The 288358-nt window shown below is 42.3% G+C and overlaps 7 protein-coding genes across 13 annotated transcripts; 5 read left to right on the top strand and 2 right to left on the bottom strand.

Annotated features, from left to right (window-relative positions):
* Window positions 1-21654: 21654 nt before the first annotated feature.
* On the top strand, window positions 21655-36024 carry LOC142750490 (putative stereocilin-like protein). Its single transcript, XM_075859492.1, has 10 exons — window positions 21655-22092; window positions 22529-22588; window positions 26180-26290; window positions 30385-30542; window positions 32402-32588; window positions 33139-33248; window positions 33337-33469; window positions 33855-34037; window positions 35485-35523; window positions 36019-36024. Exons 5-10 carry the CDS (start codon window positions 32505-32507, stop codon window positions 36022-36024), a joined length of 555 nt encoding a protein of 184 aa, XP_075715607.1. The 5' UTR covers window positions 21655-22092; window positions 22529-22588; window positions 26180-26290; window positions 30385-30542; window positions 32402-32504.
* A 1448-nt stretch (window positions 36025-37472) lies between these two features.
* LOC142748191 (uncharacterized) lies at window positions 37473-54814 on the top strand. Of its 2 annotated transcripts, XM_075855312.1 has the most exons (8): window positions 37474-37738; window positions 39937-39992; window positions 41456-41576; window positions 41942-42030; window positions 42801-42936; window positions 43037-43233; window positions 49799-49861; window positions 54580-54814. In XM_075855312.1, exons 1-7 carry the CDS (start codon window positions 37547-37549, stop codon window positions 49803-49805), a joined length of 798 nt encoding a protein of 265 aa, XP_075711427.1. In that variant the 5' UTR covers window positions 37474-37546; the 3' UTR covers window positions 49806-49861; window positions 54580-54814. The 2 variants fall into 2 exon arrangements, with proteins under 2 accessions (XP_075711426.1, XP_075711427.1); XM_075855311.1 differs by lacking the exon at window positions 49799-49861 and having other exon boundaries at window positions 37473-37738.
* Window positions 54815-79101: 24287 nt separating this feature from the next.
* Window positions 79102-112641, top strand: LOC142750489 (protein kinase C delta type-like). The gene is made up of 8 exons (XM_075859491.1): window positions 79102-79378; window positions 82006-82106; window positions 95807-95977; window positions 97204-97295; window positions 100105-100167; window positions 101733-102015; window positions 109754-109882; window positions 111693-112641. Exons 1-8 carry the CDS (start codon window positions 79102-79104, stop codon window positions 111852-111854), a joined length of 1278 nt encoding a protein of 425 aa, XP_075715606.1. The 3' UTR covers window positions 111855-112641.
* Window positions 112642-122258: 9617 nt separating this feature from the next.
* LOC142749855 (uncharacterized) lies at window positions 122259-208263 on the top strand. Of its 6 annotated transcripts, XR_012882483.1 has the most exons (7): window positions 122488-122778; window positions 134750-134838; window positions 135549-135650; window positions 137490-137589; window positions 187495-188397; window positions 190280-190365; window positions 207772-208263. XR_012882483.1 is itself a non-coding variant. In XM_075858385.1 (5 exons), the coding sequence occupies exon 5, from the start codon at window positions 171542-171544 to the stop codon at window positions 172877-172879; it is 1338 nt and encodes a 445-aa protein (XP_075714500.1). In that variant the 5' UTR covers window positions 122488-122778; window positions 134750-134838; window positions 135549-135650; window positions 137490-137589; window positions 168273-171541; the 3' UTR covers window positions 172880-174122. The 6 variants fall into 6 exon arrangements, 1 of the variants encoding a protein (XP_075714500.1); XR_012882479.1 differs by lacking the exons at window positions 187495-188397; window positions 190280-190365; window positions 207772-208263 and adding exons at window positions 122259-122475; window positions 168273-168948 and having other exon boundaries at window positions 122648-122778; XR_012882480.1 differs by lacking the exons at window positions 187495-188397; window positions 190280-190365; window positions 207772-208263 and adding exons at window positions 125422-125546; window positions 168273-168948 and having other exon boundaries at window positions 122495-122778.
* Window positions 134729-139247, bottom strand: LOC142749857 (AN1-type zinc finger protein 6-like). Its single transcript, XM_075858387.1, has 6 exons — window positions 139163-139247; window positions 137955-138125; window positions 137756-137858; window positions 137380-137537; window positions 137173-137289; window positions 134729-135873 (listed from the first exon to the last, which is right to left on the bottom strand). Exons 2-6 carry the CDS (start codon window positions 138106-138108, stop codon window positions 135725-135727), a joined length of 681 nt encoding a protein of 226 aa, XP_075714502.1. The 5' UTR covers window positions 138109-138125; window positions 139163-139247; the 3' UTR covers window positions 134729-135724.
* LOC142749859 (AN1-type zinc finger protein 6-like) lies at window positions 187439-192037 on the bottom strand. Its single transcript, XM_075858388.1, has 6 exons — window positions 191952-192037; window positions 190745-190915; window positions 190546-190648; window positions 190170-190327; window positions 189973-190089; window positions 187439-188620 (listed from the first exon to the last, which is right to left on the bottom strand). The coding sequence occupies exons 2-6, from the start codon at window positions 190896-190898 to the stop codon at window positions 188472-188474; spliced, it is 681 nt and encodes a 226-aa protein (XP_075714503.1). The 5' UTR covers window positions 190899-190915; window positions 191952-192037; the 3' UTR covers window positions 187439-188471.
* A 7369-nt stretch (window positions 208264-215632) lies between the features above and the next one.
* On the top strand, window positions 215633-222200 carry LOC142749856 (uncharacterized). The gene is made up of 3 exons (XM_075858386.1): window positions 215633-215821; window positions 221077-221230; window positions 221346-222200. Exons 1-3 carry the CDS (start codon window positions 215764-215766, stop codon window positions 222121-222123), a joined length of 990 nt encoding a protein of 329 aa, XP_075714501.1. The 5' UTR covers window positions 215633-215763; the 3' UTR covers window positions 222124-222200.
* Window positions 222201-288358: the final 66158 nt, after the last annotated feature.

Raw genomic sequence — 288358 nt, 5'->3', positions numbered from 1 at the left:
CAGGGGGATATAGAATTATCTGTAGTTATTGCTCACTTAGGGCTCATTCAGACGAGCGTGTATCTTGTCGGTGTAAAACAACGGCCGTCACACGGAGTCATGTATTTCAATGGGGCCAATCACACCACCGTTGTTTCAACGGAGCGTGTGAAGGGTCCGTGAAAAAATAGGACAAGTCCTATTTTCCTGCATGTCACGCATCCCCCTATAGACTATAGTCTATGGGGGATCCGTGACAACGCGTCCAGCACGGGTGCACCTCAGATGGGAAAAATTGTAGTTTTTCACGTCTGAGGCTAGCTACGCTCGTCTGAATGTAGCCTTGGTGTCAGTAGTTGGGTCCTAAGTATTGACGGTTATATAAAAGAGATACATTAAAAGTGACATGGCTTGGTATGAATAAATACATTTGACTTATCCTGAGTTATGCCTAGCTAAGTGGATATAGTGAATGCGTATCAATATTTTCTTGCTTCTTGCAATTGTGTTAACTTATTATTGATTGTCATGAAAAGCATTTCAATTATTGATAAAACAATAGCGCCAAGGCTGTGTGGGACTTACAGTATACATTAAATGTGTTCATTTTACACCAGAAATATTTGGTGGGACCTCCGCTAAAACCTTCTAAGCTTAATGCCCTTAGCCCCTATTGGGCATACTGCGGGAGACAAGACAAGGTCAGCCCATGGACTGTAATAGGCCAACCTTGTGTCTCCTAAGTGAAGCCAAATACAGCCAACTGGAGCCAAAGGTGTCTGGTCACTGTGACCCCCCCCCCCCAGACATTTATGTTATGACCTATCAATAAATGTATCTGATGTAATAAAACAAGACCTGTTTATAGGCTTTTTAGAGCATAGGGACATCATAGCCCCCCTGTCAGCAGTCTCCTCTATGAGCCAGAGAGCCACTCTGTAAGGCTGAATGTAGACGCAAATTTACGGCATAATCTGCAGATTGTTTTGTCGCAATTAATACCACTGCAAATCTGCTAAATAATAGACATGCTGCAGATTTGAAAATTCACAGCATGCCCTCATAATCTGCAGCATGAAAACCTGCTACGTGTGAATGGTGTTTTGTAAAACTCCATTTATTAACATTCTACTGTAAACTTGCTGAAGATTTTCGGTGCCGAATCCGCAACGAAAATCCACATTAAGTCCCCCACATCTGAACATTCCCAAAGTGCGTTTCCCGTGGATCCAGACGATACATGCTTTACATGGATGACCATTCATTTATATGTCCAGCATATAAAGCTACATTTCCATTGCAGCCCTATGTTTTGATGAGTTATTTCTATCCCCATTTCAGATGTTTACTTCTGAAGTCACTTCCGCTTTTTTGTACTATGCTAAAAAGCAGCTATTTCAGAAATCTCCAGAGTACATCAGTTTGGTTCTATTCACACTGCGCTTGAGCCTTCTATTGGAGGTGGACTTCAGGGATATTTCCCAGTATATACCTTCAACAGAACGCCACTGTATAGGCCTAAGGTGGCATACATATCCCATAGGGTCCCATTCTTTAACCGGTTCAGGACCGGGCTATTTTGAGCCTTCAGGACCAGGCATCGTTTAGCAATTTTTGGCATGCGTTAGTTAAACGGCTATAACTTTTTTATTTGTTGTGCTAGCGACGTGATTTTTGCGATGTTTTCTTTCGTAGACAATGCGGACTGTTTTTGTTATCATTTATATACATGTCCTTTTTGCTATTTTAGAATTTCTAGGCTTAAAGTTTGAAAATTATAGTGAAAAAAATATGCTTTTTTACATTTCAGCAAATTTTTATTAGTAATAATATAGTTTTACACTAAAAATATAACTTTTATGATCATCATTGTCTACTGTAAATTTTGATATTTTACATGTCTATTTTAGGGTAATTGGGTAAGGGCTAGTGTTACGAAAATGATTTGCAGGGGGGTTTGAGTGGGTATTTTATATGTATTTATTATTAATTTGTTTTGCACTATATTTTACCTTTATTTTTTATTATCATGGTCTGTCCCTCAAAGATCAAAAAAGACCTTTGGGGGACTTTTTTTTTTCTTTACACCATGTTTTTCCACTGTAACTGGGGCTGCTGTACAGCCCCAGTTACAGGGGAAACCAGTCCTCTTGGGCCCTGTTCACGCAGAGTTTTACGCAGGAGAAAAATTCTGCTTCAAAATTCCTTTTGGGATTTTGAGGCAGATTTTGACCTGCCTGCACGCCGTTTGCCACGATTTTCAAGGCGTTTTTCGCGGCATTGAGTGCTAAAAAATGCTGCAAATTACGATGTCAATGGGAGGTCAGAGGCGTAAACGCCCGAAGATAGGGCATGATGCTTCTTTTTACCGCGAGACGGTTTTTGCCGATCACTCGGGCATCCAGCTAAAACCCGCGCCGTAAATACACTATGGCGCGGATTATAAGGACCCCAACCGCCAGATGATTATATACAGCCGGTGGTCGGGAACCAGTTAAAAAATAATGTGTACAACATAATATACATAAACGATAAAATGTTTACCTGCAGGCACCACTAGAGGGAGCTCACTTCATAAATATATATATATAAACATAAATTTATATATATTTATATATCCCCTTCCTGACAACCACCAAGCTTGGCAGAGGTCGGGTGGGGGAGTATAGAGCAAGCTCACGGTCTGAGCCCGCTCCATAGAGTGAGCGTGTTGGCTGTAACAGCCGACATTTCAATGTAACGACCAGAATCCTGCTCGATTAACCCCTTTGATGCCATGGTCAAAAGCGACCATGGAATCTAAGCGGTTATAAAAAAGAATCACGGCCCCCTGTAACACTGCATCAGCCCCCATGTGACGCGATCACGGGGTGGCATGGTTGGCATGTCAGCTTGGGGGCCTAATGAAGGCCCCAAATATGCCATCTTTGTACTCCTTGGATTACTGGTTCCAGTCCCCTAGGGTTACTACTAAAAAAGTTAAATAAAGTTTTTTTTAATATATAAATAAAAAATGTTAAAGTTTAAAAACACATCATTTCCCATTTTCCGCAAGCGCAATGTAAAAAAAAATTATAACTGGAATAGCCGTGTCTGTAAAAGTCCAAACTATTACAATATAATATTATTTAACCAGTACAGTGTATGCCGTAAAAAGTAAATACATCATACGATGCCAGCATGGCTGTTTTTTGGCCACTTCATCTCCCACAAAAAATAGAATAAAAAGTGATAAAAAAGCCTCAAGTACTCCAAAATGGTGGTACCAATAGAAACTACAGCTCACCCCACAAAAAAAATATTTATTTATTTATTTTAACCCCAACTGTATGCATTAAGCTCCCTCTAGTGGTGCCAGCAGGTAAGCAACATTTTATCATTTAACAGAAGAGAAGTGAAGTATCACAGCCTGCACAGCAGTGGTGTGGTCTACTTGTATGGTAAATATGCTCAGGGGCCTCATCAGGGTAGTACAACCAGCACTGCTCTAAGAAGGGACCCTTGTGGTTTATATAAATAAAGCTTAATCACTACATAAATAAAAAGTTCTACAGCTTTCTAATATACTTTATTCTTGAATTATTCAAAATATTTAAGATATTTGTTTGCTGTCAGTGAATGAGAACACTCTTGTTAACATTCACAGGTTGTATTTACCTAATCCTGCTTTGAAATAAGAACTGTATACAATTGTATCCAATCTAGGCAATGCATCGTGAGCTAAACAGCCTGGTCTCCAAACTGATACATTGTAGTAAACTATCTTTTTGCTGCTGTTGATGTATTAAGCTCACAGAGGATTGGATTGCCTAGACTGTGCGCATAGTCTGTTTTGTTATAGATTTTTTAACCCCTTTGTTTCCTACCCTCTCTACTCCTTTTACATGGCATGACTCAGTTCAGTATATTCCTATAGACTGCAACTTGTCTGCATGGCACACTACTGGTAGATACCGGCATGTGTGAATATACCCTATACCAGTGTTTCCCAAACTGTGGGTCGTGAGATACGCACCAATGTCCCGGTTTCTACTGTATCTGTGTCCTCAGGACACAGATACAGTTGAATCCAATGCTGGAGCAAGGAGCTGACGGCTCCTTGCACCAGAATTCACAATGCCGTGAGTGGCTCAGCACAGACAGACTCATTGTAGTGACGTCACAGTACCTGTCTGTGCCAAGCCACACACTGCACAGACCGGCGGACTGAGGGATCTTCTCCACTCGTTGTGGAAACGGGGATATGTAAGTAATTATTTTATAATTTTTTTTTACTAGGCAATATGGGGGCATTATACCGGGTATGGGGGGACTGCTATGAGGAAATATACTGAATCGGGGCATTATACTGTGTGGGGGCAGCAATGGGGCAATATACTGAATGTGGCAGCTGTAGAAGTATTGCACTGTGTGGGGGAGTTAAGGGGCAATATACTGTATGGGGCAGCTATAGGGACATACTACTGTGTGATGGCAGCAATTGGGCAATATACTGTAAGGGGCAGCTATTGGGGCATTCTACTGTGTGGGGGAAGATATGGTGGCATTATACTGTGTGGGGGCAGCAATGGGGCAATATACTGTATGGGGCAACTATAGAAGCATACTGTGTGGGGGAAGCTATGGGGCAATATACTGTATGGGGCAATATACTGTATGGGGCAGCTATAGAAGCATTATACTGCGTTGGGACAGCAAAGAGGCAATATATGGTATTGGGCAGCTATAGGGGCATTATACTGTGTGGGGGCAGCTAAGGGGCAATATGCATTTTGGGGCAGCTGTAGGGGCATTATACTGTGTGGGGGCAGCTATGGGGCATTATACTGTGTGGGGAGGCACTATAGGGGCATTATACTGTGTGGGGAGGGACTATAGGGGCATTATACTTTGTGGGGGGCACTATAGGGGCAATATACTGTGTGGGGAGGCACTATAGCGGAATTATACTGTGTAGTTAGGCATTATAGGGGCATTATCCTGTGTGGGGACAGCTATAGGGGCATTATCCTGTGTGGGGGCAGCTATGGGGGCATTATACTGTGTGGGGGCAGCTATAGAGGCATTATCCTGTGTGGGCGCAGCTATGAGGGCATTATACTGTGTGGGGAGGCACTACAGGGACATTATCTGGTGTGGGGACAGCTATAAGGGCTTTATCCTGTGTGGGGGTGGCTACGACGGCATTATACTTTGTAGGGGGGAGCCAATGGAGGCATTATCCTGTGTGGGGGCAGCTATGGGGGCATTATACTGTGATGGGGCATATTTCGGGACATTATATTGAGTGGGAAGGCACTATAGGAACCTTATACAGTGTGGGGAGGCTCATAAGGGGCATTGTACTGTGAATTGGCTGCTATAGGGGCATTATACTGTGTAAAGGCCACTAAGTGGGCATTATACTGTGTGGGAGGCCCACTGGATTGGGGCCCACTCAGATATATTTCACTCCTCTGTGCAAAACCCCTAACTATGCCTCTGATGGCCACTGATGGATGGGTCAGGTCACATAATCCAAAATCAGCGGCAATAGTCGGATCTCAGCGATGCACAGCAGCAGGATACCTTGAGCCCACCCCATCTCGACTGATAGCTATGTACAGTTAGGTCCAGAATTATTTGGACAGTGACACAATCTTCATGATTTGGGCTCTGCATGCCACCACATTGGATTTGCAATGAAACAACTGAGATGCAATTGAAGTGTAGACCTTCAGATTTAATTCAAGGGGTTGAACAAAAATATCCTGTGAAACGTTTAGGAATTGCAACCATTTTTCTACACAGCCTCCTCATTTCAGGGGCTCAAAAGTAATTGGACAAATTAACCTTAGCATAAATAAAATGTTTTTTTAAATACTTTGTAGAGAATCCTTTGCAAGCAATGACTGCCTGAAGTCTGGAACCCATGGACATCACCAAGCGCTGGGTTTCCTCCTTTGTGATGCTTTGCCAGGCCTTTACTGCAGCGTCTTCAGTTGTTGTTTGTTTTTGGGTCTTTATGCCTTAAGTTTAGTCTTAAGCAAGTGAAATGCAGCTCGATCAGGTTGAGATCTAGTGATTGACTTGGCCGTTGCAGAATATTCCACTTCTTTGCCTTAAAAACTCCTCGGTTGCTTTCGCAGTATGTTCTGTGTCATTGTCCATCTGTACTGTGAAGCGACGTCCAATCAACCTTGCTGCATTTGGTTGAATCTGAGCAGAAAGTAAATCCCTGAACACTTCAGAATTCATCCGGCTGCTTCTGTCTTCAGTCACATCATCAATAAACACTAGTGACCCAGTGCCTTTGGCAGCCATGCATGCCCATGCCATCACATTGCCCCCACCATGTTTTATAGAGGATGTGGTGTGCTTTGGATCATGAGCCGTTCCAATCCTTCTCCATACTTTCTTCCTCCCATCATTCTGGTACAGGTTGGTCTTAGTTCCATCTATCCAAAGAATGCTGTTCCAGAACTGGGCTGCTTCTTTACATGTTGTTTGGCAAAGTCTAGTCTGGACTTTATATTTTTGAGCCTGATTAATGGTTTGCACCTTGTGGTGAACCCTCTGTAGTTGCTCTCATGATGTCTTCTCTTTATGGTAGACTTAGATACTGATACACCTACTTCCAGGAGAGTGTTCTTCACTTGGGTAGATGTTGTAAAGGGGTTTTTCTTCACCATGGAAAAGGTTCTGCGATCATCCACCACTGTTGTCTTCCGTGGACGTCCAGGCCTTTTGGAGTTCACAAAATCACCAGTGTGCCTTTTTTTTTCAAGAATGTACCAAACTCTTGATTTGGCCACTCCTAACATTTGTGCTATCTCTCTGATGGATTTCTTAATTTTTTTTCAGCCTAGCGATGGTCGGTTTCACTTGCATTGAGAGCCCCTTTGACCTCATGTTGTGGGTTCACAGCAACAGTTTCCAAATGCAAATGCCACACCTGGAATCAACGCCAGACCTTTTACCTGCTTAATTGATGATGGATTAACGAGGGAATAGCCCATGCAGCCCATTAAATAGCTTTTGAGATAATTGTCCAACTACCTTTGGTCCCTTGAAAAAGAGGCAGCTACACATTAAAGAGTTGTAATTCCTAAACCCTCCTTCAATTTAGGATCTGAATACCCTCAAATAAAGCTGAGAGTCGGCACTTCAAGCCCATATTGATTATAGAACTGGATATTCAATATGTTTTGGTAAACAGCTAAAATTCCAAAACTTGTGTCACTGTCCAAATAATTCTGAACCTAACCGTATATATTATGTATATGGCCTGCTTCTGGCCTAATCAGAGGGCCCTAGTAATTTTATTGTATGGGGCAACAACATTTCTGAAAGCAGCCGTGAGTAGGCCACTTACTCTTGTTAACGTTCAAAGGCAAATTCTTTTAACAACCTGTTGAATGTTCCGCTAATTATACAATTTTCTATTTATAAAGGAAATCGCTGAAACATCAATGGAGCATGTGGGGTCCCTACTTCTCCTGGGACTTTTTATAGGTAAGAATATGTTGTTTAGCTGCTATATTCAAACATAGTGCAAAATATGAGCAGGAAGTAAACACAAATTTCACCGAATCATCAATTAGTATAAAATATTTTTCCATATTAAAATTGAATAATCTGTGTTTTAAACAAAATTTCCTGTTTTTATGATAATCATGTTTTGCGTGCTTGCATGGTTTTTAGCTTTGGCGCTGGTATTGAAATGGCAAATTGTATGATGCCCAGTGCTGATAAATATATCTTCTTAGGCTGTGTTCACACAGGGCAGATACGCTGCGTAAAAGCACGCAGCGTATCCGCCCTGTGTGCCGCAGGAAATGATGGACGAAAAAGCACACCAAACTGTGGTGCAGTTTTTTGCCCGGAATGTCAGCTGCGGAAAACTGCTGCATTAACCGGCCTTCTAGCTGGCCGGCCTCCTGGGATGACGTCTCATCCCAGGAGACCGCTGCAGCCTGTGATTGGCTGCAGCGGCAGTCACATGGGATGAAGAGTCATCCCAGGAGGCCGGCCCTCTGACGTCATCCAGGCCGGCATCCTGTGATGACGTTTCATCCACGTGACTGCTGCTACAGCCTGTGATTGGCTGCAGCGGCGGTCACACGGGATGAAGCATCAGCCCAGGAGGCCGGCATGGAGGAAGAAGCACAAATTCCTATGTAAGTATAGTGGTTTTTTTTATTCAGAGCTGCGTTTTTTGTGGTGGATTTTCTGCGAACCCGCCGCAAATAACCAAAAACTGCTATTTGTTACAGGTTTTACCTCCCCATTGAATTCAATGGGGAAAATCTGCAGCAAATATGCAGCGATTACGCAAATACAATTGAGATGCTGTGGAATAAAATTCCACACCGCAGGTACATTTCTGAGCTTTTTTTCCGCTCAGTATTTACGCAGCGTGTGGATGAGATTTGTTCAATCTCATCCACTTTGCTGCTACTATATTCTGCTGCATTTTCCATCTGCTATTCTGGACGGAAAAAACGTAGCAATTCCGCTACGTGTGGACAAGCCCTTAAGGTAGAAATGTTGACTTCTACCTGTTCATCATCATGCTTGGTCTGTTACGTTGAGAATGTGACTGGCTCCTACTTTAGCAGCCGTAACTCCGACTCCAGTTGGTTATCACCTCGCAACAGTGGGTTTACAAAATTGAGTAGCATAGCTGTATAAACACAACATAAGTAAAAATTCTTCTAAACTCAAAAACACTCTACACCTTCCTTCCCCTTCACTTTTTTGTACAAATAAATCAACCATACTGGAAACCAAAAGTAGAAGGCACAGGTGTAACGTAAAGCTCCTGGGCCCCAATGTAAAATCGGTAACATGGGTGACATCTACCTTATGCCATGTATAATACTGGTTGCTTCTTATATGACAAAGGAGCTTCTTACACATATTGGGCAGATTTACTTACCTATCCGTTGTTGCATAGTGCCAAATCAATTCCAGCGACAGTATTGTTAGATCTGCCCCATATACTGTAGGCACATACTATGCTGAAAAGTCTCATATTTGCATGCAAATTAATTTGTTGATTTGAGATTAAATCCTTTATTATCTATGTTATTTCATGTTATGCTATGAAGGTCTCATTGGATATCCAGAATCTGCTATGGGAGTTCCTTTAACTGCTTCTGTGTCCCCAAATTGGCCTCCTCGTACTGCTCAAGACTTGGTGTTACTATTGCAGGGCATAGACCCTCACTGCCTAGAGAATGAACAGACAATCTCATTGGCACTTAAAAGGTTGAGACAACTTCTTGTATTCATACCTCAGCTCATGACAGGTGGAAACCCTACAGACTGGCTTTATGGAACATTAAACACACTCTTAAATACAAGCAGCACTCAAGGTAAGAAGATGGGAGAAATTACTTGTTTGTATTTCAAAAGGTGAAGACATCAGTTTTGATGTAATAAAGTCAGTGTAATGAAGTATATTTGAAGGCATGTAAGCAGGCCAAGATTGAGTTTAGCTGAAAAGAAATAAAGAGTATATTCACTCGCGGCAGATTTTTTGGCGCTTTCATGTGAATGGGGCTTGTAGAAATTCATGTGCTTGCCGCCAAAATAAACTCATTCAGATGGCTTAAACTGATTTTCAGATTTTCTGCAACAAATCTGCCACGTAAGATTTCACCCAAAGTCAGGTCCCCAATTCCCTGCTGAAACAGTATCATTGTAACAGAACTTCTCTGTTGTGCTGGTCCAGTCATGATATTTAATGAAAACAGCCTGGCACCTTTATGACATAAAAGATTAAAAACCATGGACACATATTCACTGATTTTCTTTATTGTTCATTTGCATCCTAAATGCTAAATGAAACAACTTTATAAATAGTCTTCATTAAACATTTCCTCCTATTTTGCTTTTGTAGTGTCTGTTCCCTCTCTCTGCTCAACTTAAGAGAGCAGACACAGGCAGCATCAGTGTCTGTGTGAGTACAGGGGATGCGAGATCACAAAGCGGCTGTAAAGAAATAAGAAAACAGTACAGGAATTAAGCAGTGCTAGTACATGGGAGACAGAGAAAAACGAACAAAAGTAGAGGATCCAGCGCAATCATTTAAAATAGAACATGGTTCCAATTTTATTGGGATATTTAAAACAAGATGAATCCCGAGTGTGGTGTTTAGAGATAGGTAGATAGGTGCCTACGCGTTTCAGACGCTCTACACGTCCTTCCTCATGGCTTTCTTTTCCCTGAGTAACAAACTACCTAGAAGAGGTTTATATCCGGTTGTCTACAGGTGATAATTAACATTGATTCAGCAAGGTGATGCTGTCCAACATAATGATTTTTAGACAAAAGAGGGCGCACAACTGACTTAGACTATTCGAGTATGAAGGATTGTAGCTCGTAACTGTAGGTGCTGTGTCTGTGTAAAAGATGTTCTAGTGGTATATTTTATTTACAACTCAAAGGAGTATCAATGGGAGCTAAGTTCTCCCCTTCTCTGGCAAACCTCGTTATGGCATGGTGGGAGGAACTCTTTATTTTCTCCAGTATTAATCCTTTTGGCAGATCCATTAATTGGTATTCAAGATACATAGATGACCTGCTATTTATATGGCAAGGAAATGCATCTGATATCCCTAATTTCATACTTTTCATGAATGATAATCAATAAAATTTTAAATTTACCCATTTGGTACAAAAAAATACAATCCAGTTTCTAGATCTAGAATTGACAGGCCAAGTAGGAGAAATAATGAACACCAAAACCTACCGCAAACCCATCTCAGGAAATACCATCCTGCATGCAACAAGTAGCCACCCAAAACAAACGATATCATCAATTCCTGTAGGTGAGATGTATCGGGCAAAAAGAAACTGCAGTAATGATATCAATTATAGGGTGGAACAACAACAAATTCAAAGGAGACTACGAAAGAGAGGGTACCCAGAGTGGACCCTAAAAAGAGCATCCTCCATCGTAGAAAATAAACCTAGAGATTCACTACTAGAGCCAAAATGCAATAAAGATACCATTCGAAATACACCAACCTTGGTGTTACAATATAGTACTCAGTTTAATGCAATTAAGAAAATTGTTCAGAAAAATTTAGTTATCCTTATGGAAGATGATATTTTATCAGATATCCTTGAGGATGGATGCCAAATAGTATCAAGAAAAGCCCAGTCTTTGGGTGACGTTCTATCTCCCTCTGTCTTCTCTTCTAACATATTAAAACCTGCTTGGCTTCATTATGCAGGTTTTTTTTAGATGCGGCTCACATCCTTGTAAAAAGTGAAAAAGATTGTACCTAAAGTTTTGCTCACCTCATAACCAAGTTGCGTTTTTCCAATGCGTTTTTTCAATGCGTTTTGTGTAAAGCTTGATTGATACCTAAATAGGCATAAAAATCCAAGAAGCTGTGGGTGCTCGTAGATCCTCCTGAGCTTAATCCTGTGTCGACAGCAGGTTGTAGTAACAAAAATAGTGTGTAGGAAAGGCAGATCCAGCACTCAAATGATAAAAAATTTCAATTTTATTAGGTCATGTTAAAAAAGGGATAAAACTACAATCCCGGGACCACGCTTACGCGTTTCAGACCGCTAGGGTCCTTAATCATAGCTTGCTCTAAGCAGATAAAATTCACAAATATATAGTCAAGAAAATCTATCATGTGATTAGTTTGGGCTGGGTTTGAACATTTTAACCCTGTCCAGTCAGTACCAAAACTTGTGTCGTAGTTTTCTCTTGGTGTTTGAAATCACAGAATTATACTATTGGAGTAGTGTAAATTCTCACAGATAGCGCATGAATAAATGACTGTCACAAAAGAAGGAAAAAATACATACATCAAGCGAGTGTATATACATCTCTAAGAGATGACTATATATTTGTGAATTTTATCTGCTTAGAGCAAGCTATGATTAAGGACCCTAGCGGTCTGAAACGCGTAAGCGTGGTCCCGGGATTGTAGTTTTATCCCTTTTTTAACATGACCTAATAAAATTGAATTTTTTATCATTTGAGTGCTGGATCTGCCTTTCCTACACACTATTTTTGTTACCACATCCTTGTAAAGTTTGCTCATATGTCAAACCTACTAAAATCTTCAAAGATTCAGACAATACAACCATCTTTACAATTCAAAATCACATTAATTGTAATAGTGAAGCACTAATATACATCATAGAGTGCAATGTATGCAATCTTATGTATATTGGATGTACTAGCCGCAAATTCAAAGTGAGAATACTAGAACATCTGGGTTACATAAAGAACCCCAATATTGCAAACATTTCCAATGTTGCAAGACATTTTATAACCCATCATAACAGATCCACCACAAGCCTAAAATGTTATGCCATAGAAAAAGTCAGAATGCCAACCAGAGGGGGAAATATCAAACATAAAATTCTATCACGAGAAGCCTACTGGATTTTCACCCTAAAAACTAGGGTTCCCAGTGGGCTAAATTTAAGAAAAGAACTTATGTTTCATTTTTAATCAAAATAAATGATACAAAATAATCAATTAAATTAGATACCTATTAAACCATTGACCAACAGAGCAGTACTGTAACCTCATTGGTGTTAAAATAGTCACGTTGATTTGTCGGGATATATTTGTCTGTATATAATATGCAATTTTCAGGATTATAGAATATATAAGAACAAAGTTAACCTGCCATACTAACCTGTCAGGTATATAATTATATGTACACAATATGTAACTTCCATAGTCATAGAATATATAAGAAGCAAGTCAATTCCCTGTTGATGTACCATTGTTATAATTCCGAATAGCAATAATTTATTCCAGTTCAGACCTTATCTTAAATTGTTCAAAAAATGTATTTTTTAGCCTATTACAGTTATCTTTTAAATTCTTGATGTGAGTTAAATAGAGGTTTATATCTGACAGTTCCATAAATACAAGTCAAATGTTTTCATTCTATATACCAACATAGACCACAACTTAACTATTTTTGTATTCTTTACTATCATGGACAGCAATTTCAAAAACCATATTGCAAATATGATATTTACTATGAAATAAGGTATAATTCATTAGTGACGTTCTGTTTCAGCACCATTCTGCTGGACAGCTCCACTACGCTGGATACTTCTCATTCACAAATAGTCTAAGTCAGTTGTGCGCCCTCTTGTGTCTAAAAATCATTATGTTGGACAGCATCACCTTGCTGAATCAATGTTAATTATCACCTGTAGACAACCGGATATAAACCTCTTCTAGGTAGTTTGTTACTCAGGGAAAAGAAAGCCATGAGGAAGGACGTGTAGAGCGTCTGAAACGCGTAGGCACCTATCTACCTATCTCTAAGCACCACACTCGGGATTCATCTTGTTTTAAATATCCCAATAAAATTGGAACCATGTTCTATTTTAAATGATTGCGCTGGATCCTCTACTTTTGTTCATTTTTCTCTGTCTTCAATACCGTGAGCCGTCACGGAGATCCAGGCGCAGAGCGCAGAAAACCTGCATTCAAGGTGAGCTGGAGGTTCCCTCCCACACTTCCATTAGTACATGGGAGCTTTGGGAGCTTGGGAAGGCATCCTGGATTCACAGAACACATGTCCAGCATGTGTTACTGGGAAGGACATACCCATATGAGCCAAGTTGAAAACTAGGATCAGGTTGCAAACTTCATATCAGGGTGTCTGAAAATGAATTAAAGGGGTTGTTCGGGAATAAATGTTATAAAAATTGTAACTTAATTAGTCATATTTAATAACATTTCTAATATAGTGTGTACTTACCTGTGCCAGCGTTCTCCTGTTCTGATCTGCCGTCACGTGACCCAGGGTAAATTTTTTATTTCCGTGAGGTACCGTGTCTTTGCTCAGCCAGCACTTCCGGCTGAGAAAGGCACGGCGCGTCATCAACTAGATTTCCAGGCAGTGGGCCGGGTGGATGTTTCATGAGCTCTTCAGAGCTCCGCCTCCTCTGGTCCCGCCACCTGTAGATGTAGTTGATGACGCGCCGTGTCTTTACACAGCAGGAAGTGCTGGCTGAGCAAAGACACGGAGCGTCATCAATCATAGTACACGCCCCATCCTCCTCCTGTCTCGTCGTCCACGCCTCCTCCTCCTCCTTCTTCACTTTTGGAGCTCCCGCACTCAAGTGTATGTGAGAAGGAGCGGAATCCCTAATCCGTGGCCGGGGATTACGCTCTAGGAGAAGTCCCTGACTTTTCCTGGAGCGGTCCCCTACTCCTGAAACGGAATCCCCGGACACAGCACCCGACGATGTGGCCGGGGATTCCGCTCCAGGAGAAGTCCCTACCTTCACTGTCCATATATTGACACAGTAACGTCATGGACTTCTGAAGCGGAATCCCCACCGCTGTGGCCGGGGTTTCCGCTCTAGGAGAAGTCCCTGCCTTCACTTTCCATATATGGACACAGTGACGTCAGGGACTTCTGAAGCGGAATCCCCACCGCTGTGGCCGGGTATTCCGATCCAGGAGAAGTCCCTCACTTCACTGTCCATATATGGACAGTGAAGTGAGGGACTTCTCCTGGAGCCGTCCCCTACAGGAAGGGGGGTGACTATGTACAAGGGGACTTTGTGGCATTACCTACAGGTGGGCCGTGTGGCATTACCTACAGGGGGGGCAGTGTGGCATTACCTAAAGGGGGGGCTGTGTGGCATTACCTCCAGGGGGGCCATGTGGCATTACCTACAGGGGGCTGTGCGGCATTACCTACAGGGGGCTGTGCGGAATTTTTTACAGGGGGGCTGTGTGGCATTGCTTACAGGGGCGCTGTGTGGCATTGCTTACATGGGGGCTGTGTGGCACTACCTACAGGGGGGCTATGCGACACTACATACAGGGGGGCTGTGTGGCACTACCTACAGGGGGGTGTGGCATTACCTAGAGGGGGGCTGTGTGGCATTGCTTACAGGGGAGCTGTGTGGCACTACCTACAAGTGGAGCTGTGTGGCATTACCTTCAGGGGGGACTGTGTGGCATTACCTACAGGGGCTGTGGCAGTATTTATAGAAGGTAGTGTGTGGCATTATCTACAGAGGGCAGTGTGTGGCAGTATCTACAGAGGGCAGTGTGTGGCAGAAAATGTACAAATGAAATTGAAACGGATGCAAAACGGCCGAGAAAAACGGACCAAAACCGCTGTTTTTATCGGCTGACACTCGGACCCTGTCGTGTGAATAGAGCCTAAAGTTAGTGGATGTCTCTACACAGTCGGAAGTGCTGTCTTAGCAAAGACATGGAGCGTCATCAATCATAGAGCACTCCCCCCTCCTCCTATGTCGTCGTCCACACCTCCTCCTCCTTCACTCTAGGATTTTCTGCGCTGCCTGGCTGCCTTGTCTCTCCTCTAACACGCCCCCTTCTATGCCTATGTGTATGTATGTATGTATGTATATATACACACACATATGCATATATATATATAACAGGATGTGGTTATATTGCTTGATCTGTGTGTGTGTATATATAAATATATATATATATATATATAGTAAATAATAGTGAGAGACACTTACATACATTTATAGTAAATTATGTTAAAAAAAAAAGTTTTAACATTGTTTGGAGTAGTGTTTGGCGTTTGATTCACTGTAAGGCCCTGTTCACACAGAGTTTTTTGCAGGCAGAAAATTCTGCCTAAAAATTCTGTCTGGAATTTTGAGGCCGATTTTGATCTGCCTGCATGCCATTTGCCACGTTTTTCACAGCGTTTTTTGGCCGCAGTCATTTAGCGCCACAGGCAAAAACGCAATGAAAAACGCTTTCTCTGCCTCCCATGTCAATGGGACGTCAGAGGAGTAAATGCCCGAAGATAGGGCATAGGGCATCTCGCTTCTTTTTCCCGTGAGCCGGTTTTACCGATCGCGGGAAGAAACGTGAGGCATGTTCTGCCGTTTTTTTTACATGTTTTAACGTAGAAACCGCATCGAAAAACGCGCCAAAAAGGTCAGAAAACTTCTTCTATTGATTTAAATGGGAGGTGTAGGCGTTTTTTTCCTGTGGGCGGTAAAACCGGTTAGCGGAAAAAAGAAGCGACAATCCCCATCTCTGGGCGTTTACATCTCTGACGTACCATTGACATGGGAGGCAGAGAAAGCATTTTTCGCTGCCTTTTGGCCCGCGGCGCTCAATGGCAAAAAATGCGGCAAGTGGCGTGCAGGCTGGTCAAAATCTGCTTCAAAATTCAAGACAGAATTTTGAGTCATAATTTTCTGCCAGCAAAAAACTCAGTGTGAACAGGGCCTAATATAGGATCTCTTGGAACAGATCCAGCAGCAGGTGCGGAAAATGTGCTGACTGGATTGTGTGTACCAAGATGTCTGACATAGGTGGAGGGGGCAGACTTACATTTATCAGGCTGTAAGAGGGGTGGGGGAGGGAGATGGGTGCCTGTACTTAGATCAGGGATAGATGGAGACACAAAGGATAATGATGATTATTAGTGTGTAGGACAGCGTGTAGGGAGGGAGCTGCCTGGAATTATAGCAGGGAAGAACCTGTGAACATTGGTGGGGTGTGGCAGAATGCAAATAGCTGAGGTGCTTTGGAGGAAGGGGGGTTGCAACTGTCTCCTCAGATGCAGCAGGGGATCATGGGTATGGTGGGTTACAAGACAGGAAACAGACAGTAAGGGATGTAAACAAACAGCAAGGGATGTAAACAAACAGAAAGAGCAGCAGTAACGATGGAAATCAAACAGAAACTGGTTAGAAGTTTAATAGGGGCTATTAGGGAAGGCAAATCAAGGCTGGGGGACACTTTTTAGATTTTTTTTCCTGGACAACCCCTTTAAGTAATGAAGCTTGCAGCCTGGTACGGTACAAAAGATTCCTATGGACCATAAAGTGTGAACCATCAGAAAAATTGGCACATCAATGAAGGATTTTCCAGTGAGCCATGATAAGGGTGCAATAGACAGGCACCTCACGCTTATTTGGCGTGAGAAAGTTATCCCTTATTCACATGGCTTTTCTCGGCTGATTTGCATACGTGCGGGACCCGTGTTCACAGCTCCCTCATAGACGAATCTATTGAGGGATCCATGAAAACAGTCAAAAATAGGACATGTCCTATTTTTTTCATGGGCCGTTCAAACAGTCCATTAAAAAAAACACTGTGTGAATAGCCCCATAGAAACACATTGATTTTTATGTAGCTGTGTGACGGACGTTTTCACAGTTTGTGTGAATAAGGCATAAGGTCTTATATAATGTTGTTACACAGGTGATCTCTGCTGTCTCTGTTTGCCCTTGATGTGAAATATCACTGGTGTTTTTCAATAAATAAATTTTTTTTATCAAGGAGATGCCTAGATGCTCAGGTAATGTGGACCTCCAGGATCCCAGTGAAAAATCTGTAACAGGTCCTACCACCTACCATGTGCCATTTATAATACTGGTGTCTTCGTATATAGCCTTTAGGCCCCCTTAGTCATCAAGGCCCCTGGTACAACTGCAACCTCCGCACCCCCTATAGCTATGCATCTGGAGGTGCCAGGCTATACTTATCGAATATCGTTCCTAGAATGGATTAACTATTCCTGGCCATCTTGATCCTTATTCCACCAGGACTACCTTTATTTTTGTGACATACAAAGGAACAAGGAGGGTGGAGCTGGGTGGGGAGGGGAGGGGTCTCAGAGCTGCCCGGAGGGATTTGATTGGTGATGATGTAATCCTGTAGTTCACAGGAAGTCAGTCACACAGGAGAAACTGACCTCCTGTTCACACATGATTGCATGGTCTATTTTGGTGGTCAGACTGTGATCATATGACACAGCTGTCCATAATAAAGCGTTCAATATGTATAGATGCAACTGACCTGGGAAGACACAAATGACAATGCTAGAATATTGCCAGTGAGCTAGCATGATATGAGCAGAAGAACAATTTGATGGAGTGCTTCTTTAATCTAAGTGAAAAGATGCAAAAGAGACTCTGAGGTTACTACATCTGTTAATGCTGTGCCTTGTGCAGTCTAAATAATAAATTGAGGCCTGTAAGGGTATGTGCACACGAGGGCATTACGTCCGTAATTGACGGACGTATTTCGGCCGCAAGTACGGGACCAAACACACTGCAGGGAGCCGGGCTCCTAGCATCATACTTATGTACGACGCTAGGAGTCCCTGCCTCGCTGCAGGACAACTGTCCCGTACTGTAATCATGTTTTCAGTATGGGACAGTTGTCCTGCAGCGAGGCAGGGACTCCTAGCGTCGTACATAAGTATGATGCTAGGAGCCCGGCTCCCTGCAGTGTGTTCGGTCCGGTACTTGCGGCCGAAATACGTCCGTCAATTACGGACGTAATGCCCTCGTGTGAACATACCCTAAAAGTCAAGATTATGGTCTAAAGGCTGAACATCTAAACTTCAACATCTTGTGTTCTTCTCTTTCAGGAGATCTGAAGCACCTTTTGTTATGGTAAATAACTACTGTCAAAATCCTTATACTTAATGTCATTTTACTAAGGCTTCTGATATCTTTACATCTAAGTTTATGTAATCATTCATTATTTATTTATTTTTTAATGTTTCCTTGGGGTCCCTGTACTCAACTTGTCTTATTTGTGTTTTATTACAGGGGTATGTCTCAGAATCTGAGCTGGGGCTTTCTTAATTTGCCACTGGTCACACCACCTTCTATCCAATCGCAGATTCTTGGTGTCTCCATGAAATCTGACTTCCCAACTTTCTTGAAAATCTGCTCTGATCGCTTGTTTCCTGCATTGAACAATGTATGCAACTCTATGTATCATTCCATTAGCGGGAGCCTGCAAACCCTGTGCTTGGTTCTCACATCTTCTCAGTCAACTCAAATGGACACTCAGTTCTGTACAACGTTCTTCTCACTATTGTCGGATCTTCTTAGTGACCAATGCAATAACAGGACGGTTAGAGCTGTGAGATCTGCCACTGTCAGCTGTGCTTATGAAACATGGGATAATTCAAGCACAGTGTCCCCTTCTGATGTGTCTACGTGTAGTGAAAGCGACCGAGAACAGTTCATTCGCTCAGTTTGTGGAGATCAGAAGCTTCTAAATCAACTTGCCAGCCAGTCAGCTAATAATTGGCTGCTAGGATTTTGTGCATACAATACCAATCCTGCAAATATATGTCACTATGTTTCCTGGGAAGGCAATGTTGTCACCGCTTTTTCAGTTGCCTATTGCTGGCTCAATGATCAAGATCAGTTCACATCATTTCTCTGCTCAAATCCAAATGTATTGGATCAACTAAAAGCAAATGTGGACAATCAATGGCTTGACCCAACCTGTGTAACGGTACCACCAACGAACGTAGCCAGTACATATCTTGTACGGGAACTCTGCAACTATGAGCAATGGCCTTTCCAGATAGTAAATCCTTCCACTGTGGCCTTCTGTGTGGAGACAGATGGGGATCGTTTCACACAGTATGTTTGTAGATCTCTTAAGGTTCTTCAAAAACTGCTCACCGATGAATCCAATTCATGGCTTGGTATTCTGTGTCAAAATGTTATGCCAGTTCCTTCAGAAAAAGAGTGTAACTATACGTTGTGGCACAAGACCGACAATGGTACCCAGTCTGAATTACTTGTGGATCCATCTATAGTTGCTTATTGTAGCCAAATAGAGGAGACCCAGTTTTTATTGTATGTGTGTAACAATCCAAGTCTGCTCCTTACTCTGACCAAAGATACAAACAATAGTTGGGTGTTGCAGTTTTGTATAAATCGTGTATGTAATTACACAACATGGGACTCTAGTAGTCCCACGTCTTCAGCTGTGGACTTATGTTGGCTAATTGACCAACAGCAACTAAATTCATACCTTTGTAGTCACAAAACTTTTCTCCAGAACACTGAGCTAATTGGGAACTCAAATATCTCGTGTACTGGGAATAGCACAAACCAAACCGTCTGTAGTTACAACCTATGGAATCGAACTGATCTGAACCCATCAGTATTGGGTTACTGTGCAGTACAAGATGCGACGCACTTTCAGACATATATTTGTGGGAATTCCTTTCTTGTAAAATTACTCAAAAATAACACAGAAACGAGTTGGGTAGCAATATTTTGCAACGCGGAGATTACCGGTAACATCTCCAACTGTACAGATTCTCTGCTAAACATCCATTTCCAGTCCTGTCTGAACTGTAATAAAACTGAACTAGAAAAAATATTCCTTTCAGTTTGCAATAATCACAATCTAGTTCGAGTTCTGACTCTCTTCTGGAATTCTTCAACACTTATAAAAAAGTTCATTGTGTGGAGTCTGTGTGAGTATTCCTCCTGGGGGACCGCGAGTCCTCCACCATTTCTAGTGTCATATTGTTGGAGATTTGACAATGTAACACTCTCAGATTTTTTATGCAATCATTTTCAGTTTTATGATAAGTTGTTTCAAGAAACCTCTATTCAAGAAGCGCCAACCTGTGACCCAAATAAGACATGTCGCTATTCAACATGGGATTTAACAACTCTACAGATTTCCTTGGTAAAATATTGTGCTGACTGGGATGCTCAGGGCTCTATGCAGTACATTTGCCGGAATAGCACCGTCCTGAAATACTTAAGTGAAAACCAAAACCTGACCTGGGTTAAATCTTTCTGTTTTGGCTCCATCTCACCACCTCAAACATCAGATCTCTGCAATTATGGAAAGTGGCTCCCTGGTGCAGAAGCGTGGATGGGGCCGGTAGACTTCTCTACAGTGTATTTATGCAGCAAAAATGATACAATGAGTTTTATGATGACTGTGTGCAATAATTCCCGGACTCTGGGGGCCATCAGTGAAGGTCCAGCTCTTACATGGACGCTGAATTTGTGTTACAAGTTAAGTACTTCTAATGTCTTAACACAAATGCTGGTATGGGATGTATGTGACTATTCACAAACCATGACCTTCACGCCATTAATGGTGGAATTCTGCTGGTCGTATGATCAGGAAAACTTCTTTAATTACCTTTGCTCCAATTTAACCTTTTACACTCTAATCAAAACACAGCCACAAAACTTCTGGTTAAAGCCCATGTGTACCCCTCTTGTCCCTACATCAGTTTCCGGGGTTCCGAATTACTCCCTTGTGCAATGTCACAACCAATATTCAAATGCAACCAATCTGGATATTTCTTTGATAAAATTTTGTGCCGCGTATGATCAGGATATATTTTTAAACACATTCTGCAATGCAACAACATCCCAAAAAGCAAATGGCAGCTGTTCATGGGGTAATAAATTATGCTCTTATTACAGCTGGCATGGGGCCTATGTTCATCCAGTGGTAGTGAAGGCTTGTTGGGCAACAGATCTGTTGAACTTTATCACAGGTGTGTGCTCAGATCCAACTCTTCTCTCTCAGTTGTCTCTATATTCTGAAAACTCATGGCTCAGACCTGTATGCGGATCCCAAAGTGAAAACCAGTTGGAGAATTTAGTGAAAGCTGTGTGCAGATACAAGGAGTGGGGGAACATATCCTCTGTGCCTGGCTCTATAGGAGCTTTCTGCAATACCTACAATCATGAGCTATACCTGCATAGTATATGTGACAGCCAAAAGGAGGCAATTTGCAATGACACCATTGAATTATGGACGGCTCAAAACCATGACTGTAATTATGCCAACTGGGAAACAGGATCCTTGGTTCTTGACCAGTCTCTAAAGTGTTGGGTACTAGAAAAAGAAAACTTCACTACCCATGTGTGTGTTCACAGTCAAGCCTGCTATCAAAGCTTTCTAATGATCCAAGGACCTCATGGATAACCTACATATGTTCTACGACCAATGTGTTGAATGAGACAGATGCCTGTCTCTCTGAGAATGATAAGAGGCAGCTTCAGTGGAATTGCAGTGTTGATCTCAGCAATGTATGTCCAGGGAATGGTCTCATAGTGGCCAGTTTCCTCCCCATCGGTATCTGCTACCTACAAAATGCCACCCTCAATCTGCCAACTACCAGTATCACCACACTGTACACCCAAGCTGTGGACACCTCCATAATCCTCCTTCTTCTTCTAGCGGATATGCAAATCCTTTCTTTGTCAGATGTTTCTGGTATACAATTTCAAGTTCTGCATGCTATACTGAACGTCATCTCCCAAGAAACACTGCAAAAAAAACAGAAGACAGAACTTCTACAGACATTTGGGGTTGGTTCACTTATTTTACATAATAACATTTCATATATTTTGGGATAATTCCATTTTAGTAATTGTGATAAATTTCGAAATGTCAGATTTGATCAATGTTTATTCAAAAAAAAAAAAAATCAGGTTAAGCAACGTAATTGCTAGAATTTCATTGGTTATTCAATATTCACAGATTGTATGCACACCTAAAAATGAATTACCCCCAAGTCACCCTAAGTGATTGCCTAAGGCCATCTGTATATATTCTAGAATTTGGATTGCCATATGAATGGGCCTTATACAGCAATAGTTACTCAATGCTTGCATATCAAGTAACTGGTGACCACAAGGAAGTTTTGGGTCATATATAACAACCGGCTGATGAATAATAGGCTAAATGGAACAAGAAAAGATACATTCATATAGTATTCAGTTTGTCGAATTCTTCTATTTACAGAATACACTGCTTCTCCTCATAGAAGAACAATCAATATCCCAGTCCTGGACCATTATTGAAGTATGTTAAATGTTCAATTACTAATGAAAAGTCACCTATCACTGAAAAGGCAAAACTATAAAACTTAAAGGGGTAGTCCGGTTTTTATGTGTTTAATATATTTTTTTATTTATAGAATAGGAAATCATACAGTTTTCTAATATACATGTATTTTAAATTCCGCTTATATACATTTCTTATATCAGTGCGATAGCCTCTGTCTAAAACAAAATATGGTATAGCCCGCAGATTAGTCCATAGAAATGCATCCATAGGATAACTGAATGGACTAAACATGGTGTCAGTCATGTGACCCACCACCCACACATCATGTGACCACTGGCATTCAGGTAACACTTTCCAGGTAACTAGCAGGCTAGTAGTATTTTACTGAGTAATGTAAATTATTTCTACCGGCAGCAGCGTCTCATCATGTCGGTCAGTGTCTGTGTAGGAGCAGCTCTTAAAGGACCAGTGTCACGAAAAAAAATGTTTTTAGGTCAATTTGACTTTAGTGTGTTATTAAACATTTTTTAATTTATTTGTGTGTTTGTGTTTTACTTTTTTTTATTTTTTCACTTTTTCTTCCCTATGGGGGCTGCCATTTTTTTTTCCATTTCTGTATGTGTCGATTAACGACACATACAGACATGGAATATGGCACATACAGTCCCATAGTGAATGCGAACGGGGCCCGTTCCATCCACTATGCTGTACGCCGTCTGTGTGGGAACGGCGCATGCGCCGCTCCCACACAGTCCAAGTTGAACTGTGCGACGTCCGGCGCCATTTTCCTGTGGACCGGAAGTCGCGGCCGGACAGTAAGATTACTACTTCCGGTCGCGGCTTACGGACTTGTGCACTAGGAGCGGCGGTATCAGACGGAGCGGACGGACCGGAGGGAGCGGCGGCGGCAGGAGCAGGTAAGTTATTTCTATGTTTGTTCGTGTTTTACTGTGTGTTTACTACTGTATGTAAACCTACTACACTGTGTGTTAGCTCAAAAAAAGGTGACACACAGTGTAGGAGGTTTGACCAATCAATCCCCTCGTTTCTCCCGGCACTAGCCAGGATAAAGGAGGGGGGATTCTGAGAGCTCACTAGAGCGAGGGATTTTTCTAAAATTTTGCAGCATAAAGCAATGTGGTTGCTTTACCACATGCAATGCTGCAATTTTTGGAATTGCTCCATCTAGTGACCAGCGCTGGGAAATATTATAAATTAGAATCTAATTTATAATATTTCCTGACTCGTGAAAAAAATAAAAAAATTAGAACAATGTCTAATCACCTATACACTAACTGTTTAACTAAAAAAAAAAAAAAAATGTTTTTAGGTCAATTTGACTTTAGTGTGTTATTAAACATTTTTTTTATTTATTTCTGTGTTTGTGTTTTACTTTTTTTATTTTTTCACTTTTTCTTCCCTATGGGGGCTGCCATTTTTTTTTCCATTTCTGTATGTGTCGATTAACGACACATACAGACATGGAATATGGCACATACAGTCCCATAGTGAATGCGAACGGGGCCCGTTCCATCCACTATGCTGTACGCCATCTGTGTGGGAACGGCGCATGCGCCGCTCCCACACAGTCCAAGTTGAACTGTGCAACGTCCGGCGCCATTTTCCTGTGGACCGGAAGTCGCGGCCGGACAGTAAGATTACTACTTCCGGTCGCGGCTTACGGACTTGTGCACTAGGAGCGGCGGTATCAGACGGAGCGGACGGACCGGAGGGAGCGGCGGCGGCAGGAGCAGGTAAGTTATTTCTATGTTTGTTCGTGTTTTACTGTGTGTTTACTACTGTATGTAAACCTACTACACTGTGTGTTAGCTCAAAAAAAGGCGACACACAGTGTAGGAGGTTTGACCAATCAATCCCCTCGTTTCTCCCGGCACTAGCCAGGATAAAGGAGGGGGGATTCTGAGAGCTCACTAGAGCGAGGGATTTTTCTAAAATTTTGCAGCATAAAGCAATGTGGTTGCTTTACCACATGCAATGCTGCAATTTTTGGAATTGCTCCATCTAGTGACCAGCGCTGGGAAATATTATAAATTAGAATCTAATTTATAATATTTCCTGACTCGTGAAAAAAATAAAAAAATTAGAACAATGTCTAATCACCTATACACTAACTGTTTAACTAAAAAAAAAAAAAAATGTTTTTCTAGCGACACATTACCTTTAAATAGTCTTCATGTCTTCTTTGTGTTTTTTTTTTTTTTACAGTTAACTTTATTAACTACATAACCATATCACTTAGAGACAGGCAGCCATTTTATATGTAAATACACGCACAGTGAAGTGTTTGTTCGTTATTATTCCACCATTGCTCCTATTCATGTAGCCCAGGGATGTGTCTTCTATGTTAACAAATGTACATCATGTAACCCTGTTGCTAACTATATGCTAGGGGTCACATAATGTAAGGGGGGGGGGTCACATGACGGACGCCATGTTTAATCCTATTCAGTTAGCCCATGGATGCATTACACAGGGATAATATGTGGTCTATACTATTCTACAGAAAGAGGGGCCTACTATACTGATATACAAAATGTATGTGAGCAGAATTTATAATACATGTATATCAGAAAACTGTATGATTTCCTATTCCATAAATAAATAATAATAAATCTAAAATAATTAAATGCGGACAACCCCCGTATTGTTTATGTCTGCAATTAAAAACAGCTCAACATAATTAATAGCTCATAAAAGCAGTTATAAAAATAGCAGTCGCCAATGGTAGCTGATATAGATCAGGAATAGAAATGCACGATAAGGCATGTGCTAGGATAATCAACATATAAAGTCAATATCACATACCAAGATAATCCGTGTATAAACCCTATGAATAATAGCTCTCTCTAAATGGATATCACTCGATTCCATTTGTAGCGCTCGGAGGAATTCAACATAGTACTTAATAGCTAATATAGCAAATGACCCCAAACTCCTCCTTGAATTATACACCTAAGCCCGGGTAAAATCACTGCACAAAAAAAGGTGGGACCGCAAAGGAACCTATTCCTGTAATGTGCCCAAAAGTCTATTTTGGCAGATGTAAATTTAAGGCATATTAAAACAATAATATCCACAATATTAGGGACTAATGATAACTAATTTTTGGGACAATATTGTTTGTTTGTGCTTTAAATTTTTATCAATCAAATTGGTCTTTAGGGCACATTAGTTCCTTTAGGGATACGATGTTAAGGACCACCCTTTCTGGGGATATTACTCTGCCTAGGTTGGGTGTGTAGTGCTAGGGTGAGTTCAGGGTCATTTGCTATATTGGCCGAATACTATGTTTAAGTACATAGTTACATAGTTACATAGTTACATAGTTAGTACAGCTGAAAAAAGACACCCCGAGCGATTCAAATGTAATTGAGTGATTTTATGATTTATCGATTATTTTGGGTTGTGTTTTATGCAGTATAATAAAAGTACAATTTTCTAGTTTCGCTTTTTCATTGATGGGTTTGTTTTGTGGGCAAAGATTTTGTGATAGTTTATCTCAGTGATATATATTCTTGAAAAGTATATACAGATAATGATTGGTCATCAAGATATCAAACATTTTATATTTGTTTCTACCAACAGATGCTATTCAATCTTACAGTGTCTGAACTAAAAGTGTGCATCTCCTCTCTTCAGCCCAAGTCTGCAAAATATTTCCTTAGCATCCTGTCACAGAACCAGACCTCCTTACAGGTATTCCTAAATATTACAAGCATATGCCTTCATTTTGTCAGCTTTTGTTACATATTGGTTGTTGCAATATGTAACAATAGCCTTTGGTACTTAGATCTTTTTTTTGCACAGCATGTCTATAGAAGTAAAAAGTTTGTGGTTTCTATGTAAATGTAGAAGTTAACATAAAATAGAGTTTTTTGTTGTTGTTGTTGTCAGACTGGTAGCCTGGGCTCCGTCATACTTGTCAGGTGGCTGTCTCATGTCAGATACTTGTCACGGCCTGTCCCGTGAACCAGACCATAGCATCAGTGGCGTAACTATAGGCCCCCAGAGCAAATTTTGCACTTGCCCCTCCCGTCTTGCTTGGATGTGTTGGCCCTAGTGGCATTGCAAGTCTCAAAAACAACAGAGCTATAAGACATATCTATAAGTTATACAGTCATAAAGTTACCACATAATACCACTATCCACTATACAAGGAACAAATATTGCCATACTGTTACTAAACAAAACCCAGTATACCAAGGTCAATATTACCAATGACACCACTAAACAAGAGACAAATAATACCACCATACCATGACCACATATTACTACCACATAGTGACTAAATAATACCATCATACGGTTACTGAATAATACCTCCACACCAAGATCACATATTACCACCACGTAGTGACTGAATAATACCACCATATTGTTACTGAATAATACCGTCACACCATGACCACATAGTGACTGAATAATACCGGCATACTGTTACTGAATAATACCGCCACACCATGACCACATAGTGACTGAATAATACCGGCATACTGTTACTGAATAATACCTCCACACCAAGATCACATATTACCACCACGTAGTGACTGAATAATACCACCATACTGTTACTGAATAATACCGCCACACCATGACCACATAGTGACTAAATAATACCGGCATACTATTTCTGAAAAATACCGCCACACCATGACCACATAGTGACTAAATAATACCGGCATACTATTTCTGAATAATACCTCCACACCAAGATCACATATTACCACCACGTAGTGACTGAAAAATACCATCATACTGTTACTGAATAATACCGCCACACCATGACCACATAGTGACTGAATAATACCGGCATACTGTAAGGCCCCATGCACACGACAGCAAAAAACCTCCGTTTTTGCGGACCGCAATTGCGGTCCGCAAAAATGGAGCCATCCACTTTCATTGAACACTGACACCTTTCCGTAGCACTACGGAAGGGTGTCAGTGCCGTGGAAATGTTCCGGGAATTATGGAACATGTCCGTTCTTTCGCATTTTGCGGGCCGTGCTCCCATACTTTGTATGGGAGCACGGCCCGAAAATGCGGCTGTCAGTCAGCGGCCGGCCATGCCCGCAATCGCAGGCCGTGATTGCGGGCATGGTTGTGTGCATGGGGCCTTACTGAATAATACCTCCACACCAAGATCACATATTACCACCACATAGTGACTGAACAATACTACTATACTGTTACTGAATAAAACCCCCACACCATGACCACAAATTAGTACTACATAGTGACCTAATAATGCCACCATACTGTTACTTCTCACTGAGTATTTAATCCTTAGGGATATATTGTTGTTATCACCTAACCGTGATTACTTGATTCGTGTATCACATTGGCATAGTTAGATTATGACACCAATGTACCAGTGTATCTTTGTTTCTAGTGCTTTCGCACTTTACATTGACACTTATAAAGTAGTAAGGTAGATCAACAAAAAATGGTTATGTTTCCATTTGTAGTGCTTATCTGAACTATTTAGTATTTTTATATTATTTTTATCATTTATTTATACTTTTTGTTTTTATTATTGTTTTTCTTTCATTTAGAAAAAGTGAGGACCGGTAACCTCACTTCTCAATTGTTTGCTGTAGGCTATCCCTTTATGCTATGCTTTCATGAGTCCCTACACCAGAGATGGAGGTGTGTAGGGTCATAGGGTATAGCACATGCACAATCAGATAGCACTAACATAACAATTTTTTGTTATTTTTTATAATACTACCATACCTCCACACCATGACCACATCTTACCACCACATAGTGACTGAATAATACCACCATTCTGTTACTGAATAACACCACCACACCACAACCACATAGTGAATGAATTATACCCCCATACTGTTACTGAATAATACCACCACACCATAACCACATAGGGACAATAATACCCCCCATACTGTTACTGAATAATACTACCACACCATTACCACATAGGGATTGAATAATAACCCCATTCTGTTACTGAATAATACCGCCACACCATAACCACACAGTGACTGAATAATATCCCCATACTGTTACTGAATAATACCGCCACACCATAACCACAGAGTGACTGAATAATATGCCCATACTGTTACTGAATAATACCGCCACACCATAACCACAGAGTGACTGAATAATATCCCCATACTGTTACTGAATAATACCGCAACACCATAACCATATAGTGACTGAATAATACCCCCCATACTGTTACTGAATAATACCCCCCATTCTGTTACTGAATAATACCTCCATACTGTTACTGAATAATACATGTATACTGTTACTGAATAATACCTCCATACTGTTACTGAATAATACCTCCATACTGTTACTGAATAATACATGTATACTGTTACTGAATAATACCTCCATACTGTTACTGAATAATACCTCCATACTGTTACTGAATAATACATGTATACTGTTACTGAATAATACCTCCATACTGTTACTGAATAATACTGCCACACCAAAACCACAGTGACTGAATAATAATCCCATACTGTTACTGAATAATACCTCTAGACCATGACCACATATTACCACCACATAGTGACTGAATAATACCCCCATACTGATACTGAATAATACTGCCACACCATGACCACATATTACCACCACATAGTGACTGAATAATGCCACCATAATGTTACTGAATAAAATCCACTAAACAAAGATCAATATTACCACCATACAGTGACAATATAGTGATAGATACCAATTCTACACAGGCACTCTGCAGACCATATAAGTGACTACAGTACGTTGACATCCAGTGACTCACATGTTGAGAAGGCAGATGTGAGCCTTCTAAACTTAAACCGATCTAAACTTCTGATATATCTTTATGACATATCAAAAGTTTGATGAAAGTGAAGTTACTCTTCAGGCAAAGTATAAAGGAGACATTGGAGTATGTTGTGATTTGGATCAATATATAGTCTCCATGACAACACTGAAACTGACGGGAATCAGACGGGACATGTTGCCTTTAGAACCTCTCAGTAAGGGTATGTGCACACGCTAACTGCATTTACGTCTGAAATTACGGAGCTGTTTTCAGGAGAAAACAGCTCCGTCATTTCAGACGTAATTGCTCGTGCTCGCATTTTGCGAGGCGTCTTTGACGGCCGTAATTGTGAGCTGTTCTTCATTGGAATCAATGAAAAACGGCTCAAATTACGTCCAAAGAAGTGTCCTGCACTTCTTTGACGAGGCTGTTATTTTACGCGTCGTCGTTTGACAGCTGTCAAACGACGACGCGTAAATGACAGGTCGTCGGCACAGTACGTCGGCAAACCCATTCAAATGAATGGGCAGATGTTTGCCGATGTATTGGAGCCGTATTTTCAGGCGTAAATCGAGGCATAATACGCCTCGTATACGTCTGAAAATAGGTCGTGTAAACCAAGCCTTAAGCAGCTCAGGCTTTGGGGGGAAACTTCAAGTGATCACACAGCATAGAAGTAAGATATTAAAGAATAGTTTTCACAGTTTTAATATTCGGGTAGGTCTCCATAATTAAGCCCGGTTGCCCAGGAGTATTATATATCCGCTGTTGCTCAGATGCTACATATGGCAACATATTATAGTAACTCTGTTACCCATCATCCTTGACTATAAATAGCCCGATATTATACAGAAGCTATTGATGAGCCAATTGTAAAGAGGCAATAATCCAACCTCATGCTAGATTAATGTCATCAAACCTTTATTAAAACCTTGTTTTTGCAGGATATATTAAAGAATTTTCCGTCTCTTTTCAAATCTACTCTTGGTTTGCCTTCCAGGTTTCAGATGACTACTTTTCTATGATTGTGTCCACACTGCTCTCAGTCATAGTGACCTCTGAGCCTCTTCTCTTCTATGATGTTGTCCCCTTTTTACATTATCTGGAACCTGATGAGCTTATAGGGCTTCTACCTCCACTACAAGACGACAAGGAGGTGTAAGTTTCTCTAGTAATGCTAATATATCTATTTTATAAGTCTTGGAACTTTGCCTACGGCTGATCATCTAAGGAGTGAAAATAGTACCCAAATAATTGCAATTTGGATGATGTCATGGGCCTATCTAGAGCAGTAGCAGCATTAGCAGTTGTTATGGGGACCCACTGAAATGCAGGGACATTGCTCCTCTGTAAAAAGACAGTGTTGGCTTTCTGCTGTGCGTTGTCCTTTGTGCAGAAGATGTGCTCAGTGGGAAAAGGTGGTAGGAGCCCTTTGCTATGTTGCCCTTTTGTATTTTATTTATGTCCCTGTATTATTCAGTTCTGTCTCAGTTGAAGCGTTGATGACATTTTCTTCATGTTCTATATGTAAGCTCATGTAATATCTTGTAGTAGTATAGATCCTCCTCCATTTTGGAAATGACCAGACAGTCTGAAATATTTAATCAAAGCATATTAACCTATTAATGACCAGGCCAGAAAATGCCTTAATGAGCAGCTCCATTTTTTTCATTTTTGCCTCTTTGTCTTTCAGCAGCCATAACGTTTTAATTTTTTCATTGACGTGGCTATATGAGGCCTTGTTTTATGCGTGAGAAATTGTATACTGTGTAACTTAAGTCATTTATTTTTGCGTCGCGTGAATATAGAAAAGGCGATTTTTGGCATTGTTTCTCTTTTTTTTTTTAATTTTTAATTTTTTTTAAAATCCCAGTCACATTTCATGCTAAATTACCTGTTAAGTTAATTCTTCGGGTTATTACGGTTGTGCAGATACCTAATATTAGTAGTTTTTTTTTCAATGTAATGTATGGACAATAAAACGTATTTTATGCTAAATAATTACTTTTTTGCAGACTTTTTTCTTCTTATTTTTTTGTTACACTTTTTTTTAACAACTTTATTGTTTACTTTTAATGTATTAGCATATTCCTGCATGCTATTACATTATACTGTTTTATTATGACACAGGCTGCTGTTAGGGAAACACAATGTGTTCCCTAACAGCAGGCATACTGAACAGACAGCCCTGGAGTCCTTTCTAGGTCCCCCAGTCCCTAATTGCGTCACCGGGTTTCCTGTGCGATCGAAGAGGAGAGTCCCTTTTAATCATGCCGCGGTTACTGACCGCGGCAATCAAAGGATTAAACATCTGGGGTTGGAGTTTCCTCTAATCCCAGCTGTGTTCACTAGCCTTCCCTATGTACAGGAGCTGTTCGTTACATATCCTGCTTAGAGAATAAGTGTTCACAGGAGCGCTCATAGGCCTTTTCTACAGTGACGCCAAAAGATGTTGCTGTAAATTGGGGACCTGCACCGCCCACTGTTAAAAGACATTGGGCAGTTGTTATAGGGTTAAGGAATGAGGCCTTTTATTGTAGTACAAAACCATAATAACAAAAAGTTCTCTATTCCAAAGAATCTCAACAAGTTACTTTATTAATATTATATTATCAGTCGATTTCTTAAAAAATAAGTTAAATATAAAGCAGGAAATTTATCAACACTGGGGCAAAGTAAAAGTGGAGTAGTTGCCTATATCAACCAATTTCACCTTTCATTTTGCAGAAAATGAAAGCAGAAACCTTATTGGCTGCCATTGGCAACTACTCCGTATTTCATTTGCGCTAGTTTTGATAAATCTCCCCCCATTGATTTTGAGTACAGTTTGTGGGAGTGAGAGGCTATTTTCATTATATCGTTTCCTTAGATCACAGTCACGGGGCTGTTTATTCATATTGGTAACTGACAATGTACATGCTGAATGCTTTCACACTGGCAGAGATACACTGAAAACCTCTGGCAGCAGATTTCTAAAACTGATCCTGTTATTAACAATTGTAAGATATCCTGTACAGGCTTCAGGTCCTCAGTCACTATGCTGGATCTCAGTCCGAAACACAGTGACTTGCGCTAGGGTTCTGGCTCCGCAGATCAACCTTGTTTCAGAATCTAACCCGAATGGACGACACTTTTATACTGCGAGTAGGAAATCTGCTTCCTCTCTTCTCATTGGATGTGTTTCTGCAGCTCAGTACACAACAGGTAAGAGGCAGTGACCAGTAACATAATGGACAATATGAATTCCAGTCCGCTCCACCAGTTAAAAACAACAGACACTAAAAAAAAATCTTGGTCACCCATCATAACCATGAGTTCCCTATGTGGGGCAATGCAGGGAAAAAGTTATCCTCTCTTTCACCCAGGGCAAATATTCAGCTTAGTACCCCTCCCCCACAATTTAATGCATACAAATCCCTGTATGTGGATTTGCCTAAATGGGTCGGTGGCCCAATCATAAGCTTGCCCTACCTGGGCATGCTGCTGACGGGTAATGGCCTTGCTCTCCTCCCCCGTGCAATGTGAATCTACTGACAAAATAGTATGTGTCCTCCTCATTAACACTTTATTAAAAACTCATGCTTTTGGTTTTAATGGCGTCCCCCCTCTACACGACACTCATCACCTGGGGCACATGCCCCGCCAGTCTCCCATCCTCAGCTACTCCACTCGAAACTATAATGAAAAGTATTTTCTATTAATGAGTGGTTCAGATTGAAGCAAATGTTTTTTGACCTTTTTGCTCTTCTATCAGGTTGTGAATATTCTCCCTTCGCTCCCATGGGATTTAACTCCTCCATACCAGAGAATTGTTGCATCCAAAGTGTTACAGGCACCAAATATAACAGTGCAGGATGTGGAGTTGTGAGTATCGTAGGGTCACCTCTGACAACTGGCGGATCATCTTTGTTCTCACACTCATCTTATAGACACGTTGTTGTTTTTTCCACAGAATGGGAAGATGTGTGTGCCAGGCCGATGTTCAAGATCTGAAACCATATGGCCAGAATATGGATATTTCCTTAGCTCTGAGAAGAAACCTTTTCGAGTGTGTGAGAAGAGGAGACTTCTTTCCAGACTCCACGGTGAAGTTCAATAAATCAACACAGACAATAAAGATACTATACCATTTTCTGGATTTCTTGATTCATAAGCAGGGACGGGACGTGCTCTGTTGTTGCCCAAGTCGGTGGTTTCAAAAGATAACCCGGGCATTCAACTGTCCCTTATCGCTACTCTCCCCGCCATTCCATAGTTTTCCTATTATACTGGAGAACATCGATTGGCTGAATAACATAGCTTTTTTTTTTAAATTCCGCCCTTCCCTCTTTGTTAGTGCTCTAGACGACTGCCTACTCTGCATGACTTCCATAGATAAATATGGATAGGTACAATGTGAATGATGGTGTTTCATTATTCGTCATCAGTTCCAAGCTCTAATCCTGTGTCTCTTTATTGTCGTCTGCTTAGATGTTGGAATTCCTGTTCGGTGATCTGCAGTTTCAGGACATTCGAAATTTCAGCTTGGAATCAGTCCCCAAACTATCTGTGGTCATACGTTCTCTGGGATACAATTTCCTACAGGGTCTGCGCCCAGAGCAATTGCTTCCTGTCCTTTCTGATGTGGCCTCAGTGACACTAACATCAGCTCAGGTAATACTACTTTATTATATGTAGTAATAGCAGGTTAGTGATAGCAACCTCTGTAGCAGTTCTATCTATCTATCTATCTATCTATCTATCTATCTATCTATCTATCTATCTATCTATCTATCTATCTATCTATCTATCTATCTATCTATCTATCTATCATCTATCTATCTATCTATCTATCTATCTATCTATCTATCTATCTATCTATTCGTCCAATAAGAGACAGCACTTTTCACACTACCAAGCATCATGCTTGAGAAAGGCTCCATGTAAAGAGCCGAAACGTCGCACAGGGGCTAATAAAAAGCCGTTTTTTCTATCACAAATTGGAGTGCTGTCTCTTATTGGACGAATATTGAGGATCTGGGAGCAGTGATCGGGCTCCTGGGACGTGCACCCACCTATATTCCTGACTGGTGCTGCTGGATGGTGGACTATCTATCTATCTATCTATCTATCTATCTATCTATCTATCTATCTATCTATCTATCTACCTACCTGTCTGTATTGGCTAAACAGCTTGATACTTGATAAGGTCAAAGATTCAAATACTTAAAACCCTGTGTCATTTTATCATAAACATAAGGGCAAAATCAAATTTAGCATTCATTAGACTCACTCCACTAATATAATGAAACGTGAACATATCATACGCTATCATTACAATGACAGAACACTTTAGAAAGAATGAAAGACACGAAACTTATGGATATAATATAAGGACAGGCCTATATTGCATGTTGCTTTGAGATTTGTGTAAAAAGTTTTTTTATTTGCTTTTACATCAACTTCAGATAAAAATCTGCACAAAGAGCTGTAATTTACATATTGTCCACAAGATGGCAGTAGACGTTTTAACAGTTTATTGGTTTCACTAAATGTTTTGGGTTATAGCTTATTGTATATCTAACCTTTATATTTGGATCTTTCTGATTTACGTCCAAACAGCATAATAATGACTGTGATAATAACAACTACAAATATATCATATGTTGAGGTAAAAAGTAGCAGTTATTAGAGGGTTTAGCTAACAAGTCTCTGTTCACATTGCTGTGGTCTACGTTCTGTCAGGTTTCTGTTGCCTTTTGACGGTAGGAGTAGATAAGTATGCAGCAGAAAAACTGAAACCAAATGGACCAAAAATAACTTAATTGGATCCGTTGCCATGAAGTGGTTTTGTACATAGCCCTAACCAGAACATTTTGCCTTGATTAACACAGGACGGAAAGGCTGCAGATTTTCCACAGCATATTTGCAGCGCTTCTGCGGCAGGTTTTTTTTTAAATAAAAGAAGCATTTCTAGACCTTTTGGGAATATTCCTGAGTGGAGCAACGGCGGTGCTTAAAAGTCCTGCGAATTGGGATTCACATGTATGTGTGTAGGTATGCACACAGTACATTGTTGTCATTTACTTTAATTTTGCATTTATTTCTGTATGTATTTTAGGCACGGGAGCTTGTTCAGAAGGTCCTAAAGCCAGGAAATGTGAGTCTGAACCAGTGTGTGCCTAAATCAATGTATCACAATATATCATTTAGAAATCCCATAAATGCAGAGGTCAGGACACGATTTTATTATAAGTGAGTTGGGCTGAGCTCCAATACCACACACATCACATGAGAGAATAGAGTAACATCTTATTTTTTGGGAAAAAAAAAATACTCTTTTTCTTAATCTCGTACAATCCTTTCTATGGTGGAGGGAGCAACTGGCACAGCAAGCTCCTCATTTGTCTGATCCCCTGAGGGCAGTACCACCCCTACTGCTCTTATATGACTGTATGCATTAGTGCAAGATTGGTTCTAAGTAGTTCAGACTTTATGTCACTTTTTCTAAGACCAAATGTCGGCCATTAATTCCATGGTCGTTGAAATGTCCACCATACTATCAATTGTTAGAGCAGCCACATGGATGTAATATTTAGGTGTTAATGTAATCCACCATGTAGTTTATGTATTTACCTTTATTATTTCTTTGTAGACATGAACGTTCTATATTAAACCAAATCTCCCACACACAGGTCTCAGATGAAGTGTTGTCACATTTGGGTTCCTTGGTGTTGGGGATCAGTCCTACGATTCTTCAGACGTTATCAGCCAATCAGCTTGTAAAGCTACTGCCAGGCCTGACCAGTAATGCAGATATGCTAAGTTCTGCTCAAATTATGGCTGTCTTCAGGACAATGTGGGTATGTGTAGATGTCAAAATTGTTTCTGTTTTTGTTAATATGGATGTGTCCTTTCATACCCTTCCTCATATCTCAACATATCCTGAGATGTGTGGCGCGAGATGACCAGCTTTGAAAATACATGATTTTGCGAGACTCTGTCACGAGATGTCAATGCTATATATGTGTTTATGTGTGACCTCCCAGTGGTTGTGATATGAATTGCAACTTGTGGAGGGTTTTTATAGCATGTCGCGATATTGCATTGAATTTGTTTTATGAGAAATTGAGTCCTTAACCAAATTAAAGCAAAAGTTAAGGGTGGACACATCTGTATGTAGTGCACTAAATGATGTTTACTCTTCTGGGGCATACATTTCAAAAAACAGCCTTACTTGCTTCTAAAAGGGTTATTGGAGTGGGCACCAGTTTAAGTTGACCTCAACTTTGCTTTACAGACACCACAGCATAGAAAAAAAACAAGGGAAGGAGGGTCTACATAGAGGGTAAATCTGCACCAGGCCCTGATTCCAGATTGGTAGTGTGAAAATGTAAACTGGGACATGGGGGGGGGGGGGTATGGGGCCTCTTTACTCAATGTAGGATCCTGTACTTGTATTATATATTATATATTAACATATTTCCATTTGATAATTTGATATGTATTTGTCATATACAGGCATCAGGGAATGTTTCACTAAAGCTTATGGAGCTGGGTCCTCTTCTACCATCATTGCCACTGATTATGTTACGTACAAGAAGCAAAGAAGTACTGTCTAGCCCAGACATGGGCAAACTACGGCCCGCGGGCCACATACGGCCCGTTAGGCTTTTTAATCCGGCCCGCCGAACTTGTCCAAATTATAGTAAAAACCTCCTTTTTTTTCCCCTTTCCCTGCAATGCCCACGTTTTCCCAATAGATGGCGCACTCAAAACACATTGACCGTTGTTAATGTGGCGCGTATTTCTCTTTATTTCACTTTAATTTTCACTTCGTTTCACGTCACCATTAAGCCCTTCGGTTTTCAAAGAGTACAATATCAGCCGTCACTTTGCCACGAAGCATGCAAACTATGCTAGCAAGCAGTCAACACAAGAACGGGCGGCTACTGCTCAGAGGTTGGCAGCTAATTTACAGAGTCAACAGAACTTTTTTCTTGATAAATCACAGTGCGTATGTTATTTTAATCTATTTACATTTCCTCCTCCCAGTATCTGCGAAATAGTATGTAAATGCCATATCTTGCATATTCCTTGAGACAAATTTATTAACTGATAAGGGCTATTTTTCACATTTGAAAGACAGTTAATAAATTGGGTTGTAGCGTTCTTACTGTGCTATGAGGTTTGCACACACTACATTTAATGCTTTAGTATATCCGGCCCAAACACTCCCTCCAAATGCTCCTGGCCCGGCCCCTCTGTCAAATTTTAGAACCCATTGTGGCCCGCGAGTCAAAAAGTTTGCCCACCCCTGGTCTAGCCTGTCCAATCTGAGGCCTATGGCTGGGGTGAAGTGGAGCCAGCAGCAGGTAGGACCCTTTATAATCAGTTAATTGTATTGATAATGTCTGCATACATATAATGTTACTTTCATGGTCTTTATAAATTGTACTGAAAGTTCCTGCTTCTTCTGGTTAGTAGAAAAAATCTGGAAACACGGTTTTAGGGCCACACTAATGTTTCATTTATTTACAGTTGTTGAATACTTTTAAGGCCTCATGAATATGGCACAACCATGTGCTTGGAGTCTCTTATGGACTTCAGGTGCCTCCATACAGCGCTGTTTTACAGTGATATACTTCCCATAGATTTCCCACCAACCATTCACAAGTTAGTCCCCACACTTCTCAAGAGTGTAAAACAAAACAGGAAAATATATCACTTTTTCTAGTAATGAAAGAATTTGTATTTTCTTGTATTTTGTATTTTCATTCTATGACTTGTGATTTTCATTAAATTCTGGAGTTTACTCTGTAACATGAACATCAAATATTCTATATAAATACGTCATACTTATATTGAGTGTTCATGTTAATGAGTATTAGGAGGTTAATGTGACAATCACACACTTATCACATTCACAGTAGGGTACCACTTGCACGCAGTTGAGGGAATTCATCACCCTTTCTATGCCAGTTTTCTGGCGCAGAAAAGTCACACAAGGTAAAAAAATTTATGCTGGCAGAAAAGTGGCGTAAATAATAGAGGAAATCTACACCAGCCCCTAACTGACCTAGATTTCACTCTGTGGGGCATAGCACGATAAAGGCCCATGCCGAGCCCCGTGTCTTGCCTCCCCCGATCAGACTACCCCCCTTCCTCATTGGGCAATTAAAAAAAAAATGTATGCTCACCTCACTGCTGCTCTTCGCTTCTCCTTTTCCGGTCCCCTCAGGCTCCCTTAGCAGGCCACAGTTCATACAATGTCCTGATGCCGGGCAGCGTCAGGACGTTGTATGTGATGCAGCAGTCAGGACGTTGAGTGCTGAGTCACATAAAAGGCCCGGTCGCTACTCAGCATCAAGACATTGTATGAGCCAAGGCGTGCTGAGCCTGAGGGGACCCGGAAGAGGGAAGCGAAGAGAAGCATAAATTATTTTTATTTTATGTCCAATCGGGAAGGGAATGGTTTGCGCACAGTTGGCGCAAGGTCAGGGGAAAGATGCGACAGATTTATTAAGACGCGTGCGCCTCTTAATAAATCCGTCACATCTTACTCCAGCGGAGCAGAAAGACTGATGTATGAAAGGCAAGTCTCGGTAAATCTGCCCCATGTTCTAAATGCTGACACATAAACAGGAGATTGTTTTCAACACTGCACAGAGCAAACATGATGCTAGATTTTATATTTTCTGGCTATATGGCCAATGTCGGTCAAAGTTAGAGCTTTACTTTAAATCTCAGACAAATTAATAGCATCTGGAATCTAATGAGATTGCATTTATAATTTTTTACACATATGTCTATTGTTTTGCTGATAATGTATTTACAACGTAGCTCTTATTTAGAAGTACAAATGAGAGATGACAAGAGCTTATAATTAATGATGGGACATGATAAGTACCTACGATTTTAATGTGTATTGCCAAAAGCTTTGCACTATCAATAGGCCTCCAAATTTTCATTGTGTATAGCTTTTAGGTTCTCTAACGCTCATTAGATTTGTCATATTTCAAGATGACCTCATTTTTGGAATGACACAGAAACGCATAAAGAAATCGTCACTCGATAGATAGAATATTCGTCCAATAAGAGACAGCACTCCAATTTGTGATAGAAAAAACGGCTTTTTATTAGCCCCTGTGCGACGTTTCGGCTCTTTACATGGAGCCTTTCTCAAGCATGATGCTTGGTAGTGTGAAAAGTGCTGTCTCTTATTGGACGAATAGATAGATAGATAGATAGATAGATAGATAGATAGATAGATAGATAGATAGATAGATAGATAGATAGATAGATAGATAGATAGATAGATAGATAGATAGATAGATAGATAGATAGATAGATAGATAGATAACACATGACACCCAGACACCCAAGAATAACAATATTCACCCATGATACACATATTTAGCCTTGTGTGTCACAATGTTATTCATTTATGGCTCTAGATTTCCTTCATGTAAAGTGCAAATCAATGTTGTATGATATGTTTATCTAGAGATATAGAGACATCAAGTCACACTTGTATATATGAATACAATAAATTGTCTTCCTCATGTACAAGGCGCTGCTGCTGATCCGTGAGGCCACACAGATGAGTCGTATATCAGATGGAGTCAGGTTGGTTTGTGATGCCTCTATCCTGCAAACTCTGTTTATGGAAAGATATCTCTCCTGCCCTACCTTCTTTACCTCCTGTATGCCACCCCTACAATGATGAACTAATATAAACAAATACATGGTTATTTGTTATAGAAGCAAAATGACTAACTAAATCAGTGGCGTTGCTAGCACCGGGCTTTCGGGGCCCAAGCCACGGACCCCAAGCCCCCCCATTTTTCATAACCAACCAGATACAAAACAGCAGCAGACTAGCATTATCAGGGTCGGAAGGGCCACTGTTTTTTGGCTTTCCCAGCTGAATAATACCAGCCTGCTGCCACCCCAGTACCAGACCATCACTACACATGGTCGGGTACTGGATCGTGCCCAGCTCTTCCCGACACCCCTGGTGGCGGTGGGTATTGGCTAATAATGGGTGTTAGTGTTAGCCTTTTCACCTGCTAACACTAAACCTTAGTAAAGGACGCTGTCATTCAGCCAGCGGACATAACTAAGGCGGAAGTAATAAAGTTTAAAAAAATACAAGGACATAGAAAAAATATTTTATTGCAATAAAAACCCCCACAAAATCTTCGTTAACCATTTTATTGAGAATAAAAAAAAGCTGTAATCCAAGTAGTCCTCGAATCAGAAGTAGAAAGCAAAGCAATTCTTATACTTACCTTTTCTGGGTCCAACTCTGGAGCTGCACTGTCAGCTAGCTGGGCCCTATATCTAATCCTATCATGTGTGATAATGTCTGCTGAGCCACTGTATCTAATGCTATCCATAGCCATAGGATTGTAGTATATACATATATAGACTTATATACACATATAAATACATGCACACACATTTTTTTTTTGGGGGGGGGGTAAACACCCCTGGACTAAATTATCATATTCACTAACCCTGTTATATTTTCCTGCATCCTTCTGTTATCTGCCATACTCAAACATACCCATTCCCAAATTTTTTACCCCATCCTACTTCCCCATGGGTAGCGTTAACTTGAACATGGCTCCTCTTCTTTATAGGCATCACAAAAATACCATAAAAGTATAAAAGGTTTTGTATCTCTACATCAGGAGTTGGGAAAGGGGCAAGTGGACAAGCACCAGGTCTTCCTGTCCTAAGTTGGGTGGTGTGGTGAGATGTGCCAGCACCAGGTGGGGGTACATATTCATTGCTAGCATCTTCTCCCTTGAAGAGTAACTTCTCTGGTATTTTATTAGCAATCAATCATTGGTGCTTGTCATTCTTTTATCAAATTAATCTACAATTTTTACAAATAAAACCACTTCCTGGAACCTCATCCCATTGATCACCATTTTTTGCTGCCAAAATTATTCCACAAAATAATTTCTATCAACATATCGCACCTTATGTATCTATGTTATGTTCATGTCTCCAAATTCAAATCCTCCATCCCAAGTACATTGTATGATAGCTCTCTATTATCTTCTACTTATGACTTTTAGGTCCTCAGCAAATTCCGTGACTGGAACGAACTGTGATTCCCTCATAAGTCTTCTGCAAGATAACACCATACAAGCTATAGAAAAGTTTCGTGATGTCATCAACTCATTGCCCCAGCATGTGGTGAGAATAAATAATGGAGCCTTCGTTCATTGTTTGCACTGAATTGACTTCAGAAGAGTTTTCACTTATCAGCAAATTCTGGAATTAGACATCAAAATAGAAGATATCTGAGATATATATAAATATATGTGATATTTACTGTTATTTAATCTCTTATGCACTACTGCTATACCTCTTATTAGACATACCCAGATAAACAGATGCTGGGGATCTGCTAAATGTGGATGTAGCTTCTCTTATCTCTATTTAGCTTACATACACAGTGGTTGGCCGATCACAAGTACTGGCTGTCTATCACATATGCGACAGATACTGTAAAGTTTGATATAACTGTTATATCTATTCCCATCTCTGGTTCTGTTTAGGTCCGCTGTGCACTGGATAAAGTAATCCCCCTTCCTCCATCCTTAACACTGTTGAAAAGTTTAAGCTCACAAATGATTGCCGAGATTCAGTAAGTCAAAGAGATCAACATATATGATAGAAAAGTAATGTTGTATGGTAAAAGTTATGGTAAATCAAATCCCTCAGTGCTAGATGTATCTCACAAGCTTTGGGTTTAGCTGTTCTTTAAGGTACAACTAATTTTAAAACCTACATTTTAAGGTCCCTAAAAGAACTTTAAAGTATAATTAAGAATGATTACTACATTAGTGAATGTTAAGAAAGGAATATTTAGGTTCTGAAGAGCTATAACCAGTTTTCACCTATGCACTGCGCGTGCTTGCGCTCCATTTAAAGCCTGTGAGACTGACGGAGATAGCCGAGTACAATGCTTGGACATCTCCGTCAATCCCATAGACTTTGATTAAAGCGGCAGCGCACATGATCGACCGCTGCTCCACTTAAATGGGGGAAAAGGGACCCCTCTTTCTGGCAAATGCTGGGGGTCCCAGTGGTTGGACCCCCCACTGATCTACCAGTTTTCATGTTTTCAGTGGATAAGGGAAAACTGGTTATTGCTTCACTACTGTACCACCCCTTTGATTGTTCCATTGTTCATTCTTTATTTAGGTACTATATGAAGTAGTTATTTCTACACCGTATGACAGTATGCCATATTGGCGGTGGGGGGGGGGGGCACTAACAGAAGGTACTGCTCAGAGCATCATCCAATGAAGTGCCAGTCCTGGAATTATGGGAACTTCCCACTATCAGCCCTATATTGTTTGAGCATCAGGTGCCTTTTATTTATTTTCCAACCTAACTCTCTCTCTGTTTTAGGACCAGTGCTGTGTCTCTACTCCCAGCCAAGAGCTGCAGACATGTACTGAACATACTGAAATCAGAAGCTCAGTCTGTGGCTGCCTTACCTCAACAGCGTCGCTTCGTCTTGCTTGATGCTCTAATAAGTTGTTTGGTGAGAGGACTTATGTGTGGAGTTTGAATACTTTTCACGGATATATATATGTTTATATAAACACTAATATTTGTTATCACAAAACTATCTTTCTTTGCAGAATTCAGCAGGAACCACTTCCACACAGGCACAATTTATTGTTCTTGGGGTCTTAACTCCATTTGTCAGAGGCTCAGCTTTTCTTACATTGTCTCAGGGAATGATGCTGCAGAATGTGGAACGAGTGACAAATTACTGCTATCCTCAAGAAACACAGCTGCCATTATCACAACTGCTGCAAGAGACACAGGGTTTTGGGTATGTACCCAGTGATGCAGGAATCTGAACAATTTCAGTATATACTTCAGCAGACCAATCAGTAGATGTTAGGACCTGCACCGATCATGAGAATGAGAGTCACGAACCCCCGTTGCTCCTCATTGTTAGACCGCAGTAAGGAGGACATTGAATGGTAGAGCATGCATGCTGCCACAGGGGGAGCAGTGATGCGAATCTGGGGGTTTGGGATCCCTGTTCTCACAATCCTGTGGATAGGTGATAATTATTGATTCTGGAAATACCCCTTTGAAGAAGCTGTCTGAGATTAGAAACATAGGTCAGTTTTTCCCCCCCCAGAAACAGCATCACTCCAACCAGGGCCAATTCTAGCTTTTCTGCTGTCTGAGGTGAAAATTGAAATGGCGCCCCCCAGATCTTGATTGACATCCCCTGGCTGTTCTACATCATCACCAGCCTCCTCCAACTCTTGTGGATGCCTGGTACTTCCCTGGCATGCCCACTGCAGCGATGAAACCGGGCAGAGTACACCTCGCTGCATGGTACGTGCCCAAGTAGTAGAAGACAATGGCGCATCCGAGAAAGTTGGAGGAGACTTGCAGTGATGTATAACAGCCAGGGTATGTCAATCAAGCATGGAAAGGTGGGTTTGGAGGCAGGACTAGGTGACTCTTCAAGATAGCGGCACCGCCTTGATGACCCTTTAATGAGTAATTAGCATATAGTGTGCACCGTTTTAAAAGTTGATTTGATAGATTTTGCTGCATCTGAAAAAAACACGTGGGAATGTTTGGGAATATTGTCAAGTCATGGTGGCGGTTCAAGGGATTAAAACTACCGGACAGGTTCCCATTAAATATACAATGAATTGAAAACCATTCATCTGCCCTTCAATTTTGTTATTATAAATATATCCTACATAATTGCAGCTCCAGAACAAAGCTCATACATATATACAGCACCACAACCAAGCTCAGTACATAAATGCAGCACTAGAACCAAGCTCATACATATATACAGTACCACAACCAAGCTCAGTACATAAATACAGCACTAAAACCAAGCTCGGTTCATAAATACAGCACCAGAACAAAACTCATACATATATACAGCACCAGAACCAAGCTCTGACATATATACAACACCAGAACCAAGCTCATACATATATGCGGCACGAGAGCCAAGCTCAATACATAAATACAGCCCTAGAACCAAGCTCAGCACATATATAAAGTGCCAGAACTGATCGGCACTGTAATCTAGATAACAACAGTGTTTTTTTATTTTGAAAAACGATAATTTTTTAGCAAGTTATGAACAATTTTAGATTTATGCTAATAAGTTTCTTCTTTAACACAATTTTTATTAAAGGTTTTTCAAAGTTATACAAAAAGAAACAAGACATTAACATTGGAAATATTGGAATGTTTTTTTTTACAAATTTATGAGATCGCAAAAAGCATAAAGATTTAAAGTTAATCTAATAGTCAGTATACACATACATGTATTAGAAACATACTGGGTACATAATAAGATAATCATAGTGTCGTTAATTAATAATGTAACCAGAGTTGAACTTCCATAAGTTTAATTTTTACTATTTTACACCTTTCCAATGTAAAAAAAAAAAACAAAAACACAAAAAACATAAAAACATACAGACAATCATAAAGTCCCTGCTCTAGGATTTAGAATATACATAAGGACCCTAATACACTTTTATGAGGTCTTTCTATAAAGGAAGCTGTGAGCCATTAAAAGCAAGCCATTTAGACCATTTGTAAACAAATTCCTGTGTCTTATGTAATCTTGTGGAAATTAAATGTTCCATAATACAATTATACTGAACCTTGTGCAAGATTTCTACCTTAGTCGGAATAGAAGCGCTTTTCCATCTCTGAGCAATACTTGTTCTCGCTACAGTTAGCACATGTACCATAACTGTACTATTCTCAATGCCTATATCCTCTAATTTCAAAGAAAACAGTGCTACTTCTGGTCCCCAAGGAACCGGAAAACCGATTATGCTGGTTAACATTCGTTGTATCTCTACCCAAAACGGAGCGATGACATCACAACTCCACCAAATATGTAATAATGAGCCAACAGAAGCGTTGCATCGCCAACAGATATAGGACACCATAGGAAACATTTTGGATAGGCGGTATGGAGTCATGTACCATCTATAAAGCAATTTTCGAGAGGCTTCCAGATGATTTACACAGTGGGAAGACTTAGAACAGATTTTAAAAGCCGCCTCCCAGTGTTCAATACTATATGTACCTCCCAACTCCAATTCCCATTTTTGTATAAAATTAAGGGTAGGCAAAGAAGATTCATCCTGATGAATTGCCGACTGTAAACTTAACAGTGGAAAGAAAATGTCTCAACTGAAAATATTTATAAAAATCCTTAGGGTTTAGATCATATTTAGAAGAGATTATAGAATAGGGTAACAATAAATTGTTATCGTATAATAATTCCAATGAACTAATACCTTTAGTAGTCCATTCTGAAAAATTTGAATTAGGTATGCAACGTTGCACCATAGCTAAGGAAACCATACTATGTCTAAGAGGAAGAATAGAGGCATTATCAGACACACCCTTCCAAATCTGAATAGATGCTTTAATTGTAGGGGATAATTAACCCAATATGTGTTCCCCCATCCTCACAAAGCCCAACACATCCTTTAAGTCTGAACTGTGTAATATATGCGCTTCTAACTCCACCCAGCGCTTATTTTTATCATATAACCACCAATGTTTTAATTGGTCCAGAATAGCCGCATTATAGTAAGCAACAATATTTGGATATCCCAGACCTCCTTTAGCTACAGACAAATGCAGTATTTTTGCTGCAACCCTTGGCTTCTTCCCATTCCAAATGAATCTTGTAAACACCATTTGAATACGTCTTAGAATAGATTTGGGAATTGGGATTGGGAGGTTTCGAAAGTAATATAACACTTTTGGGAGAAGTAGCATTTTAGAGGCTGCAATACGGCCCATCCAGGATAAAGGAAATCTAGAGTAGGATATGATGTCCTTATTCAAAACCTGCAGTAAAGTGTTATAGTTAACCGACATCAACTTACCACATGGGTAGGTAAGAGAAATCCCTAAATAAGTAATTGTTCCTTCAGCCCATTTAAAGGGAAATTCCTTGTGTAATTGCAACTGTGTATATTTTGGAATGCCCATGTTTAAAATTAAAGATTTTGATGTATTGATTTTATAATAACTGATCTCCCCAAATTCCTGGATGAGTCGGAGTATATAAGGCAAAGTGTCTTCAGGAGAGGACAAACCCAATATAACGTCATCTGCAAAGAGACCTATACGATGTTCAGTGTGTCCTATGGAGACTCCTCTAATACGGGATGATATTTTGACCGCCGCAGCAAAGGGCTCCATCGCCAATGTAAATATCATGGGCGATAAAGGGCATCCCTGTCTTGTACCATTGGTTATAAAAAAGGGACTTGATAACGCGCCTGTGCTATAAACCTGAGCCGAGGGAGAGGTATACATGGCCATAATGGCAGATAAAAAAGAATTTCGGATCCCAAACTTCCCCAATACCTCCCTTAAGTACCCCCAATGAACCCGATCGAATGCCTTCTCCGCATCCAAGGTAAGTAGCAGAGAAGGCATCCGCCTAACCTCAACCTCAGAAATAATATCTATAAACCGTCTGGTACTATCCACTGTTTGTCTCCCTTTTACAAATCCCACTTGATCAGGACTGATCAGCTGGGGAAGAATATCTGCCAGTCTACAGGACAAAATCTTTGCATAGATTTTTAGATCTGTATTTAGCAAAGAAATAGGTCGAAAATGAGAGGGGACGTCCGAGGGTTTACCCGGCTTAGGTATGGGGACCACAAGGGCCTTTAACATTTCAGAGGGAAATGCTTCATTTTTAATTGCCTCATTAAAAGTTTTAACCATATAGGGGGCTAAGATCGTTTTATAAAGTTTAAAATATTCACCAGTTAGCCCATCAGGCCCAGGGGATTTATGGGCTTTAAGTGACATTATAGCTTTAAGAATCTCTCCCTCCGTTATAGGTATAGAGAGGCTTTGTAATTGGGTCTGAGAAATAGAAGGGAGATCTATTTGAGCTAAAAAACTCTTAATATTATCCAGTTGAGGCTGCACAGTAAGAGGGTCATTTCTTAAATTATAAAGTGATTCATAATATTTTGCCAAAGTGTTAGCTATCCCCTTGGGATCCATTACACGGTTTTTCCCCGCATTATACATAAAGGGGATTCGAGATTTTACATCCCTTGTTTTAAGTTGCCTAGCCAATAATGCCCCAGCTTTATTACCACTCCAATAGAATGTCATTTTTAATTTTCGTAAGGCCAAGCCATATTTATAAATATTCAGCTCATGTAATTGATGAGTAAGCTCTGAAATTTCGGCTGCCTGTGCTACTGAGTAGGAGTTTTTATTTAATCTATGTAAAGTGCTTAGCCTAAGAAGTAGCTGACTTTCAGTATTTTTTGTCGATTTTTTAATATGTGAGGCTATTTTGATAAAGTGGCCTCTAATAGTTGCCTTATGGGCACACCACACAGTAGTATCTTTGACTTGACCATTATCATTATAAAGGAAGTATTCTTCTAACTGAGATCTAGATTGAGAGGCATATTTAGGATTACTGGGGACAAAATTATTTAGTCTCCATACAGAGTCCTGCGGCCGAGTAAACTGCTCTTGTATAGACAGTGATATTGGGGCATGGTCGGACCAATCTAAACATCCTATCGAGACAGAGTGGATATGGTCTAAAAGATCCCTATTTATAAGAAAAATGTCAATCCTCGTGTATATTTTATGAGGCTTCGAAAAAAAGGTGTAGTCACGGTCACTATAGTGATGCACTCTCCAAATGTCAAAAAGGCCATGTTTGTGTAATAAAGAAAAAGCCGACGTAGGTTCCTTACATTTTACAGTAGATGTTGAATCCATAGTAGGCCATAATGTCAAATTAAAGTCACCCACTAGTATCATTGAGCCCTTTTTGTATTGATTTGCTAATTTAATCATCTTTCGCAGAAACCTGTCTTGTTTACAATTAGGGTATGTTCACACGAGGGCGTCCGTAACGGATGAAATTACGGGGATGTTTCAGCCTGAAAACATCCCCGTAATTTCAGCCGTAACGGCATGTGCAGGCGCTTGAACGCCGCGTCCATTACAGACGTAATTGGCGCTGCTATTCATTGGAGTCAATGAATAACGGCTCTAATTACGCCCAAAGAAGTGACAGGTCACTTCTTTGACGCGGGCGTCTATTTACGCGCCGTCATTTGACAGCGGCGCGTAAATTACGCCTCGTGTGAACAGACAAACGTCTGCCCATTGCTTTCAATGGGCAGATGTTTGTCAACGCTATTTTCGGCGCTATTTTCGGACGTAATGCGGGGCAAAAATGCCCGATTTACGTCCGTAATTAGTGCGTGTGAACATACCTTTAGGGGCATATACCGATAGGATAGTGTACTGAATATTGTTCAGAAGACAATTTAACAAAACGTAACGACCATTTTCATCCACAATTTCATTTTGCAAATGAAATGCAACCGAGTCCCTTATTGCTATAGAGACCCCACATTTCTTGCCTACCGCTGGTGCTGAAAATATATGTGGAAATTTTTTATGTTTAAGTCTGCAGGCGTCTTCTTTATTAAGGTGTGTTTCTTGAATACATAACACATCCGCTTGAGAAAGTGAGGCCTCAGACCATCATTTTGAACGTTTAAATGGGGAATTTAACCCCTTAACATTATGTGAAACAATTTTGAAAACCATTCCTAACAAAGAAGGGTTGTTTACCCCTTATTAAGCACCTAGCTCTTAAAGAAGGAGAAATCTCCACAGCAGACCCAGTTCTAATTTCGTATACAATGTTTACACATTTCCCAGAAATAAAATAGAATATTATCCATGAACAGAAGGACCACATACCACAACATAACAACAGAGAAAAAATAAATAAAAAAATAATAACAAAATAAGAGAAAAAATAAATAAATAAATAATAAACGGGGTTCTTGGCGTTCCCACACCAAGAGTCCCTACATATAGGGTTACGTTCTAAAGCGGGGTCCAAGTATACCATACCTGGAAAGAAAAAATATATAATATGGCATTCACGGCTTTTAGCTTCGTGCCTTTATACAGATTTATACAGATCAAAAAAAAAATAAAAAAATAGATGAGCTGAAACACCCTTTTCCGTACAGACATCTACAAATATGATTCAGAATGATTCAGAATAAGCAACATTGGTTCAAGGAGTCATCTTGACATTACGATCTACAGTGTCCCACTCAGTTCTTTTAGGAGAAGATCCGGGGCTGCTCATAAACCCCCATTCTTTTTTTTTTTTTTAACTTTTTTTTATTAAATTTTCCATATTTTTAACATACATATATAATGTCTCAACAGAATAAAAGAAAAAAGAAAAACAATTAACAATAGACAATGCATTGCAATGTTCATACCCTGAAACTAGTATATCTATGATACATATTCTTTCTTTCATTGATAAGTCCAAACTTTTTTTTTAGATTGTAGATCTATTGCAACTTTGATGACAGGTTATACTGGAAAACCTAGCAACATTTAACACGGTAACTATGGTAGCCTACCTAATATTTTCTTATTTGTCTCCTCCCCTGTTTCCCTTAATGTCTTGTGTTCAATGTGTTCCTCATTGATCGTTTGATTTTGTAGTTTTTAATTTCCCTAATGTCCCTTTGATATCCTCGATGAGATACCATTTAGTTTGCCTGAAGCCCTCCATCGTTTTTGCTATATCCGAGTCTTGCATTTGTACTAAGAATGGCTTCCATTTTTTGAAAAATTTCTCTGTCCCCCGTTCGGGGTGTTAGTTTCCAGCCAATTTTTCAGAATGCACCTTTTGGCTATAAGTATTATTATATGTGCTAACGGCGGTATGTGTTGCAATACTCCCTCTGCTTCAGTATCTAGTAACGCTATTGAGTGAAATAATAGCAGCGTCGGGTTCAATGGAATAGTTTTACCCCATAACTTCTTGATATATGCCAATACTTCCGTCCAGTATCCCTGAGTAGCCGAACACAACCAGATACCATGATATAAGTCTGTGTGCGGCTGAGCACATTTTGGGCAGGAGTGTATCCTATTTGGATTCCCATCTGTGGGCGGTATATTAAAAGCATAAATGGCTGCATGCATCAGTCTAAATTGTGTCTCCCTCCACACTTCATTAATCACATGTTTTCTCACTGTTTGCCATCCCTCCAGTAGTTGTTCATTTATATCCGGTGTTTTGAGAATACGTCTCCAATATGGAAATTGATTTTTATTTTCTAAAAACCCCCATTCTTGACATAGACGCTCGGCATCCCTTGGAGATGTAGCCACAATTTTTGTTCCGTTTTTTGAAATGACAAGTTTAACCGGAAATCCCCATTTGTACGATATACCTTGATCTCGTACTGTGAACAAACGCTCTCCTCTTAGCCAAGGTAGCTGCAGATAGATCCGCAAATATAGAAATCAGATGGAATTTTGCAGGCAGGGTAGGTTCAGAGCGTGATGCTTCCACCAACTTTTCTTTAATATGGAAAAAGTGAATACGTACTATGACGTCCCTCGGAACTGTGGCAGGCAAGCTTTTAGGCTTTGGTAAGCGATGAGCTCTATCAATGGTTAAATCAGTGGGAGAGGCAAGCGGTAGTACATTTTTAAAGAAATCCACCATAAATTCTACCAACTGATCTGCCTTAATTTGCTCAGAAATACCTCTGAACCTCAGGTTGTTCCTCCTGGAACGATCCTCGATATCAGCAAGTTTTGCTTTAACAAATTCAAGTTCCTTTTCCATAGCAGTAGATGCATCCACAAGATCATTATGGGCTGTAGTAAGCTCAGACATTTTATACTCTATATGGGAAGTCCGTTCTCCTATTGAAGTGACCTCAGTTTGAAGTTTCCCCATAGCTTTAAATAGATCAGTGTGCAGTGATTTATGCAGATCTGCCAATAAATTTTTCATAGTGGCTACAGTGACAAGATCATCTGAACCAGGGTCTGTATTATACTGTAATGGGGAGGAAGGAGAGCTTGAACTATCATCCCCCATAGTTATAGGCAAAGCAGAGACCGAGGATACCTGAGCACATGAGCGACCATGTGCGACAGCAGTAGCAGCAGCAGCAGTCCCACACTTCGTCTCAGCCAACAATCCTGGACGTGCAGGGGGGCCCAAAGTCGGACTCCGAGCCGGGTTCAATAGGGCTTCAGGTAAGAGGGGATCCCCCTCTGCTTGTACAGTCCTCCGGTACCTTTGAAAAGGTGATTTATCTTCCTGTCCTCGGGTCTCAGCGTCATCTTGGAGTGAATCTGAAGCTGAAAAGAAGCTTGTGAGCTTCAGAGGGCTCTTTCTTTTCCGACCTCTCACCATGCTGTCTCTCTCCCCCTCTGGTCGTCTGATAGCAGGAAAAGGGCTAAAGCAATGCAGAGATCTGCAAGATCTATAAGGCTAAAGAGCCGGGTGGTGCTGCTTAGTATGCCGTTCAGCAGGAGCTCAGACCTCACATGTCGACCTCATGCACTGAGAGCCACACACCCCCCCATGTGCAACATTTCAACCTCCATGAGGTCTTTGTCAAGATTGACACGATAAATAGAACCCTGTTTACCTTGTGTGGTTTGTACAGGATAATGGAAGAATGACGTACTTACCTGTTACAGGAGATGTTGGAAGAGGTTTCTGCCGGCGGCTATGTAAAGTTGTGCCCGTCTTATTATGTTCAGGAACACCTTCTGCAACACATTCGTCAACACGTTCGATATTCCAGACATGAATTTCACTTTGCGGTTACAGTTCGGAGACTGTCGGGGGATAAATCTTACACTTTAGGTAACCCCACAGATAAAAGTCACACACCATTAGTTCTGGTGACTGTGTAGACCCTTTGATCACTGTACGTACTTTGTGAATGCGGCATGAACTCGGCACAGAGACGTGTGCGACGTATGGTAAGTCGCCCCGTCTTGTTGAAAGAACAATATTCATGTTTGTGATCAGTGAACTGTGCATAAAATTGCTTTTTGGATCATGAAGTAGCTGTTGGTGCAGCTCTTGACAATTTTCAGTGTGCCAGTACCTCCTGTAATGCGAATTAACAAATTGGTTAGATGGAACCACGCTTAATCGGACATAATATATTGCAACAGGTCCAAATGGCCATCTACGATCATTACCAGTAACCAATTGCAATATGCCACATGCTTCTGTTTATTCCCCACCTCTAACTCTTGCAAAACTGACACTCAGTATGGCATCAGGTAAACAGATTTTAGTACAGGCCGACATGTTTTGTTTTTTTTACTTGGAATCGACTTACTAAGAAGTTAAAGGATTATAACAGTACATCTGCCATTGTGCATATCTGTGTGGACAATGTCCCGCCACTTTTCCCGCCGCTGCCACCATAGGCCTTTCCATAGCAATGCACACGTTCTCCTACATCTTAAAGGGACAGGCCTTTGTCAGCTGATTGTTGCTCAGCCTATGGCTGGTCATCTCTGATTATATAAACATGCTCAGAACTACCATTCCTTGCCTGAGCAACAAGGTTCTTTAGATCCTGTTCATTTGTTAAAGCGGATCTTTCAGATATTTATGCTGCCCTGTCTGAGGGCAGCATAAAGTAATAACAGACACACTGATTTCAGTGGTCTGTCACTTAGTCAGTAAAATGCAATCATTTGGGAGAAATGACAGATTATACCTGTAGCTGGAGGGCGCTGATATCTGACAGATTCTTTTTAAAGTGTTTGTTGTTTGCTGTTTTGGATTTGACCCGGACTGTTTCCTAAATCTGGATTTGGATCGCTGCCTGCCCTGACCTGTGTCTGTGTTATTATGTTGCATAAACGTTGACAGCCCTGAATAGGATTTGTATGACCCTGCTGCTATTTATGGATTCTGCTACCTCACTTCAGATAAACCAACTGCAAGCCGTCAGCGTTTGCTATTTTAGACTACTCCGGGGATGTGACCTGGGGATTACCTGCACAAACTCGATAACCCGATGAGGGGCGTTTCAGATTGCAAAATCCCTTAGGGTATGTGCACACGATAAGTGGCTTTTACGTCTGAAAAGACAGACTGTTTTCAGGAGAAAACAGCTGCGTCGTTTCAGACGTAAAAGCTCCTCCTCACATTATGCGAGGCGTCTTTGACGCTCGTAAATCTTGAGCTGCTCTTCATTGACTTCAATGAAGAACGGCTCAAATTACGTTGCAAAGAAGTGTCCTGCACTTCTTTGCCGAGGCAGTCATTTTACGCGTCGTCGTTTGACAGCTGTCAATGTAAATGACATTGACAATGTAAATGACAGGTCGTCTGCACAGTACGTCGGCAAACCCATTCAAATGAATGGGCAGATGTTTGCCGACGTATTGTAGCCGTATTTTCAGGCGTAAAACGAGGCATAATACGCCTCGTTTACGTCTGAAAATAGGTCGTGTGAACCCAGCCTTAGACTTCCCACTAACCATCCCCCTCAGTTTTAGCCCTAGCCAAATCCAATAGTGACAGAGCGTGCCCCCGCTCCTGTTCTGAGACCTGTCTGCAAAAATAATGCTTATTACCTTTTATTGTGCCACCTACACAGAGGAGGCTGAAATTGCAGCTGGTTTACTACATGGCAGGTATAAGTCTTACATATAATGAAGTCTCTTACATTTTAGGCTGTCACTAAATAATATCTGTAAATTTGACCCAATACTTGGCTGCTTATGGGCACACAGTTGATGACTCCTCAGCGTGTAGGTGAATAGGGCATTATAAAATGTCTGTCAAGTGCCGTTATAATTTCCAGAATAATTGCTGTAATTTTGTCCAGACCCATAGGCCCCATGCACATGAACGTATTTTTCTGGCCACAATTCACCCGCAGATTCTGCGGGTGAATTGCGGCCCCATTCATTTCAATGCAATGCATTTCAATGGTTTCCACGGTACGTGCATGGCCCAGGAGCCTGGACCGCAAAAAGAACGGACATGTCTTATTACGGCCGTGTTTTGCGATTCAGGCTCATAGAAATTAAACAGTGCGGCCATGTGCACGGCCGGAGATTTGCGGGCTGCCCAGTAGGTGATACTCCGCGGCTGTCTTACCCGAAAACAATGGGTCATGTGCATGAGGCCTTAATTGTCATATACAAGCAAGATGGTGGTTGCCATGTTGGTTTTCACTAGGGAAATGTATTATAAAGTCAATGATAGATGCAATTAATATGTAAAGATTTTGCTAGGCATTAACTGTCAATATGGAAATATATTCTGTAGGACACACAAAATGAAGCATCTGAGAAGATGAAGAAAGGAAACCCTGTGGCGGTTGCGAAGAAAATGTGTAAAATTTGAAAGCATGTTTCCTCCTGTGTGACACAACATTGTGGTGCGGACTGTGGTGCGGTAATAAGTCATACAAACCACCTTCATCATTTTTTGCTCATTTTTATTTTCTTACATTCCTAAATCCCTGCAGTTGAAATAAAGATTCACCACAATAAAAAAAAAACATAAACATTTTCTACTGTCTTTAGGGATTTCCATATTGTACACAATTGCTTTTAACCCTTTTACATAAATGGATTTCCAGACATTTTACACCTCTGGTATCCATGATAATATTCAAGAAATAAAAACTGAATTATAGACAAAAATTATGTTCAGAAATTATTCAATCTCAGGGAGCTTTTAGTTTGGGTTTTAAAACATATTTAAAGTCTATGAACACCTTTGAAATAGTTTTTTTTAACTTAGATGTGATCGGTAACAGCTCGATCCTGCGTGTCAGAGACACCCAGGACCCGCTGACATTAAACCTGTCAGACCTCCTGACCGGACGGATGAAGGTTTCAGCGCTAGATACAGCTGATCTGTATACAGTATACTAGCCAGCTGTATCTCAAAAAGTAAAAATATTTTTAATAAAAAGTATTTACAATGTTGCACCAAACACACTGATAGACATTGTTATTTAAAACAAAAAGCAAAAAACGATTGCAAAGGTGTACATAGCCTTTAAAGCTTTAGTCGGATTAGCTCAAAGGATCTAAAGCTACCACAATTTCAGACGTTATAAGTGAAGGACTAGCTCTGTTACGGTGGTCTCTGTGATTTGCACGTTTTAGTACGTTTGTAGTTGGTAGTGTTCTAGATGGCATCTGTGGGTGACACGCTGTTATAAGGAACATGATGGGGTTGTGTATTGATATAATGTAAAACTATCAGGAAAGTACAGTTGGTGCAGAATTTTAGGATTAAACGCTATGGCCGTGTGAAGGCATGTAGGGATTTTAGAGCTCTGTAACAGGAAAAACAGGACTGACCCTAATAAAGATGTATTATGAAATTAATCAGCAATTTTGGACCCATAAAGATTAAATGACATGAAATTATATGTACGCATGGTGGAATAAAGTGACATTGGAGCAATACTACGGAAAAAGAGCTAAACATAAAGGTTTATGGATACAGGTCCTCCCTTTTATTTTACAGTTGATGATAATGTTATACAAACAATGTCACGGTTGGTGGGTATGTGGACCCACTAGGCCGCACCGCCGTAGCAGGGAGGCAGCTGGCCAAACAACAGGGAACCCCAGCCATACAAAGTCCCGCACAAGGGTACCTGGATAGTGCGGACAGTGGCCGCAGCTCTGGTAGGGATGGAGGTGGGTGCAGCAGGTAACGCCAGACGTGGCGGATGACAGCAGGTGCCGCAGATTGCGCCAGACGTGGCGAATCCCTCTGGACGTGGCAGATGACACAGGACGTGGCAAACAACAGCAGGTGAGGTAGACACGACTCCAACTAGTAGGCACAGGAACAAGAACACAGCACGGGATACAGTAACAGGGCACGGGTAACAACTGGAACGAGAAACACTAAGGGACCATTTGCAAGACAGACTTGGGATATACTAACAACGCTCAGGCAGGGATAAGAAGGGCTGGGGCCTTCTTATAGACCAGGAAATGTTGATGATTTCCTTCATGTGTGCGCACTAGCCCATTAAGAGCGGGCACGAGCGTGCGAGCGCACGCTACGGGACACAGCGGACCGGAGCGGAAGTGAGCGCCGGCGTCTCCTAGGAAGGAGATGGGGACCAGCGCTCAAAGATACATGGCTGCGGGCGTAAAATAACAACCTCGTCAAAGAAGTGCAGGACACTTCTTGGGATGTAATTGGAGCCGTTTTTCATTGACTTCAATGAAGAACAGCTCCAAATTACGTCCGTAATGAACACCTCGCAAAACGCGAGTACGAGCAATTACGTCTGAAATTCAGGAGCTGTTTTCTCCTGAAAACAGCTCCGTAATTTCAGCCGTAATTGACGTTATCGTCTGCACATACCCTATATGATAAGCTGAATTCTTGCTGTCCCAAGAAACACTGGGTAGATTTAAAGAGAAGTTAAACAATGATTTTCAGAAATGGAGATACTATACAACAATTAAAAGCAGAAAAATGTCAGCGTGATTTGCATGATGACTGGAATTAATGAGTTTTCAACACCACATTACCATCCACATTCAAGTTATGTGGGGGCAATTTATTAAGACTGGCGTTTCATACGCCAGTCTTAATAGAAAGAAAATTTGGAACACATTTATGAAGAGGCGAACGTATCTTTCAGCTGGGCCGTGACGCACAAAGACTGCGGCCATGTGTCATACGTTCCCCTCATAAAATTAAAAAAGCACATACTCACCTGACTGCTCCTCTTCTTCCGTTCGGGTCCCTTCATCATTCTAGCGTGGCTCGTCCAAGCTCCTGACACCGGGCAGCATTAGGGCTTTATATGCGACACAGCACTTCAATGTCATCAGTGCTGCGTCACATACAACTTCTTATAGAGAAATATACAGTGAGCACCACAAATATCTATCTAGAGTGCCAGTCAAAGTGTCGAAAAAACATGGTAACTGTTCAAGCAAGAAAACACGTATATCAGACTGTACCTCAAACATAAATGGAATCATTTTATTATGATATTACATAGTACAAAAATAGATGAAATTTAAAAACATTTGCACAACCATGTGCTGGACCCACGTCCTGGACCCAGATAAGGCACAAGGACAAATCACTCATGGAGAAGGAAATAAAAATGATAAATTATGAACCATCAATAAGAGCAAATGTAAGCCTGCATATCCTGAAACAAATATATATCGGGGGCCAGTCCCCTTAAGCAATCTGAAAGCTCAAAACAATGAACATATCCTCTGAAATACCAGGAGCGAAACTGAGGTGGATATAACATTATATGTGATCCCACAAAGAGATTTTTGTCCGGACGCAGGATAGTCGGTTCAAAACTCTGACTCCATGAGGTAGAGAGGACACCACACATATCACCGTGTGACCGGCTTTATCTGGGGTCATACATTGTACGAGCCGCGCAGGAGTATTAAGGGAGCCAGAGGAGAGAAGAGGAGCGGTGAGGTGAGTATAAATATTTTATTTAGTTTATTTTTTTATTTTTTATTTAGTGGTCTAAGGGTGGGGTTAGTCTGGTCAGGGAAGACAAGGTAAGCGACCAACAAGGGCCTCTATCTTGCTAAGCCCTGTAGTACTAAATTTACACCAGCTAGCAGCTGGCGTTGATTTCCACCAAAATTTATATCAGCTTTCTGCCATAAATTATAATACATTTGTCAGGCTACTCCCCTTTCCCTGCCCATTTTTCAGTAATTTGGCGAGGCTGGCGCGAAAAAACAAGTACCTAGCCATGCAGTTTGCCTTTACAAAATTTTGTGAAAGAATAGGTCTATCTAAAGACCTCACTGAATTCCAGCGTAATAGGACACCACCATAATAACAAGTCAGATCGGAAAATTTCTACTCCTACGGTCAACTGTGAGTTTTATTATTGCAAAGTGGAGGCATTTAGGAACCACAGCAACTCAGCCATGAAGTGGCAGTCCATGTAAAGTTACAGTCGCCGAGTGCTGAGGCGCAAATTGCATAAAAGTAGCCAACACTCTGCTGACTCAATAACTGCAGACTTCCAAATCTCCTCTGGAATTAACATCTGCACAAAAACTGTGCGCTGGGAGCTTCATGGGATGGGTTTCCTTGACAGAGCAGCTGCATGCAAGCCTTATATCACCAAGCACAATACCAAGCGTCGGATTGAGTGGTGTAAAGCCGCCGCCACTGGATTCTGGAGCAGTGGAAACGGGTTCTGTGTATCGACAAATCACACTTCTCTATCTGGCAGTCGGATGGATGAGTCTGGGTTTGGTGAATGGCAGGAGAATGTTATCTGCCTGACTGCATTGTGCCATCTGTAAAGTTCGGTAGTTTGGTGGAGGAGGGATAGTGCCATGGGGTTATTTTTCAGGGGTTGGCCTAGGCCCCTTAGTTCCAGTGAAACTAAAGGGAGCTCAAGTAAATAGTAGTACAGCTGCAGTAACCCAGCACGGCCACTATACAGTGTTTGGAGCCTTCTGCTGCTCGAAACCGGCCACTGCATAACAGCCAGAACATTTGATCGTGCGGAGTCCGGGTGTCGGAACCGCCGCCGATCATATACTGATGACCTATCCAATTTGGACAATTGTATGCTTCCAAACTTGTGGGATCAGTTTGGGGAAGGTCCTTTTCTATTTCAACATGACTGTGCCCCAGTGCACAAATCAAGGTTCATAAAGTCATGGTTGGGTGAGTTTGTTGTGAAAGAACTGACCTCAACCGCATCTAACACCTTTGGGATGAACTTGAACAGAGATTGCGGGCTAGACCGTCTCATCCAACATCAGCGTCTGATCTCACAAATGCTCTTCAAGATGAAAAGGCAAAAATTCCTACAGAAACACTCTAAAATCTTGTAGAAAGCCTACCCAGAAAAATGGACACTGAGCTGCAAAGGGAGGACCAACTCCAGGTTCCGACTACTATATTGCGGCTGTGCTGCAGTACTGCAACTCTGCTCCTATTCATAATTGTTTTACTTTTTCATCGATGTAGCCATATGGGGGATTGTTTTTTGCAGGACGAGGTGCAGTTCTCATTGGTAGCATTTTGCGGTACATGGGACTTATTGAATAACTTATGCTATATTTTTTTAGGGGGGAATGGAAAAAAAAAAGCAATTTCACCTTTTTTTTTTTTAGCTTTTTTTGTATGCCATTCACCATGTGGCTTAATTAATGTGTTAACTTTATTTTTCAGGTAGTTACAATTGCATAGATACTACATATATATGTATTTAAAAATTTTATAGACACTTTTACTAAATAAACCGCTTTTAATGGAAAAAAATTGTTTTACTTTAATTTTACTGTTCACCTTTTGTTTTAGTTTCTTTTTTAAATAAACTTTATGTAACTGTTTTTAATAATTTTTTTTTAGTCTCACTAGGGGACTTTACAATGCGATGTCATGATTGCTGATCGAATGCTTTAGTATGTAAACTCAGCATACGAAAGCATTATTGCCTGTTAGTGTAGAACTGAAGGCAATCTATTAGGCCATGCCTCTGGCACGACCTAATAGGCATATAGCCATGGCAGACCATTGGTGGCCAGCAATCACATTTGCGGACTGCCGATGGATGACAGAGGGAGCACCCTCCCTCTGTCAAAACATTTAAATGCTGCGGTCATTATTGACCGCTTAATTTAAGGAGTTAATCAACCGAGATTGGAGGTTCCCCCAATCTCAGCCATTACAGGGGGACAGTGGCGGATTAAGTAGACAATGGGCACTGGGCTGTTACCAAAACTTGTGCCCCCCTTGCGCACCGCCGCCCTGCCGCGCCGTAACTATTCTTAACACTACCTTTTTGGGCAAGCATTAACAAATGGGTGTTACGGATTCCCCTTGTCACGGGGCTGTATCCCTACATACTGACAGTATCACACTGTGCAGGGACACATCCTCCTGACAAGGGGAATTGTCTAGCAGTCCTGGACTGCAGAAAGGCTTTTTGTGAAATACAAGGATTTCCTATAATAAAAATGTCAGGAGAGGTGACAGATTCTCTATAAATCTAGTGACTCACATGTGACGACGTCTCAGATTCTAGACGTTTTTTTCCTCTTTTCTTCTCCATCCGGTCCAGAGCACATGACTACTTCTCCCGGCCATGATTGATTTCTGCAGAATTTGCCACTCAGATGTCTTGGACTCCTCACTTTTCCAACATTTCCACACCTATAAATGAAAATAAAGTTATCATGGTGCCACATACTGTACCCCTAAATATAATAGCACCAAACACTGCACGCCGAAATATAATAATACCACACACTGTAAAACACCACATACACACAGCCCCCTGTACATAGTGCCACACACAGCCCCCTCTACATAGTGCCACACAAAGCCCCCTGTACATAGTGCCACACACAGCCCCCTGTAGATATTACACACCACCCATAGATAGCGCTACACACAGCTCCCTGTACATAGTGCCACACACAGCCCCCAGTACATAGTGCCACACACAGCCCCTGTAGATATTACACCCCCATAGATAGCGCCACACACAGCCCCCTGTACATAGTGCCACACACAGCCCCATGTACATAGTGCCACACACAGCACCTGTAGATATTACACCCCCCCATACATAGCGCCACACACAGCCCCCTGTAGATATCACACATCCCCCCCATAGAGAGCGTTACACACAGCCCCCTATAGATACAAATGAATATCCCCCCAAACGGAAATCTTTAGCAAAGTTTCCATCACCATTGAGATCAATGGTGATGCAAACGGAAGCTAAGGTTTCCATTTGCCTTTCCGTTGAGGGGTTAACCAGACGGAACCCCTCAGCAGAAGGGCAGCGGTGATGTGAACAGGGCCTTAGATACAGGGCCCTAGATACAGGGCCCATGTGCATGTGTGATACTGTCTGTTGGACCCTGTATCTAAGCCTAATGTAGGCTTAGATACAGGGTCCAGCAGACAGTATTCTTATGCAGTATAAGCTGGGGCCCTGTATCTAAGCCCAACACACGGTAGGCTTTAAAGGTTGTCCAGTCCCTAAACATTTATGGCCTATCCTCAGTATAGGCCATCAATAGCTGATGGGTTGGGGTCAGACACCCGGGACCCCCGCCAATCAGCTGTTTTGAAGGGGTTGCAGCCGCTCGTACGAGTGCTGCTTCCCCTTCATTGCCCTCACTTGCTCACACTGTGAATAGCTGACACATCCTTGTCGGCGATTCAGTGTGAGAAAGTGACCGGAATGAAGGGGAAGTAGCGCTCGTACGAGAGGCTGCAACCCCTTTAAAACAGCTGATTGGCGGGTTTCCCGGGTGTCTGACCCCAACCCATCAGCAAGACAATAAAATGATACTTACCTCCTCTTCGGCCACAGGTCCTCACTCCATCAACTGTCGGGTCACTGTGCGCGGCGCATATCATCGTGACGTTATGCGCTGCGCACAGCGCTGTGACGTCAGAACCTCCGATGCACTCCAGGAAGAGCAGGGGTAAGTACTGTCAGTTATTATAGTAACAGGGGCACGTGTAGTTTATTACATAGGCCCCAGTTACTATAGTAACTTTTCATTGATGTGTGAATGTGGCGGCCACTAGCACCGGGGCCCCCTCCGGTGCTAGCGACGCCACACCGGGCATGAGGGGGGCCGTGCAATCATGTGTGGTTCGGTCGGCCATGGGCCCCCCGGGAGCCTTGGGCCCCGGGCGGCCGCCCGAACCGCCCTAATGATAATCCACCACTGCACATGGTATATATTTTTTTAAATAAGATTCTATTGTATGGAATAGCGTAGACACTATTTTTCTGTCTATATTACCGTATGAGGGCCTTTTTTAGCAAGATGAGTTGTAGACTTTCACTGCACCATTTATTGTACCATATAATATAGTGGGAAACTGGCAAAAAATTATTTGTGGAGTGGAATAGGAAAAAAAGAGCGATTCAATTTTTTGGGGGGTTCCGTCTTTACAGCGTTCACCGTGTGGTAAAAACGGCTTGTTATATTGTTCTTTTTTATGTTTTACTACTTTTATAATTAAAAAACTGATAGTTAAAAATACAATTTGTGTGTCCTCGCCAAATTTTGAGAGCCATAACTTTTTTATTTTCCGGTCAATTGAGTGGTATGAGGGCTTATTTTTTGCAGGGTGAGCTATAGTTTCTATTGGTACCATTTTGGGGTACATGAGGCTTTTTAATCAGTAATTATTCTACTTTTTGCTGCACAGTAAGTGATAAAAAAAAAGCGATTCTGGCGTTTTGTTTTTTATTGAATCAAATACTTTTTATTGTGCATTTTAAACAAATACAGTAACATACATAAAAGTAAACACCCACCCCGCACCCATAACCCCCCCCCCACCCTTTCCACTCAACCAAGTAGCCAGAGAGGAGAAGAAGGAAAGGACCATAGCAATGTCAGAGGAAGTTCTTGCCACGCAGGGCAGACACATATACAATTACATTAACCATCATAAAACCATTAGCTTCCCATTTGTCAGAGGGTAACTTAGCGTTTGTAAACATAGAGATATACCTTACCCCAGAGATTCCTTCAAACATCTATGTGAGTTACTACCCCCCCCCCCTTACACATCTACAGCAGACACCCAAAATCCCAAACCCTATGCAATAGGAAACATAGATATCTAGCTCCTCCCTCCTCTATCCCCGAGCAGTGAGGCACAGGCCAGGCTATCAGTTTCTAGCCAAGATGCCCATAATTTGTCGAATTTGGCAGATGCTCCACGTTTAAGAAAAACAGCCTTTTCATTGATAAGCAACAGATTCACCTGCGCTATAAACTCTTGCTCGGTCGGAGGAAAGGGCTATATCCGATGCTGCACAATCAGTTTCCGAGCCACATATAGCAATCTCCCCACTGCCACCTTCCCGTTGGAGTCCAGAGGCAGACCATCTATGAAGCCCAATAAACAAACCTTAGGATCTCTGGGCACCGACATAGAGGACACCTTCCCCACAATCGTCAGGAGACGGGACCAGAACATATCTAGTTGCGGGCAGTTCCACAGCATATGTAGGAGATCAGCAGGCTCTAGACCACATCTCGGGCAAGTAGCATCAGCACGGTCTTCAATACGGTGCAACACCACAGGCGTTTTATAGACACGATGCAATATATATAGCTGTGAGAGCCTACCACCCTCCTCAGCGAAACATTGGGGAAAGCCGCCATTATAATAGACCACTGCTCATCGTCAATCCCAGGTATATCCCTTTCCCATTTATGCATAGCAACTAAAGGATATCTATCTAAGAATTTAGACAATAGTTTCTGATACACCCATGATATAACTCCTTTTGTGTTATAAGAAGGACCAAGGGTTTGGATAATAGTATCCTGTTGTATATTCACTGGTGACTGGGAGAATTGTGTCTGAAGATTCTGGCATTTTATTTTTATTTTTTTTACGGTGTTCATCGTGCAGGTTAAATAATGTTATATTGTAATAGTTCAGACTCTTACGGACGCGGCGATAGCAGATATGTTCATTTTTTTTTTTTTACATTGTGCTTGAGGGAAACAGTTTTTTTTAACTTTTAATATTTTTATTTAAAGGGAAGGTGTCATGATTTTTTTTTTATCATATTGCTTTTACTATGATATTAAAATAAATTTTATTTATTTGTGTTCTTGTGTTCCACTTTTTACTTTTTTCTTACTTTTACTTCTCTATGGGGGCTGCGATTTTTTTTTTCTCTATATGTGTCGATTAACGACACATACACAGATGGAATACGGCACATACAACCCCATAGAGAATGGGAACGGGAGCCGAATGACAAGGAGTGTAATAAATGTCGTACTTGAAAATATTGAAAATGAGAAATCCCCGATAAATCACACTGGTACCAAAACGAAGCTTGTTCGCAGAGCGAAATCCGGTGCCATTTTCATGTGGACCGGAAGCCGCTGCTGGACAGTAAGATGACGAGTTCGCTCAGAAAATGGCGGCACACAGTGTAGGAGGTTTGAAGATTCAAACCCCTCCTTCTCCTGGCACTAGCCAGAATAAGGGAGGGGGGATTGTGTGGGGACACTAGAGCGAGTGTGTCTACCCCAAATTTGCAGTATAAAGCAATGAGGTTGCTTTACCACATTGACCATGCTGCAGTTTTGGGAACTGCTCCCTCTAGTGCCCAGCACATGGAAATGTTATAAATTAGAATCTAATTTATAATATTTCCTGACTTGTGAAAAAATTTAAAAAATTAAAACAATGTGTAATCACTCAAATAATAATTGTTTAACTAAAAAAACGAAAAACTTTTTCTAGCGTCACATTCCCTTTAACTGTATTTAACTGTTTTTTACTAGTCCCCTTAGGAGACTTGAACCAGCGATCATTGTATTTCTTGCATGATATACTACAATAATAATGTATTGCAGTATATCATTACACTGATGAAAGCAGGGATTAATAGGAGTAGTACATAGGAGTACAAGGGCTTAATAGGAGTACAAAGATGGGTGACCTGGGGGCCTTCATCAGGCTCCCATTTCAACCATCAGCACCCCGCGATCTTGTTACGGGGGGCCAATGCAAAGTCACAGGGGGCCGTCCTCCTGTTTCTAACCACTTAGATGCTGCGATTGCTTTTGACCGCAGCATCTATGGTGTTGAACGAGCAGTATCTCACTACTTGTAAGATACAGCCGACACGCTCGTTCTATGGATCAGGCTCAGCCCGCAAGCCTGCACTATACTCCTCCACAGTGCCCTCTGTTGATAGTGCCACAGTGCACTCTGTAGATATTGCCACAGTGCCCTCTGTAGATACTGCCACAGTGCCCTCTAAAGATAGTGTCACTCCTCCTCATAGACAATGCCACAGTGCCCTCTGTAGATAATGCCACAGTGCCCTCTGTAGATAGTGCCACAGTGCCCTCTGTGTAGATAATGCCACAGTATCCTCTGTATATGGTGCTACAGTGCCCCAAGTGTAGATAATGCCACAGCATCCTCTGTAAATGGTGCCACAGAGCCTTCTGTAGGTAGTGCCACAGTGCCCTCTGTACATAATGCCACAGTGCCCTCTATAGATAATGCCACAGTGCCCTCTGTAGATAGTGCCACAGTGCCCTCTGTAGATGGTGCCACACCCCTCAAGATAATGCCACACACCCATACACCGCGTTCCAAATTACTATGCAAATGTTATTTTTCGCTGATTTTCCTAAATAGTCGATGCAAATGACAGTCAGTATAATGATCACGCCTAAGTTTTCTTGAAATATCCTATGTTTTCATACCTTGTCCAAGGTATTGCACTATTTCACGCTTTTCCGCAGCAGAGAGATCCTTTTTCTTTCCCATATTGCTTGAAACCTGTGGCCTGCTTAAAGAGGCTCTGTCACCAGATTGTGCAACCCCTATCTGCTATTGCAGCAGATAGGCGCTGCAATGTAGATTACAGTAACGTTTTTATTTTTAAAAAACGAGCATTTTTGGCCAAGTTATGACCATTTTCGTATTTATGCAAATGAGGCTTGCAAAAGTACAACTGGGCGTGTTTAAAGTAAAAGTCCAACTGGGCGTGTATTATGTGCGTACATCGGGGCGTGTTTACTACTTTTACTAGCTGGGCTTTCTGATGAGAAGTATCATCCACTTCTCTTCAGAACGCCCAGCTTCTGGCAGTGCAGATCTGTGACGTCACTCACAGGTCCTGCATCGTGTCGGCACCAGAGGCTACAGTTGATTCTGCAGCAGCATCAGCGTTTGCAGGTAAGTAGCTACATAGACTTACCTGCAAACGCCTATGCTGCTGCAGAATCATCTGTAGCCTCTGGTGCCGACACGATGTAGGACCTGTGAGTGACGTCACAGATCTGCACTGCCAGAAGCTGGGCGTTCTGAAGAGAAGTGGATGATACTTCTCTTCAGAAAGCCCAGCTAGTAAAAGTAGTAAACACGCCCCGATGTACACACATAATACACGCCCAGTTGTACTTTTACTTTTCAACACGCCCAGTTGTACTTTTGCAAGCCTCATTTGCATAAATACGAAAATGGTCATAACTTGGCCAAAAATGCTCGTTTTTTAAAAATAAAAATGTTACTGTAATCTACATTGCAGCGCCGATCTGCTGCAATAGCAGATAGGGGTTGCACAATCTGGTGACAGAGCCTCTTTAATAATGTGGAACGTCCTTCTTAAGTAGTTTTCCTTTGATTGGGCACACCTGGCAAACTAATTATCCCAGGTATCTGAGATTGATTGCAATGATCCAAAGAGCCCTAAGACACAATACCATCCATGAGTTTAATTGAAAAACTAATAATTAAATGTTTATGACACATAAATCCAATGTGCATAATAATTTGGAACACGGTGTAGTGCCCCCCCCACACACACACACACACACACACTATATATAGTGCCACACACACCCCCTATAGATAGTGCCACCCCCTATAGATAGCTCTAGTAGGGCTTCCTCTAGGAGTGGAATACCCAGCCAGAGTGTTGCTGATGCTCTGGCCAGGGATTCCTTTGCTGGAATAGTCCCTGAAGTCACTGTCCATATATCACCTACCACCAACAATCCAGCAGCGCGGGAAAGGGACTATGCTCCATCAAGACGTGATGAAGGAGCGCCGGCACGCTCCTCCTTCGGCCTGCTCTCTCCTCTCCCGAGGGATCTTCGGTGACCCACGGGGCCGCAGATAATAACCTCAAGGGCCGCATGCGGCCCGCGAGCCATGTATTGAGACCCCTGATCTACATTAACATTCATATGTCTCTGTTCTGTGTATCAGGGGCTTGTGCTGCTTGGAATGGAGTATGTCAACTGCGGAGATTTCCATCAATTCCTGCAGCGGAAGGGGCACCTCAAGATCCCCAGTGCACGGTAAAGTAGTTGTAGGCTAATAGAAAAAAACTCTAATTTTTTTACATTAAAGGAACAGCACATAGGATAGAGTGTTAGCTCTCCTGCCCGAATACAAGGTCTAATGATAGCTCCTATTTATAAGAGGACTATATATAGGATAGAGTGTTAGCCCCCCTTCCCGAATATAATCTCCAATAATAGCTTCCATTTATAAGAGGACAGTACATAGGATAGAGTGTTAGCCCTCCTACCCAAATACAATGTCCAATAATAGCTTCCATTTAGAAGAGGACAGTACATAGGATAGAGTGTTAGCCCCCCCGCACACATATAAGGTCCCATTCATAGAAATGTTATTACTAAAAAGCTTCATGAAAAGCCTTTTATAAAATATTAGGATTATTACCCTCCATATGATCTGCAACATGTAAAGTAAAACATAGAAATGGGCACGTTAGTAAATGATACGATGAAGGTGTCCATTAATACTGTCCATTTAATATATGTATATATATATATATATATTTATATATATAAATATATATATTTATATTGATATATATATATATATATATATATATATATATATATATATATATATATATATATATATCTATATTGGTCTGGCAATCCATAGTATTTAGAGCGCGTTGGAAACTTGCATTTCAGGGACCAGAGTTAAAGAATTTCCGGCCCTTTTGTTTTACATGAACCTGGATCCATTTTACTTATGAAAATTTTCACTTGCGAATGTTTCACTGCAGATGATAATGACCAGGTAAATGATAAACCCCTAACAATTTCCTTTGTAGAAAAGCTATTGTTCTATTTATCAATGATTTCCAGTGGTATATCCATCAGTGATTTCCAATGTTATATAGATGGATTGTATGGGGTCAGTAATCACGTGTCTGCAGTAGTTACATAGGACCTTAGGAAGAACAAATCGCTTGCTGTTCCCAGATATTTGTTTTTTTCATAATCTTTCTTATATTTCCAAATGACCAAATAATTTAATAAAACCTGTAAATGGACATTTCTTGCAATTCTTTACTGACAGAGGCTGAATTCACACCATGTTCAGGGATTATGTTTGGTGGAACCACTTGAATCGGTTCCCGCTGGACATATAACCAGACATTTGTAACTGTATGACGACACAGGTGTAGTAAGTGACTGCTATTCACTGCTTTTTTCATTTGTGTGTAGTTGTATTGCACAGCACAGTCGACTGCGCTTCTCACTACAGTTGGGGGCGCGGGATCCTGATAAATACTTGCAAAAAAGGTTACCTTATGTCTGATGATATTCTGGCATATAAGACATGGTGTGAATGTATTCACAGGAAGACACATCAATATAAAACGTAACCGTTAATTTAAAAAAATACTCGTAAAAGGCGGATTGTGCAGCCGAGTCACACAAAATAGACACTAGATAAACAAGCAGAGAAATCCAGGAAGGGAATGGTATAAACGGTGGAAAGTAAAATCTTACCCTACATATATCCCTTCCTCCAACCGACCCTGCCTGTAGCGGAACTACCGCCCTGATAAGGGCTATCTTTCTATCTGGAACCTCCTGTTGGCACCCCACTGAAGGGGCATATAACAAAGGGGATCCCACTCTGGAGCCTCCTAACAGAAAACCCTGATCACTACCTCTTACCAAGAGGTGCAGGGAAGTTACCACAGAGTAAGGAACAGCACGTATAACACTTCACATATGATTTATGAATCTTTTCTCGTGACATACAAATTGCAGGTTACACTGATATCTCACAAAAAACAATTCCAACGTGCGTCACCGCAATAGTTACCACAAGGCAGCCCACCTAGGTACGACGGATAGTGCTATAACATACAGTGAAGGAAATAAGTATTTGATCCCTTGCTGATTTTGTAAGTTTGCCCAATGTCAAAGTCATGATGAGACTAAAATTTAGCTCTTTGGCATTAACTTAACTCGCCGTGTTTGGAGGAAGAGAAATGCTGCCTATGACCCAAAGAACACCGTCCCCACTGTCAAGCATGGAGGTGGAAACATTATGTTTTGGGGTGTTTCTCTGCTAAGGGCACAGGACTACTTCACCGCATCAATGGGAGAATGGGAGAATGCATGGAGCCATGTACCGTCAAATCCTGAGTGACAACCTCCTTCCCTCCACCAGGACATTAAAAATGGCTCGTGGCTGGGTCTTCCAGCACGACAATGACCCGAAACATACAGCCAAGGCAACAAAGGAGTGGCTCAAAAAGAAGCACATTAAGGTCATGGAGTGGCATAGCCAGTCTCCAGACCTTAATCCCATCGAAAACTTATGGAGGGACCTGAAGATCCGAGTTGCCAAGCGACAGCCTCGAAATCTTAATGATTTACAGATGATCTGCAAAGAGGGGTGGGCCAAAATTCCATCTAACATGTGTGCAAACCTCAACATCAACTACAAAAAAGTCTGACTGCTGTGCTTGCCAACAAGGGTTTTGCCACCAAGTATTAAGTCTTGTTTGCCAAAGGGATCAAATACTTATTTCTCTGTGCACAATGCAAATAAATATATATAATTTTGACTATGTGATTTTCTTTTTTTTTTTTTATATAACCTATCTCTCACTGGTAAAATTAACCTAGCCTAAAAATTCTAGACTGTTCATGACTTTGACAGTGGGCAAACTTACAAAATCAGCAAGGGATCAAATACTTATTTCCTTCACTGTAGATATATCAGTAGAACAGTATATGTGGTGTCACTGCCATTATTGTGATGTCCATGTCAGAAACACCAAAAAGGATTTTAAATTTTTGTCCCAACAAGAAGTCCCAACACGCTTCCCTATGGATAAATCATAGTTCACCAGGGGACATATGAAATCAGTCAAGAGCGACCATGATAATGTTATTGCAGGTACCTTCACCTATAGAAAAGACAGCAATTCCAACAGCAGTGTAGAGTTAACCGAATTACATGTATAAGGGTATGATGTACCACATGCAAATTGTTACTATAACCGTTACTACTTGTGTGTCAGAGGTATATAGTGGGTCTGGTATGCCAAAAGGAAAGGTAGATACCCCATCTTATTCAGGTCAAATGCACACAAAAAAGAGACCTGATCATACAGTTGCCCAAACTCCCAGAGCACACCCTACTTTAAGCCCCCCAAAGTATATGTTTAACGTATACCTGTGAAGGATGCCATACAGCGGCATCCATCACGCATAGGCTCCCATGTAAAAAAAATATACAGTACAGTATACATTTTTTTGCATGATCCCTCAGGATGGAATAGCGTAGTATTCTACTGTATATTATTCCATCCCCCAAAAAATAAAGGTATACCGACGTACACTACCGTTCAAAAGTTTTGGGTCACCCAGACAATTTTGTGTTTTCCATGAAAACTCACACTTATATTTATCAAATGAGTTGCAAAATGACTAGAAAATATAGTCAAGACATTGACAAGGTTAGAAATAATGATTTTTATTTGAAATAATAATTTTCTCCTTCAAACTTTGCTTTCGTCAAAGAATGCTCCATTTGCAGCAATTCCAGCATTGCAGACCTTTGGCATTCTAGCTGTTAATTTGCTGAGGTAATCGGGAGAAATTTCACCCCATGCTTCCAGAAGGCCCTCCCACAAGTTGGATTGGCTTGATGGACACTTCTTGCGTACCATACGGTCAAGCTGCTCCCACAACAGCTCTATGGGGTTGAGATCTGGTGACTGCGCTGGCCACTCCATTACAGATAGAATACCAGCTGCCTGCTTCTTCCCTAAATAGTTCTTGCATCATTTGGAGGTGTGCTTTGGGTCATTGTCCTGTTGTAGGATGAAATTGGCTCCAATCAAGCGCTGTCCACAGGGTATGGCATGGCGTTGCAAAATGGAGTGATAGCCTTCCTTATTCAAAATCCCTTTTACCTTGTACAAATCTCCCACTTTACCAGCACCAAAGCAACCCCAGACCATCACATGACCTCCACCATGCTTGACAGATGGCATCAGGCACTCTTCCAGCATCTTTTCAGTTGTTCTGCGTCTCACAAATGTTCTTCTGTGTGATCCAAACACCTCAAACTTCAATTCGTCTGTCCATAACACTTTTTTCCAATCTTCCTCTGTCCAATGTCTGTGTGCTTTTGCCCATATTAATCTTTTCCTTTTATTAGCCAGTCTCAGATATGGCTTTTTCTTTGCCACTCTGCCCTGAAGGCCAGCATCCCGTAGTCGCCTCTTCACTGTAGACGTTGACACTGGCGTTTTGCGGGTACTATTTAATGAAGCTGCCAGTTGAGGACCTATGAGGCGTCTATTTCTCAAGCTAGAGACTCTAATGTACTTGTCTTGTTGCTCAGTTGTGCAGCGGGGCCTCCCACTTCTCTTTCTAATCTGGTTAGAGCCTGTTTGTGCTGTCCTCTGAAGGGAGTAGTACACACCGTTGTAGGAAATCTTCAGTTTCTTGGCAATTTCTCGCATGGAATAGCCTTAATTTCTAAGAACAAGAATATACTGTCGTGTTTCACATGAAAGCTCTCTTTTTCTAGCCATTTGGAGAGTTTAATCGAACCCACAAATGTAATGCTCCAGATTCTCAACTAGCTCAAAGGAAGGTCAGTTTTATAGCTCCTCTAAACAGCAAAACTGTTTACAGCGGTGCTAACATAATTGCACAAGGGTTTTCAAGTGTTTTCTAATCATCGGGGTAGCAAGGAAGTTGAATCCAGCGCTTTAAGTAGAAATAAAATGGAAAGGTTTTCCAAGTTTAATGGTTTTCGTTAAAAGGTCCAATGGAGTGTAGTCCTGGTGTGCAGAAAATGGGGGAATGTAATCCTTTCGAGCCTACGCGTTTCGGACAGCTCTGGCGTCCTTAGACTACAGCCAAGTCTAAACTTAAACTTGGAAAACCTTTCCATTTTATTTCTACTTAAAGCGCTTGATTCAACTTCCTTGCTACCCCTATTTCTACATCGTGTGCCGACACGTGGATCCGGGCGCTGTCAGTGACACTCAATATTGTGTCAGGTGAGCTGGAGGATTCCTCCCCTTCCCCCCTTTCTTACTATTTTCTAATCATCCATTAGCCTTCTAACACAGTTAGCAAACACAATGTACCATTAGAACACTGGAGTGATGGTTGCTGGAAATGGGCCTCTATACACCTATGTAGATATTGCATTAAAAACCAGACGTTTGCAGCTAGAATAGTCATTTAGCACATTAACAATGTATAGAGTGTATTTCTGATTAATTTAATGTTTTCTTCATTGAAAAAACTGTGCTTTTCTTCAAAAATAAGGAAATTTCTAAGTGACCCTAAACTTTTGAACGGTAGTGTATACCAGCCTGACTGAGGCCAAAATAACACTTTTTGGACTCCGTCAGGCTAATGGAGCCCTATAGAGATGTTTAGCGTGTACGTAGGGAGCTTACCCAACGTGAAGGCTAAACGTAGGGCCAAAACATGGTGTAAAGAGGGCCTTAACATTGTATACATCCATTGTATACATCAGACAATGTGACTTGTCCTCAAGCCTTTCTCCCATGTCTACAATATAAATCTTCAGACTATGTATGTTATGGGGAGAACGCACATGAGGAAGACATTTACCTTTGCAGCAATACAGGTAACGCATGCTGCCTAGATCCCATAAGTCCTATCACAAGCAGGATTGGTTTATTAGTGTAAAGACACATATGTTCAATTTTATAAACTTACTTTATCAGAAAAATCATGAATTAGTTACATTTTATATGAATTATTTTATCTATTCCCTCCAAGGACTATGCTAGTGCTCACAATCCACAGAAAGTATTGAGGATGGGAACTACCGTGATGGATGTGCCCCAGTGCCCTGATGTCTCTGATAAGTAAAACCAAACTGCCTTACAGAAGACACATGAGCCACATGGTAAGTCCGATCTTTTATTATATTTCCAGGAGAAGCAAATTTTATAAACAAATACAATGCAAAGGGAGTGTCACTTTAACCCCTTGAAGTTTCTGCCATTATTTTTTTTTTTCGTTTTTGTTTTCCACTTCCGCCTTCCATGCGTCATGACTTTTATTTTTCCATCCATGGAGTGGTGTGAGGGCTTGTTTTTTTGCGGGAGGAGATGTAGTTTCTATTGCCACTATTTAAAGTGCCTTATAATGTACTGGGAACCTGAGCAGTATGGACGAGCTGTAGTTTTTATTGGTACCATTTTTTGGTACATACGACTTCTCGATCACTTTTTATGAAATTTTTTTTTAGTGCTAAGTTGACCAAAAAACTGAGATTCTGGCGTTTTTAATCTCCTTTCTTTTTTATGATGTTCACCATGCAAGTATATACTGTAGTAGTTCGGACTTTTACAGATGCGGCAATAACAATTTTGTTTATTTTTAAGTTTATTTTTTACATTACTTTAGAGGAAACATGGCAAAAGGTCAATTTTTAAAATGTTAAATTTTTTTTCCACTACTAAATATTTTATTGAACTTTTTTTACACTTTTTATTAGTCCCCCTAGGGGACTTGAACCAGCAATCGTCAGATCGCCATGACAACCATCGACACTCTCACTCGCATTGCATGGGGGCGGTGGGCTGTCAGAGGGGGCCTTCCCCCTCTATCTAGTGGCTTAGATGCTGGCTTATCGGCCAGGAATAGAGCGAACGCTGCACCATGCCGTAATGGCACATCATGGTGTGTCAAGGGGTTGCTACAAATTGTAGGACAGCACTGTTGCAATTTCTGATAGGTCCACGGGAAGGTGAGGGTCCAAAGTTTGATTTCAGATCAAGTTAAAAACAAAACCTAAACAAATAAATATAGACCCGGCAGGTCCCACATTGAACTTGCTGATGTTGCTGCCTGCATGTGAGTTAGAAGGTAAATCAGCATTTCACTACAGTGTCCAGATAAATAATTCAAATAGTTCCCGGATAAATAGCACAGATAGTGCCCAGATAAGCAGAGCAAATATTGCCCAGATAAATAAGACATGCCATTCCTAGAAAAATAGTGAAAACGGTGCCTAGTAAAAAAGAAGTAAACTTGTGTGCCAGCTTGATTGGGTCAAAATGTATTTTCTAGCCCTGATAGTTGTATGTGAGAAAATATAAAAGTGTAAATATTATAACAGTTGTGATCTCTCAAGAACGAACATTTTTCAACATGAAAGGCTGCGTACACTTAATAACACATAGATAGAAATCTATTCAGCGGACGTCACCTCCTTCAGCAGATGGACCGACATTCTAGTGTCTGTAACTGCTGTAAAACCTCTTATGAATTTAGAATTGATGGAGAAATAAATCTTTTGTTGGGTTTGTCTTTCCAGCTCTGTTACATAATGCTTATTGTTTTTGTTATAAAAAATGGCAATTATTTTTATTTTTCCTTTTAGACAGAAAACATCAGCTCAACACCTCATAGTAAACCTGTTGTGCTCCTAAAGTTCAACATCAAGCACTGAAGATGCCATCAAAAGTCATTTCTTCCTAATTCTTTCATACAATAAGAATAAAAACATTCTTGGTTCAAGCTGCTATGACTTCTAACATGCAACACATTGGCCCATTTTTGGCATACAATGCACCTTTTTTACAAGCACCTTGACAAATGCATCAAACTTGCGCACTTTTTGAAAATCTCTTATCTAACAAACTTCATAAGAAAAGCAGATGCGTTCTCCAAGGAGATGTAGTTTATGCCTAATTTATTAAGTGGAATGAGGAGAAATGGCGCTAAATTATGGTGCAAATCTATGTCTGCTCAGATTTTTTGCCTTACAGACAGTTCAAAATGCACCAAATTTATTCTCAATCATTAGTAAATGTGGGCAATAAAACTAAAAAGATATAGCATAGAAACCAGCTAATAACACATGTAGACATTTGTCTCCAAAATCCCTTCCATAAGGCTCTGTTCCCGTCCGTGCTGGCATTTCCATTATTCTGTTCTGCCATAGGAACAATATAATGAAAATAACGGAAGTGTCAAATGACGGAACCCAAAGACACCCAAAGGAAGCCTTTAACTCTAATTGGTTTTGTCGGGTTTTTGTCATGGGCTCTGTCATTTTGCCAAACAAAATAACGCTTCATTCTGCGCTATTTTGTCCAGCATATATGACAGAATCTTCAACGCAGATGTGAACATAGCCTAAGGGCATGGCCAGACGTGGCGGAATTGCTCTGGAATTCCGCTGCGGCCAGTCCGCTGCGGAAATCCACAACGGACATTTTCTCCATTGCTTTCCACAGATTTTTAGTTAGGTTCGTGCACACGCTGCGGAAAACTCCGCTGCGGACCATAGGCTGCGGTGCGGAATTTGGTGTCTGCAGAATTCACTGGCTGTTGCGGACGTGTAGCGGACTTGTTGCGGACTCATTGCAGAATTTCTTCATTGACTTCAATGGAGATTCTAAATTCCGCAATGAAATCCGCAGATGTTATGTGTGCTGCGGAGCGTATTGGTTTTACGAACATGATATTTCTTCATTCTGGATGGACTTATGTATTTCTAAGTCTATAGTCAGACTGATTAAACCAAAAAAGAAAAAATCTTGATATAATATTATTTTATAAAAATATTTTTATTTATTATAATTCATAGTTTATTATACATAAATACAAAAATAAAGATACAAAAAATAACCCCCCTCCCAAGTATATACTATAGACAATTAAAACATCATAAAATATATGCCAGGTGTAGTCTGATGAATATTCAAAAAGATAGTAAATATAATAATATCAATAAGAGGTCCTCATACAGCAAAGCATGTACCCTACAAATAGATAGGAAAACGAATATATGTATATACATGCAATAGCAGCATCAGACCACCAAGGCACTGATGTGAATAATACTCAATGACAGGTCACTCCAGTCGCAAAAGTGCAATGATGTGGGTAAAACATGGAGCACTGAGTCAATAGAAGGAGATCAACTACAAAAGGTATTGGAATTTGACTATACCTGCAGAGGACATGGTGGAGGAAAATGTACACCTGGATACCGAGCACCTCGACGCGCGTTTCGCAACCTTCCTCAGGAGCGCAACCTTCGTCAGGATACATATATTCGTTTTCCTATCTATTGGTAGGGTACATGCTTTGCTGTATGAGGACCTCTTATTGATATTATTATATTTACTATCTTTTTGAATATTCATCAGACTACACCTGGCATATATTTTATGATGTTTTAATTGTCTATAGTATATATTTGGGAGGGGGTTTATTTTTTGTATCTTTATTTTTGTATTTATGTATAATAAAGTATGAATTATAATAAATAAAAATGTTTTGATAAAATAATATTATATCAAGATTTTTTCTTTTTTGGTTTAATGAATATGGATATGTGATATCTTGAGTATGATATATTGGCTTAGTAAATATATATATAGGTTATAATACTATAGTCAGACTGAGGCCCCATGCACACGAACGTAAAAACGCCCATAACAGCCAAAAGTCTATGGGGCTCCCGTAATTACGGGAGCGTTGCTAGGCGACTTCAGGAGATAGTCACTGTCCAGGGTGCTGAAAGAGTTAAACGATCGTCAGTAACTGTTTCAGCACCCTGGACAGTGACTTCCGATCACAATATAGATCAACGTGTAAAAAAAATAGAAGTTCATACTTACCGAGAACTCCCGGCTTCTTCCTCCAGTCCGACCTCCCGGGATGACGTTTCAGTCCATGTGACGGCTGCAGCCAATCCCAGGCCAATCACAGGCTGCAGCGGTGACATGGACTGCCGCGTCATCCAGGGAGGTCGGGCTGGATGTCGAAAGAGGGACGCGTCACCAAGACAACGGCCGGTAAGTATGAATTTCTTTTACTTTTACTAGGGAAAGGTCTGCCCCTTCTCTCTATCCTGCACTGATAGAGAGAAGGGAAGTACTTTCACCTGAATACGCAATGGCTAATCCGCATCAATTTAATGCATATATTAGGCAAAGCCGCAACAGAATCTGCAACGCAGATTATGTGCGGCATTGATGCGGACAGTGTCTGCAGAACAACGCCACGTCTGGCCATGCCCTAAAAAGTTCATTTTCTGTTTCTTTTTTTAAAGAAGGCATCATTCCCACAGTGCAGTTTTGGTGCAGTTTACTGTCTTTTCATTTTAGATAGATCCCGGAGTAAATGGCGAAAGGATAAAAAAAAAGCACAGGCAGATGACTAGTAACTCCTTAATATGCATGCCTGGATCTGATGCCAGCCACCACTTGTCATTGTATCTGTATCTCTTGCTGTAGATAGATGCAGATCAGCAGCACAAGACAATTTTTAAAACGGGTGCACGCCTCCTAGGTCACAGTCCAAGAGTGACCCCTCAATCAGGACAAAAAGAAATTGAGGCAGCACTACCAAATATTTGAATGAAGATCCCTTTATTCCACGTGTGTGCAACGTTTCAGCTCGGTGTGAGTCTTTCTCAAGCATGAGAAAGGCTCACACCGAGCTGAAACGTTGCACACACGTGGAATAAAAGGATCTTCATTCAAATATTTGGTAGTGCTGCCTCAATTTCTTTTTGTCCTGTATCTCTAGCTGTATGACACTACTATTTGGGCACTGTATGTTGGTATTATTTGGTCTTAGTATTGGACTTGTTTGTGGCCACTAGTAAACAGATGTAGCAGGTCAGCTCCCCACCTTGGTGTATAGTAATCACAGGTCCACGGAGACATTAGACTCACAATTGATGGGTAATACAATATGTAGGTTCCATGAATTCACAGAAGTCTGGCTGAAACACGTCAGAAAGCTTATGATGTTCTGGAATTCACCTACTGCCAATAAAGTATGAGTTCTACCAAACTCCTGCAGAGGGCTAGAAACTATGGTGGGTGCCTATTAATGGCTTAACGCCACTTTTGCCACACTTTACTTCTCTCGATACTTTTCAAAAGTGGTGAAAGAAGTGGGCGGAGTTAGTCAGAAGGGGGCACGATAGATTAACAATAATTAACGCTAGAAATTTGCGTAACTCTTAGCGCAAATGTATGCCTACTCATAGCTGGCGTAGACTTTAACTCCTTGCGCACGGGCAGCCAAAGATGCATGTGACTTTTAATAAATGTGGCATATTTAACTCCAGCGAAGTCTGGATTATGACTTGTAATTTATTTGGAAATAAGATGTGGCCTATATAACACTAATATTCATGCCTTTATGGTTTATGGCATAGTATGGAGCTGTTTTGGGCATACAATGGCAGTACTTTTTTTTTTTTACAATTTACAATATGGTATTGTTATTATTTTGGGGCAGTATAGAACTATTATGTGGGCACTGAATGCTCTGAATGTCACTAGTGGTATAAAGTGCTATTATTTGGGCACTGTATGGCAATCTTATACAGGTGCTGAATAGCGTTTAATGTGGCCTTTATTTGGGCACTCCAGAGTGTGTCATTGATACATGCTTTTATAAGTGGAAAACATACATGTACACAGGAATAATTTGTTCAAATCTGAATGATTCTCCAGTAGAAAATTATAAATCATATGTTATAAACATCAGTATGATTGGACATCAGGAATTACTGCTATTGTTTCATGCAATAACAGTAATGCTAATAACAAGCTACTAAGCTATATGTATCAAGAAGGAAAGCCCAATTTATGATCTCTGCCTTGGGCACCCAAACAACATGCCCTGTCCCCCTGCAACTTACTTTTCCCTGTCAGTAATGAAATAAAAGTTGACAGAATGGATAAAATATATGAAATTAAAGCCATTGGAGTTTATAGTAATAAATGAGCAATGATTATAATTCTCATAGAAAAGAAGTGATGGTGCTGTATATGTATCTATATAGAATATATGTTTGGTCAATTATTAATCACATGACCAGTGGCATGCGGGCAATTTGAATCTTGAGATTTGAACGGCTGTTGGCAGAACAGGTGACAGTTGGCGCAGACTGTGGATGTGGAGCAGCTTTATGGAGCAGCAATCAAAAATGGAGAAAGAGGAGATTGGAAGACGAGGAGGGAAGAGGAGAAGAGATGTCGTTGACTCATTGGAAGATGAGAAGACATCAATGAAGAAGAGCCAGGGGAGGAAGAGGAGAATTGGCTCAGGACAGAAGATCATCTGGCAGAAGAAGATAGATCTTCAAGACCAGGAAGAAGAAGGGCATGGAGAAGAGGAGAAGATCCTAATCTTGGACTCAAGTGAAGAAAAGAACTCTGCAATCAAGAAAGAAGAGGAAAGGAAGGAGGACACCAGGGGAAAAGGTAGAGAAATATAGATCAGGGTGACACGGACAACATGAAGACCTATAGATTCACATATACAAGTATCTCTAACTCCAACATAAAGCTATTTTACTGCACTTTTACTCATAGCCAAAAGCGACACAACATTATTCCAAATCAATGCAAAACGTTCCCACTGTACAATGGGAAGTACCAAAAACCCTTTTATATCTTATATTTGGTGGATGTGGTTTATAAAATGGACAAGAAACTGGGAGCAGAGGATTCTCCACCTATTGTCCCAGTCCATGTCCTTATATTGTAGACAGTTACATCTTCAGTGTATAGTTACACTATGTAACAAAATCTGTAACTGCTAAATGTATTAAATAGAAAACTCACAAGGGTATTCAGAAGAAAAGACACAAAATCTTCTGGTGGTCTTCACCAATAGTGAAGCCACTAGATATTATAGGTGTATAGGGATTATCCACACATGGCAGCATTCCCTAATAAAATCTCTATTCACATTAAGCCATGGCATAAAAAAATAGTCATGGCTAACCATTCTTTCTAGCCTTGGAAGCCATTTTAACCCTTTTAAGAACAGAAAAATTTTCATTTTTATGCTTTTTTTTTTTTCTCCGCCTTCAAAAAGCCATAACTTTTTTATTGTTTCGTTGACACAGTCATATGAGGGCTTAATTTTTACGGGTCAAAATGTACTTTCTAATGGCACTTTTTAATATTATGTGTGATGTACTGGGAAGCTGGAAAAAAATTCAGAATTGTGGAATTGGAAAAAAAACAGCAGTTCTGCCATTTTCTTATGGATTTCGTCATTATAGTGTTCACTGTATGGTGAAAATGTCATGTTACCTTTATTCTGCGGGTCAATACGATCACGGTGATACCAAATTTAAATAGTTTTTATTATGTTTTAATACCTTTAAAAAAATCTAAAAGTTTGAAAGAAAGAAAAAATGTTTTGCATTTGTGATCCTCGTAACTTTTTACATTTCTGTGTATAGAGCTGTGTAGGACATATTTTTCTACAGGTAAATATGTAGTTTTTATTTATATAATTTTGGTGAAGGTCTGGCATTTAGATAACTTTTTACTCAATTATTTTGGGGTGTTGAAGTGGCAAAAAAAACGTGATTCGCCCATTTTGATCTTATTTCCAGCTATGATGTTCACCGTATTCGATAAACATTTTTATATTTTTATAGTTCAGGCATTTTCAGATTCGGATTCCTAATGTGTTTATGTTTATTATTGTTTATTTATTTTTATATGTGATCTAGGGAAAGGGGGGTGAATTTTTATAATTTTTTTTAACTATTTTGAAAAACTTTTTATTACTATTTTTTAGCCCCCTAGGGGGCTTGAACCTGCGATCAGTAGATTGCTTATGCCATAGACTGCAATATCCCAGTATTGGGATGCAGTCTATGGGAAAATCAGTACATTGCTATTGAGACCTACCACAGGCAGGTCTCAATAGCAATCTTCCTATAGCAGGGCTGGGTGCGTTCAGAAGGCTCTCAGCTGCTAGAGGAATACACCGGCTCACGCGATCTTGCATGGCAGGAGCCGGTGACCACCGGTAAAGTGAAACTGAAAGTGAAAACCCCTCAGATGCCAGAGGTCACATCTGACATTGGCATCTGAGGGGTTAAATACTTGCGATCAGAGATGTCTCTGATCGCAAGCATTGCCGCTGGGTCCCTGCTGTGTAACACAGCAGAGACCAATGGTTATTGCGCCCGCTCGACTTCTAAGCAGGTGCCATGTTTAATTACCCTTTCCCGACGTAAATCTACAGGTTAGCCACGGGAAAGGGTTAAACTGCATGTTGCATATTTGTCCATGCAGCCTGAGGATGGCGGTTTGTAAAACTTTTAGCGGCGAATCTGCAGTGATAACACGCCGCAAATCCACCGCATGTGAAGTTAAAAGGGTTGTCTCACCACAGACAACCCCTTTAATTTTGGATTAGGTGATCGGTCTGGCTCCCGGCACTCCTGGCAATCAGCTGATTTTTCTAGGTTAGACCACAGCCATCCAAGCATTTCTTCTACAGCGTTAGCCGCAGGGGAAGCGTAGTATCACATGGCAGCTCTTCAGATGAATATCTTTCTATGTAATACATGGATGTTTTCGAGTCTGCCAGCGAAGGAGCCACTTCAGCTCAAAGGGGTCCCAAGCAGAGGACACCCCTCTATGACGTCCATATACTCTAATAGGGCATATGGATAGGGTTGTCTTCATGAGACACCCCTCTATGACGTCCATATACTCTAATAGGGCATATGGATAGGGTTGTTTTCATGAGACAACCACTTTAAGTTTTAATGTAAAGTAAAAGAGCTGTGATATAAAGAATGCGTCCTCATCATTAGAAGGTATTATATTTTTTTGTTACTGTCCTTGTGTATTATTTATCCTCCATTTCTCAGTATTCTCCTAAAAACACAATCTGGTTATTTTACAGAGATCCTCAATGCTTCTATATCAGTAATAATATAATTCTAGGTATCTGCATGTCCCCAACCTGTCCAAATCATAAATCTCTGCTTAGATAAATAAAATCCTGTTCATTGTGAATAATGTGAAGTTAATTTTCCTTTGTTCTTAATGTCTCTCTTTTCTCTTTTTTCTAGGAGACAGCGGTGCTGGGCGGTCCTACCCCGGCAGCACAATCTCTGATAACATCAAGAGATTAACGTTCCATCAAGTGCTCGGCCGGGGTAGTTTTGGAAAGGTAAGAATTCAGAATAATGTAAACCTATTGTTACAATTACTGCTCCTAATAGACTACATCCTAAATCAACATCCATCTGAACAACTCCTACTAAGGCCTCATGCACACAACCGTAGAGGTGTGCACAATCCGTTATTACGGCACAGACGAGCCGCGAAGTGTCATCCGAAGTCCGTCCGCAGCCACAGAGTGTGCACACAAGATGGGCATTGATTTCAATGAGCCCAGACCGCAATTGCGGACCGTATAGTGACATGTGACCATGTAATATATAATCGCACTGAGTCCGCCATATGGCATAAAATTAATCTTCACCACTTGAGCCACTTTATGTAACATAACAGGAAATGGCATAAATAGGAACATCTTTCCATAGACCTGCATGATATTATCAGAATACTTGTGTAGTGCGAAGATATTATATTATATTAGGGTGTTGGTATTTATGGAGTTCTGCATTATAGCTGAAATAATGGAGCCAGGTCGCCCCTTCTGCTTATTGCACTGTAGAGAACACCCTCCACCCCTCCCCTAGCCCCTTCCTCGGCTCAGCTTTCCTGTTAAAGCAGTTGTCTTTTGAAGACGACCCCTATCCAAATGCTATATCAGGGCATATTGATATCTTAGAGTGCGGTCCCCTCGCTCCGGATCCTCCTCTATGAGCCAGAACACAGAGACGCTCTGGCATATTTGAGCCGTCCGTTTATGATAGCTGCTAGATGTAATGTCTGGCTGGTTGCGGCTTTCCCGGCAAAATCAGCTGTTTGTCAAAGTGGCCAGGAGCCAGAGCAGCTATGATCAGCTGATCGGCGTGGCAACTCCAATCTAAAAGGCGCTACATCTGATGGGACAACCTAAACATACATCACAAAAGTTTATAGAATGGAGGGGAAAAAGGAGCATGGAAGCCATATAGTAAAAATAAACAGCTTTATTAACACATATTGACATACATACAAAGTGTTTAAAAGGTACAAAAAGGACAGGAAGACTCTATACAGTTCCGGTGTGAACACGATATGGCAGACTACCTATAACATATGGGGAGAGTATTGGACAGTCCAAGAGATGATTGTGAGGTATTTAAAGCTGTTTATTTTTACTATATGGCTTCCATGCTCCTTTTTCCCCTCCATTGTATAAATATATATATATGGGAGTTGCCTTTCCTGTTACTTAAAGAGTATGCTTTACTTCAATAGCATCTAGCCCCTTATTTGAATTGCTATAGGAGTTATTTTGTATATATAATACATCACAAACGTGATGTGAACAGAGCCTTAGAATCCTAGGAAATGTAGTCACTCAGTGCGCTAGAAGTCAGCGGGGGTAAACTGGCAGACTACTCCTCATATGCTGCAGGTGGCTTGGAAGAAAACTAAAGATGGATGTACAAAATATTGTAGAGTTTTTATCAGAATCACTCGAGGTTACTGTGGGGGCTAAACAGTTTGGACCCCCAGGATCTATAGAATGAAGGGACTGCAGTCTCTCCAGCATTTTTTCTGCAGAGCTAGGGCCAGTTCACACAGAGTCTTTTGACAATTTTTTTGACGCTTAAACCAAGTCGGAAAACGCACCAGTAAGCGGCCGAAAATGCCTCCCATTGATTTCAATGGGAGGCGGAGGCGTTTTTTTCCCGCGAGCGTAAAAACCGTCTCGCGGAAAAAAGAAGCGACATGCCCTATCTTCGGGCGTTTACATCTCTGACCTCCAATTGACATCAATGGGAGGCAGACAAAGCGTTTTTCACAGTGCTTTTTGCCCGCGGCGCTCAATGACCGCGGGCAAAACCCGCCACGAAAACCACGGCAAACGGTGTGCAGGCAGATCAAAATCTACCTCAAAATTCCATACGGAATTTGAAAGTGATTTTTTTTTTTTTTTGAGAATGTCAGTTAGTGTGTTTGATGCAACTTTCAAATTAGTTTTTATTAAAAATTATTTTTACTTTTTGAGATACAGCTGCTCTGTATTCTCTGACTGGTTCAGTGTCAGTGGGTCGGCATGCAGGATCCATCTGTAATCTATCACATCTAAGTTATGAACTTAGATGTGATGGATAACAGGTGGATCCCCGCTTTCACTGAACCCGTCAGTCCTGCGGACCTGACGGGTACAGGATTTAGTGCAAGATACAGCTGCTCTGTATACAGGATATAGAACAGGGGTCTATCAAAAAGTAAAAATATTTTTTCATAAAAAAAAGAATTTGAAAGTTGCACAAAACAGATTGACTGACATTTTTATTATTTAAAAAAACCAAAAAACACTTTTAAATGTTTACATAGCCTTTCAGTAAATGGGGCTGACATAACTTCAGGGCTGCTTTAATCCCTTGAGGACGTAGCAATATTTAGCCTTGAGGCCATAAATAACATAATATCTTTTTATGTGGGTCGTTATGATTATGGCAACAAATTTACAGGTTATCTACCGGTTAACAGGACGGTTGGGGGAATGGAAACTTGCCAGTGTGTTTTCTGCAGACCCTGTCAGGTCCAACGATGAGGTGTGGAGGCAACCTTAAATATAGCAATAGAAATTATATATCATAGTGTTCCCATGTCACGTATAGTTACATCGTTGCAGCTAATGACTTAGTAGAACATCGTGTAACTGTATGTGACAATGGTGGAGCAGGCTCATAATCTGAGCCTGCACCATCACCAGCAGGTGTCAGCTGTACATAACTGCTGACACCCTGCTGTAACGGCCAAGACCGGAGTTAGCATCTGATCCTGCAGATTAATCCCTTAGATGCCGCGGTCAAAAGCGACCGCGGCATCTAGGTGTTTTCTAACCCAGCGGCACCCCCATTACGCAATCGCGGGGGTGCCGATGGTTGCTATGGCAACCGGAGGCCTAACAATAGTCTCTTGGTCTGCTAAGTACAGAAGTTTAGTAGGCCCTGCCAGAAGCGGGGCCTAAGAGGATTGCTGTCATCGCCAAGAAGATGGCACTGGCTCAGAAGCTGAGCCGTGCCACGTGGCATCAGCTGTATGTTACAACTGACTACCTGCTATAATGGCAGGGACCAGAGCTAGCCCCGATCCCCACCATTAGCCCATTAGATTCCACAGTTAACAGCGACCGTGGCATCTAGGTTGTTTCTAGCCAATCGGCACCCCTGCTATGGCAACCTGAGGCCTAACAATGGCCTCCTGGTCTGCCAAGTACAGAAGCCTATTAGGCCCTGACCTAAGAGGCTTGCTGTCAGAGTGACACTGACAGCTCGAATGCATTGCACTACGTAGGTAGTGCAATGTATTAGAATCGAGATCAGTGATGTAGCCTTCAATTCTCCTAGTTGGACAAAAAAAAAAAAAGTTTTAAAAAAGTAAATAAATATGTTGTATACAAAAATAAAAATAAAAGTTCAAACTTAAAAAAACAATAACCACCTTTTTTCCCATAATAAATATTTAATTATAGGAATTAAAAAAAAAAAAAGTATACATATTTGGTATTGCCCCAAAGAAAAGTACTACCAAGCAAAATCCGTTCTCCAAAAGCCAAATGACACTCCCTTCCTTCTGAACCCTACAGTGTGCCCAAACTGCAGTTTATTTCCACATAAATGGCATTCCCATACCCAGGAGAACCCGCTTAACAGTTTATGAGGTATTTGTCAGCAGAGGCACAAACTGGGCATAATATATTGTGCACTAAAATGGCATATCAGTGGAAAATTGCACATTTCATTTTGCACCATTTCTAGTGAAAAAAACACATGCGGGGTCAAAATGCTCACTAAGAAAGGGTGTGGTTTCCAAAATGGGAATCATTATTTGGGGGCTTGTTTTACTTTTTGATCTTAGAGCCCTGCAATTGTGGGCCAGTGCTAGGAAAATCACCAAAATAGGCCTAAAATGCGCATTGTGCTCTTTCACTCCTAAGCCCTGTCATATGTGCAGGAAAATGATAAATGCCTTGAGGGCAGAGCCGGACTGCCCATCTGGCAATTTTGGCAAATGCCAGATGGGCTGGTGTCCCAATGGGCTGCTCTCCTCTTTCCCCAACAGCACAGTGCACTCTTTGAACTATATAAGGGAGAGACAGGGATAATACGTTTATGCTGCTGCTCGGAGGCTGCTCTGACATTATGTCATGCTCCGAGCTGCTGCTTCAGCCGGCAGATAAGAGTTACCCTTTTACTGAGCAGAAGCTCTGATTGGTAGAAAGCCTGTCAGCTGACAGGTGCCCCACCAATTACCAAGAGGGAAGCTCTGACTGCACATGATCCGGAGCAGGACATGGAAGGGGAGGGCTCTCTGGCTGCACAGGCTTATGTGGAGGGGGAGGCTTCCTGGTAACATCCACTGCTTCCTGTCATTGAGTGAAAGAACACCAGCAGGAGGAGGATGCAGAACCATCTGCAACCTGGAGACACTGGAACAGTCTTCTGTAGATATCTGGGCTGGTGAGTGGCTGATGCAGGGTCATGTGTAGTTATGTTATGTAGGGGAGACATTGTTTCACATACTCTGTGCTTTATGGGGCGGGGGGGGGGGTTTAGGATTCTGTGTGATGTTGGTGGGGAAAGGATGAGAGGATACTGTGTGCTGGGGGCTATTTAGGTTTGTGTACTTTGTGGAGATAGGAGTTGTATGTGGGGGTTTATGGGCCCTGTGTACTGTAAGAGGGGGATTACAGAGCCTTTTTTGTGGTGTTTGTGGGGGTAAAGGTATTTTCACACAATGCATGTTTTTTTTTACAACTACAGCTACAGCACACCCCCCCCACCCACGCAACATTTTAAGCCCTGCCCAATCCGCTAAGGAATGCCCACAAACCCTCCCAGATACTAACATTGCAGGATACACCTATCTCTGGATAATGTCTGGATCACACACACAAATTAGATTCAGTTTTTTGCTCCGTTTTTTTGAGCCAAAACAAGAAGTGGCTCTAAAAGGAAGGAAAGGTATAGAGAAAAGACTGGTGCATCTTCTTTTCTTGTGTCCATTACTACTGAACCAAATACTGCATCAAAACTGAGTGTGTGATCCTGGCCTACGACTCCTTTCGCAATGCAATCCTACAAAAAAAAGCAATAAAAAAACTGGGATGCTTGGGAGAAATGCTAAATTACATTTCATTAGAGTTGACGGTATTTTATTAAAATCCCCCATCAAAGCGATTCCGAATTGTTTTCTCATGACACATTGCACTTTATGTTAGTGGTAAAATTTGGTCGATATATTTAGTGTTTATTTGTGAAAAATAGCAAAATTGAATAGAAAGATTGGAAAAAATAACATTTTTCTAATTTTAAATGTATCTGCTTGTAAGACAGATAGTAATTCCACACAAAATAGTTACTAGTTCACATATCCCATATGTCTACTTTATGTTGGAATCATTTTTTGAACATTCTTTTATTTTTCTAGGATGTTAAAAGTCATAGAACATAAGCAGGAATTTGTCATATTTTGAAGTAAATTTCAAAAGCCTTTCTTTTTAGGTACCAGTTCAGTTCTGAAGTGGCTTTGAGGGGCCCATATGTTAGAAACCCCCCATAAATCATCCCATTTTAAAAACTAGACCCCCTCAAACTATTCAAAACAGCATTTATAAAGTTTCTTAACCCTATAGGCGTTTTACAGAAATGTAAAGCAGAGGTGAAACTTAATTTTTTATGAATTTTTTTTCTGTATAACACAAGGTTTTACCAGAGAAACACAACTCAATATTTATTTCCCAGACTCTGCAGTTATTCTGGCCCTAGCGTGCTAATGGACTGAAGCACAGGCTTCAGAAGCAAAGGAGCACCTAGAGGATTTTGGAGCCTCCTTTTTATTAAAATATATTTTAGGCACCATATCAGGTTTGGAGAGGTTTTGTGGTGCATTGGACTTTTTGATCAGTTTTTATTTTATTTCTTGTGAGGTGTGGCGACTAAAAGACAGCAATTCTAGTATTGTTTTTTACTTCTTTTTTTTTAAAGCTTTCACCGTGCGCTATAAATGACATATTCACTTTATTCTGCGGAGCGATATGATTACGGCGATACCATAGGTTTATAGTATTTTTATGTCTTATGGCGTTTGCACAATAAAATGCTTTTTATAAAAACGTATTTACTTTTTGTGTTGCCATATTCTAAGAGCCATAACTTTTTTATTTTTCAATCAAGAAAGCCACGTGACGGCTTGTTTTTTCGTAACGAACTGTAGTTTCGATCAGTACCATTTTTGGGTACATGCGCCTTTTTGATTACTTTTTATTAACGTTCGCCGTGCAAGCTATATAACAAAATACTTTTGTAGTTCAGGCCGTTACGGACACGGCGATACCAATTATGTATAGTTTATTTTTTTATTTTTTTAATAATATAGGACTGATAGGGAAAAAAGGGGTATTTTTACTTTAATTACTTTTAAACTTTTATCTTTTTATTGTTCCACAATTTTTTTTGAACTTTTTTTTATGTCCCGCTAGGGGACTTGAGGGCAGGAGGCCCTGATCGCTATTCTAGCACACTGTACTACATGTGTAGTGCAGTGTATTAGAGCTGTCAGGACCCACAAGGCTTCCGTAGATGGCATAGGCCATTGTTATTCCTCTGGTTGCCATAGCAACCATAGGCGCCCGCGATCATGTTGCGGGACGTCGATGGGGCTTTAACTCCTATGAAGCCGCTAATGTTATTGAACGCGGCTTCTAAGGGCTTATTCAGCGGGGACCACCGCCATCAGTCCCTGCTGAAGGAGCTGTGACAACTGCTGTACGAGACAGCAGTTGTCACAGCTCCTGTATGTGCCGAGAGGGGGCCAGATTGGCCTTTCCTCCCGTGACGTACTATTAGGTCATGGAGCGCAAACGATGCGCTCATCATGAACTAATAGTACATCCAGGAGCAAGAAGGGGTAAAGAGGTGCATACCACCTAAAATATTTGGCACATCTTTGGCTGTCCGTGCAACAAAAATGCAAATCTAGGCCTGCTACTAGACGGTCTAGATTTGTTGCATAATTTAAGCAAGTTTCTTGCGTAAATTATGATAAATCTGTCATTCCGATGGAGGCCCCGCCCCTTTGGCTAAAATTCGCTCCCCTTTTCAAAAGTAGTGAGAAAAGTAAAGAGTCACACATTTTAGCACAACTATGGTGTGCTGCAAAATTTGTGACTTTTTTACACCAGAAAATATTCCCCCAGTATGTTCTGTACACTATGGCATTATTTGGGCATAGTACACGCTATTATTTCGGCGGTGTAATTTAGCAGTGTGCATGTAAAAATTTTTCCTTCTTGGTGGGCCTTGTGATTTCTGTGTACGCCTGCCCACACCTTCGTACTCAGTAACAGCGTGGGGTCGGCTGACACAGCTAAGGACAGTCAGAAATAGTAAGACCTACGGCAAGGGCCAGACAGGGGGGTCTGAAAATAATGTTTGCCCAGTGCCCAGCCACTACTAGGTAATTCAAGCAAATACATTTACGCATTACTGTCATTTTCTTAATAACAATAAGCAGAGATCTCGTAAAACATGAGGAATTCTATTGGAAAATTGTATAACTTTTAATTATACAAAAAATAACATTAATTTGCTGAAACTGGATAACGCCTTTGATGGACTGAGTTGTAATACCAGGTACAGCCATGACTATATGATATATACTATATCATGCTGCACTCACCACCTTCTCATAACCTACAAGTGTACAAATATATTTCACATTCACCACGCAGCAAGTGGGCATGTGTGCTTTCAAATGCCAGGGCTGAATTTCAGTCCCAGTGCGGCCCTGCTTGAGGGGAGTAGTTTCCAAAATAGGGTCACCTCTTGGGGCTTTCCACTGTACTCTAGTACCTCAGGGGCCCTGCAAATGTGACATAGTGCCCAAACACCAATCCAGCAAAATCTTCACTCCAAAAGCCAAATGGTGCTCCTTCCAATTTGAGCCCTGCCAAGTGCCAAAGCAGCAGTTTAGGGTCATATATGGGGTATTGACACACTCGGAAGAAATTGATTAACAAATTGTGTGGTGTTTTTTCTCCTATTACCCCCTTGTGAAAATAAAAAATCGGGAACTAAAACTGCATATTTTTTGAAAAAATTTAATTTTTCATTTTCTAATTCTAATAAAATTTATGAAGCACCTGTGGGGTCAAAATGCTCTCTACATCCCTAGATCAATGTCCTGGATAGTGTGTAGTTTCCAAAATGGAGTCACTTTTAAGGGGTTCCCCCTGTACTGGTACCTCAGGGGCTCTGCAAATGCGACATGGCGCCCAATAACAAATCCAGAAAAATCTGCATGTCAACTAGCACTCCTGCCTTTCTTAGCCCTGCCGTGTGTCCAAACAGCAGTTTATGACCATATACGTATGAGATGTTTCTCTACTCAGAAGAAATAAAGTACAAATATAGGGTGCTTTTTCATTTTCACGGCCTAATTCCAATAAATTCAGCAAAAAGCCTGTGGGGTCAAAATGCTCACTATACCCCTAGATGAATTCCATGAGGGTTGTAGTTTCCTGAATGGGGTCACTTTCAGTGGATTTCCACTGTTTCGGTCCCTCAGGGGCTTTGCAAATGTAACATGGCGCCTAAAAACCATTCCAGCAAAACTTGAGCTCCAAAAGCCAAATGCCACTCCTTCCCTTCTGAGCCCTGCAGTGTGTTCGAACAGCAGTTTATTACCACATATGGGGTATTGCCATAATCAGGAGAAATTGCTTTTCAAATGTTGGGGTGCTATTTCTCTATTTCTCGCTTCTGAGGCTGGTGTTTCAGTCCATTACCACACTAGGGCCACACGTGGGATATTTCTAAAAACTGAAGAATCTGGGCAATAAATATTGAGTTGCGTTTCTCTGGTAAAACCTTCTGTGTTACAGAAAAAAATGGAGTTTATATGATTTTCCTGCAAAAAAATTAAATTTGTACATTTCACTTCCACTTTGCTTTCATTTCTGTGAAACGCCTAAAGGGTTAATAAACTTTCTAAATTCTGTTTTGGAAACTTTGAGTGGTGCAGTTTTTAAAATGGGGTGATTTATGGGACGTTTCTATTATCTAGGGCCCTCAAAGCCACTTCAGAACTGAACTGGTCCCTAAGGAAATAGGTTTTGTAAGTTTTCTTGAAAATTTGAGAAATTGCTGCTAAAGTTATATGCCTTGTAACTTCCTAGAAAAATAAAAGGACGTTCAAAAAACAATGCCAGCATAGAATAGCGATATGGTAAATGTTAACTAGTAACCATTTTGCGTGGTATTACTATCTGTCTTACAAGCAGATACATATAAATGTAGAAAAATACTAATTTTTGCAGATTTTATCCAAATTTCTGTGTTTTTCACAAATAAACACTGAATGTATAGACCAAATTTTACCACTAACAGAGTACAATGTGTCACGGGAAAACAATCTCAGTACCGCGTGGATAAATAAAAGCATTCCAAATGTATTTTTTTTTAAATAATATTTTTGATTTGATTATTCCATTCTGCAGGTTATTTTTTATTGGGATAATTCAATCATAAACAAGAAACAAAAGAAAATACAATACCCAACCCCCCTCCCCACACACCCATCCCTTTCCTGATGCCAAGGCAGATGAGTAGAGAGAAAAAAAAAATCAAACATGAGGCCTTAGTGCAATAACTTTGTCCTTTATATGCAGCCGGTCAATCCAACTTCTCCATCTATTATAAAAATATTTAGACCTCCCTTTTGTGAGATAGTGCGATCTTTCATAGAGCAGCACTCTAAATACTGCCTTTAGCCATTCAGTCACTACTGGAGGATTCTTTACAATCCATTTCCTCAAAATCTGTAATCTTGCCAAAAACAAACAACTGAATCATAAGATCAGTCATTGCTCTGCTTCAGCCCTGGTACTTGTGAGGGGTCTCCAAAAAACATTAAGCCTTCGGAGTTCTCCAAAACCATGCCTAAGATAGATTCAATGGTTTCAATTACAAAGAAGCAGTATCCATGCAGCTTTGGGCATCACCACATCAAATGTATGAGATCAGCCTGATCTATATTACACCTAGGACAGGTATCATTCTCTCTACAACCCATGCTATACAGACGTTTAGGAGTGAAGTACAAACGGTGTAAACCTGGTAGAATTTATGTGAATAATTTAGTGACACACTATTAACTCCTTTGAACACCACCCTCCATGTGACTACATAATCCTTCTCCAAATCTTTTCCCCATTTTACATTTAAATTTGCCCTTACTGGGCTATCTCAATTCATAAACCTACTTAGCTCATGATACACCAAAGAAGTGACCCCTTTTCTTTTCCCCTATTATACAGGTTTATAAATAATTCCTCTGAACCAATCTGAAAACATTCTTTATCACGTGTCACTTCCCACTCGTGAACTATTTGAAAATAGTGCAAATACAGGGATACGGATAAAATACCGAACTCCCTTTGTAAGGTGTCCGGGGTTCTTATTACCCCGTTGACAAAAAAAGTGATAATTGCGTAATACCCCACTTCACCCAAAATCTACTGTCCTCTACTTTTACAAACTGGTTAAGTAATTCATTGCCCCATATGGGGATAAAGGAAGTTTTTAGGAGGTTTTAATGTTTTGCGGCATTCGCCTTGTGGCCTAAATAATGACATATTGTAATAGTTCAAACGTTTACAGTCGATACCAGTTATGTTCATTTTTATTTTTTTTACATTGTGCTTGAGGGAAATGGGAAAAGGTTTTTTTTTAACTTTTAATTAGTTGAATTTTTTTATTTATTACAATTTTTTATTTTACTGTTTTTTTACTTGTCCCCCATAGGGAACTTGAACTACCAATTGTTGGATCGCTTGCACGATATACTGCAATACTTCATAGTAGTACAAAGATGGCAGACTTGGGGGCCTTCATCAGGCCCCCAGGCTGCCATGCAAACCAATGGCACCCACAATCTCTCTGCCGGGGGGGCCATTGGAACGTTACAGTGGGTCACCCCCTCTGTTTTCAGTGATTTAAATGCCACGGTCGATATTGACCTTAGCATTTAACAGGTTAAGCTAGTGGGATCATGCTCGAGTGGGATTGTGCTGGTTACCCAGAAGTGTCGGCTGTAACACACCTGTCCTACGAGCGGGCTCAGCCCGTGAGCCCGCTCCATACTCCCCCACCCGATGTGCGCCGTATATATACGACAGATGTCGGGAAGGGGTTAAATCTACCATGGACCCCTCTAGATTTTGAGTCTGCAATATTGCCTTCATAGTTGGAGTCTCAGACAAGCATCGTCCTCTCCATGCACGCTCCCTGACTCCTCTCCTGTTGGGCTAAAATGCTTTTCCAAATTGCCTTGTTTCCCTCTAGAGGTCACAGGAGCGGGAGAAGATAGGAACTTGTCCATCCTAGAGGATGCAGCTTTACCCCCAGATCGCCCCCTATATATTTTGCTCGCTGGTGCGCCATCCTTGTCCTGTTTCTTTTGGAGACATATCAAATACCCGGTGTATAATCTAGCCAGGAGAAAGACTAGAACACTCGCCAATGCATAATACGTAATGAAAAAATAACTGAACACAGTCCCTCTTGGAGAAAGATAATCAGCAGTATCAGTAATTTTTAACCACTTGACTCAACGATTTCTATACTGCTTTCTCAAGCAGAAATCCTTTTATGTGATATTAATTCAAAAACTGCAAATAATAGCCCTCAAACCGTTCTCAAGACAGGTACAACATGTATAATATTTGATAGACAATACAGTGGTTACTAACAGGAACATTCTAACCCCCTCCCGGTCCTGAATTGCTGGACCTGTTCTTGGACTTGTACAAGGCTTTAGTGCGGCGTGCTAACACTTGCCAGATAGCAGGTGATCAAGGCAATAATGCAGTAATGCTGAATCCAAAGCGGCAGTAGAGACAGGACAGACAGGGGAGCCAGAACTCATTAGCGGCAAGAGATCCAGAACCAGGCACCAGGGTGCATTTAATTATTACAGCCGACCATAACAACTGCCCCAGACATCAAGCAGGAGGACCGGGAACCAAAGCTTGAGCACCGACGATGTCAGAGCCTGTGAAAGGCAGCGTACCGGCCACATCACACAGGAGAGGCTGGGGCTTAGTGCTAGATACCAAGCATCAATGTAGTGCAGCGGGGGAGCAGAGGAGGAGCCAGGACATTGCAGAGGAGGAGCCTGTCGACCGTCACATCCGGTGTCACATTGGGTTCGTGGAACCACTGGGCCATACCGCCTTGGCGATATGGCAGCTGGCCAACAGGGTGCAGGTCACAGTTCGTATAAGGTATCTGTGGCAGCTCAGACAGTAGCAAGGCAGGCTCGGCTGGGACTAGGCAGCGGGAAGATGTCAGGCGTGGAGCAGCAGGACAGGCGCAGATACAGCACAGCATGACTACAGCATGGCACTAGAGCAGGATACGGGATACAGGAAGAGGGAACACTGGAACTGGAAAACACTAGTAGACCATTTGCTTAGACAAACTAGGATATGATAAACAACGCTCAGGCAAGGATCAGAAGGGTGGTGGCCCACTTATAGTCCAGGAAATCATGTGAGTTGATGATAGTGATTGTTTACATGTGCGCGCTGGCCCTTTAAGAGCGGGCACGAGCGTGCGCGCGCACCCTACTGGACACAGCAGACCGGAGCGGAAGTGAGCGCTGGCGTCTCCTAGGAAGGAGATGGGGACCTGCGCTCACAGATCCATGGCTGCGGGCGTCAGGAGGTAAGTAAACCTGACGACTTGCGGCCATGGAGGCTACATCCGGTCACATGCTCTCTCTCAAAGTTTTTACCACCTAAACTGACACATGTCAGATTTGAAAATGGGCTGTGACTATAAGGCCAAAACAGGCTGTGTCCTTAAGGGGTTAAAGGGGTTTTCCTACTCGCAACCTTTATTGCCTATCCACAGGCCACAACCGAGTGAGAGCCCTTGCTTTTCCTGCACTGGCGCATTCTGCCATCTTTGCCCATCCTTATGACAATCATTTTAGTTCTGGAGGCTGCAATTTTTGCTAGTTGCTAGTTAACTTAAATGGGAACTTACTACAAACATTTGGATCATTCTGTCAGTCCCTGCACTGAAATACAGAATATTTTTGTTGTAACGACCTCAGTCACAAGCCAAAATATATCTGACAGGAGAAAAGAAGGTGTTTTTACAATAAATATATGTTATAAAATCCCTTCATTATCTACAAACAAATTTTAACATTAGTCCAGGATCACACAGACAATGTTGATTCAGTTTTTGGCTCAGTTTTTTGAGCCAAAGCCAGGAGTGAATCCAAAAGGTATAAAGACAATACTGATGCATCTTATTTCTTTTGTGTCCACTCCTGGGCTGAGCTAAAAAAAAAGGATCTAAAAACTGTGTGATCCCGGCCTTACGGTAAATTTATCTATGAGGACCTGGCAAGTCCTAGAAAATCTATTAAGTCACAATAATCATTGCCAACTAATGATTTCTATGCAAAATAGGCAAATATAAGAACAGAATCTGCTGAGCCTGTTGTTGCTGGATGTGTATTACAGGATAAGAAGACGTTTCCATATTGGGAATACCACCTTAAAAATACAAATCCCCAGTTTGAGTCTGTAACATGGATTGGAGCCGTGGAGGGTAGACTAACAGTTACATGTAAATGTGTAGTAACATTACTGTTACTTATGGATTATTTCTTGTCCCCAACACATTTCATGCAGATCCCTCATTAATAATGTTTTTCTAGGTGGTGCTGGCGGAAGACATCTACACTCGCCACCAATTTGCTGTCAAAGTCATCGCCAAGAGAGACCTGCTTGCCGAAGGAGAGGAGCGCGCGACGGTGGAGCGGCGGGTGTTACAACTTGCATCTGGCAGCCCCTTCCTTCTCCATGGAGAATTTGCTTTCCAGACCAAGGTACATTTATTATTCCTTCTGTCATGCCATAGGCAGTCTTTCATCTATATAGTTGCTGTATTCTGTGTTAATGTTGTGATAGCTCCCTCTAGTGGCTGTTTTCTGCAGTAGTTTAAGTAAACTAGCCTACAATCCATTGTATGTCCCATGAGAGCCACCGTATCTATCACCTATGAACTTGCTGACATCACCAAGTCCGCTCTGTAGCAGCCATTTTCAGATTGTACTGTTACACAAGCAGTATGTAAATACATCGTCTTGATCCGAGCCTACGGTAGCATGGCTGGTATGTACACATGACCATCTAGCGTTGTAGGTTTCTATGTTGATGCATATGGTGGTGTTTTGCATGTCTCCGGCTGTTATAGACACCAGTCAGTGGCCATGCCTGTTACACATAGGACAGCATCTTCCTGTGTGTCTGTCTATCTCCACTCATCATCTCTGTGCTCATGTTCTTGTATATAATGCACATGATGACAAAGCTTTGTATAGTAGTGTGTTGTTACCTGCTGCTGTACTACAGTAAGCGCATTATCTCTCTGTTTCTTACTTTCACACCATCCTTGCAATAAAAGTTCAAGTTTGGACATCGCTCCTGAGTCAATGAATTGCTGGGAAAGAGTTTAGCTGCCTGTCAACGTCTGCCCCTCTGACACATGAGGAAAGAATACCTTCTACTCTTACTACTGGATGATGCCTTTATTATGGGCTGAAAAATAATCTGTGTTCAGCTCCATAATTCCAGGCTGGACAATTTATTAATATATCTTTATAGGGGAACTCTGTTCTCCTGACATAATACAGGATATAATTCTGTCTACATGCAGCGCAGCTGCCAATAGGGGGAGCTGTCACTTCTATGGATGTCACTCTTATTGACATCTTATAATGTTGGGACATGGAAAGCAATGTGTGATGTCATGTATCCCAGTATATACATTGCACTAGTATAGAGAGAATATTCTACACATAGAGAGCAAATAATAAGTCACACTTCTCCTGCGTCCGGTGTCCAGCTGTAACTATATTATCACCAGTAAGGGGTTACTGATCCATCATACAGAATATACCTGTCCTATCCTCCCGTCTTCATGTAGTCTATGTCTATGGGGATGAGGTGATAACTGATGATGGGTTCTGTATAGTAGGAGTGTAGAAGCTCCAATCATTTGGTAACTTTATCATCTGCATTATCAGTCTTCTGTCTCTGTTCTGTGTATTAGGGGCTTGTGCTTCTTGGAATGGAGTACGTCAACTGCGGAGATTTCCATCAATTCCTGCAGCGGAAGGGGCGACTTGACATCCCCAGTGCACGGTAAAGTAGTCGTAGGCTAATAAGAATACAAGATCCAATGATAGCTTCCATTTATAAGAGGACAGTACATAGGATAGAGTGTTAGCCCCCATGCCCGAATACAAGGTCCAATGATAGCTTCCATTTATAAGAGGACAGTACATAGGATAGAGTGTTAGCCCCCCCTGCCCGAATACAAGATCCAATGATAGCTTCCATTTATAAGAGGACAGTACATAGGATAGAGTGTTAGCCCCCCCTGCCCGAATACAAGATCCAATGATAGCTTCCATTTATAAGAGGACAGTACATAGAATAGAGTGTTAGCCCCCCTCCCCAAATACAAGATCCAATGATAGCTTCCATTTATAAGAGGACAGTACATAGGATAGAGTGTTAGCCCCTCTGCCTGAATACAAGATTCAATGATAGCTTCCATTTCTAAGAGGACAGTACATAGGATAGAGTGTTAGCCCCCCTGCCCGAATATAAGATCCAATGATAGCTTCCATTTACAAGAGGACAGTACATAGGATAGAGTGTTAGCCCCTCTGCCCAAATTCAAGATCCAATGATAGCTTCGATTTATAAGAGGACAGTACATAGGATAGAGTGTTAGCCCCTCTGCCTGAAGACAAGATCCAATGATAGCTTCCATTTATAAGAGGACAGTACATAGGATAGAGTGTTAGCCCCTCTGCCCCAATACAAGGTCCAATAATAGCTTCCATTTATAAGAGGACAGTACATAGGATAGAGTGTTAGCCCCCCTGCCCGAATATAAGATCCAATGATAGCTTCCATTTATAAGAGGACAGTACATAGGATAGAGTGTTAGCCCCTCTGCCCAAATTCAAGATCCAATGATAGCTTCCATTTATAAGAGGACAGTACATAGGATATAGTGTTAGCCCCTCTGCCTGAAGACAAGATCCAATGATAGCTTCCATTTATAAGAGGACAGTACATAGGATAGAGTGTTAGCCCCTCTGCCCCAATACAAGATCCAATGATTGCTTCCATTTATAAGAGGACAGTACATAAGATAGAGTGTTAGCCCCCCTGCCCGAATACAAGATCCAATGATAGCTTCCATTTATTAGAGGACAATACATAAGATAGAGTGTTAGCCCCCCCTTCCCCGAATACAAGATCCAATGATAGCTTCCATTTATAAGAGGACAGTACATAGGATAGAGTGTTAGCCCCCCTGCCCGAATACAAGGTCCAATGATAGTTTCCATTTATAAGAGGACAGTACAAAGGATAGAGTGTTAGCCACCCTGCCCCAATACAAGGTCCAATGATAGCTCCTATTTATAAGAGGACAGTACATAGGATAGAGTGTTAGCCCCTCTGCCCAAATTCAAGATCCAATGATAGCTTCCATTTATAAGAGGACAGTACATAGGATATAGTGTTAGCCCCTCTGCCTGAAGACAAGATCCAATGATAGCTTCCATTTATAAGAGGACAGTACATAGGATAGAGTGTTAGCCCCTCTGCCCCAATACAAGATCCAATGATTGCTTCCATTTATAAGAGGACAGTACATAAGATAGAGTGTTAGCCCCCCTGCCCGAATACAAGATCCAATGATAGCTTCCATTTATTAGAGGACAATACATAAGATAGAGTGTTAGCCCCCCCTTCCCCGAATACAAGATCCAATGATAGCTTCCATTTATAAGAGGACAGTACATAGGATAGAGTGTTAGCCCCCCTGCCCGAATACAAGGTCCAATGATAGTTTCCATTTATAAGAGGACAGTACAAAGGATAGAGTGTTAGCCACCCTGCCCCAATACAAGGTCCAATGATAGCTCCTATTTATAAGAGGACAGTACATAGGATAGAGTGTTAGCCCCTCTGCTCGAATACAAGATCCAATGATAGCTTCCATTTCTAAGAGGACAGTACATAGGATAGAGTGTTAGCCCCCCCTGCCCGAATACAAGATCCAATGATAGCTTCCATTTATAAGAGGACAGTACATAGAATAGAGTGTTAGCCCCCCTCCCCAAATACAAGATCCAATGATAGCTTCCATTTATAAGAGGACAGTACATAGGATAGAGTGTTAGCCCCTCTGCCTGAATACAAGATTCAATGATAGCTTCCATTTCTAAGAGGACAGTACATAGGATAGAGTGTTAGCCCCCCTGCCCGAATATAAGATCCAATGATAGCTTCCATTTATAAGAGGACAGTACATAGGATAGAGTGTTAGCCCCTCTGCCTGAAGACAAGATCCAATGATAGCTTCCATTTATAAGAGGACAGTACATAGGATAGAGTGTTAGCCCCTCTGCCCCAATACAAGGTCCAATAATAGCTTCCATTTATAAGAGGACAGTACATAGGATAGAGTGTTAGCCCCTCTGCCGGAATACAAGATCCAATAATAGCTTCCATTTATAAGAGGACAGTACATAGGATAGAGTGTTAGCCCACCTTCCCACATATAAGGTCCCATTCATAGAAATGTTATTACTGAAACGCTTCATGAAAAGCCTTTTATAAAATATTAGAATTATTACCCTCCATATGATCTGCAACATGTAAAGTAAAACATAGCAATGGGCACATGTTAGTAAATGATCAGATGAAGGTGTCCATTAAATAATGACTTAACCCCTTGCTTCTCGCAGATATAATAACACAGGTCTGGGAGCACATGTAGTATAAAGAATAAGATAGGTGTGATTGTCCACAGTAATAGGATAACATGGTCAGATATTCTGCCTGTCTGCTCTGTTCTGTAGTATATATTTGTGAGAGCTTTCTGTCCTCCTCTAGATACTATTGTCTTCTCTTTCCTTTGTGCCAGATTCTACGCCGCAGAACTCGTGTGTGGAATTCAACACCTGCATTCTAAGGGCATTGTCCACCGGTAAATACATTCTTATTGTCTTTTTTTGGTGTGATGAGTTCAAACTCAGGCCTGGTTTCTAATTCCAGAGAAAAATCTCTAAAATGTCTACAGTTGCAATATTTCTTTGCAATGTCAAAAGTGTTAAGTTATAGTTTCTCTAATTGATGAAGTTTCCAGCTCCTAGGTCAATGTCTACAGTATGTCTACTTTGGTAGTAGCCTACTGGGAAACCGTCTCGTAAGTAGTGACCTAATGATGATGATGCAGTGTCCTATGAATGCTCCCCTAGTGATGTTTAAGGTGTTGTCTATAGGAGGAGATGGAATTAATTGGGGTGGTCCACCACTTGGGGTTCCCCTCTATGATCCACAACAGAGAGCTGAATGGCCGCCATGTAATACAAATAACTGGCTACGGCTATCTAGGCAAACTCAGCTGATTGCCAGGAGTGTTGGGAACCAGATCTGGCGGCTCCCATGTGAAAGGGGTTGTTTGTGGTGAAACAAACACTTTACACCTCCTGACCCTAGTGATTCTTTACTATAAACTGCAGCTTCTGATAATCCAAAGGATTGTGCCCAGTCCCAGGTGGATAATAGTAAGTTATATCATTAATGATAGCAACCTGCTAGGCTATGTTCACATCACGTTTTTTGACTGATGCCACTGTTAGGCATCCATCACTTGCCTCCGTTTAATGGATAAGTCGAAAAGCTCCACTGACGTAGCTGTCCATATATGGACAGAATCACTGGTGGTTCTCTATGCAGCAGAGGCCTCCATAGGTTAACTGTGTGGGATCCCCCGGGGATCGATACAGGGAACCCTCCACCCGCACCGTGGCCCTAAGGAAATTTTTAAGCATCCTGAGTCTTCAACGGCTTTTAAAGCAGCCGGAGTCTTCCCCGGGCCTGCTCAGGGTGTTCGCCAATTTTCATTGTATAATACATCAGGTAAAACTGTGCATGAGCAGATAGTGATTCAGGGGACAGCTTCCATCCACAAATATCTAGTGAAGATGCTATTGAAATAAAGAGTCCTACACATCAGCAGCCAGGTGTCCTCTACCATGACGGAAGGCGGAGTCCCTGGTTTCTATTTTGGCCTGGGAACCTATGTGGCATCCATCACTCATAGACCATTTAAAAAACAACGTATACCACACAGTATACGGTTTCAAGTGGGATCCGACTGGATGGACATGCGTTGTTTACTACGCTATTCCATCCTTTAAAAAAAGGTATACTGAGATATACTAGCCCGACGTATGCTAAAAGGGGACTCTTTTGGCCTCCATCGGGTTAATAAAGCCCTATGAACACGTTTAGCATCTGTATTGGGACCTTTCCCGACATACACGCTAAACGCAAGGCATAAACTCAATATGAATGAGGCCTTATAAGTATATTCCATTCTTAACTGACAGAAAGCTACGTGCAACAGTTTCCTCCTGAATTGATATCTGCTAACAAACAGTAGAGTGTAAACAGCGCACTGATCCAAGAATAAATACTATTATACACAGATGACTAGTTGTGGCATGAACACTGATTTTACCCCAATTGTTATTTTCTTCTACATAGAGATCTCAAGCCCTCTAACATCTTGGTGGCTGCAACGGGCCATATAAAGATTGCCGACTTCGGTCTGGCACTCGAGAACATCTGTGGAGACCGGTCAGCCACCGAATATGCTGGAACACCAGATTTCATGGCCCCTGAGATGCTGGCTGAGGAGGAGTACAATGCTGGAGTCGACTGGTATGCATTTGGCATCATCTTGAACATCATGATTACCAGCAAGTCCAAATACCACCGAGGACTATTCAATGCTTCCAGCATGGAAGCGAAGAACATCATTAAAAGGGTGAGTATTTTACTCTATGGGATATATTTTATGCTGACCTAGAACAGTGGGTTACTCAATGGCAGTAGAGGTCCTTCACCCAGCATAAGTGCAGAAGCAAAAACCCCATTAAGAAATATTCATTAATATTTATTTTATTTTTCCTTATGCAATACATACCAATAACATTACATTATCTTGTACAGATCATTTACACCAGATATCCACAAAGCTTTAGAATTTTCTCCCAACCCTGCACAACCCACTCCCTGCCACATAAAAACAACAACAAAAAATAGAATCATGCTATAACAATAGTTTACTTGTTATTAGGGAAAGAGTCGCTCCAAGGTTCCCACTTTTCCAAAAACTACATAAATAAACCCCTCTATACAACATCCATCTTTTTGAATACCAGTTTAGAAATTACATAGTCATTCCTTAATGATATGGCCGCATTAAGCAGTTTTTTTTATGACAAGTGAGTCTTTTAGCGGTAAAATTATAAAATCTGAAACACCCAGAATACATAATGTACATTCAGGAAATAATTTACAATTTAAGAATATATTAACCCCTTCCCGACATTTATGGTAAGTATACGACATGGAAAGCCAGTGCTTCCTGCAAAATGTTGTATAATTACGCCAAATGCTTGGCTCAGAGTCGGTGCCGTCATCCCCGGATGTCAGCTGTATCTTACATCCTGCTGTAACGGCGGGGACCGAAGTTAGCTTCGATCCCCGCCATTAACCCCTTACATGCAGCCGTCAAAAGCGATCGCTACATTTAAGGTGTTTGCAGCTCATCGACACCCCAGCAATGAAATCGCCGGGGTGTCGGTGGCTGCAATGACAATCGGAGGCCTAATACTGGTCTCCCGGTGTGCCTAGCATGGAAAATTCCAGCCCCTGCCCGGAGGCGGGGCCTGAAAGGCTTCCGTAGCCGCCAGCAAGATGGCGCCTGCTCTGGAGATGAGCCGGCGTCATTATCGGTGGATATCAGCTGTATGTTACAGCTGACATCCACTTGTAACTTCAGGAACCGGAGCTAGCACCGATACCTGCCATTAACCCCTCAGATACAGCGATCGGATGTGATCGCTGCATCTTTGTGGTTGCTAGCAGATCGCCAGCTGTGCCCTCCAATCGCACGACTGCCAACTGCTATTATGACACCAGGAAACCTAACAATGTCCTCCTGTTGGCCATTACGGAATTCGATTATGCCCCGCTCGTAGGCGAAGCCTAATCGGCTTGCTGTCAGTGAATGACTGACAGAACGAATACATTGCACTACGTAGTATTAGAAAAAAAAATCTGACAGTTGGACCTTCAAGTCCCTTAGTGGGACTAAAGTAAAGTGTGAAAAAAATGTGAAAAAAAAAGTTGTCAAAAATATAATAAACGTTTTAAGTAATAAAATAAAACACAATCGCCCTTTTTCCCTTATCAAGTCTTTTATTATTGAAAAAAAATAATAAACCATATATATTTGGTATCGCCGTGACCATAACTGCCTAAACTATAAAAATGTAATAATATTTATTCCATGCGGTGAACGGCGTAAAAAAACGTAAAAAATAATGCCAGAATTTCTGTTTTTCGGTCACTTTGCCCTACAAAAATTGAAATAAAAAGTGTTCAAAAAGTCGTATGTATCCAAAAATTGTGCCTATAAAAAGTATAGCTCGTCTTGCAAAAAACACAGCTCCGTCGACGAAAAAATTAAAAAGTTATGGTTCTCACAACATGGCGACAGAAAAAATACATTCTTTTTACAAAAGTAATTTTATTGTGCAAAAAGTTGTAAAACATAAAAAAGTGCTATAAATTAGGTATCGCCGAAATCGTATTGACCCGCAGAATAAAATTAACATGTAATTTATAATGCATGGTGAACGCTGTATAAAAAAAACCCTAAAAAACTGTGCCAGAATTGCTGTTTTTTGGTCACCTTGCCTCTCAAAAAATAGGATAAAATGTGATCAATAAGTCGCATGTACCCCAAAATGGTACCAATAATAACTACAGCTCGTCCCGCAAAAAAACAGCACTCATACCACTACGTCTATGAAAAAATAACATTAGTTAAGGCTTCCATAGTTCAGGAAATAAAAAATATGCAGTTATGCAGATCAGAGGTGAACATTTCTACTGTTTCAAGAGGAGATTTATCGGGGGCCCTAAAATTAGGGAACCAGGAAGGGGAGGCCCAAACAACTGCTAGAAGCGAGGGTGCCCGTATTATACCAGGACAACACTTCCCAGCAAATTTCCCCAAACTGCAAAGGTGCGGAGTGTGGACCAAAAGGGGGATAAGTAAAGACACCGTTTATCAGTGCGACACCGGCCTGTGCAGAAATGATTGCTTCACAGCGTAACACACATCTATGGATTATTTTATTGTTTACCCCATTATTATACCCCCTGACTATGCCCCTGACGTACTCTGCCCAGCTTACATATCCCCTACATTATAAATGGAAGCACCAGCAATACTCAAACAAAACTACTACCAAGCAAAATCTACACTTCAAAGGCCAAATGGATCTCCCACTCATCTGAGCCCTACAGCGTGCCCAAACAGCAGTTTACTTCCACATATATGACACCGCCATACCCGGGAGAACCCTTTTAACAATTTTTTGGGTGTGTCTACAGTGGCATAAGTTGGGCACGACATAATTGCCACTAAATTGCCAATTCTGGGGAAAACTTTTAATTTTTACAATGCACCATACGCAGCGCATTTATTTATGGAAAAGACCTGTGGGGTGAAAATGCTCACTACACCCTTAATAAATGCCTTGAGGGGTGTAGTTTCTAAAATGGGGTCACTTCTGGGGGTTTCTTTTATTATTTCCCATCTGAGCCTCTGCAATTGTGAACCAATTCTGTGTAATTAGCCAAATTAGGCCTCAAGTTTGCATGGTATTCTCTCACTCCTGAGCCCTGTCAAATGTCCAGGCAAAAGATTAGGGCCCCATGTAGGATGATTCTAAAACCGGGAAACACAGCATAATGATTGGGGAGCTGTCTTGTTATGGTGGCACAAGCTGGGCACCACATATTGGCATATCTATGGAAAAATCCCATTTTCACTCTGCAATATCGAGTGCACACTAATTTCTGCAAAACAGCTGCAGGGTTAACATGCTCAATACCTTGAGGGGTGTAGTTTCCAAAATGGGGGTCACTTATGGGGAGTTTCCACTGTTTTGGTCCCACAGGGGTTTTGCAAATGCTACATAGCGATCAGAAACCAATCTAGCAAAATCTGTACTCCGAAAGCCAAATGGCACTCCTTCCCTTCTGAGCCCTGCAGTGTGCCCAAAAAGGAGTTTATAACCACATATGGGCTATTGCCGTACTCGGGAGAAATTACTTAACAAATGTTGGGGTTCTTTTTCTGCTTGAGAAAATGAAAAACTTATTTGTTGAGAATATGAAACATTTTCAGCTAAAACTACGTCTTATTGGAGACAAATGTAATTTTTATTTTCACTGCCCAATTCAAATAAAATCTATGAAACAGCTGTGGGGTCAAAATGCTCACTACACCCCTAGATTAATTCCTCAAGGGGTGTAGTATCACAACTGGAGTCCCTTTTGGGTAGTTTCCACTGTACTGGTACCTTAGGGGCTTTGCAAAAGTGACATGGTTTCAAGAAACCAATCCAGCAAAATCTGTACTCTAAAAGCCAAATGCCGCTCCTTCTCTTCTATTCCTTGCCATGTGCCCAAACAGCAGTTTATGACCACATATGAGGTATTTCCGCACTCCAGAGAAGTTGCTTTACAAATGTTGGGGTTCTTTTTTTCCTTTATTTGTTGAGAAAATGAAAAATTTTGAGCTAAAGCTACGTCTTTTTGAAGAAAAAGGATTGTTTTTATTTTCACTGGCCAATTCTAATAAATTCTATGAAACACCTGTGGGGTCAAAATGATCACTACACCCCAAAATGAATTCCTCAAGGGGTGTAGTTACCTAAATGGAGTCACTTTTTGGGTGTTTTCCTTGTTTTGTCCCCTCAGGGGCTCTGCAAATGTGACATGGCCTCCGCAAACCATTGCTGCTAAATTTGAGCTCCAAAAGTCAAATGGCTCTCTTTCCCTCCTAAGCCCTGCCGTGTGACCAAACATCCGTTTATTACCACATATGGGGTACTGTTTTACTCGGGAGAAATTGCTTTACAAATTTTGCTGTGCTTTTTCTCCTTTAGTCCTTGTGGAAATTAGAAAAAATTAGCTAAACTTACATTTTCTTTGAAAGAATGTAGATTTCCATTTTCGCGGCCTACTTCTAATATTTTCTGCAATAAACCTGTAGGGTAAAAATGCTCACTATACCCCTAGATAATTTCCTTAAGGTGTGTAGTTTCCAAAACGGGGTCACTTTTGGGGGATTTCCACTGTTTTTGCACCGCAAGAGCCCTTCAAACCCAACATGGTGCCTAAAATATATTCTAATAAAAAGGAGGCCCAAAATCCACTAGGTACTCCTTTACTTCAGAGGCCGGTGCTTCAGTCCAGTAGCACACTAGGGCCACATGTGAGATATTTCCTAAAACTTCAGAACCTGGGCAATAAATATTGAGTTGCGTTTATCTGGTAAAACTTTGTGTTACAAAAAAAAAATGGATTAAAAATGAATTTCTGCAACAACAAAATATTTCATTTGTAAAATTCACCTCTACTTTGGTTTAATTCCTGTGAAACGTCTAAAGGGTTAAGAAACGTTCTAAATGCCGCACCGATCGTGTAAACCGTGGTCGTGTGCATGGGGCCATAGAAAAGAATGGGTTTGCAATTTACCTGCAAAAATGCAGATAAATCACGCCTGCAAAAGCAAGGTCGAGTGTATACTATCAGTAACAAGTTTTAAAACAGGAATATTACGGGTTTTTAATTTATTTTTATTTTTAATGGCCCGACAAGCAGAGTTGATCTGAATATATTTGAAAGCCATATCCTTCGGTACATCAAATTTCAGAGCCAAAATGACTAGTTATTTTATTTTACCATCTATACAGAGATCATTTACGAATATTACTCCAATTTTTTCATGGCCTTAGCACAACCTAGCAAACTTAGGGGCTTGAAGGTCTAAATTACTCAATAATGAAGAAATAACTAATGAAGAAAAAAACATTAAACATTCTTTTGCAATATACCCACATTTTCCATCATCAGACAAGCTGTAGATTTAGAATATATAGATCCGGAGAGCCGTCCATAGTCCAGTAACTGAAAAAAAATATTTATATCTGTAAGTTTTCATATCAACCAGTGTTATGGAAAAGACCGATGTCACCATTTATCAGGAACAGTAATTGGCAGCAAAATAACACATCCTAAAATCTGGAGGGTTTACACCTCTATCATCCGGAGGATACTGCAAATATACCTGTGTAATTCTAATCTTCCTGCCATAACCACAGAGAAGATCATTCAAGATACCATCTATAGTTTTAAAAAATGAAATGTCAATCCAGAAAGGCGCGTTTCTCAGCATGTATAAAATCATTGGGAGAATAAACATTTTAATCATAGGAAGTTTCGCCATAAACGAAAAGTTCAGTTTGGTCCTGAATTTAACTTTTTGTCTAAGTTCAACAATAAGGGGACACAAATTAAGTTTCATAAAGTCCCCTATGTCCCTCCATATATAAATCCCCAAATATTTAATTTGGTTCTAACTGGGATCACGGTCCCTAAATCCTCAGCATTGTCCGTCTAAGGGTAATAACATTAATTTTTCCCAATTAATCAAAGATTAGAAAATGTAGCAAATTCAGCAAGTTTATAGTTAATAATGTGTATAGAGACGCAAGGAGAGCTCAGATATAGTCATATATAATCCGCATAGACAGATATAACATCCTCGTATTTCCCACTCCTGAATCCAACAATTTTACTATCTTCACGAATATATATCGCTAAAGGCTCCATAAGCACTGAAAATAATAGAGGAGATGAAGGACGTCCCTGACGTGTACCTTTCTAGGTTGAACTGGGATGATCATTTATTATTGATTTTGAGTCTTGCACACGGCTTCTTATATAAGATCTTCAGCCATGTTATAAAATTGTATTCATACAGAAAGGCCTCTAAAACTGTCCAAATACTGCCACTCGACGCTGTTAACCCCTTCCCGCCGCAGCCATTTTTTAGATTTTCAATTTAATTTTTTCCTCCCCCACCTTCCAAAAGCCATAACTTTTTTATTTTTCCGTCGATATAGTCCTATGAGGGCTTGATTTTTGCGGGACGAGTTGTAGTTTTTTGTATTGCCATTTATTGTGCCATATAATGTACTAGAAAACGGGAGTATTTGTGGAGTAGAAAATTTTAAAAACAGCGATTCCTCAATTGTTTTTTTAGCTTTGTTTTTACGGAATTCACTGTGCAATTAAAACAACATGTTAACTTTATTCTTCGGGTCAATACGATTACGGTGATACCAAATATATATCGTTTCTTCTATATTTTACTACTTTTACAAGTAAAAAACTAAGTGTAAGAAATTACATTTATTTTGTGTCGCCAAATTCTGAGAGCCATAACTTTTTTATTTTTGCGTCGATTAAGTGGCATGAGGGCTTATTTTGCGGGATAAGCTGAAGTTTTTAATGATACCATTTCGGTGTACATGCAAAGTTTTTATCACTTTTTATTCCATTTTTTTGTGGGAGATGAGGTGACCAAAAAATAGTGATTCTGGCGTTTAGAATTTTTTTTCTTTTATGGCGTACATCGTGCAGGTTAAATAATGATATCTTGTAATAGTTCAGACTTTTACGGATGCGGCGATACCAATTATGTTTATTTTTTTTTTACTATGCTTTAGAGGGAAAATGGGAAAAGGTTTTTTTTTTAACTTTTAATATTTATTTATTTTTACATAAGAAAAAACAACTGCATTTTACAAATTTCTACTTTTTCTATTAGTTCCCCAAGGGGACTTCAACCAGCGATCGTTGGATCACTTGCACTATATACTGCAATACTGATGTATTGCAGTATATCGTCTTTCTGACAGGCTTCTATTAAGCCCTGCCAGAGGCAGGTCTTAGTAGGAGCATAAAGATGGCAGATCGGGGGACCTTCATTAGGCCCCCAGGCAGCCATAGCAACCATCGCCACCCCGTGATTGCATTGCAGGGGGCGCGATGAGCTGCTAGAGGGGGTCGTCCCCCTCTTCCTAATGATTTAAATGCTGCAGTCTCGATTGACCGCGGCATTTAACGTGTTACTAACACCCGCATCGTATGGAGCGGATTCACTCCGTGAGCCCGTTCCATACTTCTCCTACCCGACTGTGATGTATGGATATGTCAAATGTCGGGAAGGGGTTAATAGCTTTTGTACCATCGAGTGACAGCACTGCCCCAGAAGAGCCATGCTGGGCCTGAAGATGTTCAGACAATTTTCTTGAGTTAATAGAAGTCGATATAACGGCATAAAGCCTGTTTGATGTTTATTAACAATGAAGAAATATTCCCACAACAAATCATGAAATCCTGGAATAACCATCTGCTATAATATTCTCCCTGGTCCCCCAGCAGTTATGTGCACCCCACCACCTCATAGCTGGCTCCTCTTATTTCCTGACAACGGTCCGTTCATTATTAGACAATCACTCACCCTTCATTGAGATATAATCCGTAGTTGTAAGATCATTGATGGAATATAAAAGGTTGTAGATTTCTGTATTGAGAACGAGCCAGCTCAATTATAGTTGTTTTATTTTCAGCTCCTCCGGGAAGATCCTGCCAAGCGTCTAGGGGTCAATGGTAACATCAGAGCCCATAGGTTTTTCCAGCATATTGACTGGGACTCGGTACAAGCTCTTAGAATGCGACCACCACACACGCCTGTACCAGTAAGTATAAGATCACATGTTGAAGCCTTTTTTTCCACTTTTTTTTTTAGGCGTCTTTTTAAATCAATTAAATGAAAAATCCACGGGCCTTTGCTGGTCAAAATGCGCATCAAAAACCTTCAAACGAGCATTTTTTCCTCTGCCTCCCATTGATTTCAATGGAGGTTCAGAGAAGGAAACAGCTCCAAAAGAGGGAACGCTGCTTTTTTTCCCTGGAGCCTTCAAAAACCAACCAGAAAAAAAAAAGCCTCTGTCTCCCATGCAAATCAATGGGGCTAGATTTGGGGCATTTATTTAACCCTGATTCCGACACGGTTTCTATGTCTAAACCAGCGCCAAAAAACACTGTGTGAACTGGGACTTGCGAATGAGAATGAATGGTCCTTAATTTATATATGTTTACATTATCATACTGGTTTCTTTAAAGGGAATGTGTTGCCAGAAAAACATGTTTTTTTAAAAAAAATTAAACATTTAGTGTGTGGGTGATTAAACATTGTTCAAATTTTTTTTATTTTTTTGCACGAGTCCAGGAAATATTATAAATTATTTCTAATTTATAATACTACCCATTTTTGGTCACTAGATGGAGCTGTTCCCAAAATTGCAGCATTGCAACGTTGGGTTAAAAGCCCTCGCTCTAGTGAGCTCTCAGCATCCCCCCTCCTTTATCCTGGCTAGTGCCGGGATAAACGAGGGGTTTGAAAGGTTTAACCTCCTACACTGTGTGTCGCCATTTTTTGAGGTAACCCACAGTGTAGTAGGTTTACATACAGTAGTAAACACACACAAACACTAACATACATTGAAATCTCTTACCTGCTCCTGCCGCCGCGGCTCCCTTCGGCCCGTCCGCTCCCTTTGCTGCCGCTGTTCCATGTGCACAAGTCCGGAAGCCGCGACCGGAAGTAGTAATATTACTGTCCGGCCGCGACTATCGGTCCACAGGAAAATGGCGCCGGACGGCGCCAATTTCGAATAGGACTGTGTGGGAGCGGCGCATGCGCAGTTCCCACACAGACGCCGTACACGGCAGTCAATGGGACGGGAGCCGTTCACAGTCCCTATGGGACTGTGGCTGCCGTGTTCCATGTCTGTGTGTGTCGTTAATCGACACACACAGAAATGGAACAAAAAATGGCAGCCCCCATAGGGAAGAAAAAGTGTAAAAATAAGAAACAGTAAAACACAAACACACAAATGAAAATAAACGTTTATATTAAGGCACTAACATCTTTAACATATAAAAAAATTATTTGCGATGACACTGTTCCTTTAAGAAGGAGAGCATTTGGGTCTACATAACAATGATAATTACAATATCCTTATCAAAAGAGTGGTCCAGTTTAGATAATCAATTTTCTATATATTTTATTAGGGAATTCTCAGTTAATAGATGGAGATCATCTGTTCATGATCCTCATCTTTTGGCCAATGTGTAGAGAAGTGACAAAGAGCATCTCTGGAGGACCTGTCCCATATTACACAGACAACCCATTGATATAAATAGACATTGTGTAATGCTTCATTTCCCCTGTGGTAGCGCTGCAGGGAAATTGAACACATACAGCCAGGTTTCCCCACAGATTTAAGCTGATCGCTAAAGGTCACAGCAGGAGGACACTTTGTGATCAGCTAATTGGTAAGAGAACCTTTTAACAAATAGGGATTGTCCAAAGTGGATAACCCTTTTAAGTGTAAACATTTTGCATTAGAATTACACAGTTAGTTTTCATAAGCTTTATTCAGGGCTGTGATGAGAATTTACCATAATAATATCACCAAATCCTTCTGCTTCCTTATCTTTTAGTCAAACAACATCCGGCGCAGCTCCAGACCATTTGATATCATCAGAATGGAGGCAGCAGAGGATAACAACATGGCCATATCAGCAAACCACCAGGCCATATTCACAGGGTTTTCATTTGTCAACGCTAACTGGAAAACCCTGGACAGTGCACCAGCTCTTTAACATCATCAGAGCAAGCTGTCCTCCTAATCCCCAAGAAGAACTTCAAGAGGAAGAAGACCATCCAGCGGAAGAAGACCATCCAGCGGAAGAAGACCATCAAATGCAGAAGACCATCCAGATGAAAAAGACCATCAAATGCAGAAGACCATCAAGTTCAGAGGATCAAGGTAGCATATTCTTCAACAGGTCAAGCTGGATGATGATGACGACACCAATAGCTTCCAGGTTGCTTAAATCTGTTATAAAGAAGGTAAGTACCTTAATGTGTATGTTTGGCATTAGGCTGTGCCTGATCATATCATGCACACCACATGCCTAGAAAAGAAGAATATTATGATACTATATATATAGTGTTACACCATATATATACTTCATAAGAATTTTGAAATACTACAAATTACACTTACCGGTGACTACCGGTGACTGTAATTTTATTTTTCCCCCTTTTCTATGACATTTCATTTTATTGTCATCGGAAATGGGGAAATAAGGTGAGTGATGGCCGGCTATTAAGGGGTGGAGGAGGCCGGATTTTTTTTTTTTTCATACAGAATGTATTCATAACATTACCTATGTGTTGCATTAGGATGTGTCTGACCGTACCAGACACACCCCATGCCCAGGTAAGAAGGTAAGCAGCTTTACATAAAAATGTCTATGTTTGGCATTAGGATGTGCCTGATCATATCATGCGCACCACATGCCTAGAATAGGAGAATATTATGATACTATATATATAGTTTTACACTATATATATGTACTTCATTAAAATGTCAAAATTCTATTTACCGGTTACTACCGGTGACTGTAATTTTATTTCCCCCTCTTCTATGACATTTTATTTTATTGTCATCGACGATTGGGGAAATAAGGAGAGTGATGGTCGGCTATTAAGGGGTGGAGGAGGCCAGATTTTTTCTTTTTTCATTTACATACAAAATGTATTTTTAAAAATTCTGATATGTGGCATTAGGATATGCCTGGCCCTACCAGGCACACCTCATGCTTAGATGAGAAGAATATTATGATTCTTTATATATATACTGTTACACTATATATATATATTCTTGCCTAGAGTAGAAGAACATTATTATAACAACCGCGGTCACAGACCGCAGACTCCTATAATCCTACAGACGTCTCCCTCGCCAGAGATGCCAGCACATGCGGCCATCCTGTCCTGCAGTGACCACTAGGGTGCGCACTCTAGCTCATTCCCGGCCTTAATGGGCCAGAGCACACACATGTTTTAGATTGACTGATTGCTCCCATCATCACCCTGGACTATAAGTAGGGCCCTGCCCCTTCCTTCATTGCCTGAGCTTTGTTGTGTTAATCGTGTTAGTCTTTACAAATGGTCCCTTAGTGTTTTCCAGTTCCCAGTGTTCCCGTTCCTGCTACCTGTACCCTGTATCCCTTGCTACCTTGTTCCTGTGCCGTAGAGAATTGGAGTCGTGTTGTGTCGTATGCTACGCCTGCTGTATTTCACCACGCCTGGTGTCTGCCTGCTGCCAAGGTCCCATCCGAGCCTGCCATCGCTACGGTCTGTATTGCCACAGGTACCCTTATTTGAACTATTGGCTTTGCCTTGGTATCCTGTTTGGCCATCTGCTATCCCGCTATGGTGGTATGACCCAGTGGGTCCACAAACCGATTTTGACAATTATGATACTATATATATATATATATATATATATATATATATATATATATATATATATATATATATATATATATATATAGTGTTACATACACTATATATATATATATACTTCATTATAATTTCAAAATATTACAAATTACATTTACCTGTGACTACCGGTTATTGTATTTTATTTTTCCCCCTCTTCTATGACATCTTAATTTATTGTCATCGGTGATGGGGAAAAAGGTGTGATGGCCTGCTGTTAAGGGGTGAAGGAGGGCATATTTTTTTCTTTTTTTTACATGCGGAATGTAATAATAACATTTTCAATATGTGGCATTAGGATGTGTCTGGCCACAGACACACCTCATGCCTAGGTGAGGCGGTAAGCACCTTTACATAAAAATGTCTATGTTTGGGATTAGGTTATGCCTGATCATATCATGCGCACCACATGCCTAGAATAGAAGAATATTATGATACTATATATATGGTGTTACACTATACTATACATACTTCAATAGAAATAGAAAATACTACAAATTACATCTACCGGTGACTACCCAAAAAATAGAGACCAGAAGCAGCACTCAAATAGCAAAAAATATGAATTTATTTACCCAGCAAAGCAACGTTTCACTTCCTCCATGGAAGCATTTCCAGTGATTGTAATTTTGTTTTTCCCCCGCTTTTTTTTAATTGTAATCGGCAGATGGGGAAATAAGGTGAGTGATGGCTGGCTAATAAAGGGTGGAGGAGGGTGGATTTTATTTTTATTTTATTACATGGAGAATGCATTCATAAAATGTCCCATGCCCATGTAAGAAGGTAAGCATTTTTACATAAACATTTCTATGTCTGGCATTAGGTTATGCATGATCATATCATGCGCACCACATGCCTAGAAAAGGATATTATAATACTACACTCCCCAACATTGAAATTGCAACACAAAGAAGCGTAAGCCGTAAGGTTATGCAAATCAAGGCAGTAGCAGGTGTCGCTAACATCTGCAAATTATCAAATTTTTAAGCACCTAGCTCCAATCTGTGGCATGTGGGAGGGACATAAAAACCAGATTGAAAGCAAAGTTTTTTAGCCACGTGAAACCTCAAAAATCAGATCAAGTGCTGTGGGATGATTGTGCGATGCCTCCTGTTCCTCGACGTGGCAGTTATCACCACCTGTCGCAAACTGTGAGGGACAAAATCCTTGAACTGAGAGACCTTGCTTTATTACTCCAGCAGATCGCTACCTGCCAAGGTTTAGATGTAAGCACTGTTCCACATTCCTTGTCCCGGAGGTTGGGAGACCAACAATGAACATTAATGACAGAGAGGTTCGGGGAGGCGAGAATCTGCACGGACGGATCGTCTGTTTGGAAGAATGGTGCGTAGTAATCCATTCTGTACTGCAAATGCAATTGGACGTCACATCCCAAGCCTAGGATAGCAACCAGTGTCGTGCAAACCATCAGTAGGCATTTGCCCGATATTGGGCTACGAGCCAGACGTCCAGTTACAGGTGTTCCATTTACTCCAAGCCACTGCTCTTAAAGGCTATCGTGGTGTACAGCAAGACCGTAATGTAGGTTAGAATTCAGGCCTATCCTCTTCAGCGATGAGTCTCGCTTTTATTTCGGACGTGTAGCATGTTTAGGCCCGGCAGGCTGCTCACAGTAGCACAAGCAACATGCATTGCCCTGTTGAAAAACGGCTTCTGGGACACTTTGGAGAAATGGATGTACCATTGGTTCCAATACCAAATCAATGTAACACTGAGCTGTTAGTGTACCTGAAAGGAGGGGTCCGGCTGCTGTTCATTATGTCACCCCTCATGGTCTCCACACCAATCTCTGGCTATCATTGCACCTTAGACAAATGCGTGACTCATCGCAGAAGAGGATAGACCTCCATTCCAGCCTTCATTGCCGTCTTGCTGTGGTCAATAGAACACCTGCAGCTGGACGTCTGGCTCGTAGCCAAATGTTGTGCAAACGCGTTCTGACAGTTTGTGTTGACGCTAGATGCCACCCCAGGCTTGGGATGTGACGTTCAATCGAACAGCAACATGCCATAGTCACTTTACGAAATGCAGGGCATAGTCAACAGGAAATTGCTCACCTGGAGAAGGTTTCCCTTGGTGACGTGCAATGTACCCTAAAAGACATGAGCTGAAAACATGTACGCAATCAACCATGGCTTGGACAACCTCCAGTGACCACAGCACATGAGGACAAATTTCTCAGAGTGTGTTCCAAACGGGACAGATTCAAAACAGCTCGTCAGATCCGTGCTACTCTGATGGAAACGAGGCAAAAAAGTGTGTCAATCGGGACTGTCAAATGCCGCCTTGTATCCAGTGGCTTGAAGGGATGTGTTGCAACCTGAAAACCGTTAATAAAAAGAAAAGGATATTGTGGGCTTAAAAGCACAGGAGCTAGACCATTAGTCAGTGGAAGAAGGTTCTTGTCATAGATGAATAAAAATTTGAGGTGTTTGGGTCGAAGGGGCGAAAGTTTGTTGGTCGTATGACAGGTGAGAGCATGCTTTGGGCTTGCATTCAGCCCACAGTCAAGCATGGGGGAGGTTCCATTATGATCTGGGAATGTTTCAGAAGTGGTGAGGTTGGTGACTTACTAAAAGCTGAAGGAATCATCAACTCTAGGTGCTACAACAACATCCTGGCACCCATCTTATAAGTTGTGGATTCACACTGCAGCAAAATAACGAACAAAAACATACTTCCTAAATGTGCAAAAAGTATATTCAGTCAACAGAATGACAAGTGCTGGGTGCATTGGGGCACAGTCATGCTGGAACAGAAAATGACCTTCCCCAAACTGTTCCCACAAAGTTGGAAGCTCCAATTTTCTAAAATGTCTTGGTATGCTGAAGCATTAAAACTTCCCTACAAACAGTACCCTGTATGTAACGTAATAAAAAGGATTATGGAGGATCTGACTTGCTGGGATTGATTGTTTTCTTTTAAAATGTTTTTATATATTACACTCCAGAGTAAGGGTAGAATCATTTAAAGGAGGATCAGAGGTGAGGGAGGGACCAAGAGGAGGTAAAAAGAGAGATAAGACACAAGGATCCATGCAGGGGCGTAGCTATAGGGGGTGCAGAGGTAGCAGTCGCACCTGGAGCCTGAGGGGGCCAAAATGCCCCTCAGCCGCATACGAAGACACCGGTATTATAAATGATATATGAAAGATGGAGTCCTGTTATAGATTTTGCATTGGGGCCCAGGAGCTTTATGTTACACCTCTGGATCCAAGATACAGTAGGCCCTTTACCAAAACTCACCTCTATGTGTATTTTAACCACTTGACGACTAATAATGAGTAAGTTTGTCATGAGTGGCAAGCAGTAGACGCATTTTGATGAGCATACCGGTCATGCTTAATTTCTTTAACTCTTGGACAACCCATTAAATCACTTCACTGCCCTGGACTACAGGGGATGCTATCATTAACTCCTTCACAGCCCTAGACCACCAGGGATTTTATTATTAACCCCTTTACTGTTTTAACTAAAATAGAATAAAAGAGACACGGCGCCACATAGTGAAAATAAAAGCGAGGTACAACATGAGAGCAAACTTGGTGATAAGAGTATGCTCACCTTGGATTGTAGACAATGGTAGGTGTCACAAAAGTAATGAAGCTGCTGCCAGGTCCATGCACAAAGCAAACAAAATTTGTTGTCGAATTAAACTTGATAGAGTGAAAAAAGGACCACCGGCGCTGCTAGTATGAACAACGTGGAGGCTTAGACAGGCATCAAAGGAAAGGTATTTAATAGTCAGAGGCTACGCGTTTCAACACCGAACCGGTGTCTTCATCAGGCCGATGTCTAAGCCTCCACATTGTTCATACTAGCAGCGCCGGTGGTCCTTTTTTCACTCTATCAACTTTACTGTTTTAGACCACCATAAATGTTACCATTAATCCCTTCACTGCCCTAGATCACAAGGAATGTTTTTAAATATGAGAAGATCATGTTAAGTGGAGTTATCAAACCGGAGTCAAAAAGAGGAGCTAAAGTCCCTGTAAGTACTCTTCTTTTCTTTTACTTTTTCAATTGTTCACTGTTTTCTTTGTAACTGAGATAATGGATAGCAAGATTGGAGGTTTTCTTCAGTGCACCGTTTGCCATATGTTTGTTCCAGGGTGAATACCTCTGTGGCAGATGTGAGTATGTTGTTCACCTGGAAGCTCGCATTAGAGATCTTTGAGGAGCAAAATGCAACACTGAGGGCGATAGACAATCTTGAGCAGAGCATGCTGCTCACTGAGCAGGCAGTTAGTGGGGTAGACCTGGAGGTTGAAGACATGGGTCAGCAGGATCAGGCAAGCATCTGGGTTAATGTAGTTAGTGGAAGTAGAAAGGGGTCCAAGAAAAGGAAGGTCAATCCTGTTTCTGATATTCCAAGCAAAATTGCCAAGTTGGGTGATGATGCGAGGGTGTCGGTCTCAGAAATGGCAGCCCTAGTGGATACTGATCTCCCTAACAGCCGGGAGAACAGCCCAGCTAGTAGTCGGCGGGATGGCAATGCAGGTAAAGCAAGAAAATTGGTAAGAAGGAGAAAGGAATGGATCCAGCGCTGAGACCAGGTAGGTTAGTTTAAAAACGGAAACTTCTTCCAAGATTTATTATTGCGAATAACAATAACAAGGAAGCCATGACTAAGGACGCAGATCGCGTCTGAAACGCGTAGGCACCCGCCTATTCCCTTCAACTAGCCACCATATCCAGAAGGAACACTGCTTGTCTACCTTTTAACTCACTCCCTTTGTTATTCGCAATAATAAATCTTGGAAGAAGTTTCAGTTTTTAAACTAACCTACCTGGTCTCAGCGCTGGATCCATTCCTTTCTCCTTCTCGTCCATTTACTGCGTGTGCCGACACGAGGACCCGAGCGCTACTGACAGTGGGACTGCTATGTTCAGGTGAGCTGGAGGATCCCCTCTATTCCTTAAGAAAATTAGTAGTTGTAGGGGATTCTATAATCAGGAAGACGGATAGAATAATTTGTCACCGAGACCGCCTCAACAGAATGGTTTACTGTCTCCCTGGTGCCAGGGTTTGGCATGTGGTGGAATGGGTGGATAAATTATTGGGAGGGGCTGGTGATGATCCAGCTGTTGTGGTCCATGTGGGTACCAACGATAGAATACATGGTAGGTGGAGGAGACTTAAAGAGGCTCTGTCACCAGATTTTGCAACCCCTATCTGCTATTGCAGCAGATAGGCGCTGCAATGTAGATTACAGTAACGTTTTTATTTTTAAAAAACGAGCATTTTTGGCCAAGTTATGACCATTTTTGTAGTTATGCAAATGAGGCTTGCAAAAGTCCAAGTGGGTGTGTTTAAAAGTAAAAGTCCAAGTAGGCGTGTATTATGTGCGTACATCGGGGCGTTTTTAATACTTTTACTAGCTGGGCGTTCTGATGAGAAGTATCATCCACTTCTCTTCAGAACGCCCAGCTTCTGGCAGTGCAGATCTGTGACGTCACTCACAGGTCCTGCATCGTGTCGGACACATCGGCACCAGAGGCTACAGTTGATTCTGCAGCAGCATCAGCGTTTGCAGGTAAGTAGCTACGTCGACTTACCTGCAAACGCCGATGCTGCTGCAGAAACATCTGTAGCCTCTGGTGCCGATGTGTCCTCGCTCGTCTGACACGATGCAGGACCTGTGAGTGACGTCACAGCGTGATCTGGCAGAAGCTGGGCGTTCTGAAGAGAAGTGGATGATACTTCTCGTCAGAGCGCCCAGCTAGTAAAAGTATTAAAAACGCCCCGATGTACGCACATAATACACGCCAACTTGGACTTTTACTTTTAAACACACCCACTTGGACTTTTGCAAGCCTCATTTGCATAACTACAAAAATGGTCATAACTTGGCCAAAAATGCTCGTTTTTTAAAAATAAAAATGTTACTGTAATCTACATTGCAGCGCCGAGCTGCTGCAATAGCAGATAGGGGTTGCAAAATCTGGTGACAGAGCCTCTTTAAGAATCATTTTAAAGAACTAGGCTATAAACTGAAGGGAAGGACCTCCAAGGTAGTATTCTCAGGAATACTGCCTGTGCCATGCAGATCACAGGAAAGACAGCGGGAGCTCAGGGAGTTAAATGCATGGCTGAAGTCTTGGTGTAGAGGAGAAGGCTTTGGGTTCCTAGAGCACTGGGCTGACTTCTCATTGGGGTACAAACTGTATTCTGCAGATGATTTGCACCTAAATGGAAGGGGGTCTGCTGTGCTGGGGGAGAGAATTCTACCTGGGATGGAGGAGTATTTAAACTAGGGCTGAGGTGGGAGGTCAATTTAGAAAATAAAGGGGTAGTTAGGTTAGAGAGGGGTCAGACTATATTGGTGGGGGAGAAACAGACTGTGTGGAGAGGACTAGACAATAGGATAAGGAGAGACTTTTGTTACAAAACAGCAATGCAAATAATAATGCCCAAATAATGTCAAATAATCACATTTCTGATAGTGAAAGTGAAAAACTGAAAGGCAAGTTAAAGTGTATGTTCACAAATGCCGGAAAAAAAGGCTTTAAAAAAGGCTTAGATAATTTCCTAGAACAAAAAAGTATTAGCTCCTATGTCTATAAATGTATCCCTTTTTTTTTCCCATCCCTTGGTTGAACTTGATGGACATGTGTCTTTTTTCAACCGTACTAACTATGTAACTATGTAACTATGTATGCTGCAGGAATGCTGGTAAAAGCAGTCCCACACGCTGTATTTGTACAGGGGCCCTCACTTGTCTTTGCCCTGTACTGAATGGCGCATCATCTGGACTTTTATTTGATACTATTCATGACCACTGTATGGCATAGTTTATAAGGTCACTAATATGTGATATTTATATGGGTGCTTTGTGACACTATTATTCCCTATTTATATTACCTCAATATCCCAGTTGTCCTGAACTCCTCTGTCTAACCTCTCTAGGATTACCAGTTTCTTAATCTCCCTCTGGTATCCTTCTTCACTGGGGCATGGGTTGTGTTGACAATTTACATGCTAGATAAGGCCGCTGTAATTAACGTCCGGTTCGGGTGAAGTGAAGCAGTAAACCAGCGGGAGATTTTAAAAAAGGGCAACATAAGAGAGGGACGATTGCGGAGATGGCACACCAGTGGTCTAGGCAAAACTCTTATTTTGAGTTTTGCTTGGAATGAGCTTTTCCATTTTATTTTCTATCGGGACTGTACTGGGCTGATCACTGTACTTTACTGGTGCATTATTGTCCTGAAGGGAAGGAGATTATTATTATTCGTGGATATATCATAGAGACCATAAATGCATCTGAAAAGAGGCCTAGTTTTGCCTCAACCTACAGTACTACCTGTAATGCCATTGTTAACTTTTCCTAAAAATGATCCATCACAAGTTCATTTAAAGGGGTCTTCTTTGGAGACCACCTCTCTATATTCATTAATAAAGAGGACATGTCAATTCTCCTGTCTGCTCCCTGTTTTAGTAAATGATTGTATTCCCATAAAATGACAACACTGGATCATCTTTTCTTAGCACTGTAGTTGTGCAATTCCTCTGTTATTCCTCTTGGAAATATATGAATGATTTAAAAATTGGTTGTTACCATTCTCCTTATCAATGGGGCTTGTCCTTTTTTACGTCCTAACTTGCCATGGCAACCCAACTGTACCCCGCAATCACATCACAGGACTCCAAAGGGGTAACAGAGGGAACCCCTATCTCTGTAGCCACCTAGATGCATCGGTCGCCATTGACCACGACATTTAAGGGGCTAAACGGCTAGAATTGGAGTTATCTCTGATACCGGCCGATGCAGCGGGATGTCGGCTTTATAGTGCGGCCCATGCCATCCACTGGGCAGAGCATTACGTGCTATTGCGTGCGCAAGACCCCAATTAGAATGTAATGGTACGCCATTTTGCGCAAACGTGTTCAGGCATATTAAAAGGGTTGTCGGCTTTAGTCAATAATAAGCTGTTCACAAGGTGTCCTGATACCACCAGCAACCAGCTCTAATCTGTGAGGGAACCAGACAGCAAGCGCTCAATTTCCCAGCAGAACCACCGCAGTGGAAATAAAAGATGAATAATTTCCTATTAAAATCAATCGGCTGTCTGTGCAGTGCACGCACAAGCCGAGTCCTCCAGAGCAAGACCCTCTTTGCAGCTGATGTCCTCTCAAGCTAATAGATGAGGATCAGGAATGGACCCCCGCTATTAATTTAGGATGTCTTATTAAAGTATGTGAAAATGGGTTTTCTAAAACAGACAACCTCTTTAAATCAATAGAAATGTTCTCCCGATTCTCTTACCTAAGATGCCCATATACAGAGCGGCCTTGCTGCGGTAGTGCACCGCGTGTCCTGAGTCACCAAAAAGCTGCGTGACCAAAAGCTGCATCACAAAGCCACTGCAATTGGCTACAAATCTTTACAGCACAACCGCTGCGTGTACGAGCTCCCTTACAGCTGCTTATAGGGCAGGTGTGTTTTTAGGTGCCTGTTTGAGATAGCTGCAGGTCTAGAATCTGAGATATGAGGTGAGGCTTGGTGGGTCACACTGTAGAGCTGCTCTTACTGGCCCGCGGGCCCCCCTCACCACACTGGCGCAGTAGCACTACAATGGATCCTCTACATTGCTGGGTCACTTATGTTTGGGGAACAAAATACCCAGTAATGTAGTTGCCTTGGTGGCAGCTCAGCTGTGAAACAGACATTGCAGATGTATCCACCTATTTTACTTACGAGACCCAGACCCAGGGCCACCCACCCAATCAGCCCTCTTCTAGCATTTTCCCTCTTCCTCGTGACCTGTGTAGAGGGAAAGGAATGGCTACAGCAGGAGGAACTCATGGTGTGCATGCCTGCTCCTCCCCGGCAGTACCGCCCGCAGTGTCCCGCTGTTACTCAGATCAGGAAATCTGACTCCTGTTACTCTCTGACCCCTACCCTAAGTAAGTAGCTACTAGTAATGCAGCTATTAACCCCTTCATTGTGTGTACGTCTGTCATGCTGAGGTGTCACACCCCGGCGCTGACTGTTTAGCATAACAGACAAAGTATAAATCTATCATCTCTCTCTCCTTTCTCCAATGTAACTACTGCTGGGGCCCTGCTCACAAAGTAGATGCCGGAGTGGAGAGGAGGAGGTCATGTGATCAGACAGGAAGGGGAGGGGCTTACTCCTAATGCAGCTCAATGCAGGAAAGAGAAGATAGAGGAAGAGGATGCTGCCCTGACATAACACTGTGGTGGAAGGTAATGAGACTGTGAAGGAGGGGGAGCAGTATGTGATAGAGGGGGCTATGTGGAGGAGTATGTGAGAGAGGGGGCTATGTGGAGGAGTATGTGATAGAGGGGGCTATGTGGAGGAGTATGTGATAGAGGGGGCTATGTGGAGGAGTATGTGAGAGAGGGGGCTATGTGGAGGAGTATGTGATAGAGGGGGCTATGTGGAGGAGTATGTGATAGAGGGGGCTATGTGGAGGAGTATGTGATAGAGGGGGCTATGTGGAGGAGTATGTGATAGAGGGGGCTATGTGGAGGAGTATGTGAGAGAGGGGGCTATGTGGAGGAGTATGTGATAGAGGGGGCTATGTGGAGGAGTATGTGATAGAGGGGGCTATGTGGAGGAGTATGTGATAGAGGGGGCTATGTGGAGGAGTATGTGATAGAGGGGGCTATGTGGAGGAGTATGTGATAGAGGGGACTATGTAGAGGAGTATGTGAGAGAGGGGGCTATGTAGAGGAGTATGTGAGAGAGGGGGCTATGTGGAGGAGTATGTGAGAGAGGGGGCTATGTGGAGGAGTATGTGAGAGAGGGGGCTATGTGGAGGAGTATGTGAGAGAGGGGGCTATGTGGAGGAGTATGTGAGAGAGGGGGCTATGTAGAGGAGTATGTGAGAGAGGGGGCTATGTGGAGGAGTATGTGAGAGAGGGGGCTATGTGGAGGAGTATGTGATAGAGGGGGCTATGTGGAGGAGTATGTGATAGAGGGGGCTATGTGGAGGAGTATGTGATAGAGGGGGCTATGTGGAGGAGTATGTGATAGAGGGGGCTATGTGGAGGAGTATGTGAGAGAGGGGGCTATGTGGAGGAGTATGTGATAGAGGGGGCTATGTGGAGGAGTATGTGAGAGGGGGCTATGTGGAGGAGTATGTGATAGAGAGGGGGCTATGTGGAGGAGTATGTGATAGAGGGGGCTATGTGGAGGAGTATGTGAGAGAGGGGGCTATGTGGAGGAGTATGTGAGAGGGGGCTATGTGGAGCAGTATGTGAGAGAGGGGGCTATGTGGAGGAGTATGTGATAGAGGGGGCTATGTGGAGGAGTATGTGATAGAGGGGGCTATGTGGAGGAGTATGTGAGAGGGGGCTATGTGGAGCAGTATGTGAGAGAGGGGGCTATGTGGAGGAGTATGTGATAGAGGGGGCTATGTGGAGGAGTATGTGATAGAGGGGGCTATGTGGAGGAGTATGTGAGAGGGGGCTATGTGGAGCAGTATGTGAGAGAGAGGGGGCTATGTGGAGGAGTATGTGATAGAGGGGGCTATGTGGAGGAGTATGTGATAGAGGGGGCTATGTGGAGGAGTATGTGATAGAGAGGGGGCTATGTGGAGGAGTATGTGATAGAGGGGGCTATGTGGAGGAGTATGTGAGAGAGGGGGCTATGTGGAGGAGTATGTGATAGAGGGGGCTATGTGGAGCAGTATGTGAGAGAGAGGGGGCTATGTGGAGGAGTATGTGAGAGAGAGGGGGCTATGTGGAGGAGTATGTGATAGAGGGGGCTATGTGGAGCAGTATGTGAGAGAGGGGGCTATGTGGAGGAGTATGTGAGAGAGGGGGCTATGTGGAGGAGTATATGATAGAGGGGGCTATGTGGAGCAGTATGTGAGAGAGGGGGCTATGTGGAGGAGTATGTGATAGAGGGGGCTATGTAGAGGAGTATGTGAGAGGGGGCTATGTGGAGCAGTATGTGATAGAGGGGGCTATGTGGAGGAGTATGTGATAGAGGGGGCTATGTAGAGGAGTATGTGAGAGAGGGGGCTATGTGGAGGAGTATGTGAGAGAGGGGGCTATGTGGAGGAGTATGTGAGAGGGGGCTATGTGGAGCAGTATGTGATAGAGGGAGCTATGTGGTATTGTTTTTTTCCCCTGTCAGAAAAACATCTTGATCAATGTCTGGTTTTCATAAGATTACCCAGATTATAATAATTTTTTATATCATTTTTATGTTATTTTAGCATATCATATTGCTTACAATGAGTTTTACTTACCCTGATTGATGAATTGGTGGTCTCTGTTCACCACTCGTCTCTTTCTCCGTCGTTTAGCTTTGTGCGTTCCATTATGCGCTCCAGCGCTTATGTCCCGGCCACCGTACTTTCTAGGTTACCTAGCAACCGGGGACGCTAATTCAGCGTCTCAGGATTATAGTCGCTATATTCATTTAATTATGTTTGTTTTTAGTCTCAGACAAACACTCAGAATTTATACACATTGCCACGGTTATTACTGTGGCTACTATTGATATAAACTGTTTATTTTTGTATGTGTGTAAAAACGGCATGTTTAGTCATATTTCGTTTCGTTTCTATCTCTCTTCTTTTAATGTAATTTTGTGAACGATTATGTCATATGTGTTTTTTAAACATCACTGTAGAGTCAGCGTTTATGTATTCACATTTAGACATGTTATGTGCTGACTTATAATGTGTCTGACCTTTGACCTGCTATCTTGGCGGTTTTTCTCTTTTCCTGTATGTATATAAATGTGCTTGAACTACACATTTTTTATTGGCCTGATGAAGACACCAGTCCGGTGTTGAAACGCGTAGCCTCTGACATTAAACTTTTGCCGTGATGTCCGTTTAAAGCTACTTATTTTCCTGTTCATTATTGCAGCGCCGTTGGTCCCAATTTTTTATTTTTCAAATTTCAATTCTGGACAACAAACTCTGTTTGCTGTGTTTTGGACCTGGCAGCAGCCACAATGCTCGTTTGACACCTAACAGTGTCCATTGGCCAAGGTGAGCTTACATCTAACAAAGTTTGCTCCCTCGCCTAATCCAGCTTTTATTTTGCACTATGTGGCGCCGTGTCTCTTTTTTTCTCCTGTTTTAGGTTAAATCCACATATAGACACATCCTCTCTTTTTAAAATCGCCAAGGGTGGACGAATTTCACTTGGAACAGGCTATGTTTTATCAGTATCTGCAGATTCGCCATGCCCTCCAATCCCAGAGTGATTCAGTAGATTTGACTATTCATGCCTTGGGAGTGTTGGAGTATGTTGCTAAAGCGCCTGCTACTAAGGGGTTGATTTCTTTAGTATATAGGCTTATGTTATCTAAGTATTTAGGGGATCTTATGGAACCCATAAGGGTGATATGGGAACAGAATATAGGCCCTATACCTAAGGATCATTGGGAGGAAATCTTGGCATCACCTGGAAATCTGGGTATGGGAAAAGAAGAAAAAGGGGCAAGAAAAAATATATATTAGGTCGCCTTCAATTATTATAACGATTGATACCGACAATTTATAGGGAAGGATTATCCAATGCAATGTCCCCTTTCAATTGCACTGGCAAAAAAACCTTTATTGTTTTTTATTTTTATTCTTTATTATTTATGTTAGTGTTACTATATTCTGTTATTCAATTCCCGTTGAGTTGAGACACCATCCTGTATGAATGGTTGTGTCCGTATCACCAGGACTAGAGAGGAAGTGCTCTTAAAGCTAGAAAGTGTAATTTTAATGTTCACCGTTCTCACATCAAGATCACCTAATTGACCTTAATCCATAAGGTTTTGTGGGCATATCTATTATCAATAGCAGGCAGCTCAAATGATAAACCAAGTATGGCTCTGCAATAATGCCTCACAGCGTCGCTGCCCTGAGATTGTCTCCCTCGGCAGCAAGACTGGGACTGGAGCCCAGAACTGAATGTGGCTAGATAGCTGCAAAAGCGTCTCACAGGATCGCTGCACTGGTATTGTCTCCCCGGCAGTGAGACTGAGACTAGAGCCTAAGACTAAGTATAGCTGAGTAGCTGCAGTAGTATCCCACAGCATCGCTGCACTAAGGTTATTCCCTGCAACGAAACCGAAACCAGAGCCGCAGCTAGGTCCGAGGCTACTGGCGGCTAGTGTATTAGACGTAGGTGACTATGACGTCATCAAAGCTCGCACTTGCTGCAGCTAATGCATTCAAACAAGGTAAGGATGGTTTATTTTACATTATTCTCTCCCTCTATTATTCCTTTCCCTATTTACAAAGTCGGTATGTTACCCGACGTACGTTTCAATGATCAAAGTCAGCTTCTTCCGGGAGCGGGAACCTTTTGTTTATGGCCCTTTGTATAGGTCAACAGTTGACTGACAGCAAATTTAGCCAGTCAGCATAATACAGGTAAAATAATTTCCTTTACATTTTCGTCAAAACATAGCGGTGTGAATTTACTTATTAATGGTATCCAGACATTACTATCAAAGTAATGTCTTATATTTTGACATATAGACAAGTCATAAAGTATGTTATTTGATCTTTCATCAATCACGTATAGAACACCCTAAGGGCGGATTTACACGAGCGTGTGCATTTTGCGCACACGCAAAAAACGCGGTGTTTTGCGTGCGCAAAAGACACTTAACAGCTCAGTGAGTCATCACATAGGATGCGCGGCTGCGTGATTTTCGCGCAGCCGCCATCATTATGACATTTTGTTTGGATGTTTGTAAACACAAAAAGCACGTGGTGTTTTTTTTGTTTGCAAACATACTTTTGACTGCTGTTGCGTGAATAACGCGCGTCCCACGGAAGTGCTTCCGTGTGGTGTGCGTGATTTTCACGCACCCACTGACTTCAATGGGTGCGTGATGCACGAAAAATGCAGAAATATAGGACCTGTCGTGAGTTTTACGCAGCAGACTCACTCTGCGCAAAAATCACTTACAGTCTGCACTACCCTATAGACTAGCATAGGTCCGTGCGTTGCACGGACGTATTACACGTTCGTGAAAATCCGTCCTAAGGATGTGAACTATAAGGAGCAATTTTTATCCTTCAATTTTAAATTAAAGTATTGATATCATGGTCTGTATTCAGTGCAATTTTATGAGCTTTAATTTTTTCTTTTGTTTCGTTTTTTATTGTTATTATTATTTAGTTATGGGAAATATGATGGATTATTGCATAAATTGTGGCTATTGCCATTCTGAATTTCTAGTATTTTTGCATCATCCCAAAAAGTGGTAGTTATAAAGAGGAGCAGATGAACCATCATGTCTCATGGGCAGGGAAAAAGGGAAAACATTGTTGTCAAATAATTCCTCCCTCAATTAGTCCATAAAAATTCCCATTTACCGATGGGACATTCAAAGATCAAATAAAGGACCATACTTTCAAAGGAAGCAGCCAAAATTAAAGGACTCATAGAGTCCATTAGGGCTCACTGAGTTCATCTTGTATATCCACTTGCTTTCCTCTTTTAGCAACATGGAATCTATATCGCCCCCTCTTATCCCTGTGGTCATGACAAATTGCCCATCCTGATAATTCCTTTAAATTGAGATTATGGTGACGTTTAACCCCTTCCCGCCGCAGCCCTTTTTCATATTTTCCTTTTTATTTTTTCCTCCCCACCTTCCAAAAGCCATAACGCCTTTATTTTTCCATCTATATAGTACTATGAGGGCTTTATTTTAGCAGGACGAGTTGTAGTTTTTCGTAGCACCATTTACTTTGCCATATAATGTACTAGGAAACGGGAAAAAAATTATTTGTGGGGTAGAAAATGAAGAAAACAGCGATTCCTCCATGGTTTTTTGCGCGCCGCTTTTATGGAATTCACTGTGCAATTAAAACAACATGTTAATTTTATTCTGTGGGTCAATACAATTACGCCGATACCAAATATATGTAGTTTTTTTTCTATATTTTACTACTTTTACAAGTAAAAACCTAAGTGTAAAAAAGAAAATTTATTTTGTGTCGCCAAATTCCGAGAGCCATAACTTTTTTATTTTTCTGTCGATTAAGTGGTATGAGGCACACTTTTTGCGGGATAAGCTGTAGTTTTTAATAATACCATTTTGGTGTACATGCGACAGTTTGATCACTTTTTATTTCATTTTTTGTGGGAGATTAGGTGACCAAAAAATAGAGATTCTGGCGTTTACAATTTTTTTTTACAGTGTTCACCGTGCGGGTTAAATAATGATATTTTGTAATAGTTCAGACTTTTACGGACGCGGCGATACCAATTATGTTTATTTATTTAATTTTTTACTATGCTCTAGGGGGGAAATGAGAAAAGGGTTTTTTTTTTTTTAACTTTTAATATTTTTATTTTTTTTACACAAACCTGGATATTTTTCTGATTTATTTTTTATGCAGTCCCTAGTATAGTGATTTTTAACAATATGTTGTCCTATAATATTTGTTTTTTATATCCTACAGAAATAGTCGTACCCAGATGTTTTTTTAGGTCTTCATCCAATAGCAATACCTGCTCGTGTTGTTTCATAATATCGTTCATTTCTTGCCACTTGTCGTACAGTGTGGTGATAAAAATCACTTTATCATCACTCTCTGTTTTATCTTTTACCACCAACAGTGCATCTCTATCCGTCCGGAGGGCTAAGATGTATGCTTGTTTAATTTGACGCCCTGTGTAATGTCTTTCCTTCAGTCTATTTCTGAGATCCCTAGCTCCCATCTTAAAATTCTCAAAAGTGCAGCAGTTTCTCCTTAGTCTCAGTAATTCTCCCTTCGGGATTCCTCTAATAGTTCTATTTAAATGGGCACTTTGTGCATCTAGGAGGCTGTTGGTGGCTGTCTCCTTTCTGTATAAATTGTTAATAATTTCACGATTATGGTCAATACCAATTTTAACATCCAAAAAAGTTACTTCCCTTCTGCTATAATTTAGGGTCAATTTTAGATTTTATTCATTTGTATTGAGAACATCTATAAATTTTAGCAGGTCGTCTTCGGATCCCCTCCAGATGAATATGATATCATCAATATATCTGCGCCATATTGATATTTTTTCAACATGTGCTTGAAGAGGTTCCCCAAAAACGATTTCCTCCTCCCACCACCCAAGGAACAGGTTGGAAAAAGTGGGTGCCATTGCTGTTCGTTGGGTTTGTAGGAAGAATCAAAAATAAAGTAATTTCTTGTTAATATGAATTTTAGTGCTCTATTGACAAAGGTCCTCCTACTGGGACTATAGTTATGCTCACAACCTAGGAAGAAATCGACAGCTCTACACCCCAGATCATGTTTGATATTGGTGTAGAGACTCTCTACATCTAGAGTTACCAAAAATTCACCCTCCTCAAGATTGGCATTATTGAACTCCTGGAGTATCTGCATCGTGTCCCGAGTGTAAGAGGGAAGCCTATATACAAAGCTACGCATTTCTCAGTCAGACATCCCAGCCAGATACTATAGGTCTGCCAGGTGGCTGTTCCACATTTTTGTGTATTTTAGGCAACATATAGAAGGTTGCCACCTTAGGATGTCTGACTAAAAGATACTTAGCCTCATTTTGTGAGATGGCTCTCTCTTCAAGACCTGAGCTGATGAGTCTCTCATACTCTTGTTGGAACTGTAAAGTGGGATCCCCCCATAAAAATTTGTATCTCTATTGTTGAGCTGTTTTTTGCTTCTCTAATATAGAGTTCTTTGGGCCAGATTACCACATTCTCACCCTTGTCTGATTGTTTAAAAACCCCATCAGTCCAGGTCTTGAATTCTTCCAACGCTTTATTTTCTTCAATAGTGATGTTACTGGAGAGCGAGGTTTCGCTTAATAGATTAATATCTTGTGTGACCAGATCTACAAAAATCTTTACCTGTGGGCATAAACCCAAAGAGGGCATGTTCTTAGATTTGAATTTTAGCCTATGTTTCACGCCCCCTTCCTCCACGTTGGTAGCCACCAATTATGAGTTTCCTAGATCATTTTGAGTTTCCCCTGCATTGGCTAATTCCTCTAAAATTTTCTTGCCCCTTTTTCTTCTTTTCCCATACCCATAATTTCTATGACTTATATTGGTGGTGTACACCTGGGCAAGAACTGACAATTCTAATAAAATAATAGGAGATTCTTTTCCTTTTTTCACCTGGAAATCTGTCCATGAATATAGCACAGAGGAGGTCTCAGATCTTTTTAATACACAGGGTGTATAGAGCGCCGTGGGTTCTGAAAAGAATGGGAGTCAGAACGGATGCTAAGTACCGTAGGTGCCCAGTGGAAAAAGCGGATATTTTTCATATGTTCTGGGCCTGTGGTGCTCTCAGGACCCTTTGGGGGGAAGTGACGGATTTGATATGGCGGGTCTATGAGGGGCTTCCAGATGATCCAAAGGTGCTGCTTCTTGGGTATGTTGGTGATCTGGAAGGGGACCGGCAGGAAGGTTTGGCCATTGCCAAGATTCTGTACCAGGTCCGAAAAGGTATAGCTAAACACTGGTTGGATGCAGACCCACCATCCGTGGGGGAAATTCTTGGGACTATTAATCATACCATTCTGATGGAATATAATATAAACAAGAAAAGGGGAACTGTCAAGAAATTTGGAAAGCAATGGGACAAATGGATCGATCACTCGGGGTTGGCATCAACCACCCTTCTCAGACTCCGAATGTCTGGGGGAGTGCAGGGGGTGGGAAAACCCTGATATATGGCAAGTTGACAGCAACGTGATATGTCATGTTCACACTGGAAAGGTTTTTAAACAGTGGGACTGTGGATGTGGGTATGGTTACGGGGGTGGGGGCAGGGGCGTAACTAGGAAAGACTGGGCCCCATAGCAAACTTTTGACTGGGGCCCCCCCTCCCCTGGGTGTCACACAACCCCCCCCCCCTTGTAGATAGTGCCTTTTTTACAAACCCCCCCTTTTGATAACGCCATACAGCCCCCCTGTAGATAACGCCATACAGCCCCCTTTGTAGATATCTACAGAGGGGGCTGTATGGCGCTATCTACAGAGGGGGCTGTATGGCGTTATCTACGGGGGGACTGTATGGCGTTCCCTACAGGGGGGGTGTATGGCGTTCCCTACAGGGGGGGACTGTTTGGCATTCCCTACAGGTGGGGACTGTATGGCGTTCCCTACAGGTGGGGACTGTATGGCGTTCCCTACAGGGGGGACTGTATGGCGTTCCCTACAGGGGGGGCTGTATGGCACTATCTACAGCGGGGGCTGTATGGCGCTATCTACAGAGGGGGCTGTATGGCGTTATCTAGAGGGGGGACTGTATGGCGTTATCTACGGGGGGGCTGTATGGCGTTCCCTACAGGGGGTCTGTATGGCGTTATCTACAGGGGGGACTATGGCGCTATCTACAGAGGGGGCTGTATGGCGTTATCTACAGGGGGGACTGTATGGCGTTATCTACAGGGGGGCTGTATAGCGTTACCTACAGGGGGGTCTGTAGGGAACGCCATACAGCCCCCCCTGTAGGGAACGCCATATATCCCCCCCACCCTGTAGGGAACGCCATACAGCCCCCCCTGTAGGGAACGCCAGCTCACTAAAAATAAAAGGAGCGCTGGTCACGCATGCACACAAGCGGGACCGGCGCTCCATTCATTTCTCCGGAGCTGCCGACACAGACCCCGGAAGTCCGAGGTTTGTGATGGAGAACTTCAGGGGACTTTCAGTCCCCCGTTCTCCCTATCAATGCCAGCGATCACACATGTATCCCCTATTCTGTGGATAGGGGATACATGTCTTTTGTTTAATGGCAGAGCGGGGTGATACCTCCCCGCTCTGCCGTAGTGTTCAGTGGCGGCCCGCTGTAGCAGCCATAGCGGCTGCTAGCGGAGCCTCCGGCCATGGTGGGGCCCCTTGCAGGCGGGCGACACGGGCCCCCTCATGCCGCGTGCCCCGTAGCAGCCGCTACGGCTGCTACGGCCGTAGTTACGCCACTGGGTGGGGGGAATAGTGCCGATATGATGGTTGATCTACTTGGGCACGGGACTGCTGTATAAGTGGACAAATATGGCTGTATATTGGAATGTGCTGGGGATGTCCTGTTACTTTTCGTGTAATGCTTGGGAACTGACTATGACTAGTTGGTATGGGGCTGTGTGGGTGGGGGTGGGGGAAGGTTGAGGGAGGTTCAAATCTTTTGTTTGTGGACATCATATGTGCATGTAATGTGATGTGTTTAATGAAAACGCTTTATTATGCTGGATTTCATGTAATATGTGCTGTTAATAAACTTGGATTGATTTAAAAAATATTGCCAAGAGTTCAATAAATATGGCGAATAGGAGCGAGGAGAGGGGTCATCCCTGCCATGTTCCTCTGAAGAGCACGAAAGTATGGGACAAGTCCCCCCTACAATGACTCTAGCAGTGGGGGAGTTGTACATCATCTTCACCATATCTATAACATTTCTACCAATCCCAAATTATTTCATTACCCTCCTACAGTCAGAAAATGACAATGAGATGTAGATTTGTGACAAAATTCTGGCTTTAGTATTAATAAATCTGTCAAAGGTGGATACTTCGCTCACTCCCAGTAAATCTCGCCCACTTTTCTCACCACTTTACAAAACTGGCAAAGCCACAAATACATCTACAAATGCCATGATTTGTGACTTATTATGCCAAAAAACTAGGCATAAACCTATTGATAAATTCCCCCCTATATTTCTATGTGTTTAGCACCTTCTTCATTACAGCACATCTATGATTAGACCTGCAGTATTAGTACATGGTAGTCTAAGCTGTAAAGGAATTCTGAGGTAGCCTGAAACACTGCTCCTTGTTTCATTTGTGGCTCAGGCTCTGTCTTCTTCCATGCTTTATACTGCAGCTCTGCCTGTTCAAATTGTCAGCTTAATGTAATCCTAAATCTACCACAACCTCACTACTAAGCATTGGGAACTGATTTTTACAAGTGAGGACATGTGTATGACCGTATTCAGGATTCGAGTTGCACCGATCATGAATACACAGCTTTTACTATCCTGTCCCTGCTGTACCTCCATGTCTCTCTGTATGATCATATTGAGGCACATAGAAGATTTATGTCATGCTTTCTGTAAGAAAAATCTTATTACCTGTTTTCCTGGTAGTCTAGAGTAGAGGAGGGGTAAATGGATTTTTCCCTGCTGGTCTAGAGCACTGGTTCTCCGGACATGGTACATGTACCACAGAGGGTATGCGCCACAGCCTCAGGGGGTACGCACCGCACCAGAAAAAAAATATATATATATAAACATGCTCTCCCTAGTGCCTAGCATTGTTCCCTTGCTGGTTGCTAGACTACTTGATGTGCAAGCGGAAGTTCATTAGCTCCTAAAGCTCTTCCCGCTGTACCTCCCGCCGTCGGCTGCTGCCCGTCCATTTCCTGGTCACTCGCCATCGCTGTGCGTCTCAGCCACTTTCTCCTCCTCATCTTCCTGACCATCTCTGTCATCATGAGATGTTTTATTCATAATAAGCCGCCTGCCTCTTTGGTTATAAGAGGTGGATGTTCATGGGCCGTCACTTGACTCTGGAGCACTGGAAACCTGTTCTCTGGAGTGATGAATGACGTTTCACTATCTGGCAGTCTGATGGACAAACCTGGGTTTGGTGGATGCGAGGGGAACACTACCTACCTATGTATTCTAGACAATTATATGCTTATAACTTTGTGGCAACAGTTTGTGGAAGGCTCTTTCCTGTTCCGAGATGATTGTCAAACCAGGTCCATAAAGACAAGATTTGACAAATTTGGCGTGAAGGGACCTCAAATGGCCTGCACAGAGATTTTTAGAGAACATATTCACATTTTGTATTTGTAAATCACGTTACTCAGGGTTTGCTGCTTTTTTAAAATATATACCATGCCCTATTTCTATGTGTTTGTGTCTTTTCCCAATTGACTTTAATGTGAAATTCAAGTAATGAAAAAAAAAATCCACGGAAGGTATAGCAAAATTTCCTTGAATTATTTCTATAACAAAAGCAGTAACCGCGTTCGTGGCAGAACTGTGACAATCCTGTAAATACTAACATGTGGTTTTCCTGCTTTTATTTTTGCCACGGTTTTTACTCACGATTATGGTGAAACTATGAACTTTACTAAACTACATCACAACACAAAGATTGAACTTAGTCTTATAAATAGTTATGTGCAGTATAAAAATCCCTGGAGACAGTTTAAAGATTTTACCATTTTTTTATTTATTGTGATTTATCTTTATTTCATTTATAGATTCAAGTAGGAAAAAAAGGAGAAACAAGGAAAATGAATGGGAAGGAGCCGTGTCCCTGGATGTGAAGTCAAGATGATAAAGTTTGGTTGTATGACTTATTACCACACCACAATGCTGGATAATACTTATATAAGGGGCAGGGGAGATGAGAGCGGAGATATTGTAGAAACCGGTGTAGAGATTACATTACACTCCATCACATCCTCTCTCCAATATAAACAGTTGTGCACAGCATGGAAAACCCTGGGGACAGTTTAGGAAAGATTTACTATTTTTTTCTCTTTTGTTTTTTTTGTATCATTTTTTGTTTTTTTCTTATCTCATGTATATTGATTTGGGGAAAGTTACAATCAAACAAGAGATAAAGAACAGAAGAAAGTAAAGATAAAAATAAAGCTGTATCCCCGGATGTTTAGTCAGGATGATATTACAGGAAATTGATGGCCTAAAGATAGGCGATCAATATCTGATCGGTGGGGGTCTGACTTGTAGTTTTTAAGGAGCCTCGACGTTCATGCGAGCGCTGCTTTCCTTCCATTCCTGTCACTGCTCGTACTGTGAATCACCAACACACTTGTAGCGGCAAATCTCCCATTCATTCGTATGTGAGAAGGCTGTAATATTGTGATCCACTGCGATTCACAGTTCAGAGCAGGTAAGAAATAGGGGAGGCTGCGCTCGCATGATATGATAGGCTATTTTGAGGATATGCCATCAATTTCTTCTAAACTGGAAAAACCCCTTAAAGGATATTTGACTTTTTTTTTATCTTTTGTTTCATTCTTATTGCAATTGTAGGAATTGGGGAAAAGCTATAATCAAAGGAGAAGAAGAAAAGGAGAAATAAGGAAGATAAAAGAGAAGGAGTGTATCCCTGGATGTAGAGTCAGGATGATGAAGGTGGGTTGTATGACTTATTACCACACCACAGTCCACACCACAATGCTGGTGTCACACAGGATGGAATTTTGCTTTCAAATTTTACGGATCTTCTCCGCAACCACAACAGGGTTTTCCTTTCTGATCTTCTTAGCTCCTTCAGCTTTATAGTCATAGGAGCAACTGTGCCTGTCAGAGTAACGATGTATCCCACAGAATATATTCCCACATCGACAGTCAAAGCCTGGCAAAAAATGGACATATTAACAGCAGCTGACAGTGACTTTGTAATACATCTCCATAGTTAAAAACCAATATGGCAACCACCATCTTGCTTGTATATAATAATGGAATCTCTGCTATACTTATACGTAGCCAAATATTAAGCCACATTTTCAGATATTACTAACATTAATGAATATTGACTTATAATTAAAGGCTTTTTTTTATTAAAAATGTCAGTCAGTGTGTTTGGTGCAACTTTCAAATTTGTTTTTATTAAAAATTATTTTTACTTTTTGAGGTAAAGCTGCTCTGTATTCTCTATACAGAGCAGCTGTATCGTGCGCTAAGACCTAAATCCGTAACGTGTTTAGTGTCAGTGGGTCCTGCGTCTCTCTGACACGTAGGATCCACCTGTAATCTATCACATCTAAGTTATGAACAATGATGTGATGGATAACAGGCAGATCTTGCATGTCAGAGACAAGCATGACCCACTGTCACTGAACCCGTCAGTCCCGCAGACCTGACAGGTACAGGGTTCAGCGAAGGATATAGTATACAAAGCAGCTGTATCTCAAAAATTAAAAAATTTTTTTAATAAAACTAATTTGAAACTTGCACCAAACACACTGACTGACATCTTTATTAAAATAAAATAAAAAATTACTTTCAAGGGTTTACATAGACTTTAAGTGTTAGAACTGCCATGTGGATCAACCAGCCACAATTGCAGCCTCCTCTGGGTATAGGTGAAACATTTAGTTCAAACTTAAAAGGGTCATCCCAATATTAACTTTTATCACCTATTCACACTGCGAACCCAGAGACCACTAGAACGGGGGTCAGAACTCCCCGTTCTTCCTCACTGCACGACCACAGTGAAGAGGAGCTCGACCGGAGAGCAGGACGAGGATGCGCTTTGCTGTTCCATTTAAAAACTATAGAACTGACGGAGATAGACGAATACAGCGCTCGGCTATCTCTGTGAGTGGGGGGTTCAAGATCCCCATTTTAGTAGTCAGTGGGTGTCCCAGTTATGGGTACCCCAGAGATCACACATTTATCACCTATACTGTGGATGGGTGATAAATGTTATTCTTGGAACAACCCCTTTTGTCCACATTTACTGGTAGAGTTTCATCAGAAGTAGGACCTCAATATTTGTTTCTAGAACTTCTCCCCATAGAAGTTTATATAAAGTATATATAATTTTACTCAGGATCTGTATGCTGGACTTTATCTGTAACTCCAGCTACCAAACACATGAGCACCATCTCTTTATACTCTACACAGAACATAAAAAGTAATGTATACAGACCGGTGAGACCAACTCTTTTGCGGCACACGTGGCAACGGTTAACTTTCTTGACTTTGGCCTTTGGTGGGGAGAGTTCTTGATCTTCAGAAGATTTCTGTGCATTATCTGATGCTGAAGCTATAGAAAAATACATAAAAATGACATAAAATGACTCCTCATTATGACCCCGTACGAGGATAAATCCCACCGAAGCAAATAATCACCTACCCTCAGCACTGTCCAATGTCTGTTCTGTATCATTATACTTTCTCTTTCCTCGCTGTAATTCTACCCCCAAACGTATGTTCCGAATATACACCTCAATTCTTCTCTCTAAGGTATTTCCATCTGGTGAAGAGGAGCCTGAATCTGTCTGAGGAAGAAAACTGCAAGACAGAAAAATACTGATCAAGAACGAACAGAGGTAAAAAAAGACAGGTAGGCTCTTCACTGGCGTCAGTCTTAGGGCACTCATACCAAACATCATTGTGGACCCCTGGAAAGGCCTTCACTATAATATTCTGTTTCCACATATACCCTGTACTCTTACAACAGGTAGAATCACTTCTCACATATACTGCCCCAGAAATGATGAATAACTTACCTGACTTGTCCTTGTGAATCTATAGATTCTGCAGGTTTATCAAGCTCTGCATAGTCTACAATCTGTGAGGTAGAAGCCTCCACCTCACTTCTCACTGACATCACTGCAGGAAAAGACAAATGTTATCATCAGTTCTCCGATAGATCTTCTGTATTCAGGCCACCAAACTATTCCACAAGTCACTATCACACAGTGTTACCTGGGGGACTATTCCTCCCATTGCTGCTGCAGTTCTGTCTCCGTAGCCATTCTGTGTAGCAGACGGAGCATAGTCCATTGGTACGTGGGCTACCATAGAAGCCACAACCATTAGTACAAAGTGCAGGAACTTGGTTGTGGTTCTCTTGCGCCATGTTTATCCACCATGCAGCTGAAAAAGTGACCAGAAGCTCCTGTTAGATTCACTAATAAATGTCCTAAACTTGTGGTAACGCAATGTCCAGCAATGAAATAAATGAATCTGTGGATTATCTGTAATACAGGCCCTTCAGTCTTCTATCTATCTATCTATCTATCTATCTATCTATCTATCTATCTATCTATCTATCTATCTATCTATCTATCTATCTATCTATCTATCTATCTATCTATCTATCTATCTATCTATCTATCTGTGTGTTAGGTAATTATTGCAATAGAATTCTAAGGAAAAATAGTAAATACAGTGACCGAACTCAAACCCTAAAAATGCTGAACTATTCTGTCAAATAACTTAAACTGGTAAAGCTGATAAAGTGAAACAAAATAAAAAAACATATTGTGGCTGATTGTTTATATAATGGGTAAGCTGTATGGACATGATATATGTCACCCCAGGAATTGTCCAAGGTGGAAAGGATTGAAGGAAGGGTTGATCATTTTTCTTCAGAAACACAATATACAGGGTTCCTGGGATCTACAAAGTACAACGCTGATCCCGGGATCTGTCCAGTCGTCTGGAGGCTTCAGGAAGGAATTTTTACCTCCAGGACAAATTGAATTATTTCTTTCAAGGGCGTTTATTGGATCCATTGGTTTGTAAATATGAAAATGTGGCGTTTCTTGGGTTTACGAGTGATGTCAGCCACTAGCTGTAAACTATGTAACTACTTCATGAACACTTTAATCAATTATAACATGAAAGTATCCGGATAAAATGATCTGAGAACAGACAAATCTGCTGTTACTCACAAGATCTTACAAGAATAAGTCAATGTTCACATTGTGTTTTATGATAAGATTGAGAATTTATAAGCTACTTAAATGTAAATTGTATCTGTTCCCCCCAATATAGTAGGAGTTATAGTATAATATCTGTTCTTACAGGGGGAGGGGGGGATAGTAAGTGACATTGTATATTATATATAAACTGCTGTAAGACGATGATTTTGCTAAGTGACAACCATTATTCACATTATTACCACTTACTGGATTAATTCCTAAAACGTAAATCAGGAAATCACATTGAAATTCTCATATAAAACGTCAGAAATATCGAGTAGCTGCCAGCCGGCCGCTGTGTCCCATAGAACTGACACTTTCTAGTCTCCTGTCATGGAAACAGAATGTTAATAATGAACTGGATTCTATTGTTTCCATGGTTACTGTGGCTGTTCGGTGGCACGTTGGTTATATACAACATGTCTGCCAAATGGCATCCATAGATGTCAGATGTTTCAACTGCCGGCAGATTTCCTAGTTCATTTGTTGGCAGTTTTTCCAATCCAGTGTGATCACCAGTGTAATGAGGACCATACACGGGGGGGGGGGGGGGGAGAGATGTCTCATAGTTGGTCATTGTCCCCTCAGCAGACCCTCAGACCTCTGCAATATCTAAAGCTTCTGATGGGTAGCGCTCTAAATCTCCCCATGCAGGGTCTGATCTGTAGCCTATTGTGGTGCGGGATCAGAAATGTCACTATGTATGGACAGTTTACAGGGGAACTTTCCTTGTGGTGAGATTTGCTCTGGACATTGTAAATTCTGTCAGAAGCTCCAGAACAACGTGCTACATACCGCAGCTTTGTCAGTAACAGGACAGGCTGATAGAGGGACACTTTACAGTCTTGCTCAGTAACAGGTGACAGAATTGAAGTCTCAATGAATGGAAAGTTTTCCTTTACAATTTTTAATAGGTGACATAATTCCAGTTCATTACATCTCCCCCATGCTGTTTTAAGCTTAAGAGCCACTGACTGCCGGATAATGTCTCCTTATGGGAATTACCCATCAGCCTGGGTCTCTGTTTCCCTCCCTGTAGATAGTGCCATGCAGCCGTCCCCCGGTAGATAGCTCCATACAGCCCCCCATGTAGATAGCACCATACAGCCCCAACCCCCCAAAAAACAAAAAATATGGCCTGTAGCCTTTTTTAAAGGGGTTATCCCACAAAACACAAGTATTCCCTATCCACAGGATAAGGTATACCTGTGGGATCGCTGGGGGTCCGACTGTTGGGACCCCCAGTGATAAGGAGAATGGGGAACCGAAAGTCCCCCGAAGTGCTCCATGAGAAGCATGGGATTTCTGGGGTCTGTGTCCAGTTTGTGTGTCCGTAAGCTCCATAGAAATGAATGGTGCGCCGGTCGCGCTTCTGCACGTGCGTGACCGGCACCTTATTCATTTCTATGGAGCTTCCGGACATACAAGCCGGACACAGAGCCCGGAAGTCCCATGCTTCCCATGGAGCATTTCGGTGGACTTTTGATTCCGCGTTCTCCTTATCGCTGGGGGTCCCAACGGTCGAAACCCCAGCGATCACACATGTGTCCCCTATCCTGTGAATATGGGATACATGTGTTTTTTGGGACAATCCCTTCAATGGTGGAGCAGGGAGATACCTCCTTCTCTGCCGTAGTGTTCAATAGTATCTGCGTCCTAAGGACACAGATACTACTGAACGTGGCGTCGCTACTGCTGTAGCAGCCATAGTGGCTGCTAGCGGCAACACTGGTCATACCCCATGACCTGTGACATCGGGCGGCACTGGCCCCCAAATGCAGCGGGCTCCATAGCAGCCACTGTGGCTGCTACAGCAGTAGTTACACCACTGGCTCCATTGAAATGGAAAGCTCTGGCCCCAACGTTTCTTTGCTGATCTAAATTTAGGTAGTGCCTCTGACTTATTAAAATTAACCAGAAATCCGGAGACTTTGACAAAGTTGTAGATTTTAGCCTTAATATCCGGAATTGCCTTTTTAGGCTTAGCAATGAGCAGAAGAATGTCATCAGCGAAAGCCGGAAATGTCGTTTTTACACTGCCAATTTGTATACCTCAAAATGAGGGTAAGTCGTGCATAGTCCGAAGGAGAGGATCAAGAGATAAATTAAATAATACAGAGGAAAGCGGGCATCCTTGTCTTGTTCCCTTACCCATGTTAAATATGGGAGAAGGGATACTGACTCACACAGCGGACTGGGGACCAGAATATATAGGTTGTACTGCATATATAAAATCTTTCCCAAAAATTCCGGAACTTTAAATGCCTGAAATTAGGAGCCCAGGACACCCTGTCAAAGTCCTTGTTGGCATCTATGTTAATATTTTTCATTTGACAAGTCGAGAGTGAGTGATAGCACTAATTGCAGTTCTGATTTTGTAGGTTAAGTATCTGCCATGGGTAAATCCTGTTTGGGAAAGCGTGATAATATCTGGGAGAACGGATGTAATCTATTGGTCAAAATTTTATTGAACAATTTCATATTTGAGTTTAAGAGGGAGATGGGGAGAGAGTTTGTGAGAAGAGGTTCTTTACCAGGTTTGAGTATAACCATAATACAAGCTTCATTAAACCTATCAGGGTTAAAGGGGCGAAGCCTTACTGGGGATGTGAGGGGACGCATAGCGTGTTAGCTCCTGCTAGAGATCCTGCTTTTATCCTGTTTCGGAGCTCTTTACAGGAAACAATTTGAACAGCCTGGTGCTACTTACCTGGGTGATCATTCCTGCCTGGTTTGCAGCCCTGTTCTGTCGACATCGCGGCCATGACCCGTCGGAAACAAGACGTGGCGGTGGAGCGGGAAAGCCAAGTTGGCGCTGGCGCCTCCCCTGCAGTCGCAGGTGCGGCGGCCTCTAAGATGGCGGGCTATGTGAGACACACTTCTGTCACGCCAAGTAAGCCTGCACTGTCCACGGAGACTCCTAAACATACCTCCTCTTCCCACGCTGGAGGTGCACACCGAAGTGAGCGCTGATGAGACTTGTGACGGCCATTTCCTGGAACTATGTACTCAGCCTGAGGTGGGATCTTCTCTGTCACTACCTCCTCCTGCATTGTCTGTGCTGGGGAAGGGTGTACCCTCTATGATTGATGTCTTTCTGGCCATCACTAAATGTAATACCTCGCTGTCTTCCTTGTCGCTGCATTTGGGAGGTGTGAGTGAGGATGTGGGGCTTATTTGCCATGATTTTCAAAAGTTCTCAGAACGGATATCGGCGTGGAGGGCGGCGTTAGCGCGACTGAAGACGTCATTTTTCCCATGCAAAGGGATCTTTTGAAGCATGACCGCGCCATTTTGAGTTTACAGGCTGAGGCCGGATTCACACGAGTGTGTGCGTTTTGCGCACGCAAAAAACGTGGCGTTTTGCGTGCGCAAAAGGCACTTAACAGCTCCGTGTGTCATGATCATATGGTGCACGGCTGCGTGCTTTTCGCGCAGCCGCCATATTATGACACTCTGTTTGTATGTTTGTAAACAGAAAAGCACGTGGTGCTTTTCTATTTTCATTCATACTTTTCACTGCTGTTGCGCGAATCACGCGCGTCCTATGGAAGTGCTTCCGTGTGCCATGCGTGGTTTTCACGCACCCATTGACTTCAATGGGTGCATGATGCGTGAAATACGCACAAAGAACGGACATGTCATGAGTTTTACGCAGCGGACTCACGCTGCGCAAAAATCACTGACTGTCTGCACGGCCCCACATACTAACATAGGTCCGTGCGAGGCGCGTCAAAATCACGCGCGTTGCACGGATGTATTTTACGTTAGTCTGAGTAAGCCCTAAGGCCGATGATTTGGAGAATAGACTCCGATGGAATAATATCCGATAGGTGGGCTTGCCTGAACGCACGGAGGGTAATACCCCGACTGAATATATTGAGACGTGGCTGAAATCTTTTTTTGGTGCTACAATTTTGTCACCCATGTATGCTGTGGAACGTGCTCACAGGGTTCCCATGCGACCACTTCCGCCAGGGTCACAACGCCGAACTATGCTTGTCAAGCTCCTGCATTACCGAGACAGGGATGCCATTCTGAAAGCGGCCAGAGATATGAAAGATGTCACTTTTGATGTCCATCGTATAGCATTTTTTCCGGACTTCTCGGCAGATATCCAAAAGAAATGTCTTCTATTTAAGGAGGTAAAGAAGCGCTTGCGTACTCTCCAAATCCCATATGCGATGTTATATCCTGCGATGCTTCGAGTGGTTGTCTTGGGAGAAACGCATTTTTTTGAGTACTCTAAAGACGCTGTGAGATGGCTTGACCGCAGTGAGCGTTGTATTCGTGATTAAGATGGATAGATGGTGGTCCAGGCTTCAATATATTTGCTAATGTTTTTCTAGGGAGCCGGTTGCTCCAAAACATATGTGCTCTTTAGATGCTGATTTGACAGACTTCCATTGAATCCAGGTGAGGTTGCAGGACGCTGTAGTTTGTTCTTTTTGAAACATGTCGTCCAGGTTCAAGGAGGACTGGTGCCCTAACTTGTTTTGGTTAAAGCAAGTCTTTTGGTGTATGTGGGTTATTTTGGTTTGGGGAATTTTATTGAGGTTCTTCCAGAGTATACATACTTGCTTTGATTACCCTGTAGGTTCCTTCTGTACCTGTTTGATAATGCTGTTCTTCCAGAGTATACATTGTAAACAGTCAGTAGGAAGACTGGTAGAGGGTAGGTATGTGCCACTGAGATTTCTTATCTCAGTGGTGTAAATCTCTGGGAGGTTCGTTGCTCGGCAAGTTTAGTTGGTGAGCAGGAGTTTTTTAGGCTGGATTTCAGGGTCCGGGATTTAGGAATGGCTGTAGAGATTCTGGGTGGGATGGCCATTCCCATACCTCCACTCCAGGTTTTGATTTCTAGAGGTTCTGAGTCTCAGCTGGCCCTGATTAAAAGGGAAGCTGACAGTGTGAAGAGAGAGAGTGAGGAGGAAGGAGGTTGTTATTCCTCCAGGGAGACTGCTATGACCGAAGCACCTAACAAAGGGGATTTGCACACTCAGGTGGTGGCTGCTACAGGGTGAGAACTTTAAAGATTGTTTTTCAACAAAGTTTTATTGTTTTGTTTGTTGCTTTACTCAGTGGACGCAAACTCTGTACAAAAAGGATCTGTGTGTTTGGTGCAAATAAAAAGTACCCGCTGTGTCGGTTTTACCCTGTTTCCGTGTGCGTGACTGCCCAATACAGCAACCCAAGGGGGACGCCAGCTCACAACATACTTGCTTTGATTACAATGTAGTTTTCTACTGTACCTGTCTGATAATGCTGTTTTGCTCCTGTGTGAATTGTTTCTGAAACTTTTATGGCTCATAATGTCACGGCTATATCATGGAATGTCAGGGGCCTTGGAGACCCAATTAAGCGTACGGCTATCTTTGAATTTGTTAAGTCCAATTTTCCTGCTATCTTATGCTTGCAAGAAACACATCTTTCTAGGGATAGAATTGCCACTATACATCGTGCATGGATGAGCCATGAATATCACTCTGTTCACACCAGTTACTCGAGGGGTGTCAGTTTGGTGGTACATTGTTTGATACCCTTCAAGTGTCTTCAGATTGATATTGATGAAGAGGGGAGATATGTCTGTCTGCATTGCATTATATACTCTATACAATATATAATTATTGGAGTTTATATTCCGCCACCCTTTAGTTATGATGTACTTCGAAAGGTTTTGAATTTTACCGGCACTAGGCCAGGTGTACCGTTTATTATACTAGGAGATTTTAATAATTATATTCATCCTTACTGGGACAAATTCAATACGGATGGAGCTAGTGTGGATGGACCCATAACTGTGTTTGGCTCCTTTCTTTATGAGGTGATGCTGCTGGATTTATGGAGACTGAAGCATATGTATGATAGGCATTATTCTTGCTTCTCTAGTTCGCACAATAGCTTGTCCCATATAGATCTCGGATTGGGTCCTGACATTGTAGCCACAGCGGTTGTAACTGCTGAATATTTACCTAGGGCACTTTCTGATCACTCTCCCTTGGTATTGGTCATATCTTTGTCTCGAGGTCCTCAAAATAATAGGACATTGTGGAGGTTGAATGCCTTCTGCTTAACTGTTATAAATGTATCTGATGTGCTTAAGGTCTTGACGGATTATTTTTCGCAAAATGTGGGCACGGCAAATACAGAAATGCTATGAAAGCTACGCTGAGAGGGTGTTTGATTCAGTTAATTAGCAGGGTCAAATGGCAACCTAGAAGGTTGGGTGATACCCTTAGAGATAGTGTGCGACAGACTGAGGCATCTCATATTATGGATAACTCTACTACATCTTTGGCTATTTTTACACTGGAGAGAGAAGAGGAGCTTAGAAGCCATGTATTAAAATATAACTTTATTGACATAAATTGACATAACATACGTGCAAAATACTTAAAAAGGTACAAAATGGACAAGAGGACACTGTTACAATTCCAGTAAGAACACGTTGTAAACAGACTACCTATAACATATGGGGAAAATGATCAAGTTCTCAAAGAGATAACTATGAGGTATGGGTGGTAAACAATGTAAGAATCACTGGTTATCATGCCATGACACCGTGTCAGTAGTGCTTACTTGTAGCAAGGATATGATAACGTGCTAATGAATAAATCGTTCAAGAAACAAATGCAGCCACCCTTTCCCTCTGTTAGTAGAGAGTCTTACCCATTAGTGGTTAATAGAGTCTGACCGCCGTGCACAGGACCCCAATGCGCGTTTCGCAATGAGCTTTCTCAAGGGGTTTGTAGTGTCTACTAAGCTGCTGCTTTAAATAGGATAAGCAGCAGCTGACATGAATGTTTATTGATGCCAGGAGTTTTTGCGGCGCACGTATTCTGCCGAGTCCGGAAGTGTGGCAGGCCCCACTTCCAGCGCCGTAGCGCACATCCAGGATCCCCGACGCGTACAGGGATCCCAGACATGCGCAGTGCGCTATAGGAGGTGGGAACGGGGCAGGACACACACCGGCGAACGCACAGAAGAGGCGCGCTCCTCATTGGACAAGAAACAAGAAGGGACAACAAAGGTAAGTAGAAATATGAAGCGCAGACAATGGCCCACAGTATATGCCGACATGTAACATTATCCTCATAATTTAAAATCTGTTTAAAAATCATCTAAGAATGTAAATATACAGACACAAACGAGAGTTAGGCCTCATTCACACGGCAGGGTTTGCCGGCCGTTCATAAATCGGCCGGCACCCGGCTGCATCAGGAATAATAGACCCCTAATGGGGCTATTCACACGACCGATTTTTTGACGGCCGGAAAAACCGGCCGTCAAAAAATAGGACATGCTCTATCTTCGCCCGGGTACCCGGCCGCCCGGCTCCCATAGAAGTCTATGGGGCCGGGTAATACACGGCCATCACCGGGATGTGTCCCGAGTGATGGCCGGGTTTTCCGGAGGCTGCGCTCTATCTCCTCCTCCTCACAGCGCAGAGTGCATGTGAGGAGGAGGAGGAGTTGATGCCATTCTGACGAATGGCATCGCTGTACACGGTGTGGCAGGGCCGGGGTGTACAGCAGGTGGAAGGGAGCGCTGCGCTGGCTCCCTTCCCCTGCTTGAAAAGCACCCTGGCCCGGCGACACCTTCGATGGCGCCGCTAGCGGCTGCTACTACTGCAGCGACGCCACTATAGCAGAGCAGGGAGGTATCTCCCCGCTCTGCTATGTGCTAGCCGCACTTTAGCTCCTTGAAGGAGCGGAATCCCCGTGTTTTCGGGGATTCCGCTCCTGGACAGAGCGCTTGATGTCTCTGTCCATATCTGGGCAGTGACATCAGGGGAAACTCCTGAAGCGGAATCCCCGAACACATGGGGATTCCCCTTCAGGAGTTGCCGCTGATGTCACTGTCCGGATCTGCCCGGCCCGGCACGGATGCAAAACTGAATGCAAACCAGCCGGGCAAAATGGCCGATTTTACCAGCCGACACTCGGGCTCGGGAACGACCCGGTCGTGTGAATCCCGCCTTAGCAATGTGAAATACAAAAATATATGTGCATTTATAAAATAGATAGACTAAGTCAACGGCTCATGAAAAGGTGAAAAAAACAAGCAAAATATTTATGACCAATGCCGCAGTATAAACTTGCAGGATTGGATACGAGGAAGAATAAATCTCCCAATATAAATGATATGTAAACAACAAAAAAAGTGCATAATTAATAGAACCACACAAATTATAATGAAGGATTCAATATTATTATCAAAATATACCATAATCTTACAAGTGTATATACAACCAAATACAGCAATATAGACAGAAACAAAGAAGTGTATTAAAAAGTTAATAATGTACAAAGAGAGGACATGGTTGTCAGCTATTAACCCATAAATGGTACATATTCCAAGTGGATATCACTATATATCTTCAGTGAAGAGGTCCAATTCAAGGGTTCATATTCTTGTCGAGAGGAAGATGTCAGAGCAAGTAATGCATCAAACACCTATGTACCATAATAAAAGACACAAAATTAAAATTCCATTAAATAGGACATTGTGGAGGTTGAATGCCTTCTGCTTAACTGTTATAAATGTATCTGATGTGCTTAAGGTCTTGACGGATTATTTTTTGCAAAATGTGGGCACGGCAAATACAGAAATGCTATGAAAAATAATCCCTGACACCGCTTTGTGCACGCAAAAATAAAAAAAGTTATGGGTCTTAGAATATGTCGACACAGAAAACAAATGATTTTATAAAAAAAGTGATTTTATTGTGCAAAAGCTGCAATACATAAAAAAAAGTATATGACTTTGGTATCGCCGTAATCGTATCGACCCGCAGAATAAAGCTAACATGTAATTTAGGGCGCACTGTGGATGCCGATAAAAAAAACAATAAAAAACGATTCCAGAATTGCTTGTTTTTGGTAATTTCCTTTACCAAAAAATGAAATAAAAAGTGATCAAAAAGTCGTATGTGTTCTAAAATGGTACCAATAAAATCTACAGCCCGTCTCACAAAAAACAAGCCCGCACACCGCTCAATCTACTGAAAAATAAAAAAGTTACGGCACTAGTAATGCAGTGATGAAAAAACATCTCAATGCGCAGGCCGGAGGGGAACATTCCTTCAGTTTCAGGGCCCTAGTATTTAGGAACTAGGAAAGGGAAGGGACATAGCACATCCGCTGGAAGCGAGGGTGCCCGTATTATACCAGCGCAAAACTTTCCCAGTAATATTTCCCAAACTATGAAGGAGAAAAAGTCCCCAAAAGGTGCAGAGCGTTACAGAAGGGGGATAAGAAAGAAAACCGTTTATCAGTGTGACGGATCGCTTCACAGCGTAACACACATCTATGGATAATTGTATTATTTACCCCATTAGTATACCATCTTATTATGCCCTGATGTACTCCGCACAGATTACATATACCCTGATGTTCTCCGCACAGATTACATATGCCACCACATTATAAACTGAAATACCAGCAAAACTCAAACAAAACTACCAAGCAAAATCCATGCTCAAAATGCTTAACAATTTATGGGGTAAGATTCTCTAGGGGCACAACATCTTGTGCGGTGAATGGGCAGATCAGTGGAAAAATTGCAATTTTCACTTTGCACCATCCACTGCGTATTCATTTCTGAAAAACACCTGTGATGTTTAAATTCTCACTACACCCCTTGATAAATGCCTTTAGGGGTGTAGTTTCTAAAACGGGGTCACTTTTGTTTGGTACATCAGGGGTTTTTCAAATGCAACATGGCGTCCGCAAACCATTCCAGCAAAATCTACGCTCCAAAAGATAAATACCGCTCCTTTTCTTCTGAATGCTCCCATATACGTAAACAGCCTATTATAACCACATATGGGGAGTTACCGTACTCGGGAGAAATTACTTTACAAATGTTGGGGTGCTTTTTCTTCTCTATTCCTTGTAAAAATGAAAAATGTTGATCTAAAACTACATCTTGTTGGAAAAAAAAAATTATTTTTCATTTTCATAGCTTAATTCTAATTAATTCAGCAAAAAACCTTTGGGATCAAAATTTTCACTATACCCCTAGATGATTCCTCAGGGGGTGCAGTTTCCCAAATGGAGTCAGTTTTGGGGTGTTTCCACTGTACTAGTACTACAGGGGCTCAGCAAATGTGACCTGGCGCCCAGACACTATCCAAAATCCAAATGGTGCTAGTTCCATTCTGAGCCCTACGGTGTGTCCAAACAGCCGTTTATGACCACATGTGGGGTATTGTTTTACTCGGGAGAAGTTGCTTTACTAATTTTATGGTGCTTTTTCTCCTTCAGTCCTTGTGGAAATGCAAAAAAAATACCTAAACCTACATTTTATTTGAAAAAATTTAGATTTTCATTTTTACGGCCTACTTCCAATAAGTTCTGTAAAACACCTGTGGGGTCAAACTGCTCACTGTACTCCTAGATAATTTCCTCATGGGGTGTAGTTTCCAAAATGGGGTCACTTGTTGGGGGTTTCCACTGTTTTGTCCCCTCAGGGGCTTTGTAAATGTGACATGGCCTCCGCAAACCATTCCTGCTAAATTTGAGCTCCAAAAGCCAAATGGCGCTCTTTCCCTTCTCAGCCTCGCCGTGTCTCCAAACAGCCGTTTATTACTACATGTGGGGTATTGTTTTACTCGGGAGAAATTGCTCTACAAATGTTGTGGTGCTTTTTCTACTTTAGTTCTTTTGGAAATGAAAAAAAATTAGCTAAACCTACATTTTATTTGAAAAAATGTAGATTTTCATTTTCATGGCCTAGTTCCAAAAATTTTTGCAAAAAAACTGGCCGGTCAAAATGCTTGCTACACCCCTAGATAAATTCCTCGAGGGGTGTAGTTTCCCAAATGGGGTCACTTTTGGGGGGTTTCCACTGTTTTAGTTCCACAAGACCTGTTCAACCCTGACATGGTGCCTAAAATATATTCTAATAAAAAGGAGACCCAAAATCCACCAGGTGCTCCTTTGCTTCTGAGGCCGGTGCTTCAGTCCAGTAGCACACTAGAGCCACATGTGGGATATTTCCTAAAACTGCAGAACCTGGGCAATAAATATTGAGTTGCATTTCTTGGGTAAAACATTCTGTGGTACAAAAAAAATGGATTCAAAATGAATTTCAGGAAAAAAATAATGAACTTTGTAAATTTCACCTCTACTTTGCCTTAATTCCTGCGCAATGTCTAAAGGGTTAAGAAACTTTCTAAATGCTGTTTTGAATACTTTAAGGGGTGCAGTTTTTAAAATGGGGTGACTTATTGGGGGTTTCTAATATCTAAGGACCTCAAAGCCACTCCACAACTGAACTGGCCCCTGTAAAAATAGCATTTTTAAATTTTCTTGAAAATGTGAGAAATTGCTGCTAAAGTTCTAAGCCTTGTAACGTCCTAGAAAAATAAAATGATGTTCAAAAAACGATGCCAATCTAAAGTAGACATGTGGGGGATGTTAGTTAGCAACATTTTTGTGTGGTATAACTGCCTGTCTTACAAGCAGATACATTTAAATTGAGAAAAATGCAAATTTTTGCAATTTTTCGCTAAACTTTGGTGTTTTTTACAATTAAATACTGAATGTATCGGGCAAATTTTGCCAGTAACATAAAGTCCAATGTGTCACGAGAAAACAATCTCAGAATCACTTGGATAGGTAAAAGCATTCCGGAGTTATTACCACATAAAGTGAAACATGTCAGATTTGAAAAATGAGGCTCTGTCAGGAAGGTCAAAAGCGGCCAAAGAGGGAAGGGGTTAAACACCCACAGCTCATTTCTCAAATTGAAATACATGTCTCAGTGGGAGACGGATATGGGTCGGGAGTTCTCGGAGGAGGACCGGAGGGCTGCTTTACATCACTCACATAGGATATCCAAATGTGTCAATCATATAGAAGCCGTTAGGAAAATTCAGTTTCGTTGGTACCTCACACCTGTGCGGTTACAACATATGCAAGCCGGGGCTTCTCCTTTGTGTTGGAGGGAATGTGGAGCAAGGTGCACATTATTTAATCTATGGTGGACATGTAAATCAGCCTACCCATTCTGGAAGCGTATCTTCCGCTACATATCAGAATTAATGGGAGCAGAACTTTTACCTTCCCCTGCATTGGCTTTGTTGGATATGCAGATGGATGAGATCCCTTTAGAATATAGGTGGCCAATAAGCCATATTCTTATCGCTTCCAGATTCCATATAGCCAAGAGATGGAATACAGCTGAGGCTCTGAATCTCTCGGAGGTGCTAAACAGGGCTTATCTTCACTTCTATTTTGAATTGCACTTTGCTGCATCTAAAGGTTATAGGCAGAAGTGTTTGTCTCAATGGGCCACTTGGACGGAGTTATCCCATGTTCAACTTCTGCTCCGCAAGAACTCTGTCACTCTGTGAATGTATCTGTGCTAACTTATACATGGTTTTCGTATCCTGTATCATCCTGTTCATTTTTGACATCTCATATGTATAATTGCTTGTATTTATCACCACCACTCTTTGTATGTCTGTTTTTATGTTTGTTTGTCTGTTAATATGTCAGTATGTCAACGTCCGAGGCACGTTTCTGATATCTAAAGGTGCAAGCTTTTTCTGTGTTCTGTATACAACCCTGTGAGACTGTATCATTGGGATGTTGTATACTTTTGTATTGTACTTTGGAAAAATAAAAACCAAGTGAATTTCATAGCTATTGAGTCATTAGCAGTTTTTGATCCGGGGTTCGGTAGATATTGTTGGGTTTCATCATGGGGAACAGGAGGATAAATTAGCGTTGTACACTGATGACATGCTACTATTTTTGGAAGATGATATTGCCTCCTTGGATGCCGCCATGTCTGCAATTGGAGAGTTTGATCAATTCTCGGGATTGACCATTAGTTGGTCCAAGTCTGTTCTGATGCGGGTGGATGATGCACCCGTGCAGGTGACATATGAAGATCTCCCTATGAAGTGTGTTACTTCCTTTTAAATATCTAAGGGTGGAAATATCCATGAAAATTTAGGATTTTGAAAAATTAAATATTGAATCCTGGGCAGGTTTAAACTTAAGTTATAATAACCTATATAAATATATTTCTTGCCAATTTATTATACTCAAGATACCACAATATTCACATATATTAAACCAAAAAAGAGATCTTGATATCATGCAATTATTTTGTCAAAATACAATTTAATTTTTATTTTAATACTTTACAATTTATTATACATCAATACAAAAATAACCCCCCTCCCAAGTATATACTATAGACATGTAAAAAATGTAAAAGAAAGCCAGATGACCTCAAATATGATGTCATAAATCTTGAATGGTAATGACTCCTCATGAAATGCAAATACACCTCAAATGAAGTGAATACCATATATATTCTCGTAGAGCACGATCCGGGTGTCCGTCACCTGTTGGACTTTCATGTGCTTTCGCTGGGGCGTTCACTGTCTCACCAGGGAATTTTTCACATTTTTATACATTTGTATATCTTATATATATAATTTTTATACACAAATTATTATTTATAATTTGTCATATTATATATGGCCGATTTGTATATCACTTTGGTGTTATGTATGAAATTTGTGTATTTTCACAGATTTTTTACACTTTTTTTACATTTTATTATTATTTTACATGAGGGGGTTTTTTATGTATTATTATTTTTATTTATTATGATTTATGGGTTCTAGTTATTTAAATACGCATGTATAAGTTATCTCTTAGCCCAATTGTATGGGATATTTGGGGTATGTACATATAGCGTTACCAATTGTGTGCACATTTGTAAAGTACAGTTTACATCACATCTCATCGAAATATATATATATATATATATATATATATACACATTTTTGGTAACATATCTATATGCATCGTATAATTGGTGATGTATATTGAAAATGGCATCGTATGGGTCGGTATTAGTACAACATTAATAATCTAAATTTTTTTTAAATATCTTGGAATTAATGTTTTATCCACAATCCCTTTTTATTAAGGAATTTTCTATACATGAATTATGTCCGCGATGTGCGCGCGTGCGCTCTCTTGCACTTACCGTCCTCTGACCAGAAGCTGTCTGGATTATGACGGGCATCTCTATTATGCTTGGCGTTCGGAGGTGCTCGTCATGACGCTGATGGGATGACGTCGGTGGGTGTGAGCGGTGAGCGGCGCGCCATTGGTTACAGGGGTTTTCCGGTTGGGTATTTAAAACAAAGCTGTCAGAGTAGCTATTACACCTCCTGACGAAAGTTGCGAAACGCGCGTCGAGGTGCTCGGTGTCCAGGTGCCCTATCGTATACTCACTATGTCCTCCTCATTTATGCTTAACTGCTAACATTGGTTATTCCTTTGCATTATTGTGCCATTTGTAATGTTATTTCCTTGTACTGCTTTTAGCAGGATTACCAGCATGGTCATGCTGTTTATATAAATTTACTGCACTGTGATTTCAAATGCCATGTTGATCGTGCTCTACGAGAATATATATGGTATTCGCTTCACTTGAGGTGTATTTGCATTTCATGAGGAGTCATTACCATTCATGATTTATGACATCATATTTGAGGTCATCTGGCTTTCTTTTACATTTTTTACATGTCTATAGTATATACTTGGGAGGGGGGTTATTTTTGTATTGATGTATAATAAATTGTAAAGTATTAAAATAAAAATTAAATTGTATTTTGACAAAATAATTGCATGATATCAAGATCTCTTTTTTGGTTTAATATATGTGAATATTGTGGTATCTTGAGTATAATAAATTGGCAAGAAATATATTTATATAGGTTATAATACATTTTGTTTTTGTATATTTCTGAGCAGAAAAACTATATATGGATTATAAAGTACGTGACCAGGCTTGGGTCACACAACTGGCAACCATTTTTGATGGTACTAATTTAACCCATGAGGATGCAAATGGCGATGTGAAGGAGATTAAGGTATCACTTAAACACCTGTTGAAAAAACGCACAAAGGTGTGGTGGAACAAGGCCACACTTGAAAGTTACTTATCAAAGGACTTAATTCCACGGGGCCTCAGAGTCCAAATTTTCCCCTCTTTCCCAATTGAGGATTTGACTTTTAAACAAAAGTGGGAAGAAACGTGTAAAGTGTGTTCTAGAAATTTCTTGGAGCTATTGATTGGGCTGGATGTAGCTACTCTGAAGTCTGTAGAAACAGAGATAGAGATTCTACAAGATAGATTGAAAAGTGAATTAAATGGTGGTTCACTGAAAGAATTTGAAAGTGAATTGGATCAAGAATTTAAAAAGTGGGAGAGTGAAATACAGGCCAATAAGGTGAATAAATTTAAACGGGATTTATCGGATTACCAGACCAATACGGTATATAAATGGCAAAAATCGGGAAGATTATATTCGTCATCACGATCCTCCTCTGTGTCATCGGTCAGAAGTATTCAAGGGGATCATTTTTTAGACAGACAGACCCCCACATTAGATCGGGAAGGAACCATAGAACAACCCCAAATACACACTCGGAGTCAGTACAACAAAAGGAATTATGGAGGGGCCAGAGAGATCAAGGAAACACTAGAGGTAATTAATCTCTCTGAGCGACAATTCACTGATGACGAATTCTCGGTTTTAAGAAGGGGGTTAACATTCTCTCCTACAGCCAATTTAGATTTTTTCGAAGTAGTAAAAGATGTACATCTGTTCGCTCGAAAGCTTTTATTGAAACGCCACTTTTTTAATCCAAACCAATTTACTCCTAGTAGTGATTTGGAAAAGGGGACATTAAAAATATTGGAGTCATTGTTGGAAGAGAATCAGGGGGAGGAAGGGCCTAGGTCTGGTTTTCCATCATGTGTAAATAAAAAATCTACTACTTTTCCATCATTATCCCTTTGTCCGCAGGTTGATATTTTTGTCAGGTTGGTTACTGAGGAATTGAGAGACCTGAAAAATAATTTCAATGATAATTTAAGCCCAGGTGAACGTAAGGCTTTTAAAGATCTTAAACATATGAATGACATTGTATTTAAACCTGCGGACAAAGGGGGTAATATTGTAGCATGGCCAAGTGACATGTATGAACTTGAGGCAAAGAGACAACTGAACGATATTCAAACTTATAGGATCTTTGATCACAATCCTACCTTTCTATTTAAGAACAAACTTGAAGCAATCCTGAATAGGGCTGTTATTAAGGGAATCATTACCAAGGGTGTGTATGAGGGATTGATGGTGAAGGAACCGAAAGTTCCCACCTTATATCTTTTGCCAAAGGTCCATAAGGATGTTAAATGTCCCCCGGGTCGACCAATTATCTCCGGGATAGGGAGTCTATGTGAAGCCTCGTGTAGATTTATAGACTTTTACCTTCGACCTCATGTTGAGACCCTTCCCTCTTATACTCGTGACTCCACTGACATTTTGCTATCTCTGGAAGGCTTGAAATTTGAACATGACATGTATATAGTCACAAGTGATGTTGAGTCCCTGTACACTTGCATCCATCACAGCCATGGCCTACAGGCATGTAAATTCTTTTTGCAGGCTGGGAATTTGGCACCTGATCTTGCTGAACTTGTCCTTGAGCTACTGGAATTTGTGCTTTGTCACAATTTCTTTGTTTTCAAGGACAAATATTATCTACAGAGCCGTGGCACGGCTATGGGGGCCACGTGTGCCACATCATATGCCAACCTTTTTATGGGTTTTTGGGAACAACAAATGATCTTGAGTGACAATAACCCTTATGAATCCTCTGTTGTTTCATGGAGGCGATTCATAGATGACGGGCTGTTTGTATGGCAGGGCTGTGAGCGGGACTTGACATCATTTCTTGACTATTTGAATGATAATGACATGAATGTCAAACTTGTCAGTAAGTATAGCCAAACTGAGATAGAATTTTTGGATCTTAAAATTCGGATAGAACCAGATGGTCGGGTGGTGACCGATATATTTAGGAAAGACACCTCCATAAACTCCTATTTGAAGGCTGACTCCTCACATCCAAAGCATGTTATTAAGGCTATACCTAGGGGACAATTTATACGTGCAAGACGTATTTGTTCCTCGGATACATGTTTTGAGAATAGATCTAGGGACCTAACTGAACGATTTCTGAAACGAGGTTATGACAATGCTCATGTCAAGCGGGAATATGAGCATGCAAGGACCCTTAAAAGAAATGATCTTCTGAAACCTAAAACAAAAAAACAACCAGATGATACCACTGTGAGATTTATCTCCAGATTTAATAAAAATTGGAATTCTATTCGTAATATCTTCCAGAAACACTGGTCTATATTACTTACGGATAAAAGATTAAGAAAGATATTGAATGATAATCCAGCGATGACACCACGTCGAAGCCCGAATTTACGGGATATGTTGGTTCGGAGTCATAATGTTCTCCCTGTGAACAAATATTTATTTGGATCTAGGGGACCCAGATGGGGCAATGTACCTTGTGGATCGTGTGGTGCTTGCCCAGTAATGGAGAGAACGGATTCCTTTTTGGGGTCAGACTGTGTGAAGTCTTTTAGCATAGTACACTTCATCAATTGTAATGTGCGGAATGTGATCTATCACGCGCAGTGTCCCTGTAATAAAATCTATGTGGGGATGACCACGAGGGAGTTAAAAGTGCGCGTGATGGAGCACATTCGGGACATCAAGGGGATTACCAATGGAGAGTTTGATGAAGGTTTCGGTGATCGTAATAAGCCATTGGCTAGGCACTTTAGGGACTACCATGACAAAAATTGGAGGCAGCTTCAAATTAAGGGGAATGATCGGATTTATCAGGGGAATCGTGGTGGTGATGTCTTTAGGGACCTTTTGCGGAAGGAGACCAAATGGATTGTGATCTTGGATACTATGTCTCCAAAAGGCCTAAATGAATCTCAAAGCTTTGCATCCTTCTTGTAAGTATTGTTTTATGTTTTTTTAATATATATTTTTTAATCTATACTTTTGCTACTCTGACTAGATTTCGTTTGACTGATTCTGATATGAATCCATTTGCCAACGATCTGTACATCCGTGTGATGATGCGATGGAAAAGATAATCGATGATGAGAAGAATTACTACTATGAAATTTATACCATTATTTGGTTTAATGTAATTTTCATCTGTGAATTTTACCTGTCTTTTGACAGGGTTGATATCTGTTTTGTAATTCTTATACATACTGTATAAATTGATGTAGTGGATAGGCAATTGGCTGTTATATGTGTTTATCCTAATGATATTATGTTGTAGTTGTTTGTGATGTATTTGTATGTATATGTATGACAATTGTTGGGCATGAATATATATGTATAATATAATATATTTTTGGAATATCTAATGAGCTGTTATGCCCATGATTTTCATATACATGTGTGGATATGTTTGTTTATTATATAATTTATATAAAATAATATAATTTTTTGTGGTTTTGTTTTGTATTATGTTTGTGTTTATTTATTATTTATTTATATTTATTAATTATTTGTGGAAATATATTTGAAACCACCTAATAAGTGGTATATGGTATAGTATATGCCCATAATATACACAATTATATAATTACTTATATATTTTTGATTAAGGCACTAATTTTATTTAATACACACATATATAATTAATTTTTCCTGATGGTATGTGATTGCCCCGGCGATCACCTCGCTGTCCGATGGGTGTTTGGGACCCAGCACTGGCGTAGCTATAGGGGTCGCAGCGGTCGCAATTTCGACCGGGCCCCAAAGCCAGGTGGGCCCACGGCCCCCCGCACCACATCAATAAAAAGTTACTATAGTAACTCGGGCCGCGGGCCCCTGTTACTATAGTAACATACTTTACTTACCTTCCTGGTTCCGGATGGCAGCGGAGGTCCTGACGTCAAGCGCCGTGCGCAGCGCATGACGTCACAGCACTATGCGCCGCGCACAGCATCGAGACGACAGAACTCCCGCCGCGGCCGAAGAGGAAGGTATGGTTAGCCCTGACTGGCGGGGTCCGACTCCCGGGACCGGCCACTCGTACGAGAGCGGCTCCCCTTCATTCCGGTCACACTGTTAATCCGTGTCGGCGATTTACAGTGTGAGCGAGTAGTGAAATGAAGGGGAAGCAGCTCTCGTACGAGTGCTGCGGCCCCTTCAAAACAGCTGATTTGCGGGTCCCGAGAGACACATCAGCTATTGATGGCCTATCCTGAGGATAGGCCATCAATGTTTAGGGACTGTACAACCCCTAAGCCTACAATGTAGCAGGCTTAGGGGGCCCATGAGACAGGATCACAGATTGTGTGATCCTGTCTGCAGGGCCCTGTATCTAAGCCAATCACATGGTAGGCTTAGATACATGGCCCATGTGTGATCCTGTCTGATGGGCCCTGTATATAAGCCTACCACACTGTAGGTTTAGATACAGGGCCCCAAAACAGTAATCTTATACTGTATAAGATTACTGTCTGCTGGACACTGTATCTAAGCCTACGTTGTGGTAGGCTTAGATACAGGGTCCCACAGACAGTATCACACATGGGCCCTGTATCTAAGCCTAACACACGTGTTACTAATCTTTTTTTGTGTGTTTTCTTACAGGTTCGGTCGTTGGACTACGCCGGATTCCAGGACTACTTTGATGACGGCTTTTTTTTTTATTATCAATAAAATGGTTAATAAGGGCTGTGTGGGTTTTTTTTTATTTCAATAAAATATTTTTTCTATGTCTTTGTGTTTTTTTTTTAAACTATATTACTACCGCCTTAGTAATGGCCGCCGGCTGATTGACAGTATCCATTGCTAAGGCGGGGCTTAGTGTTAGCCGATGCAGAGGCTAACACTAACACCCTTTATTACCCCGGTACCCACCGCCACCAGGGGTGCTGGGAAGAGCCTGGTACGATCCAGTACTCGACCATCTGTAGTGATGGTCGGACACTGGGGTGGCCGCAGGCTGGTATTATCAGGAGGGGAAAGGCCAGATACAGTGGCCTTTCCCATCCTAGTAATACTAGGCTGCTGCTGCTTTATTGTATCTGGCTGGTTATGAAAAATGGGGGGAACCCACGTCATTTAAAAAAATAAAAAATAATTGGAAAGAACGATGTGGGGTCCCCCCCAATTTTCATAACCAGCCAGATACAACACAGCAGCAGCAGGCAGCATTACAAGGGTGGGAAGGGCCACTGTTTTTGGCCTTCCCCAGCCTAATACTACCAGCCTGCGGCCACCCCGGTGCCTGCCCGTCACTACAGATGGTCGGGTACTGCTTCGTACCCGGATCTTCCCAGTACTCCTGGTGGCGGTGGGTACTGGGGTAATAATGGGGGTTAGTGTAGCCTCTGCACCGGCTAACATTAAGCCTCGCCTTAGTAATGGAGGTTGTCAATCAGCCAGCGGCCATTACTAAGGCGGTGATAATAAAGTTTAAAAAGATACAAGCACACAGAAAAAATATTTTATTGAAATAAAAAAACAACCCTCATTAACCGTTTTATTGAGAATAAAAAAAACGCCGTCATTGAAGTCCTCGAATCCGAAGTCCAACAACCGAACCTGTAAAAAAAACAACACAAACACACAAAAATAATCAGTAATACATAAAGAAGCAAAATTATTATTCTTACCTATCCTGGGTCCAGCGCTGGAGACGCAATGTCAGGGAGCTGGGCCCTGTATCTAATCCAATCATGTGTGATATTGTCTGCTGAGCTGTGTATCTAATCCAATCATGTGTGATACTGTCTGCTGGGCCCTGTATCTAATCGTATCTTGTGTGATACTGTCTGCTGAGCCACTGTATCTAATCCTATCATGTGTGATACTGCCTTCTGAGCCACTGTATCTAATCCTATCATGTGTGGTACTGTCTGCTGAGCCACTGTATCTAATCCTATCATGTGTGATACTGCCTTCTGAGCCACTGTATCTAATCCTATCATGTGTGATACTGTCTGCTGAGCCACTGTATCTAATCCTATCCATAGTTTATAGGGTCGTAGTGCTATAGATATGCTATGCTGTCTCCTATACACACATTTTTTTGGGCGGACACATATGTATTGGGGCTATTTCCCCTTACATTTTAAGCCCTGAGGGTATGTTCACACGGCAGCGTCCGTTACAGCTGAAATTACGGTGCTGTTTTCAGGAGAAAACAGCACCGTAATTTCAGCCGTAATGGCATGTGCAGGCGTCTTTCGCTGCGTCCATTACGGACGTAATTGGAGCTGTTTTTCTATGGAGTCCATGGAAAACGGCTCCATTTACGTCTGAAGAAGTGACAGGCACTTCTTTGACTCGGGCGTCTCTTTTACGCGCCGCCTTTTGACAGCGGCGCGTAAAAAAATTGACCGTCGGCACAGAACATCTTAAGACCCATTCAAATGAATGAGCAGATGTTTGCCAACGCTTTTGAGCCGCATTTTCGGACGTAATTCAATGCTAAAATGCCCGAATTACGTCCGTATATAGGGTGTGTGAACCCAGCCTTAGTGACGCCGTGGCGGCTAGTGCTGCATTGTTGGGTCACTTAGGAGACCCAGCGATGCAGCTTAAAGCTGCGGACCGTCGGCCATGAGAAGTTTGTGGGGGGGGGGCCCAGTAAGAATTTTTGCATCGGGGCCCATGAGCCTTTAGCTACGCCCCTGGGACCCAGTGTACGTCTCTGGGCGGAGGGCCCCCGCCTGGTGGGTATCCCGGGTGTCCGTCACCTGTTGGACTTTCATGTGCTTTCGCTGGGGCGTTCACTGTCTCACCAGGGAATTTTTCACATTTTTATACAATTGTATATCTTATATATATAATTTTTATACACAAATTATTAATTTATAATTTGTCATATTATATATGGCCGATTTGTATATCACTTTGGTGTTATATATGAAATTTGTGTATTTTCACAGATTTTTTACATTTTATTATTATTTTACATGGGGGGGGGGGGTTTATGTATCATATATATGTATACATATATATATTTTTTCTGTATTATTATTATTTTTATTTATTATGATTTATGGGTTCTAGTTATTTAAATACGCATGTATAAGTTATTTCTTAGCCCAATTGTATGGGATATTTGGGGTATGTACATATAGCGTTACCAATTGTGTGCACATTTGTAAAGTACAGTTTACATCACATCTCATCGAAATATATATATATACACATTTTTGGTAACATATCTATATGCATCGTATAATTGGTGATGTATATTGAAAATGGCATCGTATGGGTCGGTATTAGTACAACATTAATAATCTAAATTTTTTTTTAAATATCTTGGAATTAATGTTTTATCCACAATCCCTTTTTATTAAGGAATTTTCTATACATGAATTATGTCCGCGATGTGCGCGCGTGCGCTCTCTTGCACTTACCGTCCTCTGACCAGAAGCTGTCTGGATTATGACGGGCATCTCTATTATGCTTGGCGTTCGGAGGTGCTCGTCATGACGCTAATGGGATGACGTCGGTGGGTGTGAGCGGTGCGTGGCGCGCCATTGGTTACAGGGGTTTTCCGGTTGGGTATTTAAAACGAAGCTGTCGGAGTAGCTATTACACCTCCTGACGAAGGTTGCGAAACGCGCGTCGAGGTGCTCGGTGTCCAGGTGCCCTATCGTATACTCACTATGTCCTCCTCAGTTATGCTTAACTGCTAACATTGGTTATTCCTTTGCATTATTGTGCCATTTGTAATGTTATTTCTGTTGTACTGCTTTTAGCAGGATTACCAGCATGGTCATGCTGTTTATATAAATTTACTGCACTGTGATTTCAAATGCCATGTTGATCGTGCTCTACGAGTATATATATGGTATTCACTTCATTTGAGGTGTATTTGCATTTCATGAGGAGTCATTACCATTCATGATTTATGACATCATATTTGAGGTCATCTGGCTTTCTTTTACATTTTTTTACATGTCTATAGTATATACTTGGGAGGGGGGTTATTTTTGTATTGATGTATAATAAATTGTAAAGTATTCAAATAAAAATTAAATTGTATTTTGACAAAATAATTGCATGATATCAAGATCTCTTTTTTGGTTTAAAAAATTAAACTTAAGTTAGAGGTGTGGCGTAAACTCTGCAAAGAGATAAGACAGACGTAGGTCTGGCGGTACCTAATCCTACATTATACTATTTGGCTTCTCAGCTGCAGCATCTCAGAAGTTTGATGTACAAAGTCTGGTGGTGTGTTAGGAATATGCAAGGTATTACGGGATGCACACAGTATACAGCTATTTGGGATACACAGTGGATGTCTCATGAATACACTAACAGATTTTGCTTTGTGGAAGAACAAAGGGGTCCGTAGAATAGACCAGCTGTTGGAGAATCGTGACCTCAAGTTATTCTCATGTCTGCAGTCAAAATTTGGTCTTCCTCATACTCAATTTTATAAATATCTTGAGAGTAGGACTACTGATATCACGGTAATGGACAATGTCCTGATCAGAGTTATAGTCTAGTCATACTTCTGGTCTTATATCTCGTCTATACAGAGGTCTTTTGATGAGATTCATAGATGGATTTCCTTCTGTGTTGAGAAGTAAATGGGAACGAGATCTTGGGCCCATAGAAGAAAGTCAGTGGGATGATATTTTGTCGAGGATTCCTAGATTGTCCATGAATGAGGCGCATCATATCTCTCATTTATTTCTGATACATAGGGTTTATAGAACACCAGTGTTTCTGACTGAAATTGGGTTTCGGGATTCCTCAGTTTGTCCTAGATGTGGTAGGGAACTGGGCACGTTGATACACATAATGTGACAATGTATATAGCTGTGGCAGTTTTGGTCTGAGGTAGTGGACTTTATTTCTTTGGTGTACCTGGTATCGGTAGATTTCACTCCATTTGTTTGTGTTTTGGGGTACGTGGAGGATATTTCTGTCTCTGAGCATGTCACCTTGGCTGTTACCCGTATGTTATATGTAGCTAGGAAGCTTATTGCACAACACTGGCTGGATGATAGACCTCCTACATTGTCAGAATTTTGTAATAAAGTCAATTGGCTAACGTGTATGGAAAAACATATTTATACACCTAGGAGTGCTAAACACAAGTTTGATAAAAATATGGTCTCCCTGGGTTTTGAGACCGGGCCTGAATTCCTTGCCTGATGCTGTAGCTGAGACGCGTTCTGGACCGCAATAGCTTTCTAGTATATATGTGCTGCTTAACCCCTTAAGGACGCAGCCTAGTTTTGGCCTTAAGGCTCAGAGCCCATTTTTCAAATCTGACATATTTCACTTTATGTGGTAATAACGTCGGAATGCTTAAACCTACCCAAGCGATTCTGAGATTGTTTTCTTATGACACATTGGGCTTCATGTTCGTGGTAAAATTTGGTCGATATATTCAGTGTTTATTGGTGAAAAATTGCAAAATGTAGAGAAAATTTTGAAAAAATTGCATGTTTCAGAATTTCAATGCATCTGCTTGTAAAACAGACGGTTATACCACCCAAAATAGTTACTAGTTCACATTTCCCATATGTCTACTTTAGATTGGCATCGTTTTTTGAACATTCTTTTATTTTTCTTGGACGTTACAAAGCTTAGAACATAAACAGCAATTTCTCATATTTTTAAGAAAATTTCAAAAGCCTTTTTTTATGGTAGCTCTTGAGTTCTGAAGTGGCTTTGTGGGGCCTATGTATTAGAACCCCTGATAAAACACCCCATTTTAAAAACTAGACCCCTCAATGTATTCAAAACAGCACTTAGAAAGTTTTTTAACCCTTCAGGAATTTCACAGGAATTAAAGCAAAGTGGAGGTGAAATTTGCAAATTTCATTTTTCTTGCCGAATTTCAATTTTATTCATTTTATTTCTGTAACACAGAAGGTTTTACCAGAGAAACACTACTAAATATGTATTGTCCAGATTCTGCAGTTTTTAGATATGTCCCACATGTGGCCCTACTGCGCTCATGGACTAAAACACAAGCCCTAGAAGCAAAGAAGCACCTAGTGCATTTTGAGTCCTCTTTTTTATTAGAATATATTTTAGGCAAGATGCCAGGTTTGAAGAGGTGTTGAGGTGCCAAAACAGTAGGAATCCCCCAATAGTGACCCCATTTTGGAAACTACACCCCTCAAGGAATTCATTTATGGTTGTTGTTAGCATTTTGACCACACAGTTTTTTCACAGCACGTATTTGAATTGGGCTGTGAAATGAAAAAAATGTCATTTTTTCCAATAAAATGTCATTTGTGATCAAAATTTCTTATTTTCACAGGGAACAAAATACTTAATTTTGTTGCCCAATTTCTCCTGAGTGCGGCAATACCCCATTTTTGGTGATAAACTGCCGTTTGGGCCCATGGGAGGGCTCAGAAGGAAAGGAGCGCTGTGTGTTCTTTGGAGTCCAGATTTTGCTGGATTGGTTTTCGGGTGCCATGTCGCATTTGCAGAGCCCCAGAGGTATCAAAGCAATAGAAACCAACCACAAATGACCCCATTTTGGAAACTACACCCCTCAAGGAATTCATTTATGGGTGTTGTGACCATTTTGACCCCATAGTTTTTTCACAGAACTTATTTGAATTGGGCTGGGAATGAAAACAAAATTATTTTTTTCAAATAATATGTAGTTTTGGCTGAAAATTTCTTATTTTCACAAGAAACAAAATACCCCATTCTGTTGCGCAATTTGTTCTGAGTGCCGCAATACCCCATTTGTTGTGATAAACTGCTGTTTGGGCCCATTGGAGGGCTCAGAAGGGAAGGACCACCATTTGGCCTACTGGGGATTTTCTAGTGCGAAGTCATGTATGCAGAAGCCCCTGAGGTACCAGTACAGTTGAAACCCGCAAGAAGTGACCCCGTTTTAAAAACGACACCCTTAAGGCATTCATCTAGAGGTGTAGTGAGCATTTTGACCGGAGACCTACACCTCATAAACTAATGTGGGTTCTCCCAGGCATGGCAATACCCTACATGTGGCTGTTATCAGTTTCCTGGGCACACAGCAGGGCTCAGAGGGGAAAGACGAGGGGGGATAAGCTGTGCGGAGTGCATCAGGGTAAGTAAAATTGGGGTAAATTATAAACCAAGGGATGTATGATAAATTTGAAAACACTCTTTCATACAGAGCTCTGGTTATTCGGGACACGTGTCACATTGATATATTGTGTCATCCCTTATCGCCCTCTTATAGCAGACTTTGCTCCTCTTTTGACTTTTTTCCTTCTTGCCAGTTTGGGGAACTTCTCCTGGAAAGTGTTGCCGCCCTGGTACGATGCGTGTGGCCCCGCTTCCAGAAGTACTGGGTGCCCCCCCTTCTTGGTCCCTAAAGATTAGGTTCTTGATAATCACCTCTTGAAATTCCAGGAAAGTTCCCGTCTGGCCTGCACATCGACGTAGCACGTATGCATTGTACAAAGCCATCTGTATGATGTGCACGGCCAGCTTCTTATACCACACCGCATGGCGCTGTAGGGCTTCAGGATTTGATCTTACAAGTCCATCCCTCCCATGTACCTATTGTAGTCCAGGATGCAGTCTGGTTTGGGGGTGGCCTTTCCTTCATATATCCTAAACCTGTAGGTATACCCTTATGCACTCTCGCAGCTTATACATCTTCACGCCATACCTTGCCCTCTTACCTGGCAGGTACTCGCGGAATTGAACCCTCCCTTTAAAATCTACCAAGGACTCATCAATAGAAATACACTTCTTGGGGGTGCATGCTTGGGAAAACTGGGCACTGGAACGGTCTAATAGGGGTCTCCGTTTATACAAACGGTCAAAACTGGGGTCATCTCGGGGTGGGCACGGCTCATTATCAGTATAGTGTAAGAAGCGAAGTATTGCCTCATTTATTTATTTTTTTAGGTTCCAGTTCAGTTCTGAAGTTGCTTTGAGGGGCCCATATATTAGAAACCCCTATCAAATACCCCATTTTAGAAACTAGACCCCTCAAAGTATTCACAACAGCATTTAGAAAGTTTATGAACCCTTTAGGTGTTTCACAGAAATTTAGAGCAAAGTAGAGGTGAAATTTACATTTTTTTTTTGTCAGAAAATCCACTTTATACCATTTTTTTTTATAACACAAAAGGATTTATCAGAGAAACGCAACTTAATACGTATTGCCCAGATTCTGCCGTTTTGAGAAATATCCCACATGTGGCCCTAGTGCGGTAATGGACTGAAGCACCGGCCTCAGAAGCAAAGGACCACCTAGTGGATTTTGAGGCCTCTTTTTTATTAGGCACCATGTCCGGTTTGAAGAGGTCTTGTGGTGCCAAAACATTGGGAACCCCCCAAAAGTGACCCCAATTTGGAAACTAGACCCCTTGAGGAATCCATTGTAGTTTTCTTGGGGTGCATGCGGCTTTTTGATCAGTTTTTATTCTATTTTTAGGTGGAGTGGTGACTAAAAAACAGCAATTCTACTATTGTTTTTTTATTCTATTTTTTTACAGCGTTCACCGTGCGCTATAAATGACACATTCACTTTATTCTGCGGGGCGATACGATTACGGAGATACCGGATGTTTTTTATGTCTTATGGCGTTTGCACAATAAAATACGTTTTGTAAACAATCATTCACTTTTTTTACCTTATTCTAAGAGCCATAACTTTTTTATTTTTCAATCAATAAAGCCGTGCGAGGACTTATTTTTTGCGTAACGAACTGTAGTTTCGATCAGTACCATTTTTAGGTACATGCGACTTTTTGGTCTCTTTTTATTCCATTTTTTGGGAGGTGAAGTGACCAAACAATTGTGATTGTGGTACGGTTTATTATTATTTTATTTTACGGCGTTCACCGTGCGGGATAAATAACGAAATAATTTTGTAGTTCAGGCCGTTACGGACGCGGCGATACCAATTATGTATAGTTTATTTGTTTGTTTATATATTTTTATTAATAATAAAGAACTGATAAGGGAAAAAGGGTGATTTTTACTTTTAAAACTTTTATTTTCTTATTTTTACACATCTTTTTGTAACTTTTTTTTAACTTTATTACTTTGTCCCACTAGGGGACTTGAGGGCAGGAGGCCCTGATCACAATTCTAATACACTGCACTACATGCGTAGTGCAGTGTATTAGAGCTGTCAGCTACTCACTGACAGCAAGCATAGTGGGTCCTGACGTTGTCAGGACCCACTAGGCTTCTGTCTATAGCATAGCCGGACGCCATTGTTTGGTGTCCGGTTGCCATAGTCACCATCGCCGGCCGCTATCGCGTAGCAGGCCGGCGATGGCAGCTTAACCCCTAAAAAGCCGCGATCTCTATAGAACGCGGCTTTTAAGGGGTTAATCAGCGGGGACACAGCGATCGGTCCCCGCTGTAGGAGCTGTGACAGCTGCTGAACGAGACAGCAGCTGTCACAGCTCCTGTATGTGTCGGGAGGACGGCCGAAACGGCCGTTATTCCCGAGACGTACTATTAGGTCATGGAGCGCGAACGATACAGCTACCATGACCTAATAGTACGTCCAGGAGCGGGAAGTGGTTAATGTAGCTTGAGTGGCCTATGTGGAATTTTGGTAATCATTATATTTATGTATTATGGAATTGTACATGCTATGCAATATTTTTGATATTTTTATATGTCAGAAAACTATGTACTCATGATCATATTTGCTCTGGAAGATGGGGACAAGACCGATAAAATACCAACACATAGGATGCAATGGAAAATAGTGCTAGAAAGTATCAACAAAATGAACTATGAGACAACATTACTGGCCATAATAGATGCACTATATATTGAATCCTACGAAGTAACCAAGATATACTTGGTGCGTCGATCAGAAATTGACAGAAAACCAACCCAAGAAAATATGATCGACTACAGCACAAATGTAGAGAAAAATACAAATTATTCTTTATTGGAATAAAAACATGAGACAGATAAAAATGGAACTAGGGGATGAGTCACACAGTAAAAAAGGACGTCTGATCAGTCAAACATGCCAGGTATGGATATTGTGTCCACGTATTGTAATTACCACAGCTATCGGCATCTGCTTTTTACCTCTCTGCGATTTGTGCTGTTGTCATCTGATGTACCTTGATTATATCCGTGCTGTTTTCCATTAGACACGGCTCTTTATATGACTACATGCATTTACTCCTATTTTGCTATTACACAATACGTGGACACAATATCCATACCTGGCATGTTTGACTGATCAGACGTCCTTTTTTACTGTGTGACTCATCCCCTAGTTCCATTTTTATCTGTCTCATGTTTTTATTCCAATAAAGAATAATTTGTATTTTTCTCTACATTTGTGCTGTAGTCGATCATATTTTCTTGGGTTGGTTTTCTGGAAGATGGGGGGAGGGGGGATTGTGACTTTGGGGTATTGTGTTGTATCACAAATGTGTTTTTTTTTTGCAGAAAAATAAAAAATTACTTGATTTAAAACCTATCCGGGTTAGAAGTGGACCAGAAAAGGTGTATGTCATTTAAGTGCTCGATATTGTCATCGAGATAAGACTCCCAAAATCCCCTAAGAATTTGGTGAAAGTCATTAGAATGGTACCAATTTGATGGAAATCTCCAGCGCCGAAAATGTGTTAATCAGAAGAGTTTCCATGACAATGGGCGCATGATCAGAGATATGAATATTATGAATACAGGTATCAGCAATGGAAGAAAACAACGATGAGGAAACCAACCAGTAATCAATACGTGCATGTGAATTATGAGCATGAAAAAAATTTGTGAAATCGTGATCATCGGGATACTGCAAATGCCAGGGATCCATCAGATCCAAATGTTCCATCAGAAATTGGATTGGAGTGGTTCAACCAGATGTGGAGGATCCCGACGAGCACAACCTATCAACTGTTGAACCCCATTGAAATCGCCACCCAAACGTCCCAGGTTGCCACCTACAACAAATTTCTAAAGAAAGAAAGATTAGGGGCTACAGGTGCATAAATGTTAATAAAACCAAACAATTGGTATTCAATTTTAGACTTTACCGTAAAGTACGTGCCTGATAGGTCTGCCAGAGTGTCAATAATTTCATGGTTTACCTGTGAGCTAAATAAAATAGCTACTGCTCTAACCTTTTTGGCTTCAATAAGAGGCTTCAATACAACTAGGGTACTTTCTACTACGAAGTAAGGGATTATTCTTGAGCTAATGGTTCTAGAAAAAGACCATATGAAGGTTCAATCTGTGCATATGGTTGATAATCTTTTTACATTTAATTGGGGAATTTAAGCCATCTACGTTCAATGAACACAACTTCAAGGTCCTCAGGACAGAGGGTGGCAGATCAGCATTAGTACTCATTAACCTATCCCGAGAAGGGGGAACAAGGAACTAAGTGAATGAGCATGAACAAGAGACAGAAACCCATCCCAGCGAGCAGGTCCGCCTCTTCACAATCTGATATACATCCCTATAGAAGATGCACACTGTAACTTCCACCCCCCCCCACGTAGAACTGTATAGCATAATCTAGCTAATAAGCTAAACCATATCAGCAATAAGTACCTAATCTTAACAGAAAAACAAACTATAGGCCACCAAGGGGCCATCAGTAATCAATCATGGAATATCGTGATACCTTCCATGTTAAGAAGGATATGCAGGTGGTGAGGCTTGAGTGGCTGAAGGGAGAAGATCCAAGACCCGCTATAGATCCTCAAATAACCAAGCCTTGCCATTGTGAGAAAAACTGAGTTTCGCCTAATATTGAAGGCTAAATCTAATACCTTTCCCCAGTAATACTTTGCAAACAGGGCTGAATGCCTTACGTTGAGCTGCAACAGAAGATGAGAAGTCCTGAAACAGTAGTAGGCTCTGATTTTCGTAGGACAACAAAGAGGATTTTCTGAAGGCATCCATAATCTCTACTTTATCCTGATAGTTGAGGAACTTAAACGGGTTGTCCACCTTCTGACAACTGATGACCTATCCAGATAAGTCATCAGTATATCATCAGTGCGAGTCCGACAACCGTAGCCTGCACTTATAAGCCGCTCCGGTGGCCTGCGGGCACCGGATGTTATGGCACATAATGCTACTATGTACGGAGCCCGGAAGCAGTTGGCTCCGTACATAGCAAGGCAGCCATGCAGCAGAACTGCAGGTCCACTCATATTTACTCTTCCGTGGCCGGAGCTAAGTGCTTTCGGCATGTACGGCCGGTGCACAGAGGCACCGGACCAGCTGATCTGTGCTGGGTTCTGGTGTTGGACCCCCATAGGTCATGTACTGATGACCTATCCAGTGAATAGCTCATCAGTTGTCAGAAGGTGGAAAACCCCTTTAAAGATCACTTGGCGAGTTCTGGATGACTTAGCTTCTCTTTCAGGCCCGATCCGGTGTGCCCTTTCTACAAGTAAAGATCCTGCGGAGCCCAGCACGTCGAGCGTTTGAGGGAGCCATTCAGATGTATAACTCAACAGTTCTTGAGGACATACAGATTCAGGCACCCCAATAATGCGTAGGTTGTTACAACAGTTCCGGTTCTCCAAATCATACAATTTGTCTTGCAGAGTGGTTACCAGCTGTTTTTTTTTTCTTCCAGCCGATCAGCAAGTGCATGTACAGAGTCCTCTAAGTATGACAATCTTTGCTTAACCCCATCGATCCTAGCTCCAAGTGTAGTGACCTGTGGGACAATTAGATCCAGGGATGACTGGAATATAAGACGGTTGTCTGTTCACCATTTATTAATCTATTTCTGTTGCTTATATAGCACTAACATATTCTGCAGCGCTGTACAAAGATTGTCCATCTTCACTATCCACAGTGGGACTAACAATCTAAATTCCCTATCTATATAATTTAGCAGTGGGAAAGCAGACCAGAGTAACCAGAGGACACCCATGCGAACATGGGGAGAACATACAAACTCCATGCTGATGTTCCACTTGATTGCATACAAACCCAGTACTTCAGCGCTGTAAGGTAACAGTGCCATCCACTGAAATTGAGTCTCTGACAGCAATGTGAACTGAGCCTAAGATAAAATCTGCTGCCTGGTGAATATAAAGATTCCCTTATCCACACTGTCCTCTCAACAGGCTTATTTTTTTCCCACTATATTATGTAAAAATAATATTGCATACAGTTCCCACTAAAAAGCATCAGACATGACAAACATAATGCCCTCTATAGCAGCACACATGACATACATAATGCCTTCTATAGCGCCACACATGACATACATAATGCCTTCTATAGCACCACACTTGACATACATAATGCTATACCTAAATGGAGAACACCAAAATCCCCCAATCTATGTAATGAGAATAAAAACTTTTATTCGTGTATGATGTGTAGAGGGGGAGGGCATATGAGCCCATGATAATCATGGTAGTAACGGTGTGAAAAACCCGCTATACGAAACGAAAACCTAAAAATCAGAGTCTGACACACCAGAAATTAATTCAAAAGGTATACATTTATTAGTAGATAACAATAAAACAAAAATCAATAAATTAAAAGCATGGGGGGGGGCGTGGCCAGCTATGGGAGAGTGAAGACGTGCTCTCTCCAGCTCCTCACCTAGCGTTCATTAAATCGGCTGACATCTGCTCCCAGACATGGGGAAGGCATAAAAAAAAACCAAGGCAGCAGCCCCTACCTGCCCCTCATCACCCCAGCGTGATATTGGGGACTACTTCGGGCGACAACCCCAGATGCAGCTGCGGGCCTCGATCCGGGCTGAGGCCTGGGGTCAAGATGGCCGCCCGACCTCTCCATCTCCACTGTCCCAGTGCCCTGGGCTGCCGGAGCCGACAGCAGACGTCGCTCACTTACCCTCCCGGGTGCAGATCCTGGAGGCCCCCAACTCCGCGTCTCTTCCCCGGGCTGTGGAGGATCCTGCGGCCCAGCCGACCGCGCCTGCCGTCATCCAAGATGGCCGCCGGGGCTCTGTGGTGCTCGGATGCGGGCCTGCTCTGGAGAGTACGGCCCCCCTCACAGTCTCTCCGGATGGGAGAGCTCCGGCTCAGAAGGGATCGGATCCCCGGTCCAACTGGGAGGCCTCTGGGGCTCCCTCCGCGGCAGCCGCCGCTTTTCCGCCATCAGACCACGTGGCCTCTCAAGATGGCTGCCAGCGTTCTCCGGCTGGCCTGCAGACATCGGGACTCCACCCACCTCCGGCACTGCTTTCATGGCCTGCGGGCCATCTACCTCCTGGACCTGACTGCGGCCTGCTACCACCTGATCCGACATCCACAGGAGTGAGAGACGCCACAGCTGCCCTGCCTGCAGTTCCACAGCTGGACGATTCATCTGGGAGGCGCAGTGAGTACCGAGGCCCTGAACCTCCTACCTCCAGGTTCACTTTACAGCCTGTAGGGCCATTAGCTCCAGATCTCTCCCTCCCTCCCAGGGGCCCTAGGCTGGTGTGGACCTCCCCCTCTTGGTCCTCTAGCTCCTCTTGGAGCAGCGCCCCACATGTCCCAACAACCATCATCCTGGCCGGGCCTATGGGATCTCCCCTGCAATCCGGGACTTTGCCTGCATTACATACCTGTGGCCAGGGTCCTCAATTTCACCCACTTCCTTCTCCTGACCTGGATTGTGCCCATGCTCCGACGGATATACCAGCAGTCCTTGGATTAAGTCTTACCGCCCCCTCGTCTGGATCTATGTGTGAAAATAGGCCGGCGACTCTTTTAGACATCCGCCAGCTTGTCCAACTGTTGCCCACTAGGGCTGATATGACTTCCTTTGCCAGACAGATCGTGGAAGAATGCAAGCTGGAGTTTACCCAGTTTCGTGCTGAACTTTCCTCACTATCTACGAGGGTGGACACTCTTACGCAGGAGCGGGTTGCTGATAATGCCACTATTGCAAATATCCAATCTACTATCCAGCAGCACTCAGCTCAGTTGTTCATTTTACAGCAACACCTCAATGATATCGAAAATCGTAACAGGAGGAACAACCTACGTGTTCGAGGATTGCCCGAATCCATTCCTGCGTCTGATCTGTTTTCGACTCTCTCAACCATCTTAATACTTTACTAGGCCGTCCGCTGAATACCCATATAGAGATCGACCGGGCACATAGAGCTCTCCGCCCTGTAAGTGTTGATGATCCTCGGCCGAGGGATGTCATCTGCCGAATCAATTTTTACGCAATCAAGGACTCTATCCTGCAAAAAATCAGACAGCAGCCTATCATTCTCCACCAAGGCACGCAGTTAAGTATTTTGCCGGATTTGTCTAGACACACGCTGGCGCAAAGAGCTGCTCTCAAACCCCTGCTACAGGTACTCCGAAGCCGGGACATCATCTACAGGTGGGGCTTCCCGTTTGCCCTGATGGTCAGACAGGATGGCCGTACCTATACTGTACAATCCCCGACCGACTTGCCTGGTTTCTTGCGGGACTTGAACCTTCCTCATGTTGCATTACCGGAGTGGCCCTCGTTGTTATCCTCTGCTGGCGGAGGATCGCGGGGGAGACGCCCGCTCTCTGGGCCTCTACCTGTGGCGGAGGGTCGCCGTCCACGTGGACCCCGCAGACGATCTAGACTCCGACAAGAACGTGACCCTACTCCACCCATGGAGACCGCCCGTTCGGCGTGATGATCTGGATTGCCCGCTCCTGGAATTCCTCCTTTTACTCACTTGATGTTTGATTTCAAGACTGCCTGTCGTTCTGGGTATTATCTTCAGACACCTTCCAATCTCTTCCTCTCTCGTTATTTAAAGTGTGCAAATGATGTTAAGCTGTTAATACTTATATTATTGTACGCTGGGGAGTGCGGATAGCTCTTATGCATAGCTGTCACCTTCCCCCTGTAGGTTTTGGACCAAATTTTCGGTCTTCCGCAATTGTGCATTTAGCTTGTGCGGCAGTTGTTTTCTTACTGCCTTTTTTGTTTGACTTTATGTCTGTGTTTTTCTCTAATGCTCTGTTTTTTACTCCTAGCTTGTTTCCCTCCTCTTCTTCACTCCTGGCGATCCTGGACTCCGACCCTTCGTGCGTTAGCCGGCATACCTCAGCGAGCTGTTTAGTCTGCATCCATGGCTGACCTTACTATTGCCTCCTTCAATGTGAAGGGGCTGAATGTTCCTGAAAAGCGGGCGCAAATCCTACATCATCTACACAAGCGTAAGGTACACATTGCATGCTTCCAGGAAACACACTTTAAGGAGGGACATACCCCTACCATTAAGCATAAACACTACACTACTTGGCATTTCAGTAATAATCCCCTTTCCAGATCGTGTGGAGTTGCCATAGCTCTCCACAAGTCCCGACGCGAGATGCATCATCTTAGTGCTTAATATTGGTGGGAGGGAATTCACGGTGATTAATGCTTATGCTCCTAACCAGGGTCAGGTGCCCTTCATTCTCCAACTTATAGAATCCGCCCTTCCGGTGGTCCGGGGGACTGTGGTGCTGTGCGGAGACTTTAACCTTACTTTGGATCCGACGGTGGATAATTCTACTGCTCGCTCTAGTGTTGGCTACGGTGCTATTAGGCGAGCGAGACGTGCTCTCCCACAGCTTCAACTCTGTGATGCATGGCGCCTTCAGCATCCCACTGATAAGGATTATAGTTTTTACTCCCATCCTCATGGCACCTACAGTCGCTTGGATTACATTTTTCTTCAGCAACATGCTCTCCCCTGGGTCGCCTCTACGTCCATTGGCAGTATCCTGTGGTCGGACCATGCCCCGGTATATTGTACCTTACATCTCCCCTTCATCACTAAGGGCCCCTGGACTTGGAGACTAAATGAGTCCCTGCTCCTGGATGGGGTGTGCCATGCTGATTTGCTTCAAACGGTGGAACATTTCACACTTGATCACACTCAGGATGACACATCTACCTTGGTTCGTTGGGAAGCCCTTAAATGTGTTCTCAGGGGGGTCCTCATAAAACACGGGGCGCGCCTTAAAAGAGAAAGGGCCCACTCCCTTAAAATTGCTCTCCAAAAAGTTAGCGCTCTTGAACTGGCTCACAAGCGTGCGCTGTCTCTTCAGATTTGGCGGGAGTTACAGGTTGCCCGACAGGATGCCAGACGGCTGTTGGACTCAGCCCAGCAGCGTGCTCTCCAAGTCTGTCGTAGTAAATTCTATGAGTTTGGCAATAAGAGCGGACGCATGTTGGCCAGAGCTTTAAAAACTAGGATTGCCCAGTCACACATCCCAAATACTAAATCTCCTTCTGGCCAGGTTGTTCACACGACCCCAGAGATAGCGGATTGCTTCCATAGCTTTTTCTCTGAGCTTTACAACCTTTACCCTCCCACTCCTGCCCCCTTCCATCCGCCGGACTGGGATTCTTTCTCCTCTCCCTTCACACCGTTGTCTAGGGAGATAGCTGAGGAACTTCATATGGACTTCACCTTCCCGGAGCTCCTTGCGGTTATAACCGATCTTCCTGGGGGAAAGAGTCCTGGCCCGGATGGCTTTACTGCCAAGTTTTACAAGGTTTTGGCTGACCGTTTGCTACTGCTTCTACTGCCAGCTTTTAAATCTATTTCCCCGTAGGTCCTGTTTCCTCCTAGCTCCACCTTGGCCCATGTCGCGGTTATCCCTACGTCGGGTAAAGATCCCCAACTCTGCTCCAGTTATCGTCCCATCTCCTTGCTCAATGTAGACCTAAAAATATATGCCAAATTGCTCGCCAATAGACTGAATAACTACCTGCCTGGTCTAGTCCATCCATCCAGACCAGGTGGGGTTTGTGCCTGGTCGGGAGGCCCGTGACAACACCCTTAAAACTTTTTATATCATTCACCACGCCCAGACTAACCACATCCCGCTCATGATCCTATCCCTAGATGCTGAAAAGGTGTTTGACAGAATATCGTGGCCTGCCCTTTACCAAACCCTTCAACATGTGGGAATAGGACCCTCTCTCCTGGCAAAAATTATGGCATTGTATTGTACGCCTTCGGCCCAAATAAAAAGAAATGGCTCCCTCTCGGCACCTTTCCCTATTCACAATGGCACACAACTGGGCTGTCCCCAATCCCCCCTGTTGTATGTTCTGGTTATGGAACACCTCATGGCCTCCATTCGGAGCAACACGGATATTAAGGGTATTAACATTGGAGGGATGGAATACAAGTGCTCGGCATTTGCTGATGACCTATTGGTCTATCTCACAGACCCTCATGTCTCTCTTTCTTCATTGATGTCCGAGTTGTCCCGTTTTGGAACATGGTCTAATTTCAAGTTCAATTTCTCTAAGTCTGAAGCGCTAAATGTTTCTCTCCCGGCCCCGTTAGTGTCGCTTCTGCAAAGTAATTTCCCCTTCTCTTGGCCCTCCAGAGGTATTACATATTTGGGTGCCCGTATAGGTGGTGACCTTACACAATTGTTTACAAATAATTGTATCCCCCTACTGGCCAAGTTTCGTACTGATCTTAATTCCTGGCATAAGACTGAATTTTCCTGGTTTGGCCGTATCAATATTATTAAGATGTCTCTCCTCCCCCGCTTACTTTATCTCCTGCAGACGATCCCCATCTCTATCCCATCCTCCTATTGGTTGCGGCTTCAGCGGTGCTTTGGCTCCTTCATTTGGCCGACTGGTCGTCCACGTTTGAGCCGGGCTCTTCTGGCTCGCTCCATGGGTACGGGTGGGGTTGGTCTGCCGGATTGTCGGCTCTACTATCTGGCATCAACTCACGCACGTGTTTTAGATTTTTTTCATAACCGTGAATCAAAACTATGGGTCCGTTTGGCTCAACAACTATGTCCCAGTACCCTATCATCCCTGCCGTGGATCCTGTCCGGGAACAGACCGACCCAAGCCTCCTTTGTTGTTTACCATACCCTCCTGGCGTTGAGGTCCTTAGGGCCTGGAAGTACGCTTATAGACCCCCTGGGTCCTTTAACTCCTATTACGGATAATCCAGCCTTTCCTGCTGGTAAGGCTGGTCACTCCTTCCTAGGTAGGTCGTCCACCGGCCCCATGTATTTTGCCCAAGTCCTCTCCGCTTCCTCTCTTCCCCCTCTAACCTCCATCTGCTCCGATGCTGTGCCCTCCACTCGCCATATGTATGAATGTGCCCAGTTAAAGCATTTTTATGGAGCGGTTAATCGACGCGCACATCTTCACCGGTTGTTGACTGACTTTGAGCGCCTTTGTGTCTCCACCCAGCCCCCTACCCATGCCATCTCCACAATATATAAATTACTCCTTTCACAGCGTTCCCAACAACTCCCCTCCTTCTGCGGTGCCTGGGAGAGAGAATTACATACTACATTTACTGATGCACAATGGAAGCGGCGTTTCTCCCTTTCACAAAAAGCCTCTATAGCCATTAGGGCCCAGGAAACTAGTTACAAAATTGTCTCTAGATGGTACTGGGTACCGGCTGCACTTCATAAATGGTATCCGTCTGTGCCTGACAATTGTTGGCGTTGTGGTGCTGTGGGAGGTTCCATGTCTCATGTTTGGTGGAGCTGCCCCTTGTTGAGGAGTTTTTGGGATGCAGTACTTAAATTGATATCGGAGGTTACGGGAGTCTCTGTCCCCAACTCTCCGGAAGCAGCTCTTTTATTCATGTTCCCGATGCCAATACACTTTATAAAAGCTCCCTAACTAGACATCTCCTTCAGGTGGCAAAAACAGTGATCCCGCGCAGGTGGAAAACGGAAATACCCCCAACATTAGATGAGTGGGTTCGGGAAGTTGCCCTGATACAGCGAATGGAACATCTGGTGGCTCATTCCCCGGCAGCTATGGTAAAATACACGTCTACGTGGTCTCCTTGGATAGTGTTTCTTTCTTCTCCTTCCTACCTCACGGCTGTAACCTGAGTCGGCCTATGCCCTTGTGAAGTGTACTGTGGCGCTTGCTCACTGCTGTTTTCACTCATAATTCCCCCGGAACTGGAGTCCAGGAACCCCTTGTCCTCTCCCCTCCCTCCTATTCCTCCCTCTCTTGGGGCCTTTTTCTATACTTTCTCTTCCCCTGTCTAGGGTAATGTGCCTCTCCTTCTCCGTTTGAATTAAGTGGCCCCACTGTACCTCCTGATGTTTTGCTTCTAGGATAATTCATGCTACTGTTGTATACTGACCATTGTCTTTTTTATTGAGATGTGATGCACATTATTGATTTTTTGTTTTTGATTTGATCCACTGACCTTGTTTGTCATTTTTATTTAAGGTGTGGAGGCCTTCCCTCCACTATGTTTTGTAATTTTGTGTTCTGAAACTCAATAACAATTTTGAATAATAAAAATAAATAAATTAAAAGCATAGAGTGGTGTCCTTCTGTACTGTGGTAATCCTAACAGTGACATACAAAAGATGGCGCTGTATCAGAAAAGGGGGGCAGTGGTGTAGGATGAATGACACCATGCACACTACATGTACATATATAAAGCCACAGAGGGCCAAGAGAACCTACTCCCCCACTATAGCATGAAACTATACATGGAATTGTAAAGACAGCAACCAAACAATCAAGGGAACAATCAATGTGTGTGTAAATTAATATGCATTGTTCAATGGTGGGTATAAAAATATATATCTGAGGTTATCTCTGCACAGTGCACTGGAACAACTTACCCATATTAAGGACAGCACTGTCTGGCATCACACCCCGACACGCGTTTCGGCAAGGAGCCTTCGTCTGGAGGTGGTGTCAGAAAGTAAAACCGAGCCATTTAAACCTCAATGAGCCAATCGCAGGTGAAATACTCACCTGCGATTGCTCAGAATAGTCCAAATTCAGTAATGGCACTCTGCACGCAGCATCCCAGTCCGGTGTGTCAACATCCGGGGTACGACCCGGAAATGGTAAGACACAAAACACGTGTTCCTCCATCTCGTCCGGCTGAGGATGCAGAGTCCCGGACTGAGAAGCCACGCATGCGCACGCTGATACATTCAATGCAGGGGCCGAGAGTGACAGGTGTTAACACTCCAAGGAAGCCCGTGGTTTAGGGTAGGAGACATTGTAAAATAGATCAAAACATCATAGGTGTAGAGAGAATACTACATATACATATATAAACGTAAATATCTATCCCTATCCTTTCCCTAGAAACAATAAAAACATCAATGGTATTACATAAGAGATCTGAGCCGATATATATACAAATATGAATTGTAAACATATATTAAAACACATAAATTTATAATGAATCAAAGCATATAAATAGAGTAGCAGCTAGGGGTACTGTTCCTGAAAAAGTAGAATTCCTGAAAACTCTGCCAAGAAACTTTTTTCTGCATCATGGATGCCAATCTGAAGACCTACAGTGAAGAAAATAAGTATTTGATCCCTTGCTGATTTTGTAAGTTTGCCCACTGTCAAAGACATGAACAGTCTAGAATTTTTAGTCTAGGTTAATTTTACCAGTGACAGATAGATTATATTTAAAAAAAAACAGAAAATCACATAGTCAAAATTATATATATTTATTTGCATTGTGCAAATATGTATTTGATCCCTATGCCAAACAAGACTTAATACTTGGTGGCAAAACCCTTGTTGGCAAGCACAGCAGTCAGGCGTTTCTTGTAGTTGATGATGAGGTTTGCACACATGTTAGCAGTGGCGTAGCTATAGGGGTCGCAGCGGTCGGAACTGCGACCGGACCCCCAGCTAGGGGGGGACCCGCAGGCCCCCCTCACCACAGTAGCACAGTAGTGCTACAATGATTCCTCTGCATTGCTGGGTCCCTGCTGGGATACAAAAGAGACCCAGCAATGTATTTTAAAGCATTGGTGAAAGCTCGGCGGTGAAATAGTCATTGCACGGAGGGGGAAGACTCTTGCCCGCCCACTGTGCTGTCCAGCCAATCAGCTCGCTTCTAGCTGTTTCCCTCTTCCTCGTGGCCTGTGCAGAGGGAAAGGAATGGCTACAGCAAGAAGATCGTGTGTATGCTGTCTCCTCCCAGGAATTCTGACTCCTGCTGCTCTCTGACCCCACACCCGATGTATGTAAGTAACTGCTAGTAATGCAGCTATTAACCCCTTCACTGTGTATGTCTGTCATGCTGAGCAGTCACACTTCAGGGCTGACTGTTTAGCATAACAGACAAAGTATATCCATCCATCCATCTCATATCTATCTATATATCTATCTATCTATTTATCTATCTATCACATATCTATCTATCTATCTATCTATCTATCTATCTATCTACTGGCGTAGCTATAGGGGTCGCAGCGGTCGCAATTGCGACCGAGCCCCGAAGCCAGGGGGGCCCACAGCCCCCCGCACCACGTCAATAAAAAGTTACTATAGTAACTCGGGCCGCAGGCCCCTGTTACTATAGTAACAGACTGTACTTACCTTCCTGGTTCCGGATCGCAGCGGAGGTCCTGACGTCAAGCGCTGTGCGCAGCGCATGACGTCACAGCGCTATGCGCTGCGCACAACATCGAGAGGACAGACCTACCGCCACGGCTGAAGAGGAAGGTAAGATTAGTAACCCTGACTGGCGGGGTCCGACTCCCGGGACCCGCCAATCAGCTGTTTTGAAGGGGCCGCAGCACTCGTACGAGAGCTGCTCCCCTTCATTCCGGTCACTTCATTCCGGTCTCACTGTGAATCGGTGTCGGCGATTCACAGTGTGAGCGAGTAGTGAAATGAAGGGGAAGCAGCTCTCGTACGAGTGCTGCAGCCCCTTCAAAACAGCTGATTGGCGGGTCCCGGGAGACGGACTCCGACACATCAGCTATTGATGGCCTACCCTAAGGATAGGCCATCAATGTTTAGGGACTGGACAACCTCTTTAAGCCTACGATGTAGTAGGCTTAGAGGGCCCATGAGGCAGGATCACAGATTGTGTGATCCTGTCTGCTGGGCCCTGTATCTAAGCCAATCACATGGTAGGCTTAGATACATGGCCCATGGGTGATCCTGTCTGATGGGCCCTGTATATAAGCCTACCACACTGTAGGTTTAGATACAGGGCTCCAGCACACAGTAATCTTATACTGTATAAGATTACTGTCTGCTGGACCCTGTATCTAAGCCTACGTTGTGGTAGGCTTAGATACAGGGTCCCACAGACAGTATCACACATGGGCCCTGTATCTAAGCCTAACACATGTGTTACTAATCGTTCTTTTTGTGTGTTTTCTTACAGGTTCGGTCGTTGGACTACGTCGTATTCCAGGACTACTTCGATGACGGCTTTTTTTTTTTTATTATTATCAATAAAATGGGTAATGAGGGATGTGTGGGGGTTTTATTTATTTCAATAAAATATTTTTTCTATGTCTTTGTGTTTTTTTAAACTATATTACTACCGCCTTAGTAATGGCCGCCGGATGATTGACAGCGTCCATTGCTAAGGCGGGGCTTAGTGTTAGCCGTTGCAGCGGCTAACACTAACCCCCTTTATTACCCCGGTACCCACCGCCACCAGGGGTGCTGGGAAGAGCCGGGTACCATCCAATACTTGAGCATCTGTAGTGATGGTCGTTCACTGGGGTGGCCGCAGGCTGGTATTATCAGGAGGGGAAAGCTCAAAAACAGTGGCCCTTCCCACCTTGGTAATGCTAGGCTGCTGCTTCTTTATTGTATCTGGCTGGTTATGAAAAATGGGGGGGACCCCACGACATTTAAAAAAAATAAAATAAAAAAAGAATTGGAAAGAACGATGTGGGGTCCCCCCCAAATTTTCATAACCAGCCAGATACAACACAGCAGCAGCAGGCAGCATTACCAGGGTGCTAGGTGCCACTGTTTTTGGCCTTCCCCAGCCTAATACTACCAGCCTGTGGCCGCCCCGGTGCCTGACCGTCACTACAGATGGACAGGTACTGGTTCGTACCCGGCTCTTCCCAGTACCCCTGGTTGCGGTGGGTACCGGGGTAATAATGGCGGTTAGTGTTGGCCTCTGCACCGGCTAACATTAAGCCCCGCCTTAGTAATGGAGGTTGTCAATCAGCCAGCGGCCATTACTAAGGCGGTGGTAATAAAGTTTAAAAAGATACAAGCACATAGAAAAAATATTTTATTGAAATAAAAAAACACAACCCCCGTTAACCATTTTATTGAGAATAAAAAAATGCCGTCATTGAAGCAGTCCTTGAATCCGACGTAGTCCAACAACCGAACATGTAAAAAAACACAAACACACAAAAATAATCAGTAACACATAAAGAAGCAAAAATATTATTCTTACCTTTCCTGGGTCCAGCGCTGGAGCCGAAATGTCAGCGAGCTGGGCCCTATATCTGATCCTATCATGCGTGATACTGTCTGCTGGGCCACTGTATCTAATCCTATCATGTGTGATACTGCCTTCTGAGCCACTGTATCTAATCCTATCACGTGTGATACTGTCTGCTGGGCCACTGCATCTAATCCTATCATGTGTGATACTGTCTGCTGGGCCACTGTATCTAATCCTATCATGTGTGATACTGTCTGCTGAGCCACTGTATCTAATCCTATCATGTGTGATACTGTCTGCTGAGCCACTGTATCTAATCCTATCATGTGTGATACTGTCTGCTGAGACACTGTATCTAATCCTATCATGTGTGATACTGTCTGCTGAGCCACTGTATCTAATCCTATCATGCGTGATACTGTCTGCTGAGCCACTGTATCTAATCCTATCATGTGTGATATTGTCTGCTGAGCCACTGTATCTAATCCTATCATGTGTGATACTGTCTGCTGAGCCACTGTATCTAATCCTATCATGTGTGATACTGTCTACTGAGTCATTGTATCTAATCCTATCATGTGTGATACTGTCTGCTCAGCCACTGTATCTAATCCTATCATGTGTGATACTGTCTGCTCAGCCACTGTATCTAATCCTATCATGTGTGATACTGTCTGCTCAGCCACTGTATCTAATCCTATCATGTGTGATACTGTCTGCTGAGCCAATGTATCTAATCCTATCCATAGTTTATAGGGTTGTAGTGCTATAGATAGATTATCTCCTATACACATATACAATTTTTTTGGGGGGACACATATGTATTGGGGCTATTTCCCCTGACATTTTAAGTCCTTAGTGACGCCCCCGGCTGCTAGTGCTGCATTGTTGGGTCACTTAGGAGAAATAGTCGTATCCAGATGTTTTTTAGGTCTTCATCCAATAGCAATACCTGCTAGTGTTGTTTCATAATATCGTTCATTTCTTGTCACTATTCGTACAGTGTGGTGAGAAAAATCACTTTATCATCACTCTCTGTTTTATCTTTTACCACCAACAGTGCATCTCTATCCGTCCGGAGGGCTAAGATGTATGCTTGTTTAATTTGACGCCCTGTGTAATGTCTTTCCTTCAGTCTATTTCTGAGATCCCTAGCTCCCATCTTAAAATTCTCAAAAGTGGAGCAGTTTCTCCTTAGTCTCAGTAATTCTCCCTTCGGGATTCCTCTAATAGTTCTATTTAAATGGGCACTTTGTGCATCTAGGAGGCTGTTGGTGGCTGTCTCCTTTCTGTATAAATTGGTAATAATTTCACGATTATGATCAATACCAATTTTAACATCAAAAAAAGTTACTTCCCTTCTGCTATAATTTAGGGTCAATTTTAGATTTTTTTCATTTGTATTGAGAACAACTATAAATTTTAGCATGTCGTCTTCGGATCCCCTCCAGATGAATATGATATCATCAATATATCTGCGCCATATTGATATTTTTTCAACATGTGTTTGAAGAGGTTCCCCATAAACTATGTCCTCCTCCCACCACCCAAGGAACAGGTTGGAAAAAGTGGGTGCCATTGCTGTTCGTTGGGTTTGTAGGAAGAAGCGAGAATCAAAAATAAAGTAATTTCTTGTTAATATGACAAAGGTCATCCTACTGGGACTATAGTTATGCTCACAACCTAGGAAGAAATCGACAGCTCTACACCCCAGATCATTTTTGATATTTGTGTAGAGACTCTCTACATCTAGAGTTACCAAAACTTCACCCTCCACAAGATTGGCATTATTGAACTCCTGGAGTATCTGCATCGTGTCCCGAGTGTAAGAGGGAAGCCTATATACAAAGCTACGCAACTCCAAGTCAAGCCATTGACTGCATTTCTCAGTCAGACATCCCAGCCAGATACTATAGGTCTGCCAGGTGGCTGTTCCACATTTTTGTGTATTTTAGGCAACATATAGAAGGTTGCCACCTTAGGATGTCTGACTGAAAGATACTTAGCCTCATTTTGTGAGATGGCTCTCTCTTCAAGACCTGAGCTGATGAGTCTCTCATACTCTTGTTGGAACTGTAAAGTGGGATCCCCCCATAAAAATTTGTAACAATCTCTGTTGTTGAGCTGTTTTTTTGCTTCTCTAATATAGAGTTCTTTGGGCCAGATTACCACATTCTCTCCCTTGTCTGATTGTTTAAAAACCCCATCAGTCCAGGTCTTGAATTCTTCCAACACTTTATTTTCTTCAATAGTGATGTTACTGGAGAGCAAGGTTTCGCTTAATAGATTAATATCTTGTGTGACCAGATCTACAAAAATCTTTACCTGTGGGCATAAACCCAAAGAGGGCATGTTCTTAGATTTTAATTTTAGCCTATGTTTCACGCCCCCTTCCTCCACGTTGGTAGCCACCAATTGTGAGTTGCCTAGATCATTTTGAGTTTCCCCTGCATTAGCTAATTCCTCTAAAATTTTCTTGCCCCTTTTTCTTCTTTTCCCATACCCATAATTTCTATGACTTATATTGGTGGTGTACACCTTAGCAAGAACTGACAATTCTAATAAAATAATAGGAGATTCTTTTCCTTTTTTCACCTGGAAATCTGTCCATGAATATAGCACAGAGGAGGTCTCAGATCTTTTTAATACACAGGGTGTATAGGACGCCGTGGGTTCTGAAAAGAATGGGAGTCAGAACGGATGCTAAGTACCGTAGGTGCCCAGTGGAAAAAGCGGATATTTTTCATATGTTCTGGGCCTGTGGTGCTCTCAGGACCCTTTGGGGGGAAGTGACGGATTTGATATGGCGGGTCTATGAGGTGGGGTTTCCAGATGATCCAAAGGTGCTGCTTCTTGGGTATGTTGGTGATCTGGAAGGGGACCGGCAGGAAGGTTTGGCCATTGCCAAGATTCTGTACCAGGTCCGAAAAGGTATAGCTAAACACTGGTTGGATGCAGACCCACCATCCGTGGGCGAAATTCTTGGGACTATTAATCATACCATTCTGATGGAATATAATATACACAAGAAAAGGGGAACTGTCAAGAAATTTGGAAGGCAATGGGACAAATGGATCGATCACTCGGGGTTGGCATCAACCACCCTTCTCAGACTCCGAATGCCTGGGGGAGTGCAGGGGGTGGGAAAACCCTGATATATGGCAAGTTGACAGCAACGTGATATGTCATGTTCACACTGGATAGGTTTTTAAACAGTGGGACTGTGGATGTGGGTATGGTTACGGGGGTGGGGGGAATAGTGTCGATATGATGGTTGATCTACTTGGGCATGGGACTGCTGTATAAATGGACAAATATGACTGTATATTGGAATGTGCTGGGGATGTCCTGTTACTTTTCGTGTAATGCTTGGGAACTGACTATGACTAGTTGGTATGGGGCTGTGTGGGTGGGGGTGGGGGAAGGTTGAGGGAGGTTCAAATCTTTTGTTTGTGGACATCATATGTGCATGTAATGTGATGTGTTTAATGAAAACGCTTTATTATGCTGGATTTCATGTAATATGTACTGTTAATAAACTTGGATTGATTTAAAAAATATTGCCAAGGGTTCAATAAATATGGCGAATAGCAGCGAGGAGAGGGGTCATCCCTGCCATGTTCCTCTGAAGAGCACGAAAGTATGGGACAAGTCCCCCCTACAATGACTCTAGCAGTGGGGGAGTTGTACATCATCTTCACCATATCTATAACATTTCTACCAATCCCAAATTATTCCATTACCCTCCTACAGTCAGAAAATGACAATGAGATGTAGATTTGTGACAAAATTCTAGCTTTAGTATTAATAAATCTGTCGAAAAGGTGGATACTTCGCTCACTCCCAGTAAATCTCGCCCACTTTTCTCACCACTTTACAAAACTGGCAAAGCCACAAATACATCTACAAATGCCATGATTTGTGACTTATTATGCCAAAAAACTAGGCATAAACCTATTGATAAATTCCCCCCCTATATTTCTATGTGTTTAGCACCTTCTTCATTACAGCACATCTATGATTAGACCTGCAGTATTAGTACATGGTAGTCTAAGCTGTAAAGGAATTCTGATGTAGCTTGAAACACTGCTCCTTGTTTCATCTGTGGCTCAGGATCTGTCTTCTTCCATGCTTTATACTGCAGCTCTGCCTGTTCAAATTGTCAGCTTAATGTAATCCTAAATCCACCACAACCTCACTACTAAGCATTGGGAACTGATTCTTACAAGTGAGGACATGTGTATGACCGTATTCAGGATTCGAGTTGCACAGATCATGAATACACAGCTTTTACTATCCTGTCCCTGCTGTACCTCCATGTCTCTCTGTATGATCATATTGAAGCACATAGAAGATTTATGTCATGCTTTCTGCAAGAAAAATCTTATTACCTGTTTTCCTGGTAGTCTAGAGTAGAGGAGGGGTAAATGGATTTTTCCCTGCTGGTCTAGAGCACTGGTTCTCCGGACATGGTACATGTACCACAGAGGGTATGCGCCACAGCCTCAGGGGGTACGCACCGCACCAGAAAAAAAAAAAAATATATAAACATGCTCTCCCTAGTGCCTAGCATTGTTCCCTTGCTGGTTGCTAGACTACTTGATGCGCAAGCGGAAGTTCATTAGCTCCTAAAGCTCTTCCCGCTGTACCTCCCGCCGTCGGCTGCTGCCCGTCCATTTCCTGGTCACTCGCTGTGCGTCTCAGCCACTTTCTCCTCCTCATCTTCCTGACCATCTCTGTCATCATGAGATGTTTTATTCATAATAAGCCGCCTGCCTCTTTAGTTATAAGAGGTGGATGTTCATGGGTCGTCTCTTGACTCTGGAGCACTGGAAACCTGTTCTCTGGAGTGATGAATGACGTTTCACTATCTGGCAGTCTGATGGACAAATCTGGGTTTGGTAGATGCGAGGGGAACACTACCTACCTATGTATTCTAGACAATTATATGCTTCCAACTTTGTGGCAACAGTTTGGGGATGGCTCTTTCCTGTTCCGAGATGATTGTCAAACCAGGTCCATAAAGACAAGATTTGACAAATTTGGCGTGAAGGGACCTCAAATGGCCTGCACAGAGATTTTTAGAGAACATATTCACATTTTGTATTTGTAAATCACGTTACTCAGGGTTTGCTGCTTTTTTAAAATATATACCATGCCCTATTTCTATGTGTTTGTGTATTTTCCCAATTGACTTTAATGTGAAATTCAAGTAATGAAAAAAAAAATTCATGGGAGAAGGTATAGCAAAATTTCCTTGAATTATTTCTATAACAAAAGCAGTAACCGCGTTCGTGGCAGAACTGTGACAATCCTGTAAATACTAACATGTGGTTTTCCTGCTCTTATTTTTGCCACGGTTTTTACTCACGATTATGGTGAAACTATGAACTTTACTAAACTACATCACAACACAAAGATTGAACTTAGTCTTATAAATAGTTATGTGCAGTATAAAAATCCCTGGAGACAGTTTAAAGATTTTACAATTTTTTTATTTATTGTGATTTATCTTTATTTCATTTATAGATTCAAGTAGGAAAAAAAGGAGAAACAAGGAAAATGAATGGGAAGGAGCCGTATCCCTGGATGTGAAGTCAAGATGATAAAGTTTGGTTGTATGACTTATTACCACACCACAATGCTGGATAATACTTATATAAGGGATAGGGGAGATGAGAGCGGAGATATTGTAGACACCGGTGTAGAGATTACATTACACTCCATCACATCCCCTCTCCAATATAAACAGTTGTGCACAGTATGGAAAAGCCTGGGGACAGTTTAGGAAAGATTTACTATTTTTTTCTCTTCTGTTTTTTTTGTATCATTTTTGGTTTTTTTCTTATCTCATGTATATTGATTTGGGGAAAGTTACAATCAAACAACAGATAAAGAACAGAAGAAAGTAAAGATAAAAATAAAGCTGTATCCCCGGATGTTTAGTCAGGATGATATTACAGGAAATTGATGGCCTAAAGATAGGCGATCAATATCTGATCCGTGGGGGTCTGACTTGTAGTTTTTAAGGAGCCTCAACGTTCATGCGAGCGCTGCTTTCCTTCCATTCCTGTCACTGCTCGTACTGTGAATCACCAACACACTTGTAGCGGCAAATCTCCCATTCATTCGTATGTGAGAAGGCTGTAATATTGTGATCCACTGCGATTCACAGTTCAGAGCAGGTAAGAAATAGGGGAGGCTGCGCTCGCATGGTATGATAGGCTATTTTGAGGATATGCCATCAATTTCTTCTAAACTGGAAAAACCCCTTAAAGGATATTTGACTTTTTTTTTATCTTTTGTTTTATTCTTATTGCAATTGTAGGAATTTGGGAAAAGCTATAATCAAAGGAGAAGAAGAAAAGTAGTAATAAGGAAGATAAAAGAGAAAGGAGCTGTATCCCTGGATGTAGAGTCAGGATGATGAAGGTGGGTTGTATGACTTATTACCACACCACAGTCCACACCACAATGCTGGTGTCACACAGGATGGAATTTTGCTTTCAAATTTTATGGATCTTCTCCGCAACCACAACAGGGTTTTCCTTTCTGATCTTCTTAGCTCCTTCAGCTTTATAGTCATAGGAGCAACTGTGCCTGTCAGAGTAACGATGTATCCCACAGAATATATTCCCACATCGACAGTCAAAGCCTGGCAAAAAATGGACATATTAACAGCAGCTGACAGTGACTTTGTAATACATCTCCATAGTTAAAAACCAATATGGCAACCACCATCTTGCTTGTATATAATAATGGAATCTCTGCTATACTTATACGTAGCCAAATATTAAGCCACATTTTCAGATATTACTAACATTAATGAATATTGACTTATAATTAAAGGCTTTTTTTTATTAAAAATGTCAGTCAGTGTGTTTGGTGCAACTTTCAAATTTGTTTTTATTAAAAATAATTTTTACTTTTTGAGGTAAAGCTGCTCTGTATTCTCTATACAGAGCAGCTGTATCGTGCGCTAAGTCCTAAATCCGTAACGTGTTTAGTGTCAGTGGGTCCTGCGTGTCTCTGATACGTAGGATCCACCTGTAATCTATCACATCTAAGTTATGAACAATGATGTGATGGATAACAGGCAGATCTTGCATGTCAGAGACAAGCATGACCCACTGTCACTGAACCCGTCAGTCCCGCAGACCTGACAGGTACAGGGTTCAGCGAAGGATATAGTATACAAAGCAGCCGTATCTCAAAAAGTAAAAATATTTTTTAATAAAACTAATTTGAAACTTGCACCAAACACACTGACTGACATCTTTATTAAAATAAAATAAAAAATTACTTTCAAGGGTTTACATAGACTTTAAGTGTTAGAACTGCCATGTGGATCAACCAGCCACAATTGCAGCCTCCTCTGGGTATAGGTGAAACATTTAGTTCAAACTTAAAAGGGTCATCCCAATATTAACTTTTATCACCTATTCACACTGCGAACCCACAGACCACTAGAACGGGGGTCAGAACTCCCTGTTCTTCCTCACTGCACGACCACAGTGAAGAGGAGCTCGACCGGAGAGCAGGACGAGGATGCGCTTTGCTGTTCCATTTAAAAACGATGGAACTGACGGAGATAGACGAATACAGCGCTCGGCTATCTCTGTGAGTGGGGGGTTCAAGATCCCCGTTTTAGTAGTCAGTGGGTGTCCCAGTTATGGGTACCCCAGAGATCACACATTTATCACCTATACTGTGGATGGGTGATAAATGTTATTCTTGGAACAACCCCTTTTGTCCACATTTACTTGTAGAGTTTGATCAGAAGTAGGACCTCAATATTTGTTTCTAGAACTTCTCCCCATAGAAGTTTATACATCATCCCAACCAGTTTATTACCTTGCTGGTGAGGAAGTATATATAAAGTATATATAATTTTACTCAGGATCTGTATGCTGGACTTTCCTGTAACTCCAGCTACCAAACATATGAGCACCATCTCTTTATACTCTACACAGAACATAAAAAGTAATGTCTTATATGTATACAGACCGGTGAGACCAACTCTTTTGCGGCACACGTGGCAACGGTTAACTTTCTTGACTTTGGCCTTTGGTGGGGAGAGTTCTTGATCTTCAGAAGATTTCTGTGCATTATCTGATGCTGAAGCTATAGAAAAATACATAAAAATGACTCCTCATTATGACCCCGTACGAGGATAAATCCCACCGAAGCAAATAATCACCTACCCTCAGCACTGTCCAATGTCTGTTCTGTATCATTATACTTTCTCTTTCCTCGCTGTAATTCTACCCCCAAACATATGTTCCGAATATACACCTCAATTCTTCTCTCTAAGGTATTTCCATCTGGTGAAGAGGAGCCTGAATCTGTCTGAGGAAGAAAACTGCAAGACAGAAAAATACTGATCAAGAACGAACAGAGGTAAAAAAAGAAAGGAAGGCTCTTCACTGGCGTCAGTCTTAGGGCACTCATACCAAACATCATTGTGGACCCCTGGAAAGGCCTTCACTATAATATTCTGTTTCCACATATACCCTGTACTCTTACAACAGGTAGAATCACTTCTCACATATACTGCCCCAGAAATAATGAATAACTTACCTGACTTGTCCTTGTGAATCTATAGATTCTGCAGGTTTATCAAGCTCTGCATAGTCTACAATCTGTGAGGTAGAAGCCTCCACCTCACTTCTCACTGACATCACTGCAGGAAAAGACAAAAGTTATCATCAGTTCTCCGATAGATCTTCTGTATTCAGGCCACCAAACTATTCCACAAGTCACTATCACACAGTGTTACCTGGGGGACTATTCCTCCCATTGCTGCTGCTGTTCTGTCTCCGTAGCCATTCTGTGTAGCAGACGGAGCAGAGTCCATTGGTACGTGGGGTACCATAGAAGCCACAACCATTAGTACAAAGTGCAGGAACTTGGTTGTGGTTCTCTTGCGCCATGTTTATCCACCATGCAGCTGAAAAAGTGACCAGAAGCTCCTGTTAGATTCACTAATAAATGTCCTAAACTTGCGGTAACGCAATGTCCAGCAATGAAATAAATGAATCTGTGGATTCTCTGTAATACAGGCCCTTCAGTCTATCTATCTATCTATCTATCTATCTATCTATCTATCTATCTATCTATCTATCTATCTATCTATCTATCTATCTATCTATCTATCTATCTATCTATCTATCTATCATCTATCTATCTATCTGTGTGTTAGGTAATTATTGCAATAGAATTCTAAGGAAAAATAGTAAATACAGTGACCGAACCCAAACCCTAAAAATGCTGAACTATTCTGTCAAATAACTTAAACTGGTAAAGCTGATAAAGTGAAACAAAATAAAAAACATATTGTGGCTGATTGTTTATATAATGGGTAAGCTGTATGGACATGATATATGTCACCCCAGGAATTGTCCAAGGTGGAATGGATTGAAGGAAGGGTTGATCATTTTTCTTCAGAAACACAATATACAGGGTTCCTGGGATCTACAAAGTACAACGCTGATCCCGGGATCTGTCCAGTCGTCTGGAGGCTTCAGGAAGGAATTTTTACCTCCTGGACATATTGAATTATTTCTTTCAAGGGCGTTTATTGGATCCATTGGTTTGTAAATATGAAAATGTGGCGTTTCTTGGGTTTATGAGTGATGTCAGCCACTAGCTGTAAACTATGTAACTACTTCATGAACACTTTCATCAATTATAACATGAAAGTATCCGGATAAAATGATCTGAGAACAGACAAATCTGCTGTTACTCACAAGATCTTACAAGAATAAGTCAATGTTCACATTGTGTTTTATGATAAGATTGAGAATTTATAAGCTACTTAAATGTAAATTGTATCTGTTCCCCCCAATATAGTAGGAGTTATAGTATAATATCTGTTCTTACAGGGGGAGGGGGGGATAGTAAGTGACATTGTATATTATATATAAACTGCTGTAAGACGATGATTTTGTTAGGTGACAACCATTATTCACATTATTACCACTTACTGGATTAATTCCTAAAACGTAAATCAGGAAATCACATTGAAATTCTCATATAAAACGTCAGAAATATCGAGTAGCTGCCAGCCGGCCGCTGTGTCCCATAGAACTGACACTTTCTAGTCTCCTGTCATGGAAACAGAATGTTAATAATGAACTTGATTCTATTGTTTCCATGGTTACTGTGGCTGCTCGGTGGCACGTTGGTTATATACAACATGTCTGCCAAATGGCATCCAAAGATGTCAGATGTTTCAACTGCCGGCAGATTTCCTAGTTCATTTGTTGGCAGTTTTTCCAATCCAGTGTGATCACCAGTGTAATGAGGACCATACACGGGAGGGGGGGGGGGGAGATGTCTCATAGTTGGACATTGTCCCCTCAGCAGACCCTCAGACCTCTGCAATATCTAAAGCTTCTGATGGGTAGCGCTCTAAAGCTCCCCATGCAGGGTCTGATCTGTAGCCTATTGTGGTGCGGGATCAGAAATGTCACTATGTATGGACAGTTTACAGGGGAACTTTCCTTGTGGTGAGATTTGCTCTGGACATTGTAAATTCTGTCAGAAGCTCCAGAACAACGTGCTACATACCGCAGCTTTGTCAGTAACAGGACAGGCTGATACAGGGACACTTTACAGTCTTGCTCAGTAACAGGTGACAGAATTGAAGTCTCAATGAATGGAAAGTTTTCCTTTACAATTTTTAGTAGGTGACATAATTCCAGTTCATTACATCTCCCCCATGCTGTTTTAAGCTTAACGCCACTGACTGCCGGATAATGTCTCCTTATGGGAATTACCCATCAGCCTGGGTCTCTGTTTCCCTCCCTGTAGATAGTGGCATGCAGCCGTCCCCCGGTAGATAGCTCCATACAGCCCCCCATGTAGATAGCACCATACAGCCCCAACCCCCCAAAAAACAAAAAATATGGCCTGTAGCCTTTTTTAAAGGGGTTATCCCACAAAACACAAGTATTCCCTATCCACAGGATAAGGTATACCTGTGGGATCGCTGGGGGTCCGACTGTTGGGACCCCCAGTGATAAGGAGAATGGGGAACCGAAAGTCCCCCGAAGTGCTCCATGAGAAGCATGGGACTTCTGGGGTCTGTGTCCAGTTTGTGTGTCCGTAAGCTCCATAGAAATTAATGGTGCGCCGGTCGCGCTTCTGCGCGTGCGTGACCGGCACCTTATTCATTTCTATGGAGCTTCCGTCATACAAGCCGGACACAGAGCCCGGAAGTCCCATGCTTCCCATGGAGCATTTTGGTGGCCTTTTGGTTCCGCGTTCTCCGTATCGCTGGGGGTCCCAACGGTCGAAACCCCAGCGATCACACATGTGTCCCCTATTCTGTGAATATGGGATACATGTGTTTTTTGGGACAACCCCTTCAATGGTGGAGCAGGGAGATACCTCCTTCTCTGCCGTAGTGTTCAATAGTATCTGCGTCCTAAGGACACAGATACTACTGAACGTGGCGTCGCTACTGCTGTAGCAGCCATAGTGGCTGCTAGCAGCACCACTGGTCATACCCCATGACCTGTGACATCGGGCGGCTCTGGCACCCAAATTCAGCGGGCTCCATAGCAGCCACTGTGGCTGCTACAGCAGTAGTTACACCACTGGCTCCATTGAAATGGAAAGCTCTGGCCCCAACGTTTCTTTGCTGATCTAAATTTAGGTAGTGCCTCTGACTTATTAAAATTAACCAGAAATCCAGAGACTTTGACAAAGCTGTAGATTTTAGCCTTAATATCCGGAATTGCCTTTTTAGGCTTAGCAATGAGCAGAAGAATGTCATCAGCGAAAGCCGGAAACGTCGTTTTTACACTGCCAATTTGTATACCTCAAAATGAGGGTAAGTCGTTCATAGTCCAAAGGAGAGGATCAAGAGTTAAATTAAATAATAGAGGGGAAACCGGGCATCCTTGTCTTGTTCCCTTACCCATGTTAAATATGGGAGAAGGGATACTGACTCACACAGCAGACTGGGGACCAGAATATATAGGTTGTACTGCATATATAAAATCTTTCCCAAAAATTCCGGAACTTTAAATGCCTGAAATTAGGAGCCCAGGACACCCTGTCAAAGTCCTTGTTGGCATCTATGCTAATATTTTTAATTTGACAAGTCGAGAGTGAGTGATAGCACTAATCGCAGTTCTGATTTTGTAGGTTAAGTATCTGCCATGGGTAAATCCTCTTTGGGAAAGCGTGATAATATCTGGGAGAACGGATGTAATCTATTGGTCAAAATTTTATTGAACAATTTCATATTTGAGTTTAAGAGGGAGATGGGGAGAGAGTTTGTGAGAAGAGGTTCTTTACCAGGTTTGAGTATAACCATAATACAAGCTTCATTAAACCTATCAGGGTTAAAGGGGTTGTGGCCTTACTGGGGATGTGAGAGGCCGCATAGCGTGTTAGCTCCTGCTAGAGATCCTGCTTTTATCCTGTTTCGGAGCTCTTTACAGGAAACAATTTGAACAGCCTACTGTGCTACTAACCTGGGTGATCATTCCTGCCTGGTTTGCAGCCCTGTTCTGTCGACATCGCGGCCATGACCCGTCGGAAACAAGATGTGGCGGTGGAGCGGGAGAGCCAAGTTGGCGCTGGCGCCTCCCCTGCAGTCGCATGTGCGGCGGCCTCTAAGATGGCGGGCTATGTGAGACACACTTCTGTCACGCCAAGTAAGCCTGCACTGTCCGCGGAGACTCCTAAACATACCTCCGTTCCCACGTTGGAGGTGCACACCGAAGTGAGCGCTGATGAGACTTGTGACGGCCATTTCCTGGAACTATGTACTCAGCCTGAGGTGGGATCTTCTCTGTCACTACCTCCTCCTGCATTGCCTGTGCTGGGGAAGGGTGTACCCTCTATGATTGATGTCTTTCTGGCCATCTCTAAATGTAATACCTTGCTGTCTTCCTTGTCGCTGCATTTGGGAGGTGTGAGTGAGGATGTGGGGCTTATTTGCCATGATTTTCAAAAGGTCTCAGAACGGATATCGGCGGTGGAGGGCGGCGTTAGCGTGACTGAAGACGTCATTTTACCCATGCAAAGGGATCTTTTGAAGCATGACCACGCCATTTTGTGTTTACAGGCTGAGGCCGGATTCACACGAGCGTGTGCGTTTTGCGCATGCAAGAAACGTGGCGTTTTGCGTGCGCAAAAGGCACTTAACAGCTCCCTGTGTCATGATCATATGGTTCACGGCTGCGTGCTTTTTGCGCAGCTGCCATATTATGACACTCTGTTTGTATGTTTGTAAACAGAAAAGCACGTGGTGCTTTTCTATTTTCATTCATACTTTTCACTGCTGTTGCGCGAATCACGCGCGTCCCACGGAAGTGCTTCCGTGTGCCATGCGTGGTTTTCACGCACCCATTGACTTCAATGGGTGCATGATGCGCGAAATACGCACAAAGAACGGACATGTTGTGAGTTTTACGCAGCGGACTCACACTGCGCAAAAATCACTGACTGTCTGCACGGCCCCATAGACTAACATAGGTCCGTGCGAGGCGCGTCAAAATCACGCGCGTTGCACGGACGTATTTTACGTTCGTCTGAGTAAGCCCTAAGGCCGATGATTTGGAGAATAGACTCCGATGGAATAATATCCGATTGGTGGGCTTGCCTGAACGCACGGAGGGTAATACCCCGACTGAATATATTGAGACGTGGCTGAAATCTTTTTTTGGTGCTACAATTTTGTCACCCATGCATGCTGTGGAACGTGCTTACAGGGTTCCCATGCGACCACTTCCGCCAGGGTCACAAGCCCGAACTATGCTTGTCAAGCTCCTGCATTACCGAGACAGGGATGCCATTCTGAAAGCGGCCAGAGATATGAAAGATGTCACTTTTGATGGCCATCGTATAGCATTTTTTCCGGACTTCTTGGCAGATATCCAAAAGAAATGTCTTCTATTTAAGGAGGTAAAGAAGCGCTTGCGTACTCTCCAAATCCCATATGCGATGTTATATCCTGCGATGCTTCGAGTGGTTGCCTTGGGAGAAACGCATTTTTTGGAGAACTCTAAAGACGCTGTGAGATGGCTTAACCGCAGTGAGCGTTGTATTCGTGATTCAGATGGATAGATGGTGGTCCAGGCTTCAATATATTTGCTAATGTTTTTCCAGGGAGCCGGTTGCTCCAAAACATATGTGCTCTTTTGATGCTGATTTGACAGACTTCCATTGAATCCAGGAGTGGTTGCAGGACGCTGTAGTTTGTTCTTTTTGAAACATGTCGTCCAGGTTCAAGGAGGACTGGTGCCCTAACTTGTTTTGGTTAAAGCAAGTCTTTTGGTGTATGTGGGTTATTTTGGTTTGGGGAATTTTATTGAGGTTCTTCCAGAGTATACATACTTGCTTTGATTACCCTGTAGGTTCCTACTGTACCTGTTTGATAATGCTGTTCTTCCAGAGTATACATTGTAAACAGTCAGTAGGAAGACTGGTAGAGGGTAGGTATGTGTCACTGAGATTTCTTATCTCAGTGGTGTAAATCTCTGGGAAGTTCGTTGCTCAGCAAGTTTAGTTGGTGAGCAGGAGTTTTTTAGGCTGGATTTCAGGGTCCGGGATTTAGGAATGGCTGTAGAGATTCTGGGTGGGATGGCCATTCCCATACCTCCACTCCAGGTTTTGATTTCTAGAGGTTCTGAGTCTCAGCTGGCGCTGATTAAAAGGGAAGCTGACAGTGTGAAGAGAGAGAGTGAGGAGGAAGGAGGTTGTTATTCCTGCAGGGAGACTGCTATGACCGAAGCACCTAACAAAGGGGATTTGCACACTCAGGTGGTGGCTGCTACAGGGTGAGAACTTTAAAGATTGTTTTTCAACAAAGTTATATTGTTTTGTTTGTTGCTTTACCCAGTGGACGCAAACTCTGTACAAAAAGGATCTGTGTGTTTGGTGCAAATAAAAAGTACCCGCTGTGTCGGTTTTACCCTGTTTCCGTGTGCGTGACTGCCCAATACAGCAACCCAAGGGGGACGCCAGCTCACAACATACTTGCTTTGATTACAATGTAGTTTTCTACTGTACCTGTCTGATAATGCTGTTTTGCTCCTGTGTGAATTGTTTCTGAAACTTTTATGGCTCATAATGTCATGGCTATATCATGGAATGTCAGGGGCCTTGGAGACCCAATTAAGCGTACGGCTATCTTTGAATTTGTTAAGTCCCATTTTCCTGCTATCTTATGCTTGCAAGAAACACATCTTTCTAGGGATAGAATTGCCACTATACATCGTGCATGGATGAGCCATGAATATCACTCTGTTCACACCAGTTACTCGAGGGGTGTCAGTTTGGTGGTACATTGTTTGATACCCTTCAAGTGTCTTCAGATCGATATTGATGATGAGGGGAGATATGTCTGTCTGCATTGCACTATATACTCTATACAATATATAATTATTGGAGTTAATATTCCGCCACCCTTTAGTTATGATGTACTTCGAAAGGTTTTGAATTTTACCGGCACTAGGCCAGGTGTACCGTTTATTATACTAGGAGATTTTAATAATTCTATTCATCCTTACTGGGACAAATTCAATACGGATGGAGCTAGTGTGGATGGACCCATAACTGCGTTTGGCTCCTTTCTTTATGAGGTGATGCTGCTGGATTTATGGAGACTGAAGCATATGTATGATAGGCATTATTCTTGCTTCTCTAGTTCGCACAATAGCTTGTCCCGTATAGATCTCGGATTGGGTCCTGACATTGTAGCCACAGCGGTTGTAACTGCTGAATATTTACCTAGGGCACTTTCTGATCACTCTCCCTTGGTATTGGTCATATCTTTGTCTCGAGGTCCTCAAAATAATAGGACATTGTGGAGGTTGAATGCCTTCTGCTTAACTGTTATATATGTATCTGATGTGCTTAAGGTCTTGACGGATTATTTTTCGCAAAATGTGGGCACGGCAAATACAGAATTGGTATGGAAGCTACGCTGAGAGGGTGTTTGATTCAGTTAATTAGCAGGGTCAAATGTCAAACTAGAAGGTTGGGTGATACCCTTAGAGATAGGGTGCGACAGACTGAGGCATCTCATATTATGGATAACTCTACTACATCTTTGGCTAATTGGCGGGAGGCTCAAGAACTACTGAAAACTCATTTATTGGAAGTAGTTGCAAATAAGAGGATGTTTCAGAAACACTGTTCTTTTGCTGAGGGGGAGAAAGCGGGACATATGCTTGCTATGGTTGCGAGAGCACAGTATGGCCAAACTTATATTGCAACAATACGAAATACTGATGGGATACTGATCTCCGGGATGAAGAGATAGCAGATGTGTTTAAATCTTATTATGCTTCTTTATATAGTTCGCATGTACAGGTGTCTGAGGCATAACTAGAGACATACTTATCTGCTATCTCATTACCACTCTTGTCCTTTGTTGATAGAGAATTTTTGGAGACCCCATTGCAGTTGGAGGAGTTGCAGGACGCGGTAGCATCTCTAACTAATAATAAGGCTCCGGGGTCGGATGGTCTTCCGGTGAAAATTTGTAAAAATGTTGTGATATACTTTTGCCACACCTCTTGGATGTTTTTACATCAGCTGTTAGAGATCAGGGTTTGCCTGACACTATGAGAGAGGCAGTGATAGTGATTCTTTTGAAACCTGGTAAAGATACATTGCTTGCTGAATCGTATAGACCCATATCTCTCTTACCAGTAAATCTTAATATCATTGCTAAGGCCATAGCCGTTCGCCTCTCTAAGATCATCACGACGGTAATACATCCTGATCAAACTGGCTTTATGCCTCATAAGTCTACAGCTACCAATCTTAGAAGGTTATTTTTGAATTTACAACTTCCAGCTGATAACTCAGGTAAATGGGTGCTTTGCTCCTTAGACTCAGCAAAAGCCTTTGACAGTGTGGAATGGGCATATTTATGGGCAGTGCTTAGGAAGATGGGCTTTGGGGACTCGTTTATCTCATGGATTAGGATGCTGTATGATAGACCTGTGGCTAGACTTCGGGTGAATAACTTTCTGACTGATACATTTCCATTAGGTAGAGGTACACGGCAGGGCTGCCCGCTTTCTCCACTGCTCTTTGCCATAGCTAATGAGCCGTTAGCAGTTTTGATTCGGGGTTCGGTAGATATTGTTGGGTTTTCGTCATGGGGAATAGGAGGATAAATTAGCGTTGCACGCTGATGACATGCTACTGTTTTTGGAAGATGATATTGCCTCCTTGGATGCCACCATGTCTGTAATTGGAGAGCTTGGTCAATTCTCGGGATTGACCATTAATTGGTCCAAGTCTGTTCTGATGCGGGTGGATGATGCACCCGTGCAGGAGACATATGAAGATCTCCCTATGAAGTGTGTTATTTCCTTTAAGTATCTAGGGGTGGAAATATTAATGAAAATGGAGGATTTTGAAACATTTAATTTGACTCCCTTACTGGCCAGGTTTAAACTTAAGTTAGAGGTGTGGCGTAAATTATATCTCTCAGTCATCGGCAGGTGCAATTTAATCAAAATGATATGGATGCCTCAGTTGTTATATCTCTTACACAATGCTCCTATTTGGTTACCACAAGGTTTTTTTTATATGGTCAACGTATTATTGCGATCTCTTATTTGGAATACGGGGCATGCACGCATAAAGTTGGAAACTCTGCAAAGAAATAAGACGGATGGAGGTCTGGCGGTACCTAATCCTAGATTATACTATTTGGCTTCTCAGCTGCAGCATCCCAGAGGTTGGGATATTGATGACTCAGTTGATTCCATCAAGCTGATGTTACAACAATTCTTATATACGGATTCATTGTACGAGGCATTGGAGGCACATAAATGTAAACCGCATACTAAAAAATATCCAACATTATATTTGATGCACAAAATCTGGTGGTGTGTTAGGAATATGCAAGGTATTACGGGATGTACACTGTATTCAGCTATTTGGGATACACCGTGGATGCCTCATATGAATACACTAACATATTTTGTTTTGTGGAAGAACAAAGGGCTCCGTAGAATAGACCAGCTGTTGGAGAATCAAGACCTCAAGTTATTCTCATGTTTGCAGTCAGAATTTGGTCTTCCTCATACTCAATTTTATAAATATCTTCAGCTTCGTCACGTGTACGGCATTGAGAGTAGGACTACTGATATCACGGTAATGGACAATGACCTGATCAGAGTTATCGGCACAGCTAGTCATACTTCTGGCCTTATATCTCATCTATACAGAGGTCTTTTAATGAGATTGATAGATGGATTTCCTTCTGTGTTGAGAAGTAAATGGGAACGAGATCTTGGGCCCATAGAAGAAAGTCAGTGGGATGATATTTTGTTGCGGATTCCTAGATTGTCCATGAATGAGGCGCATCATATCTCTCATTTATTTCTGATACATGGGTTTATAGAACACCAGTTTTTCTGACTGAAATTGAGTTTCGGGATTCCTCAGCTTGTCCTAGATGTGGTGGGGAACCGGGCACGTAAATACACATTATGTGGCAATGTATACAGCTGCGGCAGTTTTGGTCTGAGGTAGTGGACCTTATTTCTTCGGTGTACGAGGTATCGGTAGATTTCACTCCATTTGTTTGTGTTTTGGGGTACGTGGAGGATATTTCTGTCTCTGAGCATGTCACCTTGACTGTTGCCCGTATGTTATATGTAGCTAGGAAGCTTATTGCACAACACTGGCTGGATGATAGACCTCCTACTTTGTCAGAATTTTGTAATAAAATCAATTGGCTAATGTGTATGGAATAACATATTTATACATCTAGGGATGCTAAACACAAGTTTGATAAAATATGGTCTCCCTGGGCTTTGAGACAGGGCCTGAATTCCTTGCCTGATGCTGTAGCTGAGATGCGTTCTGGACCGCAATAGCTTTCTAGTATATATGTGCTGCTTAATGTAGCTTGAGTGGCCTATGTGGGATTTTGGTAATCATTATATTTATGTATTATGGAATTGTCCATACTATGCAATATTTTTGATATTTTAATATGTCAGAATACTATGTACTCATGGTCATATTTGCTCTGGAAGATGGGGGGATGGGGGATTGTGTCTTTGGGATGTTGTGTTTGTATCAGAAATGTTTTTGTTTTTTTTGCAAAAAAAAATAAAAAAATATTTGATTTAAAATCTATCAGGGTTAGAAGTGGACCAGAAAAGGTGTATGTCATGTAAGTGCTCGATATTGTCATCGAGATAAGACTCCCAAAATCTCCTGAGAATTTGGTGAAAGTCATTAGAATGGTACCAATTTGATGGAAATCTCCAGCGCCAAAAATGTGTTAAACAGAAGAGTTTCCATGACAATGGGCGCATTATTAGAGATATGAATATTATGAATACAGGTATCAGCAATGCGATGAGGAAACAAACCAGTAATCAATACGTGCATGTGAATTATGAGCATGATAAAAATGATGAAATTGTGATCATCGGGATGCTGCAAATGCCAGGGATCCATCAGATCCAAATGTTCCATCAGAAATTGGATTGGAGTGGTTCAACCAGATGTGCAGGATCCCGACGAGCACAACCTATCAACTGTTGAACCCCATTGAAATCGCCACCCAAATGTCCCAGGTTGCCATTACCTCCAATAAATTTCTAAAGAAAGCAAGATTAGGGTCTGCAGGTACATAAATGTTAATCAAACCAAACAATTGGTATTCAATTTTAGCCTTTACCGTAAGGTACCTGTTCGCTAGGTCTGCCAGAGTGTCAATAATTTCATGGTTTACCTGTGAGCTAAATAAAATAGCTACTGCCACTGGCGTAGCTATAGGCGTCGCAGCGGTCGCAATTGCGACCGGGCCCCGAAGCCAGGGGGGCCCACGGCCCCCCGCACCACATCAATAAAAAGTTACTATAGTAACTCGGGCCGCGGGCCCCTGTTACTATAGTAACATACTTTACTTACCTTCCTGGTTCCGGATCGCAGCGGAGGTCCTGACGTCAAGCGCTGTGCGCAGCGCATGACGTCACAGCGCTATGCGCCGCGCACAGCATCGAGACTACAGAACTCCCGCCGCGGCCGAAGAGGAAGGTAAGGTTATCCCTGACTGGCGGGGTCTGACTCCCGGGACCCGCCAATCAGCTGTTTTGAAGGGGCCGCAGCACTCGTACGAGAGCTGCTCCCCCTTCATTCCTGTCACTTCATTCCGGTCACACTTTGAATCGGTGTCGGCGATTCACTGTGTGAGCGAGTAGTGAAATGAAGGGGAAGCAGCTCTCGTACGAGTGCTGCGGCCCCTTCAAAACAGCTGATTTGCGGGTCCCGGGCGACACATCAGCTATTGTTGGCCTATCCTGTGGATAGGCCATCAATGTTTAGGGACTGCACAACCCCGAAGTCTACGATGTAGCAGGCTTAGGGGGCCCATGAGACAGGATCACAGATTGTAGGATCCTGTCTGCAGGGCCCTGTATCTAAGCCAATCACATGGTAGGCTTAGATACATGGCCCATGCGTGTTCCTGTCTGCTGGGCCCTGTATCTAAGCCTACCACACTGTAGGTTTAGATACAGGGCCCCAGCACACAGTAATCTTATACTGTATAAGATTACTGTCTGCTGGACCCTGTATCTAAGCCTACCTTGTGGTAGGCTTAGATACAGGGTCCCACAGACAGTATCACACATGGGCCCTGTATCTAAGCCTTAGGGTATGTGCACAGACACTAATTACGTCCGTAATTGACGGACGTATTTCGGCCGCAAGTACCGGACCGAAAACAGTGCAGGGAGCCGGGCTCCTAGCATTATAGTCATGTACGACGCTAGGAGTCCCTGCCTCGCTGCCGGACAACTGTCCCATGCTGTAAACATGTTTTCAGTACGGGACAGTTGTCCTGCAGCGAGGCAGGGACTCCTAGCATCGTACATAAGTACGACGCTAGGAGCCCGGCTCCCTGCACTGTGTTCGGTCCGGTACTTGCGGCCGAAATACGTCCGTCAATTACGGACGTAATTAGTGTGTGTGCACATGCCCTAACACATGTGTTACTAATCATTTTTGTGTGTTTTCTTACAGGTTCGGTCGTTGGACTACGGCAGATTCCAGGACTACTTCGATGACAGCTTTTTTTTTTTTATTAATAAAATGGTTAATGAGGGATGTGTGGGGGTTTTATTTATTTCAATAAAATATTTTTTCTATGTCTTTGTGTTTTTTTTTAAACTATATTACTACCGCCTTAGTAATGGCCGCCGGCTGATTGACAGCATCCATTGCTAAGGCGGGGCTTAGTGTTAGCGGATGCAGAGGCTAACACTAACCCCCTTTATTACCCGGGTACCCACCGCCACCAGGGGTGCTGGGAAGAGCCGGGTACGATCCAGTACCTGACCATCTGTAGTGATGGTCGGCCACTGGGGTGGCCGCAGGCTGGTATTATCAGGAGGGGAAAGGCCAAAAACAGTGGCCCTTCCCATCCTGCTAATGCTGCCTGCTGCTGCTTTATTGTATCTGGCTGGTTATGAAAAAAAAAAAAAAAAATAATTGGAAAGAACGATGTTGGGTCCCCCCCAATTTTAATAACCAGCCAGATACAACACAGCAGCAGCAGGCAGCATTACAAGGGTGGGAAGGGCCACTGTTTTTGGCTTTCCCCAGCCTAATACTACCAGCCTGCGGCCACCCCGGTGCCTGCCCGTCACTACAGATGGACAGGTACTGGTTCGTACCCGGCTCTTCCCAGTACCCCTGGTGGCGGTGGGTACCGGGGTAATAATGGGGGTTAGTGTAGCCTCTGCACCTGCTAACATTAAGCCTCGCCTTAGTAATGGAGGTTGTCAATCAGCCAGCGGCCATTACTAAAGCGGTGATAATAAAGTTTAAAAAAATACAAGCACATAGAAAAAATATTTTATTGAAATAAAAAAACACAACCCTCTAACCATTTTATTGAGAATAAAAACGCCGTCATTGAAGTCCTCGTATCCGAAGTCCAACAACCGAACCTGTAAAAAAACACAAACACAAAAATAATCAGTAACACATAAAGAAGCAAAATTATTATTCTTACCTATCCTGGGTCCAGCGCTGGAGACGCAATGTAAACGAGCTGGGCCCTGTATCTAATCCTATCATGTGTGATACAGTCTGCTGAGCTGTGTATCTAATCCAATCATGTATGATACTGTCTGCTGGGCCCTATATCTAATCCGATCATGTGTGATACTGTCTGCTGAGCCACTGTATCTAATCCTATCATGTGTGGTACTGTCTGCTGAGCCACTGTATCTAATCCTATCATGTGTGATACTGTCTGCTGAGCCACTGTATCTAATCCTATCATGTGTGATACTGTCTGCTGGGCCACTGTATCTAATCCTATCATGTGTGATACTGTCTGCTGAGCTGTGTATCTAATCCTATCATGTGTGATACTGCCTTCTGAGCCACTGTATCTAATCCTATCATGTGTGATACTGTCTGCTCAGCCACTGTATCTAATCCTATCCATAGTTTATAGGGTCGTAGTGCTATAGATATGCTATGCTGTCTCATATACACACTTTTTTTTTTGGGGCGGACACATACGTATTGGGGCTATTTCCCGGACATTTTAAGCCCTGAGGGTATGTTCACACGGCAGCGTCTGTTACGGCTGAAATTACTGTGCTGTTTTCAGGAGAAAACAGCACCGTAATTTCAGCCGTAATGGCATGTGCAGACGTCTTTTGCTGCGTCCATTACAGAAGTAATTGAAGCTGGTTTTCCATGGAGTCCATGGAAAACGGCTCCATTTACGTCTGAAGAAGTGACAGGCACTTTTTTACGCGCCGCCTTTTGACAGCGGCGCGTAAAAAAATGACCATCGACACAGAACATCGTAAGACCCATTCAAATGAATGGGCAGAGGTTTTCCGACGCTTTTGAGCCGCATTTTCGGATGTAATTCAATGCTAAAACGCCCGAATTACGTCCGTAAATAGTGTGTGTGAACCCAACCTTAGTGACGCCCCGGCTGCTAGTGCTGCATTGTTGGGTCACTTAGGAGACCCAGCGATGCAGCTGAAAGCGGACCGTCGGCCATGAGAAGTTTGCAGGGGGGGGGGGCAGTAAGAATTTTTGCATCGGGGCTCATGAGCCTCTAGCTACGCCCCTGGCTACTGCTCTAACCTTTTTGGCTTCAATAAGAGGCTTCAATACAAGAAGGGTACTTTCTACTACGAAGTAAGGGATTCTTATTCTTGAGCTAATGATTCTCCTAGACAAAGACCATATGAAGGTTCAATCTGTGAATATGGTTGACAATGTTTTTACATTTAATTGGGGAATTTAAGCCATCTACGTTCCATGAACACAACTTCAAGGTCCTCAGGACAGAGGGTGGCAGATCAGCGTTAGTACTCATTAACCTATCCCGAGAAGGGGGAACAAGGAACTAAGTGAATGAGCATGAACAAGAGACAGAAACCCTTCCCAGCGAGCAGGTTCGCCTCTCCACAATCTGATATATATCCCTATAGAAGATGCACACTGTAAATTCCACCCCCGCCCACATGTAGAACTGTATAGCATAATCTAGCTAATAAGCTAAACCATATCAGCAATAAGTACTTAATCATAACAGAAAAACAAACTATAGGCCACCGAGGGGCCATCAGTAATCAATCATGGAATATCGTGATACCATTCATGTTAAGAAGGAGATGCAGGTGGTGAGGCTTGAGTGGCTGAAGGAACAAGATCCAAGGCCCGCCATAGATCCTCAAATAACCAAGCCTTGTCATTGTGAGAAAAACTGAGTTTCGCCTAATATTGAAGGCTAAATCTAATACCTTTCCCTAGTAATACTTTGGAACCCATTTAGTAACTCAGCCTTTTCTTGTTCCCCTGTGACCAACTCCCCATTACCACTATCTAAGGGTCCTACATGTTCAGACCTTGGCTTTTTTGCATTTATATACTTGAAGAATTTTTGGGGATGTGTTTTTACTATCCTTGGCCACCTGCCTTTCATTTTGTATTTTTGCTAATTTTATAAAATTTTTACAGATTTTATTACGCTCTTTATAATTTAAAAAGCCTACAGATGTGCCCTCAGATTTGTATTTTTTAAATGCCCGTTTTTTTGTCCTGTATTGACCTTTTTACAGAAGGTGTAAGCCATGTGGGGTTTCATTTTAGTCGTTTATACTTGTTACCTATAGGAATAAATTTTGCACTATAATTACCCAAAGTAGATTTGAAAATCTCCCATTTATCATTTGTACCATTTTTTTACATTAGTTCTTCCCAGTCTATATCCTGAATTGCAGCCCTCGTCCTGGGGAAATTGTCTTTCTTAAAATTAAGTATTTTTGCCCTCCCAGCCTGTGTTTGCTTTTTTACAGTATAGATAAAATGTAACTATATTGTGATCACTGTTACCGAGGTTTTCACGAATATTAACGTTGACATTCCTAACAAGCTCTGCATTATTAGAAATGACCAGATCCAACAGGGCTTCACCACTAGTCGGGTCTTCCACAAACTGGCCCATAAAATTTTCCTGCAACAGTGTAATGACTGGGTAGGGAGACAGAAGGTGAGCCCTAATCTACCCGCCACTCAGTCCCTGCCTACTTGCAACGGCCCGTCCTAGGCGACGGCGTACAACTGGGCGACGGTCCCTACGCTCAATAAGTGCACAACAGACAAAACGACAAGGGTACACAGAAGATAAGGGAAATGGGGCAGTTGCCCATGGCAACACAGTGAGCAACAAGAGTAGTGAATGAGCCGAGTCAAACCAGGAGTGCACGAGGTACAAATCGCAGAGCAGGAGCATAGTCAGTAAAGCCAGGGTCAAAAATGAAGCAAGGTCAATAATCATAGCAGGAGCAGCAGAGCCAGGAAACAGAAAAGAATCACAGGCAAAGGAGGAGCAGGAAATGCAGGTATAAATAGACAGAGGGCGGGAGCTAGCTCCGTCTGGCCAGGCTGTGATAGGCTCTCCCACTCCTCAGCCTCCCAGCCTGACTGGTAGAAGATCGTGTCACTCTCTCAGACTTAGGAGCAGGTGCAGACTGATTACCCACGGGCGTCGACACAGAAGCTGTGTCTGGCAGATCCTTTACAAACAGGTTGAGGAAATGCCTCCCCTTTGCAGTTGAAGCCGATCCATGACACCAATTAATATCCTGGTAATTAAAATCTCCCATTATCACTACAGTACCAGCCTGTGCAGCCTGCTCCATCTGTTTCTATAGCTGACCTTCCACCTCCTCAGTTATATTGGGGGGGTCTATAGATTACACCAAAATTTATTTTTTCAGTGTTTACCTCCCTTTCTAGCTCCACCCACAAAGTTTGGTTGCTCAAAATGCTTGCTAAAAAATGATCGTTTTTCAAAATAAAAACCACTGTTGTTATCTACATTGCAGCGCAGATCAGATTATGTAGGAGATAGGGCACTTATAATCTGGTGACAGAGCCTCTTTAAGGAGGCCGGGTTTTTGTTTGTCAAAAAGAAAGACGGATCCCTCCAACCCTGCATTGACTACTGGGACCTCAACCAGATCAAGGTAAAGAAAAGATACCCATTGCCTTTAATCTCTGAACTTTTTGATCGCATACGGAGGGCAACATTTTTCTCCAAACGAGACCTGCGGGGGGCCTACAATCTAATCCGGATTCATCAGGGTGACGAGTGGAAGACGGCATTTAATAACCGTGATGGGCACTACGAATACCTGGTTATGTTCTTCGGCCTGTGTAACGCCCCCGCGGTTTTTAAAGAATTCGTCAATTACATTTTCCGTGATCTCCTCTATGTCTGTGTTATGGTGTATCTCGATGACATTTTGATTTTTTCCCCAGATCCAGTAACTCATCAGAGACATGTCCGCAAAATTTTGCTTCAATTAAGGGAGAATCACCTATATGCCAAGCTGGAGAAGTGCGTGTTCGAGAGAAAGTCTCTGCACTTCCTGGGCTATATCATCTCTGATCAGGGCCTCAAAATGGATCCTGAGAAGGTAAAGGCTGTCTTGGAATGGCCACGGCCTCAAGGCTTAAGGGCCATACAGCGCTTCCTGGGATTCGCCAACTTCTACCGTCTGTTCATTCCCAACTTCTCCTCACTGACAGCCCCATCTCTACCCTCACCAAAAATGGCATGAATGGCAAGGTGTGGACTCCAGAAGCAGAGGCCACGTTCAAGAGCTTAAAGAAGACCTTCACATCAGCCTCAATCCTTCATCATCCTTATGTATCCCTACAGTTTTCGTTGGAAGTGGACCCCTCCTCTGTTGGTGCTGGCGCACTTCTGTTCCAGAGAGATTACAAATGCAAGACTGTGGTATGTGGCTACTACTCTAAGCTTTTTTGTCCCGCAGAGCACAACTACTCAATTGGGGATCGGGAGTTACTGGCCATCAAGCTGGCTCTGCAGGAGTGAAGACATCTACTAGATGGCGCAGCTCATCCAATCCTGGTCTTCACGGACCACAAGAACCTCACAAATCTCCAGACGGCCCAACGGCTGAACCCTCGTCAGGCCAGGTGGTCACTGTCCTTCGCTCGGTTTCAGTTTGAGCTCCACTACCGCCCTGCCGACAAGAATGTGAGGGCCGATGCCTTGTCTAGGTCAATCGAGACAGAGGACACTGTGGAGTCCCCACAGAATATCATTGACCCTTCCTGCATCATCTCTGTCAACCCTCTGCAAGTTAGAGACATTCCTCTAGGAAGGACCTTTGTACGTCTGGCAGACAGAGGAAGAATCCTTCGCTGGGGACACAGTTCCAAGCTGGCAGGTCATGCGGGTGCCCGTAAGACCCGAGACCTAATTGCCCGTCAGTTCTGGTGGCCCATGCTGCTCAAAGACGTCATGGATTTTGTCTCCTCCTGTACGGTGTGCGCAGCAAATAAAGTTGCCCACTCCAGATCAGCTGGTCTGCTTCAGCCACTGCCTGTGTCCGATGCCCCCTGGCGACATATTGCAATGGACTTTGTAACAGATTTGCCTCTCTCTGCTGGATGGTGGTGGATCGATTTTCCAAGATGGCTCATTTTGTTCCACTGACTGGCCGGCCTCTTCATCCAGCACATCTTCCGTCTGCACGGCTTGCCTCTGCATATTGTCTCAGATCGAGGAGTTCAGTTCACCTCAAAGTTCTAGAGAGCACTCTGTGGTCTCCTCGGTGTAAAGTTGGACTTCTCCTCGGCCTACCATCCCCAGTCCAATGGACAAGTCGAGAGGGTTAATCAGATTATGGAGAACTATCTGCGGCACTTCATCTCCAGGCAGCATGATGACTGGGTGCAACTGCTTCCTTGGGCTGAGTTCTCTTATAGCAACCATACTAGTGAGTCCACCTCCTCCAGTTCGTTCTTCATTGTCTACGGCCAACATCCACGAATACCTCTTCCTGTTTCCACTATGTCCCAGGTGCTTGCAGCTGACTCTACCTTCAGGGACTTTCTGCAGATATGGCAGCAGACCCGATCTTCTATTCTGCTGGCGGTCGACCGCATGAAGAAAAAGGCAGACACTAGAATATGAGAACCTCCACAGTTTCTTCCAGGTACTAAGGTCTGGCTGTCTTCCAAGAATATCCGGCTGAGGATTTCATCTTGCAAGTTTGCCCCCAGGTTCCTCGGACCCTTCGAGATTCTGCTGCAGATAAATCCTGTCTCTTACAAGCTTCGGGGTCCCAAACTACTTCCATGTCTCCCTGCTGAAGCCTGTGGTCCTGAACCGCTACTCCAGGACTCCTAGTTCCGCAGTGGCTCCTGGCGGCCTGTCAGGGACATTCGAGGTGAGGTAGATCCTGGACACCAAGAGAGTAGGAGGAAGAACGTTTTATTTGGTGGATTGGAGGGGATTTGGTACAGAGTACAGAACATCAAGAAAGGAGAACATCAATGCTCCTGCCCTCATGAAGAAGTTTCTCTCCCGCTCTGGTCTCAAGAAGAGGGGGCATAAGAGGGGGGATACTGTAACGTCTATGGCTGTGGACCATCGTCCTGACACCCTCTGACGGCCGCGGCCATGGACGAGCGAGTTCCCTGTGGCATCTCCCTCCTGGGAGACGCCGGCACTCACTTCCTGGTCCGGACACTATATCCCGTAGGGCGCGCGCCCGCGCATGCATGGCCTTAAATGGCCAGTATCCACACAGTTGCAGAATACTGTAATTAGCCCAGAATGCTTCGGGACTATAAAAAGGGCTCTGCCCACTCGATCCTTGCCTGAGTGCTGTTTTGTTACCTTAAGTTTGTCCTTGCAAATGGTCTCCTAGTGTTTTCCAGTTCCCAGTGTTACCCGTTCCTGCTGCCTGTACCTTGTATCCCGTGCTACCGTGCCTCTGTGCCTTCAAGAGTTGGAGCTGTGTTGTGCCCTCCGCTGCATCGACTGTGTCGCACCCCGCCGGGTGTCTGTCTACTGTCGGAGCCTCATCTTAGCCTGAATCTACCGCTACTGTCTACATTGCCTCAGGTACTCTTTCTGAACTATAGACATTGCATTGTACCTGTTTGGCCAGCTGCTATCCCGCTACACGGTATGGCCCAGTGGGTCCACACCCCGCGCTGTGACAGCACTACTACCCACCTGCGGCAAGTGGACCAGTAAGTCCAACATGATGTCGACATGCCTACCCGCATTACTCGGGAAAACACCGCAAGCGAACTCTAAGGGTATGTGCACATGACCTCTTTTCAGACGTAAAAAGACGCTGTCAAAAGACGGCTCGTAAAATTATGCCCGCGGCAAAGAAGTGCAGGACACTTTTTGGGACTTAATTGGAGCCGTTTTTCATTGACTCCAATGAAAACCAGCTCCAATTACGTCTGTAAAAGATGCCGCGAAAAATGTGTGCACTTGTAAAAACGTCTGAAATTCAGGATCTGTTTTCTCCTGAAAACAGCTCCGTAATTTCAGACGTATTTGGCATTGTCTAGTGCACATACCCTTACTATTTGAACCAGTCCCTGCAATGACTCTTCCATGTAGACTCAACCACCGAACCTTCCAGCAAGCTCACAAGTTGTTCTCGACCAGGGCTCACAAGTGTGGGGGGGAAAAACCCCCGGCGCCCTCCGCCTGTGGATGCAACTCCCGAAAAACCAACATCTGTGAATGAGATAAAGCATCCGCTAATTCATTGCTCACACCTGGTACATGTCTACAGAGGCGTAGCTAGGGGGGGGCAGGCGGGGCATGTGCCCTGGCGCAGTTTAGAGGGGGTGCCAGCGCCACCTCCTCCTGCACTATAATTGTACCTGTGTCGCAAGGACACAGGTATAATTAGAAGCAATGAATGACTGGGCACGTTCCGTGCCCGGCCATTCAGCGCCTTTCCACGAATGAAGCGACTGGTACCTTTTGTACCAGTGACGCTTCCGTCGATGAAAGGCGCTGACTGACTGACAGGGAAAGTCATCCTGCCCAGCCAATCAGCGCCTTTCATAGACGCTGCGTTCAACCCCCAAGAGACCTGCGCAGAAGAGAGCAGGTCTCCATGGCTGCCGGACGGCGTGGGAGCGGGAATAAGGCGAGTTTGAATGGTTTTTTTTTTTTTGGTTTTTTTTTAATTGTAATAAAAGTGTGCGGCTGTATCTACAGGGGGGGACGACTTTATCTACGGGGGGGGGACTTCATCTACAAGGGGGACTTTATCTATGGGGGGGTGTCTATCTACAGGGGGGGCTATATACTGGGGTGGGCTATCTATGGAGCACCATATACAGGGGTGGGCTATAGCTACAGGGGAGGCTATATAGTATATAGCCCCCCTATAGATATAGCCCACCCCTGTAGATATAGTCCCCCTGTAGATATAGTCCCCGTGTAGATATAGCTCACCCCTGTATATAGTATCCCACAAATATCTCCCCCTATAGTGCTCCACAGAAAGCCCACCCGTGTATATAGCCCCCTTGTACATATAGTCCACCCCTGTATATAGTGCTCCACAGATAGCCCACCCCTGTATATAGTATATACAGGGGTGGGCTATCTGTGGAGCACTATATACAGGGGTGGACTATCTAGTGGAGCACTATATACAGGGGTGGACTATATGTACAGGGGGGCTATATACAGGGGTGGGCTATATGTGGAGCATTATATACAGGGGTGGGCTATATGTGGAGCACTATATACAGGGGTGGACTATATGTACAGGGGGGCTATATACAGGGGTGGACTATATGTACAGGGGGGCTATATACAGGGGTGGGCTATCTGTGAAACACTATATACAGGGGTGGACTATATGTGGAGCACTATATACAGAGGTGGGCTATATCTACAGGGGTGGGATATATCTACAGGGGGGCTATATACAGGGGTGGGCTATATCTACAGGGGGCTATATACAAGGGTGGGCGATCTATGGAGCACTATATACAGGGGTGGACTATATCTACAGGGGGGCTAGATACAGGGGTGGACTATCTGTGGAGCACTATATACAGGGGTGGGCTATATCTACAGGGGGACTATATACAGGGGTGGGCTATCTGTAGAGCACTATAGGGGGAGTTATTTATGGGACACTATATGCAGGGGTGGGTTATATGAGGGCACTATCTATGGGGGGCACTATCTACAGGGGGCTCTATGGCAGGCACTATCTACAGGGGGCACAGTGTGTGTGTGGGACATGGTGTATGGTGCTATTATAATTAGTGGTGTAGTGTATGGCGTTATTATATTTAGGGGCGTAGTGTATGGTATAATGATAACTTTATATTTATTTATAGGTGCAGAAATGTTGGTAAAGTGAGAAGCTGAAGACATGTGAGCGGCAAACTGCAGAAATGGACCGGGAGAATTCATCATAGAGGTCTGGACCGGATGGAGAAAAATATCTAGAATCTGAGTTGTCACCGGTGAGTCACTTAATGTAAATGTTTATTCTGCCTCTAATCAGCACTGTAGTCACTGTATGATCTGCAGCGAGATGATGGGTGGTATGATTGATATGATTTATTTTTGTGAAACAGCATCTCCCAGCATATCCTTACCATTGTTCGGGCCATGCTGGGAGCTGTAGTTTTACGCCGTACACACCTATACGGCAGGGGTTGCACTAAATTGAGCTGTATTTGTGCTGGTGTTGTATTTATGTACTGAGCTTGGTTCTGGTGTTGTGTATAGAACCATATTGCTTGTAAGATGTACAAATGTGTTACATAAAAAGCAATGACACGTCGATTGGTAGAGAAAACAAACACGGCGAGGGGGAAGGAGATGTCGGGAAAGAGGTTGGGGGGGGGGGGGCGCCAAACTGAATCTTTGCCCCGGGTGCTGGAGAACCTACCTACGCCTCTGCATGTCTAGCCCGGAACCACACATTCAAGCACAAACATTTCAGTATTAAATGATGTAGCAGTGCCAGCACAGGCAACGAGCCGGACGACAAAGTATTTACTGCCTGGACTACTGCAGTATTATGCGTCCAAAAACAAATACGTCTGTTAGCCATAAACCACCCCATATTTCCAAAGCAACTACAATAGGAAAAAGTTCTAACATAGTGATGTTTTTAGTTAAACCCGAGGGGCTGCCAGGCAGCTGGCCAGGGCACCCTGCACCAGCGCTTACCTAAAATTCCCCCGAAACCAAGACTACTTGAAGCATCTGTAAACAATTGAAGATCTAAATTGGAAACCTCACTTTCTTGACAAACTGCACAACCATTGAACGAATACAGAAAATACCACCACACTATAAGGTCTTCCCACATGCTTGTAGACACTCTAATGAAATGATCAGGTTTCTGCATGCCCCTCGTAGATAATGACATTCTCCGAGAGAAAACCCTACCCATGGGAATAATGCGACATGCAAAAACCCAGAGACCCAAAAGAGACTGCAATTGTTTAAGAGTCACCTTCTTAGACTGAGATACTTGCTCCGCCTGAGACACCAAGTTCACTAGCTTCTCGTCAGGTAGCCTAAAAACATTTCTTGTGTGTCTATTTCAATGCCCAGGAAAGACCAAATCATCACGGGGCCCTCCCTCTATTCCTCGGACACCGGAACGCCAAAACGCAACATCAACTTCTTAAACACACCTAACAACATTAACAAAACCGAGAAAGCAACATGAATCAATATACCCCAATATTGCAATAAGTAGAATACATATCAAATTTGATGGGTTGATTCAAGGGTGTTATACCCAAACAGCATCACGACGAAATATATAAAACCAAAAGAAGAAAAAGATGCTGGGAAACCAAAGGGTAATAGAAAAATACAAAAGTTCTTTAGTAACATATATGCCTGATACAATAGTAAAACAATCCATAGGCCAACAGTAAAAACAAGGATACTCAGCTGGAGATTATCCAAATGGTCACTGATAATACATGCAATATTTGTGAATGCCCTAATGAAGCCAGTCTGACATATCCATAATGTAGAGACCGGACCGGACTACTGACGCGGTCACGTGCTTCGGACTCCAGCTCGTCGCTGCTGGCGCCGACGTGGGCGCGGCCTCTCTAGCCTCCAGGAAACAGCGACCTGTAACTATACAGGGTATATAGCTTCATCATTCAACATACACATCAGGTGCATTAAACCTAGCCTATTGGCTAGCTCCAATATAAAGGGTCTATGACTCCAACCTAACACCACCCCCAGACGAAGGCATTAGCGCCGAAACGCGCATAGGCGTGGATCCCAGCTGTGACTGTCCGGTCTCTACACTATGGGTATGTCAGACTTCCATACTATGGTTTATTGACTGATATAACATACCCTTCTCTTGCTTTAATTTTGTCTGTGCATGTTCATTCTTTCTGCATGTACAATATATGTAGGGTGTCTTAGCATATATTTCACCCTGACTAAAATATCAACCACTGATTGCTAGGATTAATGCATTGTTTGATTTCCACTGCATGCAAACATGCATGCATGTACATCTGTTTTGGCTACTTAAATTACATACATTAGACCTTCTTATCGCTTGCACCGGCTTCATTAGGGAATTCACACATATTGCATGTATTATCAGTGACCATTTGGACAATCTCCAGCTGAGTATCCTTGTTTTTACTGTTGGCCTATGGATTCTTTTACTATTTTATTGTATGACGCATATATGTTAATAAAGAACTTTTGTATTTTTCTATTACCCTTTGGTTTCCCAGCATATTTTTCTTCTTTTGGTCTTACACCTAACAACATTGCACAAACACCCGAATCCCTCGGACCAACAAAAAGGTAAAGACATGCCAGTCTCAAAATACACTACCCATTCCAGAAAAGAAGCAAACATCTCAAAATAGCAACATAAAATAGAGCAACCCGGCAGACACATGTCCACATAAAACAGCCCATCAAGGTGACAACCCAGTAATTGAAAACAATCCGGATGGACAGGAAGTAAACGAAATGCAGATTCAATGTCAGATTTCGCCAATAACGCCCCAGGACCTGCACTCCGAACTAATTGCACTGCTACATCAAACGAAGTGTACGACACCGCCGCCTCGTCTTTGGAAATCCCGTAATTTACCGAGCCCCCTCGAGGAAAGGATAGGTGGTGTATCATCCTAAACTTCCCGCTACCTTTCTTAGGGCCCAAGCCAAGAGGGGAGACCCTCAAGTTTTGAAAGGGGCCAGCCATTCTACCTAACGCAATTTATTTTGACAACTTCTCCCTAACCACGTTGATGTTATCTCTAACTGATTTTAGGTTGTCTGCTACATCAATACCGACGACGCTTCAAAAGGAATGAAGAAACCCTCGCCAAAGCCATTAACGAGAGCCTCTGCCTCCTGCCTCCTGTGGTACCAATCTAACCACAATACCATTGCGCGGATGCTCACCAGCGTTCTTTGCCATGCCGGAGGGGAACCTTTACCAGGATGTTTGCCCCTGCGGAAGCATCGAAGTGCCGCGTGAGTACCCGCGCAGACAGAGCATTCATGATGGAACTTGTAGGTTGCAAAGAACCTGCAATGACCCTCATTATATAGCCAACAGGCTTCTGTAGAGCGTGTGGTCGCTGATCCCGGAGCTGTTCAGGAACCCCCGGCCCCAGTGGGAAAGAGTCTAACCTGCTTCCCACTCTGAGCTAGAATTAATTGCAACGATACATCCGTTGCCTTTGAAGCCCAACCAATCTCGTCGACAAAGCCAAACGGCGACGTAATTCTTCGTCTTAGCACCACCAAGCCGCACCTCCATGCAGCCTTCGGGCACTAAAAATGGTGTGGAAGTACACAAACAGCTCTACACCCTTTTCGGGATGACGTTGGCAGACTATATGCGCCAGGGTAGCGAAACCCTGGACCCAATTATTGAACGTTCTACAATCCTTTAACTTTTTATCAGAATCTTTCATGAAAGTGTGCTCCTTGTCCACCGTCACCTGTTCTACCGAGATCAAGGACCAAATATTTACAAACTAATTTTTCCAAATTTTTTCCTTGTTCTCGGGAGATAGATGAGTGCCGAGAGGAGCCACCCCACAAAACAAGAATTCCTACCTCTCCTTGATTCCTTTGCCAAACCTGAAAAAGAAAAAAGGGGCAAGGCAGAAGCGTGACCAACATCACCTCGATCCCCCTTGGCACAAACAGCATGCACCACATCTCTGCTCGACCCCCCCTGCTGTGGGCCAGAACCGGACGGTATATTCAATAAAGGATACAGTTGTGCAGGAGACCGCAGCCCTGGCTGAGACCGGACGACTTCCTCTCCAGTTCTTGCCATCTGATAGGGGGTTGGGCCATGCGAAACCCAGCTGCAGCACCCCTGCATCATCTACTCTGGCCGGCCCTCCCTCCCCCAGAATCCCCGGCACCCTACCTGCTGACCCCTCTTCCTCACCTGATTCCAGCTGAAGCGGAGGTGCAGCCGTGAAGGTTCCCAGATCATCGGTGTAGGCCGCACGCAGTGCGCCTGCGCGGCCCATCTCCGCTGCGCAGGCCTCATGGTAAGCCACCATGGCAACCATGTCCTCCGGAGCTGTCCCGCCCCCATTGGAGCACAGCGGGCGGGCAGCAGAGGCGCCATATGCCGCCAGGCTGACAACTGGCGGCACTACAATCCGGCTGTTATCCGGGTGAGTAGGAAGGAGGCGTGCAGCATGGGGAGGGTTGCCGGACAATTTAAGAGGGATAGGGGAAGGGGGAACCACCTCCCCCGAAGATGTTGAAGGCGAAACAGGCCGGACCCGGCATCTGTGCCTCCCTACGCTAGCGGGGAGAGCAGCCCCTGCTGAGCGGGCAGCTCTGGGAAGGGGACTTGGGCTTAGCCTAATGGGAGGGTGGGTGATTCACTGCGGCCTACCTCTAGTCTCTCCAGCCGTGGGTCCGAGTCTAGGGGCCGTTGCAGCATCCTCACTTTCTTCTTTAACAGGTCCTCCAGCCAGGTGGTGCCTTTGACTGCCACCCGCCGTGCCACCTGCTGTAACAGCTCATCAGCCATGCTGTAAAGAAAAGGAAACAGACAGAAATTAAGAAAGGGAAATAAAAATCTCCTCACCACACGGAGTGTAACTACAAGGTGTTACTTCATGCTGCAGCAGAAGGTAAAGACGGGGCTCTGTCCTTGAACTCTACCCTACAGTGGCGTAACTACCGCCGTAGCAGCAGTAGCGGCTACTACGGGGCCCGCAGCATGAGGGGGCCCGTGTCACCCGCCGGCACGGGCCCCCACCTTGGCCGGAGGCTCCGCTAGCAGCCGCTATGGCTGCTACAGCCCGACGCCACTTACCTCCCTGCTCTGCCGTAGTGTTATCTCCCCGCTCTGCCATTAAACAAAAGACATTTATCCCCTATCCACAGGATAGGGGATACATATGTGATCGCTGGCACTGATAGGGAGAACGGGGGACCGAAAGTCCCCCGAAGTTCTCCATCACAGACCTCGGACTTCCGGGGTCTGTGTCGGCAGCTCCGTAGAAATGAATGGAGCGCCGGTCGCTCTTGTGCGCATGCGTGACCAGCGCTCCTTTAATTTTTATTGAGCTGCGCAGACGCCGGAAGTCAGAGGTTAGTCATGGAGCGATAGTTCATGTCTGGTTGTTACTCTGGTTGTTACTCTGTGTCCGGGAAGATTACAGGTTATACGTCCGGGAGAATTACACAGCGAGAGGCGACAATCAGGCCGTGAAGTGGTCGCTATTACTACAGACAACTCTCCAGGTGAAGTGCGTCCGAGTTATTTGCAGAAATGACAGTGAACAAGTTCATCCTGAGTCTGAACCATGCAGGGGGCGATCTCCCCAATATGAGGACACTGTCACAGGGATGTAAAAGGGGAGCAACAACCGGACCCCCGCAGTTCATCTGAACCGGACTGATAACCACAGGCTTCTTCTATGCATCTGCAGGAGGGCTGGGTGTTGTAATGGGAACGCAGCCTATTTGTCTCCATGTCCCGGGGTATAAATGCTCCTCTTAATTCTAGATCTTGTCCTCTGATCATTCCTCGTATTATGGATTATAACCCAGGTGCCTTCCCTGCAGTCACATCATGATGGAGAAGGCTCAGACATATCACACATATGTCATATCAGACATATCATTAATATCAGACATATCATATCAGTCATATCAAACATATAGGTCATATCAGTCATATTAGACATATCAGACATGCCAGTTATATCAGACATATCCTTCATATCAGACATATCCTTCATATCAGACGTATCAGTCATAGCAGACATATCAGTCATATCAGTCATAGCAGACATATCAGTCATAGCAGACACATCAGTCATATCAGTCACAGCAGTCACATCAGTCATATCAGACATATCAGTCATAGCAGTAATAGCAGACATATGTCATATAAATCATATCAGACATACAAGTCATATCCTTCATATAAGACATTTCAGTCCTATTAGACATATCAGGCATATCAGTCAAATCAGACATATCAGTCATATCCTTCATATCAAACATATAAGACGTTTCAGTCATATCAGACATATCAGTCATATCAGACATATCAGTCATATCAGTCATATCAGACATATCAGTCATAGTAGACATATCAGTCATATCAGACATATCAGTCATATCAGACATATCAGACATATCAGTCATAGTAGACATATCAGTCATATCAAACATATAAGACGTTTCAGTCATATCAGACATATCAGTCATAGCAGACATATCAGTCATATCAGACATATCAGACATATCAGTCATATGAGACACATCCGACATATCAGTCATATTAGTCATAGCAGACATATCAGTCATAGCAGACATATCAGTCATATTAGACATATCAGACATCAGTGGCGTAACTACTGCTGTAGCAGCCATAGCGGCTGCTACGGGGCCGCTACGAGGCTCCGCTAGCTGCCGCTATGGCTACTACAGCGCGACGCCACTGAACACTACGGCAGAGCAGGGAGGTATCTACCCGCTCTGCCATTAAACAAAAGACATGTATCCCCTATCCACAGGAGAGGGGATACATGTGTGATCACTGGCAGCGATAAGGAGAACGAGGGACCGAAAGTCCCCTGAAGTTCTCCATCACAAACCTCGGACTTCCGGGGTCTGTGTCGGCAGCTCCGTAGAAATTAATGGAGCGCCGGTCGCTCTTGTGTGCATGCGCGACCAGCGGTCCTTTCATTTTTATTGAGCTGTGCAAACTCCGGAAGTCAGAGGTTTGTGATGGAGAACTTCAGGGGACTTTCGGTCCCCCGTTCTCCTTATCGCTGCCAGCGATCACACATGTATCCCCTATCCTGTGGATAGGGGATACATGTCTTTTGTAGGACACCCTATAGGTCAGATTTTTTTTGGGGGTTGGAGCTGTATGGCGTTACCTACAGGGGGGGCTGTATAGCGTTACCTACAGGGGGGCTGTATAGCGTTACCTACAGGGGGGGCTGTATGGCGTTACCTACAGGGGGCTGTATAGTGTTACCTACAAGGGGGCTGTATGGCGTTACCTACAGGGGGGTCTGTATGGCGCTATCTACAGGGGGGCTGTATAGCATTACCTACAGGGGGGGCTGTATAACGTTACCTACAGGGGGGGCTGTATGGTGTTATCTACGGGGGTCTTTAAAAAAGGCACTATCTACAAGGGGGGGTTGTGTGACACCCAGGGGAGGGGCGGCCCCAGTCAAAAGTTTGCTATGGGGCCCAGTCTTTCCTAGTTACGCCCCTGCTACCCTATATCCATTATGCCACTCCTCCTTTAGCACATTGGCCCAATCACGCTTCTGGGCATTTTTTCAACTTTTTTAACCACCTACTTCACTTCCCTGCAGTCCCTGGCGCTCTCCCTATGCGGTACAGCAATATCTACACACAAGCTTTTGTAAGTCATGTTGTGTGTAGTGAATTCTGCTCAGCAGCTCTGTGGTACTTCTAATACTCCCTATAAGGCTTTATCCAGACGAACGGGAATCACGTCCGTGCAACGCGCGTGATTTTCACGTGCGTCGCACGGACCTATATTAGTCTATGGGGCCGTGCAGACATGTGCGTGATTTTTACGCAGAGTTGGTCCGTTGCGAAAAAGTCACGACATGACCGTTCTTTCTGCATTTTCCACGCATCACGCACCCATTGAAGTCAATGGGTGCGTGAAAACAACGCACGGCACACGGAAGCACCTCCGTACGCACAGCGTTTTTCACGCAACACTTGTTAAGCCTATGTAAATGAGTTGACCAAACTAGACCAAACAAGCACAAACCAGGAAGTGGCTTTTCACTTGCTGGGCACATGCGCACAGTTCAAAACGACATCTGCTGCAATGCCACGTGCGTGCGATGTGGAAAAGCTCATCTGCTTGGTCCATGAGAGGCCACAGTTGTGGAACACAAACGCAGAGGCCTACCACGACCGCACGGGCAAGGAGGTTGGCTGGGATGAGGTTGCGCAGAGCCTATTCGGACAGGAGTGGGCTAAAAGCACCACAAGAGACCGCAAGAGCATAGGTAAGTGCAGATCTGTATTTATGCTAATGCAATCGCCCATGCTGTAGTGTATATCCTTATGTTTCACATTTTCCTACTGTGCTTGGTTGCGGGTGTGTTACAGCATCATTAGGCAGGTGTATAATGTTTAGTGGTGTTTAAGGAATGGCGACGTTTCGGACAAGTGCCGTTTTCAGTGATGTCACCTGGTGACCTTTTTTTATTTATTGCTGTTCCTATGTCCAGTTGATGATGTTAAAACCCGGTGGAGGAGCTGTCGGGATCAGTTCCGGATGGAATTGGGAAGCAGAGGGCGAAGTTGGGACGGCGCGCCCAAAAAGCGCCAATACATCTACACCAAACAACTAATGTTCCTGAAGGACATTATGGAGATGCGGCCGTAAGTACTGACTGTACCTTGATGACATGTGTGTGGTCACTTTAAAATCTGCCAAAAATAGTTGTTTGTCCCTGGTGCCCATGTTAAAAGGAGTAACGCAAAATGTTTCTGGCAGATGCAGTGATAATCTTCTCGACACCGAGGAGGAGGCTGGCCATGAGGAGTCGCAGCCAGTCCCGGAACAACATCTCGTGCTGCCCTTGACCCCCGAGCCGACGGAACCCCAAGCAGCCACCCAGTCAAGCAGCCAACCCCAGCTGCCACGGGACGTAGACAATCCCCGGACGCCACCAGTCAGGCGCCGGCGCAGCCAGGTTGCCACAACAGGTGCCAACGTGGACTCCCGAGTCCTGGAGTACCTCCACCGCTGTTCTGAGGAGGATGCCTGTGACGCGTTTGGCCGGAGCATAGCGCCGCTACTCCGGCGAGTACCTGACTACCGGATGGCGCGCGTCCAAGGCTCCATCCTTGCCATAATTGACTCCGCCACTCCTCCTAACAATCCACGCCAGTGCTTCCAGGTAATAGAGCAATGGCGTGGATTGCCTGAGGAATCGGTGCCCTCCACTGCACCTCTCCCTTCCCAGCCTGCCAACCCCTTTCCATGGCCACAGTACCAGCAGTCAATGGTGAGCATAATGTCACCTGGTCATGTGGTGCTTCGGGACCGGCTTTCGCTCCCTACGCCAGACCCCAGCAACCCTTTGCCCAGGGCCCCCCGGCAGGGTTCAAACCTCTGTATCAGCACCACTATGCTGTTGAGAAACATCCTCAGCAGGCCCAGGGACAGCATAGTGGTGCTGAAATGCAAAGCTATCAGTCACCAGCACACAGATTTCATGATTTGTAGCGCTGTGTCGGCAGATTATGGTGTGCTCGTTGTTGTGAGCTAAACCGTGAAGAAAGAGTAGGTTAATTTTGCATCATGTTGGTGCGTTTTTGTGGTTTTTTTGCCAGCTGGTTTATGTTTAAAGTGAATTTTGCACATTACACAATAAAGTGTGTTTTTGGTTGGCAGTAAAATTTGTTGTGTTTACCTCCATCTATGTGCTGGAACCCAGGTTCCCCAACAGGTCCTTTTAGGTAACATTGGAACATTATGGCCACGTCCCGAGATAGTTGCATGCCATTATTGAGGTATTAGTGTATCTTTTGTGGTTTTGCTCAATTCCTCATACTGTGCTCTGCTGCATTGCAGTGGTGTGAGTTTTGGCTTTGGATTTGTGAACATTGCCGAAGCCAATGCGCCTCACATGCTATTTCGTTTAGGACATGAAAACAAAACAGAAAAACCACCAAAGATATAAGCTCGCAACCCATGTCAAGGGTCCTCATGTCTTGCGAGTCCGTAATAAAAAAATCCCCACCCCAAATTAGGCAAAATTAAAAGAACAAATGCTACATTGGGCCACTAAGCTCCACTAGGACACCCTTCACAGAACATTCTCCTGCCATGGCAGTGCTCCATCGGGGCTGTCAAAATATTGGGCAAATATGTCGCGTACTCGAATCCCAGATGTTTGAGCCCTTCCGAGTGGAATTTGGTGCGGAAGGGTTGATGTAGAAACATTTCGGCTAATATATTCTGCATCACAACCGGCGTCATGTATGCGACAAAAATTATGAAGCACGACACACGCTTGTATGACACGGGTGACATTTTGCAGCGTCAGTTGCATAGTGGTGAGAAAAACACGCCATTTGGTTGACATTATGCCAAATGCACATTCCACACATCTGCGTGCTCTGCTAAGCCGGTAATTGAATATGGGCCGACGGTCATCCAAGCCTCTACGAGCAAATGGGCGCATTACTTGGATGTTGAGGCCAAAACCCTCATCTGCCACGATTACATAAGGGACTGGTGGTCCTCGCGAGCCAGGCAGGAGGCTCGGTGCCGGCACGGAAAGTTGATTGCCCATCAGACGATGGCCCATTCTGGATGTGCGAAAGATGCGGGCATCAGCAGAGCTTCCATAGGACCCTATGTGTACAATGGTAAAACAATAATTGCTGTCGGCCAAGGCCAACAAGACGATGGAAAAAAACTGTTTGTAGTTATAGAATCGGGATCCAGAGTGGGGGGGGGGGGCTTCTTGACACAAATATGCTTGCCGTCTAGGGCCCCAATACAATTTGGAAATTGGGTGGTGGTGAGAAAATCCTCAGAAATCGTAAGCCAGTGCTCTGTCGTGGGCTGAGGCATCACTGTGGCCTTCAATCGCTGCCACATCACAACACAGGTGCCGGTCACAATGCACTAAATTGTGCTCACTCCAAGAAGGAATTTGAAATGTAACGAATGATAGCTGTTTCCTGTAGCAAGAAATCTACATGGGCGAGATGCAAAAACACAACACACAAATAAACGTGATGTAGGACATGACACCCACACACCATCCTGTAAGCTGCAATTGTCTAAAACACACATACCTCAACGTCACAAGGAGTCGCTCCTCGGGGGAAATGCAGCGCCGCATATTTGTGTCCTGGTAGGTGATTCCTGGGCGAATCAGGTCCAGCAGAATATCAAATGTCGACACAGACATGCGGCAAAACGACCGAAATTTCTCGGGGTGGCTGCGAAGGTCATCATATAGAGTATGAAAATGGCCTTTCAAGGTGCGCTGGGCCACAAGAGGATGAACCCAAATCCTCCCTCTTCTCCGGGTTCCCTCCTGAAGCATGGGTCGGCGCTCACCAAATCTCAGAGAAACCATCCAGGATATCAGCACACGGCCCAGCGGAGTCAAGGGCATAATGTTGATTTTATACCTGCAAACAAGCCAAGAAACAGCCTACACGACCAAAAGTAGTTTGCAAGGTGCAAAAAGGATGAGAACATGCGCTCACATCAAGCAGGTGTTGGAGAAGGTGTCTTTTTGTAGGCTGCCCTCTCCATTACTCCACCCTCCGTTGTTTTGACGCGCGTAATAAACGCATGCCATACGCGCGTAAAAACTAACGCAGCCCTAACGGATGCCACACGCAACTACAACGCAACCAAAATGCCGCGTTTTTTATGCGCGAAAAAACGCCACACTCGTGTGAATCCAGCCTAATTCATAGTAGGGAGAATATTATCCCTTATGATACACTTATGATATCTTAGCTGCTGCAGAGCCTCTTTTTAAAGAGTTTGAGGAGCATCCTGTCCATAATTACTTGATATGAAATTCTTTAATCTGCAAAATAAAAAAAAGTTGTCAGCATCTGACTGTGTATTGTTGTGTTTTGCAGCAGCTGGGGCACAGCTCTGTTCACACTGGTGTCATGGTCTCCGTTTATAATGAAAGCAGTGACACTGCCGAATCCGTTGTTTGACTCATCTGAACTGTGACTGACAGACCCACATTGAATATTAACAATGTGACTCTGAAAGATAAATAGTACCTATGTAGCACCACTTATCTCTCTATAATCATCCGGTCCTGACTATAGAAGGTGACGTTTAGACAAATATTATTTACAAACATATCAATAGGAAATTTCCATTGACATAACTTATATTATAAAAGTTATCTGGGTCTATATATATTAGTTATATTCTGTGACATATAAGGGATTGGGTTTTGTAGATGGATTTATAGAAAACTGTTTGGAAGACTGAAGGGCCTGTATTACAGAGAATCCACAGATTCATTTATTTCATTGATGGACATTAAGTTACCACAAGTTTTTTTTTACCCCATTATTATATCCTTATATTATGCCCTGATGTACTCTGCTCAGATTACATGTACCCACACATTATAAACTGAAATACCAGAAAAACTTCAAACAAAACTACTACCAAACAAAATCCGCGTTTCAAAATCCAAATGGCGCTGCCTCCCTTCTGAGCCCTACACTGTGCCCAAACAGCAGTTTACTGCTACATACATGGCATCGCCATAACAATTTTTGGGGTGTGTGTCTCCACTGGCACAAGCTGTGTTATGACACATTTGCCACGGAAATGGCATCTATAGGGAAAAATTGCAATTTTTACTTTGCACCATCTTAAGCACAATCATTTATGGAAAAGGCCTGTGCCCACTACACCCCTTAATAAATTCCTTGAGGGGTGTAGTTTCCAAAATGAGGTCACTTGTCAGGGGTTTCTTTTATTGTTTCACATCAGAGCCTCTGCAGTTGTGAACCAATACTTTGTAAGTCGCCAAATTAGGCCTCAATTTTACATGGTACTCTTTTACTTCTGAGCTCTGTCGAATGTCCAGGCAAAAGATTAGGGACACATGTAGGGTGTTTCTAAAACCGGGAAACACGGCATAATAATTAGATAGCTGTCTTTTCATGGTGGCACAAGCTGGGCACCACATATTGGCATATCTATGGAAAAATTTCCATTTTCACTCTGCAACATCGAGTGCACACTAATTTCCAAAAAAACACCTGCGGGGTTAACATGCTCACTACTCCCCTAGGTGAATACCTTGAGGGGTGTAGTTTCCAAAATGTGGTCGCTTCTGGGGGTTTCCACTGTTTTGGTCCCACAGGGGCTGTGTAAATGCGACATAGCGCCCAGAAACCAATCCAGCAAAATCTGCACTCCAAAAGCCAAATGGCGCTCCTTTCCCTCTGAGCCCTACCGTGTGTCCAAACAGCAGTTTCTTACCACATATGTGGTATTGCCGTACTCGGGAGAAATTGGTTTACAAATTTATTTTTCTCTCTTTACTTGTTGAGGAAATGAAAAACAAATGGTTTTTTTCCACTCCCCTATTCTAATAAAATCTATAAAACACCTGTGGGGTCAAAATGCTCACTACACACCTAGATGAATTCCTCAAGGGGTGTAGTTTCCCAAATAGAGTCACTTCTGGGGGGTTTCCACTGTTTTGGTTCTACAGGGACTTTGCAAAAGCGACATGTTGCTAAGAAACCAATCCAGCAAAATCTGTGCTCCAAAAGCCAAATGGCGCTCCTTCTCTTCTGAGTCCTGCCATGTGCTTAATGTAACGTCCATGGCCGCAGACCGTTGGGATTACTCACCCCTCGACGGCCACAGCCATGGTCTGGTGAGCGCTGGCCGGCATCTCCTCCCCAGGAGATGCCAAGCTCTCACTTCCGCTCCACTCTGCTGTGTCCCATAGGGTGCATGCGCACACTCGCACCCGGCCTTAAAGTACCAGTGCGCACACATGTAAAACATCATTAATTAGCCCATGATCACCCTGTACTATAAGAAGGGCCCTGCCCCTTAGCTCATTGCCTGAGCATTGTTTGTATTCCTCTGTTAGTCTTGCAAATGGTCCCTTAGTGTTATCCTGTTCCCGTTGTTCCTGTGCCCTGCTACCTGTATCCTGTATCCCGCGTTGCAGTTGTTCCTGTGCCCGCTATAGTGTTGAAGTCGAGTTCTGCCACGTCTGCTGTGTTATACCACGTCTGGTGTCATCTGTCTCGTCTGCATCACCTGCCGTCAAGATCCCATCTGTGCCTAGCCATTGCTACTAAACAGTAGAGGAGAAAAAAAAAACACAAAGCACACATAGTGCATCAAATGATATAGTAAAAAAAAAAAACACAGGTGATCAGTTCTGTTGACCTGGTTAGTTGTGCTAGGAGCACAGCATCCTTGAGAGCGTGTTTTAAAGTATTGCAGTATTGCTGCCGCCAGGGTTTCTGATCCAGATCCAAAGGGTCCAGTGGTAAATGGTAATTTGAGAAGTTTGAGGAAAAAACTGATTTTCCCTGGCGCTGCTAACTGGTAAAAACCCTTCTTGAGTAGTGAGGATTTAAAACGAGCAAATGTAATATCAGATATTGTTTTATTTACTATGCGTTTCAAGGACCGGCCTCTTAATGAGGTAAAATACAAATGTTTTTTCCTCAAACTTCTCAAATAGCTACTGTCTGGACTATCACAGGTACCCTTGGGCTTGGACTATTATATATATATATTAACTTGGTACACTGTAGTTTGGCCAGCTGCCATCCCGCTTCGGCGGTGCGGCCCAGTGGGTCCACACTCCCACAGATTGTGACACACAAACAGCAGTTCATGACCACATATGGAGTATTTTGGTACTCTGCAGAAGTTGCTTTACAAATGTTGGGGGGCTTTTTCTTCTTTACACCTTGTGGATATGGTGTTTTTTTTTAGCTAAAACGACATCTTATTGGAAAAAAAAAGACATTTTTCATTTTCACGTTTCAATTCTAATAAAATCTATGAAACACCTGTGGGGTCAAAATTCTCATTACACACCTAGATGAATTCCTTGTGTGGTGTAGTTTCCAAAATGGGGTCTTTTTTGGGGTGTTTCCTTTGTTTCACAATATTTTTATTGAATTTTACAACAAAATGTTTAAGCATGTCAATTGTAGCAATAAACAATACATTCAATCAAATGTCGTTATTTAACAATTTCCAAGGTCCAAACAATATAGGGCCTAGGTACTGTTAGAATAATGATACAGATAATGGTGGGAGGGAAGGGGAAGGAGACATACTAAAATAAAAAATTAAGGCCTTATTCACACAAACGTGTATTACGTCCGTGATACGCGCGTTAATAAATCACGCCCGTTGCACGGACCATGTTAGGCTATGGGAACGTTCAGACTGCCAGTGATTTTCACACAGTGTGTGTCCGCTGCATAAAACTCACGACATGTCCTATACTTGCCCGTGTTTCGAGCAGCTTGCACCCATTGAAGTCTATGGGTGCGTGCAAATCGCGCATGACACACGGAAGTATTTCCGGGTGACGCGCGTAATTCGCGCTACAGTTGTTAAAGAAGTGAAGGGAAACATAAAAGCCCATCCTTCTTTACTGTTTCGGAACATAAAAACAGAGTGTCATAATGATGCCGGTTGCGTGAAAATCACGCAGCCACACACTATATACAGATGCCACACTGAACTTTTGCACATGCAAAACGCAGAGTTTTTTGCGCGTGCGAAACTGACACGTTCATGTGAATAAGTCCTAAAAGAGAGGGAGGAGTATCACAGGTTACATACATCAGTCTCTCTAATAAAGTGGTATATGAATATTAACCCCTAGCTGCACCACTCAGTAACTATATGTCGTCGCGGGAGGTTACTTCCCGCACGAGGACATATGGTTACCGAGTCGGCGACAGTGTGGTCACTCCACTCTTGCTGGGCAGTGGTCCTTTGCCGCTAATTTTGGCAATTTACCCCATAAATGCGCATTTTAGGGGTTTATAGCACATCAGCAGACCCCGCTCTGAAATCGCGTGATTTGACGATGGTTGGCTTGGCAACCTGAGCTCAAACAATGGCCTCCGTGTCTGCCATGGACGGAAGCCTATCAGAGTGACAGGAAGTATCGCCGCTGATTTCAGCAATTAACACCTTAAACAACGGCCTCCAGATCTGCCATGTATGGAAGCCTATGAGGACCATGGCTGGTCCTCATAGGCTAAGGCTGGGTTCACACGAGCACATTAACGTCCGTAATGGACGGACGTATTTCGGCCGGAAGTCCCGGACCGAACTCAGTGCAGGGAGCCGGGCTCCTAGCATCATAGTTATGTACGATGATAGGAGTCCCTGCCTCTCTGCAGGACAACTGTCCCGTACTGTAATCATGTTTTCAGTACGGGACAGTAGTTCCACGGAGAGGCAGGGACGCTGTTTTTGGTCACCTTAGCTCTAAAAAAATGTAATAAAAAGTGATCAAGATGTTGTATGTACCATAAAATGGTAACAAAAAAAGTTACAGCTTGTCCCGCCAAAAATAAGCCCTCACAACGCTCAATCGACCAAAAAATAAAAAAGTTATGGCACTCAGAATGCGATGATAAAAAACATTTTTTTTTTAAACAAATAGTCTTTTCTTTGTAAAAGTAGTAAAATATAAAAAAAACCTATATTAATTTGGTATCACCGTAGTCGTATTGAGACGCAGAATAAAACTAATTTGTAATTTTTACCGCAAGGTGACAGACGTAAAAACAAAAGCCCACAAACAATGGAGGAATCACAGTTTTTTTCCAATTTCAGTTTCCCAGTACATTATATGGTACTTTAAATGGTGTTAATAGAAACTACAACTCCTCAGACAAAAAAATAAGCCCTCACACCACTCTATTGACGGAAAAATACAAAAGATATGGCTCTTGGAAGGCGGGGAGTGAAAAATGAAAATGAAAAAACTTTCTAATAACATTTATGATGAGGTTGGAAACATTGCTGCTAATCTCAATGGGACTAAATACCAGCGTTAACAACTCCTTATAGTTCGCTTCAACCAAAGAAGTGTTAATTGATATTTTTGCAGTTCTCTCTATTTTTGCAAGGTCTTTGATATATCTCTCTCCCAAACCTCCATGTATGGAAGTTTTTGTAGTGGTGTAGACAAGTGAGAGTATATCAGAGATAGGATATGGTGACAGACATATCAGACATATTAGACGTATCAGACATATTCAAACATTGAATATTAAATATTGAGTTGCGTTACTCTGGTAAAACCTTCTGTGTTCCAGATTTTTTTTTTATTACAAATCAATTTCTGCAAAAAAAAAGAAATTTGTAAATTTCACTTCTACTTTGCTTTAATTATTGTGAAACGCCTAAAGGGTTAAGAAACTTTGTAAATGCTGTTTTGAATACTTTGATGGGTGCAGTTTTTAAAATGGGGTGATTTATGGGGGGTTTCCAATATATAAGGCCCTCAAAGCCACTTCAAAACTGAACTGGTCCCTGTAAAAATAGCCTTTTGAAATGTTCTTGAAAATGTGACAAATTGCTGCTATAGTTATAAAGCTTGTCACATCCTAGAAAAATAAAAGTTCAAATAATAATGTTCAAAAAACAATGCCAATTTAAAGTAGACATATGGGAAATGTGAACTAGTAACTATTTTGTGTGGTATTACTATCTGTCTTACAAGCAGATACATATAAATGTATAAAATGCAAATTTTTGCTATTTTTCGCTAAATTTTGGTGTTATTCAGAATTAAATACTGAATGTAGCAACCAAATTTTACCAGTAACATAAAGTCCAATGTGTCACGAGTAGAGATGAGCGAACCAGGACAACCGAACCCGATTTCGGTCCGAACTTCAGGAAAAGTTCGGTTCGCAGCGAATCCGAACTTCACCGGGTTCGGCCGAACCCGTTTTGACCAAACCCGGCTACATTTTTGGCGCCTGCCACATGTTACATCTAAAATGGAGGATTTCACAAGATCACCTGACATCAGGCTACCCCATAATGCCTTGCAAACGGCTCTCCCAGCCAATCGGGAGGCAGCATAGGGGCGGGCTCAAGCCTGCAATAAAAGTCTATGCACGGAGCTCAGCGGCCATTTTACAGACAGGAGCTGTAGGGATAGCATCTCTGTGCAGTAAGGGAAAGCTTTAGGAATCTAAAAGCCAGGAATCCAGCAATCGAAGGGGCTCATCCACTACTCACTACTCAGCCAGTGTGTGAATACGCTTTTATAAGGGGCTCATCCCCGTTGCATTCAACTTGCAATACAGGCAGCCTTTGTAGTAGTGGTAGTAGTAGTACTACAAGGCCCAGCATTCCCTGAGTGCACTGCAGCGAGGCTGATTGAAATTCTCATTCATTGCCATTTGCCAAGCCAGTGTCAGTGTGTGAATACGCTTTTAGAAGGGGCTCATCCCCGGCCGTTAACATAACAAACAATCCAACTTGCGATACAGGCAGCCTAGTAGTACTACAAGGCCCAGCATTCCCTGAGTGCACTGCAGCGAGGCTGATTGAAATTCTCATTCATTGCCATTTGCCAAGCCAGTGTCAGTGTGTGAATACGCTTTTAGAAGGGGCTCATCCCCGGCCGTTAACAGGAATAACAATCCAACTTGCGATACAGGCAGCCTAGTAGTACTACAAGGCCCAGCATTCCCTGAGTGCACTGCAGCGAGGCTGATTGAAATTCTCATTCATTGCCATTTGCCAAGCCAATGTCAGTGTGTGAATACGCTTTTAGAAGGGGCTCATCCCCGGCCGTTAGCAGGAGTAACAATCCAACTTGCGATACAGGCAGCCTAGTAGTACTACAAGGCCCAGCATTCCCTGAGTGCACTGCAGCGAGGCTGATTGAAATTCTCATTCATTGCCATTTGCCAAGCCAGTGTCAGTGTGTGAATACGCTTTTAGAAGGGGCTCATCCCCGGCCGTTAACAGGAATAACAATCCAACTTGCGATACAGGCAGCCTAGTAGTACTACAAGGCCCAGCATTCCCTGATTGCACTGCAGCGAGGCTGATTGAAATTCTCATTCATTGCCATTTGCCAAGCCAGTGTCAGTGTGTGAATACGCTTTTAGAAGTGGCTCATCCCCGGCCGTTAACAGGAATAACAATCCAACTTGCGATACAGGCAGCCTAGTAGTACTACAAGGCCCAGCATTCCCTGAGTGCACTGCAGCGAGGCTGATTGAAATTCTCATTCATTGCCATTTGCCAAGCCAGTGTCAGTGTGTGAATACGCTTTTAGAAGGGGCTCATCCCCGGCCGTTAACATAACAAACAATCCAACTTGCGATACAGGCAGCCTAGTAGTACTACAAGGCCCAGCATTCCCTGAGTGCACTGCAGCGAGGCTGATTGAAATTCTCATTCATTGCCATTTGCCAAGCCAGTGTCAGTGTGTGAATACGCTTTTAGAAGGGGCTCATCCCCGGCCGTTAACAGGAATAACAATCCAACTTGCGATACAGGCAGCCTAGTAGTACTACAAGGCCCAGCATTCCCTGAGTGCACTGCAGCGAGGCTGATTGAAATTCTCATTCATTTTATTTGTCAAGCCAGTGTCAGTGTGTGAATACGCTTTTAGAAGGGGCTCTGAAATGTCTGGGAAAAAAAAGGTTGTGAAAGGACGGGGTAGAGGAAAAAACACCCATGCCGTCTCCTCTTCCAGTCCAAATGTTGGATCTGTTGGTGCCACACCCAGTACCAGCATTTGTGGCACATGTGCCCAGTTCCACTAGTAGCAGCTGCCATGTGCCTGCTGGTAGTAGTATCAGCAAGCCAGACTTGTCCATCTCCTCCGGTGGGCGGGTTACTTTAGACAATACCGCCATTGTGGACTGGTTGGCTGGCTCGCGGTCATCTCAGCAGGAAGACTCTGACGATCTGGCTTCAAGCCGGGTTTCGTTGAATTCCAGATCCTCTACAGTTCCTTGGCACAGTGACAGTAGTAATATGGGTATTTCTAGCATTTCCATTCCATCATCTATGTCTTCGCTCCCCCTTCCTAGCGGGAAGCCATCTTTCCTGAGAGTCCTAAGAGACATCTCCTCGGGTGCGAAGGAAGATACTGAACAACATAATGATGATGATGATGATGATGATTTGTTTTCCGCGAGTCAGCCAACGGAGTGTGTTGCGGCGGTGGTGGAGGTGGAAGCGGTGACCGAGACGCATAGCTGCGGTAGTGGGGGTGTTGGTGGTGGTAGCCGTGGTGGCAGACGCAGTAATGAGGGGGGGCATGGAGCCCGCCATGATGTCACATCACATTCACAACACAGTGACAGAAGTGGTGGGGATGATGAGGAAGGCTATGATGATGATGTTGTTTTAGACAGGACGTGGGAACCAGGTGACGAGGTGATGACGGCGTCAGAGGAGGAGGGTAGTAGTGGCGGCACTGGACGCGATAAACAGCCAAGCCGAGGTAGGGGCAGAAGTCAATCTGCAAAACGTTGCAGCGGTAGGGTCAGCTCAGGAGCCGGTGACGGCGACACAGATGCTGGTGTAGGCTCCCGAAAAAAGCCTGCCAGACAAGGGGCAAGCTCGGGTGGTTGTGGTGGTGGTGGTGGTGGACGTGGTACTACCTCTTTACGGTACTCTGCCGTGTGGCAATTTTTCTGTACCTTCCCGGAGGACGAAAACATGGCACAGTGCTGTATCTGCAAGCAGAAAGTAAGGCGTGGGCAGGGCAGCAATGTAGGAACTACTGCTCTACGTAAACGCATGGAACGGCATCACAAGGCCATGTGGGACAATCAACATGCCCCACCATCATGTACATCTAATGAAGACCCCTCTTCCGCTGCTGCTGCTACTCCGAGTCCCTGTCATCTAAGTAGTAGCCAGGCCTTATCCACCATGTCTTTGTCATCATCATCATCACTGTCATCTAGTGCTCCTCCTACGTCCCGTCAGTTATCCATTACGGAATCGTTGTCCAATAAGCAACAATATATACCCAGTCATCCACTTGTCGTGCAGCTTAATTCACACCTGGCTAAGTTGTTGGTGGTGCAGTCGCTGCCGTACCACCTGGTCGACTCCGCCGGCTTCAAGCAATTGATGGCGTGCGCTCAGCCTAGGTGGCGAATACCTAGCCGACATTACTTCTCCAAAACAGCTGTCCCTGCCTTGCACAAGCATGTGGAGGAAAAGGTGTGCCAGTCCTTGCAATTATCCTTGTGCAGCAGGGTACATGCCACCGTCGACACGTGGAGCAGCAACTATGGGCAGGGACAGTACATGTCTTTCACGGCCCACTGGGTCAATATTTTGCAGTCCGATGCACCACCGCAGCAATGCCAGGCATTACCACCTCCACTCTTGTATCTTTCTGGTTCAACTCCGGACACCAGGCGCCTACCATCCTCCTCCTCCTACTCCTCCTCCTCCTTGCCTTCCTCCTTGGAGGTCTTCCCGTCCCCGACAGGACACAGCGTATCTTCCACTCCTCCTCCCTCCTCTTTTCATAGGTGCAAGGTGAAGCGCCACAACGCTGTCTTACACCTGCTGAGCCTAGGCGAGAAAAGCCACACAGGGCAGGAGCTGCTGCTGTGCATCAAGGAGGAAATCGCACACTGGCTGTCTCCTCTGAAACTCACACTGGGCAATGTTGTCTCTGATAACGGCAAGAACGTTGTGGCTGCACTGCATCTAGGTCACCTGACACACGCTCCTTGCATGGCACGTGATCAATCTGGTCATAACACACTTCTTAAAGTCATATGTTGGTTTGAAGGGTGTGATGGCCATGTCCAGGAGGGTTTGCGTTCGCTTTAGACGTTCGTATGCATTTAAGCACGCCCTCCTGGACTTGCAGCGTCAAAACAATCTCCCAGAACACAGCCTGATTTGCGACGTTCCAACATGCTGGAATTCCACCCTGCACATGTTGGACCGCTCTGTACGAAGAGCGGAAAGCCGTGAATGATTTCCTGATGCAGCAGACGGGCAGCGTTTGGAGCCAGTGTAATTCCGAGCTCAGGCACTGGCAGCTGGTTAGAGACGCATGTCGCGTTTTGAGGCCCTTTGAAGAGGCCACACGATTTGTGAGCCGTGACGCTAGCGGAATGAACGATGTTATGCCGCTGATATTCATTATGGAGCAAACGCTCACAGCGATGATTCAGCAAAGGATGGAGGAAGGATCACATCTGGCTATGGATGTTGAGGAGGAGGAGGAGGATGAGGATGAGGATGAGGAAACAGGACCTGAAGAGGAGCTGGATTTGGAGATGGAATCACAGGAAGGGATAGGGGACGAGGCAGCCGCACAACATGACAGTGATGGTGATGACGAGTCTGACGACGACCTTGATGATGGACAACCATGGCAGTATGGGGCGGAGATGGAACCAACCGGGCCCTCTGAAACGCTGGCCAGGATGGCGAGCTGTATGCTTCGTTACTTGCGCGCTGACTGTCGTATTGTTAGCATGAAGCAAAGAGATGAGTACTGGATAGCCACACTTTTAGACCCTCGGTATAAAGCCAGAATGGGGGAGTTTTTTGCGCCTTCCGAAAGGGGGGCAAAATTGCCTTATTATCGAGAGAAGCTATGCAGCCAGCTTGTCACGGCTTTCAAACGGCAAACACCTGCTGCAAGCATGTCTGACCGGGGGGCCACTCTCCGCTCCCCACTGTCTCATCGTTCCACCGCCTCTGGCAGAGCTACCTCTTCAATAGGCGGCAGCAGCGGCAGCAGTAGCAGCAGTCAATTCAGTTTGGAAAATATGATGACAACATTTTTACATCCAATACCCCGACCTGACACACATCGTAGTCACCAAAGGGATGTTCACCATCACCAGGTGCAGCACCTAAACAACCAGGTTCATTCGTACCTGGACTGTGCCCTTTCTCCGTCAGAAATGCTGATCCCAGACCCCATGGACTTCTGGGTCAGCAGATTGGATGATTGGCAAGAACTGGCCCAGTTTGCCATGGGTGTACTGTCTTGTCCACCCTCCAGTGTAGCGTCAGAGAGGGTATTCAGCGCGGCAGGGGGCTTCGTCACCCCTAAGCGAACAAGATTGTCCGCCAACAGCTTGGAAAATCTCACGTTTCTGAAAATGAATCAAGCGTGGATCGGTGAGGATTTTAAAACCCCTGTGCCTGATGCCACTGATTAGATCTGACATTGCTGCTGCTGCTGCCGCTGCCGCCTGCTACTGCCGCCTGCTACTGCCGCCTGCTACTACGGGATTCTGTCCTGTCCACTCTTTTTTTAATGTGCCGCTGTTGGTGCTGCTACTACTTCTACCACCAATCCACCCCAGTGCCGTCTGCTACAAGCAGGCCTGCCCCACCACAGGGCTTTGTCCTGTGATTGTCCAGTCTCTTTTTTTAATGTGCTGCTACTACTAATACCACCCTTGCTGTCCATTGGCAACCTCTACTACCACCAATACACCTCCACTGCCGTCTGCTACAAGCAGGCCTGAGGCCTGCCCCACCAGAGGGCTTTGTCCTGTGACTGTCCAGTCTCTTTTTTTTATGTGCTGCTACTGCTACTACTACTACCACCCTTGCTGTCCGTTGGCTACCTCTACTACCACCAATACACCTCCACTGCCGTCTGCTACAAGCAGGCCTGAGGCCTGCCCCACCAGAGGGCTTTGTCCTGTGACTGTCGTCCAGTCTCTTTTTTTAATGTGCTGCTGCTACTACCAGTCTACCACCCTTGCTGTCTGTGTTGGCTAGTCTACCTCTACTATCACCAATACACCTCCACTGCCACCCGTCTGCTACAAGCAGGCCTGCCCCACCACAGGGCTTTGTCCTGTGACTGTCGTCCAGTCTCTTTTTTTAATGTTCTGCTGCTACTACCAGTCTACCACCCTTGCTGTCTGTGTTGGCTACCTCTACTACCACCAATACACCTCCACTGCCGCCCGTCTGCTACAAGCAGGCCTGCCCCACCACAGGGCTTTGTCCTGTGACTGTCGTCCAGTGTCTTTTAATGTGCTGCTACTACTCACCCTTGTCAATAAAAAGGGTCAATTTTTGGAGGGCTTGTGAAAAGCCACTGCTTGTTGCTTTTACATCCATGTATGGAAGAACCCCGGCAGGCATCTGCCAAAAAAAAGGGTCAATTTTTGGAGGGCTTGTGAAAAGCCATTGCTTGTTGCTTTTACATCCATGTATGGAAGAACCCCGGCAGGCATCTGCCAATAAAAAGGGTCAATTTTTGGAGGGCTTGTGAAAAGCCATTGCTTGTTGCTTTTACATCCATGTATGGAAGAACCCCGGCAGGCATCTGCCAATAAAAAGGGTCAATTTTTGGAGGGCTTGTGAAAAGCCATTGCTTGTTGCTTTTACATCCATGTATGGAAGAACCCCGGCAGGCATCTGCCAAAAAAAAGGGTCAATTTTTGGAGGGCTTGTGAAAAGCCATTGCTTGTTGCTTTTACATCCATGTATGGAAGAACCCCGGCAGGCATCTGCCAATAAAAAGGGTCAATTTTTGGAGGGTTTGTGAAAAGCCATTGCTTGTTGCTTTTACATCCATGTATGGTAGAACCCCGGCAGGCATCTGCCAATAAAAAGGGTAAATTTTTTGAGGGCTTGTGAAAAGCCATTGCTTGTTGCTTTTACATCCATGTATGGATGAACCCCGGCAGGCATCTGCCACCATAAAGGGTAAATTTTTTGAGGGCTTGTGAAAAGCCATTGCTTGTTGCTTTTACATCCATGTATGGATGAACCCCGGCAGGCATCTGCCACCATAAAGGGTAAATTTTTTGAGGGCTTGTCAAAATCCATTGCTTCTTCTTTTACCACCTTATATGTATGAACCCTGGCAGGCATCTGTCGCCAAAAATGGTTAATTTTTGTACCTTTTTTAACAATGCATTAAGCATACAACATGCACAAGTGCAGTGGTTTCTGTTAGTTATCACCGTGTCCCATCCGTTTTCCTATAGCCATACATGTTGGCGTAACTTTGACACTAACTTTGCCTTAAAGACAGCTCAAAAGTACTTGGATACACTCATGGGTGACCTAAGAGTGTTATACAGGGCTTCTAGGACTTTTAAACAGTGTTATACACGATTTTTAGGGGCTTTCTTGTATTACAGGTTCGGTCACAACTAGTTCGGTCCGAATCGAACTTTTTCATGAAATTCGGCGAACCTGCCGAACCGAACTTTTCATAAGTTCGCTCATCTCTAGTCACGAGAAAACAATCTCAGAATCGCTTGGATAAGTAAAAGCATTCTAAAGTTATTACCACATAAAGTGAGATAATGTATGTCAGATTTGAAAAATAGGCTCTGTCCAGAAGGCCAAAACTGGTCGCAGCAGGAAGGGGTTAAACAGTCCCCAGGGTTTTCCATACTGTGCACCACTGTTTATAAGGAAGAGAGGATGTGACACCAGCATTGTGGTGTGGACAGTGGTGTGGTAATAAGTCATACAACCCACCTTCATCATCCTGACTCTACATCCAGGGATACAGCTCCTTCTCTTTTGTCTTCCTTTTTTTCTCCTTTTCTTTTTTCCCACTTTGCTGAATCCTTAGTAAATTAAGTTATGATAAAACGAAATTTAAAAAAAACTGTAAAATCTTTATATTTTCTCCAGAGATTTCCATACTGTGCAGAACTGTTTATGAGGAAGAGAGGATGTGATGGGTTGTAATAAACTCTCTCTACCTAGAAATACTTGGCTTTGTTTCCCCTTCATCAACTTGAACTTTTTAAATCCATATAATGCAGAACCAATAAGAGTCTGTTTATTGTACCCCCTTCTCATATGGTTTCCATACGGTCAGCTATAGTGCAACAAAGACAGCGTCAGTGACAGCCACAATGTCCCCATAACAGTGACAAACACATGACATTTATAACTGTGACCGGCACAATACCGTCATAACAGTAGCCACCACAGCTCCCCCATACCATGACAACCACAGTGTCCCTCACAACTGTGACAGCTACAGTGCCTCAATAACAGTGACATCTACCGTGTCCCACAACAAAGACAGCCACAATACCCTCAATATAATGACAGCCACAATACCCTCAATATAATGACAGCCACAATGCCCTCAATACAATGACAGGCACAACACCCTCAATACAATGACAGGCACAACACCCTCAATACAATGACAGGTGCAACGCCCATATAAATGTTGCCACCACAGTTTACCCATAACAGTGACAAACACAGTGCCTCTAAAACAGTGACAACTAAAGATCAAACATCATTACCAGCCATAATATACCCAAAACCATATTGCCCCAGTGAAATCCAGCCTGCATGACGAACAGGTACAGTTTACATGTCAAAGTATCCCCATGCAAAAAACAACCTGTGAACAGATGCCGTAAAGGAGTTGCAAACTGAATCCTCATGAAGTGGAGGTGTCCAAAATGTGTTAAGTATTGGTCGGCAGTGATCGATTATATATCAAAAGTTTCTAGCATTCCGTACGATATTATTATGTCTGTTGTGTGATCTTTCTCTGTTGAAACTGCAAAGAAAATACATGGCTAGACCTGTTAGAAACCTTACTTTTTTGGCTAAAAGTCTTCTATGGCGCATTATAAAGAGACATGGAAATGCTGGACTGATTTTCATGCAATTTCTATAGAATAATAAAGTCTTTATGTATATTATTGAAAATGATTTTTCTTTTATCGCACCTGTGAGATATCAATTGTTATACGATGTTTATGTAATATATGTCTTTTACTACCGTGTTTGTTTTTTTTTCATTAAAGGCTATGGACACCATATGAGGGTAATTTTTTTTTAAATAAATAGATCAGTCAGTGTGATTAGTGTAACCTTGTAATTAGTCTTTATTAAAAAAAAATTGTTTAACTTTTGGAGATACAGCTGTTCTGTATTCTCTATACAGAACAGCTGTATCTCTTGTTTTACACTGAATCCGTCATTCCTGTGGACCTGACGGGTTCAGTGTCAGCGGGTCACGCAGGATCCACCTGTAATCGATCACATCTAAATTATGAACTTAGATGTGATTGATTAAAGGTGGATCCTACGTGTCCCAGCCATGCAGGACCCGCCGACACTGAATCTGTCAAGCAATACAGCTGTATCTCCAAATGTAAAGTTATTTTTTAATAAAGACTAATTACAAAGTTACACTAAACACACGGACTAATCTATTTATTTATTTAAAAAAAAAAAAATACCCTCAAAGGCATCCATAGCCTTTAATGATAGATTAACAAAAAGAAAGAGAAAATAAAAATAAAGATTTTATTATAAAAAAAAATTGAAAATAAAGTCTCACCTGATATAGGTTTCTGCATGTAAGAACAATACTAATCCTATTTACTGACAGCAAACAAAGATCTTGAAAATAGTGAGGACTTGACATATTAAAGTATAGTAGAAGATGGCGTAGCTTTTTATTATAGAACGACTAAGCTTTATTTACATAAAAACAGAAAATGTCTCCATGTCAATCAAAAATAAAGAATGACATTTTCGGGCTCTACATGCATTGTGTATAATGCTCAGTGTCATGCAGCCCCATAACCCTAAAAGTTCTATAACTAAACGATGTAAGTAATTGGTACAAGTAACCGCCTGGATGAATCATTTTTCATGAAGTCTAACTTGTAGTCTTGTATTACAAAGAACGCTCCACTCCACTACTTCTCCCTCAATTCTAATTAACTAGTCGGTAATTCGAGCTTTGTTAACACAATTGATCTGCTTGTTGCTACAACACTATTGTGTAACCATATGAGGATTAGCTATAGTGTTCTAGTTTCCATCCTACTCATGAACTGAGGAGTGTATGAAGGGATCTGAGGTTTTTATTGTGTCCTGAGCGGTGAGTGACGTACATAATAGAAGATCAATAGTTAAGGTGTATACTCTAGTAAATGCGATGTCTCATTGGATGGTAAAAGCTCCAGTCCTGTGGCGTATTCACGCTACTATCCGGTCCGGATTATCTTCTTTGCTTTCCATGTGGTACACCAACTATTTTACCATGTTTCAGGAAAACCAGTGTCTCATCACAGACAAGGCCTTTTATTTTTTTTTAAATAAACATTTGATAAAATTTCCTCAAAATCTGTGCAATTTAACATAGCATTGTATACGTCATACATCATCAATTGCATATAATTCTGAACATTCAAATCAGAATAGTGTCTATTAAGAAAATGAAATGATACGCTGATACATATTTACGACAACATCACTTTATGTGTCTGCGAGAGACTCAGGAATAAAGTTACAACGAATTAGGTAGACGACCACGTTTTTCAGTTTCTTACAGTACTTAAAGAGGCTCTGTCACCAGATTATAAGTGCCCTATCTCCTACATAATCTGATCGGCGCTGTAATGTAGAGAACAGTGGTTTTTATTTTGAAAAACTATCATTTTTGAGCAAGTTATGAGCAATTTTAGATTTATGCTAATTGGTTTCTTTATAGACAACTGGGCGTGTTTTTACTTTTTACCAACTGGGCATTGTACAGAGGAGTGTATGACACTGACCAATCAGTGACCAATCAGCGTCATACATTCTCATTGTTCCAGCCCATTGTTATGGTGTGATTGTGCAATGAAAGAAGTGTATGACGCTGATTAGTCACTGATTGGTCAGCCTCATACACTCCTCTGTACAACACCCAGTTGGTAAAAAGTAAAAACACGCCCAGTTGTCTATTAAGAAACTAATTAGCATAAATCTAAAATTGCTCATAACTTGCTAACAAATGATCGTTTTTCAAAATAAAAACCACTGTTGTTATCTACATTACAGCGCCAATCACATTATGTAGGAGATAGGCCACTTATAATCTGGTGACAGAGCCTTTATAAGTACATTTTGCTACTGTAAATTTGTACAGTAGACTGACATCTGTCGTTTAGTTTTTGATTATTTTGTGAAAGTGAAGCTCCAACTTGGAAATATTTGAAAGCTTAATGCCCTGTTCACAGAGTTCTTTGGCGCTGAGTTTAAAGCAGAAACCGCGTCAGAATCAGCGCCAAAAATGGCCAAAATCGCCTCCTATTGATTTCAATGAGAGGCAGAGGCATTTTTTCTCACGGCCACCTGGTGGCCGCTCGCGGGGAAAGAAAGTGGCATGTCCTTTTTTGCCACGGTTTCCAATTCTGACCTCCCATTGAATCAGTAGGAGGTAAAAAAAATTCACTGCGCTAATTTCCGAGCTTTTTTCGTGGCGTTTCTTGCCCGCGGTCCTTGCATTAGTTTCAATGGCCATGGGCGAAAACTGCAGAAAAAAGCGCAGGCAGTTAAAAATCTGCCTCAAAATTCCTGAAGGAATCCTGAGGCAGATTTTTTCTGCCTGCAAAAAAAACTCCATGTGAACAGGGCCTAAAGAAGTTTTTCAGTTTAGAAAAACCCATTTTCATATACTCTATTGGGGAATTCTGATTTAATAGGATCCTCATCTCTTGGCCAGAGTGGAGAGCAGTTACAAAAAGTGTCCCTCGCTCTGGAGGACCTGTCCTGTATTACACAGACAGCCCATTGATATGAATAGACATTGTGTAATGCTTCATTTCACCTGTGAGAGCGCTGCAGGAAGATTGAACAATTACTGCCAGGTTTCTGCACACATGAGATCCCAGCAGGCGGACACTTTGTAATCTGATTATTGTCAAGAGACCCTTCTAACAAGTAGGAATTGCCCTAAGGGGATCACTCTAACCCGCTATTCCATAGCATAATGTTATTATCAGAATCGTTCCCTTTACAAAGTAGGAATAATCTGATAATTAACCATGGAATTTACTGTGTTGCTGACCTCTATTTATCACAATTAGAACACTGATGTCAATGAAATGCTGATAGAGGCTGCCTTGATGCCCATCGCTAAACTGGCAAAATTAAAGTAGTTCTCTGGCAGAACATATTGGGAAATAAACGTTCCCAATCAGAGTTTCCTAATCTAAATCTTGGATCTTTCTTGCTTGTCAAGTGAGCTACTCCAAAAGGAACATTATCATTTTTTTGAAATGTTACCATTACTAACCCGGACTAGTACTGCAATTCCACAAGACAGCATTTCCTTTTGTAGTGATATAATCCTTCATGTAATCTGGTAACCCGACCTGTCAATGGTCATGGTCAATATGAGCTGGGGGATTGCTACAACTTTTAGGTGTCATCTCTCCGTGGCATTTCAAAAGATTTATTATTTATGATCCTGGAATGGTGAAGTGTCACAACAGACAAACACAGATATTTGCAGATAGACCAGAGATATTTCTGCTACTGAACCTTCAGGATCTAATACAGGATGTTATGGCACAGAACTACATCATCCGGGGGGTCTAGATCTAAGGCATGCGTCTAGGCTGTCCTGGGAGACGGTGAGTATTATCTCCATACCATAAAGAGACAAATGAGAGCCTTTAACGCCAATGTATATAATATAAAAAGTTAAATCTTTATTATTCCAACAATGTACATATTAAAATAGCACAAAGAGAACTCTAGTGAAGCGGGCGGAGACCGCACCAAGTGTTATGACTACCTATGGACCAAAGGTAGCTGCATACATGTTAGAATGAGTATCAGATTCACAGTTAAATATACCAATAATACACCTTTACTCAAAGGTAAGAAAGGGAGAACAATGTCTCCATAGATAACTAGTTTTGAATAGAGAAGGGTGCAATGTATATCGTACTAGATGGTAATTAAATCAAACAAAATCACTAAGACGCAGACTTACCCATAGATGGAATAGAGTAGTGTGAAATGAGAGGTGTCCGCTCCGCAGCATAGACCCCGACGCGCGTTTCGCCACGTAGTGCTTCCTCAGGGGGATATAGAATTATCTGTAGTTATTGCTCACTTAGGGCTCATTCAGACGAGCGTGTATCTTGTCGGTGTAAAACAACGGCCGTCACACGGAGTCATGTATTTCAATGGGGCCAATCACACCACCGTTGTTTCAACGGAGCGTGTGAAGGGTCCGTGAAAAAATAGGACAAGTCCTATTTTCCTGCATGTCACGCATCCCCCTATAGACTATAGTCTATGGGGGATCCGTGACAACGCGTCCAGCACGGGTGCACCTCAGATGGGAAAAATTTTAGTTTTTCACGTCTGAGGCTAGCTACGCTCGTCTGAATGTAGCCTTGGTGTCAGTAGTTGGGTCCTAAGTATTGACGGTTATATAAAAGAGATACATTAAAAGTGACATGGCTTGGTATGAATAAATGCATTTGACTTATCCTGAGTTATGCCTAGCTAAGTGGATATAGTGAATGCGTATCAATATTTTCTTGCTTCTTGCAATTGTGTTAACTTATTATTGATTGTCATGAAAAGCATTTCAATTATTGATAAAACAATAGCGCCAAGGCTGTGTGGGACTTACAGCATACATTGAGGGTATGTTCACACGGCCTATTTACGGACGTAATTCGGGCGTTTTTGCCCCGAATTACGTCTGAAAATAGCGCCTCAATAGCGCTGACAAACATCTGCCCATTAAAAGCAATGGGCAGACGTTTGTCTGTTCACACGAGGCGTATATTTACGCGCCGCTGTCAAATGACGGCGCGTAAATAGACGCCCGCGTAGAAGAAGTGACCTGTCACTTCTTGGGGCGTAATTGGAGCCGCTATTCATTGACTCCAATGAATAGCAGCGCTAATTACGGCCGTAATTGACGCGGCGTTCAAGCGCCTGCACATGCCGGTACGGCTGAATTTACGGGGATGTTTTCAGGCTGAAACATCCCCGTAATTTCAGCCGTTACGGACCCCCGCCGTGTGAACATACCCTAAATGTGTTCATTTTACACCAGAAATATTTGGTGGGACCTCCGCTAAAACCTTCTAAGCTTAATGCCCTTAGCCCCTATTGGGCATACTGCGGGAGACAAGACAAGGTCAGCCCATGGACTGTAATAGGCCAACCTTGTGTCTCCCAAGTGAAGCCAAATACAGCCAACTGGAGCCAAAGGTCACTGTGACCCCCCCCCCCCCCAGACATTTATGCTATCAATAAATGTATCTGATGTAATAAAACAAGACCTGTTTATAGGCTTTTTAGAGCATAGGGACATCATAGCCCCCCCTGTCAGCAGTCTCCTCTATGAGCCAGAGAGCCACTCTGTAAGGCTGAATGTAGACGCAAATTTACGGCATAATCTGCAGATTGTTTTGTCGCAATTAATAACACTGCAAATCTGCTAAATAATAGACATGCTGCAGATTTGAAAATTCACAGCATGCCCTCATAATCTGCAGCATGAAAACCTGCTACGTGTGAATGGTGTTTTGTAAAACTCCATTTATTAACATTCTACTGTAAACTTGCTGAAGATTTTCGGTGCCGAATCCGCAACGAAAATCCACATTAAGTCCCCCACATCTGAACATTCCCAAAGTGCGTTTCCCGTGGATCCAGACGATACATGCTTTACATGGATGACCATTCATTTATATGTCCAGCATATAAAGCTACATTTCCATTGCAGCCCTATGTTTTGATGAGTTATTTCTATCCCCATTTCAGATGTTTACTTCTGAAGTCACTTCCGCTTTTTTGTACTATGCTAAAAAGCAGCTATTTCAGAAATCTCCAGAGTACATCAGTTTGGTTCTATTCACACTGCGTTTGAGCCTTCTATTGGAGGTGGACTTCAGGGATATTTCCCAGTATATACCTTCAACAGAACGCCACTGTATAGGCCTACAGTGGCATACATATCCCATAGGGTCCCATTCTTTAACCGGTTCAGGACCGGGCTATTTTGAGCCTTCAGGACCAGGCATCGTTTAGCAATTTTTGGCATGCGTTAGTTAAACGGCTATAACTTTTTTATTTGTTGTGCTAGCGACGTGATTTTTGCGATGTTTTCTTTCGTAGACAATGCGGACTGTTTTTGTTATCATTTATATACATGTCCTTTTTGCTATTTTAGAATTTCTAGGCTTAAACTTTGAAAATTATAGTGAAAAAAATATGCCTTTTTACATTTCAGCAAATTTTTATTAGTAATAATATAGTTTTACACTAAAAATATAACTTTTATTTATGATCATCATTGTCTACTGTAAATTTTGATATTTTACATGTCTATTTTAGGGTAATTGGGTAAGGGCTGGTGTTACGAAAATGATTTGCAGGGGGGGTTTGGGTGGGTATTTTATATGTATTTATTATTAATTTGTTTTGCACTATATTTTACCTTTATTTTTTATTATCATGGTCTGTCCCTCAAAGATCAAAAAAGACCTTTGGGGGACTTTTTTTTTTCTTTACACCATGTTTTTCCACTGTAACTGGGGCTGCTGTACAGCCCCAGTTACAGGGGAAACCAGTCCTCTTGGGCCCTGTTCACGCAGAGTTTTACGCAGGAGAAAAATTCTGCTTCAAAATCCCTTTTGGGATTTTGAGGCAGATTTTGACCTGCCTGCACGCCGTTTGCCACGATTTTCAAGGCGTTTTTCGCGGCATTGAGTGCTAAAAAATGCTGCAAATTACGATGTCAATGGGAGGTCAGAGGCGTAAACGCCCGAAGATAGGGCATGATGCTTCTTTTTACCGCGAGACGGTTTTTGCCGATCACTCGGGCATCCAGCTAAAACCCGCGCCGTAAATACACTATGGCGCGGATTATAAGGACCCCAACCGCCAGATGTTTATATACAGCCGGTGGTCGGGAACCAGTTAAAAAATAATGTGTACAACATAATATACATAAACGATAAAATGTTTACCTGCAGGCACCACTAGAGGGAGCTCACTTCATATATATATATATATATATATATATATAAACATAAATTTATATATATTTATATATCCCCTTCCTGACAACCACCAAGCTTGGCAGAGGTCGGGTGGGGGAGTATAGAGCAAGCTCACGGTCTGAGCCCGCTCCATAGAGTGAGCGTGTTGGCTGTAACAGCCGACATTTCAATGTAACAAGCAGAATCCTGCTCGATTAACCCCTTTGATGCCATGGTCAAAAGCGACCGTGGAATCTAAGCGGTTATAAAAAAGAAGGACGGCCCCCTGTAACACTGCATCAGCCCCCATGTGACGCGATCACGGGGTGGCATGGTTGGCATGTCAGCTTGGGGGCCTAATGAAGGCCCCAAATATGCCATCTTTGTACTCCTTGGATTACTGGTTCCAGTCCCCTAGGGTTACTACTAATAAAGTTAAATAAAGTTTTTTTTAATATATAAATAAAAAATGTTAAAATTTAAAAACACATCATTTCTCATTTTCCGCAAGCGCAATGTAAAAAAAAATTATAACTGGAATAGCCGTGTCTGTAAAAGTCCAAACTATTACAATATAATATTATTTAACCAGTACAGTGTATGCCGTAAAAAGTAAATACATCATAAGATGCCAGAATGGCTGTTTTTTGGCCACTTCATCTCCCACAAAAAATAGAATAAAAAGCCTCAAGTACTCCAAAATGGTGGTACCAATAGAAACTACAGCTCACCCCACCAAAAAATTATTTATTTATTTATTTTAACCCCAACTGTATGCATTGAGCTCCCTCTAGTGGTGCCAGCAGGTAAGCAACATTTTATCATTTAACAGAAGAGAAGTGAAGGGAAGTTGAGTATCACAGGCCCCACAGCAGTGGTGTGGTCTACTTGTATGGTAAATATGCTCAGGGGCCTCATCAGGGCAGTACAACCAGCACTGCTCTAAGAAGGGACCCTTGTGGTTTATATAAATAAAGCTTAATCACTACATAAATAAAAAGTTCTACAGCTTTCTAATATACTTTATTCTTGAATTATTCAAAATATTTAAGATATTTGTTTGCTGTCAGTGAATGAGAACACTCTTGTTAACATTCACAGGTTGTATTTACCTAATCCTGCTTTGAAATAAGAACTGTATACAATTCTATCCAATCTAGGCAATGCATCGTGAGCTAAACAGCCTAGTCTCCAGACTGATACATTGTAGTAAACTATCTTTTTGCTACTGTTGATGTTTTAAGCTCACAGAGGATTGGATTGCCTAGACTGTGCGCATAGTCTGTTTTGTTATAGATTTTTTAACCCCTTTGTTTCCTACCCTCTCTACTCCTTTTACATGGCATGACTCAGATCAGTATATTCCTATAGACTGCAACTTGTCTGCATGGCACACTACTGGTAGATACCGGCATGTGTGAATATACCCTATACCAGTGTTTCCCAAACTGTGGGTCGTGAGATACGCACCAATGTCCCGGTTTCTACTGTATCTGTGTCCTCAGGACACAGATACAGTTGAATCCAATGCTGGAGCAAGGAGCTGACGGCTCCTTGCACCAGAATTCACAATGCCGTGAGTGGCTCAGCACAGACAGACTCATTGTAGTGACGTCACAGTACCTGTCTGTGCCAAGCCACACACTGCACAGACCGGCGGACTGAGGGATCTTCTCCACTCGTTGTGGAAACGGGGATATGTAAGTAATTATTATTTTCTTTTTTTTTACTAGCCAATATGGGGGCATTATACCGGGTATGGGGGGACTGCTATGAGGAAATATACTGAATCGGGGCATTATATTGTGTGGGGGCAGCAATGGGGCAATATACTGAATGTGGCAGCTGTAGAAGTATTGCACTGTGTGGGGGAGCTAAGGGGCAATACACTGTATGGGGCAGCTATAGGGACATACTACTGTGTGATGGCAGCAATGGGGCAATATACCGTAAGGGGCAGCTATTGGGGCATTCTACTGTGTGGGGGAAGATATGGGGGCATTATACTGTGTGGGGGCAGCAATGGGGCAATATACTGTATGGGGCAACTATAGAAGCATACTGTGTGGGGGAAGTTATGGGGCAATATACTGTATGGGGCAGCTATAGAAGTATTATACTGCGTTGGGACAGCAAATAGGCAATATATGGTATTGGGCAGCTATAGGGGCATTATACTGTGTGGGGGCAGCTAAGGGGCAATATGCATTTTGGGGCAGCTGTAGGGGCATTATACTGTGTGGGGGCAGCTATGGGGCATTATACTGTGTGGGGAGGCACTATAGGGGCATTATACTGTGTGGGGAGGGACTATAGGGGCATTATACTTTGTGGGGGGCACTATAGGGGCAATATACTGTGTGGGGAGGCACTATAGCGGAATTATACTGTGTAGTTAGGCATTATAGGGGCATTATCCTGTGTGGGGACAGCTATAGGGGCATTATCCTGTGTGGGGGCAGCTATGGGGGCATTATACTGTGTGGGGGCAGCTATAGAGGCATTATCCTGTGTGGGCGCAGCTATGGGGGCATTATACTGTGTGGGGAGGCACTATAGCGGAATTATACTGTGTAGTTAGGCATTATAGGGGCATTATACTGTGTGGTGACAGCTATGGGGGCATTATACTGTGTGGGGGCAGCTATGGGGGCATTATACTGTGTGGGGGCAGCTATAGAGGCATTATCCTGTGTGGGCGCAGCTATGGGGGCATTATACTGTGTGGGGAGGCACTACAGGGGCATTATCTGGTGTGGGGACAGCTATAAGGGCTTTATCCTGTGTGGGGGTGGCTATGACGGCATTATACTTTGTAGGGGGGAACCAATGGAGGCATTATCCTGTGTGCGGGCAGCTATGGGGGCATTATACTGTGATGGGGCACATTTCGGGACATTATATTGAGTGGGAAGGCACTATAGGAACCTTATACAGTGTGGGGAGGCGCATAAGGGGCATTGTACTGTGTAGGGGCTGCTAAAGGGGCATTATACTGTGTAAAGGCCACTAAGGGGGCATTATACTGTGTGGGAGGCCCACTGGATTGGGGCCCACTCAGATATATTTCACTCCTCTGTGCAAAACCCCTAACTATGCCTCTGATGGCCACTGATGGATGGGTCAGGTCACATAACCCAAAATCAGCGGCAATAGTCGGATCTCAGCGATGCACAGCAGCAGGATACCTTGAGCCCACCCCATCTCGATTGATAGCTATGTACAGTTAGGTCCAGAATTATTTGGACAGTGACACAATCTTCATGATTTGGACTCTGCATGCCACCACATTGGATTTGCAATGAAACAACTGAGATGTAATTGAAGTGTTGACTTCCAGGTTTAATTCAAGGGGTTGAACAAAAATATCCTGTGAAACGTTTAGGAATTGCAACCATTTTTCTACACAGCCTCCTCATTTCAGGGGCTCAAAAGTAATTGGACAAATTAACCTTACTATAAATAAAATGTTTTTTTAAATACTTTGTAGAGAATCCTTTGCAGGAAATGACTGCCTGACGTCTGGAACCCATGGACATCACCAAACGCTGGGTTTCCTCCTTTGTGATGCTTTGCCAGGCCTTTACTGCAGCGGTCTTCAGTTGTTGCTTGTTTGTGGGTCTTTCTGCCTTAAGTTTAGTCTTAAGCAAGTGAAATGCGGCTCGATCAGGTTGAGATCTGGTGATTGAATTGGCCGTTGCAGAATATTCCACTTCTTTGCCTTAAAAACTCCTGGGTTGCTTTCGCAGTATGTTCTGTGTCATTGTCCATCTGTACTGTGAAGCGACGTCCAATCAACCTTGCTGCATTTGGTTGAATCTGAGCAGAAAGTAAATCCCTGAATACTTCAGAATTCATCCGGCTGCTTCTGTCTTCAGTCACATCATCAATAAACACTAGTGACCCAGTGACTTTGGCAGCCATGCATGCCCATGCCATCACACTGCCCCCACCATGTTTTATAGAGGATGTGGTGTGCTTTGGATCATGAGCCGTTCCAATCCTTCTCCATACTTTCTTCCTCCCATCATTCTGGTACAGGTTGGTCTTAGTTCCATCTATCCAAAGAATGCTGTTCCAGAACTGGGCTGCTTCTTTACATGTTGTTTGGCAAAGTCTAATCTGGACTTTCTATTTTTGAGGCTGATTAATGGTTTGCACCTTGTGGAGACCCCTCTGTATTTGCTCTCATGATGTCTTCTCTTTATGGTAGACTTAGATACTGATACACCTACTTCCAGGAGAGTGTTCTGCACTTGGGTAGATGTTGTGAAGGGGTTTTTCTTCACCATGGAAAAGGTTCTGCGATCATCCACCACTGTTGTCTTCCGTGGACGTCCAGGCCTTTTGGAGTTCACAAAATCACCAGTGTGCCTTTTTTTTTCAAGAATGTACCAAACTCTTGATTTGGCCACTCCTAACATTTGTGCTATCTCTCTGATGGATTTCTTAATTTTTTTTCAGCCTAGCGATGGTCGGTTTCACTTGCATTGAGAGCCCCTTTGACCTCATGTTGTGGGTTCACAGCAACAGTTTCCAAATGCAAATGCCACACCTGGAATCAACGCCAGACCTTTTACCTGCTTAATTGATGATGGATTAACGAGGGAATAGCCCATGCAGCCCATTAAATAGCTTTTGAGATAATTGTCCAACTACCTTTGGTCCCTTGAAAAAGAGGCAGCTACACATTAAAGAGTTGTAATTCCTAAACTCTCCTTCAATTTAGGATCTGAATACCCTCAAATAAAGCTGAGAGTCGGCACTTCAAGCCCATATTGATTATAGAACTGGATATTCAATATGTTTTGGTAAACAGCTAAAATTCCAAAACTTGTGTCACTGTCCAAATAATTCTGAACCTAACCGTATATATTATGTATATGGCCTGCTTCTGGCCTAATCAGAGGGCCCTAGTAATTTTATTGTATGGGGCCACAACATTTCTGAAAGCAGCCGTGAGTAGGCCACTTACTCTTGTTAACGTTCAAAGGCAAATTCTTTTAACAACCTGTTGAATGTTCCGCTAATTATACAATTTTCTATTTAGAAAGGAAATCGCTGAAACATCAATGGAGCATGTGGGGTCCCTACTTCTCCTGGGACTTTTTATAGGTAAGAATATGTTGTTTAGCTGCTATATTCAAACATAGAGCAAAATATGAGCAGGAAGTAAACACAAATTTCACAGAATCATCAGTTAGTAAAAAATATTTTTCCGTATTAAAATTGAATAATCTGTGTCTTAAACAAAATTTCCTGTTTTTATGATAATCATGTTTTGCGTGCTTGCATGGTTTTTAGCTTTGGTGCTGGTATTGAAATGGCAAATTGTATGAAGCCCAGTGCTGATAAATATATCTTCTTAGGCTGTGTTCACACAGGGCAGATACGCTGCGTAAAAGCACGCAGCGTATCCGCCCTGTGTGCCGCAGGAAATAATGGACGAAAAAGCACACCAAACTGTGGTGCAGTTATTTGCCCGGAATGTCAGCTGCGGAAAACTGCTGCATTAACCGGCCTTCTAGCTGGCCGGCCTCCTGGGATGACGTCTCATCCCAGGAGACCGCTGCAGCCTGTGATTGGCTGCAGCGGCAGTCACATGGGATGAAGAGTCATCCCAGGAGGCCGGCCCTCTGACGTCATCCAGGCCGGCATCCAGTGATGACGTTTCATCCACGTGACTGCTGCTACAGCCTGTGATTGGCTGCAGCGGCGGTCACACGGGATGAAGCGTCAGCCCAGGAGGCCGGCATGGAGGAAGAAGCACAAATTCCTATGTAAGTATAGTGGTTTTTTTTATTCAGAGCTGCGTTTTTTGTGGTGGATTTTCTGCGAACCCGCCGCAAATAACCAAAAACTGCTATTTGTTACATGTTTTACCTCCCCATTGAATTCAATGGGGAAAATCTGCAGCAAATATGCAGCGATTACGCAAATACATTTGAGATGCTGTGGAATAAAATTCCACACCGCAGGTACATTTCTGAGCTTTTTTTCCGCTCAGTATTTACACAGCGTGTGGATGAGATTTGTTCAATCTCATCCACTTTGCTGCTACTATATTCTGCTGCGTTTTTCCATCTGCTATTCTGGACGGAAAAAACGTAGCAATTCCGCTACGTGTGGACAAGCCCTTAAGGTAGAAATTCTGACTTCTACCTGTTCATCATCATGCTTGGTCTGTTACGTTGAGAATGTGACTGGCTCCTACTTTAGCAGCCGTAACTCCGACTCCAGTTGGTTATCACCTCGCAACAGTGGGTTTACAAAATTAAGTAGCATAGCTGTATAAATACAACATAAGTAAAAATTCTTCTAAACTCAAAAACACTCTACACCTTCCTTCCCCTTCACTTTTTTGTACAAATAAATCAACCATACTGGAAACCAAAAGTAGAAGGCACAGGTGTAACGTAAAGCTCCTGGGCCCCAATGTAAAATCGGTAACATGGGTGACATCTACCTTATGCCATGTATAATACTGGTTGCTTCTTATATGACAAATGAGCTTCTTACACATATTGGGCAGATTTACTTACCTATCCGTTGTTGCATAGTGCCAAATCAATTCCAGCGACAGTATTGTTAGAGCTGCCCCATATACTGTAGGCACATACTATGCTGAAAAGTCTCATATTTGCATGCAAATTAATTTGTTGATTTGGGATGAAATCCTTTATTATCTATGTTATTTCATGTTATGCTATGAAGGTCTCATTGGATATCCAGAATCTGCTATGGGAGTTCCTTTAACTGCTTCTGTGTCCCCAAATTGGCCTCCTCATACTGCTCAAGACTTGGTGTTACTATTGCAGGGCATAGACCCTCACTGCCTAGAGAACGAACAGACAATCTCATTGGCACTTAAAAGGTTGAGACAACTTCTTGTATTCGTACCTCAGCTCATGACAGGTGGAAACCCTACAGACTGGCTTTATGGAACATTAAACACACTCTTAAATACAAGCAGCACTCAAGGTAAGAAGATGGGAGAAATTACTTGTTTGTATTTCAAAAGGTGAAGACATCAGTTTTGATGTAATAAAGTCAGTGTAATGAAGTATATTTGAAGGCATGTAAGCAGGCCAAGATTGAGTTCAGCTGAAAAGAAATAAAGAGTATATTCACTCGCAGCAGATTTGTTGGCGCTTTCATGTGAATGGGGCTTGTAGAAATTCATGTGCTTGCCGCCAAAATAAACTCATTCAGATGGCTTAAACTGATTTTCAGATTTTCTGCAACAAATCTGCCACGTAAGATTTCACCCAAAGTCAGGTCCCCAATTCCCTGCTGAAACAGTATCATTGTAACAGAACTTCTCTGTTGTGCTGGTCCAGTCATGATATTTAATGAGAACAGCCTGGCACCTTTATGACATAAAAGATTAAAAACCATGGACACATATTCACTGATTTTCTTTATTGTTCATTTGCATCCTAAATGCTAAATGAAACAACATTATAAATAGTCTTCATTAAACATTTCCTCCCATTTTGCTTTTGTAGTGTCTGTTCCCTCTCTCTGCTCAACTTAAGAGAGCAGACACAGGCAGCATCAGTGTCTGTGTGAGTACAGGGGATGCGAGATCACAAAGCGGCTGTAAAGAAATAAGAAAACAGTACAGGAATTAAGCAGTGCTAGTACATGGGAGACAGAGAAAAACGAACAAAAGTAGAGGATCCAGCGCAATCATTTAAAATAGAACATGGTTCCAATTTTATTGGGATATTTAAAACAAGATGAATCCCGAGTGTGGTGCTTAGAGATAGGTAGATAGGTGCCTACGCGTTTCAGACGCTCTACACGTCCTTCCTCATGGCTTTCTTTTCCCTGAGTAACAAACTACCTAGAAGAGGTTTATATCCGGTTGTCTACAGGTGATAATTAACATTGATTCAGCAAGGTGATGCTGTCCAACATAATGATTTTTAGACACAAGAGGGCGCACAACTGACTTAGACTATTTGTGAATGAGAAGTATCCAGCGTAGTGGAGCTGTCCAGCAGAGTGGTGCTGAAACAGAACGTCGCTAATGGATTATACCTTATTTCATAGTGAATATCATATTTGCAATATGGTTGTTGAAATTGCTGTCCATGATAGTGAAGAATACAAAAATAGTTAAGTTGTGGTCTATGTTGGTATATAGAATGAAAACATTTGACTTGTATTTATGGGACTGTCGGATATAAACCTCTATTTAACTCACATCAAGAATTTAAAAGATAACTGTAATAGGCTAAAAAATACATTTTTTGAACAATTTAAGATACGGTCTGAACTGGAATAAATTATTGCTATTCGGAATTATAACAATGGTACATCAACAGGGAATTGACTTGCTTCTTATATATTCTATGACTATGGAAGTTACATATTGTGTACATATAATTATATACCTGACAGGTTAGTATGGCAGGTTAACTTTGTTCTTATATATTCTATAATCCTGAAAATTGCATATTATATACAGACAAATATATCCCGACAAATCAACGTGACTATTTTAACACCAATGAGGTTACAGTACTGCTCTGTTGGTCAATGGTTTAATAGGTATCTAATTTAATTGATTATTTTGTATCATTTATTTTGATTAAAAATGAAACATAAGTTCTTTTCTTAAATTTAGCCCACCGGGAACCCTAGTTTTTAGGGTGAAAATCCAGTAGGCTTCTCGTGATAGAATTTTATGTTTGATATTTCCCCCTCTGGTTGGCATTCTGACTTTTTCTATGGCATAACATTTTAGGCTTGTGGTGGATCTGTTATGATCGGTTATAAAATGTCTTGCAACATTGGAAATGTTTGCAATATTGGGGTTCTTTATGTAACCCAGATGTTCTAGTATTCTCACTTTGAATTTGCGGCTAGTACATCCAATATACATAAGATTGCATACATTGCACTCTATGATGTATATTAGTGCTTCACTATTACAATTAATGTGATTTTGAATTGTAAAGATGGTTGTATTGTCTGAATCTTTGAAGATTTTAGTAGGTTTGACATATGAGCAAACTTTACAAGGATGTGAGCCGCATCTAAAAAAAACCTGCATAATGAAGCCAAGTAGGTTTTGATATGTTAGAAGAGAAGACAGAGGGAGATAGAACGTCACCCAAAGACGGGGCTTTTCTTGATACTATTTGGCATCCATCCTTAAGGATATCTGATAAAATATCATCTTCCATAAGGATGACTAAATTTTTCTGAACAATTTTCTTAATTGCATTAAACTGAGTACTATATTGTAACACCAAGGTTGGTGTATTTCGAATGGTATCTTTATTGCATTTTGGCTCTAGTAGTGAATCTCTAGGTTTATTTTCTACGATGGAGGATGCTCTTTTTAGGGTCCACTCTGGGTACCCTCTCTTTCGTAGTCTCCTTTGAATTTGTTGTTGTTCCACCCTATAATTGATATCATTACTGCAGTTTCTTTTTGCCCGATACATCTCACCTACAGGAATTGATGATATCGTTTGTTTTGGGTGGCTACTTGTTGCATGCAGGATGGTATTTCCTGAGATGGGTTTTGCGCTAGGTTTTGGTGTTGATTATTTCTCCTACTTGGCCTGTCAATTCTAGATCTAGAAACTGGATTGTATTTTTTTGTATTAAATGGGTAAATTTTAAATTTAATTGATTATCATTCATGAAAAGTATGAAATTAGGGATATCAGATGCATTTCCTTGCCATATAAATAGCAGGTCATCTATGTATCTTGAATACCAATTAATGGATCTGCCAAAAGGATTAATACTGGAGAAAATAAAGAGTTCCTCCCACCATGCCATAACGAGGTTTGCCAGAGAAGGGGAGAACTTAGCTCCCATTGATACTCCTTTGAGTTGCAAATAAAATATACCATCGAATTTGAAAAAATTATGAGTCATAAGAAATGTAAGGACTTCGAGTATGAAGGATTGTAGCTCGTAACTGTAGGTGCTGTGTCTGTGTAAAAGATGTCCTAGTGCCCTTTGAGCTATATGATGAGGAATACTGGTGTAAATCCGAGCTTTTATCCTTTGACATCCAGGACCGATTCCATGGACAGGTTCCAATGGGCAATCGAAAAAGATCTCCAACTATTGTCCGAAAATACAAAGCACTGTAAAAGGGACTATAACATCTCTAAAGCTCTCAATATGGCAAAAAAATTGTTGAAAGATAATAATGATATTGTTATCAAAATGTCAGATAAGGGGGGCAGTATTACCGTATTGGATAGGGAAATGTATCAAACTCAAATTTTAAAGCTCTTAGGAGATACAGATACATATATAAAATCAACATGTAATCCAACTAGCATGTTCCAAAGGAAGCTAGACAAAGTTATAAATGATGGCTTGAACAGTGGTGTACTAACAAAAAAACAATCAGAGTATATCATTGTTCAATGCCCTACTATCCCAATTATGCACACATTACCTAAAACACACAAAGGTATAATACCTCCTCCTATGCGTCCCATAGTGCCAGGGATAGGTTCAATGACAGAAAAGCTCTCAGAATGGCTAGACTCCTTGCTACAACCTTTAGCAGTAAAAACTCCTGGTTACCTACGTGACACCAGGGATGTCTTAAGCTCATTTGCTAATAAAGAGTAGGAGAAAGAATTTATATGGCTGAGCTGTGACGTGACCTCCCTTTACACCAGTATTCCTCATCATATAGCTCAAAGGGCACTAGAACATCTTTTACACAGACACAGCACCTACAGATACGAGCTACAATCCTTCATACTCAAAGTACTTACATTTCTTATGACTCATAATTTTTTCAAATTCGATGGTATATTTTATCTGCAACTCAAAGGAGTATCAATGGGAGCTAAGTTCTCCCCTTCTCTGGCAAACCTCGTTATGGCATGGTGGGAGGAACTCTTTATTTTCTCCAGCATTAATCCTTTTGGCAGATCCATTAATTGGTATTCAAGATACATAGATGACCTGCTATTTATATGGCAAGGAAATGCATCTGATATCCCTAATTTCATACTTTTCATGAATGATAATCAATTAAATTTAAAATTTACCCATTTGGTACAAAAAAATACAATCCAGTTTCTAGATCTAGAATTGACAGGCCAAGTAGGAGAAATAATCAACACCAAAACCTACCGCAAACCCATCTCAGGAAATACCATCCTGCATGCAACAAGTAGCCACCCAAAACAAACGATATCATCAATTCCTGTAGGTGAGATGTATCGGGCAAAAAGAAACTGCAGTAATGATATCAATTATAGGGTGGAACAACAACAAATTCAAAGGAGACTACGAAAGAGAGGGTACCCAGAGTGGACCCTAAAAAGAGCATCCTCCATCGTAGAAAATAAACCTAGAGATTCACTACTAGAGCCAAAATGCAATAAAGATACCATTCGAAATACACCAACCTTGGTGTTACAATATAGTACTCAGTTTAATGCAATTAAGAAAATTGTTCAGAAAAATTTAGTCATCCTTATGGAAGATGATATTTTATCAGATATCCTTAAGGATGGATGCCAAATAGTAACAAGAAAAGCCCCGTCTTTGGGTGACGTTCTATCTCCCTCTGTCTTCTCTTCTAACATATTAAAACCTACTTGGCTTCATTATGCAGGTTTTTTTTAGATGCGGCTCACATCCTTGTAAAGTTTGCTCATATGTCAAACCTACTAAAATCTTCAAAGATTCAGACAATACAACCATCTTTACAATTCAAAATCACATTAATTGTAATAGTGAAGCACTAATATACATCATAGAGTGCAATGTATGCAATCTTATGTATATTGGATGTACTAGCCGCAAATTCAACGTGAGAATACTAGAACATCTGGGTTACATAATGAACCCCAATATTGCAAACATTTCCAATGTTGCAAGACATTTTATAACCCATCATAACAGATCCACCACAAGCCTAAAATGTTATGCCATAGAAAAAGTCAGAATGCCAACCAGAGGGGGAAATATCAAACATAAAATTCTATCACGAGAAGCCTACTGGATTTTCACCCTAAAAACTAGGGTTCCCGGTGGGCTAAATTTAAGAAAAGAACTTATGTTTCATTTTTAATCAAAATAAATGATACAAAATAATCAATTAAATTAGATAGCTATTAAACCATTGACCAACAGAGCAGTACTGTAACCTCATTGGTGTTAAAATAGTCACGTTGATTTGTCGGGATATATTTGTCTGTATATAATATGCAATTTTCAGGATTATAGAATATATAAGAACAAAGTTAACCTGCCATACTAACCTGTCAGGTATATAATTATATGTACACAATATGTAACTTCCATAGTCATAGAATATATAAGAAGCAAGTCAATTCCCTGTTGATGTACCATTGTTATAATTCCGAATAGCAATAATTTATTCCAGTTCAGACCTTATCTTAAATTGTTCAAAAAATTTATTTTTTAGCCTATTACAGTTATCTTTTAAATTCTTGATGTGAGTTAAATAGAGGTTTATATCCGACAGTCCCATAAATACAAGTCAAATGTTTTCATTCTATATACCAACATAGACCACAACTTAACTATTTTTGTATTCTTTACTATCATGGACAGCAATTTCAACAACCATATTGCAAATATGATATTTACTATGAAATAAGGTATAATTCATTAGTGACGTTCTGTTTCAGCACCACTCTGCTGGACAGCTCCACTACGCTGGATACTTCTCATTCACAAATAGTCTAAGTCAGTTGTGCGCCCTCTTGTGTCTAAAAATCATTATGTTGGACAGCATCACCTTGCTGAATCAATGTTAATTATCACCTGTAGACAACCGGATATAAACATCTTCTAGGTAGTTTGTTACTCAGGGAAAAGAAAGTCATGAGGAAGGACGTGTAGAGCGTCTGAAACGCGTAGGCACCTATCTACCTATCTCTAAGCACCACACTCGGGATTCATCTTGTTTTAAATATCCCAATAAAATTGGAACCATGTTCTATTTTAAATAATTGCGCTGGATCCTCTACTTTTGTTTGTTTTTCTCTGTCTTCAATACCGTGAGCCGTCACGGAGATCCAGGCGCAGAGCACAGAAAACCTGCATTCAAGGTGAGCTGGAGGATCCCTCCCACAGTTCCATTAGTACATGGGAGCTTTGGGAGCTTGGGAAGGCATCCTGGATTCACAGAACACATGTCCAGCATGTGTTACTGGGAAGGACATGCCCATATGAGCCAAGTCGAAAACTAGGATCAAGTTGCAAACTTCATATCAGGGTGTCTGAAAATGAATTAAAGGGGTTGTTCGGGAATACATTTTATTAAAATTTTAACTTAATTAGTCATATTTAATAACATTTCTAATATAGTGTGTATTTACCTGTACCAGCGTTCTCCTGTTCTGATCTGCCGTCACGTGACCCAGGGTAAATTTTTTATTTCCTGTGAGGTACCGTGTCTTTGCTCAGCCAGCACTTCCGGTTGAGAAAGGCACGGCGCGTCATCAACTAGATTTCCAGGCAGTGGGCCAGGCGGATGTTTCATGAGCTCTTCAGAGCTCCGCCTCCTCTGGTCCCGCCACCTGTAGATGTAGTTGATGACGCGCCATGACTTTACACAGCAGGAAGTGCTGGCTGAGCAAAGACACGGGGCGTCATCAATCATAGTACACGCCCCATCCTCCTCCTGTCTCGTCGTCCACGCCTCCTCCTCCTCCTTCTTCACTTTTGGAGCTCCCGCACTCAAGTGTATGTGAGAAGGAGGAGGAGCGGAATCCCTAATCCGTGGCCGGGGATTACGCTCTAGGAGAAGTCCCTGACTTTTCCTGGAGCGGTCCCCTACTCCTGAAACGGAATCCCCGGACACAGCGCCCGACGATGTGGCCGGGGATTCCGCTCCAGGAGAAGTCCCTACCTTCACTGTCCATATATGGACACAGTAACGTCATGGACTTCTGAAGCGGAATCCCCACCGCTGTGGCCGGGGATTCCGCTCTAGGAGAAGTCCCTGCCTTCACTGTCCATATATGGACACAGTGACGTCAGGGACTTCTGAAGCGGAATCCCCACCGCTGTGGCCGGAGATTCCGATCCAGGAGAAGTCCCTCACTTCACTGTCCATATATGGACAGTGAAGTGAGGGACTTCTCCTGGAGCCGTCCCCTACAGGAAGGGGGGTGACTATGTACAAGGGGACTTTGTGGCATTACCTACAGGTGGGCCGTGTGGCATTACCTACAGGGGGGGGCAGTGTGGCATTACCTACAGGGGGGCTGTGTGGCATTACCTACAGGGTGGCCATGTGGCATTACCTACAGGGGGCTGTGCGGCATTACCTACAGGGGGCTGTGCGGAATTGTTTACAGGGGGGCTGTGTGGCATTGCTTACAGGGGCGCTGTGTGGCATTGCTTACATGGGGGCTGTGTGGCACTACCTACAGGGGGGCTATGCAACACTACATACAGGGGGGCTGTGTGGCACTACCTACAGGGGGGGTGTGGCATTACCTAGAGGGGGGCTGTGTGGCATTGCTTACAGGGGAGCTGTGTGGCACTACCTACAAGTGGAGCTGTGTGGCATTACCTTCAGGGTGGGCTGTGTGGCATTACCTACAGGGGCTGTGGCAGTATCTATAGAAGGTAGTGTGTGGCATTATCTACAGAGGGCAGTGTGTGGCAGTATCTACAGAGGGCAGTGTGTGGCAGTATCTACAGAGGGCAGTGTGTGGCAGAAAATTTACAAATGAAATTAAAACGGATGCAAAACGGCCGAGAAAAACGGACCAAAACCGCTGTTTTTATCGGCTGACACTCGGACCCTGTCGTGTGAATAGAGCGTAAAGTTAGTGGATGTCTCTACACAGTCGGAAGTGCTGTCTTAGCAAAGACATGGAGCGTCATCAATCATAGAGCACTCCCCCCTCCTCCTATGTCGTCCACACCTCCTCCTCCTTCACTCTAGGATTTTCTGCGCTGCCTGGCCGCCTTGTCTCTCCTCTAACACGCCCCCTTCTATGCCTATGTGTGTGTATGTATGTATGTATGTATGTATGTATGTATGTATGTATACACACACATATGCATATATATATATATATATATATATATATATATATATCTATATGTATATATATATACATATCAATAACAGGATGTGGTTATATTGCTTGATCTGTGTGTGTGTGTGTATGTATATATATATGTATATATATATATATATATATATATATATATATATATAGTAAATAATAGTGAGAGACACTTACATACATTTATAGTAAATTATGTAAAAAAAAAAAGTTTTACCATTGTTTGCAGTAGTGTTTGGCGTTTGATTCACTGTAAGAAAATTCTGCCTAAAAATTCTGTCTGGAATTTTGAGGCCGATTTTGATCTGCCTGCACGCCGTTTGCCACGTTTTTCACAGCGTTTTTTGGCCGCAGTCATTGAGCGCCACAGGCAAAAACGCAGTGAAAAAATGCTTTCTCTGCCTCCCATGTCAATGGGACGTCAGAGGAGTAAACGCCCGAAGATAGGGCATCTCGCTTCTTTTTCCCGCGAGCCGGTTTTACCGATCGCGGGAAGAAACGTGAGGCATGTTCTGCTGTTTTTTTTACATGTTTTGACGCAGAAACCGCATCGAAAAACGCGCCAAAAAGGTCAGAAAACTTCTTCTATTGATTTAAATGGGAGGTGTAGGCGTTTTTTTCCTGTGGGCGGTAAAACCGGTTAGCGGAAAAAAGAAGCGACATTCCCCATCTTTGGGCGTTTACATCTCTGACGTATTATTGACATGGGAGGCAGAGAAAGCATTTTTCGCTGCCTTTTGGCCCGCGGCGCTCAATGGCAAAAAATGCGTCAAGTGGCGTGCAGGCTGGTCAAAATCTGCCTCAAAATTCAAGACAGAATTTTGAGTCAGAATTTTCTGCCAGCAAAAAAACTCAGTGTGAACAGGGCCTAATATAGGATCTCTTGGTACAGATCCAGCAGCAGGTGCGGAAAATATGCTGACTGGATTGTGTGTACCAAGATGTCTGACATAGGTGGAGGGGGCAGACTTACATTTATCAGGCTGTAAGAGGGGCGGGGGAGGGAGATGGGTGCCTGTACTTAGATCAGGGATAGATGGAGGCACAAAGGATAATGATGATTATTAGTGTGTAGGACAGCATGTAGGGAGGGAGCTGCCTGGAATTATAGCAGGGAAGAACCTGTGAACATTGGTGGGGTGTGGCAGAATGCATATAGCTGAGGTGCTTTGGAGGAAGGGGGGGGGGTGCAACTGTCTCCTCAGATGCAGCAGGGGATCATGGGTATGGTGGGTTACAAGACAGGAAACAGACAGTAAGGGATGTAAACAAACAGCAAGGGATGTAAACAAACAGCAAGGGATGTAAACAAACAGAAAGAGCAGCAGTGACTATGGAAATCAAACAGAAACTGGTTAGAAGTTTAATAGGGGGTATTAGGGAAGGCAAATCAAGGCTGGGGGACACTTTTTAGATTTTTTTTTCCTGGACAACCCCTTTAAGTAATGAAGCTTGCAGCCTGGTACGGTACAAAAGTATGGACCATAAAGTGTGGACCATCAGAAAAATTGGCACATCAATGAAGGATTTTCCAGTGAGCCATGATAAGGGTGCAATAGACAGGCACCTCACGCTTATTTGGCGTGAGAAAGTTATCCCTTATTCACATGGCTTTTCTCGGCTGATTTGCATACGTGCGGGACCCGTTTTCACAGCTCCCTCATAGACGAGTCTATTGAGGGATCCATGAAAACAGACAAAAATAGGACATGTCCTATTTTTTTCATGGGCCGTTCAAACAGTCCATTAAAAAAAACGCTGTGTGAATAGCCCCATAGAAACACATTGATTTTTAGGTAGCTGTGTGACGGACGTTTTCACAGTTTGTGTGAATAAGGCGTAAGGGGCTTATATAATGTTGTTACACAGGGGATCTCTGCTGTCTCTGTTTGCCCTTGATGTGAAATATCACTGGTGTTTTTCAATAAATACAATTTTTTTTTATCAAGGAGATGCCTAGATGCTCAGGTAATGTGGACCTCCAGGATCCCAGTGAAAAATTTGTAACAGGTCCTACCACCTACCATGTGCCATTTATAATACTGGTGTCTTCGTATATAGCCTTTAGGCCCCCTTAGTCATCAAGGCCCCTGGTACAACTGCAACCTCCGCACCCACTATAGCTATGCATCTGGAGGTGCCAGGCTATACTTATCGAATATTATTCCTAGAATCGATTAACTATTCCTGGCCATCTTGATCCTTATTCCACCAGGACTACCTTTATTTTTGTGACATACAAAGGAACAAGGAGGGTGGAGCTGGGTGGTGAGGGGAGGGGTCTCAGAGCTGCCAGGAGGGATTTGATTGGTGATGATGTAATCCTGTAGTTCACAGAAAGTCAGTCACACAGGAGAAACTGACCTCCTGTTCACACATGATTGCATGGTCTATTTTGGTGGTCAGACTGTGATCACATGACACAGCTGTCCATAATAAAGCGTTCAATATGTATAGATGCAACTGACCTGGGAAGACACAAATGACAATGCTAGAATATTGCCAGTGAGTTAGGATGATATGAGCAGAAGAACAATTTGCTGGAGTGCTTCTTTAATCTAAGTGAAAAGATGCAAAAGAGACTCTGAGGTTACTACATCTGTTAATGCTGTGCCTTGTGTAGTCTAAATAATAAATTGAGGCCTGTAAAAGTCAAGATTATGGTCTAAAGGCTGAACATCTAAACTTCAACATCTTGTGTTCTTCTCTTTCAGGAGATCTGAAGCACCTTTTGTTATGGTAAATAACTACTGTCAAAATCCTTATACTTAATGTCTTTTTTCTAAGGCTTCTGATAGCTTTACATCTAAGTTTATGTAATCATTCATTATTTATTTATTTTTTAATGTTTCCTTGGGGTCACTGCACTCAACTTGTCTTATTTGTGTTTTATTACAGGGGTATGTCTCAGAATCTGAGCTGGGGTTTTCTTAATTTGCCACTGGTCACACCACCTTCTATCCAATCGCAGATTCTTGGTGTCTCCATGAAATCTGACCTCCCAACTTTCTTGAAAATCTGCTCTGATCGCTTGTTTCCTGCATTGAACAATGTATGCAACTCTATGTATCATTCCATTAGCGGGAGCCTGCAATCCCTGTGTTTGGTGCTCACATCTTCTCAGTCAACTCAAATGGACACTCAGTTCTGTACAACGTTCTTCTCACTATTGTCGGATCTTCTTAGTGACCAATGCAATAACAGGACGGTTAGAGCTGTGAGATCTGCCACTGTCAGCTGTGCTTATGAAACATGGTATAATTCAAGCACAGTGTCCCCTTCTGATGTGTCTACATGTAGTGAAAGCGACCGAGAACAGTTCATTCGCTCAGTTTGTGGAGATCAGAAGCTTCTAAATCAACTTGCCAGCCAGTCAGCTAATAATTGGCTGCTAGGATTTTGTTCGTACAATACCAATCCTGCAAATATATGTCACTATGTTTCCTGGGAAGGCAATGTTGTCACCGCTTTTTCAGTTGCCTATTGCTGGCTCAATGATCAAGATCAGTTCACATCATTTCTCTGCTCAAATCCAAATGTATTGGATCAACTAAAAGCAAATGTGGACAATCAATGGCTTGACCCAACCTGTGTAACGGTACCACCAACGAACGTAGCCAGTACATATCTTGTACAGGAACTCTGCAACTATGAGCAATGGCCTTTCCAGATAGTAAATCCTTCCACTGTGGCCTTCTGTGTAGAGACAGATGGGGATCGTTTCACACAGTATGTTTGTAGATCTCTTAAGGTTCTTCAAAAACTGCTCACCGATGAATCCAATTCATGGCTTGGTATTCTGTGTCAAAATGTTATGCCAGTTCCTTCAGAAAAAGAGTGTAACTATACGTTGTGGCACAAGACCGACAATGGTACCCAGTCTGAATTACTTGTGGATCCATCTATAGTTGCTTATTGTAGCCAAGTGGAGGAGACCCAGTTTTTATTGTATGTGTGTAACAATCCAAGTCTGCTCCTTACTCTGACCAAAGATACAAACAATAGTTGGGTGTTGCAGTTTTGTATAAATCGTGTATGTAATTACACAACATGGGACTCTAGTAGTCCCACGTCTTCAGCTGTGGACTTATGTTGGCTAATTGACCAACAGCAACTAAATTCATACCTTTGTAGTCACAAAACTTTTCTCCAGAACACTGAGCTAATTGGGAACTCAAATATCTCGTGTACTGGGAATAGCACAAACCAAACAGTCTGTAGTTACAACCTATGGAATCTAACTGATCTGAACCCATCAGTATTGGGTTACTGTGCAGTACAAGATGCGACGCACTTTCAGACATATATTTGTGGGAATTCCTTTCTTGTAAAATTACTCAAAAATAACACAGAAACGAGTTGGGTAGCAATATTTTGCAACGCGGAGATTACCGGTAACATCTCCAACTGTACAGATTCTCTGCTAAACATCCATTTCCAGTCCTGTCTGAACTGTAATAAAACTGAACTAGAAAAAATATTCCTTTCAGTTTGCAATAATCACAATCTAGTTCGAGTTCTGACTCTCTTCTGGAATTCTTCAACACTTATAAAAAAGTTCATTGTGTGGAGTCTGTGTGAGTATTCCTCCTGGGGGACCGCGAGTCCTCCACCATTTCTAGTGTCATATTGTTGGAGATTTGACAATGTAACACTCTCAGATTTTTTATGCAATCATTTTCAGTTTTATGATAAGTTGTTTCAAGAAACCTCTATTCAAGAAGCGCCAACCTGTGACCCAAATAAGACATGTCGCTATTCAACATGGGATTTAACAACTCTACAGATTTCCTTGGTAAAATATTGTGCTGACTGGGATGCTCGGGGCTCTATGCAGTACATTTGCCGGAATAGCACCGTCCTGAAATACTTAAGTGAAAACCAAAACCTGACCTGGGTTAAATCTTTCTGTTTTGGCTCCATCTCACCACCTCAAACATCAGATCTCTGCAATTATGGAAAGTGGCTCCCTGGTGCAGAAGCGTGGATGGGGCCGGTAGACTTCTCTACAGTGTATTTATGCAGCAAAAATGATACAATGAGTTTTATGATGACTGTGTGCAATAATTCCCGGACCCTGGGGGCCATCAGTGAAGGTCCAGCTCTTACATGGACACTGAATTTGTGTTACAAGTTAAGTACTTCTAATGTCTTAACACAAATGCTGGTATGGGATGTATGTGACTATTCACAAACCATGACCTTCACGCCATTAATGGTGGAATTCTGCTGGTCGTATGATCAGGAAAACTTCTTTAATTACCTTTGCTCCAATTTAACCTTTTACACTCTAATCAAAACACAGCCACAAAACTTCTGGTTAAAGCCCATGTGTACCCCTCTTGTCCCTACATCAGTTTCCGGGGTTCCGAATTACTCCCTTGTGCAATGTCACAACCAATATTCAAATGTAACCAATCTGGATATTTCTTTGATAAAATTTTGTGCCGCGTATGATCAGGATATATTTTTAAACACATTCTGCAATGCAACAACATCCCAAAAAGAAAATGGCAGCTGTTCATGGGGTAATAAATTATGCTCTTATTACAGCTGGCATGGGGCCTATGTTCATCCAGTGGTAGTGAAGGCTTGTTGGGCAACAGATCTGTTGAACTTTATCACAGGTGTGTGCTCAGATCCAACTCTTCTCTCTCAGTTGTCTCTATATTCTGAAAACTCATGGCTCAGACCTGTATGCGGATCCCAAAGTGAAAACCAGTTGGAGAATTTAGTGAAAGCTGTGTGCAGATACAAGGAGTGGGGGAACATATCCTCTGTGCCTGGCTCTATAGGAGCTTTCTGCAATACCTACAATCATGAGCTATACCTGCATAGTATATGTGACAGCCAAAAGGAGGCAATTTGCAATGACACCATTGAATTATGGACGGCTCAAAACCATGACTGTAATTATGCCAACTGGGAAACAGGATCCTTGGTTCTTGACCAGTCTCTAATGTGTTGGGTACTAGAAAAAGAAAACTTCACGACCCATGTGTGTTCACAGTCAAGCCTGCTATCAAAGCTTTCTAATGATCCAAGGACCTCATGGATAACCTACATATGTTCTACGACCAATGTGTTGAATGAGACAGATGCCTGTCTCTCTGAGAATGATAAGAGGCAGCTTCAGTGGAATTGCAGTGTTGATCTCAGCAATGTATGTCCAGGGAATGGTCTCATAGTGGCCAGTTTCCTCCCCATCGGTATCTGCTACCTACAAAATGCCACCCTCAATCTGCCAACTACCAGTATCACCACACTGTACACCCAAGCTGTGGACACCTCCATAATCCTCCTTCTTCTTCTAGCGGATATGCAAATCCTTTCTTTGTCAGATGTTTCCGGTATACAATTTCAAGTTCTGCATGCTATACTGAACGTCATCTCCCAAGAAACACTGCAAAAAAAACAGAAGACAGAACTTCTACAGACATTTGGGGTTGGTTCACTTATTTTACATAATAACATTTCATATATTTTTGGATAATTCCATTTTAGTAATTGTGATAAATTTCGAAATGTCAGATTTGATCAATGTTTATTCAAAAAAAAAAAATCAGGTTAAGCAACGTAATTGCTAGAATTTCATTGGTTATTCAATATTCACAGATTGTATGCACACCTAAAAATGAATTACCCCCAAGTCACCCTAAGTGATTGCCTAAGGCCATCTGTATATATTCTAGAATTTGGATTGCCATATGAATGGGCCTTATACAGCAATAGTTACTCAATGCTTGCATATCAAGTAACTGGTGACCACAAGAAAGTTTTGGGTCATATATAACAACCGGCTGATGAATAATAGGCTAAATGGAACAAGAAAAGATACATTCATATAGTATTCACAGTTTGTCGAATTCTTCTATTTACAGAATACACTGCTTCTCCTCATAGAAGAACAATCAATATCCCAGTCCTGGACCATTATTGAAGTATGTTAAATGTTCAATTACTAATGAAAAGTCACCTATCACTGAAAAGGCAAAACTATAAAACTTAAAGGGGTAGTCCGGTTTTTATGTGTTTAATATATTTTTTTATTTATAGAATAGGAAATCATACAGTTTTCTAATATACATGTATTTTAAATTCCGCTGATATACATTTCTTATATCAGTGCGATAGCCTCTGTCTAAAACAAAAAATGGTATAGCCCGCAGATTAGTCCATAGAAATGCATCCATAGGATAACTGAATGGACTAAACATGGTGTCAGTCATGTGACCCACCACCCACACATCATGTGACCACTGGCATTCAGGTAACACTTTCCAGGTAACTAGCAGGCTAGTAGTATTTTACTGAGTAATGTAAATTATTTCTACCGGCAGCAGCGTCTCATCCTGTCGGTCAGTGTCTGTGTAGGAGCAGCTCTTAAATAGTCTTCATGTCTTCTTTGTGTTTTTTTTTTTTTACAGTTAACTTTATTAACTACATAACCATATCACTTAGAGACAGGCAGCCATTTTATATGTAAATACACGCACAGTGAAGTGGTTGTTTGTTGTTATTATTCTACCATTACTCCTATTCATGTAGCCCAGGGATGTGTCTTCTATGTGGCCTTAACAAATGTACATCATGTAACCCTGTTGCTAACTATATGCTAGGGGTCACATAATGTAGGGGGGGGGTCACATGACGGACGCCATGTTTAATCCTATTCAGTTAGCCCATGGATGCATTACACAGGGATAATATGTGGTCTATACTATTCTACAGAAAGAGGGGCCTACTATACTGATATACAAAACGTATGTGAGCAGAATTTATAATACATGTATATTAGAAAACTGTATGATTTCCTATTCCATAAATAAATAATAATAAATCTAAAATAATTAAATGCGGACAAGCCCCGTATTGTTTATGTCTGCAATTAAAAACAGCTCAACATAATTAATAGCTCATAAAAGTAGTTATAAAAATAGCAGTCGCCAATGGTAGCTGATATAGATCAGGAATAGAAATGCACGATAAAGCATGTGCTAGGATAATCAACATATAAAGTCAATATCACATACCAAGATAATCCGTGTATAAACCCTATGAATAATAGCTCTCTCTAAATGGATATCACTCGATTCCATTTGTAGCGCTCGGAGGAATTCAACATAGTACTTAATAGCTAATATAGCAAATGACCCCAAACTCCTCCTTGAATTATACACCTAAGCCCGGGTAAAATCATCGCACAAAAAAAGGTGGGACCGCAAAGGAACCTATTCCTGTAATGTGCCCAAAAGTCTATTTTGGCAGATGTAAATTTAAGGCATATTAAAACAATAATATCCACAATATTAGGGACTAATGATAACTAATTTTTGGGACAATATTGTTTGTTTGTGCTTTACATTTTTATCAATCAAATTGGTCTTTAGGGCACATTAGTTCCTTTAGGGATACGATGTTCAGGACCACCCTTTCTGGGGATATTACTCTGCCTAGGTTGGGTGTGTAGTGCTAGGGTGAGTTCAGGGTCATTTGCTATATTGGCCGAATACTATGTTTAAGTACATAGTTACATAGTTACATAGTTACATAGTTAGTACAGCTGAAAAAAGACACCCCGAGCGATTCAAATGTAATTGAGTGATTTTATGATTTATCGATTATTTTGGGTTGTGTTTTATGCAGTATAATAAAAGTACAATTTTCTAGTTTCGCTTTTTCAGTGATGGGTGTGTTTTGTGGGCAAAGATTTTGTGATAGTTTATCTCAGTGATATATATTATTGAAAAGTATATACAGATAATGATTGGTCATCAAGATATCAAACATTTTATATTTGTTTCTACCAACAGATGCTATTCAATCTTACAGTGTCTGAACTAAAAGTGTGCATCTCCTCTCTTCAGCCCAAGTCTGCAAAATATTTCCTTAGCATCCTGTCACAGAACCAGACCTCCTTACAGGTATTCCTAAATATTACAAGCATATGCCTTCATTTTGTCAGCTTTTGTTACATATTGGTTGTTGCAATATGTAACAATAGCCTTTGGTACTTAGATCTTTTTTTTGCACAGCATGTCTATAGAAGTAAAAAGTTTGTGGTTTCTATGTAAATGTAGAAGTTAACATAAAATAGAGGTTTTTTTGTTGTTGTTGTCAGACTGGTAGCCTGGGCTCCGTCATACTTGTCAGGTGGCTGTCTCATGTCAGATACTTGTCACGGCCTGTCCCGTGAACCAGACCATAGCATCAGTGGTGTAACTATAGGCCCCCAGAGCAAATTTTGCACTTGCCCCTCCCGTCTTGCTTGGATGTGTTGGCCCTAGTGGCATTGCAAGTCTCAAAAACAACAGAGCTATAAGACATATCTATAAGTTATACAGTCATAAAGTTACCACATAATACCACTATCCACTATACAAGGAACAAATATTGCCATACTGTTACTAAACAAAACCCAGTATACCAAGGTCAATATTACCAATGACACCACTAAACAAGAGACAAATAATACCACCACACCATGACCACATATTACTACCACATAGTGACTAAATAATACCATCATACGGTTACTGAATAATACCTCCACACCAAGATCTCATATTACCACCACGTAGTGATTGAATAATACCGGCATACTGTTACTGAATAATACCTCCACACCAAGATCTCATATTACCACCACGTAGTGATTGAATAATACCGGCATACTGTTACTGAATAATACCGCCACACCATGACCACATAGTGACTGAATAATACCGGCATACTGTTACTGAATAATACCGCCACACCAAGATCACATATTACCACCACGTAGTGACTGAATAATACCACCATACTGTTACTGAATAATACCGCCACACCATGACCACATAGTGACTGAATAATACCACCATACTGTTACTGAATAATACCGCCACACCATGACCACATAGTGACTGAATAATACCGGCATACTGTTACTGAATAATACCTCCACACCAAGATCACATATTACCACTATGTAGTGACTAAATAATACCATCATACTGTTACTGAATAATACCGCCACACCAAGATCACATATTACCACCACGTAGTGACTGAATAATACCGGCATACTGTTACTGAATAATACCGCCACACCATGACCACATAGTGACTAAATAATACCGGCATACTGTTACTGAATAATACCGCCACACCATGACCACATAGTGACTGAATAATACCGGCATACTGTTACTGAATAATACCGCCACACCATGACCACATAGTGACTAAATAATACCACCATACTGTTACTGGATAATACCTCCACACCAAGATCACATATTACCACCACGTAGTGACTGAATAATACCACCATACTGTTACTGAATAATACCGCCACACCATGACCACATAGTGACTAAATAATACCACCATACTATTTCTGAATAATAACTCCACACCAAGATCACATATTACCACCACGTAGTGACTGAAAAATACCACCATACTGTTACTGAATAATACCGCCACACCATGACCACATAGTGACCTAATAATGCCACCATACTGTTACTTCTCACTGAGTTTTTAATCCTTAGGAATATATTGTTGTTATCACCTAACCGTGATTACTTGATTCGTGTATCACATTGGCATAGTTAGATTATGACACCAATTACTGTTACTGAATAAAACCTCCACACCAGTGTATCTTTGTTTCTAATGCTTTCGCACTTTACATTGACACTTATAAAGTAGTAAGGTAGATCAACAAAAAATGGTTATGTTTCCATTTGTAGTGCTTATCTGAACTATTTAGTATTTTTATATTATTTTTATCATTTATTTATACTTTTTGTTTTTATTATTGTTTTTCTTTCATTTAGAAAAAGTGAGGACCGGTAACCTCACTTCTCAATTGTTTGCTGTAGGCTATCCCTGTATGCTATGCTTTCATGAGTCCCTACACCAGAGATCGAGGTGTGTAGGGTCATAGGGTATAGCACATGCACAATCAGATAGCACTAACATAACAATTTTTTGTTATTTTTTATAATACTACCATACCTCCACACCATGACCACATCTTACCACAACATAGTGACTGAATAATACCACCATTCTGTTACTGAATAACACCACCACACCACAACCACATAGTGACTGAATTATACCCCCATACTGTTACTGAATAATACCACCACACCATAACCACATAGGGACAATAATACCCCCATACTGTTACTGAATAATACTACCACACCATTACCACATAGGGATTGAATAATAACCCCATACTGTTACTGAATAATACCGCACCCCATAACCACAGAGTGACTGAATAATATCCCCATACTGTTACTGAATAATACCGCCACACCATAACCACATAGTGACCGAATAATATCCCCATACTGTTACTGAATAATACCGCCACACCATAACCACATAGTGACCGAATAACCCTATTCGGTTACTGAATAATACCGCAACACCATAACCACATAGTGACTGAATAATACCCCCATTCTGTTACTGAATAATACCTCCATACTTTTACTGAATAATACCTCCATACTGTTACTGAATAATACTGCCACACCAAAACCACAGTGACTGAATAATAATCCCATACTGTTACTGAATAATACCTCTAGACCATGACCACATATTACCACAATATAGTGAATGACTAATACCCCCATACTGATACTGAATAATACTGCCACACCATGACCACATATTACCACCACATAGTGACTGAATAATGCCACCATAATGTTACTGAATAAAATCCACTAAACAAAGATCAATATTACCACCATACAGTGACAATATAGTGATAGATACCAATTCTACACAGGCACTCTGCAGACCATATAAGTGACTACAGTACGTTGACATCCAGTGACTCACATGTTGAGAAGGCAGATGTGAGCCTTCTAAACTTAAACCGATCTAAACTTCTGATATATCTTTATGACATATCAAAAGTTTGATGAAAGTGAAGTTACTCTTCAGGCAAAGTATAAAGGAGACATTGGAGTATGTTGTGATTTGGATCAATATATAGTCTCCATGACAACACTGAAACTGACGGGAATCAGACGGGACATGTTGCCTTTAGAACCTCTCAGTAAGGGTATGTGCACACGCTAACTGCATTTACGTCTGAAATTACGGAGCTGTTTTCAGGAGAAAACAGCTCCGTCATTTCAGAGGCAATTGCTCGTACTCGCATTTTTCGAGGCGTCTTTGACGGCCGTAATTGTGAGCTGTTCTTCATTGGAATCAATGAAAAACGGCTCAAATTACGTCCAAAGAAGTGCCCTGCACTTCTTTTGACGAGGCTGTTATTTTACGCGTCGTCGTTTGACAGCTGTCAAACGACGACGCGTAAATTACAGGTCGTCGGCACAGTACGTCGGCAAACCCATTCAAATGAATGGGCAGATGTTTGCCGACGTATTGTAGCCCTATTTTCAGGCGTAAATCGAGGCATAATACGCCTTGTTTACGCCTGAAAATAGGTTGTGTAAACCCAGCCTTAAGCAGCTCAGGCTTTGGGGGGAAACTTCAAGTGATCACACAGCATAGAAGTAAGATATTAAAGAATAGTTTTCACAGTTTTAATATTCGGGTAGGTCTCCATAATTAAGCCCGGTTGCCCAGCAGTATTATATATCCGCTGTTGCTCAGATGCTACATATGGCAACATATTATAGTAACTCTGTTACCCATCATCCTTGACTATAAATAGCCCGATATTATACAGAAGCTATTGATGAGCCAATTGTAAAGAGGCAATAATCCAACCTCATGTTAGATTAATGTCATCAAACCTTTATTAAAACCTTGTTTTTGCAGGATATATTAAAGAATTTTCCGTCTCTTTTCAAATCTACTCTTGGTTTGCCTTCCAGGTTTCAGATGACTACTTTTCTATGATTGTGTCCACACTGCTCTCAGTCATAGTGACCTCTGAGCCTCTTCTCTTCTATGATGTTGTCCCCTTTTTACATTATCTGGAACCTGATGAGCTTATAGGGCTTCTACCTCCACTACAAGACGACAAGGAGGTGTAAGTTTCTCTAGTAATGCTAATATATCTATTTTATAAGTCTTGGAACTTTGCCTACGGCTGATCATCTAAGGAGTGAAAATAGTACCCAAATAATTGCAATTTGGATGATGTCATGGGCCTATCTAGAGCAGTAGCAGCATTAGCAGTTGTTATGGGGACCCACTGAAATGCAGGGACATTGCTCCTCTGTAAAAAGACAGTGTTGGCTTTCTGCTGTGCGTTGTCCTTTGTGCAGAAGATGTGCTCAGTGGAAAAAGGTGGTAGGAGCCCTTTGCTATTTTGCCCTTTGTATTTTATTTATGTCCCTGTATTATTCAGTTCTGTCTCAGTTGAAGCGTTGATGACATTTTCTTCATGTTCTATATGTAAGCTCATGTAATATCTTGTAGTAGTATAGATCCTCCTCCATTTTGGAAATGACCAGACAGTCTGAAATATTTAATCAAAGCATATTAACCCATTAATGACCAGGCCAGAAAAGGCCTTAATGACCAGCTAAATTTTTTCGTTTTTGCCTCTTTGTCTTTCAGCAGCCATAAAGTTTTAATTTTTTCATTGAAGTGGCTATATGAGGCCTTGTTTTGTGCGGGAGAAATTGTATATTTTCCTGAGCAGTTTGAGGGTACAAATAATTTACTGTGTAACTTAAGTCATTTATTTTTGAGTCGGCGTGAATATAGAAAAGGCGATTTTTGGCATTGTCTCTCTTTTTTTTTAATTGTAAATTTTTTTTAAAATCCCAGTTACATTTCATGCTAAATTACCTGTTAAGTTAATTCTTCGGGTTATTACGGTTGTGCAGATACCTAATATTAGTAGTTTTTTTTTTAATGTAATGTATGGACAATAAAACGTATTTTATGCTAAATAATTACTTTTTTGCAGACTTTTTTCTTCTTATTTTTTTTGTTACACTTTTTTTAAACATTTTTATTGTTTACTTATAATGTATTAGCATATTCCTGCATGCTATTACATTATACTGTTTTATTATGACACAGGCTGCTGTTAGGGAAACACAATGTGTTCACTAGCCTTACCTATGTACAGGAGCTGTTAGTTACAGATCCTGCTTAGAGAATAAGTGTTCACAGGAGCGCTCATAGGCCTTTTCTACAGTGGCGCCAAAAGATGTCGCTGTAAATTGGGGACCTGCACCGCCCACTGTTAAAAGACATTGGGCAGTTGTTATAGGGTTAAGGAATGAGGCCTTTTATTGTAGTACAAAACCATAATAACAAAAAGTTCTCTATTCCAAAGAATCTCAACAACTTACTTTATTAATATTATATTATCAGTCGATTTCTTAAAAAATAAGTTAAATATAAAGCAGGAAATTTATCAACACTGGGGCAAAGTAAAAGTGGAGTAGTTGCCTATATCAACCAATTTCACCTTTCATTTTGCAGAAAATGAAAGCAGAAACCTTATTGGCTGCCATTGGCAACTACTCCGTATTTCATTTGCACTAGTTTTGATAAATCTCCCCCCATTGATTTTGAGTACAGTTTGTGGGAGTGAGAGGCTATTTTCATTATATCGTTTCCTTAGATCACAGTCACGGGGCTGTTTATTCATATTGGTAACTGACAATGTACATGCTGAATGCTTTCACACTGGCAGAGATACACTGAAAACCTCTGGCAGCAGATTTCTAAAACTGATCCTGTTATTAACAATTGTATGATATCCTGTACAGGCTTCAGGTCCTCAGTCACTATGCTGGATCTCTGTCCGAAGAACAGCGACTTGCGCTAGGGTTCTGGCTCCGCAGATCAACCTTGTTTCAGAACCTAACCCGAATGGACGACACTTTTATACTGCGAGTAGGAAATCTCCTTCCTCTCTTCTCATTGGATGTGTTTCTGCAGCTCAGTACACAACAGGTAAGAGGCAGTGACCAGTAACATAATGGACAATATGAATTCCAGTCCGCTCCACCAGTTAAAAACAACAGACACTAAAAAAAAATTCTAGGTCACCCATCATAACCATGAGTTCCCTATGTGGGGCAATGCAGAGAAAAAGTTATCCTCTCTTTCACCCAGGGCAAATATTCAGCTTAGTACCCCTCCCCCACAATTTAATGTATACAAATCCCTGTACAGTGGAGGAAATAAGTATTTGATCCCTTGCTGATTTTGTAAATTTGCCCACTGTCAAAGTCATGAACAGTCTAGAATTTTTAGGCTAGGTTAATTTTACCAGTGAGAGATAGATTATATAAAAAAAAAAAAAGAAAATCACATTGTCAAAATTATATATATTTATTTGCATTGTGCACAGAGAAATAAGTATTTGATCCCCTACCAACCATTAAGAGTTCAGCCTCCTCCAGACCAGTTACACGCTCCAAATCAACTTGGTGCCTGCCATAAAGACAGCTGTCTTACATGGTCACCTGTATAAAAGACTCCTGTCCACAGACTCAATGAATCAGTCTGACTCTAACCTCTACAACATGGGCAAGACCAAAGAGCTTTCTAAGGATGTCAGGGACAAGATCATAGACCTGCACAAGGCTGGAATGGGCTACAAAACCATAATTAATACGCTGGGTGAGAAGGAGACAACTGTTGGTGCAATAGTAAGAAAATGGAAGACATACAAAATGACAGTCAATCGACATCGATCTGGGGCTCCATGCAAAATCTCACCTCGTGGGGTATCCTTGATCCTGAGGAAGGTGAGAGCTCAGCCGAAAACTACACGGGGGGAACTTGTTAATGATCTCAAGGCAGCTGGGACCACAGTCACCAAGAAAACCATTGGTAACACATTACGCCGTAATGGATTAAAATCCTGCAGTGCCCGCAAGGTCCCCCTGCTCAAGAAGGCACATGTACAGGCCCATCTGAAGTTTGTAAATGAACATCTGGATGATTCTGAGAGTGATTGGGAGAAGGTGCTGTGGTCAGATGAGACTAAAATTGAGCTCTTTGGCATTAACTCTACTCGCCGTGTTTAGAGGAAGAGAAATGCTGCCTATGACCCAAACAACACCGTCCCCACTGTCAAGCATGGAGGTGGAAACATTATGTTTTGGGAGTGTTTCTCTGCTAAGGGCACAGGACTACTTCACCGCATAAATGGGAAAATGGATGGAGCCATGTACCGTCAAATCCTGAGTGACAACCTCCTTCCCTCCACCAGGACATTAAAAATGGCTCGTGGCTGGGTCTTCCAGCACGACAATGACCCGAAACATACAGCCAAGGCAACAAAGGAGTGGCTCAATTAGAAGCACATTAAGGTCATGGAGTGGCCTAGCCAGTCTCCAGACCTTAATCCCATCGAAAACTTATGGAGGGAGCTGAAGATCCGAGTTGCCAAGCGACAGCCTCGAAATCTTAATGATTTACAGATGATCTGCAAAGAGGAGTGGGCCAAAATTCCATCTAACATGTGTGCAAACCTCATCATCAGCTACAAAAAACGTCTGACTGCTGTGGCTGTGCTTGCCAACAAGGGTTTTGCCACCAAGTATTAAGTCTTGTTTGCCAAAGGGATCAAATACTTATTTCTCTGTGCACAATGCAAATAAATATATATAATTTTGACAATGTGATTTTCTTTTTTTTTTTAAATATAATTTATCTCTCACTGGTAAAATTAACCTAGTCTAAAAATTCTAGACTGTTCATGTCTTTGACAGTGGGCAAACTTACAAAATCAGCAAGGGATCAAATACTTATTTCCTTCACTGTATGTGGATTTGCCTAAATGGGTCGGTGGCCCAATCATAAGCTTGCCCTACCTGGGCATGCTGCTGACGGGTAATGGCCTTGCTCTCCTCCCCCGTGCAATGTGAATCTACTGACAAAATAGTATGTGTCCTCCTCATTAACACTTTATTAAAAACTCATGCTTTTGGTTTTAATGGCGTCCCCCCTCTACACGACACTCATCACCTGGGGCACATGCCCCGCCAGTCTCCCATCCTCAGCTACTCCACTCGAAACTATAATGAAAAGTATTTTCTATTAATGAGTGGTTCAGATTGAAGCAAATGTTTTTTGACCTTTTTGCTCTTCTATCAGGTTGTGAATATTCTCCCTTCGCTCCCATGGGATTTAACTCCTCCATACCAGAGAATTGTTGCATCCAAAGTGTTACAGGCACCAAATATAACAGTGCAGGATGTGGAGTTGTGAGTATCGTAGGGTCACCTCTGACAACTGGCGGATCATCTTTGTTCTCACACTCATCTTATAGACACGTTGTTGTTTTTTCCACAGAATGGGAAGATGTGTGTGCCAGGCCGATGTTCAAGATCTGAAACCATATGGCCAGAATATGGATATTTCCTTAGCTCTGAGAAGAAACCTTTTCGAGTGTGTGAGAAGAGGAGACTTCTTTCCAGACTCCATGGTGAAGTTCAATAAATCAACACAGACAATAAAGATACTATACCATTTTCTGGATTTCTTGATTCATAAGCAGGGACGGGACATGCTCTGTTGTTGCCCAAGTCGGTGGTTTCAAAAGATAACCCGGGCATTCAACTGTCCCTTATCGCTGCTCTCCCCGCCATTCCATAGTTTTCCTATTATACTGGAGAACATCGATTGGCTGAATAACATAGCTTTTTTTTTTAAAATTCCGCCCTTCCCTCTTTGTTAGGGCTCTAGACGACTGCCTACTCTGCATGACTTCCATAGATAAACATGGATAGGTACAATGTGAATGATGGTATTTCATTATTCGTCATCAGTTCCAAGCTCTAATCCTGTGTCTCATTATTGTCGTCTGCTTAGATGTTGGAATTCCTGTTCGGTGATCTGCAGTTTCAGGACATTCGAAATTTCAGCTTGGAATCAGTCCCCAAACTATCTGTGGTCATACGTTCTCTGGGATACAATTTCCTACAGGGTCTGCGCTCAGAGCAATTGCTTCCTGTCCTTTCTGATGTGGCCTCAGTGACACTAACATCAGCTCAGGTAATACTACTTTATTATATGTAGTAATAGCAGGTTAGTGATAGCAACCTCTGTAGCAGTTCTATCTATCTATCTATCTATCTATCTATCTATCTATCTATCTATCTATCTATCTATCTATCTATCTATCTCTCTAGTAATCCAAAAAAACAGGCAGCACACCGTAGTTGAAGTGTAAAAAAAGAGTGGACTTTATTGCCCCATGTGTGACGTTTCAGCTCTATCCTCTAGAGCCTTTCTCAAGCCTTTCTCTAGAGGATAGAGCTGAAATGTCGCACATGGGGCAATAAAGTACCCTCTATTTTTACACTTCAACTACGGTGTGCTGCCTGTTTTTGGGATTACTGTATAGCTGGGATCTCGGTCTGCTCCCCAGGGCTTGCACCCACATCTGCTGCAGGACTTTCTGTTTTGCTATCTAATCTATCTATCTATCTATCTATCTATCTATCTATCTATCTATCTATCTATCTATCTATCTATCTATCTCTCTCATATCTATCTATCTATCTATCTATCTATCTATCTATCTATCTATCTATCTATCTATCTATCTATCTATCTATCTATCTATCTATCTGTCTGTCTGTCTGTCTGTCTACCTGTCTGCATTGGCTAAACAGCTTGATACTTGATAAGGTCAAAGATTCAAATACTTAAAACCCTGTATCATTTTATCATAAACATAAGGGCAAAATCAAATTTAGCATTCATTATACTCACTCCACTATAATGAAACGTGAACATATCATACACTATCATTACAATGACAGAACACTTTATAAAGAATGAAAGACAGGAAACTTATGGATATAATATAAGGACAGGCCTATATTGCATGTTGCTTTGAGATTTGTGTAAAAAGTTTTTTTATTTTCTTTTATATCAACTTCAGATAAAAATCTGCACAAAGACCTGTCATTTACATACTGTCCACAAGATGGCAGCAGAAGTTTTAACAGTTTATTGGTTTCACTAAATGTTTTGGGTTATAGCTTATTGTATATCTAACCTTTATATTTGGATCTTTCTGATTTATGTACAAACAGCATAATAATGACTGTGATAATAACAACTACAAATATATCATATGTTGAGGTAAAAAGTAGCAGTTATTAGAGGGTTTAGCTAACAATAAGTCTCTGTTCACATTGCTGTGGTCTACGTTCTGTCAGGTTTCTGTTGCCTTTTGACGGTAGGAGTAGATAAGTATGCAGCAGAAAAACTGAAACCAAATGGACCAAAAATAACTTAATTGGATCCGTTGCCATGAAGTGGTTTTGTACATAGCCCTAACCAGAACATTTTGCCTTGATTAACACAGGACGGAAAGGCTGCAGATTTTCCACAGCATATTTGCAGCGCTTCTGCGGCAGGTTTTTTTTTATTTTTAAAAGAAGCATTTCTAGACCTTTTGGGAATATTCCTGAGTGGAGCAACGGCGGTGCTTAAAAGTCCTGCGAATTGGGATTCACATGTATGTGTGTAGGTATGCACACAGTACATTGTTGTCATTTATTTTAATTTAGCATTTATTTCTGTATGTATTTTAGGCACGGGAGCTTGTTCAGAAGGTCCTAAAGCCAGGAAATGTGAGTCTGAAGCAGTGTGTGCCTAAATCAATGTATCACAATATATCATTTAGAAATCCCATAAATGCAGAGGTCAGGACACGATTTTATTATAAGTGAGTTGGGCTGAGCTCCAATACCACACACATCACATGAGAGAATAGAGTAACATCTTATTTTTGGGAAAAAAAAATACCCTTTTTCTTAATCTCGTACAATCCTTTCTATGGTGGAGGGAGCAACTGGCACAGCAAGCTCCTCATTTGTCTGATCCCCTGAGGGCAGTACCACCCCTACTGCTCTTATATGACTGTATGCATTAGTGCAAGATTGGTTCTAAGTAGTTCAGACTTTGTCACTTTTTCTAAGACCAAATGTCGGCCATTAAGTCCATGGTCGTTGAAATGTCCACCATACTATCCATTGTTAGAGCAGACACATGGATGTAATATTTAGGTGTTAATGTAATCCACCATGTAGTTTATGTATTTATCTTTATTATGTCTTTGTAGACATGAACGTTCTATATTAAACCAAATCTCCCACACACAGGTCTCAGATGAAGTGTTGTCACATTTGGGTTCCTTGGTGTTGGGGATCAGTGCTACAATTCTTCAGACGTTATCAGCCAATCAGCTTGTAAAGCTACTGCCAGGCCTGACCAGTAATGCAGATATGCTAAGTTCTGCTCAAATTATGGCTGTCTTCAGGACAATGTGGGTATGTGTAGATGTCAAAATTGTTTCTGTTTTTGTTAATATGGATGTGTCCTTTCATACCCTTCCTCATATCTCAACATATCCTGAGATGTGTGGAGCGAGATGACCAGCTTTGAAAATACATGATTTTGCGAGACTCTGTCACGAGATGTCAATGCTATATATGTGTTTATGTGTGACCTCCCAGTGGTTGTGATATGAATTGCAACTTGTGGAGGGTTTTTATAGCATGTCGCGATATTGTATTGAATTTGTTTTATGAGAAATTGAGTCCTTAACCAAATTAAAGCAAAAGTTAAGGGTGGACACATCTATATGTAGTGCACTAAATGATGTTTACTCTTCTGGGGCATACATTTCAAAAAACAGCCTTACTTGCTTCTAAAAGGGTTATTGGAGTGGGCACCAGTTTAAGTTGACCTCAACTTTGCTTTACAGACACCACAGCATAAAAAAACCAAGGGAAGGAGGGTCTACATAGAGGGTAAATCTGCACCAGGCCCTGATTCCAGATTGGTAGTGTGAAAATGTAAACTGGGACATGGGGGGGGGGGGGGTATGGGGCCTCTTTACTCAATGTAGGATCCTGTACTTGTATTATATATTATATATTAACATATTTCCATTTGATATGTATTTGTCATATACAGGCATCAGGGAATGTTTCACTAAAGCTTATGGAGCTGGGTCCTCTTCTACCATCATTGCCACTGATTATGTTACGTACAAGAAGCAAAGAAGTACTGTCTAGCCTGTCCAATCTGAGGCCTATGGCTGGGGTGAAGTGGAGCCAGCAGCAGGTAGGACCCTTTATAATCAGTTAATTGTATTGATAATGTCTGCATACATATAATGTTACTTTCATGGTCTTTATAAATTGTACTGAAAGTTCCTGCTTCTTCTGGTTAGTAGAAAAAAATCTGGAAACACGGTTTTAGGGCCACACTAATGTTTCATTTATTTACAGTTGTTGAATACTTTTAAGGCCTCATGAATATGGCACAACCATGTGCTTGGAGTCTCTTATGGACTTCAGGTGCCTCCATACAGCGCTGTTTTACAGTGATATACTTCCATAGATTTCCCACCAACCATTCACAAGTTAGTCCCCACACTTCTCAAGAGTGTAAAACAAAACAGGAAAATATATCACTTTTTCTAGTAATGAAAGAATTTGTATTTTCTTGTATTTTGTATTTTCATTCTATGACTTGTGATTTTCATTAAATTCTGGAGTTTACTCTGTAACATTTGAACATCAAATATTCTATATAAATACGTCATACTTATATTGAGTGTTCATGTTAATGAGTATTAGGAGGTTAATGTGACAATCACACACTTATCACATTCACAGTAGGGTACCATTTGCACGCAATGGAGGGAATTCATCACCCTTTCTACGCCAGTTTTCTGGCGCAGAAAAGTCGTAGATTTCACTCTGTGGGGCATAGCACGATAAAGGCCCATGCCAAGCCCCGTGTCTTGCCTCCCCCGATCAGACTACCCCCCTTCCTCATTGGGCAATTTAAAAAAAAATGTATGCTCACCTCACTGCTGCTTTTCGCTTCTCCTTTTCGGGTCCCCTCAGGCTCCCTTAGCAGGCCACAGTTCATACAATGTCCTGATGCCGGGCAGCGTCAGGACGTTGTATGTGATGCAGCAGTCAGGACGTTGAGTGCTGAGTCACATAAAAGGCCCGGTCGCTACTCAGCATCAAGACATTGTATGAGCCAAGGCGTGCTGAGCCTGAGGGGACCCGGAAGAGGGAAGCGAAGAGAAGCATAAATTATTTTTATTTTATGTCCAATGTTGTCCAATCGGGAAGGGAATGGTTTGCGCACAGTTGGCGCAAGGTCAGGGGAAAGATGCAACAGATTTATTAAGATGCGTGCCCCTCTTAATAAATCCGTCACATCTTACTCCAGCGGAGCAGAAAGACTGATGTATGAAAGGCAAGTCTTGGTAAATCTGCCCCAAGTTCTAAATGCTGACACATAAGTAGGAGATTGTTTTCAACACTGCACAGAGCAAACATGATGCTAGATTTGATATTTTCGGGCTATATGGCCAATGTCGGTCAAAGTTAGAGCTTTACTTTAAATCTCAGACAAATTAATAGCATCTGGAATCTAATGAGATTGCATTTATAATTTTTTACACATATGTCTATTGTTTTGCTGATAATGTATTTACAACGTAGCTCTTATTTAGAAGTACAAATGAGAGATGACAAGAGCTTATAATTAATGATGGGACATGATAAGTACCTACGATTTTAATGTGTATTGCCAAAAGCTTTGCACTATCAATAGGCCTCCAAATTTTCATTGTGTATAGCTTTTAGGTTCTCTAAGGCTCATTAGATTTGTCATATTTCAAGATGACCTCATTTTTGGAATGACACAGAAACGCATAAAGAAATCGTCACTCATTAGATAGACAGACAGACAGACAGATAGATAGATGATAGATAGATAGATAGATAGATAGATAGATAGATAGATAGATAGATAGATAGATAGATAGATAGATAGATAGATAGATAGATAGATAGATAGATAGATAGATAGATAGAAAACACATGACACCCAGACACCCAATATTTAGCCTTGTGTGTCACAATTTTATTCATTTATGGCTCTAGATTTCCTTCATGTAAAGTGCAAATCAATGTTGTATGATATGTTTATCTAGAGATATAGAGACATCAAGTCACACTTGTATATATGAATACAATAAATTGTCTTCCTCATGTACAAGGCGCTGCTGCTGATCCGTGAGGCCACACAGATGAGTCGTATATCAGATGGAGTCAGGTTGGTTTGTGATGCCTCTATCCTGCAAACTCTGTTTATGGAAAGATATCTCTCCTGCCCTACCTTCTTTACCTCCTGTATGCCACCCCTACAATGATGAACTAATATAAACAAATACATGGTTATTTGTTATAGAAGCAAAATGACTAACTAAATCAGTGGCGTTGCTAGCACCGGGCTTTCGGGGCCCAAGCCACGGACCCCAAGCCCCCCCATTTTTCATAACCAACCAGATACAAAACAGCAGCAGACTAGCATTATCAGGGTCGGAAGGGCCACTGTTTTTTGGCTTTCCCAGCTGAATAATACCAGCCTGCGGCCACCCCAGTACCAGACCATCACTACATATGGTCGGGTACTGGATCGTACCTAGCTCTTCCCGACACCCCTGGTGGCGGTGGGTATGGGCTAATAATGGGTGTTAGTGTTAGCCTTTTCACCTGCTAACACTAAACTTTAGTAATGGACGCTGTCAATCAGCCAGCGGACATAACTAAGGCGGAAGTAATAAAGTTTAAAAAAATACAAGGACATAGAAAAAATATTTTATTGCAATAAAAACCCCCACAAAATCTTCGTTAACCATTTTATTGAGAATAAAAAAAAGCTGTAATCCAAGTAGTCCTCGAATCAGAAGTAGAAAGCAAAGCAATTCTTATACTTACCTTTCCTGGGTCCAACTCTGGAGCTGCACTGTCAGCTAGCTGGGCCCTATATCTAATCCTATCATGTGTGATAATGTCTGCTGAGCCACTGTATCTAATGCTATCCATAGCCATAGGATTGTAGTATATACATATATAGACATATATACACATATAAATACATGCACACACATTTTTTTTTGGGGGGGGGTAAACACCCCTGGACTAAATTATCACATTCACTAACCCTATATTTTCCTGCATCCTTCTGTTATCTGCCATACTCAAACATACCCATTCCCAAATTTTTTACCCCATCCTACTTCCCCATGGGTAGCGTTAACTTGAACATGGCTCCTCTTCTTTATAGGCATCACAAAAATACCATAAAAGTATAAAAGGTTTTGTATCTCTACATCAGGAGTTGGGAAAGGGGCAAGTGGACAAGCACCAGGTCTTCCTGTCCTAAGTTGGGTAATGTGGTGAGATGTGCCAGCACCAGGTGGGGGTACATATTCATTGCTAGCATCTTCTCCCTTGGCGAGTAACTTCTCTGGTATTTTATTAGGAATCAATCATTGGTGCTTGTCATTCTTTTACCAAATTAATCTACAATTTTTACAAATAAAACCACTTCCTGGAACCTCATCCCATTGATCCCCATTTTTTGCTTCCAAAATTATTCCATAAAATAATTTATATCAACGTATCGCACCTTATGTATCTATGTTATGTTCATGTCTCCAAATTCAAATCCTCCATCCCAAGTACATTGTATGATAGCTCTCTATTGTCTTCTACTTATGACTTTTAGGTCCTCAGCAAATTCCGTGACTGGAACGAACTGTGATTCCCTCAGAAGTCTTCTGCAAGATAACACCATACAAGCTATAGAAAAGTTTCGTGATGTCATCAACTCATTGCCCCAGCATGTGGTGAGAATAAATAATGGAGCCTTCATTCATTGGTTGCACTGAATTGACTTCAGAAGAGTTTTCACTTATCAGCAAATTCTGGAATTAGACATCAAAATAGAAGATATCTGAGATATATATAAATATATGTGATATTTACTGTTATTTAATATCTTATGCACTACTGCTATACCTCTTATTAGACATACCCAGATAAACAGATGCTGGGGATCTGCTAAATGTGGATGTAGCTTCTCTTATCTCTATTTAGCTTACATACACAATGGTTGGCCGATCACAAGTACTGGCTGTCTATCACATATGCGACAGATACTATAAAGTTTGATATAACTGTTATATCTATTCCCATCTCTGGTTCTGTTTAGGTCCGCTGTGCACTGGATAAAGTAATCCCCCTTCCTCCATCCTTAACACTGTTGAAAAGTTTAAGCTCACAAATGATTGCCGAGATTCAGTAAGTCAAAGAGATCAACATATATGATAGAAAAGTAATGTTGTATGGTAAAAGTTATGGTAAATCAAATCCCTCAGTGCTAGACGTATCTCACAAGCTTTGGGTTTAGCTGTTCTTTAAGGTACAACTAATTTTAAAACCTACATTTTAAGGTCCCTAAAAGAACTTTAAAGTATAATTAAGAATGATTACTACATTAGTGAATGTTAAGAAAGGAATATTTCGGTTCTGAAGAGCTATAACCAGTTTTCACCTATGCACTGCGCGTGCTTGCGCTCCATTTAAAGCCTGTGAGACTGACGGAGATAGCCGAGTACAATGCTCGGACATCTCCGTCAATCCCATAGACTTTGATTAAAGCGGCAATGCACATGATCGATCGCTGCTCCACTCAAATGGGGGAAAAGGGAGCCCTCTTTCTGGCAAATGCTGGGGGTCCCAGTGGTTGGACCCCCCACTGATCTACCAGTTTTCATGTTTTCAGTGGATAACTGTACCACCCCTTTGATTGTTCCATTGTTCATGCTGTATTTAGGTACTATATGAAGTAGTTATTTCTACACCGTATGACAGTATGCCATATTGGCGGTGGGGGGGGGGCACTAACAGAAGGTACTGCTCAGAGCATCATCCAATGAAATGCCAGTCCTGGAATTATGGGAACTTCCCACTATTAGCCCTATATTGTTTGAGCATCAGGTGCCTTTTATTTATTTTCCAACCTAACTCTCTCTCTGTTTTAGGACCAGTGCTGTGTCTCTACTCCCAGCCAAGAGCTGCAGACATGTACTGAACATACTGAAATCAGAAGCTCAGTCTGTGGCTGCCTTACCTCAACAGCGTCGCTTCGTCTTGCTTGATGCTCTAATAAGTTGTTTGGTGAGAGGACTTATGTGTGGAGTTTGAATACTTTTCACGGATATATATATGTTTATATAAACACTACTGTTTGTTATCACAAAACTATCTTTCTTTGCAGAATTCAGCAGGAACCACTTCCACACAGGCACAATTTATTGTTCTTGGGGTCTTAACTCCATTTGTCAGAGGCTCAGCTTTTCTTACATTGTCTCAGGGAATGATGCTACAGAATGTGGAACGAGTGACAAATTACTGCTATCCTCAAGAAACACAGCTGCCATTATCACAACTGCTGCAAGAGACACAGGGCTTTGGGTATGTACCCAGTGATGCAGGAATCCGAACAATTTCAGTATATACTTCAGCAGATCAATCAGTAGATGTTAGGACCTGCACCGATCGTGAGAATGAGAGTCACGAACCCCCGTTGCTCCTCATTGTTAGACCGCAGTAAGGAGGACATTGCATGGTAGAGCATGCATGCTGCCACAGGGGGAGCAGTGATGCGAATCTGGGGGTTTGGGATCCCTGTTCTCACAATCCTGTGGATAGGTGATAATTATTGATTCTGGAAATACCCCTTTGAAGAAGCTGTCTGAGATTAGAAACATAGGTCAGTTTTTTCCCCCCAGAAACAGCATCACTCCAACCAGGGCCGATTCTAGCTTTTCTGCTGTCTGAGGTGAAAATTGAAATGGCGCCCCCCAGATCTTGATTGACATCCCTTGGCTGTTCTACATCATCACCAGCCTCCTCCAACTCTTGTGGATGCCTTGTACTTCCCTGGCATGCCCGCTGCAGCAATGAAACCGGGCAGAGTACACCTCGCTGCACGGTTCGTGCCCAAGTAGTAGAGGACAATGGCGCATCCGAGAAAGTTGGAGGAGACTTGCAGTGATGTATAACAGCCAGGGGATGTCAATCAAGCATGGATAGGTGGGTTTGGAGGCAGGACTAGGTGACTCTTCAAGATAGCGGCACCGCCCGATGACCCTTTAATGAGTAATTAGCATATAGTGTGCACCGTTTTAAAAGTTGATTTGATAGATTTTGCTGCATCTGAAAAAAACACGTGGGAATGTTTGGGAATATTGTCAAGTCATGGTGGCGGTTCAAGGGATTAAAACTACCTGACAGGTTCCCATTAAATATACAATGAATTGAAAACAATTCATCTG

This window comes from Rhinoderma darwinii, chromosome 3 (assembly GCF_050947455.1).
Source record: "Rhinoderma darwinii isolate aRhiDar2 chromosome 3, aRhiDar2.hap1, whole genome shotgun sequence".
Classification (NCBI taxonomy): Eukaryota; Metazoa; Chordata; class Amphibia; order Anura; family Rhinodermatidae; genus Rhinoderma; species Rhinoderma darwinii.
Note: the sequence above shows the minus strand (reverse complement) of the source record. Positions and strands in the feature narration are given on the sequence as shown.

Excerpts from the sequence above, each read along its gene's own strand:
- LOC142750490 (XM_075859492.1), top strand. The coding sequence starts at position 32,505 with ATGGACGACACTTTTATACTGCGAGTAGGAAATCTGCTTCCTCTCTTC. Across the intron at positions 33,249-33,336 it reads ACAGTGCAGGATGTGGAGTT|AATGGGAAGATGTGTGTGCC; the intron begins GTGAGTATCGTA and ends TTTTTTCCACAG. Across the intron at positions 33,470-33,854 it reads ACTTCTTTCCAGACTCCACG|ATGTTGGAATTCCTGTTCGG; the intron begins GTGAAGTTCAAT and ends TCGTCTGCTTAG.
- LOC142748191 (XM_075855311.1), top strand. The coding sequence starts at position 37,547 with ATGAGGTTTGCACACACTACATTTAATGCTTTAGTATATCCGGCCCAA. Across the intron at positions 39,993-41,455 it reads CGTATATCAGATGGAGTCAG|GTCCTCAGCAAATTCCGTGA; the intron begins GTTGGTTTGTGA and ends TATGACTTTTAG. Across the intron at positions 42,031-42,800 it reads CAAATGATTGCCGAGATTCA|GACCAGTGCTGTGTCTCTAC; the intron begins GTAAGTCAAAGA and ends TCTCTGTTTTAG.
- LOC142750489 (XM_075859491.1), top strand. The coding sequence starts at position 79,102 with ATGGAGAAAGAGGAGATTGGAAGACGAGGAGGGAAGAGGAGAAGAGAT. Across the intron at positions 79,379-82,005 it reads GGAGGACACCAGGGGAAAAG|GAGACAGCGGTGCTGGGCGG; the intron begins GTAGAGAAATAT and ends TCTTTTTTCTAG. Across the intron at positions 100,168-101,732 it reads TCTAAGGGCATTGTCCACCG|AGATCTCAAGCCCTCTAACA; the intron begins GTAAATACATTC and ends TCTTCTACATAG.
- LOC142749857 (XM_075858387.1), bottom strand. The coding sequence starts at position 138,108 with ATGGCGCAAGAGAACCACAACCAAGTTCCTGCACTTTGTACTAATGGT. Across the intron at positions 137,538-137,755 it reads GATTCACAAGGACAAGTCAG|TTTTCTTCCTCAGACAGATT; the intron begins GTAAGTTATTCA and ends TCTGTCTTGCAG. Across the intron at positions 135,874-137,172 it reads CAAAAGAGTTGGTCTCACCG|GCTTTGACTGTCGATGTGGG; the intron begins GTCTGTATACAT and ends ATTTTTTGCCAG.
- LOC142749855 (XM_075858385.1), top strand. The coding sequence starts at position 171,542 with ATGCAGCTGCGGGCCTCGATCCGGGCTGAGGCCTGGGGTCAAGATGGC.
- LOC142749859 (XM_075858388.1), bottom strand. The coding sequence starts at position 190,898 with ATGGCGCAAGAGAACCACAACCAAGTTCCTGCACTTTGTACTAATGGT. Across the intron at positions 190,649-190,744 it reads TGGGAGGAATAGTCCCCCAG|TGATGTCAGTGAGAAGTGAG; the intron begins GTAACACTGTGT and ends CTTTTCCTGCAG. Across the intron at positions 190,328-190,545 it reads GATTCACAAGGACAAGTCAG|TTTTCTTCCTCAGACAGATT; the intron begins GTAAGTTATTCA and ends TCTGTCTTGCAG.
- LOC142749856 (XM_075858386.1), top strand. The coding sequence starts at position 215,764 with ATGCCGGAGGGGAACCTTTACCAGGATGTTTGCCCCTGCGGAAGCATC. Across the intron at positions 215,822-221,076 it reads CGGAAGCATCGAAGTGCCGC|TTGATGATGTTAAAACCCGG; the intron begins GTGAGTACCCGC and ends TCCTATGTCCAG. Across the intron at positions 221,231-221,345 it reads GACATTATGGAGATGCGGCC|ATGCAGTGATAATCTTCTCG; the intron begins GTAAGTACTGAC and ends TGTTTCTGGCAG.